At 40.3% G+C, this 256,306-nt stretch overlaps 6 protein-coding genes and 2 long non-coding RNA genes across 18 annotated transcripts in view; 5 read left to right on the top strand and 3 right to left on the bottom strand.

Moving 5' to 3' along the window:
• The first annotated feature begins 461 nt into the window (after positions 1-461).
• On the top strand, positions 462-53,701 carry WIPF1 (WAS/WASL interacting protein family member 1). 5 transcript variants are annotated; one of them, XM_084522838.1, is made up of 9 exons: positions 462-659; positions 21,531-21,643; positions 38,931-39,019; positions 40,352-40,481; positions 42,667-42,846; positions 43,813-44,574; positions 46,844-47,056; positions 48,747-48,860; positions 50,180-53,701. In XM_084522838.1, exons 3-9 carry the CDS (start codon positions 38,969-38,971, stop codon positions 50,233-50,235), a joined length of 1,506 nt encoding a protein of 501 aa, XP_084378964.1. In that variant the 5' UTR covers positions 462-659; positions 21,531-21,643; positions 38,931-38,968; the 3' UTR covers positions 50,236-53,701. The 5 variants fall into 5 exon arrangements, with proteins under 5 accessions (XP_084378964.1, XP_084378967.1, XP_084378965.1 ...); XM_084522841.1 differs by lacking the exon at positions 462-659 and adding an exon at positions 4,229-4,492; XM_084522839.1 differs by lacking the exon at positions 462-659 and adding an exon at positions 18,174-18,394.
• LOC311438455 lies at positions 51,770-58,551 on the bottom strand. The gene is made up of 2 exons (XR_014694117.1): positions 58,467-58,551; positions 51,770-57,720 (listed from the first exon to the last, which is right to left on the bottom strand). It is a non-coding gene; the product is annotated as an uncharacterized lncRNA (long non-coding RNA).
• A 9,011-nt stretch (positions 58,552-67,562) lies between these two features.
• On the top strand, positions 67,563-97,988 carry GPR155 (G protein-coupled receptor 155). Of its 2 annotated transcripts, none has more exons than XM_084523739.1 (16): positions 67,563-67,700; positions 74,689-75,195; positions 79,178-79,577; positions 80,848-81,013; positions 82,182-82,337; positions 83,381-83,464; positions 84,745-84,865; positions 86,066-86,150; positions 86,232-86,322; positions 87,448-87,697; positions 88,337-88,438; positions 90,244-90,377; positions 91,616-91,711; positions 92,711-92,775; positions 93,672-93,809; positions 95,953-97,988. In XM_084523739.1, exons 2-16 carry the CDS (start codon positions 74,736-74,738, stop codon positions 96,173-96,175), a joined length of 2,571 nt encoding a protein of 856 aa, XP_084379865.1. In that variant the 5' UTR covers positions 67,563-67,700; positions 74,689-74,735; the 3' UTR covers positions 96,176-97,988. The 2 variants fall into 2 exon arrangements, with proteins under 2 accessions (XP_084379865.1, XP_084379866.1); XM_084523740.1 differs by having other exon boundaries at positions 67,592-67,696.
• A 1,554-nt stretch (positions 97,989-99,542) lies between these two features.
• On the bottom strand, positions 99,543-108,406 carry SCRN3 (secernin 3). Of its 2 annotated transcripts, none has more exons than XM_084523751.1 (7): positions 108,198-108,406; positions 107,912-108,093; positions 107,025-107,224; positions 106,135-106,350; positions 103,425-103,587; positions 102,850-103,030; positions 99,543-101,384 (listed from the first exon to the last, which is right to left on the bottom strand). In XM_084523751.1, the coding sequence occupies exons 1-7, from the start codon at positions 108,363-108,365 to the stop codon at positions 101,226-101,228; spliced, it is 1,269 nt and encodes a 422-aa protein (XP_084379877.1). In that variant the 5' UTR covers positions 108,366-108,406; the 3' UTR covers positions 99,543-101,225. The 2 variants fall into 2 exon arrangements, with proteins under 2 accessions (XP_084379877.1, XP_084379878.1); XM_084523752.1 differs by having other exon boundaries at positions 106,135-106,347; positions 108,198-108,405.
• Positions 108,407-108,421: 15 nt separating this feature from the next.
• CIRSR (corepressor of RBPJ and splicing regulator) lies at positions 108,422-130,691 on the top strand. 3 transcript variants are annotated; one of them, XM_084523741.1, is made up of 10 exons: positions 108,422-108,577; positions 109,536-109,630; positions 110,170-110,243; positions 111,806-111,819; positions 111,909-111,964; positions 112,326-112,374; positions 112,585-112,702; positions 125,886-125,992; positions 127,369-127,454; positions 129,107-130,691. In XM_084523741.1, the coding sequence occupies exons 1-10, from the start codon at positions 108,506-108,508 to the stop codon at positions 129,828-129,830; spliced, it is 1,395 nt and encodes a 464-aa protein (XP_084379867.1). In that variant the 5' UTR covers positions 108,422-108,505; the 3' UTR covers positions 129,831-130,691. The 3 variants fall into 3 exon arrangements, with proteins under 3 accessions (XP_084379867.1, XP_084379868.1, XP_084379869.1); XM_084523742.1 differs by lacking the exon at positions 111,806-111,819 and having other exon boundaries at positions 110,170-110,251; XM_084523743.1 differs by lacking the exon at positions 111,806-111,819 and having other exon boundaries at positions 108,426-108,577.
• A 1,216-nt stretch (positions 130,692-131,907) lies between these two features.
• Positions 131,908-256,306, top strand: part of OLA1 (Obg like ATPase 1) — a 128,363-nt gene continuing 3,964 nt past the window's right edge. Inside the window, exons 1-10 of one of the 3 annotated variants that reach the window (XM_084523753.1) lie at positions 131,908-132,013; positions 163,738-163,838; positions 165,416-165,559; positions 172,554-172,681; positions 207,900-208,075; positions 220,200-220,280; positions 220,543-220,640; positions 252,566-252,706; positions 253,394-253,490; positions 255,557-255,679. In XM_084523753.1, the coding sequence (XP_084379879.1) occupies positions 132,008-132,013; positions 163,738-163,838; positions 165,416-165,559; positions 172,554-172,681; positions 207,900-208,075; positions 220,200-220,280; positions 220,543-220,640; positions 252,566-252,706; positions 253,394-253,490; positions 255,557-255,679 (1,095 nt within the window). In that variant the 5' untranslated portion in view covers positions 131,908-132,007. Of the gene's footprint in view, positions 132,014-151,397; positions 151,489-163,398; positions 163,531-163,737; positions 163,839-165,415; positions 165,560-172,553; positions 172,682-207,899; positions 208,076-220,199; positions 220,281-220,542; positions 220,641-252,565; positions 252,707-253,393; positions 253,491-255,556; positions 255,680-256,306 lie in introns of those variants that run through there. The other 2 variants (XM_084523755.1, XM_084523754.1) reach the window with 2 other exon arrangements.
• SP9 (Sp9 transcription factor) lies at positions 135,360-138,052 on the bottom strand. The gene is made up of 2 exons (XM_084524687.1): positions 137,931-138,052; positions 135,360-137,450 (listed from the first exon to the last, which is right to left on the bottom strand). The coding sequence occupies exons 1-2, from the start codon at positions 137,949-137,951 to the stop codon at positions 136,104-136,106; spliced, it is 1,368 nt and encodes a 455-aa protein (XP_084380813.1). The 5' UTR covers positions 137,952-138,052; the 3' UTR covers positions 135,360-136,103.
• On the top strand, positions 143,748-147,697 carry LOC311438853. Its single transcript, XR_014694363.1, has 3 exons — positions 143,748-143,870; positions 143,998-144,078; positions 147,025-147,697. It is a non-coding gene; the product is annotated as an uncharacterized lncRNA (long non-coding RNA).

Raw genomic sequence — 256,306 nt, forward strand, 5'->3', positions numbered from 1 at the left:
CAAAAAGCACCTAGGGTGAAATTTACCGGCCTGGTCAGACACCCAGCACGCAGCTCTCCTGCCCTTCCAGCCTCACTCCTGTCTGCCCAAGCACACACTTTGGGCACAATTTTCCACTCCAGACCTCGGTACTGGTCCCAAAGACGTTAACAGAAGTTTTATTTCTAGGAATTTTAATCACGGTTAGAGGGAGTAGGAAGCAGAGCATCTCTTGTCTGGGAAAGCCATCTCTGCGTGAGTTAATTGAGGCAAGAAGCACAAATCCCTTTAGGGCCGCCATGCGGAGAGGGGTAATCGACCTTCCCACACCTCTGCGTACTGCAGACGTTAAAGGGAAAAAAAAAAACAACTTCGTCTTCCTCGCTGCTTAATTCCCTTTGCCCTCCTCCCCCTGCCCGCCGCGGCGGGGCTGCCCCGCTCCTCCCCGGACTGAGCCCCGCGGGCAGACCGGGCACGGGGGGCACCGGGGGGCCTCGGGCAGCGCTGCGGGGCCCGGGGCCGGGGCCGGGCCCGGGTCCGGTGCAGCATCTCGGGCGGCGGGGAGCGGCGCCCCAGAGCCGCGCGGCGGCGCTTCCTGCCGCTATAAATAGCGCCCGGCCCAACATGCCCCGGCCGCCGCTGCGGCTGGAGCGCCGCCGGCTGCAGCGCGACGGAGCGCGGTAAGGAGGGGGCCGGGCGGCCGGGCAGGGACCCCCGCCGGGACCCTCGGAGGCGGCAGGGACCCCGGCGCCCCGCTGTAGGCAAGGGGCGGCGCGGTGCCCCTCGGGGAGCCGGGAGCTGAGCCTCGCGTCGTGCCTGTCCCTTCTCTCTCTCTCTGTTTTCTTCCAGACTTCTCTGTCTCGGGCTTGGACGCGCTCCTGCCTCCTGCAGCCGCTCCCGCTCCTCCTCTGTGCTGGCCGGGCTGGCATCCTTCCTCCCTCCTTCCCCGCTTCCCCCTGGCGTTCCTGCTTCCCCCGGGGCAGGGGATGGCGTCGGGTGAGGCCTGGCCTCCGGGTGCACCCCGGGCTGTGCCTCTGCCTCGGCCTCCACGGGGGTGGCTGGTGGCACCGCATCCCTCCTGGCGGTGACACGGGTGGGGACAGCCACGCCGAGCACGTGCGGTGCCCAGCCCGTGCTGCCGTCCCCTGTGGGCACTGGGTGAGCCCTGCGGCTATGTGTTGTGGTGCAGGCACCACCAGCAGGTCTCTGCCCTCTGAGCTGGCTCTCGGGGGCTTTCTGAAGGAGATGCGTTTGCAGACCTCGAGTAAACAGCCGTAAGGTCTCAGCCTTCCCTCCTTGTGTGCTGCTGTGCTCTAATGGCTGCTCCTCGCCTCTCAATAAAAACATCTCCTGTGGGGCAGGACCGTGTCCCTTCTCTGAGTGTGCGTTCTTCAGCTCCCGCCACGTGCCCTGCTCAGGCCTCCTAACTAAAACAAGAGCTTGTCTCTGCTGCTCAGTAGATGTGCTTATTCAGGAATCCACTGTGAGGCAACTTTAAATTGCTTTTTTATTCCTGTGGCACTTCCTCAAAGAAAGGGCCTTAGCAAGCAGCTTTCCTCAGTCTTCCTGGCCTCCAGAGGGTGGGCAGTGTGTTCTGCTCCTCGCTCATGCCCTTTGTCACTGCCTGCTTCGACTTTTCCCCTCCCTTTCTCCATGCCTGCCAGCTCTTCCAGCCACAGGGTGCCTAGGAGGCCCCATGGAGAAGTCCTGTCCTGTTACTTAGTGCCTCCACACTGGACCTGTGGCATACCCTGCTGGGGAGCCATGCTTTACAGAAGGGCACGAGGGATGGCTGTGACAGCGCAGAGGAGCCTGCTCTGGCAGTATGGCTCCCTGAGGGAAAGGTGTCCCCGGCCCTGTGGCCTAGGTGAAGCGCTGGGTGACTGCTCTGGCCCTGGTGGTGCTCAGCATGAGGAGGACCCTGCTGGTGCGTGGTTTTCCCCTCTGCTGGAGCAGCAGCAGGGAAGGAGCACGTGAGGAGGAAATGCAGCTTCTGCGGAGTGCTTCTGCCCTCCACGCAGCGGGAGCACGTGAGGGGAGGGCAGGCACGGGGTGATCCAGGAAGAGAGCAGGAGAAGGCGACAAATAGAGAGGACACTTTTCCTATGCCTGTGGAGTCTGTTTAGCTGGGGTAAAGAGTCTAAAAATGAGGTTGTGTCTATTCTGAGTTACTGTTCCTCCAGAAAGCACTGCTTTTAACTCCTCTGGTACTGTGTGCATCCTTCTCCCCTCCCTGCTCTTCTGGGCTCCCCAGTGTCCTCTGACCTCAAGCAGGATGTTGCCCTTAGCCATATGCCTGTCAAACATGTGGTTTTTCGTGCTGTACATGAAATAGTCATTCCCTTAGCTGGCTGAGACCAGTTCCCTAGGAGCAGTAAGAGGCACACCAGCCCCTGTGGTGGGTCTCTGGGGCAGGGACTGTGCCCTGGAGGTGCAGTTGTGCTGCTCTTGATAGAGCTGAGGGACTTCTACCTCTAACCCTGTCCCTCTTCATCTCTTACTGCTGCTTACCTGTTCCTGCCCTGTGCTGCAGCCCGAGCAACCCTCTCTGGTTATCTGTGGGGTGTGCCACTGACAGGTCCAGCCATCCAGGTTAAAATCCCTCAGAAAGGCGGGAGGGGAGGAGGAGCAGTTCTTCCAGCCTGTGCCACCTCCCCCCTGCCTCGAGAGTGCTCAAAGCTCTCCAACTTCTGCTGCTGCCTTGGTATTTCTACTGCAATTACACTTCTAACTTGTTATAGTATGGCATTGTGCTCTGGGTAGCATCAGGTAGCAAGGGGCCATCTTTAGGCCTAGCACTGGTACTTGGGTACTGTAGCTGTTCCTTTTTTTTTTTTTTTTTTTGTTGTTGTTGAGATACACAGATTTACCACAAAGTTGCATCAGGATATTCATGTTTTTACTGATACAGTAGTCAGAATCAAGAGTTGCCACTGGAATATTATTAGCTATTAAAGGAACAATTTCCTACCTGTAATAGTGCATATGACCTTTACATCAGGTGCCCTCCAGACCTTTCTCAGTGGAGAGGCTGCTGGGGAGCAGGAGCAATACTGATCCCTTTGTGAGGAAAATGCCTTGCAATATTACTCTTCATTACCTACAGTGCATAAAGTTCTAACAGCTATTAATTTTCTGCCTTGCTTATATAAACATCAAGCTTTTCTTGGAGGAAGAAAAGAGGGCATGTTGGTGTTGTCTGATAAAAGTGACATGAGGACAGAATTTCATAGGTTTCCTTTCAAGGCCCATATGTTGTATGGGGGGAGGGGGGTGTATAAATACATGTATTGGCAAAATGTCTTTATGCAAAGACATTAGAAACATTCTGTGCTCTTAACTGCATTGAATCCCCATCTGGATAGTGGACTTATGCTTAGAAACTATGAGAAATAGTGATGCAATGGCAAGGAGGGGATTTCTTTAAAGTTTATGCTCTTGCCAACATAAACATGCTTTACTTGTGGCTACTTCACAACAATATGAAGTCTTGTAAAAGTTCAAATCTAATTAAATGCCTTTGTGTTCTTTCTGCTGGCTCCTTAATCTTGGCTCTAATGCAGATGCTCTTTCTTTTTTCATGTGGTGCACTATAATACTCAGTCAACTGGATCCATTATAATAAAGCACTGTCAAGTATCTTAGCTGAAAACCCATGGCTCTAGCTGTGTGTGAGTTGGGGAGGGTGGAGGGAACATTCTTTATATGGTGAGAAAGTAAATTTTATTCTGGTAGAACAGATCTGGGTAGTACCAAAGATGAAGATGCTGGAAGTGGCCACAAATTGTCAAGGCAGCTGTTTGCTTTGTGTGCCACTGAGTGTGCAATTAATAACTGCTTGCTACTTAGCTGCCTGCTTCAAAAATGTACATGAAAATCTGTTTGTTCTTGAATAATGACTACTGAACTGTTAATTGGCAAATAGCCTAGAAAAGGGATTAATAAAAACTAAATTTAATAAAGAATCATATTTTAGTAGGTTTTGTTCAAAATATTTTGGATGCCTGCAGTGATTAGTATGATGGTGTTTTAATGCTCTCGTGTAGCATCAGCCCCAGGTATAAATATATCTAGATACCGGAAGGGAAGGGAATCAATGAACTGTTACTACTCTATTGTGACTCTTTCCAAACAGTATGTGACCACTGCTGACTTGTAAGTGAAGTCTGAATAGTGAGAAGATGACATGTTTTCAGTGGAATTAACCCTGAACATCAGGGCTCTGACAGGCACTGCTGCTGCTGTTCAGCCCTGCAGGCCTGAAAGAGCCGCTATGCTTGGGCCTCATCCAGCTCAGTGCACAAAGATCAGTGCAGCATCTGTAAAGCTGGGGACACAAGCAGCGAGGGAGCAGTTTCATCTAAATCTGAGAGATCAAAGGCATTCAGAATAGAAAGTATCCTTATACCTGGAAGGAGCAAAGCAGGAAGCCCGAGGAGTGGTTTTAAAGCCTGTTTTGTAACAAACTGCTGTAACCTCTTCAGGAGCCTTCTGCATTTGGTTCTAATCACACGTAAGTACACCATGGAGTTAAAATGTTTCATCTTGTACCTCCTTTAAAGTTGCAGAAGCAAACTTTCGTAATACTTAAGCTGCTCTTGTGGCACCCATCGTCCTCAATTGCTTCACAGCATGTGTAGCTCTGGCCATTTCCCTCCTGGGGCTGAGTCCATGTGAGGAGCCCTCCTGGCCTCCAGCACGTGTGTTCGTGAGCAAGCTCTCCTCCTCTTCATTTGAGCTAAGCTAGCATCTCCTTCCTGCTAAAGAAACTACATGATATTCTTCAATGGGAAATAACACTGAGGTTTAAATAAATGCTCTTAGCAGCTTCAGCAAACCCAAAATCATTTGCGCATGTTTCTCTTGTGATAACTTCAGGAAGTGGGGTGATTCTCTCTTCCTCCTTTTTAGTATTTTTGGTGAGTGCTCTGCTTGAATGCTGAAATCCTTCTGCTGTGAGGAACAGGCTGAGTGGAACAGACTTCCCTGAGCCCTGACCCACCAGAAGTGAGCCCTAGGAAGTAATTGCATTCCTCTGCTTGTTCTTCCTATACAAATTGCCAGCAAGGTGTCCCACAGTGGGGGTTGCTAGCCACTTGCACTGGTTGTCCAGAGGCTGCAGATTCTCCTTCCCTGGAAATGCTTTTTAAACTCACCTGGACAAGGTGCAGGCAGCCTGCTTTCACTCTGCTTAGCCCAGCGATGAACTAGGTGAGGTCCAGCTGATGGCATGCTCTGTTTCTGTACTGCTGCTTAAGCATGGCTACTTTAGTCTGTCCCCAGAACATCTGGGAATAAGTGGTCTCAAAACGTCCAAAAATGGCCTTGAAGTCTGAATAAAGACTTCAAAAAGTAGAGTAAATAGAGAAGCATAGCGTGGGGAAATAGCTTTGCCTGAAGTCCCATAGCAGCAGGTCAGTAATAGCGCTGGGAAAGGATCATAAATCTCCTGACTAGTGCTGTAGTAGCTAAAAGATGTCGTCTTTAAACTTGAAAGCATGTCCTTTCCCTACTCAGCCACTTTCAGATCAATCAGCAGCAGGGACTGCTTTTATCCTCCAAAACATCATTTTTACTTTTTTCTTTATCAGTCATATTCGTAAGGATTTTTAGTACTAAACAGCTTAATGCATTGACTCTCAGGAAACACTAGGAACATCAGATCTGGAAAAGAATTTGGTGAAATAAAGACGAGCTGCAGAGGAAATTTTTAGAAAGTGATGTTATTCCCAGTTTGCCACATAACAATTAATCTCTTATTTTTTAGAGAGGAAAAGAGCAGAAGAAGTTGTACACTGAATCCAAGCCTGAATCTCTCTTTGTTTGAAAATAATAATAAAAATAAAAATCACTTAAAGCTTTTTTAAAAATATGGAGACTGAGAAGACAGATCAGCATTTTAAAGAGCAGCATGAGTTAAGCAGTGAGTTAACCGCATCTGTGTTCCAAATCCAAATGCTACGAACAAGGCACCATTCAGACCTTCGCTTATAAGTTATGCTGCATTCGTTATGCTGTGTTTGTTTGAATTCTGTTGAGAGGAAGAAAAAGAAAATAGATTCAAAAAGCAAAATCATTACTCTTGTTTTGCTAGCTCACTTTTGAAGTGATGAAGCAGGGCTCTCCTTTTCCATCTCTCTCTATTTGTCCAGCACTTATGCAGGGCATCTGCTAATTATTAGCAGCTGTGAAACTATTGAGTTACATAAGCATAACTAAAAGTCAGTGGAGCCTTGCATCATTCGGCAGATCTGCCCATTGCTTATTCACTGCCACAACAGATTGGTTTTGTAACGTACTTGACACGGCTGTCTAAATACTGAGAGGGCATCAGCAGGCACGGGAAGTCGGGAAATCCTTTAAGTCATAGACTTTAGATACGATAATGTGTTGTTTCATTGTCACAACAATCTGTTGCCCAGTTATCCGTGTGTGTTGCCTGTCTGCAGGAGAGCGGTGTCAGGCTGATACCCTCCAACAGCTGAGCCTGCCAGCCACAGAGCCCGATTGTCCGGGCAGCTTTGCTCCAGAGATAGCTGTGGGTGCTGTGCCGCCTGCATGCGAGCAGGGCAAGTGAGAGTGCTGTGAGATGTATCACAAATCAGCTGTGCTCAGTGATATGGCTGAATACAACAAACTGTCTTAACTTTAGAAAAAGCTTCTTTAAAATGGGAGTGTTGGCAACTGAGAACATGAGGTGTCTCAGCCAGGGACTGATCTGTGAAGAAGAGCATGCTGGCACGGGAGGCCCGAGGCTGGCAGAGCCAGGTGCTGCCTCCGGCCATGTAATGCTGTCTCGGCACACCACGGGATTTGGTTAGCAGCACGAGTTTCTTCCCGCTGAACCTGGAGGGAATACAGCAAACTTAATCCCCTGTAGTTCTGGGTATTAAGTCATGGACTATGTAATGAGCTCTCTGATCCAGACTCTGGGTTTGTTTTCAAGCACTTCTTGTCTTGCCCTCTCCTTTGCTGGTTGAAAGATCTCCCTAGGCAAGAGAGGCTGTGAAGTGGTAAGTGCAATGTTATGAAATGTGCAAAATACATGATCCCTAACATACTTGTTCTCGGGAATTAAGAAGGTAAAACAAGTTCCAGGAAATACGGTGACCCTCCAGACAGCAGCCTCTGCACCCGGTGACTTGGAGCTATGCTTCAAACCCTTTCAAGAAGGTTCAAGAGGAGTTTACCTGAGCTTCCCTTCTCTTCTTTCTTCTATTTCCCCTTTTAAAAGCAGCTATGTGAACAGTGATGTCTGAGATCTCATTTTAGAGATTTTAAAGATCTCATATTAAGATGTCTCCCCTAGATCAGTGACCTCTCTCCCACCTTTGCTGTGAGATTGGGGACGGGGCCTCGTCAGCTCACCTCACCCCAGCAGTCTCTGCGGGGTGGTGGGCCCGCAGAGCAGCCCCCAAATGGCTGTGCTCCCCGAGGAAGGGCAGGTGTCTGGGGCAGCATGGCAGGCCCAAAGAGGCTGGGGTCATTCGGGGACTGGCACAGAAAGGTGACTGGTTTGTAACTAGCATCAGTAGGGTAGCTTTGTTATGATGATAACGTGAGGGTTTTTGTTTTCTTGGAGACAATGGGTAACTGGTAACTCTCCCTCCCCTCCTGACTGAGGAAATGTTCCTCAGAAAACAGCTAGTAATTCAAGGGTACTGTTTTGACACCCTTTTGGAATCGATTTAGACCACAGCTTGGTGACAATGGACAGTATCATGCAGTACTGAGCTCTGCAGTTCTCTCCTCAATTTCCACCAACTCATCAGTCCTCCCACGGCAATCACTTCAGTCACTGCTCTCCTCAGGCCCTAGTCTACTCAACACAGGAGGAATCTTAATTGTAGTGGAAGAGAATGAATCATAATTCCTACATAGTCCCTGCAGAACTGAGCTTAAACATGCTTGGTGCTAGCTGAACTTCATCTGTCAGATCCTACCAAGCATGTGCTCATCATAAACTTTACAGATTGGAGTACATCATTTACAAGTCCCTTTGCTGGTGTCTGAGAGCCTCCTGTGGACAATACAGGAGGCCTAACATATTTCCAAAAGCTCCCTGCCTCCCCAGCATGAAAAGACGAAGTAGAGAATTGTCATCCTTACTTTCACATTTGAAGCTACTAAAACAGTTTTTAAAGGAAGTATTAAATGTAAACCATAGAGGGCATTCTGTGTGTGTTGTGTATATTGTAAGTAAACAAACCACTTGTTCATGCACACAATGGGCTCGTACAACTCCGCATATTGACCTTTTTATGTGTATCTATTCAGTCAGATGCTCCTTGTTTTTTATATAGTCAGTTGCCTTAAATTTAGGACCTCTAAGACAGGGTACATTTGCTTAATGCCCACTAAAAATAACTTTCTTTTCCAATTGGACAAATTCAAATAATAGCAATACCCTGGGAAGGAAGATATTAAAGGATAAATACTTCATTTTTTTAGAGAACAGAATTCATCTGAGGCCACAGAGGCAGCACCTACCAGAATATCACAAACTCTGTCTGCAGGTTGTACTTTCAAACCACCCCAGACTAATACTACTTTGAAATTAGTAGAGTACAGTTTTCCTAAAATGTACAAGTTTCCCAGTCAACAGTTATGAAATTCTGCAATGGCAACAGACAGTCCCAGAACTTTGTTTAATACTAGGCAACAGCAAACTACAAGGAGATAATTATCCTGTGGACTTTCCTACTGTATTTTTAGATTCAACTTCTGCATTTGTTCTAACTAGGTAGTTTAGGGAAGGGCAGAAACCTTATGTTATAGCACAACTTATTTTAAATAGATTGTTCTTAATCAAAATGGCCTGTGTCCCTTGGATGTAAATGATGTTTCTTGTCTTCCGAGTCCAGCAGCAGTATGGATGACCTTCTGAGATGAAGCAGTACCGATGTGGCAGTGACTGCAAGAAACTCAGAGGCATTCTGAAGTTCTAAGGGTGCTTTAAGTACTCCAAAAAGATACTCGGATTCAAACCGGTTATATGTTGTAGTTTTTTTTTCTTTTGGATTAGTTCTAATTTCAAATTCTCTAATAAGCTCGTGCTTTTCAAAGTGAAGTCTTCTTCATAAGTCTTATCCTGAGAGGTTGCTGCATGCTTACTTGGCCTCTGAAGTGGAATCAGAGCATTATTTAATTCCTCATCACCTGTTTTTCCCCTTCCTAGCAGGTTTTTACAGGATCAGCGTCTTCAAAACTCATAACTTTATTTTATTTGGACATCCTTAAAAGTGTGTGTATGCTGACTGGAGTAGAGAGGAAGACATTAACTTTAGCTGCTATAGGGAACTAGAAAATGGAGTACTCCATAACTGACAAACTGCATGAGGTGACTGGACAAGTTCCTCCTTTATTTGTCTACAGTGTGCCAGTTGTTCAGCAGAACATCCCTGATAATGCAAGTGAATCGCAGGGTAAAACCCAGTTGGATGTCATCACACACAGTACTTAAGCAAGAACACTGAGGGACTTTGTGCTTCCCAGAGAAAGAACTGTCAGTGTTGTCTTCTGGTTTTTGTTACTTGAGAGTTCCCCAAGAAAGTTTCCTCTTAGGAGCAATAATGGAGTTCACAGTTGTTTACAGTGAGAGTGCTATAACACTGCTCTTCTTTGCTTAGACTGAAAGCTTTTATTCTTCTCACAAATACATTTGCTCACTGTTTGTTCACTCATCAGTGAGAATGATTAGGCATTAAAGAAACCGTGGTCGTGATGCTGTATACCACAGCATTTAACAGCTCTCAAAGCCTTCCACTTTCAGTTATGGACAGAAGCAAACAAAAATACAATGGAAAACACTGCAGAAGGAAAAGTAAAAAGAACATAGTGTGTTTTCACCTTCTTCCCTTTATCTAGAGATAAGGAAGTATCCCACTGCCACTTCCTAGTGCACGAAGTTATGTCTAGCTAAGAAGTGAGAACAGACACAAAAATAAAACCAGCAAGCTCACAAAGTGGCATGTGGGTGTGCTCCTCAGTCCCATCCCACCCTTGATGGGACCAAGGTTGCAGCAGTGCTGGGGCAAGACGGTCAGGGGTTGTGTTTCCTGGGGGTCGTGTGGGCTGTTGTCCCTTGGGTGTGTGTGCATAGGTGCTTCCTCTGTCCTTGGGCAGAGTCAGCTGCTTATTTTTGGAAAAGGTAGGATAACTCCTTCATTCTACCACCCTTGACATCTTTTTTCAAGGGGTTTGGGGTGTCACTGTAATGTGACTGTTCGGGGGGAAGCAAAAACAATGCATCTGCAGGAACGTTTAATGCAATGTTGGTTCTGTCCAGTAAAATTCTCACAAATCGTAGTCTCACTTCTCTGTATTGAATTCTGGCTTGTTCAGGTCCCAGCTTCTTCATTTCTCAACAGAGCACGTGATCCCAGTAGCACTGTAATTTTCTATAACCTACATCAGTGTAGGATCTCAGACCCTGTCACTAGGGAATTCTGTCTGGTGTAAAATTGGGGATTTTTTTTTTTTATTACTTTTTCAGAATATTAATTATGGAAGCAGTTAGTCTCGTGGACTGTCAAAGGTCTTCAAAACCAGAACTCCCAGGAGCAGTGCAGTGCACTAGCTTTCTCGTTAGAAGTTGAGAGAACAACAACTGTCCCACTTAGCAGCAAAAGACCTAAAGTTATATATGTCACAAAGTTTACTTAAATCTGAACCGTTAATGCTGTGAAACCTCAAGCAGGAATAAACAGCCTGTATAACAGCTGCTGTAGCCGAGCCCCTGCTGGCAGCATGTCGCGGCAGGGAGGTGGATGCGGAGGCACCTTCGGGCTCCTGCAGCGCAGCGTGCAGTGGTGCTTGCCACATCACCTCCCCTGCGAGTCCTGCTCTGTAACAGGCTGGCTGTGCTGGGACCTGGCCCCCAGGCAAACAGCTCTACCGAAAGGCTCAACCATAAACGACTGAAATGTGGTTGAAAGTTCAGTTATGTTCTTCCATGGAGTTTCTGCTGTTCCTAGCCAGAGCACTAAACTGCTGTCCTTGCTTTCAGTCTCAGCCTGCTAATGAGGGGGCTTATTCTGCCTGCTGGTTCCCTAGTGTGCAGTGGGGACCTTCACAGCCAAGGCTTCAGAAACCCAGCCCCTCTTACTTGGGGAGTTGTGTTAGTGTAGTGTAATTGCAACAAGTTGGTAATCGGAGGTATTCAAAGGTCAAAATGCTGTTGAGCAACTTCCAGGCTGGAAGCTGCCATGGAGCAGCCAGATGATGAATGAGGGCTGAAGCTACTCCCTGATTCCCAGGGATCACTGGGCACAGTGGCATGAGCCTGGATGCAGTACCTGTGGCTGCCCGTTGTGTGAGTGAGGTATAGGATCAACACCTGGTCTCCCCGAGCACGCAGGGAACTTGTGTCTCAGGGCTGTTCTCTGGATGCCTCTCCATTCCCTGTTAGTTTGACTACTGCTCTCTGAATTCATAGCAATAAACTCTCCTAATTCTTAGGAGTAACACAGATAATTAAATGAAAATATAGCATGCTGTGGGTATACATATTCATAAACTGAGCCTCCCTTTCTCCTGTTTATCCTTGGGAGAACACTCCTTTTAATAACTATTAATGAAAGAAAAACCCATGATCTGATCTCACCTGATATGATCTTACCTTACTCAGGCACAGCTCCTCTCAGTGTGGAGGTGCTGGCACTTGAACCTACACAAGGAGTAAGAGTTCTCATCCGTTACACAGCAGAGGAGCTGGTACTATTTTATAATCACCCAGCAAGTATGTACGGATGCTGATCTGTGTCTATATTTAACATCCAGATATTCCTGATGTGGAATATACCACCCATGGGAAAAATGCAAAAAATGGACTAAAGTTCTCATTGATTGGGACTTTCCATTTAAAAAAAAAAAAAAAAAAAAAGGAAAGGAAAGAAAGACATGAACTTTGGATAGGATGTTCCTACTGTAAAATAGTACACAGCTGCTCTTAATCTGTGGAAATCATGCCAATGTGTACTCCTGTATTAATTAGTGTGCTTCTAGTTAGCTCCCTTTCTGTTTTCTAGTGAATCACAAATTTTCAGTACTTCCAATATGAATGCTCAGGGTGTAAAAGGGAAAATAGATTAGACAAAAGTAGCAGACTTTTTTGAAAAAGAATCTAGTTGCTCAAATGTCATAGCTGCACATGTTGAACAGATAACGGAGGAAAGAGGGGCTTGGTTTGCAATTAAAAAGATTAGACAATCGCCCAAAGTAAACAATTCTATAAATGGTAAGAATCCTGAATTCAAAATAATAGCAATATGTTACTCAATATTAGTTTAGTTGTCATGCCTTTTAATAATCTGTAATTTATAGTTTAAGCTCCAGTTCATTCAGGTTCCTTTAGCTACAGACATTATTAGATCAGATGCTTTTCATAAAAGGTTCTCTAGTTTAAAAGAAAATATAGATCTCATACAGAAGTAACAGCCTAAAATTGTGTGTCTTATCAGATAGAAAACTGGTCTTGTCAATAAATGCTGTTTCTGTGGCTTTAAAATGTGTGGCTGTTGTGGTAGGTCATGATTGCTAGGGTGCAGATTTATTTAGCTTTGTTCTCGTGTGTGCGTGTGCACAAATATTGATGGGAAGTTTGAATATAAAGTATTACTCAATTTAACTGTGGTTTTAAAAACAGTGTTTTCTGCTGAAATAACCAAGTATATAAAAACTCTTCATCATATTGTTTGTACCTGAAGCTTCATAAACTTTGAGACTCATGTTAATAGCGAAAGACAAATTGCACGATAATAAATATCTTTTAGTATCGCCATCATTGCTGCGTTCATATATTGAAAAAGATAATTAGAGACTAGGCATGCCATTGGCAAGATATAACAAATACACTGTTCTGGAAAAATAGAGAGGCAATTTTTACTGAGCAAAAATTGTTGGAAATATTCTTTGAAAAGACAGCAAATGGTTTTTGTTTGTGCGTCTGTCTGAGTAATCCCATATCCTTTGAACAATTTGAAGAGAAACCGTGTCTCAAGCTTATTGGGTAAGAAGGTTGCAAATTAAGAAACTAGGTATTATGTGAAATTAAGTATTATAAGCAACCACTGGTAGTATTTGTTTTAATAGAAGTTCTTTTTTTTTGCTTCTGTGAACAAATTAAGGTTATTTGAATTGTCTATAGTGATATGAAGAGAATTCCACCATGGTAGTTCTCTTTTTAGAAATGTATCTTACAATTCCTTTATCAAAATTAAGGGAGCAGTGCAGGACTCTTCTTTTGGAGTCTGATATCTGTACTACTGGGGGGAACAACCAGACAAAAAACTTTCTCAGAGCAAGGTTTGTCAATTCAGCAGTTTTCACTCAGTAAATATGTAGGCATTTCTAGGTATATTACGTTTCCTTAGTAATGACTTTTATTTACGTGGCTGTCGTCTGAAAGGGCAGCCTGTGGCTTAAACCAATTGTGATCGCTAAAAGTGTAATGTCTCATAGGCACGTAGCTGTTAATTTTATGTAGACTTAATTTTGTTTTCTGCTCTTTTCTTAATTATTTTGACCTTTCAGATTTGTCTTCATAATTACTAAAATATATAAGCAAGTAATTGCTCTTATGTTAGAATTGGTCATGTGGTAATGGTATTTTTAATACCTAAAATGACACCAAAACAGTCTGATTTTGGCTAAGATCAGAGAAAATCTGTCCGAAGACTGTTCCTTACAGCAGTGAGCAAAGAAGAGGAAAAAAAAAAAAAAAAAGAGGAGAATCCACTTGAAGAGTGAATGTCTGAAGGACAGTTGAATCATTTCAGATAGTGTTACTAGTTTGCTTGCTTCTTTTGCATTTATCATCTAGGTATAATGGTCTTAAAAATCCTGTGAATGATCTGGTTGGAAGCCTCTAAAGATTTCATTGGAAACTCTTTTCTGCATTTAGATGAAAGAAAATTCTCAGTGTTAAGGTTTTTGTCCCACAGTTTGTTTTTCCTGGCTTCAGGCAGGACAAGAGCTGTGCAAAAACCCTTCATCTTCCATGCAAAGGTGACCATAGAATAGGAGGAGGAGGAACACTGGCCAGAAACATTTTGACAATGAGATTTTGTCCACATCCTGGCGGAAGGTTAAGACAGATTCTCTTTTTTATCTGATGTGATTCCCCTACCATCATTACCTCCAAGGAGCATGTTAATATTTCATAGTTCTGAAAAGACATAGTGGGCAACATTAAACATTTATGTCTCTGCGAAGTCACGCTGATGCCACCAGGATAGTGAGCTCTATATCACACATGCTCTAATTCACCCTAAACACCCACTGTTTACTAATCTTCAGCCCCCGTCTGTGCTGATAATGAGCAAGAGGAAATGGAAACAGCAGGGATTACATGCTACTGAGAAGTCCCAGTTTCCATGCCTGGTTGTAATTCTTTCAACAAACTCTTGCTGACTGTGCTCCTGCTTTGAAGTTTGAACACCTCTGTATTAGTGCTGGGCTCTTGTGATTTGGCAAGCAGATTTGGGAGTTTTGTGGTCGTGTTTTAGTAGCTTCATACAATGATGTACTCTTGTGCTTGCATGTGTTGTGCCTGCTTGAGGTCAGGAGCGACATGGATTGTTTTGCTGGATTGCTGAGATGTTAATTGCTCGTATTTGCTGGTGACAGGTACCAGAGAGAAAACATTCCTCACGATACCCACTGTTGTGTGGAGATGTGTGTCCACAACATACGTTGTGTGTGTGCTATAGACACAGCCATATCAGTGAGCAAAGTGACTTTCCATAAAAAGAGTAAATGTTTTTGTAAGGCAAGTGACACGCGTGGGATTGAATGAATGATGGCATTTGGCATCATCTGGTCCAGAATCATCAAATGTGTTAAGTAGAGCAGTGCATGTTTCTAATCTAAACCCAAAACCTCAGGGCCTGTGATTGCTTTCTAACCCCCACAGCCAGCACAAGACAGCAAATTATTTGTGTAAATGGCTCTACAGCCACAGCCATTAACATCCTGGTGTAGCTCATCTGTCAGGTCACTGTGCAACTTATTATTGCTGCTGGGGTGGTCCTTTATTCGTAAATCAAACACCGTTTGATCCAGTTGCAAGTGAGGGGGAATCAATTTACAGTCTTATAAACAGCTTGTGCCATCCACAATGTTAGTGGCACGTTTCAGTTACCCAGGTATGTGCTGGGAAGAGCTTTGGGGGGGCTTTCCACTTGGAAGATAAAGAAATGGTTTTGTCTGGCATATATACAAGGTGAGATCCAGCATCTGTTACAAGCATTGGCTTATCACCCAAGATTGCTACCAAAAACCCCAGAGAAACTACAGTCCTCCAGAATGTGCCAGTCAGCAGATACCTCATCTGTGACAAGGATGGGGAACTAAATGGCTGACGTGCAGGGGACAATTCATCAGGTTTCAGATGTCTCGTTTTGTGTAGCAATGGTCTGTGGTCAGAACTGATAGATCCTTCAGTGTCTGTGGTGGCCCAAGGGGCCGAGAAGCTTAGCAGATCATGCGTGAGGGTTGTGCGGGTGCTGCAAATCCCCAGGTACCACACAGCTGCTGTGGGTGTCCCCGCAGTGCCATCTGTGTGGCCCCACCAAAGGACGTCAGCCCCCAGTAAGGTGCCTCCAGCTGGAGTGACACCCTCAGAGGACATTTTGCTTGGGTGTAGCTTAAAAGGAGGTGGCTGTGAGTTGCTCCCTCAGCAAATTAATTCCTTGCATCTTGACCAATGTGGAGAGGGGCATTTTGGGGGAGTATAAAGGTATATTTGCCCCATCAGGGACTCCAAGCACAGCTCTGACATGGTCCAGTATGTGCCACTAGCTCCTCACGCAGCAGTTAGCACTTTAGAAGTGACTTTGTAAATACAACCCCTTGAAAAGAAGAGAAATAAACTGGCTCTTGTCAGCGATGACTGCTAGCCTAGGAGTGGCTGGGCGAGCAGCTGAAGACAAGCACAATGAAGCAGTGTGTTGTGCACAAACACGGTGACTTCCTGAACTCTTCAACTTCCCCTCAGCGCCTCTGAAGGCTACAGTTCAGCATATAATGTCTCTGCGTGCTCAGCGCCAGAAAGTGCTTAAGCTGCATGCATCTCGCAGTGCTCTCAAGTGTCTTCCAGTGTAAATAATACCCCGGCCTCTCTCTGGCCAGTTGGCACCAAATGGTAAATCGGGGCAGAGCAGGTGCATCTGTGGCCATGTGCTTGCACGTGCGCTCATCCTGCTGCCACGCAAGCTCAGGAGTGTGTGCACTAGTAGGCATGTGTGTGCCCAAAAAGTCTTGTGCAGAAGCATCCATCTTGTGGACCAGTCCTTTTTTCAGTCACGTGTATCTCCTTTTGTATGGGTCTCCTCTGCATGTTTGCACTTAAGTTCCTTGTGTTTGAGAGGCTTGTACTGGTCTTACCTTGTCAGGCTGAATAGATCCTTGCCTTTTTGGAGCTTGTCCCTCTGTTGGGCGGTCTTATACAGTGTCTGCATGCTTGCAGGGAAGGTGGGGTGTTCATTGTGCAGGTGTAGCACAAGCACAAAGCTTTTGGCAGCCGGTGACCCCGGCAGCAGGAAGGTACTGCCTGGGAACTCCTGCTGTTTGTCACTGCCTCTTTGCCACAGCGCACTTCTGCCACATCTCTGTGGGGAGAAGGGGTCCTGAACATCATTCCCAGTCATTTTGCCTCAGGGTCAGTCAGATTAGCCCACCAATAAGTCACTGGAGCTCATTGAGCTTGTTGGTTGACTAGCAAGCAGTTGCAGGAAGCCTGGAGGCAGCAGACCAGAAGGTGACCCCTGGCTGATCATACCGGGAGGCTGTTCACAGCACTTGTGTATCTGGCACAGTTTGCTTTAAAAGATGGACATTTTTAGTGGAAAGCTCTTGCTTTACGTAGAAATTACGTACACTGCACCAAACAGCGTGCACGGAAGCATCGTGCATTGGTTTGCTCTCGCTTCTCAAAGTAAGCTGTGGTTTCGTGTACAGCCCGGCTGACGGCAAAGCTGGCTTCGTGCTAGTGCTTGTCCGCTGCTGGCTGAGTGGGGCTACTGGGGATTATAAAAGGGGGAAAAGGAGTCTGACTTGTGAAGGCTAGATCTGTTCCTCAACCTGGTTCGTGGTGCAGCCCAAGCACCAGCAGTGCCAGCACACCTGAGGTGGCTGAGGCCTGCGGGAAGAGCGGTGCCGGTAGGATGGCTGTGGAGGGGGAGCGTTGCTGCTGAAGGCGGGCATCCTGAACCGCAGCAGCACCACGGCCTGTGTGCACGCCTCCTGCCTTCAGATCCTTCACACCCATGCTTAGGTGCAGCTAACTCCAGCCCATGCCTAAGCACATACGCTGGCCATCAGCCTCCGCACAAACCCTGCCGCAGTGTAGCAGCCCTGCCTGTGTTCAGCCCTTGCCAGGCCGATCAGTGCCCCAGGTGTTGGCTTTTGTTTCTTCAGCTCCCCCTAAAGGGGAGATTTTTAAGTGCCCCCTCCTCTCTTTGGGCTGGCTGAGGTGTTTAGCGTTTTCCTCAAGAAACATCTTCCGGCAGAGCAGTGTCTCGCTGCTGTCTCCAGTCTGCCTCTCCTCTGAGGTTAGCTCATGATAGTCTTCAAGCTTCCTCTGCAGGCTCTTGCTGTATTTCTGGTGTTGGTACCATTTATGATTAGCTTGCTTTTCCAGAATCCACTTGTCTCTAAATTAAAAGAAAAAAAAAATCTGCTAAAATACAACCTACTGACTAATGCTGTAAGCGTACTCATCTAATCTGTGACTTTCTTGTCCTTCCTTTCATGACCTATGTTTGCCCATCATTTGATGACACTACGTGGATGCATGCTGCTGAGAAGAGAATCTTTACTCTTCTGAAGTTCTATTTTTCATAGGACTCAAACTCCTGTGAAACATGTTTGCCACATTCAAATGAAAAATATTTCAAAAATTGTCAATAACTACTACATCTACTCAAACTAGATACATTGACACATTGTCACTCAAAGTCTGATATGCAAATATCCTTGAACTGAAATTTCCCACGCCTGCAGTGTAATTGCACTCTCCACTATTGCATGTTTCCTCTTTTTTTTTTTTTTTTTTTCTAAAAAAAAGGGGGGGTGGCAGTTGAGCATGCTGTAATAGAATCATGTTTAGGGTTTGGTATTAATACATAGAAATAGTACAAAAAGGGCCATTGAATCATGTGATGACTCAGAAGGAAACAGAGGAGAACTCTTTCTGGCTATGCAGAAATGTCAGTGGTTCAACATAAGAGCAGAAGTCTCTTAAACATGCTGGAGGGGACCGAGTTTCTTCATCTGGTTTTAAAAAGTAAATGAAGCAAGTCTAGCAAGGTGCAGTAAGGAAGTGTGGTGTCACATGCAGCTCTACAGGAAACAAGAGCGAAGCTACTGGGGAAGTTCAGAGCTGGGTGACTTACAACGTATTCAACTAGCACAGGTTAGTCTTTTATAATCGTCTTTTTAACCATCCTACAGGGGTTTCGTGTATGTATTTTCACTGAGTTTTGGTGGAGCGGGGACTAAAGCTATCAGCATGGCTCGTGTCGTGTTAGCAGCGAGTGAGCGAGGTGGGCTTCCACAGGACCTTACAAAGGTAAAAATAGGAAGCTTCTCTCTGAGTTAGCCTGGTTTGTGGGAAGCTTGGAGCCTGCCCTGCTATACAACAGCAGCATGGAGCTGAATCCAGTTAGAAATATGAACAAAATTTTCTCTGACTGGGTGAAGTTTCTCATATAATCAGCAAAAGGTGTGGATGTTTCATAGAGGGGTTCAGTGTTAATAAATACCAGAAAGTGCTTTCTCAAACACAGGTTAAAGCTATTGATTACAGTGAGAAATTTGTTTTGTTTGTTTTGTCTGGTGCTGACTCTCTAACTGTTCTGTTTGATTTTGCTGGTGCAGTCTCTTTGTAAGGTTTTCTCTCATTCCCTACGTCTGTTGAGGAATTCCATCTCCGCCTTTCTGTGCTGGAGGCTTTTTGGCTTGGGAACCCACTGTATTGGGAAAGAAACAGCACCAGTTTGGTGCTGGAGCGCTTGGAGCTCTCAAAGCAAGCGTGTTTGGGGGGGGTGTACGTTTTGTATTCCTACAGAAAAAGTACGGTTGTTATTTTTAACTGTTGCAAGAAAAATCTGATTCATTTTTTAATGCAAAGTTGTAGGGAAAGTTAAAAAGAAGAAACTTCAAGAGGACAAAATGCAGAATATTTTAATAGCACTTTACAGACTCTGAAATACAGCTTGTGGTGGAAGGGTAACTAAGCAGCTCTCCATCTCTGTCTTTCTAATGGGAAAGATCCAGGGAATATGAATGAAAGAAGAAAATCTTTCCTCCTGTGTATATGAACTTCAGCAAAACCATGGTCCTTCATCCTTCAAGGTGGTGCCTGGTGTTCCCGGGCAGCATAGCGGTAACGGCAGTATGGGGCGAGCCCTGCAGGGAGGCTGGTGTTTGGGGTCGGGGATGGGTCTTGCCGCAGGGACCCTGCACCCTGCCCAGAGCTGTAAATGTAGCCCAGGGATGCTTTTATTTGGAAATAGAAGCCTTGCAGAGCTGGCTGTCAAGTTCTGAGCTCTGGAGTTTTAAAGGCAAGGCTCTAGCCTTAGCCAGGCTCCTCTGCTTCTGAAAATGTAGCAGATTTTGCAGAGTGCCACAGTTCTGTCTCTAATCAGTCTTTCTGCTTTGTTAGGGTTTCTAACCTCCAACTCTGAAACTCAAGTCTGCTGTATAACTAAGAATGTGATTTAAAACCAATTTAGTAAAATCCAACTGCAGACATTTTGATTTCAGCCTAATCCTGCTTTATAGTGGCTCATCTCATACAGATCAGGAGTTGTTTTAAGCTAAATAAAATGGCTTGTAAATAATATGTTTGACCTTCCGCACAGTGGTTAGTGCTAGGTATTTGAAAGTGAATTCAAAAATAAACTGATACACTTTTCCAAATAAATAAAGCCCACTGCTGTTCCTCGTGTACCAGGAGCAAGCCCAGCCAGCCAGGACCGACAGAAGAGGGGGAAAGCATGAGAGGAGAGGGGGGTTCAGAGCAGGCCCCTTGCACCAGCTTCTGTTAGGAAAGCCAGGGCAAGAATGTTTCTTTCTCAAACAAATTAAAAAGGAAATCTGCAAAAGGAGGAAAGGGAATAAAGAGTACAGACTAAACAAAAGGAAATAAATATGGCTTGGAATGAGAGAGAAGGAAACCAAAAGAAGAAAATAGTAAAAAATGGAACCAGATGGGGACAAATTCTGTGCTCAGGAAAAAAACTGCTCTTTTACTGAGGTTGGGAAGGAAGGGGAATGGGTGTATGTGTGTGGACATGTTTGTAACACCTATGGAAGAAATGTTCTTTTTTTTTTTTTTTTTTTTGGGGGGGGGGTGGGGGGTGTTTTTGCTTGCTTGCTTTTTGTTTTTTAATGGTTTCTTTTGGTTTCTTTTCCATGGGAAGTATTAGTGTAAAACTTTGTAAGTCTGAGATAGCTTCAAAGTTAGATGAAATCCACTTTAAATTTGCCTTAATTCTGCAAATAGAAAAACAGAATGCACACAGTGCCACTTAAACCTCCAGCCAGTGATGCTCCCCAAAAGTTGCCACACCGTGTTGCCCTTTAGGCTTCGTGTCCCCAGTGCACGTGGATCCACGGTACTGCATTGTCCTGCTCTGCAGGGGAAAATGTGAGTTAAAATCTGTAACGCCAGCTAATGCAAACCTGAACTGTACAGGCAGCTTCAGAGAGTTTATTACAGGATCCCCTTGTGGGTTTCATTTCACCACACAGTGCAGGCACAGGTTTTGTACCAGTGAGGAATTGGAGTCTGCAGACTTTGATCTCTCAATGTAAGTAAACCCATAAAATGCTGAATGGGCACCGTTCTCGCATTTTCCTTTAAGTTGACAGGATTGTTAAAGGCATGTTGTTGTTTTTTATTGTCAAATACCTCAAATGGATAAAAGTGCCTTTTGCTGAGACATCGTTTGCAGCACATCTCTCTCATGTCCTGCTGCCCATTCTCTCCCCCTCCTCCTTCTCACTCAAAGGCAAGTTCTGCAAATCATTTCTGTAATTAGCTGCTAAAAGTATCTAGAGGATGAAGGAGGTTGTTTTTACTTTTGTTTACTTGATTTGTTTCAGCTTTTGTATGCATTTTTCTCTAGCCTAACTATCAAAATCTCTACTTGTCAGGAAACCATGGCTCTTTTAAGAGGAACAGTAGACAACTATTCAGCCTTCCTACTGTATCCATCCACATATGTTTTTAGGCTTTTCTGCTTTCATTCCACCATTTCTACTGGTCTTTTCGATGTGCTGCTGAAGTCAGGGCTATTATCTCAAATTTGTTTGAAAACAAATTGGGTGTTTTGGCCTCAGCAAATGATACTAGGAGAACAAAGAGTGTATTTGCCTTTTGTTTTCTTCTTTAGATGGAGACAGCTTCCTCTTTACACACGGCCAGTTTCTCACGCAGAATTTCTACTTAAGCAAGGAAGTGTCCAGCAGTTACATACCTAGGCTCCCTGGTCCCCACCATTTCAGTTTTGCAATTAATAGTGGTGTCTTTTTCTTCCTTGCAGGAATGTATGTCCTCGGAAATGTTATTGTGTCTAATTAACTTCAGCAAGTGCATTCTGGAGTGAATTTGCCAGGCCTCGTGTTCTGCCCGAGCGTCTCTCCAGCTGCTGAGGAGGTACAGAGTCCTTGGGGTCTGCACAGGGGGACAATGGGAGTGGGGAGGTGTTACTGCGTGCGCAGCAGCATGGGAAACCAGTGAACAGCATGTATAATCTCCCAGCTATAAAAGGCCTATAACAGTTGGAAGGCACAGAACCATCTCATAAATACTATTAAAGGTGTCTTTATTTGCAATGTGGTGATTGTGGAAAAAAACTTTTTTTTTTTTTTTCACAAAAATAATTCTTTTCCATGTAGGATTAATAGCAATGCTGGTTTACTGCCGTGATCTGACATGGCAACACCTTTCTTTTCCTAATGTCAGATGTAACTGTCTTAGGTTGCACTTGCTTCAGAAACCACAGCCTGGAGAAATCTGGGTGCCAGGCTTGGGAGATGAGTGAGGGAAGAGTTAGCCTCATGACTTGACAAACTTAGTTTGTGGCTCCACACACAACTTGAACCAAGCATGCAGGATGAGGATTGGTGCAAAACCTCCTAATACTAGTTATTCCATGCAAATGAAATTACAGCAAAGGAGGTTTAGATGGGGTACTTGGAAAAACTTCACTAGCTGTAAGGCTAGAGAAGTACTAGAATAGATTATTGAGGGATATGCAGAATTTCTTTCACTTGAGATTTTTGAGAAAACATAAATACCTGACAGGAATGTTATAAAGATCATCAGTGGTACCTCAGAGGAAGGAGAAGGGTAGATGCCCTCCTCCGGCCTGTCATTTCGTATTTCAGTCTCATTGTTGGCAGTAACTTTAAATTTCTCTGGTTATTGATGAAATCTGGTTAGTAATTTTAAAGGCAACAAACAGTTTCATATTTATGGTACAGAGAGAGCAGGTACGTGTTGCTCCTGAGTTTCTTGAAAATTTTGCTTTTCTCATTTGAGCATCACCAGATAAAGTTCATTATGCTGTGTACTGTGACAGCGCTATCAAGAGCAGCTGGTGAGGTAAACACCAGGTCTACTCATGGTGTGAAAGGGAGACCTGAAAAGCTAGGCTGTGCTGATCTCTTGGGTGAATAGTTGTGGGGAGACAGCAGACAGCTCATTTTTATCATGGATCTCAGGACTCTGGTACTAATGGCAAAGTTTATATTCACATCAGCTGTGCAAATCCAACTTGATCTGTGTTGAACAGAATTTCCTAATAGCAAGTTTTGATGGGTCAGGGCTCACCTGAAACAGCATTTGGCTGCAGGTTTGGCTTGTGCAATGGGCACATTGACAGATACAGAAGAAAGCAGTGATCCCTGCAATATCACTTGTTTGAGGACTACAGGTAATCAGGACCGAAGCTGAAGAGAGAGTGTTGACTTCATGAGAGTAATAATGTCTTATGACCTGATAAAACTAACACACAGCTTCCTTTCAGCTGTGGATTTGATCCAGATATTATTTTTTTTTTCTGTTTCTTATGTCTCAGTTCTGAAAAAACACTCTTTTTTCTGGAAGTTTATGGCCTCAAACTTGAAGTGGTTCTTAACTCTACATTTAATTACTAATTCTGGTTTTGGAAACAGATGGTAAAAGTCATGTTTCAGTCTGTCATACACTAAATGTAGTCTCCAAACTTACTTAAAGTAAACCCAATTTAGTTCTGCCCTGTGTAAGCCAGCCAAACCATTCAGTCAGGTTGAACAAGGTTTCAGCCATGTTTTAAAGGATTCAACAGACGTGATGCTAACTTTAGCTAGGGTTTAACAACTGGGACAGCCACTCTTATTACAAAGAAATTAAAAGGGAAATTGGCTGCCAGCCTCAAATACCTGTTGTGTCAGGGCAGCTGCACTGAGCAGACCAGCCTGAAGTTTTCTCCTCTGAGCTTTTGGTAGTTTGGCATTAGTGAGGATGAGTTTGAACAGTCATGTGGAGTAAGAGGACGTGTTAATGAAGTATGCTCTGAAGAGGAAACACAAGTGATAAATGATGGTATGTGGCTGCTCTTGGGTATGTGGGCATGGTTTTTTTCATGGGGGAGGTGTGCCATACATAATGGTTTAGATCAAACAGCACCAAACTACTACTACTTATGCAAAAAGTTGTATTCTCAATACCAGCAGGTGCTTGGCTAGATCTACTCTTGCAAGGAGGCAAATTGCCTCCAAAATCCCAGGGCTCCTGGTGTGTCCTGCCCAGGCTGTGGAACAGGCAGGTTCAGGGCTGCCTGCTGGGAAGGAGGTGAGGTGCTGGCCTTGTACCTGGGGGTACCTGGTCTCGGGGAGGGCAGGCGAAATCTTACCTCGGCCCTCTGGCAGAGCCACCTGCCCGGCACATCCACCAGAGCAGGGAGGGACCTGCACCAACAGCCAGATACAGCCCGACGTGTGAAGGGAGCGCAGCGCCCTGAGGCCCAGCACGAGGATTCACCCTGACCGCACTCGCTGCATCAGAGCACCTGGCTATTGGAGGTGATGGAAAACGGCTGGAGTATAAATATGTAAAATACAACACAGACAGTGGGTTAAGATTGCGTTCTTTTGACTGTCAGTGACTTGGGCAGAGGCTCTCCTTAACTCATGTGGGCTCTGGCAGCGTCACAAATGGAGCGTGGTGCTGAGCTCTGGCCCACGGGGATGCTGCAGCAGGTTACGCAGCTGCGCTGCCCTCCTTCCCAGGAGGGTGCTGTAGAGCATGCCTCCTCTTAGTCTAGGGGAGGATTGGCTAGTGCTTGCCGTTAATCCATGAAAGACGTTGTCCTGCCTTTATTTTTTGGCAGAACCCATTAATAATCATTCTTTCCAGCTTCTCTTCTTCACTCACTAGCTCAGTGTTTGCCATCTGCAGCTGTAAAAAGTTGTTTCCAAAGTGAAATAAATTGAAGCAAAGACTTCTGTAATCGGAGATGTGGAGGAGAGCAGAAGGGTGTGTTTTACTTTGTTGTCCTTGGTTGCTTTTGGTTTGATTTGTGCCTTGCTTTAAACTAGTCCCCTTTATGGGACTTTGAGGTCCCCTGCTTGTGTCCTCCCAGCACTAGCTCCAGGGGCACCAACGCAGCCCATGTCCCTGCTGCTACCAGGCAGCGATGGATCCGGGCGGTCAGCAGTGCCAGATCAGTGCAGGAGTGGAGCAATGAAAGCATGAGCCTCTACAAATAGGAGTTAGATGCTTAAGTTTAAAAATGTATCTTTGGATATCAAAGTTAGTGATTGCCATTGTAGTTTTTCAGGACTTTTGTTATTGAAATGATGTTTAAATTAAAACAATCAGTTCATCAAAACCATTTTTCTTCCTGAGATCAAAGGTGAATTCAGCACGTTTTAAATTTCAAAATTAGAAAGCTTTGAAATTTCCTTTTTTTTTAAAAAACAAAACAAAACATTTTAAATACCTACAGCAAATGTAGGCTCTGCTGAAATTTTCACTCCTAAGGAAAAAAAAAATATATAATTTCAGTTCCATTAAATAGAAATTATTTTTGATCATTATTTAAAAAATAAAAATCCTGATAGAGATCTCTGCATGTCTCAAAGTTTGAAAGGATATAAAATTAGCTTCCTACTTGCCTCTTTTTTTGAAAATACATTGTTGAATACTGTACTATACCAACAAACACAAATAGAGGTTTTAATGCCTCTCCAAGTAAAATAGGAAATCCAAATTCAGAGTCTGAGTTAGTCTTTCATGTAACATTAGAATTACTCTGAGTTAAAAGAACCACAGAATGATACAAAACAGAATGTGTACCTTGTCATCTATTAGATAATTGCTAAAATAAGTGGAGAAGCATATGTTATAAATAAAATCTTCAGAAACTATCTTTAATTATGGGGCTTTTAACTAGACAAGGAAAACATTAGGTTAAGTATAGACAGCCTAACTGTGCGCCATTGCTGTGGGTGTTTACACTGGCATCATCCACTGCAGATGTGTCCTGTGAGTACCCAGGTGCATATGTGCAAATTTCATAATCCCAATGTCAAGGCTGAGTGTTCAGTTAGAATGCCAGGTGTAAACACCAAACATGCTGTTTCAGTGTTATCACACCTCACGGGGTTTTATTGCATACAGTCAAGTCCTGCTACAAGACTAGGCCGAGCTCCAAGATGTGTGTAAAAATGGCTTTTCAAAGTTATTTTGAGTTAGTTTTGTTAAAGCTGTACTCCAGTAAGTGAATTAAAATGTAGTTGTAGTTGGTCAATAGTCTGATCTCCACGTAGCCTATGGTGGTATAAATAAGAAGAATTACTAGTATTGCCTGGATTTATACTCTTTGCATTTGGCAGCTTATTTATACGGTAATTGAAACATCTCTTAGCTGTACCTTCCTTTTCCAAGTAACTCTTGACATTTTTTCTTGCCAGAAGGCAGCATTGGAAATACTTAACAGAAAAATTCATCCTTGTATTACTCAGGATGTTTTCCAGATCGCACCAAATGGAAACTGTTGGTGAGAGGAGCAGTACATGAGCACTGCGGGTGACTTGCACACATGCAGACTCAGATGCTGAAGGCTAATGTCTATCCTATTATGCATGGAGAGGTATTCAGTGTACTGTGGGTTAGATTTTTACTGCTTCACACAGAGACAAACTAAAGGCGAAAAGAGGAGGCAGAATTTCAGGTCTGCCCTTCCACCATTTCTTTCCTGAATGGGAGTCTGAAATAGCAGCCCAGGGCTTCAGGATGCTTGCCAGGCGATCTCCATAAACACCAATCTCCCGTTCCACCTACCTCATGTGGTTTCAATTCACAAGGCTGATCTGGAGCTCATCTCCCAGCTGGCCAGGCAGTGAGGGTGTCTCCAGGCCTTTGCTCCTCCACCCAGCCCTCAGGTTGGCCCCTGGTCGGGGGTGACCTTCTACAGGGTGGTCACCAAACCACTAATTCTCTCTGGAGCTGCTCGTCCCAATAAGCCAGTATGGAGCAGGAGATCCTCTGCTTGCTTTCTGTATGTATCTCTACTGGGTACCCCTTCATTTTGTCCAGTAACCAGTCTTGGAGGCAGAGAAGTGCTGGCTAGCTCAGAACAAGGCATGTCATGGGTTCAGTATCAAAAGGGGAAAAGAGTTCTCCATCTGCCCTGCTGCTCTATTCCTAGAGCAGCTCTCATAATTTACCATGCTTATTCACATTACTACTCGTGGACTGTATCTTCCTCAGGTGTAAGTCTCTGTAGGTTTGGAGTGAAACCATTGCAGTTCATATCAGTTAAGTAAAGCTGATACATCTTTTACTCGCATAAAAAAAAAAAAAACAAACAAACAAATAAAAAAAAAAACTTTAAAATCAAGCTTTTCTCACTGTAATAATGAAGGCAATTGATTTACACAGTGAACATGGGTATACTATAAAATCTATGTTGTTGGCTTTTGCTTTTTTTTAATAGAGAAAAAGATGGTCTGATTTGGAAGAATTTTTATCTGATATAAAGAACCAAACAATACAGAGATAATGGCAACCTTACATGTACTTTACTTAGTAGTTATCTGGTCTGTTAGTTTTGCTCAAGCCATGTGAATTTTTTTTTTTGACTTTTCTTATTGTATAATATTTTAGTAGCAACAATGTATTGCTTCTTCTATCCACTTCTCTGGAATGAGTTCTTGTTGGATTCCAGCCAAGCAAATAATCTGATGGTGCGGGAATGTAACATTTTGGACTTATTTTTAAATGGATTAGAATGAGACATCATTTGCCAGTACTGACAGAATATTAGGTGAGCATGTAAATTCACACCTGAAATGGTGTGTTCTCTGTCGCTCCTTTGCTTTTCTTTGGTGTTTTTAAATGCATCAATTTCAACCCAAAACTTGTAGGGTAGGACAGTGAAAGTTCAAATGTCTCTCTTTTCCTTAATGCACCTTGGACTTGGTTTTATTTTGGTGGTTGTTATTGTTTTTATTGCTTTGGACACAGTTTTTAAAGTTCTGTAGACCCTTCTGGAAAGATGGTCACCTTTTGGCCCCAGTATCCACCTACTTTGGGGTGAGCTAAGGCTGGCTCCAGCATGCAGAAGAGGTGACAGGGGAACTGCTTGCTAAAACGGACCCTGTTTATTTCAGATTATTTTTTGCCTTCGCTTTACTCTCCCTTTTATTATTTCCATCCTGATTTTAAGGTCCTATCCACAGATGTTTTTTTGTGTTGCTGAAAACCTTTTAAAGTAATTATTGAAACCATAGCAGCCCATCTGACTTAATACAAAGTACACAGCAGGCCAAACCTCAGAGGGCAGAGGCCCTTTTCCAAACCAGCAAGAACGGATGCTGAGAGCTGCTTTGATGGCTTGTGCAAATGGACACTTGGTCATCCAGCTCCCTGCACGTGCAGATACCTGGTGTACCCAGCCCAGCTTCACAATGCTTCAGGGTTTGGGGGCTTGCTACTACCAATTGTAGTAAATACTTAAAACCCTTACGTATTCAAAGTAATGGTATATATTTAATATATATTCATTTATACCTTAATAACCTGAAAAAAATGTATCCATTATTGCCTTGCTTTGTTTGCAAACTTTCATTAATCCCCTTGGGAATTAGAAAATAGTAACTGTTAGTAACAGCCCAGCAGAGTCTACGAAGAGCTTGGCTTTCCATAGTTGTAGTATTGAAATAAGCATTTAAATGGCAGATCAAATGCTTTTTGCATCAGACATCAGGAAAGATGTGCAAACATGGGATATAACTCATACGCAGAATGAGTCTGCATTTAGTATTTAGTCAGTCTGTAAAGTCTGGTGCGACTTTCCTTTCAGTTTGTGGTCTGTGAGTGGAGCCTGGAGGGAAAGTTACGGGGGGTTTTTGGTAGGTCTTGGTCTGTTGAGGCAGATGACAGTACATCTCGAAGCTCGCTCTCCCCAGGCTGATGAAGCAGGATGCCAGCAGTGCTGAACTCAAGCGATGGCATTTCTGTGCAAGTTGTGGCTGTGGTCCTTGCCCCACCAGCCTTATGTGTCCACAAGACGGTGTTGTGGGAGCCAGCACGAACCTGGATTGCTGACTGCAACATTCCTCAAATGCATTACTTATGTGCACATGTGATTCACAGCCTCACAAATGATCTCTTTCATGACTAACCCCAAGCTACACTGCACGGCTGTGCACAACAGAGAAAGTCAAGACACTTCTTGGGATGTGCTCTTCTTAATCTTTAGGTGTGTTCATCCCAATCAGCTCAAGCACTCTCAGCAGTCATAAGGTGCCGTGGGTCTCATCCAGCCCCCTCTGAAAGTTGGCCCGAGCCGTTCCACTTACTGTAACGAGAGTAAAATCAGACTCTCCAGCTCCACCCATCTTAAATGAGGTTTGGAGTCTCAGCACTTCGCAGCTTCACATTCATCCAAAATTAACTCTCTGGATGGAAAATATTTTTTTTCTTTTTAATTAAAATCTCTACCAGACCCGGTCACCTGTTTCTCGCAAAACTGATTTATGGGGGTTGCTGCACTGAGCAGAGGCTTTTATTGACGGTAATCTGGCGCTGAGGCGGTGTTCGTTTTTCTGCACTGTCTGTGGCTGAGCGGGCTGCCTTATGCTATGCAGATCTGGGGCTCTGCTTTGTTTTGTTTTTCCCACACTCCGGACAGATCAGTCTTTGATTGCTCCTCTAATGACAGGTATTTGAATTACCTTCTAATTCATGTCGACACCTGGGCTGTAAAAGCTCTAATGCACTCTTGCTTGTGTGCTTGTCCTTCCCTGCTGACTGCCCCGGCCGCTCAGATTTTTGTTTGGGCTTTTGATGTGAAATCTGAACTAATCTCTGAACACTGTCGTTTTTCAACGTCCTTATAGGAGCACTGCAATATTTACAAGAGAGAGGGATTGGAAAACAGAGTTTTAAATTGATTCCATATGTCTGGCCCTGATGTGCCTCAGATATTTCCCCTTTAGAGGTAGTCACCATTTTAATATCGTTTTATAGATGCTGGCTGTAGCAGAGCAGTCACAGTTCACTGCAGGTTTAGTAAGGCTTAGCTGGTTGCGATGAAGAAAACGCTTTAAAAAGCCTATTGGAAAACTAAAGCCAGTTGAATTCTAGACTTAGACCTATGGAGAAGTAAGGTAATCTGACAGCGTGAGATCCTTGTTCCTTTTCCATGTGCCTTAACTGCAGTAAGATCCTTCCTTTCCCCTGCGGCTGCCTGTCCTCCTCCTGCTCAGAGCAATGGCAGCCTCGGGAGTGGAGCTACGCAGGTCACCGTGCTGCAACTGCCATGCCCTGGGCATGGGATGGGGTGTTTTGAGGTGTCCGAGGGCTGCCACTACACCTGCACATCCAGCCAGCCGCCTTCCAGCCCAGCCTCAGGATCAGCAGGGAGAGAAGCCCCTCTGCTTGTAGTCACCACTGCTGAGGGGATCTGTGGCACACTGGTGGGTAATCGTGGCCAGCAGAAGTCCCCCAGCAACATCCCAGGGCTCTCTCACCAAGCTGGGTTCCTGTGACTTCTTTCCATGCTGGCTCAGAGTTGCAACAGCTCAGCTGTCCAAGAAAACATTCAGACTAATTCCTAATTCCTGACACTTTTTGGCCTGTTTTACCACAAAACAGTGGAAAAGGGAAAACAAGTTCTCCAGGCTTCTGTCAATTTGATTCAAATGGAAGAATTTCTTTCATGCTCCACAAAGTAAACAACTGGTCAGACCTGCAGCGTCCTAAAAAATAGAGAGAGAGAGCTCGATATGCTATATACGCTCAGATGGAAAAGCAGAGAAGCCAATGTGAGAGGAAGGTACTTTCCCACGTCGGAAAGCTGAGCAGCACTGCCTGGTGAGGACATGCCCAAATCTGGTGCTGGCAGAAGTCCTGTTCCTCAGGTGGATTGCCATGCTTTCTTCTGATTCAGGGCTGAGTGAAGCTGGAGGCAATTCTGGGAAAATCCTAATTTCTGAATCAGGTTGTCCGCCCCACCAACAGCTCTTCAAGTCTGAGGCTGCTAAAGCTTTTGAGAGAAAGCTGTGGAGCACAGTGTGTGCTGCTGAACTGCTCTGTGGGACGGAGCGGTCACCTCCATAGGAATGAGGCATTGGAAAAAGCAGTCCCATCGGAGAGAAGCTCTTAGACTTTCTTACAGGAACCGTGTTTTGTGACCAGAAAATCCCCATGAGGAAGGACAGGTGAGGGAATATGTTGGAGAGAGATGTCAGATCCTTGGTCCCCTGGGTATGTTGTGCCAAAGTGGAGAAGCTGTCCCTATAGCCCCTCAGCAGCACCAAAACAAGGGGCCCTTTGTTCAAGGCTGTGCTGAGGCTTGCCTTGAGCCTGGGTGAATCCTGCATTTGCTGTGTTGGGCAGCGTCCCGAGGATAATACAGTCTTCTGCATTGTTTCAAACATTTGGGATGACCAAAAGCTGCTTTGGATGGTAGGTGGTTGAACACTGCAGACAACTGTGCTCTGGACAGCTGAAGTAAGAGCTCAGGCACCAGCAGCTCAGTCCTTAGCCATCACTTTTGCCCAGAACAGAAGCTTTCTGCTGTTAGCTTTTCTTTTTGGGGGTCTGAAGGGAAAGGCTTCCCTTTTGGCAGGGAGTGAGCAGCAGGAGGCTGTAGGGTTGCAGGTGGTGTCCCACTGGGACACATCCCATAGTTGGGGATGTGCTCACTTTATTTGGCTTGATCTCCTGCTGGGGATGGCACATGGGCACGTGTGCTTGCTGGAGGTTAGCCCTGAGGATTCCTCCAAGCACAGGCGGCTTTGCTGAGGTCCTGCTTCGCAGGCAGGGTCCCCTCATTGGGGTGGAAACCGACCCTCAGAATCCCAGCAGGCAGAAGTATTTCTGTAAGCACTGCCTGAAGGAAGTTAGAGCGGCATGGATGCGGTGGAAGCAATTTCTGTTTTCAGAGATGTGCTGTCTGCTATAGTGTATTCACCGAAATTGTCAGCTTTACTCAAGCCAACATCCAAATGCTCAAAATGACCAAAAGCTCTGTTTTTTCTTCCAAGCACCGGCTACAGCGGTGACTGGGGCCATCCTCCACAGTTAGCCACTGCCAGTGATCTTCCACATATCTTGAAAAATATGTCACTGAGAAGGAAAAAACTTCTTAAAATACTTGGATTAAAACAGCATTCTGACACCACAGTGGCCTAGTTCTTAGCTGTAATTTTCCATGGATACAGCACCGCTGGATTTCTGCAGTATAACTCTGGTTGCCTCTGACAGAGGAGGCTTGCTGGACCCAGCTTGCTGTGGGCCACAAGCGCACGGGGCTGCTCCTGCCCTTGGCATCCTGCGGTTGTGTGCTGGCATTTCACTTGCCACTGACGCCAGTAATATACATCTTTGATGTTTTCCTGTGACGGTAAGAAGCAGATCAAAAACACCGAGGGGATTTTAAGACCCAGGGGAATTGCCCAGTGTGAGCTGCAGCCCCGTGCCCACCCGCTGGACACCTCTGGGCTCTCATGCCCAAGTCGGTCCTTGCAGGCTGGTATTCTCTGCCCCAGCTTTTTATTTTTGCACAGGGGGTGGCACTTCTCAGTCCGGGTGGAAAGTTGTGCTCATACTGCGTATTTCAGGTACTGCTGAGTTTCTCTGAAATGCGAAAAAGTCCCGGATAAAATGGGCTTCCTCTCTCTGGCAGCGGCATCTCCCCAGAATTTCCCTGGGCCTCATGCATCCATGGTAACTTCTCCTCTGTCTGTCTCCCTTTTGGGCCTCCAGTTCTCTGCGAGTGACCTTAAGGGTGAAACAGTGGTGCCTCCTCTAACTACCACAGCTTCCGCTGGGCAGAGTGAGAAAACCTGCCATCTCACACCACTGGGATGTCCTCTCCTGGGCCATGCAGTCTTGTGATCCCCGCACCAAAAGGAATGTAGTTTCAGCCCGAAACCATTCTGAAAAGACCAGTCATTGATGTTAAAGGGCACAGAAATACTGGGAGTGGCTTTTTGGGCATCACTTTCCTTCTTTATCCCAGTTAAGAGGAGGGAAACCCAGGCTCTCCTGCTAGAGCTGAGCAAGGGGCAGATAGACAGCATCCCTCCCGTGCCTCAGCTGCGTCTGTGGGGCCACTGCAGCGCCTGTCAGAGGCTTTGCCTTCCTGTGCGGGTGTGTGGCTGAGCCCAGAGAGGCTCCTAAGCGCTCTTTCTTCACCATCTAGGGGAATTCCTCTTGAGTGTGTTCAGGTAGCTTCATGCTGCAATGGGTTGGCCTTGGTGTCCTTGATGAACCCTTTAGGGGTGTTAAAACCATCTGTCTATTTATAGGTATTTATAAGTTTCTATTTGTTTAGAAACTAACCCCTTGCTTTAGTAAAAAGAGAAGAAAAATATCTGATGTTTTCCAGGTGGGATTAACTGACACGGTGTTGTGCAGATGGGGTGTCTTCAGCATCCCCTAAAGCTCTCCTTCACACCTGTCCGCACCCTGCACTGATCCCCTTGGTGCACGCATCCCTGACAGCCTGGAGAGGACAGAGGCGCGTACTGGTGGCACGGGCACACCGAGGGGAAGGGGGGCCTGCAGGGGTGTGAGCAGGTTTCACAAGGCATCATGGTAACTTTTATTTTTTCAGAATGGTTCCAGTTCTCTACTCTGTTGAACATGAAAAAATATTGTAGTCTGTATGGAACTTTTTTTTTTTTTTTAATGTGGGGAAGAAAGTTTTTAACCATTTCCCAACTATTTTGTAACATGTTTAGTTAGTTGTCTGTTTTGTTTTGAGAGCTACCATACCAATGTACGTGGTAATCTAGCCTAATCTTCTCAAATTCAGATTTTTTAAATTTTCCTTTCTTTCATTAGCAGGAAGCACTGCATTCTGAATGAACCAAATCAATACCTTTTTGGAAGCTGGGCACTTTTGCATAGAGGGACATTCAGCATTTTAATTGGTGACTTCATATTCTTTCCCCTTGAGTTCTATCAATTCTATTTTATTTCTGCAGTTGTTTGTTCCTTCCTCTTTTTTCTGCTTGGAAATTAATCATGCAGGAAATGATTAACCACAGAGAGCTGTCTGTCTGCCTCTGACTCAACGCATGTAAGAGGGGAGCCTCGAAGCGGCTTGAAATGGCTGCATGCAAACTGCACTTGCACTGCAGTTCACGCCGTCCATCCCACGTCAAATGTCACTCTGTTCAGCACTTGTAACACTCCTGAGGTACCAAATTAAATTCCAAATGCCCCAAACTTGTTTCAGTTTAGTGCTGCTTATGGATGGCTTGGCAGAGCAAGGGGCTGCTTGCAGAGTGCAATGTACACGGTGTCTCTCCTGTTCTTTGTTTTTTCCATGAAATTAGCCCTTGTCATGACGTGTAGCATATCACAGCATCTTCATACCACTTCTGCACCTGGTAGCTTGCAGAAAGCAGAGCTTGCTGGTGCAGCTCTACTGGTCTGGCTCACCTGGGGCGAGGTGGGCATCTCGCTGGCTACTGGCCGGGGTGGCTTTCTGAGCTGGATGAAGGTACTCCCTGGGCTGGTGGTAGCCTGCAGGGAGCCTGCCCTCACAGCAGAGGCTCTGTTGAGGTAGTGTAGAGCGCATGCAAGGAGGCTGGCAGCCTGTCTGATGGCCATGGTGGGGTCTCCAGCCACAGTGGGGTCCCTACCACTGCTGGACCTCCGCGCAGTGGGGCAGGAGCCATGCTGAGTTTGCCAGCTGGGGAAATTCTGCTTCTGGTCCTATAGGCCTCTGTTTGGAGCCCAGAGGCTGGCATTTTTTAATCCTTGCTGCTGTAGCATCAGGTTTCCTTTAAACCTAGTACTTCCCAAATAGCTTTTCAAAAACAGTGGTAATTGCACGTTTTCTTGGCAATTGTGCCAAGGACAGGCGCACTGGGTTCCAAAGTACTGGTCCTCTTGACTTTTCTTAGGAAATCAGTTCTTTTTCAATACCCTGCAGCGCTGAATGTTACAAGCAGCTTGGTTGTTAGCAGTAAGGTAAAATTTATTACTGGGCGGATTGGTTGCTGTTGCAGATATTTTACGGTGTCAGCTGTTAGCAATTGGACGTAACATCCGTTCCTTAAAATAGGCTGTTTCCCACTGACCAAGAGCAAATAATGAACCACAAGTCCATTGCTGACCTACAGGACGATAGCCAAAACTTCCCTCTAGCTGCAGAGCTGCACTTAGCATCCCGGGACATCTCTGTGCAAAACGCAGACCCCGCAAAGCAGCAGTGAGTGAAGCAGCGTCAGGATTCAAGTCCAGCACCATGCAGGCTCGAGCCCAGGAGGTGTTGCGAGTCCTTAGGGCCAGCCTCAGCACTGCACTGTGTACACAAGCCCCAGGTCACTGTCCCTGTACAGTGCTTTATTGGTCTTCCTGCAGGCTTACCCTGCTCAGAGTGGTGAATCCGGAGAGAGATTTTTTTTTTTTTTTTTTTTTTGCTTACAATGTCAATCAAAGAAATAGATCATAAAAAAAAAACTAGCAGCCCTACAGCCTGGGTGAGTTGGAGTTTCAAAGGCAGTGGTGCCGTTTCTTACTGCAGTTTCAGTTTGAGTTTCTGATGCTCTTTTGCTCAGCGGCAGAAGCAAAGTCAGGGAGGGGCAGAAGTATGGGTGAGGTCGTGGCATGACTTATGTTTTTAGCTAAAATTTTACAAACTGATGTGTTTTACTCACTCTGTAAGCACATGCGTTTTACTTCTGTGTGGGGGCATGCAGGTTTCTGACTAATGCTGTATTATCTTTTTCCTGATGGCTCCTGAGGGAAGTAGATGCTCCAGGACATATCAGAGGCCTAGGAGTCACATTTCAGACTTGCGCAGGGGAAAGCTGTCCTTTCAGTAGGCTCCGGAATACTTCTGACTCAGCCAAGTATTTAGCGATACACACTGCGTTTCTAAACAACCAGGGAGGAATGTCAGTGCCTTTACTGGGTGACCAAATGTAGTCATCTAAAAGGCATATTGCAGCTCCCAGGCCTATTTAATAACTTGTGTTTGCTTACCACTGTTAGCTTGATTTGTCCACCCAAAATTACTCAAAATCATCACATCCATTTCAGCAGATCTTTTTTTAGGAAAATTTAATTGAAAATTGTCAAAGCAAGAACACCACATGCAAACAATTCTGCAGAATACTTGCACTAAACTTGAGGCCAGTGCTTCCCAAGTTTGGCCTGTTGCAGAAGCTTGCCCTGCAAAATGCCATTTTCCAGACCCTCTAGCAGCTGTATTGGGGCCACAGGGCTTGTTGAGTAACAGATAGACTCGAAGCTGACCAGCATGCAGGTGCAGATCTGGCTTCCACCCCTGCCCTGCCAGGAAAACCCTTCGATACCAGAAGAGGTGTTAGGTAGTGTGCAGCTGATCACTGTGGGCACATTGGAGAAGCATCCTTTCTTGACAGGACAAGAGTGGAAACTAGATACATAGCTAGTATAGATCTATATATACGTCTATACATATTTCTATATAAGCACATCTCTATATTTGGGTGTATATCTCTGTATTTGGGTGTATATGCATCTAGAGAGAGACAACTATACATCTGTATGGAAATATGTCTATTTATACACATCTCTCTCTCTCTCTGTGTATACATGGATATCTATGTATCTATCTAGTGTAGGTCTCTGGAAGAAGGCATAGGCAAGCAGGAGGCCCCTGGTGCTGTTCCCTTCTTGCCCCCCTGCAAGCAATGTGTGCAGGGAGGGTTTTGGAGGGGCAAGGTGAGTCCGTGGATAGCAGCTTCCCATTAGAGAGCTCAGGCTTCAGGTGCTACCTTGCTTCCCCTCCATTGCCATCAATTCCTTACAAAACTGACCTAAAACAAGCCAGTGAAAAGGAAAGAAAGGATAAAAGAACAGCATGTAGATGGCAAGAGGTTAAAAATGCTGCTGTTTGGAGAAGGTTCTTCCTAGGCCAGCTAGCTTGCCTGCTGTGTGCAGGTTTGAGTTGCCTTGAGGAATTCATTAAAATCTGATTACAAACCAAACTTTATCCTCCCTGCTCAAGGAGCTTTTCCCTTGGCACGTGGAGCCCCAAGTAGATTCAGGGTCCGTTGTCAGGACTGTTTCAGTCTCTTACCAAAGCAGTGCAGGGAGCAGTTTCTCTTTCTCATTTTAAGCAGTTGAAGGAGTTAAAAGCTTGGTGAAGTAGCTTACTGGCACAGTTAGAGACAACTGCAGCTGCGAAAAGGCTGCGTTAAGAAACAGGATGGTTGTGGTCTGCTGCAAGAAATAATTTTCCTGTTGACTATTTTTTTAAACAGGAAGTTGAAGAACAAAGCAGCATTAGTCTTAGTTCTTTTAATAGAGTTCAGATTTTAAATACTGAATTTAGGATACTAAGATCAGGAAAGGCTGGGGCTTTGCACAGAGTTTTATGTAAGGACTGAAAGCCAGGAATGTGGAGGTGCGAAGGACAAGCGGATTCAGGAGGGTCCTGCAAATCTGAACCTTGTGCTACTCTGGCCACGCGTTCGTAGGAGAGGTAACTGTCCACAGGGTGGATGAGAAAACGTGTGTGGGTTTGCAGGATTTTGTGAGTGCGTGTGTTTGCACAGTGCTGCGCAGACTTGGCTTCGCACAGTTTCCTCTTTGTCAGTCCAGCCGTCTGTCAGCTTCCCCTCTGCTCTGCTTGTGCTTTCTCAGTAACAGGAAAGAGCAACAGCTTCTGCAGCAGAGGAAAATAAAACCTCCCCACGCGAGAGATAGCGGTAGTGCCTCACGCCACTCTGAACTCCTGTTTTTTTTCTCACTAGTCATCTCGACTTAGGGGTGATGTGCTCGTTTCCTTTCCAAGCCCCTTTCTCCCTAAAGATTTTAGACAAAATCCATTAAAGTCTCCTTTTAGAAAGTGTTCTCATCTCAGGAAGGCAGCTCAGCAGTTTTTTCTTGTGGCTGTATTATCTATATTCTAATTCTGCCAAAGCCTGAGCATCTGACAGGATACAGCTGTGCTGCTAACCATTTTTTTTTCTACACACCTATCACAGATCATCTCAGAGGTATCGCAGACTTTGTAGGTGGGGGCCCACCTCAAACGGTAACTGCAAGTGCCATTTTGTTTCATTCTGAACATTTCCCTGGTGTTCATTCAACCTCTGAAGTATGCTGTACCTACCACAAAGCTGATTTGGCAGAGAATGCATTACTACAGGTCTCCTTAGTTTTATCGAAACCCATTAAGTGACTTCAGAAAGTGAGAGATGTGCATTACTGTAAGTAACCGAATGGGGACATCAGTGCGGGGTTATCTGGAGAGTAGCCCCCATTGCTGTCACACTGACCTGCCCTGTGTAAACAGTACACACAGTGGTAATTACTGCTGAGCCCTCGCCTCTGGTGGCAGGATGCTCTGCACACCTCCTGCACAAGCACATGGCCGAGCCTGTCAGCAGGTCTCTTGAAGCAAAAGCATTTTTAGGGGCAGACAGCACACCAAATTGCTGAAATGTCACAGCACCATTAGGAGAACCTTGGACCCTCCACTAGGCATGGTTCCAACTAGCAGTGTGCCAGAATGCCACAAAAAAGCCCTTTTGACTGGAAAAAAAAATCCTCAGTGCTTTAGTGCTTTTTTTTTTTTTTTTCCTCCTATATTTTGTTCCACTGAGTTTCTCTCACGTATGCTTGTCCTCAGATTACCCAAGGTAGTTCTGTTTGGGGTGGGGAAGAGCAGGAGCCTGGTGTCGGACAGGGAAGTTGGGGAAGGCTGGTCTCCGGCCACCAGGCTTTTCCCCTCTGCAGCAGCTGGCGGCTGCAGACTGGCTGCCTGCTTGCTCCTCCTCCCCAGGGAAAGTGCACTGAGCATGGCTGGCTTTGCTGCTCCTGAGAAGGAGGAAGGTGCATTCAGAGGTGGTGACAGAGCCTGGCTCCTTCAGAGCAAGCAGGGAGAGGGGAAGAAGCATGGGTCTTTCCTAGAGGTCTGCAGTTCAACCCCACCCATAATAGTGGGGGGTGTTATCTTCCAGCTATTTAAGAGCTTTGAAAGGTCAGCATCTCTTTTTGAGTATGATCTTAAAGAGATGATGCCTTCTTGAAGTAAGGTTTGGTGGTATAGCAGTGGGATTACCTGCTATACTACCATGGGAACAGGATTGTTGGGTTAAACAGAGTTCAGTTTTGTTGTTTATTGTTGCATGCAACCATATTGCACACACGCACACAATCCTTGCATACTCTTTGCTTTAGCAGAGCACAAAAATGCAAAACTAGACGTGTCTGTGAGTCTGCATGGCTATAGAGATCATGCAGGGAGTGCCTGTTGAAGGATGTAGCTGTTTTCCATACAATGAAACATGAAGTGCTTTTTACAGACTACTTAGTCCTAGAAAATTGAGTAGATAATCCTGTTCGATGCAGGGTTGGTTTAGTAGAAAGCACCTCCAAAGGTGACAGATTTAATAATCTCTGGGTCTTTGCATTTCTGTATTTTGTTGTGCAGGTTTCTTAGCAAGATCAGCTGGAGTTCAGCCTTCCACCATGCCTGTGCCTCCTCCTCCCGCTCCCCCTCCGCCCCCAACACTGGCCTTGGTAAGTTTTACGGGGGGTGGATGTACAGCATGCACTGTCGTCTCTTGCTGCTTGTCATGTTGGAAGAGACATGCAGCAAGATGACAAGGGTGGGTATGATATCTGGGGAAACCTTTCCTACATCTTGTTTACAGCTGATTGATCCTGCAAGAGGGACTGTTACTTCCGTTCCCTGTCAGTGCCCCTGCGCATGTCACTAGCCACATTCACTCTCCATCTTCCTCTTCCTCCCACATTGGTGGTTTGATCTGGTGCAGGGATCCTGGGTGGAGAGGCACAGCTCGTCTGAGTCAGAGGAACTGAAGTCTTGCTCTCCCCTTGCTTTTTTCCAGCCATGTGCTCTCACCTTCTCCCTTGTTCCACTTTAATACTTACATGACCTAGTGGTGAACTGGTTCAGAGATCCTGAGCTGGCAAATTACAATCCCTAAAATCCTAATTTTTTTTAAGGATAGCTCTTAACCGGCATAGCTCCCTCAGCCAGCCTGTGGTATGAAGGTACAAGACCCGCTGCTGGCACAACATGGTGGATGAGACTACATTGGGCCTGGCTTAAACCAGCCTAAACTGGAATGGAGCCTGCCCTGGGCTGTTTGTTCTCACAGGCAGACAAGAAAGAAAGGCTTCTGGAAATGCTATTGTAAAGTACTCAAGTGTTTTGATACCAAAGCCCTAGATGGTTACACAGATAAGCTGGGCTGTGCCCTGCTGCAGAAGAGTGTTTCCCTCACTGCCCACCATCAGCAGATACTGACTCTGTGCTTGGTCCCTCCATGGCAGCTCTCACCACATGTCAGGACTTTTCCATGACGCTGATCTGCTAAGTTAGAAAACTTTTCAGGAATCACCGTTTTGTAGAAGAAATCACATATACATGCATGTGTGTATAGCTAAAACTCCATCTTTCTTCTGAGTTATCCAGAATTTGTATAGTTTGAATTTCACTACAACTTTCAAGAATGTCAATCTTTTGGTGCAATCGGATTGAACAGGGACAGACTACTCAGTTTACAAAATGGCAATTTTCTGTAGATGTACTTCGGCTTTCAAAAATTAGATTCTTGAATTCAAAAATATATATATAAAAAAAAAAAAAAGTGTTGTGTTTCCACTGAATTGCGTGAGTTAGAGTAGCAGCACTGTTTGGAGCCTCTAGTCAGTGAGAGGCCAGCTACTTATAACGTCATTCACAAAACCAGATAAGGCAGGTTACCCAGTCTTGTGCTGTTAAAGCAGAAACTGAGGTCTCAGGTAACTACTGTATTTGAGCAGAACTTTGTAGCTGGAACTTGAGGTTTATTTTACCTCCTCATTTTTCATTTTATTTTGCAGGCAAATACTGAAAAGCCAACCCTAAGCAGGTCAGAACAAGCAGGGCGAAATGCTCTGCTATCTGATATTACCAAAGGAAAAAAGCTAAAGAAGACTGTTACTAATGACAGAAGTGCTCCAATTCTAGACAGTGAGTATGATCCTACATGTCTGAGTTTATGTATTCTTTAATGGTTCTACGTATCTGAATGCAGAAAATTTTTTTAGCTGTCATCAGATTAACTGATGTGGGAGAAGCAAATAAAACAGAATGCCCAGGATTGGCATAAATTCTGTTCTTCATGGGTTAAGCCACCTGAGAAATCAAGTTGTGCTAATGAAGTGTGAGTGTCAGTTTGTTTGCTTACTCTCATACAGCAATTTTTCTCACAGTCACTTAAACCAGAACACCATGCCAACCCTGCTAGGAGACCTGCCAAGAAGCTGCAGTGGCTCAGGCAGGCAAACCCTCCTCAGGACTGAGGACAGCACAGAGAAAGTGCACAAAAGTAAAGGCAGCCTTGGTATGGCACCATTGGCCTGTTTAAGGGCCCGGTACTGGTCAAGCAAAGTCCCACCTGGGTGCCGCTGGGCTGGGGTGACTCAGGGCTGGTATCGTTGTGGCTGGGCCTGGTTGCTCAGCTTGGCACGGCGCGGCACCTCAGCGGGCCCCGGTGCAGGAGAGGCCTCCATCCAGCTGAACTGCTGCTGGGCCTCACTGCACACCTTGGTGCATGCTGAGAGGAGCCTGGAAAACGCCACGTAGCAAAAGCATTGGGAAGATGGAATGAAAACGGGAGATGGGCAAGGGACAGAGGCCTGCTGTGGTGGTAGCACAGCATTTATTGCCCAGGGAGAGGAGACGTTTCCACAGACTGATTAGCAAATGTGATACAACTCAGTCCAGGTCCAGCCATGCAATTATAGGCTAGACTGTGATGGGAAGATGATGAGGAAAGAAGGAAACACCAACAGGAATATGACCAAATAAGAATTAAAAAAAAATAGGCACAGTTCAGCAGCCAGCCATGTACCTAGCTTTAAACTTCTGAATATCATTTTTGCAATCAAATTTACATGTTCTAGCTACTCTAATGAGCTGGAGAAAAGCGGTTAAGGGGTTTAAAGGAGGGCTAAACAGTAAGATTAAAATTATGTGGCCTATTATCTTGTTTACATGAATTAACAAATCATGATGAAAGACTAAAACATAGTAGCAGCATTTCTTCAGAGGTTCACACCCTATATGAGTCAGAACCAAACTGAATTAACATGCTTAAGAAAAGAGAAGGATCATGTGAAACATTCCCCCATGAACGCATTCTTCCTCCTTTTTTTCTGGGTGGGATTATTAGGAGTGCTTTTCATCTACAGGTTTTAATTACTTTAAAGTCAGTGAAATTTTTACCCACCCAAAGTTGTGGAAATCGAGATGCCGAGAAATTAAGCAATTGATCCTCAGCCATGCAGCCTTGTCATTGGGGAGCTGATCTCCACAGATATCCCAACCTGTGGGCCTGATCATTTTGCACTGATGTTCCAAGTAGGGCTCTTCCCTGTATTTGTAATTGTGGAAATGCTTTAACTTTACCTGTAGTGCTCCAGTGTTGCCACAGCAGAAATATTGATATTAGAGGAAAAACAGAAGAGGAAGGAGGGAACTGATTAAAGTAGTTCCATCCTATTGGGAAAATTGGCAGCTTATGATCATACCACTGCATTTCTGGACCTGCAGGAAAGTAATCAAAAAGGAAATCTCTTTCCCCACTAGGCTTTATTTAAATAAGTAGATATGTTGCAATGAAATCAATAGTGACAGAAGTCTATGTATTCCCAGAAGTGATCACCAGAGATGCCTCCAAGAGGAAGAATGCCTTTGCCTTCTCCCTCCTTTCTCATTTCTCATTTTCCTCATTTGCCGTGTCTTTCAGTTTGCTTATGGAGAAATGGAGGTGAAGGATGAGAGCAAAGGTATGAAGAAATGGAAAGCAGCTACATTGATGTTAAGAAAGAGAACGTGATATTCTCAGAGGCCCTATCCATTTTCAGTTCCAAATTCTCCAGAGTGACTGTTTCTCTGCTTTCCAGTCCAGAATAGACTAAAGGAAAGTGGTGGCTTAATAAAACTCAGTAGCTATGTTTATTGCGCCACCTCTTCCATGGTGCAATAGTGGTGGTAGTGGCAGCTGTGATGATCCAACCTGTACAAAGGCTTGCTTGTGTATTTTGAAAGCTTGTCCTTTTTTCCCCAGTTACAAGTGTTGCTCTATTCAGAGTACTTTGCAGGATCAGCCTTGCTTCCCTGCATAACACTGGGGACTTTTTTTTCCCAACAGAACCCAAAGGACCTGGTGGAGGTGGTGGTGGCTTTGGTGGAGGCGGTGCTGGCGGCGGCGGGGGTTTTGGTGGTGGTGGCGGTGGTGGTGGCAGTTTCGGTGGTGGTGGACCACCTGGCCTTGGAGGCCTTTTCCAAGCGGGAATGCCAAAGCTCAGATCTGCTGCGAGTCGAGATGCTGGTAAGAAAGACCTTGCGGTTTCAGCACAAATAAGTAAATGGCAGATTACTTATTAAAACCTTCATACGATAGCAGTAAATTACCTGCTGGGATTAAGTATGTCTTCAGATATGTGAGGCTCTTAGGAAATGAAATTTTGACCTTGAATCTTGTTTTATTCTTAATAGTAGATTGTATGAAGAAGTGAGATTCCTCTTCCACCCTTCCTCCTACTTATTGATAAAAACTAAAGGTCTTGACAATGTCAAGTGGCTGCCTGCAAAGCAGTCAGTCAGACTAGGTTCTGCCTTGGCTGGGGGTGTGCAGGACTAGAGGGGAGCACAAGAGCATTCCTGATTAATTCTGCCTTGTGCACCAGCAAAAAGGGTCTGATTTCCATTTGGAAAGTACATCTGTGCCAGCTCCGCACCAGCATGATTTACCACTCTGGGAGTGCACAAGGCACCCTGGCTGGCTGGTGCGCACGCTGCAGTTGGAGGCTTGGCTAGGGCATGTGCTGTATTCTTCGAGCTGGCAAAACAGCTGCCCAAAGCCCCGTGCCCTTTGAGGCGACAGAGACCTGGGAGCAGTGAGTTTCCTAGAGCTAAGGATGCAGCACTTCACAGCTGTTGAAGGAGCACTGGGCAACAGGGGCCATAGAGTGTTATGAGTCTTGCATGTTTTATAGACCAACATAATTTTTCAGCACATTTGTACAAAAGAGGCTCTCTGAGCTGGTATTCTCTATTGTGTCACAGTCTATTTTGGGAGCTTGTATTAATGTAAAAGTTCCTGGCACAACCAAAGAGCGTTTCTTCAAGCGCAAGCCCAGCCACCTTCTCCCCGCCATACACAACCGCGTCCTTAGCTAACACCCCCCGGGAAGGGCCGAGAGGTGCCTGTGGCTGGACGGTACTTGTCAAACACCCCTTAAACCACCCGCTCCGCGGATGCTGAGGTCCTGTCTCTCTCTGTCTCTCCGTGCAGACCCCGGGGCCGCCCGCCCGCCAGCGCTGCCGCCCGGCGCCCGCTCTGCCGCCGCCAAGCCCTTCCCGGGGCCGGCCGGCCCGCCGCGCTTCCCGGGGCCGCCGTCGGGGCAGCGGAGCCCGGCCGCCGACCCTCCGAGGAGCCGCCTGCCGCCGCCCCGGCCCGACGCCGGCTCCAAGCCCGAGACCGCGCCGCCGCCGGTGCCCAGCACGCCGCGTCCCGGCTCCTCCGGCCCGCACAGCCGCGGCTCGCCGCCGGTGCCGGCCGTCAGCCGCCAGCCCAGCCTCGGGCCCTGCCCGCCGCCCTTCCCGGGCAGCCGCGGCGCGGGGCCCGCCGGCTCCCTGCGGCAGCCCGGCCCGGCGCTCCCCTTCTCGGGCCGGCCGCCGCTGCCGCCCACGCCCGGCCGGCCGGCGGAGGACAAGCCGCCGCCGCCCCCGCCGCCCCCCGCCGGCCACCGGCCGCCCGCCGCCCGGGAGCCCGCCCTGCCGCCGCCGCCGCCGCAGAACAGCAAGCCGCCCGTGCCCGCCTCGCCGCGGCCGCCCCTCGGCGCCCCCGCGCCCCCGCCGCCCCCCAGCAGGCCGGGGCCGCCCCCCGTGCCGCCCGGCCCCGCCGGCGGCGACGAAATGCCCCGGCTGCCCCAGCGGAACCTGTCCCTGGTGCCCCCCGCCGCCCCCGGCACCGCGGGCGGCCGCTCTGGACCCCTGCCGCCGCCACCCAGCGAGAGGCCCCCGCCGCCCGTCAGGGACCCCCCGAGCCGGACAGGTAGGTGGCGGGGTGCTCTGCCTGGCACCCGTGGGTGGCAGTGCCCTGCCGAGTGGCAGGTGCGAGTGGTGGCACCGGGTGTTGGCCCTGCGCAGCGGGAGGTGACCCCAAACTGTGGCCGTCGTGGCCTGGCTTGGCCTCGCAGCTGGCGGCGTCAGTGCTCGCATCAAATACACTGTGAGCCAGCATCCAGAGCCCCAGCCCATGTGGGTTTCAGGCCATGTGAGGTGAGGCAGCGCCGTTCCAGCCAGCTCTGACTCACAGGTGTCAGAAACGATGCTCACAGGAGACTCTCTAATGGAAAATGAGGGTTTGTGGGCGTCATGGTGGCTCAAGGGAAGCCGTTGTGCCACACCTGCCAACTCACGTGCACTTGGGCAGATCCTGGCAGTTTCTGTTACAATTTCTGCGATAAGGAAGGGGTTGCAAGCAGGGGGCTGCCCATTACATGCTGTAACACAGGGCACCTGTATAGCCCAGCCTCTGTTTAGTGACAGCATTCACCCTACTGAGTCAACCTGTGTAAGGTAATGGTGGTGCTGTCACGAGATGAGGTTTGCAGAGCCTGACCTTCTACGTGTTGGGAGACACGCACGCTTACAGGAAAATACAAATTATTTTATTAAAAGACCGATCTGACAGGTGTTAAGTGGGAGTTGCTACAGCATGACTAACTGTCATTACTTGTTGTACGCAGATTTCAAACGAGACTGAAAATAAGAGTTGTCTCCGTCGAGTTATTTCATCACTTATTTTGTCCTCTGATAATTATCATTCGTAACTTTCAAGAACTGTGCATCGTGACCCTTAGTACTCGATGGCTTTCTGTTTGGAGATGAGTGAATTGAGGCACAGAGAGCCAGGCCCTGTAGCATCAGGAAGGGAGAAGCTTTGCATGGAAGGCAGCCCAGGGAAGCTCTATGGAGTTACCTTCCATTCCATCCTCTGGATTAAGAGGAGCAGCACGTCAGCCCATTGAGCCAAAGGGGGGCACCATGCCAGCACAGCCTGCCGGGCCCCAGACAAATAGGAGGAACTTTGTCACCTTTGGCTGGGGAGGGCGGACCAAAGCTGCAGGGGGCAGCTGTGATTATTCAGATGGTTCAGGAACTTTTCTTGAGATGGCCTCTGCTTCCACAGGAGGTTCCTGTTTGGCTCTTTCCTAATGCAGAATATTTTGGTAAATCTGCGCTACTTTTCTGCTGATTTCATAATTAGAAGGAAGCTGTAGCTGCAACTCGAAATGTAAATACTATTTTGCAACGGTTTGAGGTATATCATGGGGTTTAGGTACATTTAGAGAGAGAGCAAGCAAAACTGTTCTGGAAGTTTTTCAAAATGCACATCTGTAACTAGATTTCATCAGAACAAGGAAGCGTTTCATTAAATGAACATAATCGCCAATTGCCCAACTGCACCGATCAGAGAGGCAGCGAGACCTTTGGACGTTCACAGCCCTCCACACCCTTCGCTTAGTCTCCTCCTGCCCTAGGCAGGGATTCCTCTCTGGCTGGCAGCAGCACCTCTCCTGCACTCATTTACTGGTGCCTCTGGGAGAAGCACCTTTCCCCTGCCTATGTGGGCTCTGCCTTGATGTCGCCATGCCAGCCGCCCCAGTGCACAGACGCTGGAAATGCAAGTCTACGTGTGAGGTCTGTTTCCAGCCTAGCGGGAGGTGGATGTGCTCCAGCTACAGGAATAAGCTGGCACGCAGCACAAGCATCTATAAAGGAGAGCGCTGATGCCACCACACTGCCTAACACTGCCGCCCCCAGGCTGAATCCCCTGTATGCCACCGAGAGCACTGCTTGTGACACCCCCAGGGGACCACCCCCATGGGGAAGGAGCCTCTGTTCCATGCTGCCTTGCCTCGTGAGGGCACGTGGAGAGGCAATGCAGTGTGGCCTGGGCTCCTGCATTACCCTGGGCTCCAGCTGTAACTGCTGGCCATCGTGGCCACTGTCATTCAGAGGGGTTCGAAAGGAGCAGCCCCTCTACGGAGGTTACTGTACCTGAGAGAAAGGGGAGTATGGGCACTGAGGTGTGTTTGTTAGATATACCGTGCTCCTCTACAAGCCAGTGTCAGCTCCCCAGAGAGACCTGCAGAGCTGGGAGGTGGGTCTGGGGGACACTCACTCTGGGGGCCCTACCAGCCTGCCCTCTCCTGTCTGTTAGCAAGAGGCCCTGGGTCATGGGCAGCAGCTTACCACTGACAGAACAATTCTCCGTGTAAACATTGTTTGTGTGCTTGCCTCTCCGCTCTCCCCAGGCCCCCTCCCTCCACCTCCTCCCATCAGCAGGAATGGGAGCACCTCAAGGGCTTTGCCCGCTGCTCCCCAGCTGCCTTCCCGGGCTGGGCTGGAGAACCAGAGAGGGGGAACCCGACCACCACTTCCCCCTGACCGGCCGGGATCGGGAGCGCCGCCGCCACCACCACCACCTTCATCAGCACTCCGAAATGGCTTCCAGGATTCGGGCGATGGTAAGCCATGTTACTTGCTTTTGGTAGAATTATGTATAGCAGCTTTTGGCCTTAACAGAAAAAAAATATTTGTGGGAGAGGCTTTGTTTCTACAGCAAGCTTTGAATTTCTGGTCCACAGAGGTATCATGTGGGTCTGGATTAATCCTGCTAAGTATGAATGGAATAAATATTCTATGTATAAGACAGAACTGCAAACTTGTCAATATATGCTCAGAAGTAACCCTTTGAAAAATAGCCTGAAAAAAAAAAAGCATTCACCATGCTCGGCTTTCCTACAATACATAAAGAAGGCCAAAGGGGATTGTTCTGACTGTAACATGAATTCACGCTATAGCTACACTGAGACTCTTTGTAAGGCAGAACAAGTTAGATGATGACTCAAAAACTGAAAGCTGAAAAACAGAATGGAAGAGATTGTCAGAACACTGCTGAAAATGTCAAGTTTCTCTCTTCTTGCTGGTGTTTGTTGAAAAGGTGAGGTCCAAGACAGATGGGTTTTAAAGATTCATCCTGTTTTTCTTTTTAATTGTTTTCTGTTCGCAAAGGACAGATACATCCTTCAGCTAATTATGGAAGGCCAGAATTTGTATTTCTGACATTTATGAAGTTAGAAAAAGCAAGCAGAAAATAAAACTGTAACCCACACTATTGAACCATCTTTGCACATCAGATAAGGCAGGTGGGTCTCAAACACATTTTTTCCTGCCTAAGTCATTTGCAGGATTCAGAACCTGCAGCTCCTTTACACACTGGTTTCTAATTGCAACCATTGGGAGTAAACATAGGAAAAACTGGATCCCAGCAAATAACCACATGTTCGACCGCTGGAAAAAAACTTACTCAGCTCTTCATTACATTATGCAATAAAATTAAATAATATCGCAAGAAAGTTGTAGTTGCGAAGTCCTGAAGCAACCAAGTGAAGAAATGACAAAGTTTAAGATGGCCCACACTTGGGCATCCAAATTCAAGTGCAGAATAGAGCTACATAAAAATACTTTTCCTTTCATTTCAATGAAGAAACTTAGCAGCTTTATATATTCTTTACAGTCCTATACAGTCAATAAATATGTCAATAGCATCCCAGTAGTTTCAAGAGATACTGATGTATTTTGCCATTTTTGACACTACTTTTCTGTCATTATACGTTCTATTATAGCGGCCCCAAAATTTTATTTTTCATGTACAAAAAATAAGAAACAAAAAAACAACAAAAAATAAGAAACAAAAAAACACTCCTTGCAAGTTAGAATGCTTTTATTTATGCTTTTGACCTGTGTTTATCAACAAAGTCTGAATATCGGAAAATTCTACACCCAGAAACAAAATATTGTTCTGGAGTAGGAGGTGTTGTGCATTTCCTATAACATACACACACATATATATACACACATATGTGTTTAAAAAAACAAAAACAAAAGCCAGTAGAACTATGGCCATTTTCCTGATCTGTGATTTTGCATTAAATTGTCTAAGTGATCTGTTAAAGTTAATTAAGAATTTTAATTCTTAAACTAATCTAAAGCATCATCTTCCCTGACTTTCCAGTAGGATGCTGGTTCAATATTCAGCTATCTAAGCATTTTGCAGTATAAAACATCTATTAAACATTATATTAATATCAGTTGAATTTTCTGAAGCTGTATCAAAACACTAACCAGTAAAATGCATGTTTGTTTGTTTTTCAGATGAGTGGGAAAGCAGATTTTCTTTTCATCCTATATCCGATTTACCACCTCCAGAGCCATATGTACCCGTGAACAGAAGTTATCCCAGTAAATTAGCAAGAAACGAAAGCAGAGGTAAGTTTGTGCCACCTCTGGTATTAGAATTTCAGTGTATTCTCCTGAATGAAAACTTCTCCAACAGCCTTTTCACCCTTCCTCACCGCACAGAAAAAGCTTAGAGGTTCACAGGTGTAAGCCCTCTTAGGCTTGTATTTTGGGATAGGTTGGGTGAGGAATTGTTAGGTTTCTAAGTTGTAATGTGTATTATAAGAGACCACTTCTGCTATTATATTGAGCTCCCTTTTGCTACAGGCAGACAGAACTGCAAAATCTCAGTGCCTCACCAGTGACTTTTGACTGTTTTTGTCCCTGTTATTCCTCTTGGAATGCTGTTCTAGGACTTTTCTCATTCCCCATCTAAATCCACCTATGACTTGTTTTTTTGTGTGTGTGCAAACATCATCCTTGAGTTCAGTTATCCTCCCTACTTGATATGTTAAACCCCTACTATTTTTTAAGACAACAGTCTTACTTTCCTCTTAGCTTCTGGCTTGCCGAGTTGATTAAATCAGGATGTACTACACTCTTCTTCCAAGCAAAGTTCTCCATTTCTCTGATCATCGGTGTTGTTTCAGTATACATTTCAGTGTTACATGCTGTTCCAGTTGAGGTCTCGGCCGGGTCTTCTATAGCAGCATAAATGTTTCCAGTAGTTATCACCATTAGTGGTATTTCGCCAGGTACACCCAAGGATCAATTTACTTCTTTCACAACTGGTCACATCAGTGGCTCATAGTCATCCTGTAATCATCTGTACACTCAGATGTTTCTGTCTCTCCTGTTTCCAAATGTTGAGGTTTTGGTTTGGAGCAGAAATTCCTGTTGGTCTCTGACCCTTCACTTTGTGCACTTAGCTTTCTGCCCATTCCTATTACTCCACAAGGAGAGGCAAAGAAATGTAAGCACACTTTTATATTTACTTTCAGAAGTTTGGAATGAAAATCTTCATATTGGGAAACATATGAAGAGCTTTGAAATGCTACTGAGTTTAGCGCTTGCCACTTTCATTGAAATTCGCATGTGTTTCAAGTAGCACTGATACTGTATGTGTTCACATAAAACAATAAGGCTAGTAAGAGCGATTGATCTATTTTGAGAAGGGGCCTAAGAACTGAAATATGTGTCCTTTTCAGACATTGAAGGAGATACTTTATTTTGCACTGTTCAAGGTTCTTATGTTGTTTAGTAAACTAACTGAGAACTCCACAAAGGTATTTTCTAAAATGGTTAGACAAAGAAATGAGTAGATCTTCACCTGAATTAATGGCTTGGATGTGAACTCCCAATATTAAAAGAAGCCAGGAGTAATGCAAAAATCTTTCTTTCTCTTTTAGGTGGCTCTGGCCGAAAAGAAAGAGGTGCTCCCCCACTTCCACCTATACCAAGGTGAAGTGGGTTCTGGCTCATCTTCGGGCAACATCTGTTTTACAAGGTTTCCTTCAAGTCAACTTTCCTGTCCACATCATTGGAAAGTTGTCTGTTTTGCTTTATTTCCACTTTTGGCTTGTCAGCTGGAATAAACTTGAGTGTCTATTACAGTTGTAATAGACACAGCTTATGAACTATAGTTGCTCAGAGCTATGAATTTTGTTTGCTTATGCTGCAGGCTGTCAGGAAAGGCATTTTGTGGACCACGCGCAACATTCGTGCATCATGCTTACCGCGTCCAGCCCTGTCCCCTTGAGAGTTCCACAGAAGGTCTGGCTTTGAATTTAACAAGAGCTGGAACAAAGCTGTTTCATTCATTTGGGGGACAGTGGCTGTATTATTTGAATCATCAAGTACAATCTGTTTGCTGTTTAAAAACCAATTGCCAGGGAATACCATGTAGCTGAGAGTCCCCTGGATCCTGCTTTGTGTGCCTGACCTGGTCCAACTGCTTCTGCAAGCCATATTCCTACTACGTGAGGACCGAGAGCTCATCCTAAGTCTTTTTCACCTCAGCTTAGCCGAGCAAATCATGTTTTATACAATAGATGGCACATCCTGCCCCAGGGATGGACTGTGTTTGGCCATATTTTTTACCTGCAGAGAATCTTCCAAAGAAAAGCACAAATGAAGAATTCATCAGCATGAAAATATCTTCTTTACAACTTTTTCCTCCTTTTGTAATAGCGTTACGTTTTTAGTCACTTAATTCTTTCCTGCTTTGATGTGGACCAACCCACAGTCATCCGTGTCCTGGATTATTGTAATACCCTCTACCTGAGACTACCCGCAAAGAGTCCTCAGGAAGTAGCCTTAGTGCAAATGCAACAGTTATTGTAGTTGTTTCTTCTCTCTGTACAGCATCGCTAACACCAGCGCTGCACAGACTGCTTTCCAGTTGTTTCTTTGGTACAATTAAATGATGGGTTTTTGACTTTAAAAGCTTCCTGGGGCTTAGGTCACAAGTCTCAGAGAAATTGTATTTGACTTGCATTACAGCAGAGCAGCTGAGGTCAAAAATGTGCATAAGTGAAAGCCCTGTGATGTAGTGAAGGAGGTCTGGGGTTTGTGCACGCAAGTGGGAGCATCAGCTCCAAAATTTGCTGTCTGCACTGGTTCAAGAGGAATGCGAAGATTTGGCCTTCTGAGTTTACCATGAAGCCTGTCCTTTCAACCTTTGCTGAAACAAGTCTCAGCAGAGAGCTACAAGGCTTACGCTAATAGAAAAAAGTGTAAAGTATTCTAACATTGTGACAATTGGTTAAGATGTTTAATGGCTTTTGAATTCTGTGTTTGGGAAAAGAGTTCATTGAGTGAGCGTGTTTTATAAATGGATCTAAATGCATGTAAAATGCCTTTGGAAATTAGAGGAAGATTATAATTCTGAATTTGAACTATTGTCAAATAATATCTCTTTTTTAATTGGACTTCTGAAGGTTAGCCCTGAAAAACTCCTCTGTCTCCTCCACAGTTTTTTTCCAGCATACTCCTTGGGACCCCTACCAAGCCTGGATCAGCAGCCATGTTTCACAGGGTATTGCTAAAAAAAAAAAAAAAAAAAAAACTAGTCATGTGGGTTAAGAAAGTGTTTCTCTAGTGTGGGAGATATGATCTGAAGTATACACTGATGCTAGAATGAGGTCAGTCCTAGAAAATCCAGGGAATGTAGCTGAAGAGAGTTTGAACCCCACTGAAGTGTTTGCACATGGGGCTTTTTGCCCTGTCAGTGGGCACAGGGCGGGGAGACCCTCCCTGCACCACCACCTGGACAGTCACCATGAAGAGCATGAGGCAGAGCTGGATTTGGCCAGATCAACATTAATTTGGCCTTTTTGGTATTTGTTTACAAAATCTTGTTAGCTGTGATAGCATTTGATTACATACCAGTTTTTTACATTTTTGTATCTAGTGACATATTTTAAGTTACTATTTATGGTCTTGAACCTGCAATTCAATGCGCAGGCGCAGGGATGTATCTACATCTAATTGCAGGGTCGTGGCTGTAAGAGTTTCTTAAACAGATCTTAATGGGACCTCCATGTGACAGGTGCACCTTGGGATCAAGGCTAGCTCAGTACTGAATTTGTATGTATTTTATAGGTGTCACTTAAACATATGCACTATGCAAAGTGCCTGTCTCTTTGGCATATTATTGTGTGAATAGAAGTCCAAGTAAAATTTTTAGAATAATAACTTAAAGAATAAATTATTGTATTCATGTTATTAAACTGAAGCACTTATAACTATGAGGAGCGACATTCTGAGTTTAAGAATACAATATTTTCAATACATTGACCTGCCAAATCCTTATTAATATCCAAACAGCTACGCAGTCAAAAAAAATAAATAAATCCAAAAGCTCTACCATTTTTTGTAACTTACCTGCTTCCAGCATGACTATTTTACTTCAAGTCAAAGAAAATGCTGCAATTGTTCTGCCAGCCCTCTGCATCATTCAGAATATCCTGTATTTGATCTTCTTGGCAAGATTTGCTGACCAGAAGTTCTGGACCATTACCAAAGACCTGGCAAATCAGCTTCAATCTCACTTTAAAATATGTTATGTAAAAGCCCTCAGTCAACAAGTCAAGAAACCTGAGCTGATTTTTTTTAGCACTTCATTGCTCTATAGAAACCTCTTCAGAATGGCTGTTTGTCTTGTAGGTAAAATGCCTTAAAAATGCAGAAAGAGGTATTTTTTCACTGAACAACAACATGACTATTTATATATTTTGCTGTAAAATTCCCTAGATATATTCCAGAACAATGCAGCATTTTACCTGCAATGTATTGCTTCACATATCAGTAGCTACTTACCATATGATCAGTATTAAAGTATTTATTTCACTATGAAGTCTTAAAAAGAGAAGAATACAAAACAGGTTGATCCAGTGGTGCCTTATGACTTTTAGTCAACTTTTCTGTCTCACTAGAAAAATTAATAGGCGTTGTTGTTCTTCCACATCCTGATGTAAATAGTGCTGATAGTAGCATTACACAGAGTTTGAGCCAAGTCCTGCTGTTGTAATGCGCTCAGTCTGCTAACTCCTGATTGAGCTAAATGTGGGGAGAGACTATTAGATCAGTCCTTAGGTGAGATGTAAGTGGGTACTGGTTACACAATACACAATCCAGTGTTGGTATTGCTCTGGAAACCTACCCCTCTCCCAAAACCAGTGTCTCACACCGCTGTCTGTACAGCCCAGCTGCCTTCAGCGTGGTTGCAGAGGTTATTAAAGGACTGAATTTGATTCACTGCTTGCATATGAGATTTACTGGTTTTGTTTTAATGGCATTGTCTTGTGAACATTCACACCTGAAAACTATCTTTTTGTGTCATCATTAAGACTTGCATTGAATGACAATGGCCACAGATGTTCATTTTTGTTTGATTCAATGAAGTAAATAAAAAGGGAATAAATTTTGTACCATGTGACAGTAATTTCTGCTCAATATTTTTGTAAGAAAAGCACATGTTATGTCTGTTATGACTTCCTGCACCAGCCGCTGGGAGAAGAGGTCACAGTGATTCATGTTCAGAGTTTGTTAAAGGAAACTCAACTTGTGATTCAGGAAGCATGTATTTCTGTAAGTGAACTACTTCTTAAATAAGGGTGCAAGGTTCTTGTTTAGAAGCTAGCATTTCCCAACACTAAAAGGATTGTAAGAATTAATTTTTTCTGCAAGACTGAACTACTAGAGAAGTTCCTTAAATTGTCGCTGAAGGAGCTGGACAGCAGTGTGTCCTTGCAGCAGCGACTGTTTACATGGCACTTGTAAAAGCAGGTCTCTGTTGGAGCTGGGGGGGGGAAGGAATTAAACTGCTATTACATTTCACATACGTTGCAAGACAACATTTTTCTGTGCAGAAGTTTGCAAATAGGAAGGGTATTCCAAAGAGTGGAGTTGGATGATCAAACCAGGATTGTTTCAAACATCAAATGTCAAGAGACTTAGAGAGGGGAGAGGGCCCCACACCTGCTCTGGGAAGGAGAGTGTTCAGAGAATAAAAAACAACTGGCTGAAGGTGGGGGTCCATATGGAAGCACAAATCAGGATACAAACTGTATGTAATAGCACATGGCACTATTGCCAATGCTGCTGTCTTGCAGTTGGGTGCAAACAACCTGTTGTGGCGGTACATTGACTGCATATAGTATATATTGTATCAATTTTCATCTCTCAAGTCGTGTTCACCAGAAAATGAGGAGAATCTCTTGCCTAAGATACTCAGTAACACGTTAAGTATAGCTAATTCATGGGAAGTTTCTTCGTGTCCACTAGAGAAAGTGGGGATTGTTTAGCTGGTGAGGTGAAACAGCCTGGGCTGTTTGGTTAAAATGTAAGCCTGAGGCGCTGACAGCCCGGTGAGCGTCCAAGGTACCCAGCAGAAGCAGGACACTCATGTATGTCCTTAGTGAGCGTGCAGCAGGTAGGTAGGCTAAAAGAAAAAAAAAAGGAAACTGCATGTCTTGAACAAGGGAGTAGCACAATAGCATGTTGCCGTTCTGAAGTACGGTCTGTGATAAATGCTCTTTAGCATCAGTCATACATGAAGAGGAAGGCACTCTAAATTTGGACCTCCAAAGCCACAAAAGACTATGAAAGAGAAACATAATTTCAAACACAGGCTGAGCAGAAAGTACTGTTTTTTATCAGATGCTTAAAGTTTGAGCTTTTTATAAAATATTAATCAAATTCTGTGAATATTTTTCTGCTTAACATTTATTTTGTATGTGATTTTTTTTCTCCATATTTTTCTGTCCTATGCCAAATAAATTTTACTTTTATTTAATTGCTGGTGCAGACTGTTACATTGAGAACAACCACGGCTGCTTCCTTGGCAGAAACGCACCTGGGCTCCATCAGGAGTGCGACAGCGATCCTGGAGGAGCTTGGGCCAGGTTCGCCTTCCTGCCTGCCCACCGGTGCTTAGCCCCACAGCAGAAGCCTGCAGAGAACTTTGGGCTACCATACAGTGAAGATTAGACACCTGCAGATAAGTCACAAGTGTAGTTCGGTGTAAAGAATAGTAGAAAAAAATATGGTCAGGGACACTGTGCTTGTTGGCAGCTATTGCTTCTGTTGTCATCTGGTGAGTGGAACCCATAGGGCTGGGGCTGGGCAAGGCGAGGCAGACACTTGCCATGGGGAGGTGGCATGGAAAATGCAGCACTCAGTTAACCACAGAGTTTTGTTCCTTTTATCTCCATTCACTAGGCAAGAGGATTACAGAAAATGTTATTTTCAAGTAATTCAAAGCTTTATTTTGATTTTAGAGACCTGTTCTTGATGTTAAAACTTTTCAGGTCATTTGGACCAGATTCAACACAGTAAGACCCTTTGATAAAAGTCCAAAGAAGGCTCAAGTTCAGGGTGCACTTCCAGTGTCTCCTCCAAAACTAGGAAGGTCATTTAAAACCCTGATATAAAAAGCTCTGCATGGTAACTCACCTACCTTGCAAAAACTTCAGCAGCAGGTTTATTCTTACAGAAATAGAGGGTCCTTTGAGGACCACGGGGACTGCTTGTTGGCACTTCCATTTTACAGACTGCCTGGGACAGAGGGCCCCAAAAGGCCCCAGAAACCCCTAGCTCACACATAGTGTGGTGATTGGCACCTGGTCCTGATGCCTGGGCTATGTGAGTAGAAGAACCATGGAGGGTGGAGTCAGAGCACGGGAGCTGCAGGGGAGCTGGCTCAGCAGGCTCAGAGACCTTTGCTGCAGATCTTAGTGGCAGTAGCCTTGAACTCGGAGTAGCATTGAATTCAGAGCTACGAGTCTAATGATCAGATAATAGGAATACTTCTTTTAGACTTAATCAAAGGAAACATGCTTCTTCCTGGTTTTTGAAGCAGGTAAATGATTTGCTTGACTTTGGGAGGGAAGAACTGATCTGAGCATACTGTGACCTAGCCATAACCACAACATAATCTTTCCTCCATTTAACCCCAAAAGCATACTGTTGCAGAGAGAGAAAGAGAGAGAGAGAAAGAAAGAGAGAGAGAGAGAGAGAGAGAAAGAAAGGAAGGAAGAAAGGAAGAAAAGAAGAATGAATGAACACCGTAAAACTTATAACTGCTCTCTGGAGTTGCAGGAAGGGCCACGTGTTGCACGCAGCACACGCAGAAATATCAAACTCCTTTGATCATGGTTCAACAGTTTCCAGTGACCTTCCTGCCATGTGTGCACAGGCTGCTCCCTTCTGCCCTCTTACCTAGTCTGACTCCAATTTACATTGAAAATAGTAAATTGGTCCTGGCCAACTATCAATTTAGGGGCTAAATATTGGTCCATACGTGCCCATACAACAATTAATGTATTGCTTAGAAAAGTAATAAGATGTGCAACAAGATGTGAGATCAATTCCAAGAAGTTTCATTTTCAGTTGGGCTCTAGAGTTCCTGTAAATGTTATTTTATATGTAATGAAGTTCTGTTTTACACTTTTAAAAGAGCTTATCCTTTTAACTTGCCAAAGGGGACTCTCTGTAATCCTCCTGAAAAGTTTCTACTTATTCTTCCAAGCTCTGAGGGGCTGGTGCATACACAGTCTTGCCAACTGTAAAAGCAAATAAGTTCTTTTAGAAACAAAATGTTTCTCCCTGTAGGCATTAAAGGCTATCTACAAACAGAGCTGTGCCTGTGCTTAACTCCCCCTTTTGAAGATGTTACAAGAAAAAACATACAAAGCAAATTTGGGCCTCAGCAATGTTTTCTGTGACTTGTTGCTCATTATGCCTTTGTGGTATCTGTGCTGCCTGTTCTGTGTTTCCACAAATACAGACTGCTAATCACAAACTTTGGTGAAGCATAAAAGTAAACAGAATGGCACTTTGTCTCCAGACTGTAGATTTTGCAGCAGTGTTGGGAGTAAAAAGCGATTCAAATAGTTTCTGTCACTAATGTGGGAGAGTAAGAGCCTGTGAGCACAGAGATTGCTGCACTTACTAACCTACAGTTCTTAAAGACACCTTGGAGCAGAATGATTGTTTCACACCATAGGAGGATGGAGCTGTTTGTTGGTACTTAACTTCATTGCTTGTAACTTGGCTTTTCTGTAACCCCTGAAAGTATCCTCTTAAGAGTTCACTAATGCTGCCATAAGTCTCAGAAGATGCTTGTTTGATGTCTCCCTCCCATTGCCTGTCCAATGCCCAGGAAACCTTCTAACACAGCCTTCATTAGCCCAGTCATTTGCATCCCAGCAATGTAAGTGCACTCTTCCTCTGTATCAGACCCATGCTAGGCAGCCCTTTTATAACATCTCCAAATGAGCCAAAACCGCTTGTTGTCTGTATTACAGCTCCCCAAAGGCTGCAAGGTGGCAGCTTAATGGAAAACAAAATGTCTCTGTTGTGGTTATCCTTCAGTCCTTCAGTTCTGATGATCAAAACTCTCTGGGTAAGAACATGTAATGGATTCCTTCTGTAATGGATAATCCGTCTGAATTAAAAAAAAAAAAATAAAAATGCTTTAAGTTCATTCTGTTATTTCATAGATGACAAAAACAGGTATTTAAAAGTTTTTTTTTTTTTTTATGTCTAAGGCTATTCATGGCACCAGAGTTAGAGCACAATCATTTGAAATAGTTATGATACTGTCCTTTTTTTTTTTTTCCCTGCATTCACAGTCAGGCTTTTAACATATCTAAAAATTTCAACATTGACCCAGGTACAGAAATAATCTTAAGGAAAAGATGACTGTCATAAAAGTACTTTGATTAAAACATGGAGAATATATTGTGTAGCTGCTGCCAGTGCTGTCTGTGTCCAGTAGCACCAAAATGTCAGTGTAGATAGATAATAGTACTTCACAGAACGTAGGAGATAATTGCTACTTCAATCTTAAAACATACATATGGTTTAAGATACAGCTTCTGCAGAAGCTACATTAAAAATGTAAAACAAATCTATCATGAATGATGTTCAGTAGTCAAGCCTTCTACTCCATTACAAATTGTCACTTTTTAATTTTTATATGTTTTCCTCTCTGATTTTACCATTCTTTTTTTCTTCCTCAAATAAAAAATTGATTTTTTCCAGCTTGCTGGGTTTTAACCTACTTAAATCCCTTTCTCATTTGGAAAATGTTTTTGTTTTTTTCTTTTTTTCTTTTTCTTTCTCTCTCTTTCTTTTTTTTTTTTTTTTCAAGAGTACAGCAGATTAGAAAAGAAATCTCTGCCTACAAACCTCAAAGATAAGGGAAAGATAAGGGCAGACACAGGGCTGAGGAAGAAGGGGTGTTTGTTCCTATTCATCTTCGTCTCGCCAAAACAGGAACTGCAGATGCCTCCCTGCAGTCAGGGCAATGCTTTATCACTGAGGAGCACCTTGTTCAAAACCATCCCTTTGCAAAGGGGACTGCTTTGGCTACGTTTAGCATTTGCTTGTGTGTAAGAGTACTGTTTGCAAGAACATTGTCCAAGTGGCAACGTCCTGTGTTCACATGGATGGATGTTTAAGCAATAGTTTATCTCACATCCTGCCCCACTCAAAATAAGCACCCATCTATCCATACAGGCCTGTGAAAATGGGTCACTCCTCATTCCAGCAGAAAGCTTTATTAAAAGTAGAGACACCACCAACAGGCTGTGCAAACACTGCCACAGAGCCTGCAGAGAGAGCAAGGAGAAAGCTCAGGGGAAGGTCTGGGTTCAACCCACTGCAGCTGAGGTGGATATGTGGGTGCTGTCTCACCTGTCCTTTGTCAAGCCACATTTTGTCAGAGGCTGCAGAGCCCCGTGTTTTCTGTGCTGCCTAATAGCCCTCCCTTGCTGTTGACTGCTGAAACCCTTGTGTTGACTTTCTTTCTTTCTCCCTATTAAAAATAGCAGCTTTCATTTCTCCTATTTTGCAAGTAGTTGGGGTTCCTTCTGAAAACTGGGAACCTTTGTTTGAAAACACACAGAGGTCCTGCTGGTGTCCTCTGAATATATAGCTTATTCTCCTCAGCTGGGCCTGCAGGGCTGCTGCTGAGCCATCATCCACGTACTTATCAAAGGTCGTTTTGTTGTGTTTATTCCAGATTGCTGTTGATTTTAAAAATAAAAATTGAGCTGTGTGCCTTAAGAGAATCCCCACACAGCCTCTTTGCCAGGACCTTCATTCCTCCTCCTTGTACACCTGCTGGGCCTTTGTGCAGCGGGGGTGAAAACCACAAACCTTTATTTCAAGCTGCAAACTTTTTTAATATAAGTCCAAGTACAAACATGCAATAAAGTGAGAAATCCTGTATGTTTGTTTTTAACTAAGCAGGTGGGAAAAGGTCTGATGTGTCTTGGCCTGTGTCTGTGTGCTGAGAATCCTCTGCCTCAGGCGCAGGAGCAGTGCTGCACCCTGGCACCTAGCTCAGCTCCACACCGTAAGCAACCACGGGCTCAATATGTTATGGAAGAGCATTCTATATGGTAAATTATTAGCAAGGATATGCTCTCCTATCATCACCAGGGAATCTTATTTTAAATGTTTATTTCTAGAGCTTTTGTGGTTTATAAATATATATTTTTAATGAGATTTTATTTTCCCTCTGTCTTTGCACAGAAAACTATTTATTTTATGAGAGCCCCTAGTTCCCAAAGCAAGAGATAACCAGGGGCCCAAGAGGCCCAGTCTGCCAAGCCCCATCCAAGCAAGCAGGTGAAATCACAGCACCATAGAAAGCCGTGACATTACTCAAAGACCTCAGGCACATAAGGCCCCAGCCCCAACACGGGGCTGTGCACGCTGGCTCAGGTGCAGAAGCTCACTTCCAGAACACCCTTGTTATCTGTACTGACTGCTCAGCACCTTGAAGGTAAGGTCCGTGAGCTAGCCGATTTACCAACCGATCGCCTTTTCTTCCTCTTCCCTCTCGTTGTTGGCTTTAAATCTGCGCCTGCCTTGGAATTTGCTCGAGTTCATTTTTGCAGTCCCTGCTTCCAGCCCAGGACGGCAGCTGGCGTTTGCTGAGGAGGGCGCTAGGTGGCACTTTTGACTTCTTTGCTGAATTTTGCACGTTGCAGCCCGGGGAGCAGCTTTAATGGCAATGTCAAAACTCAAGAACTATGTCAGTGATTTTGTTATTATTATTTTTTTTTTTTAACCTCTGTTCCACCGCTGGTATGAGAAGCAGCTCCCAATTCACAAGCTGTGGTCCTGTTATTTAACTGTCAGGAACCTTGATCGTGTGTGTTTGGTTATGGTCCCCCGCTTCAGGAGCACTACGCGCTTGTTTCTGTTGGGACAGCAGCTTGTTTACTCTAGACGTCTACGGCCTGATTCCCCCGTGCAGTTACACAATTCTTAAGCAAGGAAAATGCCAGTATTGGCATAAAAATGATGCAAGAGAATAACACGTATGACTCTACCCTGTTTCACTTCAACCCGAAAGCAGCATGCTATTAGAACTAAATACATCTTTAACTGCAGCTGGAGAAGGAGGTAAGAGTTACAACAAAATACCTTTTCTATTGAAAAAAATCAAATGGAAGTAGCAGGTAGTTGTAAGAAAGCCACTCTGACAATATTGCAGATTTAATACAAGAATTTACTCACACTATTGCAGTCTTAATGTAAAAGTTTACTCAAATATTTAAGAGGAGAAATAAATTCCTTTCTATGAAGAGCCAAAGAAATAGAAAATAATCAAATTGAGATCCCTGGATGTCTGTGAGATTGAAATATTGGCCATGAAGTTAAATGAAACGCCAAACTGCTGAACGCAATCAGGTAAAGGTATGAAGAAGAAACAATGTCAGAGAAGAATCTGTAAATTGCAGAGGGAGAAGTACCAAAAAATAAATATAAAAAAAAAAAAAAAGTAGAATTCACTGAGGAGAGGGTATGCCAATTGTGGCCTGTAACAGAGGAACATGAAGGGTAGAATGCTATAGCAGAGATGAAATAAAGGAGAAATAAAAGAACAAACAATTGAATGTCTGCCAAAGAAGATAATACACTGCAATCGATATATATTTTTGGATAATGTTTAAACTGTGTTTGTACAGGTGATAAAGAGTGACTTGAAAAATGGTGGGGTATGGTGTGATCACAAATGGAAACTCAGTAAGTGGAAAAAGTTTTACAGGTATTTGAGTCATATGCTGAAAATATTTCCAAAGCTCCTACTTTGTGCTACCACTTTTGCCTTTTTTCTCCACTAATCAATTACTTACAGAATAGCAGGTGCAGCAGATCAGAAACAGTTTATTTACTCAGAGCAGCCTGCTTTAACATCATTTTCCTGAGCAAAGCAGCATTTGTTCCTGCTCTGGCAGGGGGGATTGGACTAGATGATCTTTTAAGGTCCCTTCTAATCCCTAATATTGGAATATTAGTAATAGTATTCTGTGATTTGCTTGTGTACAATACTCAAAAATACTTCAAGTTTTTGTGTTGTGTGTTTTTTTTTTTTCTTCTTTTTTTTCTTTCTTTTCTTCCTTTGGAGAAATTAGGCCAAATTTGCAAAGTCTTACAGTGACTGATCAGTAAGAATACTGAGAATGTGTAAGTAACAGATTGCATAGGTCAATTTGAATGAATGGGTATTCTCAGGTCAAAAAGAGACATAACTTTTATGTCTTGTTTTTAATAATGTTATCACCTACTGTTAGTCTTGTGGGTATGTGAAAATATTGTGGGTTTTGTTTTTTAATAAAAAAGTGTTTATGTACAGTAGATACACTTCTAACCACAATATGAGGCAGATGGATGAGATTTGAAAACTATTTTCTAGATAAAGCAATTAAAAACACTATCTTGAAATAGTGGATTTTTTTTCTTTGTATGTGATACTATTTTTTTTTCCAGTCTGCCTGGTTAGTTTGTTAACGAATCTGTGACTATTGTATTTGACTTCAGTAAACTCATCCTTTTAGTGAGTCAAGCCACAAGGTGATATGCTCCTATGAGCAATCAAATGTGTACGTGTAGGATGTCTCTGCAGCTTTGTTTTGTCCACTGAAAGCAATTTCAGAAAAGAATCTCTTCCTATTGAAATCATTAAGGACTATTCCAAGTTCCACTGAATTCAGGGCAACCTGACAAACTTTTTCTTTTCCTCATCTTATGCTAGCTAGGTAAATTTCACCATGCATGACATTTACTTTGCTAGGTCACAAGGTTAGTCCAGTTCTCCACACATGAACATACATAAAAATTGCTGAGGTTTTAGTTTGACATTCTGCAAGCTAACTGCTCCCTTCATATGTTGTCTTCTGACAGATACAATATTATGAAGGTGAAGATGCACCTGCAGGTATTTGAGTAATTTGGCAGTAACAGGTGCCAATGTCTCAGCTGCAGAGCCAAGGGGATGTGGGCATGGTGTAGTGAAGGTGAGCTTTGCAAGACCAACTCTTGTTGTTGTACAAAGGGTACTGTAGCAAAAATACCACAAATTCTCATAACCGGATAATACTGTAGATAAGCAGATGATATCTTTTTTCTTGAGTAGGCTATTTTTACAAAAGCGTTCTAAGCTAACCAAAGTGATCATAAATATCCAGCATACTGTCCTCACTTGTGTGATGACTACCTTCAGGCCTATGGGTAACAGCACTCAGCTTTCTCCTGGTCTCAGGGTGAGATGGCTCTCAGGGCTGCAGACTGGGTTTGCCAAAGTGTTGAAGCCTCAGAAGTCTGGAAAGTTCTTTTGCAGAGGGTTGTTAAGTACCTTCCCTCTGAAACCACCTTCAGTAAAGAAGAAATCCAGGGGTCTATTGTCTGTCTACAAATTTGTTTACTTATTTGTTTTTCACTCAGGTTTCCGTTGTTGCTTAACTACCTCTCCAAACACGTGTCCCGTGTAAGCTATAGTTTATTTTGCAGTAACCATGTGAGTCAGTGTAAGTGATCAGACACATCTAGATACAGATAAGTGCTCTGGGTTGTTTCTGAACATCCTACACACAACTGCAGGAGGACAGACACTAGAAAATAACAAACGCAGAGTCCTAAACTTGCACGTTGGCTGTAGGCATACTGCCAATTCTCACATAAAATTTGGCTTGCTCTCAATAACCAAGGAGCATTGAGTAAGTATTTTTCCTGTAATTGAATATAACGAGATTACTTAAGTGCTAGCCTCTCCACCCATTGTTATAATTGCCGGGTTAGTAAGATATTTAGATATTTCCTTGCTGTTGAAAACTAGGTGTACTGTTTTTTGGAAATGACACTGAGGTTATACTTGTAGATTGCACCCCAATTCAACTGGTATTTGATTTGCCAGCATTCTTGCTGTCTGCTGATCATCTCTATTTGCATCTATTCTTGGAAAAGTCATTTTTCTGAGAGGTTGTTTAGAGAGATGCTTGTTCTACATTTTCAGTTGATACTGTTGCTTTGAAGCTTACCTGATGCTTCCTAGTGTAAGGTGGTGTTCTTACTTATCACCATCCCCTAGCAATTTGGTTTCAACTTCCATGCTAGACCTCTGACTCTTTCTAGAAGAAGAAGAAGGGGGGGGAGGGAAACTGTTAATTTTAGTGTTTTTGGAAATGAATTTGCAAAAGCTACTTGCTTACAGTAAATTCTTGTGGGCCTTTCTTCAAAATACCCCAGTGTTTCCTGCTTTGAAACAAGCACTTGGAATTTGCATAAAATACAAAGATGCATTTGTAGTCCCCTGAAAACCTGTCCAAATTGGCTCAGCTGTTTATCTTTGAAAATATGTTTGCTTGTGGTCACTGCTAGATCTTAAGAGCTAACTTATCTTAAGCCTGCTCTCATTGAGGGGGTTAAGCCTCTTGCAGGTCCAGTGTGGGGCCAGAGGTGTTATTGTTTTAGGCGAACGCCTCTGATGAAGGTCAGAAGAAGGACTTGCATACTGGTTGCTCCCAGCTGCTTTTTGCTGTTTGGGCTGTTGCCCAAATGCTTCCATACATGTTGAATTACTTTAGCGGCACATAAATGGAAAACTGAACTTCTTAAGGGCATCTAAGTGGACACAAACATCCAACTTCTGTGAATACAGGACAAAAACAAAGGAGGAAAGCAGTTAATGATTATGTAATAGGTGGTATGGGAATGTTCAAGGGGATCAACTTAAGACTGAGAGTTGTCCCTCAAATCTTAAGTTGATTTAGTACATATTGGAAAGCCTGGCTTTGCAATGCCAGTAATGGGATTGTGCCCTGCAGTAGAACTGCTTGGAAATTCAGTTGCCAGTGGTGGAGGATAGCTGTGATGGACTACGTGAATCTATCATCTCTGTAGTTTGCAAATGAAACAATTGCCTTTTGATCATTTGCCAAACAATTGCCAAATGATCATTGCATTTTGAACAATTGCCAAATGATCATTGCTAGTCCCATTTTTTTAATTTGTTGTTGTTTTATTAAGGCAGGGGGACTTTCTGGTATTTCTATTGTTTGGGTTAAACTTTGGGGAAATGGTGTCCAGGACTGTCATCCTTAGTTTACAAATACCTTAATTGGAAAAGAAAAGACGTGCCATTATGAGCCCCAGGTGCTGGAACAGGAAGGGGCTCCACCCAAAACAAGGGCTTGAGGCTGGAGGAGGACATGTGGCTCAGAGAAAAGTCTAGAATTTTTTGGCTAGGTAGTCCACCGGTCCTGCAGTCCCATGTTTTAGTTATTAATGCTGCTGTTCTGGTGGTACAGTCTGCTTAATAACAATTTCCTGTTTCTTAACAACTGCATAGTCTGTTGCTAGGCTGTATGTAATCTGTTTCAAAAAAATAATAAAAAACTTCAGGAGGAAATGGGCTTATTAAGTCCTAATTATTTATTTCCTTGCATATCCTTTTCTCTTATTATTTCTCAGGCAGCAGTTATCATTCACACAACTTTCTTTAAATAATTAATCTGAATTCCAAATAGATTTTTTTTTCCTTTTTATTATCTTATCGTGTGCCCTGGGTACTACAGTACTTTCATGTATGTCCTTTCCTCAGTGTTCCCCAGAAGAAGATGCCAGACCCAGGTCAAGTGCTCTTTCCTGATCTGGAGTGCGTATGTGACCTCTGAGATAGACATATAGCCCTGCTTCCCCTAATTGCTCGTGCCCTGGAGAAGAATCAATTGCTGAGCCGTCAGTCTATTCAGCCAAACTCATGCTTTTGTAAAAATAATGTAGTGAAGGATGATAGCATTTAAATTTTTATTCAAACGCTGAATTGTTAGTGATCTTTTTAAGAGGAAGAAAGCAGTTCAATGGAACAGGAGTCTTCTTCTCAAGACTCCTCAGTACAGTCTGGTATACGTGCCTTCCTGCTTCCCAGAGCTTGTCCCTCAAGGCATGCTGCTTCTATAGGGAAGAGTGCTAGGCAGAGAGCCAAAAAATCTGAAAGATCCCATTATGCTTTGTACTCCACAAAACTAATCCAAATCAATTTCAGAGTGATCTTTGTATTGTGTCAAGGAGAGAAAACTTAACATCAAATAAATTATGAAAGTGCCTACTTCATTTGTGTTTGCACCAGAAACTATCACCCTAAGGTTATGGAGCCGAAAATTACCCAAATGGTTTTACCACCTTGCAGTGATAAATGTGCATTTAGCTTTTGCACAGCCCCTGACCCAATCTTTCGGTCGGGCTGTGTTGGCCCAATGTAGGGGATGGGGTGGGAACAGGAATGAGAGGTAGAGGGGAGGCAGTTGCTGACTTGTGAGTCAACATTGCTGCTGAATGTCAGTCAGGGTTTGTATTAAGGGTCTACATTTGTAATGCAGCAACACAAAAACTAAACTCATCCAGCATCAGTGCATTTAAAATGAAAGGAGATGTACAATGGCAACAGTATAGTACTAAAATACTATAGCATATAGTACCTTATAGTACTGTAGTACCTTCTATATAGTACTTTATATAGTACTCTATATAATGCTTTATAGTACTATAGTACCTTCTAGAAGTTTCCAACAGTTTTGTGGTTTTTCTTATCCCTGTATGTTTGTTTACCTGTCTGCATTGTTTATGGGATTTTATTTAACCCTTTCTTAGCTTATGTCTTTTAAATACCATTGTTTTTGCTATTGATATTACTGCTCTTAATATACACTGATTTGTTTCTGGTAAGATTCCTGCAAGTATAGACCTTGTAGGATGAACCTATTATGGGTGAATTTATTGTATCCAACACAGTGCTTCATAAATTGTCAGTCATGTGCAAGTCTTCAGTACTTTTGGGTGGAGGTGGCTCTCCCTTCCCGTTTGTTTTGTCTTTTCTAGATGTTATGTGAAAGGGGAAGAATGGTTCTTTTTTTTTTTTTTTTTTTTTTTTTTTTTTTTTTTTTTCTTAAAGTTCCTAGTTTGGGTAGTTTCCCCGCACCAGTACACAAACTGAGGGCATCACATCTGATGGACAAGTTTAGTTTCTTCAGTAAAGACACCTATTGCTATCCATCTGCTATGTGTAACGAGCTGGTTTGGGTCAAATAAACCATGGGAGAAAGTAGATAACCTAGGGAATGGTGTACTTGCCCTCTCTGTGGCAGCAGTATCTGGCTGAGTTCCTAGAAAAATGGGCAGCTCCAGCTGCTGTCTCCTCAACTGTGTTCAAAAGGAGAAGCCATGAGAAAGGCTGGATCCCTTTTTTCAGCAAGAAACTGCTTGACTATTACCAGCTTTTGGTTTTTACTGGGGAGATTAACTGTCTGACCAGCCTTCAGGAACTGATACCATGTGGAAAATTAGGTTGCTTTTGTTTCTAAGCACCATAACTTTATACATAAAAGAGGTTAGTGTAGAAAACTCAGAAAACTGACACAAACTTCGGAGAGTCCTAAAGGGGAAATGAGTTGCAAATGGTTTCTATACTGATGTAGGGCATACCTATTTTTGTAACTTTTTGTTGTACTTTTTTATAATGTACTGAGAAACAAAAGAGAACCAAAGCGTTAAAACACCCCCAGAATAGTGGTTCTCTGCCAGCATGCATGCGACATCCCTCCAGCCAGCCTGACGAGGCCGGGCACGAAGCAGGCCCAGCAGCTCGGGCATGGGGGCTGCTTGCCCCGCCGGCAGGAGGTGCGGAGCCGGCCCCGCTATCCGTCGGGACCAAGCCCAGGGCGGCAGCCGTGGCGCGGGCAGATAAAGTCTGTCAGCCCGGGCAGGGCCGGGGAGGCGAGGCGAGGCGCTGCCAGCCGGGGGGCGAAGAGGCCGAAGGCAGGCGGCGGCTGCCGGCAGCGGGGAGCGCGGTGCGCCCCGAGGAGCAGCCGCAAGCAGGACGCGCTGCGGGCACGCTGCGGCCGCCGCCATTTTGCGGCCACGCTCCCCCCGCGGTGCTCGGGCCGGGTGCCGGGGCGGGCCGGGGCGGGCTCCGGGGCCGGGCCAGACCCTCCCTTCCCTTCCCTCCCTCCCCTCCCTCCCCTCCTGGGCCTCGGCACCGGCGGCCTCGGCCTTGGGGAGGCGGTCACCTTGGCAGGGGAGAAATCCTCTATACGCGCGCTCGTGCGGAGGTGCCTGCCGAAAGCTAAGTAGGTAAGCGGTCCGCTCCTGCCCCCATCCTCTGGTATTTTTCTTTCCGTATTTTTTCTTTTCCCCCAAAGCCAGCTGTCACAGCAGGTAGCGCTGTTATTTTTTCACCCCGTGCGTGGAAAGCGCCGTGTGCTCGGGGCTGGGGCGGCTGCTTGTCGTGGCCCTTTCTCGGTGAGGCGAGGGATGCTTCAGCCCTGCGGGGCGGCTTTCAAGAGATGCTGACAACAAAATGTGATCTGTATGCCGAAAAATGCACTGCTGCTTGCACCAAAAACGCATGTGTCTGTTAATGAACCCTCAGATGAGCCCAACTGGGAATTAAGGAAGGTGCGCTTTCCGCTTGCTTTTCTTGCCTGGTGTTTTGCGCTGCTGGCAGCTGTGGCTTCACTGGGATCTCTCTGAGGTTCCTTGGGACCTCCTGCACCCACACGGCCACGTCCTGCAGCAGCGCTGGGTGCCCCTGTGGGGCAGGCCTTGGCGCCTGGGGGTTTTGTGGGTGCTCACTTTCCCCTCCTGCGCTGCTCTGCTGCTGCCTCGTAACCGCAGCACGGGAAACGGGGAAGGGAAACATGACCTGGGAAACAGCCGCTCAGAGATGTGCAAGGCCCGAAATCTCTTGTGGCGGTGTTTGGATTGCAAGCCCGCGGTGGCACGCTTCTCAGGTTAACTGCTGCTGCGGGGTTATTCCGTACCTGCCTTCTTGGCCCTGCAAAGAGAAAAGCAAATTTTGTGGTTAACTTGCAAGAACAAGAGCTGTAGTAATCACTTCTTCCCACTTAATTTTATCATTGTAACTATCTGCAGATGCTTCCTTTTTTTTTTGACTTACAGTAAAAACTCATAAAAATATGTACATTGCGTTCTTCTCTGAGATGCTGGAGCTGCTGTGAAGGGTAACTTTTCCTGCCCCAGTCTAACTTTCAGCCTCTTGAATAAATTAGTGTCACACGTGAGGTGTTCCTGCATTGCATTAGGGTAGCAAATAAGGTCACAGCGTGGGATATAATTTATGAACAGTGTGCAGTCTTGCTAGTGTCACCAGAATTATTGTGAGAGTAATGATCAGCTGAAAGTTTCTCTGAGAGACCAGAGAGATGTACATAGAGGATTGAGGTATCTCCTACAATCTCTCATAGTTTAAAACAAAACAACATCAAAACCATCCGAACAAAGGAGGGGAAAAACAAACAAACAAACAAAAAAAACCAACAACAACAAAACACAAAAGGGTTTTTCCTGCTGGGAAAGGAGGAGACAACTTCTCTAGTCTCATGCTGAGAAAAGAACCTGATGTTGCTCAACTCCCAGCTGCTGGAGAACTGACTTTCTGGTCTGGTGAATTTTAACACTTTACAAATATTGACAACCTACAGGAGACATAGGCAAATATCAGTGCTCTGGTTTATTTCAAGGGAATTGTAAACTGTGCTAGTTCCTTGCTCTCCAACTGTTGTCAGTCTTCATGCTAGGCTTCCTCTCACGACGTCTGAACTCTTCTTCTTTACGGGTGCAACCTGACGGATGGGCTGCAAGCAGCTGTTCTTGACACAGTCAACAGCGGATGAGGCAGCATTGTTCTTAAAAGCTTTGTGTTTATTATTAGTTCCCAGCAATGTAGCTGTGACAGAGCTTTTAAGGATTCAAATCTTAATCTTAAATTCTTGATATATCCTATGTGGGCAAAGCCAAGCTCTTGCCTTTGGGGCTGTGTTATATCTGCTTATTTTAGCGTCCTTTGACTAGTTAATGTTATACATACTGTATGAACTGATGGCTTTCTGTGTAGAATATATAAGGCTTTGGTTTTGCATCAACTCAGCAATATTGATTTCATTAAAAACTGAACTGAAGACATTTTTGCTCACATGAGAAGCTAGTTTGAGTTCAGCCCTAGGTGTGATAAGGCTGTATGCTAAATGTGTGATTAGTCATTATGTAAGCTCACTACAGTTATGTAAATGCACGTATCCTGTGGAGCAAAAGGAACCAAGAGAAATAATTTACTGATAATCAGTAAATCAAAAGCCTGTGTTTCTGGAAAATACCCATGGCTCTGCAATAGACAGTCTTTGGTAAGCATGAATGTTCTGGGATGTGCGCATCTCTGGAGCTGAAGAGGTGATTCATGCTGAAAGCCCTCTGAGGAGTGGCAGTAACAGCTTTACCATGGCGCAGTTTCTGTCTTTGAAACTCATGTGGTTCACCAGAAATCATGCCTGCCTGACTTTACAGGGGCCCTTGGAACAAAGTTCAAGGTGAAGATAGCCTGAAGGAAGGCTGCAGAAGTGCTTGTGGTGTTCTACAAAAGATGGTTGTAGGATGTGTGGGTGTATATCCGTGTTAGTTTTGATCTTGTGAGGAAGATAGGGGATTTAGCACGTGCTGCTGACTGATACAATGAGAGTCAGCCTGCTGCGTATTCATGTGAGTGAGTCCTGAATTATAACGTGGGACCAATTCTATATTTCGCACTGATTTTTAGAAGGAGAGATAATTTCAGTACAGAGGGAACAGAGGGTGTTTAACCAATTCTGGCGTGGTCTTGGCTTAAAAGCATTTGCCTTGGTAGACTTGTCTGCGAGCGCCTGGCCTGCGCAAGCAAAAAGCTTGCATAGCTCAAACGTCTTTTCAGGAGAGAAAGAGAGGAAGAAGTTCTGGCTGCAAAAGTCTTTCACTGTACATAACTGCATGTAGACTATGGCTTTTGTGAGTAAGAATTTGGGAAAATAAGTACAGCCAGGAGAATATACTTCTGGTACAGATTAAATGTTTCTTTTTTTTTTTCTTTTTTTTTTTAAGCCTTGTTATTATATAAAAAGGTTATATACATATATAAAAAGTTTGTTATTGCTAAAAAAAATGCCTAAGCAGAGTAGGGAGCAGGTTGAACATGTTGTGTTGCAGAGTCTTATCTCCATGCAGTCCTGCAAGCTTTTATTTGTTGTAGGGCTGCACCAAAAAATGCTTTTTACCTTGCAGCTAATGTAGAATGTGGCTGGCTTTCAGGAATTCAGCATTGAAAATCTGTATTTGACAAAACAAAGCTTGATTCTTTTTTGGATGTTTTGCAAATCCCAACTGCTTCCTTAAATATTCCTAGTAGGAGAAAGGGTTTGTTGTCTGCTTTATTTCTTGCAAGTTTTGCCATTGTTCTATAGGAGATAATTCTCTGAGCTTCGGGTCTAAATAAATCTAGGTGAATGTATCTTTTATTTTTATATATGTATATTACTGTAATACAACATTTAAACAACATTGAAAGTAAGCCCTGCTTGGAATGAGAGTTATTTTCCTTGAGGAAGAGGTAGCCAGGCTACTTGACAGATTCGGATGATGCAGCTGCTCGGTCCAGATGAATTACAACAGCATTGTGGTGTTTTTCATTAAAAGCTTTGGGCATAAACTCTCTGACTCATGACTTGTATTTATGCTACATGTGAATATGTGTATGCAGGTTGCCAGGGGGTGAAATAGGGCATACAAGATCTCACCTTTGCTCTGACTTGATTTATTTGCTTATTTACCTTGCTGTTACATGCTCTCTGCTCCTTGAGGACAGGATACAAGGAGGCTGGGGAGGCTCTTAAACCAGCCATTGATGTGCACAGATCTAACCACACTGCTGTACAAAGCCCTGCTTTGGGAACTGGGAATCTCAGCTTTGCCACTGATATGTTTGATTTATGATAAATCAGTCTGCCTTGGCCTTATTTTTTGTCTCTACAAAATGGGAGAAACTATCTGGACTTGCTTTCCAGAGTACTCTAGGCTTTAGTCATGTCAAAAATTAATGTGTAGGGTTAGCGTTGATGTGCTGCGTTAGACCATTGACCACTGGGTCCATGAGAATCCCTTGCTACCTGGGAAGTGTACTTCATTAGCACATGATACTGGGAAACTGGGGAAGGTCAAAGTTGCAGGAAGCAAGGTGCAACATTGCAGTGTGATAAGATGACTTGTTTTCTGTACGCTTTTCTTGAAGGTAGGGAGCACCTTGCCAAACGCTTGTGTGCAGGGGTGGAGAAGCTACAGTCCTGGTCAAATTTCTCTTCCTTGCCAAGCACGCAGTTCTTATAGGGGCTATTCCTTCTATGTCTGTTAGAAGGAAGAACAGGAATGGTAAGAAATCTGTGAACTGGCTGTCCGGAGTGTTAGGAGGTGATGTATAACCACTTTCCAGAGTAGGTGACAAGGTTCTCATCAATAGGGTGTGTCTTCCATTGATGCAAGCCCAATTACGTTAGTGTGGAGGCTTGGAGTAAATTTGACAACTCCTTGCATCCATCTAACTGCTCTGGACATCACAGCCTGGGAGATGAGAGGTAGTTTTGTGCTGTAGATGGGGCTCTGGACAACCTGATCTAGTGGGTGGTGTCCCTGCCCATGGCAGGGGGTTGGAACTGGGTGATCCTTGAGGTCGCTTCCAACCTGAGCCATTCTGTGACTCATTCTATGATCCCATGGTCTCATGCTCAAGTACTGACTTCTTGTGGCTGAGAAAATATGAAAGTTAGGTTTCTGTGCCAGTCATAGTTTGCACATCAGGCTACAGCAACGCCTTCACAGACAGCATGCTAAAATGGAACTTGGAATTGGGTGTATGGAAGCATATAAGTGAATAATCTTGGTCTTATGACCAGCCCTGTTAATTTGAGATAATACGTGGGCTGCAGTGTCCATGTTCCTGAAATTACCCCGAATCCTGTATGCTGATGAAGAAAGACTCTCAGGGAGTGTTCTTGCTCAGAGCAGTTAGTGCAAGAAATCTTCAGTAACGGTGTATGTTCAGCCTGACAGAACTGTTGAAGAGAAGTGACCAGGTTTTATGTACAGAAGTACGTGAAGGATGTGATGCCAGTGGTCCCCAGCAGTACTGTGGGTGTAAAGTGTATAAGAAGTGTAACTGACAAGGTTTTGGAAAGCTACCTTGAAAAATTAAAGTTGGCAAGCCAGCCTAAACCAAGTTTGGAATATTAATGTCTTTTAAGCTGGAAAAAAAATCTGGAAATAAGATTTTAAAACTCCTCGCTTGAACTACCACTAGGACACAGTTGTAGCAGAAGGCAGCATGGCGTTGGACAGGCTCACTGCCTTCCGAAAGGACTGGCTCTGTTTTAGGCCTAGTCTGTGCTACATTTCAGACAGAAGGTGATACTGATTTCCCAGTACATCAGCTTCCAAACAAGCTCTGAGAGGACCCACCTCTCACAACATCCAGACGCTCAGCTGGCAAACGTAGCAGGTGCCGTGCTGTTGGAGCAGTAAATGCTGTTCCTTTATGGGTATCAAAACCAAAAGGGATTCTAATATTGGGTAGAAATAAGGAAACGGGCAGTTTTACTCAGTCTTTTGATGACCTGCTTTTAAACATCAGCATCTGCATGCAGAAAAAGCACAAAATGTATTGAAATACAATGTCATGTTCTTGGCTGATCAGTGGGAAAAGAGCTCTTGTTGTTCCACGATGGAGTGAGGGCATGCAGCTTAGAATGGGAAGGAACATGGAAACAAATTGTTGTTTGGGGGGCTTTGTTGTTGTGGCTTTGTTTGGATGTCTGTACAAGGATGTGTACAAAGGAAGAACTGCTACTGATGGACTAAAAATTTTCCCTGCGACAGCATTATATATCAATGTGAGTCCAGTAAGTCTGCATGTGCCCTGAAGCAGAGGGTTTTCTAACTGTTCTCCCTCACCTCTAACAAAATAGATAGCCCACAGTAACTGAGGGAGCATCCCTTTGGGAAGGTAGGAAAACTGTTTCAGGCTCATTGGACTCTAATTGACAGCAGGACATTCACAAAAGAAATCCTGGAGACAGGCTGAAACGGTAGTTTTAGCAAAAGAAGATGGATCTAGATTAGAGAGCAAGAGATCTGAGTCATCTGTTTATAACTGAATAAGGGCTTATGAAAGTACAGAGGCAGGGGGTGTAGGGAGACAAAAGAGGAACAAGGAAGGAGCCCTATCAGCACCCACAGAAATTTTGAGGGATCCTCCCATGTAGATGCCATAGGATCAAGTAGAGATGGGAGGAGAATTAGGAGGAGTTCTAATTACAAAAGATAAGGGAAGGGCAAGATCGAGAAGAAAGTGGTTATGATGTATGATGCTCACAAAGGATGAGGTTGGAACACCAATACTGAAAGGTTAAGAAGACTTTTGGCCTCTGAGGATTTTGGTAAGAGATGTTTCAGGGGCAGAACTTGGGTTAAACAGGGTGTAAAGGTGGAGGTAAAGGAGGGTTCCTGACCATGCTTGAAGCTGTGCATATGGAAGCAAAGATGAAATAGCAGTAGCTAAAGGGAGAGCAAGGGTAGGACTTCAATGTTGGAAGTTTAAAGTGTATTTTTATTGCAGAGGAAAAAGAACCAAGTAAGACATGGCATAGGAAGGACCTGAGATAAGATGTCATGGGGCAAACAAAGGGAGTTAGATAAGAAAATTAACAATTTGATAGTTGAAAGCAAAGAGAATGTGAGGACCATACCTGGGAATTGATAGTGAGTTGAGGAGGTAAGTAGGATTGTAAGTTGGTAATGAGTGTTTACAGAGTCTTATGCTTTCCCAATAGAGAGGTAACTAGGCTTCTAGTGGTAGTCCAGGAAAATAAGGAATATACTCTGAGAATTTAACAATTACTGTTTTCTGACTGGAAAGGGCTAAAGGGCAATAATTTATCCTCAATGATGTTTAGATCCTTTTTTTTTTTTTCCTTTTTGGATTCCCAAGCTACAATTACTATTTCAGTATTTAGCCTGTACCACTTGTCTTGTTGGGATGTGTGAACTTGACAGAAGAATGTGTGAGTACAGAATGGTATTTCAGTTTTTCACTTTCTCAGATTTGTTTCTCAATATCTACTTATTACTCTTCTCACTGTTTATACTTACAAGTGCATTAAAAATAAACTCTATCGTATCTGGCTTGCTGACAGAAAACGTTTACAAGCACAGTTTCAGAAGTTAATGAATATTTTTGTTTGTTTTGCAGATGAGATCACTGCATGCTCCTTTTTTTGGAAGAGGTGGTCAGAGGAAATGGATAGCTATTCAGACTTCAGTGCTGAGAACCTCTCATCTTCAGCTAATATGTCTATTGCTTTGCCTGGACAAGTTGGACTCAATACCACCAGTGGTCCTCCTTCTATGTCAATAAGCAGGCTTTTCCCAGCCCTGTTAGAATGTTTTGGAATAATTCTTTGTGGCTACATAGCTGGAAGAGCCAACATTATCACGTCAACTCAGGCCAAAGGACTGGGAAACTTTGTCTCACGTTTTGCACTCCCAGCACTACTGTTCAAAAACATGGTGGTACTTAACTTTTCTAATGTGAATTGGTCTTTCCTGTACAGTATCTTAGTTGCCAAAGCTGCTGTGTTTTTCTTAGTCTGCGTTTTAACCTTGTTGGTAGCCAGTCCTGAGAATCGATTTAGCAAAGCAGGTTTGTTCCCTATTTTTGCTACACAAAGCAATGACTTTGCACTGGGATATCCAATAGGTAAGTAGTTCCTTATGCTTTCCTCTTCAAAATTATTTTTCAGTGCTCTAGATGCTTTTGCTTTTCTTTTGCATTATTTGAAATTGACTGAAGTTATGAACTGCCTTAACAATTTCTTGTTACATTTCTTGAGGAAACTAATTTAAAAAATATCCTCAGACCACATGCTTTTCAGTAAGAGGGGAAAAGAAAAGCAAACTGTTGGATGTTATGAATGAAACAATTTTAAACAATCTATCTTCTGTTGTATAGGACTGTGATCTTTATCAATAAAAAAAATGGAGTCTGTATCTGTGGCCTCTGAAATAGTAATAGAGGGATTTTGTGCGAATTTGTCATTAACTCTTGGTCTACCTCAAAGAAAACATTTAGCCATAATGTTGATGCCTACTGGTTAAGGTGTGTGTAAGACACACTTTTAATATGCTTAGACTCTAGAAAAAACTTAGAACAAGCTAATTTTTGTGTTAATCTACGTAGCCAGTCATGTTCCATCCCTTAATCTTTGTTCTGTCACAACCAGTAAATGTGCCTTAGGATAGTCTTAGAAGAAGGAAGTCTTTTAAAAGGAAGATTATTGTGTGATTTGTGGTAATCTGCATTTGTGTTATCTCAAATTGGAATTTTATGTGGCTGTGATGCCTTTCTCAGTATGTGCAATTAACCACCCCTCCAGTGGAGTTAAACAAAAAAGGAAAAAACAAGAGAAGGCATTCAGAGTACAACTTGCATAGCTGTGTCGTCTTGTTCTTGTAAGCCTATATTTCTAATTCCAGACAATATCAGTTATTAAACTTGATTTTTATCCCAGTCTGCAGACTATTATTTTCTTCCCATTGGGTATTTATTTATTTATTTATTTCCCTTTTTTATAGATTTCCTTAAGCATATGTTGATATGTTTTTTAGTTATATACTATGATATTTAACAAGGGATCTGGAGTTGTACTTTTTACTTTGGGAGGTTCTTTGTTCCAGCGCAGCTTTCAGTGCTGCCTCTCCCCAGGCTGACCTGTATGGCCAGTGCAGAAAGAACAGTGCAAGTATCAGAGTTTCAAAACACACCTTGAGTGGGTAGCATTTGGAGGGGATGGTTGGATTCAGTTGTATTTGTTTGCTGTTCCTTGAGGAGAAGGTACTTGTGCCTCTCAAATTCTATTGAGATCACTGTTACCGTCCAGATAAAGTTAAGAACAACAAAAAAAAAATAAACAATAAAGTTTGTTCTAGCAAAGGAAAGAGCAAGATAATTGCTTACAGAATTGAAAATACAGTTACAAAAGAAAAGCCTAAGCATTCAACTCCAGATTACATGTAGCTACATGTAGCTCCATATTTTAGATAATTTGAGGAGCTGGCAGTTTTATTCACCCTATTCCAGGGCAGCATGCTCCAGAGAATCTTGGATCTTTATTCTCTTTAGATTTTCTGGATGTATATAAAATATAGACAAATGCAATTGCAAACTTTTTCTTCCCTAGATGAATATACCATTTCCCTCAGTTACGTCTCCTGAGACTTATTCCTCATGAGGGAAATCAGAAGTATATCACAAATACGGCTGTGAGAATTACCTCTTTGTTTCTTGGTGCTGGATTAAAATGCCAGTTAGGATTTCTTTTTCTTCTCTTTTAAGGTTCTCTGAATATATTTGCCTTGCATCTTTCTACTCAAAACATTCCTTCTATGTTGAATGACTTTCTTGTTGGATTACATTTTTCTCCAAATATCCACAACGTATAAGATATGATTCATGTTTCCTCTATACACAGTTTAGCCAAATTCACAACATCTAGTTTATAAAGGGCTTAATGGCATACCTAACACAACAGAAACTGTAAGCTTTGTTTCTTACAGCTGTTTATTTCCTTTCTTGCCCTTTCACTTCTCTTCTCCAACCCCCAAACTTTTACCAGTTTTTGATTCATGCTGTGTTGTGTGTAAGCTGTTCATGTTAGTGGCTTCTCTGGAATGTTTGCAGGGCTGGATAACACGGAGTGCCTTGCTTAGTTCTTTTTACTTGTGGTAATAGGTGGTGGTTTGAGCAAAACCTGATCTTCTAATGGAAATATATTTTTTAATGCTGCCTTTAAAAGGTTCAGTTGAAATTTGTAAACAAAAAAGTTAGTATTGACAATTCTTTATATTACAATATTTTAAAAGGCAGTTTATTTAAAAAATAATGTCTGGAGTTTTTCATCCAATGTGATACTTCTTTTCTGCAGTAACCAGTATGCTAATTTTTGCTGTTGAGCAAAGATTTGCACATATGAAAATAACTACCTGTATAGGGAAATTAAAATACAGGTTATATTTTCAAAGCTCACCGGCCTGTTTTTCTCTAATCACTGTTACAACAGTTCTATGTTGCAAGGTGATGCTGGTAAGGAGGTTTGCTAGCAAGGTAATTTACCAAGGTAAACTGAATTGCTATGATAGAAAGCTTTGCCTGGTTGGTTTGTATTACTGGGAGAGATGATGCAGCTCGGACAGAACAGCATCATATACTCTCAGGTGCTGTGTTGTTAAAACACAGATGTAGCAGAAGTGTGGTGTGGATGATGTCTTAGTTACAGTAACTTTAATGATGTTAATTGTAGTAAGCATAAGCAAGTAGTGGTTTATTTATATGTATTTTTGAGCAGCTGGGATGAGGAGAATTGTTTTAAAAGAAAGTCTTAAAATAGCATTATATAGCATTTTATTCCTATGATCAGCAAGCAGACACCTTGCTTTTTTTTTTCCTTTTTTTTTTTTTTAAAAAAAAGGCAATTTTTCATCTGAGAATTGTGGATTATTCTCACTGTCCTAATGATTCATCATGAGTGATTTCCTATGTGACTTTTGTTGAGCTGCATTTCATTGAAATGGGTGTTCGACGTAAAGCAGCGTAAAAGCATCACTCTCAGGTGTGATGTTTTAGGAAAATTTTGACTTGTATAAAAAATTACCATCATGTTTAAGGTGGTTTTATTTATCAGAATATGTTTAGTGTTTACAGTTTCACTAAATAAAAATGTTTATTAGAGGGGGAGAAGTCTATATCATTGTGCTGGGTGAGAAATGGAAGTCACTTTTCAAGATCTTCTTTATAAAGCTTTTTTTTTTCATCTGCACAAATTACTCTAGCTAATAGGTCAGAACCACAATAAACCATGAGATCACAGAATTGAAATGTATGTAGTCAAATTTTGAGTTTTTTCATAGCACAGAGAAGTATTAGTGTTTCGCTGAACACTAAACTTTCTTCAAGGTTTTCCAACCTTGTCAGTTCTGTAACTTCTTTCTGGCAGTGCTGTAAATTTATAGGTTAGCAAAAAAGAAGCAGAACTATTATTTTTTAAATCTACCTTATATTCACAACTCCTGCTTGTAATACTTCCAAGAATCACTTCTCCTTTATGCAGTTACTACTTTGTGAACCTTAAAAGTAGTAGCAGATATTTGCAAGAATCTTGTTCATAGAAAAGACTGATCTAAAAATGAACCTAAGCAACTAGATTTTGTATTTTGCATCATTGCTACAGATCAAAATTTGGTGGAGATGTTGAAATGTTCAAAGATATTGTGTCTTGCGAATGCATGTGTAGTGCTCCACAATTCTCATATGTTTCTAGGGAAAAAAGCAATTCAGAAAAGAAAAAAAAATCAACGTTCAGCATTTGGAATTAATCAAAAGGTGCATGGAATTGTTTATGTTGTTTTCTTTCCTTTTTTTTTTTTTTTTTTTCCTCCTATAAGTGTTGCATCATTAAGTAGTATTGGTTAAGTTAATGTTAGGACTTTAATGTGTTCATTACATGACTGTGGCCTAATGGTGATTGGAGGTAGTGTGTTACCTTGTATCAGTTGTGAATACTGATGCCTCTGAAGGATAACAAACGAATTTTCTCCAATTTTCAGGATCAAAAAACAATGTCAATATGAATGTATTTTTGTTCTGAAATGCTATCACTCATCACTTTTCATTTTCTGTCTTCTAGTTGAAGCTTTATATCAAACCACTTACCCAGAGTATCTCCAGTACATTTACCTAGTGGCTCCAATATCTCTTATGATGCTAAACCCTCTGGGGTTTATCCTCTGTGAAATCCAGAAGTGGAGGGATAATCGCACTGTGGCCCACAGCAAGTTCAAAATAGTGGGCCTAGCACTCCTTCGAGTTCTGCAGAACCCAATTGTATTCATGGTCTTCATAGGAATCATCTCAAACTTTATTCTTGGCCAGAAAATTCCCGAATACCTTGAAAATTTCCTTGACGGACTGGGCAGTTCATTTTCTGGCTCTGCACTATTTTACCTTGGACTAACCATGGTGGGACAAACAAAAAAACTGACAAAGGGTATGTTTGTTGCACTGATCCTTCTCATCACAGCTAAACTGTAAGTTCAATTTATGTACTTTTATAATTTTGTTCTATAAAGTTTTTCTAGGTGTTTTAAACTCTGAATATACAGCCCATATGGCTTTTCTCTCAAAATCATTGTAGTGATAGCGTCTTTAACTTCCTGTATTTTGTGTGAGTGCTTCCCAAACTCTCTAAGAGTACACAACTTCTAATTTTCAAAAGAAACTTTGCAGACCACATGCCTGTTGTCAGGCTCTGCAGAGAAAATAATTTCAAGGGTGCTACAGCTTACTGGACTGCCCTCAGGCCATCTGTCATGAATTGGGTGTTTGAGGAATTACTTTCTTAAGTTAAAATTCACTAGCTTGAATAGTTAAAGAAGACTAAGTTTAAGCACTACTTGATTAGTTTTTGCATCTTCTTTGGATTAAACAAATCTCTAAATTAGTTGTTTTTTTTTGTTTGCTGTGTCTATAAATCTTTCAGACTGCTGTTTTGGAAGAGCTTAGAAGTTATCATTCTACACTGATAAACTGACTTTTGAACATAAAAAATTACAATTTTTATTTAGAACTTATGCTGTCATTATTTTCGCTTAACTATATCTCAGGTACTGGTGAGCCAAGTATTTGCTACAGAGCTACAATCAGCATAACCAAAATCTTATTTGGTAATTATGCTTAGAATAGAAAATTTGAAAACCTATTAGAGTATCAGTACAACTAACTAGCAAGCTTAAAGACCTAGTTTGTAAACCAGCTCAATGATAAATTCTGTAAGAAGATGGGAAAAATGAGTGATTGTTCACCACCCTGCTTTACTGGTGGACTTATGGAAGCCTGTGCAAGACTTACAGAGCGAGTCAGTGTGACATCAGGGATATTGCTAAAGGCAATCAGAGGAGCATCAATGTTTGTGCGTTTGTTTTTTTAATTACTGGGCAAAGCTTTCAGCTTGCATCCTTGTTCCATGTCAGACAGTTTACATAAAGGTGGTCTGATATTCAAAGTTGCTTACTGGTTATAGCAGCTTTTACAGTTGAAAATAGTTTTGTTTGTATATTCTACCTTTTCAAATCTGAGGTTATACAAAGAATGTTTCTGCACAGTCAGAAAATGTGTTTGGATGTCAGACATCAGTGTCTTTTTAAACATTTTTGTGTATTTTTTTAATTTAATTTGTGATTCAAAATTTTGAAGCAGCCTGTAAATGTTGTGGTTCTATTCAGTCTTTTATGAATAGACTCTATTGCTCTGTCTTGAATTACTTCTATTCTGTTTTTTTTTCCCTCCCTCTCTTTTCAGACTTCTGATGCCATTTCTTTGTAGAGAAATGGTAGAACTCCTGGACAAGAGTGACAGCGTAGTCAACCACACCAGTTTATCAAACTATGCATTTCTTTATGGAGTTTTTCCAGCAGCACCTGGTGTCGCAATATTTGCAGCTCAATTTAATATGGAAGTGGGAATTGTATGTAGTCTTTTTCTTCCCAAACTTGTCATATGGGCTTATTTTTGTTGATGAAATACTTATAATAAACAGGCTAGCTGAAATTACTTTTCTGTAGACTCCCCAGATTTCAAGTTTGAACTGTATTGCAAATTTAATAGTTAACCAATGCACTCTTTCCTGGTGTCTCAAGTTTCTTGATGGCACAGAGTCTGAAATTTGTCCTCATACTTTTCCTATTTATGAAAACAGTAGGAAGAACTAGGATAACTTCAAAGATACACGTTCTTTATATTTATTTTGTTTTATTTTTCAAATACCTTATCTTTGTTCTACTGTTTTTGTAGGAAAAACAGGAATGTTGTTACTGATTTCAGTGAGAACAGTGTTAGGTTCATGCTGAAAACTTGTGGAAGAGCTTGAAGAGCTTGTGCTTTAACTGATTCTCCTGTGTTGTCCTTCAGTTAAATCTTGTGGTAGAAATGCATTTTAAGTAGAAGGTATTAATTAACCTTTTCAATTTAAGATTTAAACATTAAGTTACCCAGCTCCCCCCAACACACACACTTCCAGCCTCCCATCCCCCCCCAAACTTGAAGACAATGGAAGTCCAGCATTACAAGATAGAATTTTGTGCCCAACAAACTCAGGATATTTGTTTAAAAGAAAAATCTGAAGCATGAGTAGAAACTTGTACGTCCATCACTGCAAATTCTAATAAGTGGAAAAACAATGCAAAACTAAGATAGAAATTATTTAAATTTAAATATATATTGATACTTCTCATTAATTCATACATATTAGTGTTTACATAACTACATGTTTGCATATTTATTTACAGTGTGAATCTTTACATCCAAAAGTATATTGTGTCATTGTGAATCCACCACTAGGTTGGAGACATTACTATCCTTGTCACATATGAAAAAGCTCTGTAAGAATTCACAGTGGGGAATTTATGTATTCCTACTACTTCAAAAACTTGTCGAAAGTTTCTTTTTAACTGTATATATAAAATGGATACTTCCTGGTTTAAATTCTAATTAATTTGTCACAGAAACAACTCAATGGTTTGTTTAAAGCTCTGCTTAAGTCAAAGGTACAATATTGCTAGTTGGTGTATTCATAAAAACAGGCCATTTAACTTGATCTGCTTAACTGTTCATGTTCTGTTTGATTCATTTTGCAGATTACCTCAGGCATGGTGATAAGCACATTTGTGTCTGCACCTATCATGTATGTTTCTGCATGGCTGTTGACCATTCCATCTATGGATCCCAATCCACTGGCGTCTGCACTCCAAAATGTTAGCTTTGACATCAGTATTGTCAGCCTTGTTTCTCTGGTAGGTGTTGGTAAAGTCAACTACAAAAACACTGTAATGTCAGGGTAGCTTTAGTACATAAGCAGCAAATCAAATCATGATCAGCTGAGACTGACATTTTGTCCTCAGAAGGATGAGGGAGGAGTTGAGTTTAAAAACACAATCTTCTTAATTTAGCAATGGGTCAGCTGGAAAGCTGCACAGTGTGGGAAAAATGGGTAAATGAATTACAGCACTGCTGCAGGGCTTGAGAGTTTGGGATCTGGCCACCTGATATGTATGGTGTATGTGTGGACAAGCCATCGAGCTGCTCGTCTTTAGTTCCTTTTTTAAATGATGGAGTGGGGTGGAAACAGTACTTGTTTACCTCATGGGGAATGATTACATCAAATCACAGTTTAATCACAATATTTAATTTAACCTTAACCAGTGCCTATTGGATCCAGAATTCCTAGCAGTTCTAGGCGTCCAGCCCTTTTAAAGGGTGTTGATATCTCAGAACCTCAATGTGAGTTGTATTTTGGCTTCACAAGTGTTATAGATATGTGCTTAGGTTTTCTTACCTTTTAAATAAAAGTTTCCATATTGGAGAGAGCTGAAAGTTCCTTAAGCTGGTATCTCACTGAAGCCGTCATACCAAAAACTGTGCCTCAAGGGAAGCAATATATTAGCAGTGCCTTTTGCCATCACAAGTCATGCTGGGAGATTCAGAAGGGACAGGGTGAAGAGACTCTTAAATTCCACATTGCTAGGCTGTTCTAAGGTCATTTATGTCCTGGGGAACAGCCAGGCTTCTTCACACTGCAGGCAAACCCTTGGTTCTTCCTGGAAATATTTCACAGTCTTGAGAGGCAACAATGCATTGCTTTTTCTGGCCCTATTTTCTGAGGCACAGGGATTGGCAGCAGATGGTATGGAGCTGACCGTGTTAGTCATGTTGCTGAGAAACTTGTCAAGAAAATTTGTTGTATGTTTAATTTCACTGTAGTTTGCCACAATGTTCATCTTGCATGTTTGTTTGTTTTGTGTTAGTCTTAAATTCAACTTTATCTTGTCTGTTCCAGATTTGGTCTCTCATTGTTGTTCTTCTGAGTAAGAAATACAAACAGCTTCCTCATATGATTACAACAAATCTACTGGTTGCTCAGGTCAGTAGTAGGAAGATTTTATTTTACATCTTGTTTTTAACATTTTTGCAAATTTGGTTTCTACCATGATATCTTTGTAAGGTGAGCAGAGGAATTTAATTCGTGATTTGTTTGAATAATGTCTGTGACTTAGAACACACCCTTGAAGAAGATGACAGAATGACCCTTTGTGCTGGTAGTACAGCTCTCAAAGAGCAGCATCTCAAACAGAGCTGTAAGCAATCAGAATGGCAAATGGCTTCTGCAATATATTTTTCGCTTTGTAAGTTACTGCCAAATAGCATTAAGTGCACTTCCAAGTCAGTTTATGCCAATTTGCAATGCCATGATCAGCAGCAGTGTGCATCTGACTCTGTGGTGATCTGATTCAATGAGTTAAATAGGAAACTAATCCAAATGCTGGTGTAGCTCCCTGAAGTGACTCACAGAGGGATAAGACAGGTGCCAGTGCTGACACAGGGAAGGGGTGTGGGAATACATGGCTGGTGGCTAGGGAATGGCAAAGTCTAATAGCTCTGACTTGGCTTAATTATATTTGTTATTTAAGCTGAGAGAGAACTATAGAATACATGTTCTTTTTTTCCTTGAAGCCAACTGTACAACTATTAAATTCAGTGAGTGTAATACATAAGTGCAGTAGATACTGTCTGGTGTTCTGTAGTTTTAAAAAAAAAAAAAGTAAACAGGTTAGATTGTAGTCACGTTTGGGAAAGAAAGTAGTGCATGAGAGTTGCAGATGCTTCTTGTCTATAACAGCATGAAGTTAGCTTTAATTTAAAAATAGCTTGAACCTTTGTATTACTATTTGCATGTTATTTTTTTGGCCTATTTTTTGAGATTCCTTCAGTACTAACTCTCATATGATGATGAAAACTTGTATAATTCTTGGCTGAACAAACATCTGTTGTTCTCAGCTTCATTTCTGAATAATTTAAGATAAATGATTTGTACTTACATAAGATGCAAAGCTTTTGTTATTAAAAGATTGATATTTTTTTCCTAACTTATCTTATTCCCAGCTTATTGAGCTATATAATTGCTGTCAAAAATAAATAAGAGAGAAAGGAGGGGGTTTACCCCAGACATTGACATAACTGTAATATTGAGCTTACTGCTGCACTAGTTTAATGCTATGAAACAATCTAATTCATAAAATGACACTGCAGTTGATCTGGGGGTGGAGTCTGGAAGCTTATTGTAGTTATACTACACTGTGTTCAATTTTATTCTGTCATCCTGCTTTTGAAATCCAAATGATGGAGTCTTCCCTTTCTTTTCAGTTTATTGCTTGCATTGGAATGGTGATATGGAATTTCATTGTTAAAGAGAAAGACATCACATTGCAGATCCTAGTATTTATATTTCTCTACAGCTCACTTTATAGCACCTACCTGTGGACAGGTATGATTTTTCTAGGCAGCACTAGGTAATGTAATAAAAGATTCATGTACTGAAATAATTTGATTATATTCTTCAGAGTAATTATTCCTTTCACTTGTGTGTAATTCTACAAATTACTTGTAAGCTGTGCCAGGTTGAAGCTCTAGCAATGCAGGCAGCAGTCTTGCTGGCTTGAGGTGGGAAAGGGGAGAGGGTGACACAAAAAACACATCCCAGGTCTCAAGGCAGAAGCAATTACAAATAGAGTGAGTGGTGATGGGTTGCCCTTCAACTGGTCAAAAGCTTACTGTCATTTTTTATTTAATGCAGAGTTTAAGATTTTAAATTATTCATCATTAAGGAGATTGTAAAACCTTATGCTTTAAAAAAAAAAAAAAAAAAAAGGGACTTCAACATTTCTTTCCTCTGTCAATTGCAATTCCTAAAAACAATGTGTGTTCTGCAGGTGTAGATAATAAATGAAGGGATTATTTGAAGTAGGCAGAGTAGAAAGATGCATCAAGGAACTTGGAGAACCATACAGGTGTGATTAAAACAGACTTCAGATGTTTAAGAGACTTTGTACCATTCATGAGTCCATAAGTTTAAAGGTTTAATCCCTGTGGTGTTTTTATGGAGTAAGTTCTGTTTACGTTTAGCTGAGATAGGTAGCTAATGATTAGTATAGCCTAACATAAATACTAGCTTTACTTCAACAAGGAGAATATTGCTGAGCTTCTGAGTTGTAAATAGAATAGACAGTCCCAGAAGATATTCCCATATATAGGTATTTAGGTGAAAACATAGGAAACGTTTTGGTGAAATTTATCAGTGACTTTATAAAGGACTAATCTGCTTTAACCTTAATAAATTAGTTAAGCATTGTATTATAAGTAAGTATTGTGTCTTAAGTATTCTTATGGCACCTTTTAAATACCTGCAAAAAAAAAAAAAATGCTTTCTAAGCATTTATATGTGGAAACAATAAAAAGTGTGGCAGAATTTCTTCAAGTTTTGTTACTCATGGCTTTTTTTAAAGACGGTAGGTATTTCTATTTTACTTCCTCAAAATGCAACTAGAAAAAATACAATTTTGGAATATTTGAAGTTCTGAGAGGAACGTTTTGGTTACTGAACAGGTCACATCTTAGAGTGTCTAGTTTCTGTAATTTTCAGTTCCCTTTTTAAGAATAAACAAGGTGTTTCTTTTGTTCTTTGTAGGTTTTCTATCTTTCTCTTTGTTTCTGTTGAGGAAGAGAGAAACAGTAAAGATTCCCATTGGGTTTATTATCATAGCTGGATGGGGGTAAGTTAGTACAGATGTTTCCCTGTAGGATTAGTGGGAGCATGCTAAATACATTACTTTGTTTGCATTTTGCTCTTTCAGAATCCCAACACTTCTGGTGGGAATCTTGTTAATAGTTGGTGAACATAACAGCACTAGCATTGACTCTGCCTTTTTCTATGGAAAACAGCAGGTATGAATATGTTCTGTCCTAATCTCTCCTGATTTCTGACACATCCAATACATTACTGAGAAATTGCATTCTCTGCTTGCTTCTTATATAAGTATCTTTCAGTCGAAGTGCAGGGTGCCATAACAATATCACTATAGAACGCTTACAGATCAGTATAAAAATGTATTTCTGTAATGAAACAGTAGAACAACTTGTTTGAGCAATGACCTTCAAGTTTAGGGAGCTATGACTAAGAAAAAGGGAGTAATCTTCCAAAAGAAAAGGCATAGGAGTGACAGTTAATGAATTGCAAAGTCCTTTTCCTGGTGACTAATTTGTAGTCCAACTTCATAATTATCTAAAATTGTCACCATCCAATAGTTAATTAATGTTTTTTAGCCTGTAGTAAATTGGATCTGTATTACACGTGTAGCAGCGACTGCTTGCACTATGCAAGACTTCTCTGCACAATCAGGAGATGAAAATTCTTGAGCCTAAACTACTGTTTTTACCAATTAATAGTTCACCTTCACCAGATGATGTGAAGTGCATTAGGGTAGATAGTTGTCTTGTTTTCCCTCTGCCTTCCTTACGGATAGGGAGGCTATGAGTTGCTCAAGATTATTCATGTGGTGTTTTCACAAGTAGCAAAGTAGCTTCACAGTGGACTCTGGGTACTGGTGGCAGATGATTAGAAGGAAAAGTTAATTAATGGGATAGTCCCCACTGGAGAAAGCATGGAAATTAGAGTTGTGCTGGAGGGTGACAAGAGTACATTCCTCTTTGGAATTAAAAGGTACCCAAACAGAACTTAAAATGAAACACTAATGACCCTGAGGAGAAAGAAGATAATGATGAGAGGACATGTTTGGATTGCATGAGAAATAGGAGTCCCCATTAAAAACAAGAGAGGAGGAAAAAAAGAAAGGGGGGGGAGCAGGAGGAGCAGCTGGGTTATTCATGAGAGGAAAATTAGTTTCATGTACTGAATATTCCTTTAATGCTAGAAGATGTAAGAGCAGTAAATATAGAAAACTGTCCCTTTTCAGATGCCTTTCTTAATATATTTAGGAAGCTGTAGAGTTATATTTGCAACTATTTTCCTTTATTTTGTATGTAGGTGTATTTTCATTTCTCTCTTAACAGATAATTACCACAGCAGTGATTCTGTTCATCAGTATATTGATGTCAGGCATCTCACTTATGTGCATGAACAGAAATAGACAAGAGTCAAACTATGAGGTACTGAACCCATACTCACCTCGTAGCCAAGCAGAGGAGGTTGAGGCGGAAGGGAATGCAGGGAATCGAGTTTCAGCCAGTGTGCCTCAACCTTCTGCAGGGTCTTCTGCTCAACCTTCTGTGGCATCTTCTGCACAGCCATCTCCAGAAAGAGGTACAGAAACAAGATCTGTAATAAATGAATAAATGGCTTGGCATACAAATAAATAAACAAAGTACTGTTCCAAATTTAATTCTGACCTGGGAAGGATTGTTGTTAACTTCAGATTAGGGTGGAAGAAGATCTAGATATAGCTTTCCAAGGACTCTGGTTTATATTTCTGAGAAAGGTTTGATTATTATCAGTGTAGAGGTGGGGGAAGTGGACAGGAGGGAAAAAAAAAAGGTGTTTTTTTTGTTTTGTTTTGTTTTTGTTTTTTTTTGTAAGTAATGGTGTCTTGATAAGCATGTGATAAATGCAGTCCAGTGGCTGTCTTAGGACATTAGCCCTTTAAACTGTCTCTTTGAAAATAAATTATATGCCTACAGCATTGCTACTCCTTGTTCATGTTTAGCTTTCTTAGTCACTTCCCTTATGTTTCCCTTCTAGCTAAAATACTTGTGTTGCTTCCATGGTGGTAGTGCTGTGCTAAATATTTCTATAGATTTGTAGTGTAACACACATACCCTCTTAGCAAATTGGAAGAATTGCCCACTTTCCCCTTTCAGGTTATTTGTGAGCTGCATAGTGTATACATTGTTATACTTGGAAAAATAATATGGTGGTGAAAGAAACTATCCTGTTACTTCATAGGTTGCTGTTCTTGTCAGACAACAAATGGGGAATTACCCTGTGCTAACGAGAGTAAAGCAGTGCCAAATGCTGTAGAAAGCAAGGTTCCTTCCATTGAAACAGGTAAACTAGTAGTGTATCCTTGTTTTACTATTACAAACTGGAACAGGTTGCCCAGAGAAGTTGTGAATGCCCCAGGAATGGGGCTTTGAGCAACCTGGTCTAGTGAGAGGTGTCCCAGCCCATGGCAGGGGGGTTGGAAATAGATGACCTTTAAGGTCCCTTCCAATCCAAACCCTTCTGTGATCTTCCACAACATTTGCGTGTATTGCACTCATAGTGAAACTAGCTGTTCTCTCAACTGTTGTTAAGAACTGCAGTTCTCTCATCTCTACCTAGTTAACTTATATTTCATATTAAATTCAAGTGTTAGTATGTTTGTTGTGATGTTTGTTCTATTCTGTTTGATATTCATTGGGAATCTTTCGTTGTTCAAGATGAACAGTTTTGAATTTGTTTGGTTGGTTTTTGGGTTTTTTTTGGGGGGTGATAGTTTAGTTTTTGGTGTGTTGTTGTTTTTAAACTTCTGTGCTACTTCAGTCCTACTTTGCCTCAATTTTAGCAGTTTTTTATTTAAGCGTGCTTTCTACATACTCATATTCACATCTCATTCCTCCCCAGAAACGTCCATTAAATTATTTATTATAATCATGCTCAGGTTTTCAAGAAGAAACCTGAGATTTAGAGAAGGAAATACTACAGACTAGATCAAATGTCCATGCTGCTGCATTATCCATGTCTAGGGGAGAGATGTGGAGAAAATTGATGAAGGGGGCCTTAGGAATCACTGAAATAGAAAAGTGGATCAAAGTTGTATGTTCAGCACCTGCTGGAAAATTGCATGCTCAGCCTGTTCTCATCATACATCACTTTCAACAATGAAAGTTGTCTGCAGGGCAACCTTTCCTTTTTTTTTTCCTTATTTTTTTTCCATCCTTAACAAGAGAGTTCTTATCCATATGTGTGTTTTTTCTTTCTTTTTTTTTTTTTTTTTTTTTTTTTTTTGCATGCTGCATAACCTTCAAAAAATCTAAATATTTCATGCTGAAACATAGTTGGCTTTATCTCCTTTCATAATATGTAGCTTTCTACATATTGCCAGCTATTATTCTGTGATGTAATTCAGACAAGCACCATAAGAATGTCTTCCAGTGATATGGAAAGCAAGTATAATTTTCTTATCCTGAAGGGTAAGAAATCATATCTTATAATTGAGTGGGATTTTCTTCTGCCTACTGAATGAGCACTTCAAAACTGTAAATCACTAAAAGCAAATTGTAATGGATACACTTGTGTAACTTGCTGCAATAATTACTAATCCTTCTGCTATCCCATTGAATGAACTATGGCAGGTATCTGGCCCAAATTCTTAGTTATGTCCTTGCCAGGAGGTTTTTCACTGCCATCTAGAGGATGCTGCTCAGAATTCCTGAGAACTTTGTAGCTATGTCAAGATACAGGGACACTGAGATACAGAGTAAAAATATCACAGTTGATGGTATACCTAAAATATTTATTCCATAAATTAATTCTAGGTTTCAAAACTGTTCTGAGAAATTGTTTTTTTTTGTTATCTCTAGCAGTAATTTCTGAATATTAACCATAGTTTATATTTGCATTAAAGCTTAGAAGGAAGAGATCTGTTGCAAAAAGTTTCTTCATTTTAGGAACACATGTAAACTGTTCCATTTGGGAATAGATGTCTGAACTGGTTGTTGTGAAGACTAATATTAACTTTGTGTGCAGGACTTCAATACAGATACTTACAACACAATTTAACGTAGTAAGTTACATAAGTACATCTTCTACTGGATTTAGAGATACTTTATAAGTTAGAAGCCTAATGAAAATTATGGTTTGTTTTTCAGCTGATCAGTGTGTGAGTCATTGCAGTGCTCGAACCTGTGTACTGGCTCAGGAAGAACAGCTTCTACAGACTGGAGACAAACAGTTGGCCAGACATGTGCTGCTGTGTTTACTTCTTGTTGTTGGCTTGTTTGCTGTAAATACTTTTTATCTCCCTGTTGTTTGAAGTAGAATGTTTTTTAGGAAAGCCATGTAGACAGTCCTGTAGAAAATCTTCCAATTCCTTTTTTTTGTGGTTATATATATTTAATAAGGAGGCTTTATTTCAGTGTCTTGTTTTAAGGAATATATGATAAGATTAATTTTTCCATGCCACACAATAAATTAAAGGCAAGTTGAAGCTAATGGTATTAGTAAGCAGGCCTCACTGGAGAACCCTAAAGGTACAAAGGAAAAAAAATGGAATCATATTATTAGGTAATTAATTCTTCACCACTACCCCTCTTCGTATTTTGCTTAAGAGCTAGTCTTTTTTCCTAGATATTAATTAAAACTATAAAACAAATTCTGAAGGAGACTGTACAAAAATTTTTCCATTTGATTTTGCTAGAATTTGGAAAATGTACTTCTTTGAGATGTTTTTAGTAACAAAGATAATGTAAGACATTATTTGAAATGGAAGAGTGCTGTTCTGATTTGGGGATAAGGTAACCGAGTTGGTAATGCCTATTAAATGGGGGGGAAAAAAAGGTTTTGATACAGGAAGTTTGAGAGAGAAATACTCTATTGCAATATATTTTACATCTTCTATGTAAAAGAGGTGTCCCAAATTCCCAAATTTTAGCCTCTATTTTAGTTGTATCTGAATGAATACTTACATACTATGAAGTAATACTAATTCATTAACCTTTACACCCAAAGGGGTTAACTTTGGTGTTTTTTTGTTGTTGTTTTTTCCTTTTATCAGGCATCTAAAATAGCTGAAGTGGTATGTGCTTCAGCTTAACACAATGTTAACTATGTAGAAAATATTTAGAAAGTACTGGACTCGGCTAAACAGGCCTAAAGACAAATATTGCAAATCTGTCTGGGCTAATATTGTCTGTATTGGCTTGCGTACTTAAGTATGCTTAAACCAAGTTCCTTATGTAAACGTGTGAAGAGGCAGGACCTCTACACTGGTATGTTTTCCATTATTTTCTTTAAAAACATACAAGCTCTTTTTTTTTTTTTATCTATTAAGCCTAACTAAAATGATGTTCTAAGGTGTTTATTCCCTCTTACTTTTTATCTGAATTATTTGTTGAATAAAGGTAGTGAATGTTGTGTAAGAATCTTATTACCATGTGAAGACTTAGAAAGTACTTCTTAATTTATTTATTTTTAACAAGCTTGGTGGTTTTATTGTTTGATCGTTTTTTGTTCTCTTAACAGAATCTTTCCAGTTGTTTATGGTGGCTGTTCAGCCAAGAGCCTGGAAGGCTATATGTTGAATTGCAGTTCTTTTGTGCTGTGTTTAATTTTGGTCAGGTAGTTATCAATGTTAATTCTGAAAGTTACTTTGATAGGCATTGCAATTCATTCTATTACAAGCACTGTAAGATGAAGTCCTCAAATAATGCTGAAGCCAGCAGTTCTTTATGTTATTTAACCTTCTTTTTTTCAGACCTTTTCCATTTCCTTTGATAGCTTTCTTATCATAATGAAATTGTTTCATGTGCATGCACACTTTCAAAGGTACAAATGGCAACACAGTGCCAAATGCCCATGGAGACTGAGGAGGATTTCAGCCTTATTTGTTCCAGAAGGTTTCACCAGCTTCTATAGAATTGCACCAGTAAAACTGAATACATGCAAGATAGCTATGTGGATACTTTACCTATAAGGCTTTAAGTCATTATCTCTTTGGTTTCATTAACTAATGCCTGTCCATTAGATGTATAAATGTGCCAGCTGAACATAGTCTATTTCACGTGCAAACTGACACAAGTTAGCATTGTTACCTATGAAGGTGAAAGCAAGGCAATATTAATACACTTACCAGAGTGTTGTTTGATAGATCAGTGAACAGGTGTGCCTCTGAGAAGCAAGTGCAGTATTAAGTAATGATATACTAGCTTTTATACAAAAGCAGTATAGAAAAATGAATTAATGGGAGAGCATTCTAGCATTTAAATTGTCATCAGTTAAATCATTTCTTTGCTGATGTCAAGGAAAGTCAGATTTAAATAACTGGCTATGTAAGGCTACTGACATTTTGTTTATCAGATGGCATGTCACAGCATTAGGTTTACTGAACTGTTTCTTTGTCAGACTGTTATATAGTAATCCATCTTTTTAAGGACCAAATGAAAAATCAAAGCAGAAACAAAATGAATTTTAAATAGCGTCTATGGAAGAGAGATACCTTTCACTTGTGTTTTGGCAATGAGTTTTTAACATTTTCTTTCAGTTATTCAGAAACCAAACATCTTTGCTTAATCTTCTTCCCTTTTTTTTTTTTTTTTTTTTTCTTCATTTTTCCTCTAGGGCTTCATTTCCTTTGGTATTTTTGGCTTAGATAAGCATTTAATCATTCTACCATTCAAGCGAAGGTAAGTAGAAAATTTACATTTATGCCCGTAAACTTAATTATTAACACTAATCATTTTAAAGGGGCTGTGAGTGTTTAGTGCCATAGCATTTGATTTCCTATTTGTTTTATTTTTCAAATTTCTTTTCATTCCTGTTGTGGAGAGTTAATTGCAGTTCACCATACGTAAGATTTTACTGCTGCCCTTATGACACTCGCACAGACAAAAATCTCACAGTCTCCCTGTAGACAAAATCCTTGTCTAATGATGGTGAAGCAGGTGTTTGGGTCACTGAGGTGATGGATCTTCAGAAATAATTTCAACTGATAAATAACTTCAATGTGAATATTGAACCAGATTCTATCATCACTGTTTTAAAGTCCTGTTAGCTCATACAGATTCTTTGTGTGAATGGAGACTTTCATTGGTACCTCACTGTAGAGGAGTACAAAGCAATGTTTATTTTACAGCTGTCTGGCTGCAGTGTGAATCCAGCAGCTATAGCTGGCTCCCAGCTACTCTCTGTCTGTCCTTCTACCAGCATAAAACCTCCCAGTGTTCAAAAGGCATATGAGCATATGCTCCAAGGGAGCATATATAGCAGGTGGAGGGCCTGGAACACAAGTCCTATGAGGAGCAGCTGAGGGAACTGAGGTTGTTTAGTCTGGAGAAGAGGAGGCTCAGGGGAGACCTTATTGCTCTCTACAACTACCTGAAAGGGAGTTGTGGCAAGCTGGAGATCAGTCTCTTCTCACAGGTAACTAGCAATAGGACTAGAGGGAACGGCCTCCAGTTGTGCCAGGAGGGGGGTTTAGGTTGGAAATTAGAAGACCTTTCATCTTTGCAGTTTCCTTAAAAGTGCCTTCGTTTGATGTTTGTTTTTTCGGTCCTTCCCCCCCTCCCACTCCCCCCTGCAGACTTGAATTTCTCTTGGGAGGCAGAGAAGCAGCAGAGCATACAGATCCCACTCTACCCGAGGAAATCAGGATGACCTGTCAACAGTTTGTTCGTTATCATAGAGATCACTGTGTCAAAACCATTGTCAAAGGCAGAAGGTAAGGTTTTCAACCTGCACATATAGCTGTTATGAAAGGTCATATCTCACCTTCTGGAAATAATGAAACGCAGTATAGCCGGTCTGTGGGTGATGTCTGTTTTGGAATATTTATGGAAACCTTGAGGTGAGGATTAAGATCTTAGCAGTAACGTTTAGAAAAACATTTCCAGTCTAAAGCTGAAAAATAGAGGTACAAATTACCATATTATCCCATTTAGGTTTTATAGTATCATAAGTTTTGTAACATAGCATGAAGACTTGGCCCCGGTTCTTCCATTTACTAGGAGCTTAGGAGACAAAATCTTTCTGACGATTCCTGTAATAGCATGTATGTCCATGAATTTTCGTCAAACTTGAGATGCTTCATTTGTTTTGTTTTGTGATTAAGAAGGTGTTGGTATTTATGTTAGAGAGAGTTTACTAATAGATATATTGCAGGAGGCAAAACCATTGTAATAAAGGCCACTCACTATGTGAGATTATAACGTTTTTAGAACACCTGTATCTTTTGAATTCATACAGTTTGTTTTGTTCATGTGTCTCATGAGGCCTGAACTTCAATTTGTGAGATTGCCAAAGCTTGCAGACACAAATTATAATACCTGAATTGAAGACTATGTATTCAGGTATGTGCAGGTAGATGAGAAGTGCCAACAGAAAAAGCAGGAACAAGAGAGAGATTCTGTCTGCCTTTGTATATTTACTGTATAAAATAGAAATAGGAAGAATTGTTTGAACAAGACACTTTCGCTTTTCTTGGTATGAGAACTTTCTAGTAGGACTAGTTTTGGAGGGGAAGTTCTTTAAATGGTTAGATAAACTCAGACCACATTCCAGAACTATTTTTTGACAGCATTGGCTACTTTGGATCATTATTTCATTCAGTCTCCCCAGAAATCAGTAATGTTCCATAAGAAATAAATTCAGGGAACCTTGCTGATTTAGGAAAAAATGAACTATGGCAGTTCAAAGACTTGTCAAACAAAAAAGCATCAGAAAATGTTTTAGAATAGGACAGGTATTATAGCTGTATCCTGTGTTTCTGCTGTTATTGTTTCTTGGGCTTTAGGCTGTTCATTTGGTTGTTTTCAGTGCTTTGTTTGTTTGTTTAATTATATATCATCTGAGAATACATCAAAATCTGACATTCATTGCTTTGTTATTATAATATTATGTTTGTGCAGAACTAGCTTCATGTCTTATTTCTCTTTGTGGTTTAAAACAAAGTATTTATCATACTCATCTAACTTGATTCTATCCTCTTCAATTTAAATATGCTGTAACCGAGACCTTGCGATCATGGACTTTTATTTTTGTTTTTATTTCTCTGCTAAGATATTAACACATGCTCTATGTTTCTGCTGCTTTTATCTTAGGAAAACAAACAAACACACAAACATTTTTTCTCTATTTTTTTATCTTGTATATTTATTAATCATCTTCAAAAACCCTGTGCTTGGCTTCCATAGAGCAGATTTTAGATAAGCAGAAACATTCATTGCTGCAGGTAAATTTCTGAATGGTATTTTTACTGCAGCTAGCTAGATGTTAATGGAATTGCTTCATAAATATGTAACAGAAAGTTAGTTTAGTCCTCTTGTAAATGTTTCATTTATTCTTAGTACTGCCTGTTGTAATAAATATTTAACCAGATATGCAAGTTAAATGGTTTTTGTTTACAATATATGTAAGTAGTTAATGTCTGCTTAAAGCTGTAGAGAAATTATAAAATGGCATTAAATTGCAGATTGAGGTCCTGCTGCTGCAGGCACTCAGCACTCAAATCATATTTTGTTGCAGAAATGGTCATGCTAATGAGTACATGGGAAGTAAGTATCTAATAAATAGACTCACATTGTGTGTGTTTGTAGGAAAGCTGCTGCTTATGTTCATTGAAGTTTATTTGCACAGACCTAAAATAACAGTACGTAAATCTTACTTCTCATTGAATTGTCTGTAGGAAAAGGTAGTGAACGTTGGCATGTCCCTAAAATGCAAAACTTGCAAATTCTCTGCTAACATGCTCTTAACTATCATGATGTCTTTCCTTGTTTCCTGCTATTTTTCCTTGCCTTTTCCATCGTGCAGTGGTGATACCAGATTTACAGAACATGTGGGTGAATCATTCCTTTGACATACAGGTGTGGTGCAAAGATCTCCACTGGCATCTTCTTTGGCTGTGACCTGGTGAACTGGCTCATCCAAGTTGGCCTTGCCTCTGACCGTGGTGAAGCTGTGATGTATGGAGACAGACTGATGAAAGGAGGCGTCATCCAGCACATTACGAATGAATTTGAATTTCGGGATGAATATTTGTATTACCGCTTTATTCCTAAGAGATCAACTACAGTCGAGAGCCAGTGACCTGAGCATGTAGACAGAGGGCGGGCAGGTGGGGTACACGTGACCATCTCCTCTGCATTTGCCACCGCACCTGGAAGTGTCCCTTTCTCAGGGCTCCTAGGGAGTTGTGTCATGCTCTCTTGTAGAGTTACGAAATGTGGTTCTACCTGTGTCTATTCTGAAGAAAATAGTAGCAAGTGATATTCTCAGTGAGTGTTCAAACCAGAATGCAGCTAGAACAGAACAAGGTACTCCGGATTTAGAGCATTTTCTCTATTTTCAGCAAAACAAACAGTGAAATTATGTGTGTCACTGATGTTTTTATACCTGCACTGTAACAGCAGCTTTAGTGACTGGTGCCACAATTGGGGGAAAAACAAACATATTCCTCTCATTGTGTTTTTTATGTTGCCATTTGTTTTCAGTATTTCAGTGTGATTTAAGGTCAGGCTTCCCACTGGCTTCACAGAAATAGGATTTTTTCTCTGTTATACCCCAGTTTTTACTATTGTGCACTCTTGTCTAACACCAGAATTTTTTTTCTGGCTGTTTTTTACCTTGGATGAAGCACTTTGTTTCTCCCTTAAAGATAAAGTCCTCCACTCATGATAGCAGGATTATTGTGAAGATGATTACGGTGTAAGAGGATTAACGCTGAGGAAATAGAGTGGGGGGAAAAAAGGGTTTGTACAAAAATACCATGAAAACTTTATATATAAAAAGAAATAATAACCACCACTTTCCATACTAGGAAGCAATATAATGGATTTTATATATATATAAACAATTGGTTTTGAAGTTCTGCCTTTTGGCAGTACTAACAGCTTTGTCAAGATTTGCGTTTTACCTTCTGAAATAAGCCTTTCCATTTTAATTCAGAAGTGCAAGCCTCAAAGAAAGAAGTTAGGGAAGCCCTGGATACCTGTGCAAGTTATAACCAAAAATTGTATCAAAATATAAAAACTTCTAAATGACATGCAATGACTTCTATTTCATAAACATATGTAACAACTTCAAAGCTGGGCTTTAGAAAAACTAAATACTTTAAAATGTTGTTATTGGGTATGTAACGAAGTTTCCTAGCAAGTCTCAGTATCCCTCTGTGACATTAAGTAGTTACTTCAGTGTCATTCAGCGTTCTGTGCACTGAAAGCACCATCTGAGAATCTCTACATCTGCCAGCATACTTTTGAAAAGGTTAAAAACAAACCATAGTATCTGGCAGCCACTACACTGCCCTTCTAAATTGTAAGAATGGTATTTGTTTGTCTTTGTAAAATATTACCTAACGAAGGGAAAGAACACAGGTATTTGGGGGGAAAAAATTGCTTACCTGGAACAGTCAAGCATTTGAACAACTCTTCTCACCTTCTTTTTTTTTAAAAAAAAATATTTTTTTTTTTAATACATAGATTTTATTACAACTACTTATGCGTTTACTTTGTATTAAGAATTAAAACTGATTTTAGTAGCATAAACTGCTGTTCAGGAAACAGTCATTTTATGGTAGCTATAACTCCATGCAAGACTTATATTGGAAAAATAATTCTTTTTACTGTCAGTCTTATTGCACATCTGCGGTCTGCACTGAAACATAACTATGTATGTATACTACACAAGCTGACATTTTAATGTTTTCCAACAACAGAATTGGTATTTGTATCAGGCTGCGGCCACAAAGAAAATGATAGCTTATTTCCATTACAGTTGCTGAAGACAGCTACATAAGATATTTTGGAATAATTAAATATAAGTGGCTTAAGAGTAGAAGCTATGAGTATGTCTGGCTTCTAAATACTGTAACTTATCAATAAATCTATTATTTGATTTCAGAGTTCTGAGTTTTGGTGTGATACAAGAAGTGGGAGGGTTACATATGTGTGTCAAGTTTTATAAGAAATATGTCTGAGAAGTTTGTTAAAGTGGCTCGTGGATTTCAAATTTTGCTGTATCTTAAATCCATTCTTGATCCTTTATAAGTATGTAGATTTGTTAATGGATGCCCACCAGTTTTCTTCTAACAGCCTGCCTGCTACTTATACCAGCAAGGAGCTAATTCAGATCTTTAGGATTTTTTTTGTATTATCCTCTCCTTACCAAATACATACTTTTGAAGATCCTTCAATTTTTGAAAAAGTTGCTCTTAGTTCAGTTTTATGCTCCAAAAGAGAGTCATTGTTCTCTCACTCATCTCTGTCATTTTCATCATTTAAGTCCTTGCCCTGGCCTCCCTTATTATAATGGCTCTGACATTCCCTGCATTTGATCACAACATACCTGTCTTAAGTAAGAAACGGTTCAAAAGAAGAGAAGAGACTTTGAATAACATTAGAAAGTTACCTAACTCGTATTTGACAAGTATTTGCTTCCACCAAGGAGTACCAGTAAGCTGTAAAAAATAGTTGATAATCCAGTGTATGTCAATACTTTATTTATTGTTGTGTGAATTTTTGGTGGTTAGAAGTAGCTTTGCTTTGAAGATGTGGCCAGTGGTGCAATAAGTTCTTTTATTTTGAAGGTTGATTAGTTTGGGATAAATACTGCTTAATCTGAAAGCTCTAATTCTGTGAAAACATTCACTGAACAAGAGAGTAAGTCCGGGGGGATCTCCAATGAAAGACAGCATTAATTTTTTTAGCATTCATTTCAAAATACTTACGATAATGGATGGGGTAGATATTAAACACTTACTTAGAATTTTTTTGGTAGCAGTTTTCTTTTTTTTCTTAAATAATGATCCTTCATAAAGCTAGATGAAATACATGCAAAGATTGCCCTCTAGAGGACATTCTGATTGTTGATACTTTTTTTTTAAATTTATGGTTGCAGGATGGAGGGTCATTTATTCCTTCTGGTTTCATCCTTGTTTTGCGTTTTGCACTGCATGCATTCTAGGAGGATGAAATCCCAGGAAGAAAGGTACCAAAATATACCGTAGTCTGTCAGCCATGGCTTGATCTATCTGAAAACACATTGTTTTTACTGCGTGTCCTGTAGACAAATAAAGGAAGGACAACACCAAAACCAGAGGAATAGCTGGACTGTGTCTACCTATATTAGAACTTGACCACTATGCTTAACCTGATAGACTGGTTAATTGACACCCTGTAATTAGATGGCCAAAAAGTTCGCTTAAAAGCCTGTACCACAACTTTCACTACTTCCATTCTTCTATAACTTTACTCTAGTTGCAGTATCACATAAAATTCTGTCTCACTCTGCTACACTGCCTGTAAACTTGAATTGTACCTTGATTTCCAGCACTGTTATACCTGGCATTTATTGCTTCTCTGAATTTATCAAGGAGTTAGCATGGAAGAGCTGATGATACAAAACAGCACACGATGATGCAAAGAACTGTCAGATACAGACATCCAAAGAAAACAGGTAAATACAGCAAACTTTTATTAAATATACCATCCAGTTCATGAACATCCTTTTATTATTCTAATAAATTTTGTTGGCAACACAAGCACAAAAGGTTCACAATCAACTTGTGCTTACTTTCATAGATCTTACTTGCTGCTGCCACTTGGTACATATATGATCCCTAGAACTAGGAAGTTCAAGAACTTTTGCCGACCCTTTAGATTTTTGGTGTGGATCTAAATACTTTCATTGTTAGATCAAGTACAAATTTTATCAAACTCTTCATCTTACACGTTTAGCAGCATTCAACAAACTTCATTTTAAGTGTATTTCTTTTATTTGCCTAATTGTTTTTTTCCAGTGGGAATACAGAATGGCTTGCAAAATGAGAAAACTGTATGTGTAGCCCCATCTTTTGCATCTGAGAAGAGATGACTCTAGCATCTTGACAAAATATAAAGCATTCATCAAATAATGGTCTTTCTGTGGTCTGGGAGGTTGTTGTATATTGTCACGTATTACCACTGCAGCCTCAATGCTCCACTTCATGTTACATGTTCTCACCTGAAGGTTTGCAGAACTGGTTGTTTGTTTGTTTGTTTGTTTTGTTTGTTTGTTCTTTGTCAAGTCAGAACCTTACTTCTCTGTTTGCTCTGCTTGCCCCTTGCCATGGATAATAAAGTACTGACAGCTTGATCACTACTTTTAAGCAAGACTGGCATGGAATTGCTCCTGGCAGGGCAAAAAGCTTATTTAAATCAACTCCTTAAGTCTACCAATTTTGGTAAAACAAGGTATGGTTAAAATGGCTTATATGAAGTAGAAAAACTTTGAAGAGTTTTTTTTTTTTTTTTTTAAGTGCTCTACTGAGTGCAAGTATATACTCATGGACCCTGACTTCTTCCATTTTAGTTGCCTGATTTAAACAAAAAAAAAAATCAAGAAACATTTAAAAACTCCCTCACAGTGTTATAAAGTGTACTGAAGAATTAATTTACAATGATCATGTTGTATTCAAATAAATAATTGTGTGGTAACTTGCTAGACACTAACATTGTTGAATCCTGTATAATCAGATTTCACAACAAATTATGGTAAAGCTGTAATTGATTTGGGTTTAGCCTAAGACCTTAAGCTCTTAGCCTTATTTCACATTAAAGGAGTAGAAAATTCATATATGAAACATACCTTAGAAAGCCTTTATCAAACATCTGAATATCAATCTCACTTGACTTGTATATCACGTTCATTTTAATTTAGTAAAAAGCAATATTTTTCTACATTTTAGAAAAGCCTCTAGCCTGGCTGTTTTAATTCAAGCAGTAGGAAATTCTGCTACAACAATTATCTTAACTATAAAAGCTACATGTGTGTAGCTACTTTGGTGTTCTTCATCCACAGATTGGGTTGTTCAGCAACTTAAGTCAAACTACTTGAATTCTAATTGCATCTCAGGTTGTTGGTGAATCAATCTCTGCTGTCAGTTTTTTGCCACTTAGAGAGGTACTGCCAGCTCTGAAGACACTTTTCAGCCTTGCTTTCTACAACTAAAAGCTATTTGGCCTAAACAGAGATCTGCAGCTTTAAAACTGTCCATACTAAGTAACTGGTATATTGAAAATAAGAGGTAATCTATATAGCCACTCCATTAGAAGAGTTAACCATAACAACAAATTATAATCCATTCATTCAAATAGTAGTTTTAACTACTGTATATTTTGAGTTCTTCTTCTACACACTGTGAAAAAAGGTTGAGCACTTGGTTAGTGTCAAGACATCCGTTTTGCAGGATTGATTCCATTTCACTTATCTTACTTTTCTCCAGCATCTGTATCTTTTGCAGCATCTCTTTTCCTTTGTCCTGCAAAAAGAAATGTCTGTATTTCACCACAAGCCATACAAAATATGTAGTGTTCACCCTAACAAAATGCTGTTGTACTGTCCTTATCTAACTCTAATTGTTTCTAGGGTACAAGTTGGTGTTTGTAGAAGTTAGCATCATGGTAGATTTTCTTAGATCAGTGCTTCTTTTCTCATTATCTAGCACTCACTCTGTCTCCCTACATACTTTGATGGAATGCAAAAAAAAAAAAAAAAAAAAGGGGGGGGGGGGGAGGGCAGGAGAGCTGTTCCAGGTGTTTATGTTAGCAACCCCACTTAAGTTTTGTCTCTTTAGAACATGTTAGCTGTGTAAACAGGAGACACTACTGTTACAGGTAAGTACCTCCCTGTTTTACCTTTGGGCCCAGCTATCTTTGTGATCTCTCCTTTCCTGGTGTCACACAGAAGTTCCTCAATGTGAACTGCTTAACGCTGTGTTGTTTTGGCTGCTTCACAGTAACTTACGTATTTCAGATTTCTATACTGCTACCTCCATACTGCCATTTAGGTCAGCAAAATTGGGGTCTACAAACTGTAACTATTGTCATAGAGCTACATACAAGTCAGGTGCTTTAAACATGTTTCCAAATTCTATCTGATTTTAGTATTTGGTACTATCTGGTGCTGTCAGGATCTTGAGAAGATGTACTAGTGAATGTAGTGTCAAGGTCATTAGCGAGATGCTAATTTGGGAAAGAGAGGAAGAAACTAGCACTGGGGCAAGAAGAGAGAATAAGGGGGGGGGTAAAAAGCAGCAGAAGATTGTGTCAATACATGACTAGAAGAACTGGCTTTACAACAGGAGCTGAAGTTGGTGTGGGTAAGGACAAATCAACTATTCAAATAAAAAAAGCTATTTCCATTGTTTATCGTGGTGGGGGGAAGAATGTCTCATTACCCTCTAACCCCAGAACTGACATACCGTAGTATCTAATACACTCACTAGGATTAGTTGGAATTTGGTGCCAAGATGTCATTATATTAAGTCAACCTGGGGCACTTACAGAAACTGAGTAAAATGCAAAATTCAGGTTTTGCTCCTAAGCTTGTCTGGTATATAGTGTACCTGAGGGGGTCTACCCTCTACCCCCAACACAGAATGGAAAAGGGCAGGATCTCCTTACTGACCCATATTTGCCTGCAGCTGCTCAACCACTCCTTGTTAGCTAACTAGTTTGTGCATTTGTGGCCTGCTTCTTTCTGTGCAATATAAGCGTTACAAATAGCTGTACACCCAGGCCTAACCCCAGACAACTAAGTGCTAGTTTCAGTTTTTTGTGTTAGAAGCATATGCCTGCCAGATGCCAAGATGATTGGCTTCTGGTGCACTACAATGTTCTTTACTATCCATCAAAGGGCATTAAGTGGTATCGCATTAACAAAATGTGAGCAAGGAGCTTATACAAACCACGTGCTTGCATTGAAATCTAATTTAATCAACATACCTTCATGGCTTCCATAGCTACAGCAGCACTTTCATGTTTTTTATAGAGCTCATGTCTTCGATCTGGCTTACTCTGAAAACGTGGTTGCTTCTTAACTGGATCATCATGACCAAATGTAGGGGAGGTGGTTTTCAATAACTGAGTAACATCGGGCACAAAAATGAAAGGCTTGAATACAGACCTAGAAAGAGAAAATAAAACAGAGATCCTTCACTGATACAATTTTGATAAAATTAAGTCAGCAGATTGCTGTATTTTTCCCCATACTTCTACTTGCTTCTCTCAAGGAAGAATTTAAAAAAAAAAAAAACCAAACAAAAAAAACACTTCTAAAAAAAAATCCTTTAAAAAAAATCCTAATGCGTTTTTAAGTCAGTGTCATAGCAGTGTTCCAGTAAGTAAGTAAGTTGGTAGATGACACCAAAATGTTCATGAGCATTACTTTTGTCCTACTTTTTGATTTCTTTCAAAAACAAAACAAATCAAAAAGGAATGTAGTTAGATAAACTGCAATACTTTTCATTTAGATACTTGTACTTGCAGCTTTTTATCATAATGGCTTGTTACTACATCACCTTGCAGGGTCTGGAGTTCCTGTAAAGAAGTGAATACAAGGCAGATTAGGCTCCTGAGGCAGTACAGACACCATGCTTCCAGTTGTCATAAAACCGCCTTCCATATTAATGCCACTCTCTTTGTCACGAAGAATTTCCATCATCGTTTCAGAAGTGATAGAACCTATTTCAGATACAAAACAATTATTTACACAAAACTCTATTTATACTATCAACTAAATGGCATGTTTTCTACAACTGGCTGCTTTTACCTTCAGTAGGCAATGCTAATTTTAATTTGTATTGGCAAATAAAAAAAAATCCCAACAGTATGCTTTAATATATAATATACTTTAAAATACTACTGTTTTCCCACAAGAATTTATTTCAGAGGGTAGGTGATAATGAGCTATAACATTTATGATCAGGGAGAGGAGGGTGATGTTTCCCAGAAGGGTAAGATACACATGGCTAGCAAATGGTCATTCACACAGTAACTTTTCAAATGAAAATTAGTAGCTTGGATTAAGGGCTGAACTTTCTAAGTATTATGTGGGAGTTGACAAGACAAATAATCATATTAGTTATTGGTATTTGTACACAGTTGATACCACCAAGCTGCTTTGAAAATATAAAAAATGATAACTGTGCATGGATTTTGCATGTTATTTTGAAAATGAAACACCAAGCCTGTGGTTATTTTTTTTTTTGGTTTGGTTTTAACATCTGACCTTTCAAAGCCCTTAGGCTACATATTGACAGTTGAAACGATGCACTGGAGTAACTTAAACCCAGAGTCAACAGAAACTAAAATAGTACATCCATTTGCAAAGAAGACTTAATCAATTACCTATGTGAGGTATAGTGTCTTTATGACAGTAACTCTTTCTTCTCAGTGAGGTGAAACAGAACCCCTTCCACTCTGCATCTGGCCTTCAAATGCTGTTGCTGTTTGTGTACTGTACACCAGAGCTTAAAGGCTGGTGTAGTATAGTATCGCTACACAATCCAGTATTCTAACAGGCAGTACTTGCAGTAGTTTTCTTTTCAGATTTGGTGTACCAGTTGAACACGTGTAGAGCGGAAAAAGACTAGGTAATTCACTATTTTTTCCTTCTGCTTGAAGGTACTGTTAAATTTTTTTTGTTGTTGCCTCGGTGAAGTTCTAGCTGCGTATTTTTTTTTTTTAACTGCCTAGCCGTCTGTTCTTACAATATACTACTGCTAAGTCAGATGTTCCTTTTTTTTAATACACAGTCTGAATTGCCTGTAGACAGGCATGCTAGGAAATGCACCATTTCAGCAAACAAACACACGTAACTATTCCCACAGTTGCCTGGGCCAGTCAGAATTCAAAAAATCAGTACGCTAGATAAACTGAAGAAATTAAGCAGCAGCAGTCAGTTTGTGAGCTGCAAGTTGGCAACTTGTCCAGCAGAAAGGATGGTATTACATGTTTTCTACTAGTGTTTTTTTTTTTTTTTACATTACTTTATATTCCTGAAATACATTCCTTATATTTTGAAATGTAACTGTTTATCTAAAAATGGTGTTCCTGTGGTAGACAGCCTGGAAAAAAACTTTAATGCCACTCAGTGAAAAAGCTGGGAAGGGTAGATTAAGAAACTAGCGATTTTACTGCTGCTCTAAACTAAATAGCTTTTAGTTAAGGCACCTATTTTAAAATAAATCTCAACAAGACTGAAACCATATGAGGTTGATAACCTGAACACCTAGTGTGATTGTTAAAATGGTTCAGGTAAATGCCTGAAAATGGGGATTTAGAATGAAAACCCTGATAGAATCTCAGCGTTATCATCATACAGGTAAATACAGGTATTATGAAAATGCTTTCAGTATTCAGAACCTGCAATTCCCAAAATGAATGCAGGATTTACATGATCACTATAGCAGGACAATAAAAGGTAATTCATTCTGATGCATGAACTAAATGCTAAACTTGGCCTGGCAGAGCTTAGCCAAATTAAAAAACAAAACAAAACAAAAACGGGTGCAATGTTATTTTGGTTCAGATTAATTATTTCAAATGAACAAGTGAATACGGATGCATCAAAAAGCTTCCAGATGGATGTATTTGGAAGTAATAGCTTCTCTCTATACAGGTCTGAAAAATAAGTTAGCAATTAGGAGAACCTGCTTACTATACAGAAAATTCTTTTATTCTGCTCTCAGTGTTTCATTAGAGTGCATAAGGTTGCTGTAGCAGTTATTGGTGAAACCACAAAGATTTTAAAAACAATCTAAAAAATAAATGCAAGATGTGTGTGAAAACACTGTGCCGACGTCTTAGGACTGTATGAATAGGACCAGATTAAAGTTGTTCACAGGGCTGTTTGTGGCTGCCACCCAATAGGAGTCTCTACCTGTAATTACGGGTATAATAATAATACATAGCCTATCAAAATGTTTCAGAGCAGGGCTTACGGACTACTTAGCTGTATGGTCATAATGTGACCTCTCAGCATTGTCACTGTAATTGTGTCTGATAATGGACCCTTGGCTTAATTTTTCCTCATCACCAAATTGGCAAAATGGATAGAAGACTCCAAAGTTCAGAGTTTCTCCTTTAAGGAAAAAGTTGTTCTAAGAAATTCTGGTTCACCAAATCATCTGCATCAGATGTTTAATCATTTATGATTTAAATTAATGTAGCTCACTAAACACTTTGCATCTCTTTAAAAAAAAAAAAAAAAACAATCAAAAATGATACCTTTGTGTTTGTTCAGAAGTTTGTAGCCTTCACAATAGCGGCCCCTGGATGTAGTCATTCTGGCAGTATTTACGTAAGAATATGTGGCAGCAAAATCAAATTCCTTTTCCCCATCCCACCAGCCCTTGCTTTTGGCATATTTCTGCAGCTCTGGATGTTGTCTGTCAATCTTAGTCGTGATAGAGAGCTGGTTGGAAATATTCCGTACACCTCCTGCTGGGAAGGTGAAGAAAGAGTTATTTTAATTCTTCAAATGCTTTTTCCAAGCACTTTGTTTACATTTAGCTTAACAGCTTACTGAATCAAATGATGCATTGAAGAGTTTCCTACGAGATCTGTGCAATAATGTAGTTTATTTTTTGCACTCTCTCCCTGGCTGCATGCATCTTGATTGAAATTCCGCTGCTACCTCAGTTCTGAGTCATTTACTTCTACCACCACCATCATATTTCAGGTTCTGTCCTGATTATTCCTGTCTTTGCATTCTACCTCTTACACCTCCAAAGACATAGCTTGTCCCTTTAAGTCCACTGGAAGAATTGACTGCTTCAGGACCCAGTGCACTGAATCTGTCAGTATCACCCTGTCACCAAATGAAATTGTAAAATGAAATTGTAATTGATTACCATCATCTTTAAGACCATACATCTCATCCTGCCCTTGTTGTCCTCTGTTTTCCAACTGCAGAAGTGGTCATCTCTGAACAGGCCTCCTGTGTGTCTCGGCTTCTCTGACAACCTGCTACCCTAAGATGTAACTCTTGTTGCTCACAGGCACATGTATGTATCTGGAGGTTAGTTTCATGCCTTAAAGAAATGGTAACTGAAAACTGGAGATTTGCCAATTGTCACTGCATTCAAAATACTTGAAACAAAGAGCGTCATCCATACCTTCTACTTTTTCTGCTGCCCAGTATTTTCCTGATGTCTCCAGCACCCAGGCTTCCTTTCTGTCAGCTATCAGAAAACTGTTATGGTACGTAAAAGCCATGTGGCTCTCCATACAGTTTCCTCCCTGTCCATATTTTTCTAGCAAATCAACTATGACAGTAAGAGCCTTTTCAGCTGTGTCCGCTCTCTCGAGTCCAAGCCTAAAACAAAAGGAAGACGTTATCTTTGGAACCATAAACTTTAAACATTATCTATTCAGCATGGATATTCAAATTGAATTGGAATTAAATTAACAATCAAAAGGAAATGCAGAAAGGTAGGCAGAGGGCTCTTAGGAAGTGCCTCTGAATCTGAAGTGGGTATTGGTCTGGGGGGAAACAGTGCAAAGAAGAGCTGACTGCCTGCTGCAGGTTAATGAGAGTTACAGTGGCACCCAGTGACACAGACAAAAGAAATTATCATTTACATGGAGATGTATGGCTAAGAGTGAAACTTAGTAGTATGTGTGTGAAAGATGGGGGAAACAGGAAATGAGAACAGACCCTAGGACAGCCCCTGTACTTTTAACCAGCCCAAACACTAATTCCTGCGGTTCAGCTGTGCTTTTAAGAGTCTTGGCTCAGTTTAGCATATGCTTTGCAGAGAAGAAAGAAGTGTGATAGTTTCCTTGACAGATTCTGTTCTGGTGTGTGACACCTCTCAAGGCCTCCCAGCTCCCGGCAGAGCCCCCTGCTGTGCCAAGACATGCTTATCTGAACCAGGGCTGGAACAGCAGAATAGACGGATGTGTGTCCTGAAAGTGCAGGCAGGTATTACAGAACTAAGCAGGCGTGCTCTAAAGCTAAATTCCAGGCGGGGTACCATTGACCAGCCCAGCCCGCGCAGACCTCACGAGATCCATGCCCAGGAGAGCTTCATCATCGCAGACTTCGTCTCGGCCCCACACGGCCTCGTTGCCGATGCACACCCCGTGCTCGTTAGCGCCCATTTCTGCTCCCCACAGCCACGAGGGCCGGCTCAGGACGACGGCGTAGGTGTGCGGAACCTGCTCGATCTCGATGTAGGTGCGCTGCAACGAGCCGGAGCGCGGGACGAGTCACGGTGCGGGCAGCCCGAGGGAGCCGCTCGGGCCGCGGGTGCGCAGCGGGGGAGGGAGGCAGGGAGGCCGCTCACCTGCAGCGCGGCGCCGGGCGGGTGCTGTGCGGCGGGGCAGTGCAGCACCTCCTGCACCTCGTCCCGCGGCCGGTCCGAGTTCTTGCCGAACACCACCCGGCCCCCGGCCGCGGCGGGCGGCAGCGCCACGAACGTGTCGCAGGAGCGGGGAGGCGGCCGGGCGGCCATGGCGCTGCCTCTGCGGCCGGGGCGGAGCGGAGCGCGGCGGGGGGGGAGGAGGAGGAGGAAGAGGAAGGCCCGCCCGCCCCGGAAGGCCCGCAGCCGGCCCGGTGCGGACAGCCGGCGGCTCCCCTCTCGCAGCCGCAGCCATGGGGAAGTCGTTCGCCAACTTCATGTGCAAGAAGGATTTCCACCCCGCCTCCAAGTCCAACATCAAGAAGGTGAGGGGTGAGGGGTGCCGGGGGGGGCTGAGCTGGTGCCCCGGCGGCGAGGCCCGGCCGTGCCCCGAGCGCTTCGCTCCGTGGTGTCCGGGGCTCTCCGGAGCCGTGCAGGGGCTCGGGGGGGCGGCCGCAGGCAGCGGGGCAGGGAGCTGGGGGCCGGCGGGGTCGGGGCTGCCCCCGCGGCTCGGAGGAGCAGGGAGGGGTCGGGCAGCTACACTCGAGCTCACGCCCCCAGGAGATCAGCAGCGTGAAAGACCGCTGCCGGCTGACATCAGGCGTTAACTGGACATTCAGAAGCGATTCGCGTTGATTTTGGTGTTCTCGCTTTCTAATGAACGTCTCCCGTGGCATAAACTGACCTGTCATGGCAACGCCGTCCTCAGTGTTATCTTTTCAAGCTGATGATTTTGGTTTGGAAAAGCAAGTGTTAATAAACAGGGGGAGGAAAAGGCAAGAAAAAAAGCTTAAAAATAGTTGCAGTTTGAGACTTCCTCACAGGCTTGTGTAACTCTCTTTCCCTGGCTCCGCCTCCTGAACACGCATCTCCGTTGATAAATAAACACCATACACCAACAAGGGAGCCCCCCTCCTGGCACCGTGTGCTCTCCTTTTCCCAGTATTTCCCTGCTGTCTGACCTGGCTGCTGAGATTTCATCCCCAAAAGAAAAAATGTCACCATTCCCAGAGCTCCTGAGAGAAGCTGGGGTCCGATCAGGGTCTGCCCTGAGCCTTGGGTGTCAGGGTGTCAGTATGGGAAAGCCCAGGGCATTTTCTGAGCTTACTTTCCATTTGTGTTCCTAAACTTTTCCACGTTTTATTTCTGAAATGTTGTTGAAGTTTCAGCTTATCTTTTATACAAAGTCAATTTACAGTAGACTAAACAAGTGATGTAGTTGTACATGGATCTTTACAGTAAGTTCTTGTTTGTTTAAAGTAGAAACTGACTTGTTTTTACTAGGTATGGATGGCAGAACAGAAAATATCATATGATAAAAAGAAACAAGAAGAATTAATGCAACAGTATCTTAAAGAACAGGAATCCTATGATAACAGGTGAGAATTGGCATACCGTCACATGCTTCTTCCTTCCACCTCCTCTTTTCATGACAGCGAAGGTCATCTGAGTGTAAGTTATTTCACAGACTGTCCGCCACTGACCGTAAGTGAGGTCAGTGACTTGTGTGTTATTATCTGTTTAAGCAGAAGTCACAAGAACTTCTTTCAAAAGGTTTATGTGGGTCCTCATTTTCCTTTTAACATCTGCTACATTGAACAGAACAGCAAGTAACCTTGTACAGTGACATACTCTGATCACACAGGAATCTGTTTTCCATAATTTTGTGAACACAGAATTGTGTTTCAGTTGTGTTTGAAATGCGTGATCTTTGGTACGCAGTGGAGCATACAGAAGTGTTGACTGGTCTCTCAGTTCTTTTGATATTCAACATTTGGTGCTCAGATTAACAAATGACAAATTTCAAGTTGCTATCACAATTTCCTGCTGCACATTTCTTTCTTTTTTTTTCTTCAATAATTAATACGAATGTGAATGTTTTGTGTGTAACACTACAAACTCTGTCTTTTTCATTTAGATTGCTTATGGGTGATGAGCGTGTGAAGAATGGTCTTAATTTCATGTATGAGGCCCCACCTGGAGCAAAGAAAGGTACTCTGGTTTCCTGACTGTGAGCAAACAGTGTTGCAAAGCTAAAATCACTCCAAAGAAACAAGCATAGTGTCTTATATTTTAAAATAACATTTTCAAAGTGAGTTAATGCTAGAAGGTATAGTTTTTAGTTCTTCCTGTGGGAATATGTGGAGATGCATACTATTTAATAATTTTGTTGTAATAATAGTTTGATTCCTCCTAAACTGAGAAATTGTTTTTAAGCAGCAGTTCAATGTGAAGAGAAGAAAAAGATAAAAATAACTTTTATGGCAACAGCAGAAATTCAGTCCTTGACTAAAGGTGTTTCTCTAACCAATTACAAAGTCATTGCATGAGGGGCAGGAACTAGACCTTACCAACACAGTAACTCAGACTACACAAACCTGTGTTTGGCCTGCTCTCCTTTTTAGAAACAGCAAGGTCACTTTTGCTTAAAAGATCTGCTCAAAATTCAGCCTGATCCATGTCAGGCATGGGAGATATCAAGGAGTTAATTAGCTGAAGTGTTATAAAGAAATAAATACTGAATGATCCAACTCTGGTGGGTCTGTGACTATGTTTAGTAGATTCATAAATATGAGTTACTGATTACTGTCCCCACTGAGCTGAATTTCTGAGTTTTTATTTTTGAATATATATATATAATTCTATCTGCAATAATATAGCCAAAATATTTCATCATATTTGCCTGAAATATTTATTTTCATCATATTTAATATTTTCATCATATTTACTGAAATATGACCTTTTAATTTTTTAAAAGTTTTAAATATGACACTTTTAACATGAAGCTGTACTGGTAAGTATGGGCCCATGGGACTGACACAGTGATTGACACAGTAGTTTTTGTTAAGTAGCTTTTAGGGTATTTTTGAGATCCTTTTAACCAAAGAATTGAGTTTAATATAAATTGAACCTGTTTTGCAGTAAGCCCATGCCTGCTAGGAATCATGTTAAACTTTGTCAGAGGAAAACCTTTCATAAATTGCAATTTCAGTTTCATGAATTGGCTAGTGAAAAAACGTATTTTAACAGAGTACTGTACTGTAGGAGGCACTAATTTATTTTGAGAAATTTAGGTTAGGTTTCTCTACTAAGCTTCATCTATTAAATTCCAATTGAGTTGACTATAAAGTTAATGATAACCTACCAGGGCAACTCCTTGTATAACTGGTATGACAGACGAAGTGACTGTGAAACAAATCCTTCTCTCTCTGAAAAGCAAAGAAAACTTCACATTGTAGAGTCCAACTGCAGGACATTTCTGCTGCCTGATGGTATAATGTTGCTTTGGCAAACTTCTAAAGTTTTTTGTGCTTCTATATCAAAGCAATATAATTCTAAGAAGATTTGGTTTCAAAGGATTTGTAACTGCACGTACTAGAAGCTGATTATTTATTAGTGTGCTCTATTTACTTTATGTTACTTTCTGAGTATTTGTGCTATTGTATTAGTATAAACCGTAAAATACTTTGTTTCCAGATTAGGTGACAGCTGCATTTTAAATGTATAATTAATGTATCATCTCTTTTCTTTTCATGATTTCTGAAAACTTGAAGAGGAAGCTAAAGAGGTATTTCATTACACCATTTCTTTTGCTTTCTACCTATTTACTTTATTATTTTTTTTTAAATCAAACTTTCTGTGTTTTCTGTTTTATAGCAAGAAGGAGAGACTGAATACAAATTTGAATGGCAAAAAGTTGCCCCTCGAGAAAAGTAAGATATCTCAATTTTATCCAAAGAAATATATATTTTTTCCTATTTACCTTCCATAACCTCTTATTTTTCTTACTTCTTACTCTTTTTAAGCAGGTTGTATGTGTAACCCTTCCATTTCCTCACAGTTAATTAGTAAAACCTCTAAACCTGGAACCATTTCCTTGATCAGCTTAGTTTTTGTTTGAATTTTATGTCCGTGTTTGAAAATACATTAAAGCCAACATTTACCAGAAGCATATCTCTGAAATAGGTACACTTAACAATAAGAGGTCTCAAAGTAGTTTTGTATGTGATGATTTAAAAAAAAAAAAAAAAAAAAGTGAATTTAATATGTTTGTTTTTTGTGTTTGTGTAACAGATATGCTAAGGATGATATGAATATCAGAGATCAACCATTTGGTATCCAGGCAAGTTACATAAATTTCACTCTGTGGATGTCTTGGGTATATTTCAAATATTATCTAACCGCAGAACATTCACATGGACTCTCTTAATTTTATCATCTGTTTATCAGTGAGTTTAAAAGCTTTTTTTATGCCTAATAACATGTACATTTCTTTAAGTGTTAGGTTGAATTGTTAGGTAAATTATGGTTTGTTTGTTTGTTTTCCTTTTAGGTGCGGAATGTGAGATGTATTAAATGCCACAAGTGGGGTCATGTAAACACTGATCGAGAATGTCCTTTATTTGGCCTTTCTGGAATTAACGCGAGTTCAGTCTCCAGCGATGGTTCAGGTAGGCAGTGAATGCCTTTCAAAGGGTCTGGTTAGAAATTTTGGGGAAAATCATCAGGTGTATTTTGGAAGGTTTAAGTTTATCTTATTTGAAAGGGTTAATAAAATGGGGAAAATGCTTCTTTATTTCAACTGTGCTATCCCCAATTTCAAATTACTTCAAAAGCTAGGGATCTAATTGTTTAATTAGTAACACATTTTAAAAAGAATCTGTAAACACTGTTGCCTTTAATTCTATCTGTGGCAAAAATTCAGAAGCTGCCATTAAATTGTTTATATAAGATTGACAATATCTGTCACAAAACAAACAAACAGAAAAAAACCAACAACCCCATATTGTCAAAGACTGTCCCAGTTCAGAAATTCAGATTTGGACAAACTGCTTGGAAATCTGTAATGTGGCAGGATGTCTTTGCTAATCATCTGGGGAGAAAGGAGAGGGTTTTTTTTGTTTTTTGTTTTTTTTTTTTTAAATATATGTAGTTGTTTTTAATATGGACAAAACCATCTTTACAAATGCCTGGTTTCTTCTCAGCTGTCTTATTGTTGCTTCAGGAACTACTTTTTTTTGTTTCTTTTTATGAGTTTTCTGTTAGTATTAGATTAAATTTAAAGAAGTGGATGGATATAAACATTCAAATTGAATGTTGTTTGCCTACAGTAGTTTGTTATAAGTTGACTCAAGTTTGTAACACTTCTGATATTCTTAAAGTTGTGGTTTGTTAGGAAACACCTGGTAACATAGGTGAGTCTTCAGACTTGTTTTGCATTTTAAGATCACGTGCCATGTGTATTCAGTTTTGTAGGGATACCATTACAGTTGCACACTTGATAACATCTATTTTTCTTCCATTTTTTCTCAGGTTATCTATTTTATGTAGTAGCTCTTAGTTTTATTACATGTTTAGCCTACCAACAATATTGCCGTTCAGAATTAGACCACCTAGATATGTCATTTCTCTGAGATGAGACGTAGAAGACTTAAGTTAAAGGAAATAGTGTCTCTTACACTCCTCTGCTTTTAGGCATTGTCTGATGATTATACCATTGTATTAGCAATCCTGTAGTTGACATTCACAGCCTTTATATTCAATAGGTTATAACATTAAATCATTTTCTTACCTTGTTCTTATCTTAGAAGAAACTGTGCTTGGAGCATTTGGTGGTGGCGGAATTACATGGTGCAGCTGTAGGTGTCAGATATGCTTTTGTGCTGCAGAACTTTTTCTTTCAGTTCAAATTATGTGGGCAATTTTTAGGAGCGCTTGGCTGGGAAATTTGAAAACATTTGTGCATACTTGCACAAACTTGGGAATGGACTCATCATTTGTAACAGTGTAAAATGGACACTTTGCAGTGTCAATGTAAGGCTAACTACTTGCTTCAAACCTAACCAAACTAATTATCTAGATGCGGGCAAAGTTTGACTGCGTGGGTGTTTCCTACTGAGAGAGATTGTCTCTAGTTAGCTTCCCAAACAGCCATACGTAAGCCTAAGAGAGGTTGCACGTGATGAATTTTGTATGAAGGAAAGAGCTGTAAAATTATTTATATGTTCTCAGACTGTGCAAATGACCTAACATTTTCGACGCTGGAACTTATACGACAGTGTGCTATGCTGAGCACAGACTTCTTAACAGGCTGAGAGGAAAGATTTCAGCAAGTAGGGGCGGGTGACAGATCAGGATTTGTATATATATAATTTGTTAGACACTGTTCTTGGATTTAAACAATCAGCTGTGATGATACTACTACTTTCTCTTCCTTTCTTTCAGGCAAACTTTATGTAAAACCACTAGTAGTAACGTTAAACAATTACAAACTTTTGATTTAATAGCAGATAAAAGGCTTATAGGAAGTAGTAATATCATTAATTAGATCAGCAGTAAAAAGGTTGTCTGCTTTTTCTGACCTCAGGCATGCAATCCTTTCGTCAGCTTTTCTAAATCTTAATCTGATTTAAAAACAAGCTAAATTATGCACCTTTAGGGACTTCTTTAGTTTGCATGAGTGTAAACGAAGCACACAGTTTAGTGAGAATACAAGTTACTGAATTCACTGATTCTATTAAGACTCGTAACTTATGCACAGGACAGATTAAGTTTGTCTCATATAAATAGTATTTTCTGAACCCTGAAACCAGTCCTATGTTGTCTGGAATGGGAGTAAGTGTCTTTGCTGTGCTGTGGATCTTCAGTCAGCTCTGTAAAGTTAACCTAAACTGAAAGTCAGTCAGTCTGTCAGGACAGTGTTTATTTATTTCATAACAAGACACTGTACTACTAAAAAAAAAACAAAAAAAAACCGTTCTGACATGTTCTGATCAATGCCCCCCTCCCCAGATATTCTTGGCTTTGACTATTTCTCTTTATTGCTCTTTGTATCCTTTCATTACATCTACCCAATGCTTTTTTATTAGCCCTAATGCTGAATCAGTCTGCACCTCTAAGAACTTTCTTCTGTTCTTCTGTAAAACACACTTCTTCAAGCTCTGCTTTTATGTCTCTAGACTAAATTTCTAATTTTTTTTTCTGATTATTTTACAGTACTTCGAAAATATCTGTTGCCACACCATTCTTTTTTGATTGGCTAGAACTGTAGAAAATACTGCTGTGTAAGGAACAGGCTTGTTGGTTGTTTTTTAAAGGCGTATCTTTGGAATTTTTAGATAGGGTCCTTGAAAAGAGTTCTGTTGCTCTGAAGTTATTTACTTAGTAGCTCTTATTCTGATCTGTAGTCTTGTCATCCTAAAAAAAAGATGATCTAACGATTCTTTTTTCATTTAACTGATTTTTTTTTTTTTCTAGGCAATGCTTGGTAGTCACACTACCTAACTTTAGGTTAGGTTTCTTAAAACTTTGAAAATCCTTCTCCCTTGTTAGAACATACCATGCATCAGCACAGTGTTGGAAGGTGCTAGTCCACGTACCACAAATCATCCTGGCTGGTAGCAAATTCCAAAGTAGTCAGTGCTTGAAATCCCTTGACCTTGTGGTAGTACAGTTGATACTAGATGGCCATTGACATTGCTGATTTCTTGAGAAGTATCTTGTGAGAAATGGTGTGGGTTCCCTGTGGAAGGCTTCTAAGAGATATGTTCTTCTGAACCTTGCTGTTCTGCTTTAGAGAAGCACACCTAATGCAGAGGAAGGTAGATAACTTTGTCTTGTTCGCTGCTCTCTTCCCGCATTTACCCAAATGTGAGTAGTTTTATACTAATTGGATTCATGTCTGAATTGCATCATGCAATAACTTTGAAGTCTTTAAAAATCTCCTTTGTAGAATGGTCACTGCTCTCAGGAACATTACTGAACAGCTAATTAATCTGGAAAGGAAACAGTGGTAGGCCACAGTATTGCTAACAAATCTTGATGCATTTACAAAGGATTGGCACTCACCTAATAGGAGGGAAACTTTCATCTTTTTCCTTGGTTAAAAGCAAAAGCTCTTCCCAGAAAATGATGTGAAAATTGCTTTATTAGGAAAACTAAATTACTGAGTTAAAAACTGCAAAAGCAGCAGTCATTCCCCATCCTTCTTTTCTTCCCCCCAAAAACCCGACATTCAAAGATCTTCTTTAAATGGCATCTTCAATTTAATAAAAGCACAGGGGGTAATTTGTATCTTTAAATGCCCAAATCAGTAAGTTTCGGTAGGACTTGGACTCGTTATTTGAATGAAAAGTTAAGTAATGCAGAAGCTGTTTTACCAAATGAGTATTTCATGTTAAAGGGAAAGAAATAGCATGTGAGCAGAACAGTGAATTAGAGGTTTTTATGGTGAGCTGCCAAAAAGCACAGTTCCTGCATTTCAGCATTTTTGCCTTTTTTGTTTGTTGACAGAAGTTTTCCAGAGTAGTCTGCCATTAGAAGGTGCTTCAAAAAATTTTCTACTTTGTTCTTCTACTACTAATACGAGAACTGTACACATGACTTCTAATAGCCAGCATTGTTTCCTTTGACATCTCTACAGGCAAAGAAGATATTGAAGAGCAATTAACACAAGCGCAGTATGTGTTTTGTTCTACTGTTCTCCTCCTCCAGGAAGAGAGCGAAGTAAAATATCTTATCTGGGCTCAGGCTTTTTTTTCAGCCTCAAGGGAAATGGTTGAGTTAAAAATGAATGAAAATGAAACTTCTGTGTCAAATTGAATTGCATTACCTAAAGCTCTTGCTCTTTTTCCTCATGAGGAAAGAGTTATTCATCTCCTATTTATAATTTTTCAAGCATCATAAATAACCACCATTTTTTCTTTCCCATAAATTCTACAAACTGCAATTCTCTTGTTTCAGCAGAAAGATACTTGTCATCGAATTTATCTTATGTGACGACTGCATTGCGATCTTCCTCTTGTCACATAAACCACAGCAGCAATCGCCAATCAGTTTTAGTGTTGAGTAACTTGCATGCAAAGAGCAGTTGACTTTGGTTTGCTCAGGTGGCACTGCTGCAGGTTAATGCATGCTTGGCACACAACTCTGTTTTACGAGGAAAAAAGGCCACTATCTTTTGGGATCTGAAATACACTGCAGCGCTCCAACAAACAGAAAAATAATTACCACCAGTACCTTAACTTAGGCTTGGTGGCTTGGTTATTTTGCTTCTGGGACTGCTTTACTAATCTAGCTCGTAATTCATACTGGAAAAAAAATAATAATCTTACCATTACAAAAGCGCCTTTTGAATAATATCTCACCAGTGAATAGAGATTATTTTTGCAATAAGGCAATTTCAGTGGATGTGGTTATCATGGGATAATCACACCCCTGGGGTACAGCCTTGTCTGTAATCTCCCAGGAGTGTAATTATTTCATGATAACTGCACCCCCTGGTGTTGCATTATTTCCATTATGAAATTCTTAGTTTTAGATATAAAGTAACTTACTTTGATCACTGGAAACTGCAAAGTAGTGTTAGAATGCTCCAGCTGTGAGGCTTACAGAGACCAACTTATAAGATTTACTTCTCCTTTGCAAAGTTAAATTAGGCAATCAAAATGCTGCTTTGGGCTAAACTGATTTACAGTTTTTTTTGTTTTTTTTTTTTTTTACTGATAGAATCGTAGCTTTCAAAGTTCAGACGATGAAAATACCTGTTGTGGTGCTGACTTTGTGCAACTGCATGTATATGCATGTGTAAAATATGTAATGTGTACCAGGAGAAAAACATGTCAGTAGCCTCTGAAAGTTTGACTGTACATTTTTAAAAATTATTAATCAGCAACATCTGTTTTGTTGTGCTTTTCAGTAATTTTTGTGTGTGAGGCCTGAAAAACCTTTGACTTTATTAGAACAGGGACTCATAGGTTTTATGTGCAAAAAGTTTTTGAAGTAATGTTGTTAATTCACTTCAACATTGCCTGTAACTGCCCTGGCTGGGTGAACTAAATACTCTTATTTTTTCGTGCAAGCAATCTATCTTCTTCTTCCATTTTGAAGGAGGCAGATGGAAGAAATTGCTAAAAAAAATAAAAATAAAAATAAAAATATGAAAGCTTAAACACAACTTAAATTATATCTGTTTTGAACAACAAGAACAACAAAAAACCGCTAGGAAACAATTTATTACTTTCTTATGAAAAAAGGCATTACTACATTATGAAATGTAGTCTCAGATGGGGAGGTAATTTTATGAATGCTCTAGTTAGTGAGATACTAACATTAAAAAAAAATAAAAAATGTAGGCCTAGGAAACCTAATCCTGGAAAGTTCTGGGCATCCTTCTCTAGTATGAAATCCTTCAAATATTTTGCAATCAACTGGCTCTGTACATAATTCTTCCAGTGAAATTACAGTGAAAGTAAGTACTGTAAAATGATTTAAATGTTAAGGATAATTCAGACAAATAATAATAAAAATGTGACTGGATATCCAGAGCCTGATGTTCTACCAAGATTTTTTTGAAGAAAAAACAAAACCAAAACAAAACAAACAAAAAAGCCACCTCAGTTAATGCCAATAATTTTTTTTTTTTTGAGTATACCTGAACTAATTGGGGTTGTGTCTGTCACTTGATGATCTGAAGCTTTTTGGGGTGTAAAATTCCTTTCTACGGTAAATGTTGAAATTATCAACCATATTGAGCCAGGAAAAATGAAATCTAAGCATATATTATTATGTCTGTAATCTCACTCCATTTTTTTCAGTGACAAGTATGGTACCATTTTGTTTTTCAACAGATAAAAATTTACATTGTATTGGGAACGCAGGACTGGATTGAAGTGTTCTCTTGAATCTGTATTAACAAAGAGAAAGTACTTGAATATGCTAACTGTGACCATTTGTATTAATGGTCATCTGTAGAAACGCATAGTGTATGAAACTTTCCTTTATGATCTGCAGCTGAGACCTTTGATTGTGAACAGTAGGAGCCCTAACAAAATCTCCACATAGTTCAAGAACTGACACATTTTAGAATAATCCTCCATTTATGCTTCAGAAGAAGCCTCTGTATTTGGTGTGAATGCATAAAATACAGATTTCTATTAGAAGCCTTTTGCTTGGCATTTGAGTGATAAATATGGATTGCTATAGCAGCTTGATAAGTTAAATGGTTTTTACTTCTTAAAAAAGTAAAAAGGAAATTCAAGATTCTCTGAAATAGCCTATGACAAAAGCATGGCAAAGTGTTAAATTCAGCTAAACTGCAGCTACTTCGAAGAAAAGCTAATTAAAAGCCAGAGTTTTTGCATTCATTGGTCTCTCTCAATGCCAACTGGAGCAGTTGCTTTGAAGTGTAAATATGGTCTGAATGCAGTCATCTCTGAAATGGATGGAAAAATTATCAGTAAAAATTTTCAGTTATGAATTAGTGGAGGCAGCATAAATTTGCTGGGTTCTTCAAGACCAGGATCATGGTCACATAATTATGATGATAACTCCTTGTCATTTAGATAAATAAGAAACGTCTATTCTTATCTCTGTCATAACCACCATAAAAATTCACACAAGATGCAGTGTGATTATGCTCAGTGCATTTTATGTCATCTGCAAAATAACATATCAAACTGCGCGGAGAGCACAAAAGCTGTATGGATATGTTATTGACAAGCCTGTCCATGCGAATTCGAAAATTAGTTTCTGTTTTGAAGAAAACCTAAAAAGCCTCGTATCCAAATGTTAGGCATTTGCTTCCACACAGAGAAGGTAACATTCTGAATTCAGAATATATTCATCCTCCTTGCGATGGTGTGCTAAGCTAAAACCCACTAGCAGCATGGTTTTCCAACACCTAGTTAACGTGAAAGAGCTGTTTGCAGTTCAGTTGTGTCATGTGTGAGCTTAGGATGTGCAGTTCATCTTTAATGGATAATTCAATAAAATCCTGTTTGTTTTGTTTAAGGATCACTAATGAGGGGGTTTTAAAGTCTGAGTGGTAGTTGCCAATTTGATCGATCAATTCAACAGCAGAGCATGACTTTAATATTGTTGTCACATAGAAAATCAAATTTCAATTTGGAAGAGTTATGGCATCATACTGTCCAAGATGCATGTAAGAAAGAATGATGACAACATGCTTAGGCCTACTTTGTTAACAAAAATTACGTGGCTATAAAGGATAAGTCTATAAAGGATACAAGAGTATCTTGTCCTTGATTCATAGGTGACTTTTTAAACATTGATAGAGGGGTGTATACTGAGTGCAAAGTATACTGCTGAATGGCTAGCATATCAGCCAGTGTGCTTTTTCACATTTATGTTCATATGAGCTGCCTCTCCATTAGGAAATCATGAGATGTCGAATGGTATGATGTGATATTTTGAAAATGATCACATCTGTAAACTAGAAGATATCCCACACCAGAATGCGTTCTTGGCATAGGAAAGCTCTACAAAACTCCAAATGTATTCTGCATATTCCGGTTTGATGAGACACAAAATGAGCATTAGTTAAAATGAAGGTTTAAAAGTTGTAATTAAAATGGCACCATGAAAAATCTACTCCTTTTTTTCTGTATTTTTAATTGAATAGTCTACTTCAATTTGTAACAATACATAACAGCAACCACTATGTAAGCGCAACTGGTTGCTATAATTTCCTTTGCTGCAGGTGGGCATATTGGTTACAATATTAGTGCTTCTTATCTCTTTGTTTTCCATATGTATTCCATGATAAAAACCTAGTTAGAAAATTAATTGATTGCAAAGACTACTTCAGTTTGTTATCTGTACTGGTGACGGCAGTGAAAGCTTTTATCAATAAATCGAGGAGATACTGTCGAGTATGCATCATGAGTAGATAGATGTAAAAGCGCTATTTTTAGTGATACTGGCAATCACAATATTATTGTCTGTCCTTTCTGCCACTGAAACTGTTGTAGAAAAAGTGGTATTTAATCACAGTTGTTATGAAAAGAGGCTTTAACATACTGTTCTCTAATGTTGGGTAATTTGAAAAATGTGCTTTAGACATTTTAATGGAGGTCTGCTGGATGGTGTGTTACAGCTAGCATTGTTCTCCCAAGAGGAGTCCTTTGCCCATGCTCATTAGAGGAAATACTTTGGCAACAACAAAGTGTTACACACACAGCTTCATGAGAAGTACAGACGGAACTGAAAATGAGTTTCAGCTATAGGTTTTTCTCATTTCTGGGCTGAGAGTGGGGGTAATGATGTGGGGTAGGAGAGCTTGCTGTAAGCTAGGCATTTAGTAATTGAAATCCAGAATTATATTGCCCCCTGGTTGTTTAATAGAAGCAGAATTGATTCTGTTAAATTGATCTCAGTTAAGTGCGATAAGAAATTGGAGTGCTCTTTGTTATAAAAGCAAATTGACAAAATGTTGTAGAAATCTTGGTATGATATCCTTCTGCAATTCAGTATAATTGATGCTCACATACGCTTCAGAAAAATTCTATTTACAGCTCTTCTATTTATTTAATTGTATGAATATTGTAGGGATGCACCAACAGCTGTCAAGCTAAGGTTGCACTCAGGTTGTACTTGATGAAGACTAAAAACCCTCTTTTCACTCTTCATTGAGTGGTTTGAGCTTCCAGATTTAATGCCCCACCTCTGAGTCAACTGAACTATCTCAATGTTTTCCTTAAATGCTATCTTAAAAAGAAGAAAGAATTAATGCATTAAGAACTTCTCTGAGAAGTAAGAAGCAGGAATAAACTGTAGCCTGTTTGCTTGAAAACATTATTCCTTGAGAATTGTAAAGACCATGAAAAAATATTTTTAAAATGCTTTTGTGAGTCTTTATTTATGGAGCCTGTGCAAGTCCTTAATATAATTTTAAGTACCTGTAGCTGCAGAAAACTTAACAACATGTCTTAACGCACAAAAATAAGTATGATATCAGCATACAATTAATTTCAGTATGTGGCAAAAAGCTTTTCTGAGACTGGATTTTACAAAAGATAAATGTTTCAGTTTTAAACAAGTGTCATCTGGAAAAGTTTTAGTTTTTTTTTTTCCTATCAAAATGTAAATTCCAGAAAATAAGCTTGACACATAGTCATATTCAAAAATAGCAAGGTACTGTATTTGACTTGTTTCAGAAAGAATAAGAAACAGATGATGAAACATTATAGCTTTGAACTTATTTTTAGTTAGCTGATGGATGAATGCTGAAAGACTAGTTGTTAGAAGTCCTAGCAATCAGCTATTTTTACAGGATTCCTGTATCTAAATTGCTGTCAACTCATGACACAATGTCATCTCCAGACCTTTTCACCTGCATGAGATGATTCAGCGAGCTTCTTCACAGACCATCTCACAAGTCTATAAGGAAACACGTATATGAGGGCGTCAGTTTGCACAGTACACAGTGTTTTTCTACCTTCATGTATAAATGATTCCTTGGAATCATATTCCTTGCTGTTCAAGGAATACCTAGCTAGCATCAGTTCCCAATATCTTAGCCAAGAGCCCCTCAACTTAAACTTACTATCTGTTCTTACCATGTTAAACCATACAGGGTTGGTTTTTTTTTTTTTTTTTTTTTTATTTTATTTTATTTATTTAATGAGAACTTAACTGAAGGAAGATGCATAGCTATAGTTGACTTCAGATTTTGTCTGAAGATCTTGCAGGGTGATGTTGTAAGTGTAGTCATAAATCAATGATAAACCGAAAGGATTTACCTCTTTGGCTTACCAAGTAAACAGTTTGATCACAGTGGACACCGTCATGTCTCTAACAAGCACGACTCCACAGCCAGTCACACCAATGAAAGGAAGATGCCCTCTACCTGAAAGCACACTGGTGGCTCCACAGTTTTAGCTTTAGCTCCTAATAAGCCAAGGACACTTCTGAGAATAATTTTTTTCAGACATGCTAGGTGAGGTTCAGTGTTTGGTTTTGTTTTTTACTGTTTTTGTCTTCCTTGTTTGTATTAGCCAGGAGAAATATCCTACTTAATTTTATAGTGTGGAAAGGAGTGTGGTTGTTTGCTCACACATTGTCACCCACAGCTTTTAAGACTACTACAAAGCAAACTGGCCTGCTTGGGTTGTGCCTGGCCCCAGTCTGCGCATGAAGGGTTGTAAAATAGGACTTTGTTTTTTATTGTACTTTCATTTATGGGGTGGACTTATTTTCTGTTGTTTTCTGAACCCTTTGGTTATAGAAAAACTAATGTATGTAAAAAAGCTTTGTGGAGGCATTTCCTTACAAGCCAGGATGAATTTAAATTACTGTTCCCTCGCCACAATTAAAGGGAGACCAAAACAGAAATAACTTGATTCAGAAACCACTTTAGTCACAGGGTTCTGTGGGTATGTTTAATGTAGCTTGTATACGTGCAGAAAAGAGGAGTAACAGTGATTCGTTAGCTGTCCTTGTTATCGTAGTACCATCTTGCAACTAAAATGTAGCAGATGGAGCCATGAATGTGTTTCTCTGATGGCATTAATAAGCACAGAAGCAGAACTCATAAATTTATTTTTAGCCTAGTTTGCTTTCCTTTTAAGCATACCTAGTATGTGTGTTTGTTTTTTAAACCTAGTGCTGATTTCACCTCTTAAAAAGCAAATGGAAACTAACTCAGAGCTTTGTGTGTGGTTGTGTGGTGGATCCGGGCTTGAGCAGGCCTCTCACAGGCCTGCTCCCATCTGCTGGTCTGTGCTTTAAAGCACAACTGCTGTCAGTTGGACAGAAAAGCACAAACATCAGTAATATCGTGCATTGAGATTAGCTTTTTATGTAAAAGAGGAAATGACTTTACTTATCTCTTTCCAGTGCTGTTGTGAGTAAAGAATGCCTGATCAGTTAGCGCTGTGCTCTTGTAGGCAGGTATGCCTTCGTGCCTGTCTGTTCGTGCACGTCTGTTCGCTAGTCTTTGTGCATGACTGTAACAGTAGGGGCTCCCTCTTAGTCTTCTTGCAGATTTCCTGTATAAATTTGGACAAGTTGTGTTTCTCTGTTTACCTAATCACACTGATGGGAATTGTTAGTTATACAGTACAGTTCAAAGTGTGTACAGTGCCCCAAGACACCAAGGGGGAAATACCTGCAGAGTTAATTACCTTTCTTTGTTAGGCAGTGGCTCTTCCCATGTTTGAATAAAGGGGAGAATACAGGCTTTGATCAGGTCAAAAGTTCTGATTTCTTTGCTATGGTGAAATCTTTCTTTGAGAATTTGCACTTGTCTCCATTCAACTTCCTCATACAGGGTTTGGTTTTGATTCTGTACTTGGCACACACGCATGTGTGTTAACAAGCATGTATAGGTACACCAGGGAGCTGGAACTTTTGTTTCTTCTCTTTGATTAGTCTTTTAAATTTGAAATAAGCAAAACTGTAGATGCAAGAACACATATATGTTCATTAACATCAGTGAGCTTATAATTACACTGTAACACATGTAAAGAAAAAACTCTTTTGTTAAAAATGTATGTGCAGGGGAAAAAAAAGCCCCTACTTAATAGATCATATAAACTCAAGGAGAGACTAAAAGGTATCTCATTAAAAAATTCCTTTGCCTGGTAAAATAAGAAACTTGTAAAGAAACACGGGGGCTCCTTAAACTATTTCCAAAGTTTTATCTTCTTCAGTCTTGTTTTACATAAAGGCCTGTTTGTTTCTGTGAACAAAGTGTTATACAGGAAAACTAAGAAAAAGATGAAGCTGACTTGTTTTGAGAAGGTACTATTTCATATTTTCCATAATAAAAAATTCCAATCACTTTTCATACTTTTCCACATTAAAAATTCATGAGTTTTGTTCTTCTCCACAACTAAGAAACTCTTAAAACCGCAAAGCGGGATCAATATTTTCCATAAGACTAAGTTAATCTTATCATTTGCAATTAGTTCTCTGAAGTATTGGTAATCGTCTGTTTGATGCTCAGTTTTACATTGCTTCTAATTGTACCTACTAGATTTATCTTATGCAGTATTGCTAATTCATTGACAGGAAGGCTAGTGAATGAACTGGTATGGAAATTTACTAATGTGACCAACCAGAGAGGGTATGTTTGGGGTGAACAGAAAGCAACTGATCAGAGAATTACTTCAGGTTTTGCTGATTGCAGTATTCGTTTAAAGCAAAAGATTGAGTTATGGGATGTGTAAGTGACACAGTCAAGCTTGAACAATCCAAGCAAAGCTGATGTGCCTAATCCTAAACATCTACTCTAATGCAACATACTGCATATTTTGAAGCTGAAACTCATGAGAAGACTTACAGTAACGCCCAGAGACCTGTTTAAGGGTCACTAAACTAAGTAAGGACGTAGATTAACTTTTTTGTGTATTTATTTTCCATATATATACCAAGTTTCTAATGATAGTTAGTTGCTACATTTAAGTCAATTCAAAAATGTCATTTTGAAAAATGCCTTATTGGTGGCATATTATCAGTGTACTTTCCCATTGTCTTAGGGGAGAGGAGACACTTAAAAGTCTTACTGTATTGTTTAGTTTCTTTAGTTTTCCTGTGTTTTTTGTACTGTAGTAGAAATACACTACTAGACTTACCTAAATATATTGTTTTCAACATGACAAAGTTACATAAGAGAATCCCCTTGTACCTAAAGAAAAATGCAATTATTTTCTATTCTGAATCTCCAGACTGCTGTTTTAGAAAATCATATCTGATTATTTGCTCAGCAGAAGATTATTGACTTGATTTAGCTGTGATTTTACTTAACAAAGCTTCAACTGAATTCCTACTGTGGAGTCCAAAAAAGGTAGAGAGATATAAATGATACATCCAAACTGTGATTTTTGTGAACAGGGCCATCAATGCACCCCTCGGAGCTAATAGCGGAGATGAGAAACAGTGGGTTTGCACTGAAACAAAATGTACTGGGGAGAAACTTGACCGCAAATGATCCATCACAGGTAATGATCTTTTTACCAGTAAGCTGAAAATGTCTATAAATCTAAATGTGATTGCTTGTGAATTGCTACTTAATGTTTTCCAATATGCATATCCATAGGAAAGCTGAATAGCTGTACCAGTAGAAAATCTCCAGAAACTTACTGTGTTCTCCAGCTCTGTTTTAGTCAGAATGGTGAATCATGTTACTTTTTTAAAAACTATATGTAATAAATTAAGTACCTCATTTGGATGACAAGAAATTTAATTTTTCATGAAAGAATGGTTACGGGTTTTGCCACTTAATATTGTTACACCTGCTATTTCTGAGAATGCAAAAATTTAGTTGTCTTTATTTAGACTGCACAAGGTACACTTCTAGTTGAGGTGCTTTGATAAAAATGTAAAGTGTAAAATATATATATATATATTTATTGTGCAAGCCACAACGAAATAACCTTTGTTCATGTGGCAGGATAATCAAGCCAGCAAGTGACCAAGTTTGAAATAGAGAGGGGACAACAGCCCTCAGCTGTCCTTTAAATGCTGGAATAAATCAACAATTCAGTGTGTACCCGTGCATTTAAAAAAGCTATGCACCCCAGAATACATGTAACAGATGGGCACTGTTAAATGGATCACTGAGATACCAGTCTGTTTGCTTTATGTTAGGTGTGATGGTTGTTTTTTTGTGTGTATGTGGAAGAGCTTTTTAATCTTTATTTCTTCTTTCCCCTCCTAAGTGTGGCTAAAATTAAAAACATCATAGTGGAGAACTGTAGTGTTCCAGATGCACATAATTTGAAGAATTCAGGGTCTTAAAAGTAGCTATGCTTTGATTGTGATACTGTAGGCAGATTGTATGATTACAGTATTTTGCGTTGCTAGGACACTTTATGAACATTTAAAGACTAATAACACAACAGGTAAGGTAGATGTGCTAATGCCCATTTTCCTAATGACTAAACTGAGATAGAAATTACTCTGGGTTTGAGCAGGACTAGCATCTTACCTGTTCACCCAAGCATGGTAACAATGAGGTGACTTATCCTAGAGAATCATATGGGCTCCAAAATTGGTTCATTTTTATTAACTATTTCAGAAATGTTTCTTTCTCTAGCAGTGATTTTTCATATGTTACTAATAACTTCTGATGTTTATCCCCCACATTATAGCACCTACTCAGTTTTGAGATAGGATGTGGGTGGGTGGTTTGTGTTTTTTTTCCTTATAGCAAGTATGTCGGTCTTCCAAAGAGTTTTCAGCTGACTTGGTAATGCAAGTATATTTGTGCTTGTGCAAAAATAAGGTACATGCAGATACATCACTTTTAATACAGAAGTCTGAATGAAGAGGTTATTTTTATGCAAAAAATTAATGTCCTACAATATTTTCCTAGGAATTTGTTGCAAGTGAAGGAGATGATGATCCAGAAGTTGAATTTTTAAAATCATTGTCAACCAAACAAAAACAGAAACTTCTAAGGTAAGTGTTGGTACCTAGGGGAAGGGATCAGTATTGGCAGTAGTTCTGATTCCATCATTGTCTTGTGCAGCATTGTCCTTGTAACTCTTCTATGCCATTGGTACAGCAGAACATCCACTTAGCTTAACATACACTTGACCACAAATAGCACTGTGCAACGTATTTTTTTTAATCCAGCTGTTCTGTTTTAATACATCCATTCTAACCTAGTTGTGCTGCATTTGCATTGTGCCTCATTTCTAACTGGGATACTGAAATAATAATTGGTTCATTGAAAATGCTGACAATTGGTATTTAAAAATATTATTTTGCATTCTGTTGCTTACAGTATCTTCTTCTGGTATTAAAAATTGTATGTGCTGGTTTACTGGCTTACAATTTGGCCAAGTTTGTTATCATCATCTTCTGTGCAGCTAAAGTCAACTTGATGGTTGGCCTAGCTGAGCACTGCTCTAGGATCAGGGTTTTGTAGTTTGCTGCTTTAGCTAAGCCAGCAGAGGGAGCTCCCCGTATTTCTCTAGTTCTAATAAAAAGTTAATGAGGTTTTCATTCTTTGCTTCTACCCTACTGACTTTGTACGTCAGGCAACTCACAGTTTTTTCCTCTGTTAATTTGCAACATTATCTTGAAATAACCTGAGCGTTTCTAAGATGAAAAGTATGAACTACTGCCAGGTAGATCTCATACAGGTATCACTAGTTAAAACAGCAGTCAGCCTTTTGGGTTAAAAACACATGTTGTATACATGGGGAGCAGAAGGGGAGATAGGTGTATGGTTAAGCCGTACATGGGTAGGGTAGGTACATATGATATTTGCATATATAATAAAACATTCTTTGAAAATATCATGCATATTACGTTTATTTTAAGTAAGGAACTTGTATGTAGTCTGAGTAACTTAAAGCAGTATTTGTGAACTTCTGCTGCCCCAACACAATTAATTATAGAACTTTATATTTTCAAAGTTGAACTTCATTAAGTATGTGGGTCTTTTAGATGTTAGGAGTCTGAAAGGATTTTTTTTTCAGTGTGCTGAAACTAGTTTCACTGTTCAGTCACTGAGTTTCTGAGGATAAACACAGAAGGCAATGAGTTGAAAATAGAAAGCTAGGTAAAAGTAGTTGAATGGCAGTGAATGCATGTGAGTGATAGAGTATTGTAATTGTGGCTAGAAATTTAAAATTTCTAGTTGTGACAGAAGAGGTTATTGAAAACAGCAGTATTATTTGCCTGGAGACCTCTGAGACATAGGTAGGCTTTAAAGTCTCAATTTCCATCTTTTTGCTAATGCTAATTGCTTTTTTTTTTTTTCAATTTCAAAATCTGCTATGAAGATGCACAAATAAAAGAGCAGATTGACAATAAAAAAGCACTACGGAATACATGTATTCCTAGTGATAAGGCTAAAACTTATCTCTTTGTAAATTAAGGAAATGCAAAATTATATTGTAATTATGGTTAGCTCAAGGTTAGAAGCTTAAAATAATTTTAAATACTTGGCTGAAAGAGGATTGAAATCAACATGCTTTTATGGAAAATAGTGTATTTACTGTGTAGGACATCTGAAGTAGTCAACTTTAAAAGACAATGACTGTAATTTAGAGTGTCTTAACAAGTCTGATTGCACTACTCTTTTATTTTGAAAATAAAAGGAAATTGGATCGTCTGGAGAAGAAAAAGAAAAAGAAGGACAGAAAGAAGAAAAAGCAGCAAAAGAAAAAAAGCAAGAGTAAACACAAGAAACATAAGATGAGCTCCTCTTCCTCATGCTCCAGCGAGTCTTCAGGAAGCAGCAGCGATAGTGAGACTGACAGCAGAGATAAAGCAGCACAAAAGAAGATGTATTCTAAGAAAAGAAAAAAAGACAAGTTTTCAGAGGCTAGCAGCAGTGATTCAGAAGGAAAGGCAAGGACTAGGAAGGAAAAACTTTATGAAGATCTCTCCAGTAGTCACGGTAACAAGGACAAAGACAGGGAGAAGTATAGACTTTTAAAGCAAGATAGTTCCGCGGAGAACAACAAACAGAGCTCCTGTGAGGGGGAAGGAAAGCCCAAAAGCAGATACCACAGCACCAACAAGAGAGAGACTGAAAGAAAAGAGAGGGATAGGAGAAGCCAAAGTGTGGATGAGAGGCGAGGGAGAAGCCCGTGCACAAGTCGCAGCAGTTACAGTAGGCAAAGGCAAAGAAGAAGTCCAAGTGAAAGCCCAGCTGAAGAGCGGCACAGGAAAAATGAAACCAGAAGCCCCAGCACAGATGTGCACAGACAGGAGAAAAAATACAGAGAGAGCAACGGGGACAAGTGCAGTAAACTGGAATATAGAGAAAGGAGCAGACGCAGTAGAAGCAGAAGCCGAGAGAGGAAAAAAAACAGATAGTGTAGGGGACAGGTGCGAACAAAAATGTCTCCTTTTTGATGAATACCTTTAACAAGGGCTCAATTACATATTGCTGTTCATTTTCCAACCTCCGTAACTAGCATTTCCTAAATAAAGCCAACAGCATCATTTATCTAATGTTATAATATTTGTAAATTAGGACAAATATTATGGTATTTTTCTTACTGTATAAATATACTTGTTGGCAAATATCTCTTGTATACATGCGGTAATTCATAGACCTGATTTTAGTGTTTTAAAATATTTCAGAGCAGTATGTGATATTCTTTGTTTTGTCAAGGATAATTTTTGTTTTTAGATGCAACTGTGAAGGGAAGCAGAGAGTAATTTGAGAAGAGTCCTGGGATATGTTAAATGATAACAAACACTTGAGATAGGACTGGATAAAATCGCTGCTTCCAATATCAAGACATCATATTGTAGAGTTGGTTGTGTTGTTTTTTTCATACTGAAGCATTTTTCCTAAAGTTCCCCGTAAGAGATCAATTTCATGAGTTAAAACAACAGAGAAACAGAGTTCACATAAGTGTGTAGCCAACATTTTTTTGACCTCCTGCCGTGTACAGCTTGGTCAGGGCTATCTAAACATCTTGAACCCCTGTTGGTATGTGTCAGTACAATGTCAAGTTATTGTTCGATAAGCTCTCAAGACATGAAAAGAATATTTACTGCCGCAACTGCTCCAGGTATTTCATTGTTTGTGGTAGAAAGTCGATGTAAATATTCATCTTCCTGGTTTTGTGAAACGAACTTATTTTTCTTGACCATTCTTGGTCATTTTCTGCACACACTATAAAGATGAACTTCATAATAAAACTCCTTATTCTTTAAAAACTGTAAGAATTGCCTTCTTCTCCAGAATTTGTTCTGAATCAATACAAATTCATAAGGCTGTGTATTTATTGTGAAGGGAATTCTTTGCCAGTTCAGGGTGACAGATGGAAATATGTTAGTAGGCAGGTGAAAAGGTGTCGCTGTACTTAGTAATCTGACGAGCAGGTTTCTTCCCCTCCACTGACAGGACAAATGGGACTTTTATTACCAGTCCACTTCTACTTCTTAAAACTGTCATGCAGAAGTTTTTCAATATCACATGGAGTATAATATATGGTGGAAGTGACCTGGCTTATCTTTTAAGCACATGTGAATGAGTTTGAAAGGGTGAACCATTAAGCGATGTCACCTTCTTTTAAATGCTTTTGCATTAGGTTGCTCCAGGCGTTCTTGATGAAGTAGCTGGGAGTTAAAGGGCGTGCACAATTCAGTAGAGTCAGGCCATATATTAATGTGTATGTGAAAGCTCTGGTTTAGAAGGAACAGGAGGAGGTGGCTAAAATGCCCATACAAACAATCTAAACAAAATCTCTTGTGAAGAACATATTATCCCTCTGGGAAGGAGGATAGGCAGGCTAATGTGATAGGGGAAAAGGCATATTCTCATGAAACGTTTTCCTGTTAAATGCAGCATGAAAAACACAAAGAATAATAACTAAGTAACGGAATGTGCTTCTTCTCCAAAGAAAGACCTCTTCCTTACAGGTCGGTCTGGGTGTCGCTGTGTGGCACCGGCACAGGAATCTGCCCACTGCTGCCAATAGCAATGCAACCAACTTCCCCCCGGAGAAGGAAGGGCAGCTCGACACCGAGGCTTTTAAGCATTGTGGCGGGCCCTGCGCTGTATTTGTCTGCATGTAGCTGAGGTGTACGCTGCGTACAGCTGGCCTTTCTGCCCAGGAACACGGCAAATAGCAGGGGTTTGCTGCGATGGTGGCCGTTGCGGGTGGCAGTTAAAGCAGGACAGTGCCGTTTGGGAGGCTCCCATCTCACAGACCATCACCTGAGGGCTTCGCAGGGAGCCCTTCCCTCAGCCCACTTTCCTCCCCGTTCCCGCTGCGAGGGGCAACGGCCGGCGCCTGACGAGGCGGCCGTCGTGCAGCTGGGCCTGCCCCGGCCTGCAGGTGGGCCCGGGGCCCGGGGCCCGGCGCGGGGGCGAGGCCGGGGGTGTTCCCCGGGGCCCTGTGCGCAGGCTCCGGGCCGCGGCGCTCCCGGCGAGACCCCTCACGGCGGGGCTCGGCTGGGGCAGCCCGCCCGGGCCCGCAGCGCGGCTGCCGGCCGCAGCGCTCCCCAGCCCTGTAGGAGGTGCTGTCGCTTCGCGGATGACGGTAAGAACGCCTCGTGCTGTTTTATTATTATTATTCTTTATTTAAAAAAGAATTAAAACGCGGATACGGGTTAACGCGTGGCCGGTGTACGTGTGTGTGTGGGGGTCTGCGGCACCGTGAGGCGGCTCCGTCAGCCCGGCGGGGGCCGGGAGAAGTTGTGAGGCGAGGGCGGGCGGGCGGCTGCCCGGCCCCGGGGCGGCCCTGAGGGAGGGAGGGAGGGCGGCGGGGCAGGGCCGGGCAGGGCAGGGCGAGGCTCCGGCTCCCACTCCCGTCCCCGTCCCGCTCCCCCCGGGGGTCTCCTGCCGGGGGCGGCCGGCGGAGGGGGGCTCGGAGCCGAGGCGTGGAGGCTGGGTGCGGGGAGAGGCGGCGAGCAGGTGACTTCCCGATCGAGTCCCCCTCTCGGATCGTTACAATAAATATCCCTGAAGGAAGCTCTCTATTTATGTTGTCATTGATTAATTCCCGCTACCTCATTTGATTCCGATTTAGAACGATTTGATTCTAATTTAATTAGCGTGTAATTTGGATGTACATAATTACTGTAATTACCACGTTCAGGTGAGGCAGAGCTTTTAAGGCTGAAAGGCGAATCTCAAATTCGCCGCCGCCAGCCTACCTCCGCACCTCGCCGGCGGACGAGGGCTCCGCGCCCCGGCAGCCAGGTAGCAATTAGCCCGTCTGGCGAGCGGGGCGGCGGGCGAGCTGCGAGATGAAACAGCCCGGGACGAACCTGAGGAGGAGGAGGAGGCGGCGGCGCGGCTTCGCCCGGTGCCCGCCGGCGGGGGACCCGCCGGCGGGCACCGGGCGAAGCCGCGCCGCCGAGCCCCTTCCCCGCCGCCAGCCCCCGCTGCAAGCGGCTCGGGGCTGTAGGTGTCGCCAAAGAGCCGCCGAGCTCCGGAGAGCCAACCTAGAGCCATCCCCCCCCCCCCCTTCCTCCTTCCCTTGACATAAAAGCCTTAAGGATGTTATTCCTTGAGGAAATTTGGAGCTAAATTGTTCTCACTTAAAATAAACACTCAGCGCGCCAATTACGCCCGGAGGGGCGGGATTCCGCCTAGGCTCCCTCCGTCGCCCGTGCGGGGACGGTGCCGGGGGATCGCGGCGCACGGGGGCTGGATGCGAGCGCACCGCGGCTCCCGCACGCAAAGTTTGTATCGGCGGCGAGGGGCCGGCCGGGCACGGGACAGGGCGTTTGCGCAACAAACGAGTGTTTTCCCGTTAGGACAAAAATATTCAGGGTGTCGTTTAAGTGTAAAGCCAGCTGTCGAAGCCGTAATTCGCCGCGGGGGGACAGGGGACAGGTTTCCAATGTCTCTCGACAGGGGCCGAGTGGGTGATACTAGCTAAACCTTGTCTCCTGGCGCTGTCCCCCACCACCCTTATTTTTTCCCCGTTGCTCGGTGGCTGCCGTCGTTGCCTTTTGTTGTGGGTTTTGCGTTTCCTTGCGTTTTCGTAACAAAAAGCCCAACAAAGGTGTCGAGGGGCGGTAGGCTCCGCCCGGCTCGGCCCGGGGGCTGCCTCCCTCCCGTTAGGGACCCCGGGACCCCCGGGGGCAGCGCCTCTCGCCGGGGCTTTCTTTCCTCTCCGGGGGTGCCCCTCGGCCGCGGCCGGCGAGGGGGAAACGGGGTTTGGGGCTGGGTTTTCGCGCCGGCCGTCCTTTGTGCAAAAAGTTCCCCAGACCATGTAATTATCGCCAACACGTCCGAAAGAATGGTGTCATTTATTCTTAAAAAGGTGACATGCTGCCTATTTTCCCGGTTAAACGAACCGGCTCCGCGGCCCGGAGCTGCTCCCTTCCCCGTTTGTGGGGAGCCCGCGGGTGATGGACGTTTTCTGACCCGAGGGGGCAAAGGCACTGCCACGAGGTCCTTGATCACTGAGCTGCGAATCGTAACCCCGGCCGGGCAGAAAGCGGACCCGCACGGTTCCCTTTGATGTGCTTTATCCCGCCCCACACACAAAGCCGCCTCCCGCCCCGCACCCGGCGCATTCCTGGGGAGCCCCGACAGCGGCGGCCCGCGGGGAGCCCCGCGCCCCTTCGGCCGGGATGGGAAGGGAAGGGAGGGCTCCTGGCCCGCTCGCCCCGTTCCCCCGGGCAGCCCCGGAGCAGTGGGTACTCGGTGTTCGGTGCGATGCTGCGTCCCGGCCGCCCGCCGAGCCCGTTTCCCCGTGCTATTCGCATCCCCTGTTTTGTGGCGGATTAAAATATTTGTATTCCTCCAATCTGTGCCGGGCAGGCTAAATTAACTTTTTTTTTCTTCCTCCCCCTCCTCCTTTTCTTTTTTTTTTTTTCTTTTTTTTTCTTTTTTTTTTTTTTCTTTTTTAATAACACAATTATCTCATTTAACAATTTGCCTTTAAAAAAATACTGTGGCTGTTAGGTTGGTGGTCAGGAGACAAAGGGAGTGAAAATAATTTTCATTTCAATAATTGCCTTCTGGTCAATTTAACTGTGCCTTATTTTGAAAGAGCCTGTCTAAATGAGATTCCTGTCCCAAATGTGTTCCCAGGCCTTAGCCCAGCCTTTAATTATTCCTGAGTTTTTTTTCTTCAGAATAAGACGCTGCACTGAGTAATCACAAAGAAGTCAGAGAGCATCCTTGAACCTTTTCAATAGCAGAGCCACTGATATTCAAATAACATGCAAGGACCATTTGACTGCATGGGGACATAAGCATTTCCAATTCACTATTTGCATAGATCAACTGTCTTTGAAAAGGAAAGGAGCAGTTGTCTTCCATAACATTAAAAAGCCTAGTTATCAAATCAAGTGCTTAGTTTGGGGCTTTTAAAACGTTTACATTTTATCTCAGGTTGCCCTTTACCGTTTGACATGCAAATTTGGTGCAGTTAATTTGGACAATTAAAAGGATCTTCAAGGGAGCTTTGTCACCGAGAATATTCGGAGTTTTCCCCGTGGACCAGCTGAGATAAAGTTGGCCAGAACAAATGATGTCTAGGAGATTAATTAGATATTTGATAAGACATGAATCCCTAATAAGGGAATACAAGGCACAGGGGGCTGCTGTGTGCTCTAAGTCAAAATTAATAACATTTAACAAGATTTTCATTTAGGCATGAAATGTCTTTTCCGGAGTATTGACTCTAGCGATTTATTCCCCCGAGATCCCCTCCCAGCCCGGGCAGCCTTGTGGCGCTGGAGGCTTTGAAAATTAAATAAATAGTTCCTCGGCGCTGCGAGCCTTCCTCCCCGGCTCGGGGCCGCGCAGCGCGCCGGCGGGGCTCGGCTTCGTTTCGTTGGGGAAGGAGCAAAATAAAGGCGAGGGGACTCGGGAAGAGCGAGCGGGGCGCTTCGACTGGCCTCGCCCGGGGGCTGCCCCCTTCCTTTCCGTCCCTTCCCCGGCCCTTAGCGCCTGCCGGGGGCAGCGGCAGGGCTCCGGCCGCAGCCCCGACCGTGCCAGGAATAAGGACAAAACCGCGAGCGTATTGTTCAGAGTCCTTTAATAATACCAAAATGAAAATATGTCGAGATTTTGTTTTTGTTTCTTTTTTTTTTTTTTTCCATACAGATAAACGCATTTAATTTCTTTAAGTGACCTTAACTTACGTGTGTTTGAGTGAAATGTTAACTCAACATTTTAAATATCTTTTACATATATACTGACTTCCACAAAGTGCATCAGAAATTTAAAATTAAAAAAAAAATAACGAAACCCCCAAAAGCTCCCTGAATTTCAGGAATTCACCGATAAGAAAAGGAAATCCCCGACCCCCCTATCAGATCAACATTTACAAGAAAAATAAGCAAACACAATCTGGTTGGGGTATTTTTTTTTTGTGTGTTTTTTCTTTTTTTTTTTTTTTTTTCTCTTTGAACCCTATTTATACAGCTGTTTATGCGATACAGAGGAACCGTCTCGGGCTGCCCGTTCAGTTTCTCACCTCCAGCCTCTCTCGGGATGCTTTTCCTTTGGACGGGAAAAGGAAACGGGGAAAGAAAAGCAAAAAAAATATATATAAAAAAGAAAAAAAAGAAAGAAAACCAGAAAGGCGGAAAACCGAAAGAAACCAAGACCCCAAGGCGAAGGAGCGAGGGGGAGAAGCGTCCCTGGGGGCGGCGGGCGCTGCCCTAGGAGTCGCCGGGCGGCTCCTTGGCGGGGGCGCGAGCGGCGCCCACCCCGTCGTGCAGGATGAGGTCGGGGGACTCAGAGCGCGGCGTCTCCAGGTTGCTGGCGTCCGTGTCGCTGTCGCTGCCCTTTTTGCCGCCGCCGCCCCCGTTGTGCGTTTTGATGTGTTTGCTCAGGTGGTCGCTGCGCATGAAGCGCTTGTTGCAGACGGGGCAGGCGAAGCGCTTCTCGCCCGTGTGAGTCCGCAGGTGCCGCTGCAGCTCGTCGGAGCGGGTGAAGCGCTTGCCGCAGAAGAGCCAGTTGCAGACGAAGGGCCGCTCGCCCGTGTGCCAGCGCAGGTGCGCCTTCAGGTGCGACGTCTTGCCGTACACCTTGCCGCAGCCGGGGATGTGGCAGCTGTGCAGCCCCTTGCGCCGCAGGCTGGCCCCCGCCGGCCCCAGCCGCTCGGCCTCCTGGCAGTTGGGGCAGTCGCAGGTGGCCCGGCCCGAGTAGCGCCGGGCGGAGCGGGCCGAGCCCCCCCCGGCGGCGGCGGCGGCGGCGCCCGTGATCATGGCGCTGGCCGCCGCCACCGCCGCGCTGGAGTCCGTGTAGGAGGGCAGCACGGGCTTGAAGCCCTCCTGGGCGAGCAGGTGCTGGCCGGTGGAGAGCAGGTGCGAGGCGGCCGTGGAGCCCAGGCCGGTGGAGCTGAAGGCGGAGTGGGTGAGCGAGCTGAAGTCGGGGTTGTAGGTGCCCAGCTGGGAGTGCAGCGAGGCCTGGGGGGCGCCCGAGTGCAGCGAGCCCTGGAGCCCCCCCGCCGGGTTTTGCACCTCCAGCCAGGAGCCCGGGTTGGCGTGCACGTCCCACCACGAGGAGGCCGCCCCGTTGGCCACCTCGCCCGCCGACAGCGTGGAGTGGAAGCCGGACTTGTACCAGGACTCGTAGGGGTGCGCCATGCCCACCCGCGGGTACAGGCTCTCGGCCGCCGAGCTGTGCACCTTGGAGATGAAGGCCGACTGCCCGCCGGGCTCCTGCGGCGACACGCCGGCCGCCGCCGCCGCCGAGTTGGAGAAGAGGCCGCCGTAGTCGCTGCTGAAGGCCGAGGAGGTGGGCGAGGTGGAGGCCAGGCAGAAGGCGCTGTTGGCCGTGCCCGTGCCGCTGGCCAGTCCGCCGGAGCCCCTGCTCGTGGCCACCGTGAAGCCCGAGAGGCTGGAGCCCAGGTTGCAGCTGGACGTGGAGCGTTTCCAGGGGTGGAAGCCCCCCTTGGCGAAGGCGCTGGACTCGGGCAGCGTGGTCAGCGGGCTGGTGTTGCCGATCTTGTTGCAGGTGGCGGCCAGCATGGCCAGCGGGGTGGTCCCAAACCTCGGCTCTTCCTAGGACAGACACAAAGCCGGAGCGCTTCGTCAGCCTGGCCGGGCGGCCGCGGGGACCCGACGAGCTCCGCGCCGGGAGCGAGGCTCCGGCCCTGCCCGCAGCCCCGGGGCCGCCTCACGTCGGGGGGCGGCCGCCCGCGGGGAGCGCGGCCGGGGCCGGGGCCCGGCGGCGCCGAGGAGCGCAGCGGGGCGGCCGAGGGCTCGCGGAGCGGCGCCGGGAGCCGAGCCGGGCACGAGCAGCGGGCGGGCGGAGCGCTCCGCGGGTTGGTCGGGGAAAAACAAAAGAACGGCAGCAGAAGGGAGAGGGACGCGCCGCCCGGCGCAGCCCCGCTTCGCCCCGGCCGGGGGAGCGAGCCGAGCCCCCGGGACCGCCCCCGCCCGCAGCCCCGCGCGCCGACGGCGGCAGCTTCTTGGTCGTCTCCCCCATTCGTTTTATTTCCCCCCCCCACGCAGGGCAGCGGTGTCGCGCCGCCGACTTACCCCGAGTATAGACGTAGCCATAGCACGGCCCTGGGCTCCCGGGGCTGGGGCTGGCCGGGACGCGAGGGGACGGGACGGGGACGGCGGTGCGGCCGCGCTGCCCCGGCGGCGCCACGGACACTCCGGCGCGGCGGGGCCAAACTCTGCCTAAGTGCGGGGCGCGCCCGCTTTGAAGTACCGCTGCCTGCCGCGCTCGCCCAATGAGGGCGCGGGCGGAGCGGGCCGGAGCGGCCCCGCAGCCAATCAGGCGCGCGGAGGTGCTCGGCGCCGGGGCGCGGGGCGCGTGCCAGCCGAGCGCGCGCGGGCAGAGGACTCCCGCGCCGGGCTGCGGGGAGCGCTCCGCAATTAGCGGCCGGCGCCGGGCGGCGGCACGAGCCGGGGCGCGGCGGGGGGCGGCGGGCGGTGCTCCCCCGGCCCGCAGCCCCCGCCCGGGGCAGCGCCCGCCGCTGCTCCGCGCCGTCACCTTCGCTCGTCCCCCGCTGCCCCGCTCCGGCAGAGGCAGCGCTGCGCGGGGGCGGCGGGGGGTGCGCAGCCCCCGGGCAGGGGCCGGGCGGCGCTGCCCCAACAGGTGCCCGGCCCCGGTCCCGGTCCCGACCCGGCGGGCGGCCCCCGGAGCCGGAGGCGTCCGTCCCTGCGCGGCGGGGCTCGGAGCCGCGGCCCCCGGCGAGGGAAAGGGAAAGGGAAGGGAAGGAGAGGCGGCGGCCGGGCGGGGAGCCCCGCTGAAGCCTTGGGGGGGTCAAGTGGCTCCTGGCGGGGCTTTGCGCGCTCCAGACCCCGAGTTTTTAAACAAAGATCGATGTGTTATGCTCAAGTGTCGAGCCGCCTGTTAAAACATTTGGGCGGATAATGACAACGTAACAAAGGCCTGGTTCGGAGTGAATCATCACCCTTTTAAAAGTTAAAGCAATTTTCAGGAGAATAGCTTTCAGCAAACGCTTTACATTATTCAAAACGGCCAAATAATGCTCTATTATAGCGCCTGAATGCTGCCAGTCAGCCCATAAGTGCAATTTGTGCAAAGGCTCGGTGCCTTATCTCCACTTCTTTATAAAGAGGTGAATATAAAACAATTTCTTCCAAACCCAGACAGAGAGCACGAAAATTGCTTCCCTTTCTGCAATCAGGGCAATTTAACTGGAGTGCAATTAGCACTATTAAATGTCGATTCTGCATAAACAAATCTGACTAAGAAGCGAAAGTGGGGTGAGAACCTCACATAAACTGAAACTGATTTTTTAAAATTATGTATCCGGGTCCTTCACAATTGATCCGTGACGTTTTCATCTCGGCATATATTTACATCATAAATACATTATGTTTAAATCAACAGAAATCTTTAAAAAAAAAAAAACTCAATGTGAATCCTAGTAAAGAAGAATAGCCTAATTAAACGCAACAGTTCGCTTCCTTTGAACAATATTGTTTCCCATCTTCCCTTCACGCGTGTCTTTTGATCTGTGCAAGTGCTAAAGTTGGTGCCTTTCGGAGGTAAAGCCGGGAAACAATTCGTTCATTAGAGCTGATTGGGAGGCTCCCGGCTTCTTGTGCGAGAGCGTCAGATGAAACGGCTCTTCTCCTCAAACCGAGCTCCGGGAAAGGGCTGCCAAATATTCCCCAAATAAATCGATTTACCAGCAGTTCAACGCGAGGGTGCCGCACAATTTCCCGCGAGTCCTAGGAGGGGCACGGAGTTTTACACGGGGATGTTACGGGTGGGGAAGGGGCGAAGCCTTCCAAGTTCAAGAGCAGCAGCATGATTTTCTGCCAAGCAGAAGGGACGTGTGCAGGAAACAGACAAAATGCTCATCGCTTGGGCAAATAATTGCGTCCTGCTTTTTTTTTCTCCTTTTTTTTTTTTTTTTTTCCCTGCCACCAGGACTGCCATGCGAACCTCTCCCTCCCTCCCTCCCTCTCTCTCCCTCAATTATACTTTTCATTTACGTGATCTAGAAACCACCATTGATTATCAGAGCAACGCAGAGGGGGACCTGGTGATAAATTAATAACTTCAGTTAAGAAAAGGCTTCCCCACTATTCTGCCAAAGAGGAGGTATTAAAAGGGGGACGAATAGATAGAGATGGTGCTGAAATACAGCCCTCGGTGCCTGTTGAGCCCACTGAATTCTTTCTGCTGTAGACTTTTTTCATTTGCGGGGAAAGATGAAGCGCGGCTTTTGATTAGAAGGGAATCTTTTTATGGTTAATAAAAAGGGAATGAGCCCCGGGATCAAATAGATCATGGAAATTAAATGGAAATTATGGCACTCTCCAACAATTTCTGCCCGAGCCTGCCGCCGATCCCGGCCGCGTAAAGCTCTGGCTCCTGCTCCTGCCCTGCAGCCGGAGCCGGCGGGGGCAGGAGACGGGGCTCGGCCCGGCCCCGGTGCCGGGGGTCCCGGGGGTCCCCGGGGCCGCCCCGCAGTGCCCGGGGGCTGCCGGAGCGGCGCTGCCCGGCGCTGCCTCCCTCGGGACCGCACCTCGGAGCCCTCCCGCTCCGCTCAGCGCCGCCGCCGCGTTACCGGCTAGAGGCGAGGCCGGTGGCAGGGGAAGGAAGGTGACTGCCGGCTGCGCGATGATTTTAATTACCGCAATTACTGCGAGATTATTCAGCGGCGGCACGGAGCCGTGCGCTGCCTCGCCGGGGAAGCCCGAGGAGCGCCGTACGGGGGCCGCTTTCCCTCCCGCTTCTTCCCCTGCTCGGCGGCGCGGCGAGCCCCGGCTGCGGCACGGCTCGGCTCGGCTCGGCTCGGCCGGGCTCCCCGGCAGCCTGTTGCGGGGCCCGGAGCCCAGCCCGGCGGGGCCCGGCCCGGCTCCGTTCGCCCCCGGTGTTTGGGGCGAGCTGGCCGCCTCTCGGCAGGGGTGCGGGCACGAACGGAGCGGCCGAGGTGACCGGCGTTACAAAGTTAGCCCCGGCCCGCCGTGGCCGCCAAACGCGGCCGGCGGGTCGCCCGGTGGCTGCGGGTCCCCCGATGGCAGCGGGTCCCCCCGTCCCTTCCCCTGCCCCAGGTTCGGGACCAGGACACGCGGAGCCGCTCCCGTGCTCCCGACGCGTCGGTAATTGCTGGCGCTCCAGCCTAAGGTGAATTTCAGCCCGGATCATGAACCATTTCACGTCCAAATGCAAGCTTGCAGTACTTTCCTAGTGCCAATTAGGAGCCTATTACAAGCCATTAGATTGATCAATGTACCTTAAACAATGTGAATGATTTATATGGCAAAGAAAAAAAACCTGCTCGCATCCATTGTACTGTTCCGGCGGCCAACCTGGCCCTGCGTGTCCATTCATCACAGCTGTGAACAACAAAAGCGATTTATTTTGAAAACTTGCATGTGAAGAGACAGGCTCAGCTCCTCCGTCCTGAGACCATGCCGGTCCCTGGTGGCAGGGGCTGTGGGCACTGGGGTGCTGCTGCTTTCCAGAGGGATTAATTCACCCCCTACCTGAAGGGGGGAAGGAAACAAAGGGATCCTGGCTGCTGCCGAAACAAGCCCCTGGCCTGCTGGGCACATTTGAGGCAAGGAGGAAAGCAGCAGTTACCCATTTGTGTAACGAAGCAGTGGGGTGGCTTCCCAGCCTTATATTGAGCAGGGGGGTGTAGAGCCACCAGCTCTTGAGGTGCTGGAGCTGCTAGGTAAGAAGGGAAGGAGTAGGGTATGGCCTCCTGTGCCTAGCAGCTCCAACCCGAGGTGGTGGCATGTTAGGCACTTGCTAGGTCAGAGCAGTTCGCCGGTAGGCCTTGGCCTGCTTGCTTGCTTGCTTGGTCAGAGGGGCAGGAAATGGCTGGCACCTGGGAAATGCCTTCATTTCCTGGGTCAGAGGCACTGGGACTGTGTTTTGCCACAGATTCAGTGGAGGGCCTCTGTTTCTCCCTTTCCCCTTACCTTCTCGCTAACCTTACTTGCCCTGCTCCTTAGCACTGTAAAATTGCTGTCCTTTCTACAAGCTGAGTGAGCCAGCAGCTTGGTGCTAGCCAGCTCTGAATCTGAACTCCTGAGGGGGACACGCAGTGCCAGCTAAGCAGGCTGCTCTTTAAAGCAGTGCTCAGATGGGACTGGTGGCACTGTTTGTTAGGAAAAGAAATACACTTCTACTCTTTCTTCAGCTGGAAATCTGCTCTGAGAGAGCGTTACTAATTTAAGATCCCAGGTATCGTTGGTGTTTCAGCAGCAATCTGGTCGTCTGTTTGCTATGTTCTGGCCTCCAGAAATTGCTACAGCACTTGTTAAAAGTCACCATTTTATCATGTCATTTTCTGCAAGGAGGTAAGCACAGGGTGCATCGATACCGGGACAAAGAAAAGAAACAAGGGAAGGGTGTCAAATCCTGTCAAGGGATATGACCTTTTTGTCGCAAAGCGTGTGTACAACCACTTCAGAGTCTGATTTTCCTAGTTGTTCATATGGCACCGAGACTATTCACTTACTAATCTAGTCATCAGCTGCTTCTTTTCTTGATAAAAAGGGATTAGGAAAACGCAGCATCTGCCGTGTAAACTGAAGGATGGATGCAATTGGAATACAAGCCCTCCTCCCGCTTCCCTATAGGAGATGCCGTGATGCGAGAGGGAGTGTTTCTGTTGAGCTTGTCACACAGAACCCAGTCCTTCCCATTCTGCTAGAGCCTGCACCATCAAGAGCTTAACACGTGCAGCTCACGGTGTGTCCTGCTTACCTTACGGTTGTTCTTTCTTACAGAGAAGATGTGAAAGAAGAATAAAAGATGTGGAGGCGCTTTCAAAGGTTTTGCAGAGTGCGTCCCTTAACCATTGTGCTTTTAGGTCTTTTTCCTTCTCCAGAACGCTGTGTTTGTCACTTTACCCAGGAGAAGCACTGTGCCAGCCTTCTTGGGACAGGCTCTGGCCTTCCCCTCCTTCAAGTATTCCTACAGATGCTGTCTATTCAAAGTGCTTTCTGCAAGCCCTACCGTATGCATTTATACTCTCTTGTGAAAAAGCAGCCTATGTTTCCTATCATGCTGCTTCAGGCACTTACATTCCATCTGGGTTGCATTGCCCTTTAATTATCAGTCGTCTTATTGTGATCAAGTGAACTTTTACTAATCTCCACATTTATTGTTAAGGTAAATAGATTCTGCTTTTAATCAATACAGAGGGCCACACCAATGCAGTTCGACGTAACTTAAGTCAACTGTAAAGAGTTCAATGTGTGTATAATTACAGAGGACGTCGGCTATTCACTCCAGCCTAATTCAGTGTCTCTTCAGAGGCAGACCTCTTCGCTTCCCCATCCCGCTCTCACCTCACATGCTGCCCCCACCCCAAGGAGGTAAGAGAGGAGCAGCAGGGGCCGGCGAGCCACAGCCCTGCTGAACCTCAGGCTGCTCTGCAGATTGGAGCTGCCGGGTGAGCACAAGCCTCCGGGTACAATGCGGCACTTCCTTCCAACAAAAAAGATTGATTGCATCTTGGCCTTGGTATTAAATGTGCTATTATCAGAAGAAGCTGAAATAATGCATACAGTTGCTGTAAAAGAAAGCAGGTTTCCTTTGCGAACATACCTATTATTTCAATAGTACTTGAGAACTGTTTCAATAGTGGCCAGGTTGTTGCTTACTGAAATACATTTGAATTGAATACATATATATCAAGGTTTTTTCTTAATTTTAGTTTGAGTTATTCCTGAAGTTCTCATTAAATTTACCATTTGTAAAGGACAGATTAAATGAAAATGGCTTTCAGAAAAATAGAGCTGGAAATTATTTTGGCCTTTCTGACCTGGAAGAGGTGATAATTTGCAGCAGCACTACATATTGGACATGTCTGACATTTTAGGTATTCCCTCACAGTTTCAGACCTTTGTACGGATGAACTCCGTCTGGGACAACCCAGCAGTCAACTTTTTGTTACCTTAATGTAAATGAGAGGACTGCAGCTGTCTTAAGCAATCTAGGCAGACAACACCGATGGAAATGAAACTCGGGTAAGGGCAATGATAAGAAAAGAATGTCTATTATCCACAATAATGCTCCTAACATTTTCTAAACAGCTATTACCTGTGTCTGTCCATAATTGTCCTTGCTACAGTAACGGTGCAATCTTTCTTTCAGAACACTTACAGAAATCTTTCTCCACTGACTTTTCCAAATGTAAACAACCTATACAGCGTTTTCTAATGTAAAACAAATGTGGTAAGTAGGTCCCACATTAAAGAATCACTTTGACTGGAATGTCTGAAATGCTCCAGGGATTTTGGGGTGGGTTTGAAAATGCTGCCATTTGCATTCAGTTTCCAAACCCAGTCCCATAGATACCTACGAGTGTCAGTAGGACTTACATAGCACATTATTTCTGAGTTTGAATGGTTGCAGAGAACAGATAGAAATTAAGTTATGAGTTTTTTCTATCTAACTTCCATATTTCTCAGGGCTGTTATTGCACACTAACATGACTATTTTTCAGTGTTGGCACTAACAAACAGTTGCCTAGTTAGAAAATGATGCGACTCCAAAATTCTCTGTTACAGCAAAACAACTAGAAGCTAATGTCTGTATCATATGCCCCCCAAGTTCCTATTTCTGTTAGGTAAAACATGTTAGTTAATCTCATTTAAATGAGACTCAGTTTAAAAATAGACTGAGCACCTCAGAGTGATTGAAAGCAGTGTAACAAAATGTAGGTTCTCCCCTCTGTATTAAGAAATGTGATGTTCGCCATACCTATGCAATACTTACGCTGTGTAACTCTATTATGCCATTTAGAGGAAATTTAGCAAAGCTCCGAAGTGTGCTCAGTCTGAGACAGCAGTGCATGGTGTTTGTCCTTTTTTTTTTGTTTGTTTGTTTGTTGGAGACATGACGAATCAAAATATAGGTCTGAGAGGAAGAGGCAGCAGCGTCCTCAAGCTCTTTTGGAGTATCCCCACACATACACTGGTAGGTAACACCACATAGCCAGGTGGTGTAGTCCCTACCCAGCTCGTTACTCACTGGCCTCAAGAGAAACCCTACCTGGGTACCTCAGAGTAAGGTGAAGGTGAGTACATGGAGAAACTTGGGCTCATTCAGAGAAACTTTTTTAAAAAATTATAAGGTAGGTGATCCAGCTGCGGGCCTTGGACAGGCAGGGTGTTGCATTCTGCTTGAAATCCTCAGTGTGCGGGACCCCTGCTCTCCCCGCAGCTGGGGAGGTGCAGGTGCACACGTGGAACAGAAGTGATACTGCTCTGTTCTGGCAGTTGATGTGGTACTTGCAGAGAGGCTGGTGGGATCCTGTAACCAGGGAGTCCCAGAATACCTCTGTGCCAAAAGTGCAGACTGGAAATACTACAAAATGTGCTTTTATTGGTATGTGAGTGAGGCACTCAGCCCATATAACACTGGGTGTTCTTCCAGTCAGATGTAAAAATCTGCCGTACCTCAAGTTTTGCAGCTCTAGGACAGAAATTCTGTGGACACAGACTATCTGCAGATGCTCTCTTACCTGTGCACGCACACTTGTGGCCAAGAAAGGAAGAGGAAGGGAATCTCTGTAAAATCAGCTGCTTAAGAGGAAAACCAAATAGTCAAAGTACCAGCTTGGTAGTTTGATATTCGATTGCCTTTTGTTACAGTATTTTTCAAATAGCTGTTGCCATAACAACATAACATATTCTTCCTTTTTTTTTTTTTCCTGTTTGAAAAAAATATTCTTGCCAGAATTCTTCCATAATAGCTTCCATTAACTGCAGTGGCTTCTCTTGGTGAGGCCAGTGCTGATGTCTCCTGCTGTCACAAGTCACTCACAAATCTAGCAGATGTTTTGTTTGATAAGGCCAATTTGAGCTTTATAAAACATGTTGTGCGGTTGTTTTCTCCCCCCACCCCCCCAACTCCGAAGAGCAAATATCAGTAAGGATGGGATTCAGAGCTGATCATTAGCCATGAAACAAGATGTTTGATACCTGTTGTTAGGATTTTGCCATACATGAAAATCTGGATCAGACCAAACTTTAAATAACCTACTTTAAAATACAGACAGTGTACCAAATACTAAGAATTAGATTTTGACCTATTAGGAACATATATATACCTACTGGGGAAAGGAAAAAAAAAAAAAAGAGGAATAAAAGGGGTAAGAGATACAATATTTTGCTAAATTCTTAAAGTAAATATTGTAGATAAGAGAGGTTTAACATAATCAAACAAAAGTTACTGTAAAACAGTCAGAAAAAGCAAAAGAAAAGGAATCCCCTTCAAACACTGATGCTGCCCTGAAAGTGCTGGCAGTTCTGTTTTGGATTCAAACAGTTTGCATGACTAAGAAATAATCACTTTTCCAGGCCATCTGCACAGTTGACAGTGGCAAACATGTTCAGATTAATATATTTAATAATTTGTCTGCTAATACAGTCTTCTTTCTAGAAACAATTTAATACCATCTTCAAACAAATTCAAAACAATTCAATACTGGTAAAAATAAAAACAATTTAATACCATCTTCTTTCTAGAAACAATTTAATTTAAGAATTTAATTTATAGAAACAATTTAATCAGATCATCAAATGTAGCTGCCCCTCTGGAGAGTAGGTGTTGTACTTTCTTTTTCCTTGGAAAGGGAAACTGAGGTGCCAGCTATTCAAATGTTGCATGATTGCACAGATTGCCCACTTTTTCTCTCACTATACTTCTTTCATATTCAAAGTATATAACCTTGGACACACTGTTTTTCCAAGTCAAAATATGCATCCTTATTTACTTTCTAAATTGCATGTACTGCCTTTTCGTCATTATTAAATATTCAGTAGATCTAGGGACAAAACTATTTCTTTTTGCAAGGGTTATTTTGTAATTAGCTACAACCATGTTGTAAGTTATTTTGGTTTTTAAGTAGTTATCACTGAATAAGAAAAGGTCCAATGAATTACATTGTTGCTTGTGTCTTCTGTTTCATTTGTGAAGTCTGCAAACAGCAATGCTTAAAACAGCATCACAAATCACATGATTTGTGGCTCTGTATTGAAAATTCAGAAGGGATCACAATTTCTTCCTGTGTAGCTGATATTTTTTTTCTGATGTGTAGCTGAATGATCTCCCCCTCTCCCCCCAATTTTGCAGTATTTAAAAGCATACCCACATTGATGTGTTTCTACTTTTCAGAATACAGCAGGTCCAGCACCAGTATGTCTGCTCGAGTGTCTCTCTTTGGTTTAGCAACAGAGCTGTGACGGGGCTGATTTAACTCTCCTCGATCAGCCATCACTTTCGGTAAAAAGGTGGAAGTGGTGCTACAGACTCCTGCAGCCTGATTGATAACGTGAAGGATGTTCATCCACACTGCTGCCCGCTAGATTTTATTTGCTGCAGCTAGGTTGTTCAGTCTGAGATCGTTTCGTACTGGTAACAAATCTGCAGGTTTGAAGTCGAGTGACAGGTACCACGTGCGCCTTTGTTACGCTCCACGTTGTTTGCATGTCTGTGTGAGAAATGTGAATGAGATGCATTTCATGTACCGACAGCCACTATCTCTTGCTTTCACACCACTGTGCCGTAAGTGGGGTTGAGAAGAGAGGCTTTAAACAAAAAGAGCTTTCATACCGTGGTCCTGTGTGACAAAGTCACTGTAGGTTGCCCTAGGACTCGGAACTACTGAGGGAACTTTTGAAACGGCCGCTATTTGAACTTCTGAGCAGGGTCTGCAATCTTGCTTAATAATTACATCAAAAGTGACAATTTAATTCACTGTAGGTACCCACAACTATTTCTGAAATTAATAATAGACATGCTTTGTAGCTTACGCATGCCAAAAGTTATAAGACAAGCCTCATCCTGGAACCTGACTATTTTAACATGACTTCCTAAATAGTCCAACAATTTAGAGCTATTACGTAACATTTTGTTCTTGCTAACTTTTAAAACAAAAATGTTTCCTTGCATTCGCTGGGTTGTCTGTAGTGAAGTGACCTCTACGAAAGGGTTACTCTTTGAAGTGCTCTCTGAAGAGAGCTTCAAGGCAGCTGAGTGTCTCAGATCGGGATTTTCTAGGTTTTGATGCAAGAAATTTGTTTAACAAACAGCTCCAAAATATTTAGATTCTGATTAATAACACCCAGTGGTGTGGTATTTAAATAATATAAAGTATGAAATCTAACATGTGGCCGAAGAGTGTGTGCTCCACATGGCTAGGAGAGCGGGAATGGGAGCATGCCAGTATCTGAGCAGGAGGGACAGTTACACAAAGCCAACTGAACCGTTCTGTAGGGTTATGTGGCTGTTGTCTCTGCTTGCACCAGACCTTTTCTGTTGACGTTTTGTCTGGACAGGATGCGCCTTCAGCAGTGCAAGGACCGCTGGTTGATGTCACTTTGTTCTTCAGAAGTCCACTTGTGTAAGAGTGTGCAGAGCCCTGCCTGTGGGTAACATGGGGTACTCAGAATGCAGCAGTTTGGGGGGATTAGCCGAAATTCCTAGTGCAGCGCTGTATGCGTAACGCTACCCAGGCTCAGGGAAACTAGCTGTGAATAACCCTCTCACACTGCTCACCCTGAAGCCGGTGACAGGGCCTTAGAACAGACTGTAGCAAAATTCCTACCCAGTTCTACAGTCTTCTTAAATGTTGAAACATTAGTGATAAAAGCTGCTTTGCTTGGCTGGAAGAATGCTTGGTCTGTCTGAAGGCAGTAAAATAGTAGTGTGTTAGGGTCTGTCTGACAAAAGGGCTTGGACTGACACTGAGATACTGAACTGGCCTCTGCTGAAGGGTTCATTTGAAAATCCCACCTCACTTGTACCATGTTTACTATTAGATTAGGATCACATCTAATCTCAAAGTAATTATATATTAGCTGTATATATTAGCTCTAGGATGAGATCTGATGTTTGCATACAAGTATTTATTTTATTAAATGAAAAGGCAGAAGGACCTAGAAAGCTCTGGCATCGTGTATCTGTACCTCATTTGCATACATACGTTTTAACTGCCAAAACAGAAAAGCTTGTGATTTTAATTTCCATTTCGGGACAAGCCAAAGGGGAAAAAAAAAAACACACTGATATTTTTAAATCAGCTTTTCTATGATGGAAACAAAATGAAAATCAATTAGCTCCTTACTATGAATACATTAACACTGTGAATATGCACGTTGTCATTTAGCATGCCAAAGTAATGCTGTAATTGTCCAGATGTAACACTGTCAGAAGATGAGGTATACCTGTAATTCTTATTGATTTTCAACCTTTTTTTTTATTTATAAGGGTTGGAAGTAGTATGTAGCCACAGAGATACACACAACTGAAGAGACTCATAACCTGCCTTTGTGAGCAGTTTCACGTGTGATCAATCCGTTTTAAGAAAATCCTCCCAGATGCAGTTCTGTATTGGTGATGGGAAATACAAGAAAAGGTGTAGTGGGTAAAATCTGAATATGCTTTCAGCTGTGCATTACTATCTAAAATGGACATTGATGCTAAAGCTCATTCATCAAGCCATACTAATTATATCTAGCCCACATTTGCAAATTGTTTATTTGTAAGCATTCCTGGACTGGTATTACTGATTTGTAAGGATTATTTCACAGTTGTTCGTAACAAAATTAAAAATAGTCTCTGTTTAGTCTCTTTCAGAAGAGTTGAAGCTATATGATGTGGAAACAAAAGGTGTGTAATAAATAGAAGGCCTTATAAGCAAATGTCTTGATACTCAAGGAAATTGTTATTTCATGACTGGATTCTAACTTCAGACCCAATTACAGAATTTCCTTTTTAGAGTTCATTCACCCCATCGCAGAGATAATGTAATGAAGATTTTTATAGAACATTTTTATTAGGAGAAATGTGGCAAATCTTTGTGATTCAGGGTTTCAAGACTTTAGATTATCATCTTTAATTTCAGCTAAACAAAAGAGAGTCTCAAGCTTCTTAATTGCAAACACATTGCAAAAAATAGTATTTAGGGCTTTTGAAATCAGGAGATTTTATTTCAGGTGTTCTTCTGGGGTGAATTCCCAGTCTGTAGATGCAGATACCTACTACAGTTTACAGTCTGTACCAGTTCTACGTTTCAAAATTAAATAGTCTGGTACTTCTTCAGTCAATAACACTGCAAGGTACATACTGGAAAAGGGAGAAAAGCCTTAAAACCTTAAGTTATCAAGTATTTTGAAAATGCTTGATTCCTGCAGACTCCATGAATTACAGGAATATGAAACTTAAATACTGAAGTTGCACAGAGGTCTCTTTTTCTGGTGGACCCTTTGTCAGGTGCAGGAAGGCTAATCAAAGCCAGAGGTGGCCTTGTTGTAATTTATGTGCTCCAAACAGACCAACTCAGATGTGCTCCAATGCAGAGATGTAGGAGCATTATTTTTTCATTTGACTGACTGTTGACCAAACTGGCAAAGCTTCACAGCCAAACCCTTCTTACAGTGTGTCATTCACAGAGCTGGATCCAGGCAAATTCAGGTTTAGTGATTTGTACCCATGTCACCTTGGACATGTTTGTGAGCAATTAAAAAAACAGGTCATGTTTCATACTCTGGAGATACTGCTGTTTGTGATTACCCCCAAATTTAAATATTTTGCCTGCGTCAGACTGCTTCAGTCAGCTTACAGGGTTAATAGAGTGCCCTGCTGAGCAGCTTATAGGAGAGCTCACACTTTCAGGAAAACTCTGTCCAGTAGCAGGGAATTGCTACAAATCTCCTGGTGTGAGGTACACCCTCGCTTTACATCTTATGAGAGTGGCTTCAGTATCCAGCAGCTTCTGTGTCCCACTTCGAGTTGCACCCAGACATCTTTATAAACATACTCAAGGCTGAGAGTTTTAAAGAGGAATTAGCAGCAGCCCTTGGATGTTCAGAAATCCAAAAGTAAATCACTGTTTTACCTTTCTTCCATCCTTCAAAATGCTGCATGTTCTTATTACTTTCAAGTCAAACTCATGACTCAAGAATTTTTGAGTTCTGTTGTGACTGAACGTTGAGCACATACGTAACTATCGGACCTTGAACAGAAACAATAAGTACAACTACTTTTTAAACTATTCATACCCATTCTCAGTGTATAGTATCTAATATGATGTTATGTTTTAGACAACATTGATATGAAAATGACATCTGAAGTAAGAAAAAAAACAGGAATTACTTACTTTGTGAATTTGTCTCTGTATTGTAATGATTGCATTTGCTCATTGCACACTCTTACACATGAGATCTCCAAGACAGTGCTTTTGATTCATTGCCTGTTGTGGTCTTTGAATTATTTCTAAGAAAATCTGGTAAAGATGGCTAAGAAACTATGTTCAGTCACAGAACATCACCTGTAATTGTGCAATTAATGGTTTTAACTCATTTTGCAGCTTCCTGAAACACTAGAGCAGCTTTCCAGATTTTCTTATTTAAGCCCTGAAGGCACTAAAGAGTCCTCAAGCTCTGGCTGTTTCCCAAAAGCCCTTGCTTGGGTGTTTCTTAAACAGCTTGATGTTTCTCAGCTGGGTAGAAGAAAGTTAAGCAAGTCCTGAATTTAACAAGGCTAGGTAAGAGGCCACTGTTTTTAATTACCTCATTCCTCTTCTGGTCTTGAGAGCTGAATGTTGCATTCTGACTGCTCTGTCATTTATTCTTCCAGGTATGGGCTGTGGGGTTGACTGGAATTTGCACATCTATACAAGCACTTCATGTGTTTCTTAACAAGTGCTTTACCCACTTAAAGGTATTTTATTGTGGTCATTATTTTGCTCATTAAATATATTTTTGTGGTTAACAAAACTGGTGCTCTGGCAGTGGATATAACTTTTCTTCAGCTTTGATGGTGTGGAGGTCATCCAGCCCCTTGTGTTATCACACCAGTGAGATTAATGCTGGCACTAGTGACCATCATCTCTTACTTGGCTGAATGCTGTTTTTTAGGCATTTTGTGCTTGACAATATACATCTTAAGGGAAGTGTGAATCTTCAGCTCAGAGAATCATGAGGCAGCGTTTCAGTCTCTGACACCAGTGATACACCAAGTGCTGAACAACAACAACAAAAACCACCACAGAAATGACAGAAGAAATAACTGGAGAAACTGAAGATCACTTCTGGCTTAAATCGAGAGGAATTCTTCTGCCCCACAGACAGATGAGTCTGCAGATGCTGCTGTTGTTAGTTTTCTTGAATATTTGACTTGTGAGACTGAAAGTGAGATGATAAGAGGTCTCCTGTGTTTCTCCACACACTATCAGCTTAAAAATACGCAGAAGATATAGACAGAATATCATCACTGGTTTCCTACAGGTGAATGCTGAGAAATGGTAAGTATGTTAAGATTTGCATTGGGGTGGATTTTCAGTGACTGGACATCTCGATTGTTGGATGCCTTTATAAAGTAGCCTATATTTCTGCTGGAATTACACGGAAGACATTAGTCAACGTGAAAAGTGTTTCAGATACTGTTGTGAAACAGTATCTCTTACAGATAACTGTTGTAAAAAGTTAACTTGATCAAAAATTCTCCTGTGAAATCATCTGTATTTCTAGCTTTATCTAGTGAAAAAAGCAACAAATGTGTGAGCTCCTGTTTTTGTTCTAAACTATGGTGGCAGGTGAGGCAAAATTCTTAGACACTTACTTTCTTCATTTTTAACAACTTTTTTTATACTGCAAGCCTTTTTATTTTCTGCATGTTTTATTTATCGTTTTGATTTGAAAACAAAATCTGGCTGTGCTTGGCTCTTTGCATAACAAAACAGTACTTTCATTGTGCAGTTTCATGCCTGAGTCTGCTCAGAAAACAACTTAGCTTTTTGGCTGGAATATGCTTTGAGTGATACAAATAGTGGTCAAATACTAGTTTTATCAGTTCTTCTCTGAAACCAAGAGGGATTAGGACTGGAACTTGCACTTGAGAAGGGACTTCAAAATTCATCCTAGCTAGAAAGAAAAGACAGTACCTTTACCTGGAAGATTAAAAAAAAAAAAAAAAAAAACTAATATTGTTCTCAACCACCTACTTATGAGAAATGTCAATTTGTATCCAATTTTCCTAAATTGGGTATTGAAGCAGGGGTATCACTAAAATTGTCCCCATTTCTTTTAAGTCTTCTCTCACTTTGTGCTGCAAAACAATCCCTATCATTTCATTAGAAGGGTTGGACAAAGCCCTACAAGCAATTGCCTAGATTTCTTTTCCAGAGGTTGCAAATGCGTCAGATGCGTCTGTCAGGCTGTACAACAATTAGCCAAAGGTAATGACACTTCATCTTTCCTGAAGCACAGCTATTTGAAACTGGCCATCTATCTACACGTTCCAACCCATGAAACACCATGGAGGGAAAGTAGGAGTGGGATGGTTGCGTGGCAGATAGATACCATAAATGAGGGCTCTTCCTAAGGCTTTTAGCTGAAGAAGCAGTGCCTCAGAATCAGTGAACCCACTGTAAGGGAAAGTAGTCAGAAGAAATTGTTAGTACTAACATTATTAAACAATCACTGGTCCTTTGGAATGTAAGCTGAGTGGGATGTGCAACATGTTCTCAGCTGTATGTTTTGAGCTAAATCAAGGCAAGGAGCATAAATTACCACGAGCTGCATGGGTTGGGGCTTGCTGCCCAGCTCCTGCCTGCCCAGGGCTCGCTGCCTGTGCCCAGGGCAGCCCTGATGCGAGTAGAGTTCCCTGAGGAAGCACTGTAAGAAATCCCACCAGAGAGCTGCATTTAAACTTCAGTGTGACACTGTAGGTGGGCCTGCACCCAGTTGTGGGGCCTGTTGACATGCATGCTTTACTGGGCCACAGATTTTCTGTGTCAGACTTCTTGGACTTTTGTCAGACTTGGTCAGGCTTCATGGACATTTCTGGCAGTTACTGGACTTTTGGCTGATCCTGGTGAGCATCACCAAACGTTCTTTACTCTTTGTGCAAGGCATTCCAGATCTTTGTTAGAGTCCTTTGAGCTTTACTTTCATCAGCCAAACTGAAACACTAGTGGCTATCGTTTAAGAGATGATGTAAAAAAAGGTAATGCTAATGTCACTGACATTCTTGGTTATCATTTTGTAATGAACTTTTTCCCCCTTTACTATAACTAGAAGACATTGTAGACTAGGTTACCATACCACTAATATCAAAAAAGGTGAGAAATGGGTCATGTTTTGATCCCTATTTTTAACCCCATTACATTATGGTTTATTAAACATTTCCATTGTTCAAACTGGTGAACTGACATTATTCATTGAGATTTTAACTCTATGTATTTTCACAATTTTGGTTTCCATTATGTACTTGACATAGTTCAAATGTAACTAATTAGTAGTGAAGTACAACTTTTCATTTATCACTTTCATTTTTGCAGAAACACTTTTTTTAAGCATTTATTGTTACTTGTTTATTATGATACAGTGCTTCAGGTTAGAATCTTATCTAATTTTTAATGAGGATTCTAAATCTATTAATGTGTGTAAAAGGTCCAGAAAGAGTATTGTTATTTTTATAAAACAGTGGTATTACTGTAAACATCACTAAGTGATTATGTTTTCACCATTTTATTCAAAGACGTTCAGTGCTAATACTTACTCCTCAACTTCAATATAATTTTGGAACCACTATCCTAAGAAGTAGATAATCTTAGAAAGAAGTCAAATTATTAATGCAGAGTGGCATAGTCATCAACAGACTACAAAATACACTTTAAAAATCATGCTTATACAAACATGGCACAGACTCTGCTGTAGCACTGTATGCTTTAAAAGCTGCAGATACATTTTAGAAAACACTGATGAAGCCATTACTGCTCCATCCATTTGTTCATAGTATATATCATTATTCAAGAAATTTAAGAACTGTAATGATGGAAAATCACACAGAAAGAAAAGAAAAGGAACATGGACTTTGTCAGAAACAAGGGCTACATTTTTATTCAAGAGGCCCATAATGACGGAAAATCACAGTGAAAGGCAGAGACGAAACAGGGATCCCATAAAGGACTGACACACCACAGTGGCACAAGTAGTAGAACAGTCATAGCAAGTGGATAAAAATAAAGAAAACAAAATTAACTAGAGAAGAGCTGGACTCAGGGATGAAGCACAAAACAGAAACAAATCACAGCAAATGCTGAAGATTAATTTCAAAGAAGCTACTGAGAATGAATGGAGAGACAAGGTGCATCAATATTAATGAAGCTGAAATAGAGCTCCAAACGACCACGAGTGCAAAATGGCACAGAAAACATTTTCTTTTTAAATAGGTTGGAGATTGGTTCACAAGACCTTCATAAAAATGAAGAGAATTCACAAAAGACATTACAGGAAACGTGGTAAACAATTGTAACACAAATCTTAAAGATGAACTTTAGGAAGATTTAATTACCACTGCATACATCTGTGGTTTTAATTCATAGTTTATAGGCAAGATGTTCAGAAAAGTAACAGAAGTATGTTTTCTGACATCTAATGAGCTATAAATGTCTTAACAGGATCTTATGCAACTCCAAGTATTGGCCTTTGATTTTTTCAAGCAGTCTAAGAGAGTTAAGCACCTAAAATCCTTAGTGATATATTCTTCTTTGAGTCTTTATAATGTACAAGGAAACGTTATTGCCCACCTTGAAATGAAGAAAGAACAAATATATGTTACGTATAGGTTGGCAGTTAGAACTGTGCAGGCAGGAAATAAACCTTTCTTCCAAAATTACTTTAAGGCAGACGTGACTATAGGCTATGGAGCTCTCAGGGATTCTTGGATGCTTGACATTAAAAATTTGTGCCCCGCCAGCTGACAACTGTATTCACTTCCAGTCAGACAGCCTGTAGTTACAAACAAGGGGTCACATTTTAAGAACCCGATTTCTGAAGAAGACCAACACAAATGTGTAATTTCTCAGATGATGTTGTCAGGAGTCCTGTAAATTGAAACTGGCATGTCAAGCGTTGCAAGATCTTCCTTAGCCAGAAAGCAGAGCAAGCGAGTACTTCTGATAAAGATTGCTCTTCCCTAAGAAAATTCAGTGTGTGAGGCTGAATTTCAGTGTCATAGAGATACAATCAATTGATCTGTTTTACTTGTATAACAAATTAAACTACTGGAGGTTTTGCATCTGCCACGAGAGCAGCCGCACACTTTTCCTTCTTGTCATAACGGGTTAGTGATGTTATTTTGGTGCGTTCCCACAGCTTACCAGCAGCAGCCTTTTCCACTTCAAGGGTCTTACTGCCCCGGCTGTAAATATGCTCACCTTTTTTACATTGTAGTAAAGAGGTGATGATCTGAGTAAAGCTATTGAGAGTAATCAAACTGCTTTGTAAGGCAAAATTTTACTTTAAAGGGGAGACTGGGATATAAAATATTGGCATAAATCTGTATGAAAACATAGAATAGATTTGGCAGAAGAGCAGCTATTGGTGGAAGGCCACACTCTTATTTTTCTTTGGGGACATGGGGGAGGCATTGCATAGTGTCAGGCCCTAGTTAAACTCAAACTGAAAATCTCTCTGCAGAATTTTTTTGGGCGCTGAAATCCCTATCAATGAAACCTGTATACAAGCAGACAAGCTTAAGTCAAACTTTGGTTGTATCCACAAAAATATTAGAATTGTGATACTTCTCTGGTCATATTTTATTTTACTTTTAATGTTGTGATGGTAAACTTTACCACTTAGGAAATAACTTCATAGTATTTTGTAAGAGAATTTCATTGCCTTAACAAGAGCTGCCCTACGGAAGCGTTGTTGGGCTGTGGGTCAGCAAGGCCTTCTGATGTGCCGTGCTCTGGCTTGCTGTGTGTATCCTCCACCCCAGCGACTTGCAAGGCAGGATGGTGATCACCTTCAATTATTGACGTGAATGTTATTCGCGTTTTGGGAGAACAGCACATGAGGTAAAATGGAAAGGTGTCTGCTAAATGGTGTTCCTGTTCAGCTGCATTGTCATGTTGATGGCTGTTGCCGGATGATGGTGCTTGTGCGGCACTTCTGGCTGTTAGTGACCTGTGGAGATGGAGGCTGGTACATCTTGAAAACTGCTGTAACTCTTGATTTGTGCTGGGACATAGCGTATATAGTGCATATATATAAGTTGTTTCCTTCAGACCTTCAAGGCAAATATAAATAGGTCATTTTGAAGGACTGTACTCATGCTTTATGCAGTTCTTCAAATGTGGGGAAAACCTGGATGTTCATGTTCAATTCATGACTTATGGTTTCACTTTATACTTACTGTATTTTAGTGTATTTCTTCTTTTGATCCATAGAAAAAAGAAAGTGACAAAATGGAAACGGTATCTCTCTGTCAACAGGGCAGTTATGAAAGCAATTAATTATATAGATCAGCAGCAAGCAGAAAGAGGAAACCACTGTATTCTAGATAATAATTATTTTTCCAACTTTTGTGAAAGTACTAGAGTTTGAAGAAACATGAAATCTAAGGTGTTATCAGAGCTCTTCTAAAACATGTATACAAGGTAGGTCAGAAAGATGAAACCCAGAGCCAAGGAAAGAAAAGCACCTGAAGGTACAGTGTTCTTCCAGCTTTGAAGAAGACTGGCTCTTAGGAGCAACTTTGTCAATTAACTATGGGGAAAACATTGGATGAGTTGCTAAGCTTTTTGAAGTGGAGAATCATGAAATAAATTGCAAAATAGCTAAGAGATCCTCTTCTGAACACCTGAATGAGGCATAGTTGTATTGTGACTTTTTCTTATGAATAACACTATGATGAAATTAAAGAAAATTTACAGATATTTATATGGTCCAAGGCTAAAATTGCTTTTTCTTACTGAATTTTTATAGTGTAGTAGCTGAATTTTACTGTAAAGGAATAATTGGATTCTTATAATGACCACAAGAATACAATAGCAGCTGTTTGCAGTTAGCATTTATGTGGAAATTGGAGCATTCTAGCAAACGAATCTCCATTGTATTTGCAAAGGTCATGATAACCCTAACATAGAACTGTCATCCCACTTTCCCTAGGGGTGCAGTGCTACCACAGTATTTCTGGATTGGACTCAGATATGCACCCACTTGGTCAACCTAACAATGTTCCTTCATGAGGCAAAGCTTCTAGATGACTGCTGTTGTAAACTCTTGAAATTTTACATGTCATTATACACAATGTCCTCTTGAAGAAGTAGATAATGTCCTTGGTATCTTTACATATGTGTAGGTGTGACTCACTTTGGTGCTCTAATGAGCGAGTCCTGAGGACCATTCTGCAGCCCCTCAGTATCCAGCCCCTGTTGCTCTCCATCATTACGGGAGCACGTGCTGCCTGTGCAGTGGTACAGCTGCTGTGGTTTTCCTCAGAAGCCTGGCTGACCTGCCTAAGGTTGCAGCTTTTGACAGATGTTAAGGAATTCTTTGGTATTTTGTGAGTAATATCTCTTAATTCACGTTTTCCCCTACTTTTCTCTGCTTTTAGTAGTAGTAATTGTAGAATTGTTTTTATTTTAAATCGGTACTTGCTTTTATACTGTCATTTAGCTAGGCTACTGGAAAGTTCAAAGCAAACTTGTCACTTTTGAACTAAAATTTCATTAATCCCCCAGCAATTTCTCCTACTTCAGTATCTTTCTGTCATCTCTGTCTGCGATTGAATCTTTTTCACTATTCTCACTGTGGAAACTTTAGTAGATGTTATACCTGTTAGTGACATCATCTATGTTAGAGTTATGACATTCAGCTGAAATTTCTGTGATCTAGGAAAAAAATATTAATAGGTGCCAGATCAGACTCTTCCTCATTATGTGCTCCTGAGCAAGTCTTACCCTTGTACTGGTCTTTAGGTAAGGAGAGTAAGTACAACAACAAAAAAAAAAAAGATTGAAAATGAGTAAATATAAACGTGAAGTATGGTATGAATTTCAGAATGTAAGGAATGGCACAAGCCTAGATTCTCTATGGAAGTAGATGAATCCACAGTTAAGAAAGTAAAGCCAAAGCCTATTGAATCCTATCAAAAGTAGTGTTTAAAAATGTTGTGTTAAAGTACAGTTCAGCTGGGTGATGAGTGCCCTTAAACTCCCCAGAAGTCACTGAACAGCATTTAGTTTAGACTGTGCCCTTGAGCAGCATTTCTTTTTAGCACAGAGTGTATTTATTCCTCATAGCCATCCCGTTCCCTCCCAGGGGCAAGGACCCAGGCAATCCAGGATTGGTGGTGTGCAAAAGCAACTTTGTTCTTCTAACCCCCTGGGTTGCACTGAACATTGCCCGGTCACAGCAAGGATCAGGGGCTCTGTGTTTATTCTTTCAGTTCTACAAAACCACTTATTTCTGTAGTTAACGGTGGCTTTGCAGTAAATATATGTTCTGGGAAGCAAAAAGCAAAGAGTATGTTGGTGGCACAAACCACGAGGTGTTTGTTTTATTACTCTCCCTTAAACATTGTTTTTAATCAGGCAGAGACCCTCTGGGACTGTTTGACTTCTGCACGTGTGCTAGCTGTACAATAAGCTGTATTTTTGCAGGCGTCCATGTTGTAGAGTTAAGATGACATTGAGATGACTGCTCTCTAGATGTTTTTTCCCATCAAACTTACAGAACACATTTTAAGTAACAGGATTGTTATAATTTAAGCTATGCATGCCAGTTTAAAACAAGGCTTTCATCACTATGACAGATTTGGATAGAAACATTCAACCAAGTAAGGCAAAGCATGACTCTAAATGCAACCTGAAAACAAAGGTAGGTAGGGTGAAATGTTATACTGCCAAGAGATGATTTCTAGCTGATGGAATCAAATGCTTTCAAGTCCTTTACTGTAGGTAATGAAACAGCAATGACTTACAATAAAATAGATATAGAAATAGATTGAAGGATGGCATTATTACAGTATGGTGTGTGATGAAGTACAAAGGGCATCAATTAAAAAAATTGTATGCAAACTTGCAAATTCTTGCACGCACAGCACTGATTTAGACATGCTGAGCTAGAAACAGCAGCAGAAGTGGTCAAGATCTTAACAATTTTTTCTCTTCCAGACTTGAGCTGTTTTCCCAGATAGCTAAAATCAGAGTTACCCACACTTTAGACTCTATAATGTATATTTATGTATATACATAGATACAAAGATACATATATATATATATATATATGTCCTTTATTTCAAATAGCAAACTGCTGATACCTATATTGTGCTTATGAACTGGTGAAGAAAAGAATTTAACTGGGTGCTAGATAATTAGCAATTTTCTTGTCATAGACAAATACTCAGCTTAATTATTTTAAGAAGATAGTTTAAAAAAATATTTTGAGAGATATCATGACTACACTAAAAAGATGGACAACAACATCGATTGACAAAATGTTAAGAGGTTAAGAAAATGTATTTGATGGAAATGGTCCCCAAAAGTAGCCTTTCACAATGTTTGTGGCCTTATTAATGGAGCTAGGTGAGTTCATGCCTTATTCTGCAGTGAAGTAGCCTTGTGTGACCCTACTTTCAGGACATACAGAGTAGGATGGGTAGGAGTGGGCTGTCTTGACCTTTTAGAAGGCTGGAAAACCGAGATGTGTTGATTCCATTCCTGAAAAAGACACAAATTTTGCTTACTGGAGGTTTTTTATTTACGGATGCAAAGGCTGCAGAGCTGCTCAGCAGTTATTCATACACATTTTTGGCTAATTTCAGTATGTCTGAATGTTTCTTGTAGTAATCCATTTGCTTCATTCAAGAGCTAAGTAACTAAATGTTAACTTGAATTAGTTGTTGTTGTTATTTTTTTCTTTTTCCTATTGGTAGTGTTAGATTAAAGTAATAGAAAGACTTGCATAAGCATGCTACCACCAAAGACTGACTATTAATGATTACCACTACACTAAAAGGAAAAATCTCTGCATGGATACCGTAGTCTTTTTCTCCACCATACTGCAGCAAAATCTTTGGTCACCGAAAAGGAAAATAAGTAGTAACTGCTGTTTTTTTGATATGTAATTCAGAATTAGGCTTTGGAAAACAGTGTCCTTTCTTAGCAAAATAAATAAATAAAAAATCAAGATTATATTCCTTTTATTGTAACTGAGATGATATATAATCTGATGATACTCTCACCTTGACTCCTTCACTCTGGTGGTTTTCCAGTTCTGAGAATTTAATCTTACAAATCTAAAATAGGACATGCTATAAGAACAGTTTTTACTGACATCTCTCCTTCAATTTTCTTAGCAGGCAAACACTTGATGGTGTCTGTCTGTAATGGTTCAGAGGAACAGTCTGAGTTGAAGAAAGTGTCTTTAATTTTTTTTTCAAGAGTCTTGGTCAGACTTCTGTAACATTCTACAACTAATTTTTTGTATATTCTAAATGTTTTGTCTTGTCTTCTTGACATCTAATATATTCCCAGATACAATCTCTCAAGGATTAGTTTGTTATTTATTAAATTGCTGTGCGAGTTGATATAAACAAATCCGGATGTGTTTACAATGGGCATATGCCTCTTGAGCATATGCTGCCTTTACTAATCTAAATAAGCACGAACAAAGACCTGGTAGTATGCCTCACTGCCACTGCTCCTTGAATCCGAAAGGAAAGCTGATGCTCAGTGCATATTCCTGGTATTCTATGTTTCTGGTGCTGCCTGCCCCAGTGCAGGATTGTTGGGTCAGGAAACAGAAGACCAGGAGATCTGAACCTGCATCTCTGCTTGCAGTGAACAGGGTTACTCTTTGTGCCTGATGCTTCCCTTCCCTTCACGTTGTTATTTGCAGAAGGGTTGCAGGGTCTTGGTCATGGTTCCTATACAACCAATAATCACTTCAGAGTGCTCTTAGAGATCACGTTCAATAAAAAAGCCTGTATAGGAGGACATCCTTAAATTATAGCATGACGTATTTTGACAAGACCTATTTAGGTTGAGAGAATTGTTGTTTTCTTGCTGATTTATTTATTTTTGGCTAATTGTTTTAACAGATCTTAGAGGAAGTTAGATGAAAAATGAATTATTCTTCAATTAAAATATTTTAAAGACCCTCCCCTAGAGCAAATTATACCCTCAACTAAGTATTTGTACTCTTCAAAGTATCAGAATGTGATGTTAGCATAGATTTATGACATGATAAAAAAAAAGTTCTAGACACATAATGCAAGTCTAATCGTTATGGACTCTTTTTTTTTTTTGTTGTTGAAAATGATATTATAAAAGTAATTTGATTGGGGAACTGATGATCTTAATGACTTACAGCTAGTTAGCAATCTTCATCCTATCTATAGATTAAAATTATCTCTTTGTTTCTTTGAAACAGCAAATGGAAACATTCTATGTTCTAATAACTGTCAGTGTAGCCCTAAATGTCCTTGCTATGTTACCTAGCACCCTGTAGAAATACCGACTTCTGAAACCAGCCACTTCTTCCCCCAGCTGATCTGAGAGTCAAGTCCAGTCTTGCGTCTGAATACTGGCTGAACAGGCTCTGCGCGCCTGCACTCTCCTTTATAGGACAGCAAAGCTGTTTTTGTAGAGGCATTGCTGAAGCAGCAAAAATACAGGTTATATTAATAATGGTCATCCATTACACTAAAATCCTATTTACAGGTTAAATGGAACCCTGCATGGAGATAAATTCTTCTAGTACAGCTGTAACTTCTTGCAGGTCCCTGTTACCTCCTGCCTAGCCCAGGCTGTTCAGGCACATTCTGCCAGCCAGAAACAGCTCTGCTGGGACATGGAGACTGGACACTGCGCACCTGCAGCTGGGTGCAGAGCTCTGTTCTCGCCTCCAATGCTGGCTCACTGATTCCTCAGGCTGGTGTTGCACCTCAGACAGCCCCCCTTTTACTTAGTTATTTGTCACCATCCCCTTTCTTTGAGTCTTTGCTGATTTTGGGATGTGTGTTTTCTCCTCCTGGTAGGGATGCCCCAGGTGGCTGGTGCTGCAGGTGTTGGGAGCCCCATGGTCACCAGCCCTAAATGCTGGGATCTGTGTGTCTTGTGGCACACAGCTGTTTCCTCCAGGTGGGTAGGGCTCATCTATGAATGTTCTTTTTTAAACTGGTATATGTACTTTTGCTGGTTTTACTTATAGCACGAGTTGCTGTTATATATACATTGTAATTTATTAAGTAAACACAATTGCATTTGATTGTAATGTATTCAGGTTGTGGTATTTTCTTCCCCAATGATAATCTTCGCTGCCATCAGCATTAGGCGTTATGTTAGACTATGGAGTGCTGTCCGTGAATGGCTTTGGAAAGGTCACTGGATGTGGTGCAGGGGTTCTGTGAAGTCCAAAAGCTTCAGGAACGTCTTTTTAAGTTGGACAGCCTGAAGTATCAACTTGCAGGCGATCCCACTGCTATCCTCGGAGGTGGAAGTCTCCCGTCCCGCACGCTGCGGTGCCCCCAGCCCGCCTGGATGGCTGCTGGCAGAAGCACGGCGGAGCCGGGACGCGCAGGGCTCTCTCCGTGCTTCCCCGTGCCCGTTCCTGCTCCCTGCCTGCTGGGCCTGCCACGGGCGGCCCCGGGCGCTCGTTGTGGTTCCGGGGCAGCGCGGAGCTCCCGGGCCGCTCCCGGAGCCCCGCCGAGGCCGCCCCGCCCCGCCCCGCTCCGCCGACCTTTCCCCTGGCGGCGGGCACGGCCGATGGGCGGCGCGGCCCCGCCTGTTCCGCCGGCGGCAGCTGCTGGGCCGGCGTGTCCCGGCCGCGTGTCAGGCCGCTCCGCTCCGCTCCGCTCCGCTCCCCGCCGGTGCCGTGCCGCGAGGTGAGCCCGGCCGCGTGGGGGCAGCCCCCGCCCCGCCCCGCCCCGCCGCCCGTGCCCCCGGGAGCAGGCCGCGCACCGGGCCGGGGCTCCGCGGGCGGCCTCCGGGGGGCTCCCCGCCCCTAGGCGGCTCCGCGGGGCCTTCGCGGCGCTCTGCTCTGCTCTGCTCTGCTCTGCTCTGATCTGCTGTGCTCTGCTCTGCCTCCCCAGATGCCGCCGAAGAAGGCAGGCGACGGGGTGAAGGCGCACCCCATCATCGGCCGGTTCGGGACGTCCCTCAAGATCGGCATCGTCGGGCTGCCCAACGTCGGGTGGGTGGCGGCCGCCTCGTGGGCACGGAGCGGGGCGGGCACGGGCAGGCGGGGCCCTCCTGCGTTATCTGGGGAGGGTGAGGGGCGCGGGGGGGGCCTCACGGGGCAGGGCTCCTGGGGAGCTGGTAAAGACGAGTGTCACGGACGGGGCGGGTGGGGGACAGCAGCTGGAGTCCCCTGGCGTGCTCCTCGGCTGGAGTGCTTCGGGCCTGGCGGAGGAGCCTGTCTTGAGGTGCTTCTGGAGGAGGGTGAGTCCCCTGGAGAGCGCTTGTGGTGGTGATCTGCGTGTCGTGCTCACTAGCAGAACCTCCAGGTGTTCACACACTTACAACCCTTGTGCAATACGATAGCAAAATAAAAGGGAGAAGTAAGGGCAAAGTGGCTGTAAAATGGTACAAAAATAGTATATTTACTATCTCTTTAATGAGATGAAAAAGCACCTTAACCATCACTATCGTATCTTCCATTCTGGTTAACGTTATGAAGTTTTTTGAAAGCTTTCCCTACTTCTTTCTTTTCTGAAAATAAGAAAGAAAACTTTGAACTTGTCTCAAAGCCATAATGAAATGACAAGAAGTCAGTATTTATATCTATTTACTTTTTCAGGGCCTAAGAGAGTTGCACACCAGAAAGGAAATAATTAGTGATAGCAATGGCGAACACATAAATGGAGAAAATAGCATTTGCAGTTATAAAACAACTTTCAAGGACAACTGTGACTGACTTCTGAGCATTTTGGCTGTGTACAGGGACAGCTATCAGACTTCTTTCACCCAGTGGCAGAGAAAGTCTGTAAAACTGAAATTAAAGAAAGAAACCAAACACCTAACAGAGTGTTTGAGGTGGAAGATTCAGGACTTGATTAAGAACTTTCTCTTAGCAATAACTCAGGAGTGGCTATTTTTGGTTTAATAAATGCCAACTAACAAAATAATCTACTGTCCGGTTTAAATGAAATGTGTTTTTTTTTTCCCCTAGCAGTTTTACTGACAGTAATTAACACACAAAAAATCTTTGGTGAGTTAAACTGTATATTCATATGCACAAAAAAATCACTTGAAATCAATTAACTGATGTGACTTGCTTTCTTTGCTACCTTTTCTGTGTTTGGTTGTTGACTTTTATTGCTTAGATACTGAAGTTGTGTTAATGCGTAAATAAATCTGAAGAAATAGTATAGTTGTGGAAAAGGCTGATAGGTCTCAGCAAAGCACATTCACTTGAAATACGTTTCAGGCTTCCTGATTGTTTTCTCATTTTATGTTCAAGGAAAATAAGTAGTGGCCAGTAGAGCTGTGTTTTGCTTTTGACCTAGAATTTCTCTGCTGACATGTGCGATACAGTCACTTAGGGGAATTCTTTAGGGCACAGAAGAGAGGTAAACATGGAGTTTTGATGTGACACTCCGTATGTGCATTTGAAAGCATCTTGTACTAGAAACAGTGCAATGGTCACTTGAAGCAGAGGCATAGTTCAGTACTGCATGTGGTTTGCGATAATGTGCTTCTATCCAGCCCTTGTAAATTCTTCTAATTCAAATTTGTTTAAAAAAGTCTTTTTTTTTTTTTTTTAAACAGGAAATCCACGTTTTTCAATGTATTAACAAAGAGTCAAGCGGCAGCAGAAAACTTCCCGTTCTGTACTATTGATCCAAATGAGAGTCGAGTACCCGTGCCAGATGACAGATTTGACTTCCTGTGTCAGTACCACAAACCTCCGAGGTAACTCAAGTTCTTTGTATTTTTCTTTGTTTAAACAGATGAAATGGTGTTACTGAAACCAAAGTTTGCATAGAAGTTTAATGCAATTACAATGACTTTGTTTTTACTGGTGTCTCTCTTAGTATATGAAATGGTATGTATACAAACAGCTGGACTTTGTTTTCCATATGACTCTTGTGCTATGAGTGAGAAGTCTGGGTACTGCTAGTCACTGCTCAGCTTTGTTTCACCTTTGAAGGTAGAGACTCCCAGGTGACTTGGATCTTTTGCAGAGATTTGGAAAATCAACAGTAACAATAGTGGACATACCTAATCTGTGTCATGAGACTGTTCATTTTAAAGTTTTCATCCTGTCTTTTACGTTGTTCAGAATACAATATATGCCATGGTTATTTAGCTACCTTGCAGCTTAACCTGTGCCATCAGTCTTTTAACAGTAATGTTTATGGACAGCCTTTTTCCCGAACTCTCTCTCCTTTTTTTGGGGCTCTGCTATTTGTTGCCTGATACATTCAATTATATTTAGTGCTCTCTCTCTTTCAAATCTTTCCCTGCTCTATAAGTGTATTGATTTTGTCACATCTTTGTTTTTTGGTAGTGACTGTTTTCATAGCCTGCTCTATGTGCTCAGTGTGAGAAATGGATTTGTGATTGAAAAGAAAGGTTTAAGGTACTTTCAGAACCCAGAAACTAAAATAGATACTCGTAACTTATTAATTTCAGTTTTCAACTACATGCAGGTGTATCTTGAATAAAGTGAATGTACGTAAATCATAGGGTCAAATTATCATGCATGTCCGTGCTTTTGTTTAACATCTGGGCCTTGAGTTTTCGAGCCAGGTATCTCCCAGCTCAAAAAAGATCACTGACCAAGAATCCATTTGTCACCTTAATTTTCAGGTCCAAACAAGTCGCTTCTATCTGTAATTCCTACGTACTTCATAAATACTGAGAAATACACTAATACAGAGTTATTTGTTTAGGTGAATTGTTATAATGTTACATAATTTTTCCTTCCCAAGTGAGCATTAAACAGACTTGTTACTATGTAGTCTATACAATAAAGCTGTGCTGAACTTGAGACAAAAACTTTGGTCTGTTGATTGTGCAGAAGTAACAATGTGGCTTATACAATTCATAGTTTTATGTTTGTTTGTTTTTAAGTCTAAATTGTAATAATATCACTGCTTGGCTACATAAACACTCTGTTTCTTCTCATTTAACTATGACTGGCTACTTCTAAATCAGTAGTTGAAGTGACAAAGAGAACGAGCTCTTCCTCCTCACCTTCTTTGGCCATCTCTCTTTAGAAGGAATGCATGGCGTCCCACTCAGAAGCTGTCTGGAGAGAGAACACACAAAACCCCTTTCCTTTAATATTACTGGACATTTTACTGGACATTGTTATTGGATTACTTAAATGGATATGGGGATTAGTGAGTAGCTCCTCTGAATTCTGTTATTATGCTTTTCTCTCTTTAATATTTCACTGTAACAAGCAAAAAAAAAAAAAGGCAGTAATTCAGTAGCACAGTAGACTGAGGTAACGCTCCTTGGACTGTTTGTGTTTATCTGGTTGGAACTAACTCAAGGAAAGGTGGCTGTGGTCATGAAGATACACAATTTAATTTACATTTAAATTGTAATTTAAATTCCTTAATTTCTCTTGAATAGTCTTGATTTCTTTCTTCATCTTTATGTAAGATGTACAGTGTTAATTTTCTACGTGTTTAGATTAGTAAAAGTAATCAATCTGTGCATGCAGAAATGTCATATAGACATTAAGTACTCGTTAAGCCAGCCTCATTTGCCCTAATGCCTGAAGATTTTGTCTCGTACAGTTTAAAGCACTGATGTTTTTATTTCCTATATGCTACATTTAGTCACGACAGAACTGCAGTCATTATATGGGGGTAGGAGGGAAGAGGGCTTTGTTGTAAGTAACGTATAACAGGCCAAAGCGATTTTGTCTGGATGCTTGGAGTCCAGCACTCCTGAGAGCCTCTTTGCTTAGCACGAGTAGCAGCCATGCGGAGCGGCAGCAGCCAAAAACCTCTCCTGCCTGCTTGTGCTGGGCTCCCGCAGGTGTGGTGAGCATGACTGGGCCAAGCTGGCAGGCATTGTCACCTGGATGCTGGGAGGACATTGCTTCTGCCAGGGAGGGGTGGGCCCTGCTGCAAGAATGGCACTGGTCTGGGTTGTGGCTGCTCTGCCACCAGAGGAGGAGCGGGGCTCTCCAGGTACCATTTGTTGCTTGAGGATCCATTCCCATTGCCACGAGATTAAAGCATCCGCTGGAGTGGGGCTGGTGTGCAGTTACCTGCTAGCCCCCACTGACAGCTGGCTGGTGTTACTTACTGGAAATGTAAATGTTTGCAAATAAAATGAATTGTAGGCAACAATTTAGAGGCAATGACATAAAGGTAAAGTTGTGCGTATTAGATCAAGGTGTACTGACTGAACCATGCTCAGTGAAAACTCACGGTTTTTATGTCGTGTTAACATCCAGCTTTTCCAGAGAGGAAAGGTGAGGTTTTGTTTTGTTCTCCTACCTCCATTCCCCCAATATGGGTACTTTCAGGCAAGGCTTGACTGACTAATGATTGAATTAGTTTCAGTTTAGCAATTGGAAAAAGATGATCTTTGTTGGAAGATAATCCGTTTAGGAACAAAAGCAGAAATATGTATTCTTTTTCCTGAATCTTAACCAGGTAGGAAACAACGGTATCCACTAATTTTAAAATAGAAAAGGTGTTCATCTTGCCAGGTAGCTCCTGCCTTGAAAATTGGGAATTGAAATCCAGAAACAATTGATCTGTTAACTGCAGGTAATATTTTAACAGAAAAGGATTTTAAAGTCTAGGCGTCTGCTTCCTGCTCTGCTTAAAATCAAATCAGATTATAAGCAGGAATGAGTAAAATATAAGTAATTTGTTTGGTCCATCCTTTCTCAAGTTAGCGGTATTCATTCAATTCCTGGTGTGTTTGCAGCTGTAAGTAGATGCATTGTGTGGCACAGTTGTATTCACAAAACAGCATTTATTGCAACTACAAACATTTCTGTTTAATTTAGGCTGTTTTAAATCTCTCCTGGATGTCTTTTTCAACTTAAATTTTAAAGCGATCCTTGTTATCTCACAGGGGAATAATATGTGAAGTACAACTAGCCCTCTTTAGCTCTAGCATTATCCTTCAGGATCTCTCTTTTTTTTTTTTTTTTTTTTTTTCAGCAAATTGACTATAAAAAAAAAACCCTATTATGTTGTAGATTGTTAAAATTCATGCATTCAGATCTACAGTGCTCGAGTGGTGGTGACTGAACTAAATCTGAGCAGTAACTTCCATTGTTGTCTGGGTCATAAAAGTCTGGTGTAATATTAAATAAAAGTTCTCTTGACTGTATTGCAGGGTAAGGTATTTGGATACTTGATCAAGTTTTGGAGTAAAAATACTTTAATCATTTGGTGGAAATTGCTTGTTAGATCAGCAGTGGGACTCTTTGACATCATATGGGGCCTCCTCCAGGTTAAAAAATAGCATTAATGTAAATGAAAACTTCACCTATAATTCCAAAGTGAAGCATGAATAACTTAGCTGGCTGTAACCCTGGTATGTCAGCATCTATAAGAGAATCCCAGTTTTACAGAAAACTTCTGGCCTGAAGCGGCAAGCACACCATGCTGTTAGCATGCTTCTTCTCTGGGTATCGCTCAGTTTGATAACTCTTCAGTGAGATCTGGCTGCTGTAAGTTAACTTGCATGTAAAAAACTTGCCAGCAGTGAATGAAAAATCTTAAGTGGTGGGAGTTTGTGCCACCTTTTCTGCCTGGTGGGAGAGGCAAAATTTGATTAGATGTATTTTGGTGGTGTAATTACTTACTGAGTAGCATACGAGTATGTGTCTCAATCTGCACTGAATCTTCTACTTTTTTTTTTATAATTTACAAAGGTGAAATTTAATTAGCAGATTTTTTCATTTCTGGTTCCTGTACTGTTAGGTTCAAGTTAGTACCACGGAGAAGATGTTTTTCATGAAATAGTTCTTGTGTAGAAATGACCAGAGTTCATCTGCAGTACCCGGTTTTTCAAAAGATGGTTTCTTTAATTACCTTGTGAGATGCTTTTACCCTGTGAGAACTTCTTGCAAGGTCGACTGCAGTAGCAGTGTTAGTACAATCTCCTGGAAGACGCAGGGACTGTACTGCTCCGTTGTGTTTGGAAATAAGCCGAAAATAATAGTGAGGACAGAGGACTCTGGATTTCTGAGAAGTTCTCACAATGTAGATGGTCATCTGCATTGCTACTTCTTGTAATTTGTGAAGTGTTAACAGATGACTCCTGCTTAAGCTATAGGAATGCTCAGGAAGGAAGTAGAATTTCTCTTTTCTAACAGATTTCAAATGAAAGCTTTTAAAGGAAGAAGAGCCCATACTGGAACCAGGAGTTAGTAACATTTCTTTTTACCAAAGGGAAAAGAATCTGACCTTTTTTTGCTGTGTGGGATCTTGGACCTGGTAGAGCCTGAGTTGAGAGAAGTGTCTTGAACCATTCAGGGAATGAACGCAAAGTAAGCATTACAAGAATCATCACCCAGGCTTGTTGGAAAACTGCTGCATTATGAAATTGGCTGAAGCTTTTGGTTGTCTTTTCAGGGTATCCTGGTGGGTGTGAGATTTCAGTAAACTGCAGTAAATGCTGCAAAGAAATTATTAGGGCATTGTCATTGGAGAAGAATAAAAACACAGGGAGAGAAGCAGCATTTTGGATAGGTATGTTTTAATCTGAAGCCAAAGCTTTAGGTGCATGTTGCCTGCAACATTTTGCAACTAAACACTTAGTTGTACTAAACAATTACTTGGTTGGGCCACCAAGAATGGTGATTGTTTTACTTTGCTTGGGTTGTTAGCTTTTTGATACCCGAGACGAAGATGAGAAAACATCTTGGAAACCCAGCTACTTCGTCTTCAAAGGTCTCTCGCTTGTATTAGCCAACTGTGAAATAAATATGCTGGAGTTTTGCATCCATTGTCTGGCAAATGAGGCTGATTCTGGTGACAGTAGCCGATCTGCATATGAAGGTGTCTGTCCTGCTCTAATGTGCCATCTCTAGCGAAAGTGTGAATTCTTCTGATGGCTTGGCCAGGAAGCTAATCCTGCCGGAATGATTAGAGGCGAGCATCGAAAGAGAACATTTCTAACACTGCCTTTGTTTTTCTTATAGTAAGATTTGAAATTACAATGGAAAAATGCTTTAAAAAAGTATCATTTTTCTGCCTTGCTGCTGACTTAACTTTTTGTCAAAAAGCAACGAATTCTAACAATTCTCTCAGGGAAGTTGCTGCTGTTTCTTGTGAAGGTTTTATTAGCTCTGCACCTCTGTCAGGTGGGAGGAATCAGTAGCTTAATGCATTTATGGAGTTATTGGTTTTTACCTTCAGAATGTGTGTTATTCTTGATAGTTCCTTAATGATGACTGATTAGCTACTTCCATTTGAATTTGTGTACTAGTAATTAAAAAAAAAATCGATAGAATTTTCTAAGAAAACCATAGCGGGACAAAAATGTGAAGCTTTCAAAGTTTGTTTACTTCCGAAGGTATTTATAAGAACTATAAGCAACTCATTCTATGTTGTAAACATTTTCTTGCATATTTTCTAATCTCACCCTTTTGAATGTTGTGTTGTATTATGGCTTGTCTCTAATCGCGTCACAAAGGTATTGATGACATGGAATGCATTGTTAAGTTCACAATTTATTACAGCTGATGGGTATAGTAGTGCTTTGAACTTTACCTTGGTGAAGAAAAAGATTTTGTCCAGATCCTGTACTGTAATGTTTGTTTATTTGGAGGAGGGGAAAAAACAAAACAACAGCAAAACAAAAGCAAGAACAAAAAAAAACCACACATGCACACAAAAAAGAAACACACAAGCACCCCACATTTTTCTTGTGAAGTGTAAGAGGAATATTGAAAACAAAAATGGGATAGACTTCATAGCTTTAGTCACACCCTTTTCATCAACATTACTAGCGCATTTAGTCATGGGCATTAGATTTGGGCATTTTTCATTATACTTGAATGTTAGTAGGACAGTGAAGTGTTGTATTTATCTGAGCATCATGCTAGTGAAATATAGTTGGTGATAATTTACGGTGTTTGGAAATTAAGTACTGTTCCTTTTGTTTATGTATTTTGAAGCCTTCAAGTTGGAAGTCTTGATGCCTGTGGTGTGCTGTTTCTAGTCTTTCGCAAGTGAGGAATTTGCACCATTTTAGCATGGTTTTCTCTCTGCAGTTGTAAATGATGGCATGGTCATTTATGTAGACTGTGCTTTTAGTTGACACATTATCAGAGTTTTAATTGTTGTTTTCCCAAGATGGATTTTGAGAAGTAATTTTGGTTTGAATGTACTTGGTGTAAAATGTCACAGCTGTGTCCATTCAACTCTCAGCTTCATCTAAATTTGTTTTCTGCCTTCTTTCAAATTGTTTGTGTAACCCTGACCACCACTACTACTAGTTAAAACTACTGGTTTTAATCAACACTTCAAAAAATGCCCTTGTCTTCTGACGAAGTTGCTTAACTTACTGAACTAAACAGTAACCTTAGAGGTGAAAACAGCAGAGCGTGATAACCACGTATGAGTTTTATCCCTTTGGTACTATGAAAACTGCTCATTTCAGCATTTCAGGCCTGGTTGGTTATTTGTATAGATGTCATTATGATTCCACATTGTCAAAAAAAAAAAAAAAAAAAAAAAAGTGTTTTCATTTTCCATGAACTATGACAAATTAAAGAATGGTTGTTGTTTTACTCAAGGGAGGAGGGAATCTTGTCTTTTATACATGGCAAGTTAAATGGAGAAGAAAGATACTGTCATGTGCATCTTTTTCTGGAAAAGGGGAATGCATTTTCGTATTCTTAACTTATTTCTGTGCCAAATGTTTTTGCTGATATGCCTCAACAATGAAACTTTCAACTTTTATCTTTCAGCAAAATTCCAGCCTTTCTGAATGTAGTGGATATTGCTGGCCTTGTGAAAGGAGCCCATACTGGCCAAGGCTTAGGAAATGCCTTTTTGTCTCATATTAATGCCTGCGATGGGATCTTTCATCTGATGCGTATGTAAACTCCATTTATATGTTCTACCTGTAGCTTACAGGACAGCACTGTTGTACTTCAAGAACCGTAGAACCAAATATCCATTAAAAAATCACTTCTACCATTCAACTTAGTCATAAAATTTGGCGATTGCTATCTTACAGTAATGATTTAGATGGTGAGAACCCGTGTTCCCTTGAAGTTGAGATTTGAAGCATATTTATGCAGAGCAGTGAGCTGACATGCCTTTATAGTTAATTACAGGGCTGATGAACAGGTAAGTTGGGTACAATTTCTTGTGCATCAGGAATACCTAGACACAAATTTGGTACGGAATAGTGGTACTCTGGTTTTAAATCAAGTGGAACAAACTTTGGAGGCAAGTGTATTGTGTTCTTAGACTTTTACTGCTGAAAAATAGGATGTGCTCTGGGGATCCTAGGCCTTTCTCCAAAGTGTTTGCCTGGAAACCATCTTTAAGTAAGTGGGGGGGAGGGTGGTGCAGAATGCATTATCTCACCTTTGAGAACTTGGCCATATGTATATCTAGTACTACTGTTTTCTCCCTAAGTCATATGACATATACTTTGAGTAGAATAGAAAGCCATGGGATAACGATTGCAGCTAAGTAATGACCAGTATTTGAAGTGTTCTGAAAAGGTGAGGACAAATCTTCACTGGGATAAAGTGAAGTAATCTGTTGAATTTCTGCATCACTTCAGGAACTAGATCCATATGTGAAGGTGGTACTAATACATCGATATATTGTAAATGCTCGTGTTAGGACTACCTAACAACCATTGCTACAATTTCCCTAGAAGAAAGGGGAGATCAGTCTCTCCAAATCCATTGCTGTCCTGGGTTTGTAATTATGGTTTTGTCTGGTGCCAGTTAAGAACAAGTGATAACCTGTTTAGACTTGTTCTGTTTCAGTATTTATATCATAGATGCTTGTTATGGAACAAATTGATTCAGTGGAGAAGATGCTTTTTAATGTATATATTGAATAATGTTACGTGTTTGTCTCTGACAGCTATTATAAGGGTTAATGCCCTTTGTGCTTTTCTTTGGGGGATTGAAAAAGCAATTGGACCATTCAGATACTTCGTATTCTTCGTATTAAAATCTGTCTCTTAATCTAGTCTTGCATTTACTTGATAAACGTTTCAGTTTCTTTTTGGGATTCTGAAATATAATGGTTGTGAAATGGTTATTGCTCTTTTTCTTCAGTCTTTTGGATCAAAAAAGATACTAGAATCACTTTTTAAATAGCACTTTTTTCATTTTCTTTTTTTTAAATATTAGCCCTCTTATACTGCTCTTGCTAGACACATTTTAGTTAAAATGCCAGCTAGTAGTGAATTGTTGTAAAATTGTATTAATTGCCCATAAACATGAAGATCTTTCCAAAGAATATTTATGGTTGTTAGAGCTAACAGTTAATAAAATAAAATAAAACAAAGTTAATGCAAATTAGTCTGGCTGACTACTTTCTTCTTCTTGCAAACTGCATACTTTCTGACTTCATTTTCCCACAGTACTGTTAAAGTGAAGATTTGGTACTAAAAGCTAGTAATAACCTCTCTAGTAAATTAAAAATAAGAAACTGTTGTTTACACAACCCAAACTTAAGTCAAAATGTATGACTCAGTGAAGTGTTCTACATACCGTGTCAAATTATGTGTATAAACCCTTTTTATATGTTTTAATGTTATTTACACTCAACTACCTTTCACAATTATTTCTATTCTAAAAATTCTTTCTTACGAGTCTGTGGCATATGTGGGGTTGGCACTATTTCTGTCAGATTTCATAAACTACCTAAACTGTATCGCGAATCCTTAAATATTACAGATCCTGGGAAGATGGAGCTTTTTTGTTGGCTTTTATCAGAGTTCGGTCCAAATCCTTAATCAGCTGTCTGTCTTTGGGAGCCAGTGCTCAGGGACTGGCTGTCAGTTTTGAGCCCAGCTGGCAGGCACTGGATTTTTGCAGTAGCATAGAAGCTGACTTGAAAGGAATCTGGACAGGTTGCTTCTACTACAGGGGAAGAGGCTGTGATCTGGTAGGTGAGGCCTTGTACACCAGCAAGCTGGAAAGGTGTTCCTGAAGGTTAAGAGATGATGGGAATGACAAAACGCTCTTAAGAAGAGGTGTACTAAGAAGTGATCTGGGGAAGTAAGCAGGACTGACTAAAAAGCTGCTAAGCTGTTTTATACGGGATTTTCAGGTAGGAATCGGAACAAAACAGTTATCAGGGAGATTATGTAAACTTTTGGGTCATTCTGTTTCAAAGCATAAAAAATGTAGTGTTCAGTTGTTGATCTGGAACAAACTTACCTTTGAGCACTGCAACTATTGCTCCCAGTCCTTATCCTGCCGCTGTTAATGGGCAGTGTGTGAAGCAGAGCCCTTCAGAGAACTGTGTTTTTTCTTCTTTCTGGGTGTCAAGCAGAAAGTTAAAAGCAGGTCACTGTGAGGCTTGTGCCATGCACTTCAAGGTCTGTGTGCCTGAATGTATTGAAGAAAGGTTGGTTAGGCAAACGGCGTTGTGTGTCACCCTGACACTGAGAAGTGTGGCAGACCACGCTCAAGCTGGAGTGCTGCTAGTGTCAGGCTGAGCATGTTGTTATCTACATGAGTTTGGGTTTTAGGCTTACTGGCTGTTATTCGCGTATTCATTACATTTCTCTGAAAAACTAGGAAAGGTAGGTAGTGGTGACTTTGCAGATCTGAAACAAACATAACTTTCATTGTGTGGAATGTGTTAATCCTGACAAGAAAAACTGGATTTCCCATGTTTATAAATAGCTTTTTATCCAGATCTGGGTAGAGTCATTTTGTCTTGGTATTGATGGGCTCCAGTCAAGAGGATTGTCCTTTGCACTGAGTTTGTTTCTTTTAATTTAGGTTTATAGTAGGAAAAGATGCTGATTACATCCTGCTGTGTGGGCTCTCTGTGGACTCCTGGACTGGCTACGGATGTACCAAAGTAGTGCGGTATGAGGTAGCAGGGTGTTGATCTTTTCCTCCTCTTCTGTGATTTGCAGAACTCAGATGCCAGTGGGAATCTTCTGAAAACTTCATGTTCGCTTATTGTCCTAGGAACTTGACTTCAAGAGATGGAGTGAGCGTTACTAACTCCAGCTGCTACCAAAGTAAATGTGTGCTAGACTGGCTTGGGAAACAACAGTTTTTTGTTTGGTTGGTTGTTTTTTGTTTCAGAAAAAAGGCTTTAAAACTAATGCTGTCTACCAGATCACATTATTTGAGTCTCTATGTTATTTTCCCAACAATGAAGATGCTTGGCCGTTTATTTTTTTATTTTTTTAAATGTCAGTGTCTGATTCCATAATATAACTTATGGAGCACCTTTATTGCTGCCCTGAAGCACATTATTTTACCGGGTAAAAACAGTTCTTGGACTATAATCAGAGGTAGCAGAGTCAGATGATCCCAAGAATTTACAGGGATGTGTGCCTGGCTGTTCTTCTAGGCTTGGTTCAGTTGGAGTTTTTGCAAAAAGCTCACTCAGGTTGTGTTAATTAAGGTAATGACAGGTGAGGAATTGGGTAGCTAGGAATGGAGAGCGGTTTGAGTGTAATGAGCTTCTGGAATCTCACTGAAGGTACTTTATAGTCCTAGGCTAATGGTTTTGATCCCATTTTTCTTTATTCACTAAGAATATGTTGAATTTTTGCTTTCTTAAGGACAAAAGGGTCTGTTTGTGGTTTTTAGCTCCCACAACAGGATTCAGTGATGTTTATTCTGTGCTAAGGGAAGGTTTTTGAAGAAGATCATTGCCTATCACTTAGTCCACCGCAGGGCACGTAGGTGAGCTGCAGCTCTAGTGCTCTTAGAATAATTGTGATTACGTTTCTGTTGAAACTGTGGAAGTTGTGTGTGACATTTACCTACGCTGTTTCTTGCATAAGATAAAGCTAAACAGAAGATTTATGTCTACTTAATGTGGTACTTTATTTCATTTTGAAAAAGGAAAGTAACTCCACCTTGAAGTGGTTTTGGATTTTCAGGCTTCTGATTTCCATATCCTAGATACACTGTTACTTTCACTGGGAGGCATGGTGTTTATGAATTCAAGGAAAATGTTTTTATGTGTAAACTACTCTTCAAATATATATACTGAAGGAGCAGCAATGTGTGAGAACAACATATGGTAGGGTAATAGGATAAGTAAAGCCAGGTAATGTGTTAGAGAGTACTGCTGTATTTTTGTGTGATTAGTAACAATATGGAGTGGGTTCTCGTAGCTCAGCAAACAAGTTTTCCCATACAGAGTAGAACTGTATGTTTTTCTTTCCTTAAAAACTTACTACAGTTTTTTTTTTTCTAATAAAGTGCACAAACTAAAAATGAATACTTTGAGGTAACCAATTTGATATCAACCTTTGTTTGTTTATTTCAGAGGCTATCCCAGTTTTTTTTGAGGGAAATAGGGTTATATTTTATTTTTGGATGAATCAAAGTATGAAAACTTCTGTTCAAGCAGATGTATTCACTTATTATTAGTTGAGTGAACATGGGCTTTAATTCTAAATTTCTTTTTCTTTTTTTTTTTCTGTCCTGGATAATGGCATTTACAACATTAGCACCATGATAACACACACTTTAGACTAGTTAAAACCTTGTTCATCCTCTGAGCTTCATTGTTTTGAAATATTTCTCTCTCAGTTCTGTTTTCCACGTTTCAGGTGGATTTATGGTTTAACTGAGGCAGAAGCATTTTCATGGTGGCATAAGACAGGCTGTTTGAAGGTTGTAATAGTGTTTCTTCCCCAGTTGTATGCCTTCAACTACTTTCAACTTTTATGGCAGATCAGTCACAGGTACTTGTAGAAAATTACTTTCTTTGTAAGGCGGATTAAAAATAGTGACCCTGTCACAAGTGCAAATGTAGGAAACACTCTTAGATAACATTTTAGCAAGGAAATGGAAGTTGTCAATATTTAGTCCCTGCTACGGCTCCATCAAGTTTTGAGTGTTCTGGGTGCTAAGCAGCCAGAGCTTTTGGTGGTTTTGAGCTGCTTCTCCCACTGATACCCCCGAGTCCTAGTTTTCCAGGAAATGTGTTCCACATCCTTCTCTTATTTTTATTTGCTTTAATGAAATCCAGTCTTTCTCTTCAAAGGTACAGAAATTGGAAAGAAATCCATCTGTAAAAATACTTCTCTATGAAATGCTCTGTTCTAATAAATAAAAATGTGGCATTCAATGCCCAGTGCTCTGAGCAGGGTGGGCAGCCCCTGCTTTTATGGAGCGGATGAGGAGCTGCAGCTTGCCCATACCCAACGATCCGTCTGTCCCTTTGGGGCTAGGATGGAGTGGGGAGGGAACAACAGGCCTTCCCCACAACTTGTCTGAGCCCTGTCCTGCCTGCTCCTTGAATTTAAAGGGCCTTGGTGAAACTAAATATTAGGGAGTTGGGTAACTGGCTGTCCGTGAAACGTCAGTCTTCGTGACAAGAGTGAAAGGGCCACAAAGCTGGGTAAACGTCAGCTGCCGTGTGGTACAAGTGGCTGGTGTGACCAATATGAACTGGTTTCTGAAAGCTTTAATTGCTTTGACCCCAGTTTTATGTCTTATAGCTGGAATCATTTTGTACACCCCCTGGTTTTGCTTGTTCATGGTTTTACATAACTCACAAACCAATTTGCCATCATTTAAAGCTTGTATAGATACCAGTCACTTGAGCTGCAAGTCCTGCATTCGTATTTGATACAAACACTAACCAAAACTGAATCTGGTGAATACTCATAATGACTTTTGCTCAAGATAAAAAATCAAGTTACTTGGCTTTATTTTTATCATCGTGAAGGTTATTGGGAACTCAGAGTAATAACTCCACTGTTTTGCTTTTCTTGTAAAAATAGAAATGATGATTAAAAAAAAGTATTTAGTTAAAATGGTCATTCTTGTGTCCTTTGAGCTCATTTTTTGACCTTCTGTTTAATTATAATAAAAGAAAAGCATTTTCTGTATAAAGGTGCTAATCTTTCTGTAGCTTTATATACTTGAGGCATGAGGCATTTTTTTCTGTCTTTTTTGAAGAAATCTTACCTACTGCTCGTGGAAGTAGCTGCTATGGAGAGGAGGCATATGATGATATTTCTTAGCCACACTCCATTGCTCCAGCGTTTCAGTGAGCAGAGTATGAGTTGCATTTCAGCTCCTCTGCACGTACATTCAGTGCACTGGGAATCATAGCAGCTTTGTGTTTGCAGCTGTAGCTTGGCTGTGTCGCTTCTGTTAAGCGAGGCTGCTTTCTTATCTTTATGATGTGTCAGAATTCACCTTGAAGTAATTAAACACTATTGTCTTACAGATTTTTTTAATACATTTTGCTTCAGTTTTTCTTAGGATTTTTTCTTTCTGTTAGTAAAACTATTTGATACCCGTTAAAAGTTAAGGTTCCTTGCTTATGTGTACAAACATTTGACTGCTAAGCTATCAGAGTTTGAAACTAACTTCCTGCACACATTAAACTAGTTAGTGTTATACAATCAAGATGTATTCCTGTATGATATTGAGTAGATAACAGTTCTTACTGAATTCTTCTTTGTTATTTGTTAGAGTAAGTAAAGTTGAATAAAATACTTGGAGTAGTTCAATTTAATTAAACTTTGAATTAACTTTCAGTGATTCTGGTATATTAAAGCAAAAAAAATACGAAAGCTTTCAAATTAAAGTTGCAGACACTGCCATGTGAAACATTTTATTGCATTAACTAAAGCTTGTTTTCATGTTTTCATAAAATCTTGTGGGGGCTCTTGATTTTCAGTAAGGCACTGCATAGGAGATTTTTCAAACGCATATTTGTGAAAATAGCATTCCTCTGCCCACTTTTAGCAAAATCCTTGCTGAAACTGAAGTATTTTTTCTTAGCAAGACCATATCTGCATCATGTTTCAATTTTAGAATATCAGATTGGAAAAAAATAACAGGTAATTCATCTTAGGTAATTTGCTGTCTTTCTTTTAATTTTTACTTCTGAGCATTCAGTCCACCACCTTGAAAGGGGAGGGAGAGTACCAGATGTTTCAGGGGATGCATACAAATTTGCTTATCACTAGTTTGTCTTCATATGAAAATATAATGTTTATGTTGCAGGAGAATAGAGTTTTTCAGAGGATGGTTAGCTTTATTTTACTCCAGACTTTTTGTTATAGATGATATGAGCAGAAGCAGCAGAGTGATAGATTTCTTCCCTACTTACAGCAGCTTTTACCTGCAAGCAGAAACTGAGCACATGTGTAACAGCTGCTATCTAAATTTTGTAACCCTGTTGATGCTGTATTTGGTCTGCTGTGGAAAACTGCTGAAACTAATCAGGATTTTCACTTAGGCAAATAAAATTGATACTGGAAGGTCAATAACCTGTTAAGCTAAAGATGGATAGCAGAGGATAAAAATGTCTTAAAGCATTGCAGAGGAATTTTGCAAGATGTCTGTCGTCATTCTTACTTGAGCGTAACATTAGTCTCTCTCTAAGACCTAGGAAGTCACACTGTAAAATCACCCTCATCACCTGTTTTATTACTGTTGTTTGTTTTCTTTTGGTGTGCAAGTATGAACAAAACTTACTATTTGTACCTCAGATCTGCTTGCAGCATGCTCTACTGCTTTGTTTCCCATGGAAGAGTGAGCCTGCTTTCCTAGGCACATGGGTGAGGACTGGAAAAGGTGCTGGAAAACTGTCAACACTCCAGTGAGTTAGCCTTTGTCTTTGCTAATCAGTAAATTAATTATGTCACTGCCGAGTGGAAGCAATAGGCAAGCTTTAAGCTCTCAGGCCAGGTAACTATGTTTTAAAGCAGAGGTAAACTCAAGTGAGAGTTTGAATAGGCTTTATTCTTGAGTTTTGGCACAGTAATTGCTGTTCTTTGAGAGCTGAATAAGCCTCTGGAATACATGGGTATAGGGAACAAAAAACTTATGCACTGCTGAGTGGTGTCCTTTTTAACCCCGATAATGAAATAAATGTCTCCTGAAGAATTTTTTTCTTCAGAAAATGGGAACTGTGAATGTTGGAATGTTTTTGTTACTAAGCAAAAATCCAAAGTTTGTTTTACATTTTGATAGTAGTGTACCTAGGAGGTTTCTTTTCAGTCTCAGTCTCTGCAATATTAGTTAATTACTTATGCTCATTGAGAAGGAAATTTATTGTGCTTAAGTTCTTCTCTAGCCTTTATTACAGTTTAGTGCTGGAATTGTGAGTCTGATGGTTACTGAAGTTACAAAGGATTTTGGAGCCCACTTTGCCATTCATCTAATATATTGTTCCTCTCTACGTCCAATTTCTACTTCTCATCAGAACAGAAGGAAACATTAAAAATTCTTATCTACAGGCTACCACCCTTGTTGGAGTAACACCATCTAATGCCATTCTATTTATAGATGGAACTTGTTAAATTTCCTCAGCAGGGACTTAAAGCTATGACCTTGTAGGCCAGAAACAGGAGAGCTACCTACTGAGCTACAAGGGCAATCTCTCAATTCTGAAGAATACATAAAAAAAAATAATAAATAAATTCTAATATACTGCACTGTGAGTCATAAAGTACTTGACCAGTAACACTCCCCCCGCCTCTCCTGAGAATAAAGACCAGGCAGGTTGTCTTTACTGAGTCATTGCTATTATTTGACCTACAACTACTTTTGTTATAGTTCTGTGTGTCATATGACAGTGCATAATTGATATTTAGGCAATACAGGTGGGATTTCAATTTCCTTTGCAACATTTTAAGGAAATTATCAAGCTGTGACAGTGTTTTGAATGTATTCAGGTGATTGTTTTTCAAATGTTTGCCTCCTTGAGTGGACATGTTTATTGATGCTGTAGTGTACCTTGGCTTTAAGACAGTGATACTTTAGTATTTTGTAAGTTATTTCTTCTTCTCTTTGCCGTGGGGTTTCTGGAAAGCTTGAAGGTAGAAATCCTGCAGTATTTTTTTCTTATTACTATAATATGAAATGTGAAAACCTGTGTTCCTTCAGTTGGAGGAATGTCACCTCAGAAAAGTTAAAATCAAGAATTCCATGTTAGAATTTGGGAATAGAAAAAGACAAGCAGATGGAAGTTGGATCAGCATTACTTTATTAGCTGCAGCAATTGTATCAGAATGGTGAGTGATCTGTAGACTGAGAATATTATAACTTTACATTCAGAAAGTTGCTTTCTCAAAAGAAACAGCAGCTTTTTTTTATTTTTTTAAGTGAAGTTTTCATTAGAACTTTGCAATAGGCTTGTGGAAGCACTTCTCTGTTTCCTAATTTATACAATAGACTTCCCAGACAGAAAGGATGGTTGTGCTCCCTAACCCAGCAGAGGGCATAGACCTGTGCTTGCTTGTGAACCAGCAGAAGCAGTTAGCTGTCAGTGCTCATGGGCTGTTCATCGCTGTTCCTTGTCACTGTGGCGAGGGACTGTGTGTGTCGATATCAAATGAATTGGTTTAATTGTTGCTAAGGCTGATGTGAAATGAAGTGGCTTCATAGTAAAACAGACAAGGAGCGCTCACAAAAGTGATCGTGCTGTGTCATCTGGGGGAGTGGTGGCCTCCAGGTGGGGAGAACTGATGCATTGGCTCCTGCTAGATCTGCAAGCACTGTAGTTTTTGTGCCTTGAGGCAGGAGACCAATTCACTCCAAAATCTTTTATCGTCTTCTCCTCAGATAGGTACTAAAATCTAAGATTTTGAAGTAAAAAAAAAAAAGTCTGGAATGGCAGTTATCTAGCTGAAGAAGGGAAAATGATATTTGAAGTGCTTGTGAAGTAGAGCATCAGTGAGCACACTTTTGTACTGGACATTTTATTTAAAAGTACTTTGCCATGTCATGGACTTGTGTTCAGTTCATATTCCTAAAACTAATACGTGCACATCATTGGACACGTGTTCATTGTATTTACATTTAAATAAGCTTTATGCTTACAAATTGTTCTGAATACAGTTTATGCTTTGCTAGCTGGTCTTGTCCTCAAAAATTCATTAATTAAATTCTTTCAATTGTCTGGACTTCTTGTATTGATATACCCAGCATGTGGTGTATCATCTGTAATGCTACTGCACACGTTCTGTTACAGGCAGCTGTTCTTGTGTCCATAACTTTTTAGACTTCTCTGGCTTGTTCACCTTGATTTTATTTTTCCTTGATATTATATCTTTTACATAGTTGAAGTCAAGGCAGTTGCCTGGTATAGATATGTGGTGCTGCTGTGAACTGAGCAGTGGAGAAAATCCTCTAAATGAAGCCCAGGAGAAGCCAGCTCTGGTCTTATAGTTCTGGCTATGAGTTACTTATCCTAAAGAAACTAAAACAGGACTACTGGCTTAGTTGGGATATTTAATTGCAAGTCTTAATTAAAATATAATTCCTTTTTTTGTGTGTGTCAAGCAAATTTGTCTGAGATCCTGTGTGGGGTCAACTGAGTGCTTCTTTTTTCTTTGCCCATGGTCCCACAGGTGCTTGAAAGGCACTGACAGCAGTAACTGCACGTTAGAAAGCCAAAGAGTGTATATATCCTTACCAAAAGAACTACTTTAGGAGTCACAGCCAAACAAAATTTCTATGCAGTTACCAATTCTTATGCAACCTTTTTTCAGCCTGAGACTGTTTAATAAGCCGACAGAAAAACCTCTGCTTCAGTTTTCTTTCAGAATTGCTATTTATTGGAGCAGTCCTGGTTTCACAATGAACAAATTGCCAATTCCAGAAAAACAGGTATCTTCCCTGCCCCAATTCATACTTTGTGCCCAACTTACACAACTTGCAAAGTCTTTTGGCAGCTTTAGCACTTCCATACTCCAACACCTTTTCTCATCTATATGCTGTCACTTTCTTCTGTGCTGCTGAAGCTGATTGTAGAACTGTGCAGTAAAATGGCTTTGGGAGCCAATTTGGTTTTAAAAATAACCATATTCTTGCTGGGTTATTTTAAAAATAGATCATTTTTCTAATCACATTTAAAGTGTAATCCAGAAAATAGTCGTGCTGTTCTAGCTGAGGGAGCATTAAACTGATACAGTGAGTTTAAAAAAAAAAAAAAAAAAAAAAAAAGTCTGTAAAGAGGCAGCCATAGGAAATACCTAATGCAAATTGCACGCTTTTGGTCTTCTTTCTTTTCTTGAAGTCTGCAAGGCCTAGAGACATTTTCTTTCAACACTGTGCATATTGTCTACTGAAGTCCACAGAAAAATTACCTTTTAATGACTATACTGTGTTCTGGAGATGTTAGTGAGATACAAGGTTTGACTGCAGATGTGCCTTTATGCTGTTGTTGTAATGACGAGGTACTGATGTGGAAATGTGCTGCCTTTCTTCTGGTGAGCCTTCTACAAAGGTACTTGGTATTTTCCAGTATCCTTTCCAAAACTTCTCTTCCATCCATTAGCGAAGGTTGAAGTTTTACTTTTTCGCTTGGGTGCAGAAGTGATTTTTCTTTTTTGTTAATCAGTTCTCTCTGGTATCTCAGCAGAAATTCTGATGGTCTGATTTTTTTTTTTTTTTTCTCTCTGGAAGCTGTCAGTCTTGCAATTTGGGTTTCTCATGACTACTTCATAGTGTATTTCAGAATATAGTTTTTGTCCTGTAATCCTACATGGAAGAACACTCGCCACGTGCCGAGGCGATCAGCTCTGGGGCAGACGCGTTCTGCAGCGAAGCGGGGGATCGGACAGGCAGGGCTAATTTTTCCGGCACCGAGCCCACTCGAGGGAGCCGCCAGGACCCAGCAGCCCTCGTGAGGGAGGGGAACGAGGCGAGAAGGAGGCGTAGGCGGAGCCAGCAGCGCCCCCTCCCCGGCCGTTCAAAAGCCGCTCCTAGGGAGCGCGAGTGAGCAGGAGCGCAGTGACCAGGGCTGGTGGGTAGGGCAGGGCGCGGCAGTTAGGGTGTGGCGCAGCCGTTAGGGCGTGGCACGGCAGGGCGGGGCGCAGCAGTTAGGGCGTGGCACGGCAGTTAGGGTGTGGCGCAGCAGTTAGGGCGTGGCACAGCAGTTAGGACGAGCAGAGAGGGCAGAGCGTTCCCCCCCGCCCATACGAACACCTCTAACGGCGGTCTAGCGCTAGCTCAGCTGCAATGGTGTACACCAGGCACAGCGCTCTCCAGGAAGTCTGTGCGCACCCAGACCGACTGCCCGCTCAAAACTGCGGCAGTTCAGGTCTCCGGGTGCAGGGAGTGCCTGAGCCTGTTGCTACCACCCGCGGGGGGGCAGAGAGACTGTGTGCGTGAGGTGCGAGCAGGTGGACGACCTGGTCCGCCTGGTGGCAGAGCTCAAGGAGGAGGGAGCTGGGCTTGTTCAGCCTGGAGAAAAGGAGGCCTGTAGCGAGGTGGGGGTTGGCCTGTTCTCCCACATGCCTGGTGACAGGACGAGGGGGAACGGGCTAAAGTTGTGCCAGGGGTGTTTTAGGTTGGATCTTAGGAAGAACTTCTTTACTGAGAGGGTTGTGAGGCGTTGGAATGGGCTGCCCAGGGAAGTGGTGGAGTCACCATCCCTGGAGGTCTTTAAAAGACATTTAGATGTTGAACTTAGCGATATGGTTTAGTGGAGGACTTGTTAGTCAGAGGTTGGACTTGATGATCTTGAGGTCTCTTCCAACCTAGACAATTGTGTGAACAAAACAGCATTGGGCTTGATTTTAGTGTGGATGTTGACATCAGCAGTAGTTGCTAGAGCTGCTTTGAAAGCTATTGTTTTAATATTGATGCCAAGGGGAATCTGTAGCTTCAAATACCACCCTGAAGTCTCATTGCTTGGACACAATTAAAAAAAATGCATAAATTAATAACGCTTAAATTAATAATGCCTAACTGAACTTCTGTTTTTGTTCAGAACCTCAGAAATGCTACTTCTAGTTGTTACGTTAGCTTTTTCAGTTGAAGTGGGGCTTCACTTGATGTCAGATACAACAGTGTTCTTCAGAACCTCAGTGTTTATCTTTAGATGTAGAGTTTATTTTCTGAGAATTCAATATTAGACAATTACTTTGTTCTCTGTTAAAAGGTAGTTTAAAAGACTTTCTTTATAAAATCAAGTGCCACCTCCTTCCTTCTTTCTCTCTGCTTTCCTTTCCTTCTCCTTTCTTGTTTCCCCCCACATCCCAAAAAAGACTCAAAGCACTCTCAGGCAGGTCTTCTTCCAATAACAATAATGACAGGTAAGCTCCTGTACCTGAAGCTAAATTTACTAATTAAACTTTTAAAATATGTTTGAGCATAGGTTTGGATTTCAGTACTTACTGAGATAGCTGTTACTGAGATAACAGTTCCTTGAGGCTTATTGAATATTTTTATGCACCAAGCTTTGGTAATTTGATGCAAAAATTGATGTCTGCAAACTAAATAGTAGCAGGAGTGGGAAGTCAAGTGTGTGAAAGAGTTGCAAAAGGGGGGAACGTATAACTACAAGACTGTACACTACCAGGGAGGGATTGTTTGCTTTCAGAGGAAATATGGAAAGAAGCAGAGGGAATCTGAAAGATAGGCAGTCAGTCTCTGGGCTGAGCTGCTCTGCGCTGCTCTGAAGTGTCACAGAATAGAAAGATTGATCTAGCAAACATCACCATAGAAATTGCATACATATATTTTTGTGATGTACAGAACAGAAATATTGATGTGTCATATTTTTTAATTGTTGGGGACGGTGTGGTGAAATTGCCATGCAGAGAAAAATGTCTAATATCCTGGTATGTGAATTTAATCTATCCAAAAGACCAGACACTAAAATGTTTTAATCAAAAGCAGACAGTTATTTCATATTTAATTACAAGGCAGAATATAAAGATTGTTTCGGTATGCTTACTGTGTTTCTGCCTTCTTCCTTCTCAATTTATCTTTCAAAATTTTCTAGAATAAGTGAACCAGTCAATACCACTCCAAGATCCTTTTTTTTTTTTTTTTTTTTTTTTTAAACAAACAAACAAACAAAAACCACAAAACATTTTAATCTGAATTAGCTGTGTGTCTTCTTCCTTTGAAATCCTTTGGAATTAAATGCAGGTGAGAAGTATTATTCTGCATTCTGCTGTGTAGACCTTTCAAGTATTTTTTTTTATAATTGTGTGCATGCTTAAAGAAAAATAAATTGTTCATTGGCCTATGCAATATTTAAGAAAAACAAACAAACAAACAGTATGTTTCTGTAATGCTGCTCTTGGCCCAAAACTGCATCAAGCAAAGGTTGAAACCCATCACTCTGTCAGTTTAGAGACCTGAAAGCAAAAATTTCCTCTTGACTATGTTGCAATATTTAGCTGTTGTTTGAGATGGGTATAGAAACAGCAGCAAAAAATATGAAATGTCTTGTCTTAAATTGATGTAATTTATATGCAACAAAGTGCTGTTTAAAAATTGAGTACTTTGTGCAATTACACAACATATGCAGAATTCCCAAGTCACTGGGGTCCAGAACCTTACCCCACTTTATGGTTTTATTAAAATAATGAATATTTTTTCCCGAGACATAGTTCGTCTTTGTAGTTAGTATGTTGAGCTTTTCTTTGTAGAGATTGTTTAGTCATTATGATAACACACGTTATAAAAATTTTGCTAAAGAAGAGTTAAAAACCTCTCTGTGTTTTCTTTTTATAAGCCACCTGTTGCCTTAGATGCATAAGTACATAAATTCGAACAAAGTGCTCATCACTTGTCAGCCATCAGTGGCAGCATAAAAATTACTTGTGGTGCTTGCTTTGCAAGAAGTTCTTTTGTGTTTGTGACATCAGCTTTGTTTTATACAATTAAAGTATTACACGCTAGAATAATCTAAATTGCAACCACTAAATGGTGATGTAGTTCTTTTTTCATAGAGCTGAATTTGTTTACTGATTGTATACAGCTATTGACTACTGTTTAACATGACATGTCCCTTTCGCCTTGAACAGTCTTTGGAAAAGGTGTTTTTTTGTGTCCTGTTCTTGTCGCCCACCCCCTCCATTTCCCCTCCCTTCTCCATTGTGGAAGGCTTTTCTCATCCTTTTTTTTTTTTTTTTTTTTTTTTTTTTTTTTTTTTTAAACAAGTAGATATAAATATACATAGACCTCAGTATTTTTTTTTTTTCCAAATAACAAAGTAATGGCATATGATGATACTGCAACATAGAGAAGCCTTGCAGTAAAGTGATCTGGACTGCAGGAGATGTTTTGTTCCATATGAACACATCTTGGCATGAATAGAATAGTTGTAGTTTGCATGCTTCAAAATAAATCCCAAAAGCAAACCCTAGTTTTGAAGATACTAGTTGTTCTGATTCTGATCCTACCATACTAATGCCAGTAGACATACCTACAGAATGACCATTGCTGTCAGAACACCACAGATTAGGTCTTTCAGTTATTGCTCTGGTTTTCTTTAATTTACGTGCCTTTGCACTTCACAGGGAGAAGAAAGAATCTGCGCGTGACTAGGTTATGATTTCCTTGTATTACGTTATCTTCCTTGTGTTAAAACAGGTATTCAGTGCTATAGAAATTCATGGAAAATGATACTGTTTCCTCCCCAAACTCTGTAGGACTAAAGGATGATTATTTTAAATTTTGGTTTTAAATTTTTAATTATATTTTAATTGCATTTTTAAGGTTAAACTGCTTAAAATTAGTGTTTCTGACAACTGCTTTTAGTAGTCGTCCCTCCTCCTAGAGCCAGAAAAATGGAGACAGGGTGTGCAAATAGTAACTGGAAGCTCAATTTTCCCGTTCTTTCACACAGTGCTATCTACTAACTTACCCTTCTGAACAGTACCAGACTGCAAGCTAAGGAGCACCCGATGGAGTAGGCTCCATCCTTTTTCTCAAACCTCCCACCCTGTGTGGTGATGTTGAAGTACAATAAATCTAACTCAGTTAAGGTGTTCTGGCCACTCCATGTGGCTCTGCTGGGGTAAGGAGTCAGAAGAGTCTATTCGTACTAGTTACAACTGGGAAAAAGTTACTGAAGCCTGATACAGAATTTCTTAAAACCAGATGGCACAATTTGGGCAGGTTTCTTGTTTTACTAGTTCAGGCTTTTACTAGAGGAAGGGGAAAGTATATGCAATGGTATTTCAAGATAATCCTTCAATCCACAAATAAAAGTAGCTTACAGTTGAGTAATAATGACAAGACTGTTCCTGCAATAACCCCGTCGAAGATGAAAAGTTGTAAACGTAAGCTACAGCCTTGCTGAACAGTCTTAAAAATGCAGCTGTACTCAAATAGGTTTTCTTTTCCATGCAGTAGCTTTGATATGGATATGATAATATTTTAATGTTTGCATTTCACTGTTATGGTTAAAGTGATAAATCTTTAACAATCATTTTACTTAGATTAGATTAAATATATTATTCCAACATCATTCTAAGCTTCTAGCTAGTAAAGCACTGATTCGTGTTCTTGTCCTTTCATGTGTGTTCCTCTTGTTGCTGTTCTTGGAATGTGTGTATAAACAAGTAGGAAGAGAGAACAAAAGTGACTTTTTAAAGTACTTTTGTATCCTTTCCAAGGGCGTGATTCTTTTATTTTGTCATACTGTGATTGTAATTTAAATTCTATGAATTGCAGTCAAGTTCTGCTCACTGTTAATAAGGGTGGCTTGGTCGGAACCAAAGCTAATCAGTATTATATTTATAAAAAATAATCTCCCCTTTTGCAGTATTTATTAAATTTGCCAAATGACATTAATATCTGTGCCATATAAAAGGAGTAATTTATTGTACAAGTTAATTGATCATTTACAAAGCTACATATTTTTTTCTTGTGTATAGAGAATGTTTCTGGTAGCTGATTTGTCCTGTGCTGAAACAAAGTAACACCGGTATGTTCATTTAAACTGTTTTTCCTCTCTATGTTTTCACTGTGAGTGGTTTTGGGCATTAATGGAATCCAGTTGCGTTAGGTAAATAATGGGAGAGATTTGTTACATGTATGCATTCTCTTTTATACAGAAGCTTTTAAAATATCACCATTAGCCCTGCTTTTTCCAGTTGCTGGGGCTGGAAGGGACAGTGTGAGCATGTCAGCAGGGTGAAATGAAGGTGCCCTGCAGCTGAATCAGCTAGGCAGTTGTCAGGCAGCTAGCTCACTAAAGCACAACAGGGTTTCGCTTATAACACAAGAAAAGAACCTTTGTAATTATCTAATAATTTAGTTTTAATGAAACCCTCTACTATTTTTTTTTAGGGAAAAAAAGGTTTTGGATATTACTGAGTTTTCCTTTTCCTCCCTTGTGTTCGTTGTGATGTTGCCATGCTAAGATATTACTCCTAAGTCCAGGAGTGCAGTGTGCGTCGTCAGGCTCTGGCCATGCCTGCTGCCCCACTGGGACAGCAGTGCAGTGCAGAGGCTCTGCCTCCTGGGGTGATGCCGGACACTTGCCTGCATGGAGCCACCCCAGCAGGCAGGCAGCTTCTTTCTGCAGGGGATCCCCAGGCCAGCGTGCTGGCACAGAGTCCAAACGCCTGCTGGGGTCTGGTGGTGCTGCGCTGGAAAGCAGTGAGAGGCTTGCTCACAGCTGGCACCCCGCTCGCGTGGGGAATTGCTGCTTCTTTGCATCCCCTCATCCACTTCTCGTAAGCAGTGATACCTTTAAAATGCCACCTCTGTCAGCTGAGAAACCTTAAAGCATGCTTTTTTCTCGTCTCTTGCTGTTTGTGGATTTTTTTGGAAGTTCCTCTGCAGTTGGCAATATTACACATTTTTGTTGCACTTTTTTGCCTTTTTTTTTTTTTTTTTTTGCCTTCCTATGTAATAGCAGGGTGCCACTGGTTAATAGGATTGTAACATCACTGGTGTTATTTACTAGAGTGTTGCTAGTTTATTGTGTGTAGAGCAGGGAAAATGTGAAAGACAATAACTTGTTTGCAGACTCGGCTTGAGAGGTGTAAACTTCTTTGCTAGGAAGGTATCGTTGGGACCACTACAACTATGGGAAATTGAAATGTTAAAGTTGGTGGAATTTGATACCTGAAGTCCCAGTTTAACACAGAAAAACTTCTAATCTCACTCAGAAAATGTGTGAGGTTATTTTTTTTTTCTGTTTTCAACTTTGCTTTGTGGAACAAATAGCTGTTCTTTGTTTTAGAATGAGCATAATTATGTGGAAGTGCATTATTTTTGCATTACACAAGCACTGAATAGAAATATTTCCACATAACTAGAATGAAATATTCAGCATATTTAAAAGAAAGGGCCTTTTAGAAGCCTTTGGTAAGGGAAAAAAATACTTGTATGATGCAGTTTGAATGCATAAATCAGTCTCATATGTACAGTATGCCACCAAATTTAATACGTTGATGGAGTGAGCAGACAAATAAGCTGGGCATGTGCATGTCAGCGCAGGGGAGGAATGCAGATGGAGAGCGAGGCAGTGTTTCCCTGGAATGTAAAAGGCACTTAAGGCCTCTCTTAGGAGGGGATATTGTAATATTACCAGCAAAGTTGTGGTGAAAATTGAAAACCAGTAACTGAAAGCACATTGTGAAGAAACAGATGATTTTAATGACTCCGAGAACATTTTTAAGGTTAGTAATCAGCAAACCACAAAGAAAATTATCTTGTGATCAGAGTTCTGATTTTTCACCAAGATCGAGAGCCTAGTCAAAGGTAATCCATCTTCTGTTCACTTAACCTGTTTTTTCTTAGCTATACTGCCTATCCATTTCTTTAAAGAAAATGATTTTATATGTGTCTGTATTATTAAATAAATGATGGAATAGAAGCTTAACAGCCTTGTAGAAGTTCCTGTCTTCTCAGGGAGCAACATCTCGTAAAACTTAAGAAAATGATTTCATGGAAACAAATTGTTTGAAAAAACAGCATTGAGTAAAAACTGGCTTGATAATAAAATGTGGCCTCTTTTCATACAATTGCAGCAGCTATGCTTTCTTCATTTTTTAATATTTTGTTTTTAGTGGAAAAGTTTCCTGTTGATTTGTGGTGTGTTTCTAACCTTCTTGACATTTCTGTATTAGAGTTTCATAAGCTCTGCGCATCAGGGTTTTCCTGCCAAACAAAAAGGAAAGAATCTTAGATGGGTAACATTTTCTTCCTGTATTATGCTGTGTTATGTGATTTTTTTTTTGATGATTTTTTAAATTTCTGATCAAATTTAGGTTAGAATATTTCATTATGTGAAAAGATATGTGTAGTATTCTTTGTGAGGTTTGTTACCAAAAAAAAAAAAAAAGGAGCAGTAAACTACACCTTCATAACAAAGTTAAACCATTTTGAAATCATAAGGTTACAGAAATACAGGACACAACTTTTAAAAGATCTACTTTTCTGTCAGATTCTCCTCTTGCATCTAGCAGGTGATGTGAAGTCTGCTAGGACAGGACAGTCCGTCTGGCCTGTGGCTTGCTCCTTTCAGCACTCTTTCCTGTGGCCAAAGGGCACTCAGGCTACAAGTGAAATGAAACTTCACGGGGTGGTAAAAGTGCTTGTTGACCCGGTGTGCTGGGGCTGTCTGTAGTAGTAGTGTCAGAGGCATCTGAAAATCCTTAATGTTGTATATGCCTTGCTCGTATCCTTTGACATCTTATTTTTTTTTTATTTTTTTTTTTGCCAGACTGTTTTAATCTGATATGGAAAAAGTATTCTGCTTCGGCATTTTCTGTTTGGTGTCTACTAGTTTTAGAAACCCTAAAATAATTCCATATATTGCCTACACCCAAGGTAAATGCTACATGATAGCATCAGCTTTTGAGGGAAAAAAAAATTACTAGGAAACTTGCTACAATAATTGGATGAAGATTTTTGTATAGATATGTGTGCTGATAAACAAGAACTTCCTTCAGGTACTTCAAAATTATAAAATAATAAAAAAGGACTTCTGGAAGTGTAATGGTCAATATGGTCCTTCTGGAGGATTTCTTTGAAAGCCAGAATGTTTTGAGATGAGGAGAATTTTTCATTCTGTCTGAAAATGATTTTGGGGTTTATTTTATCAGGAGAATAAGACCAGATTCAAACTAGACTTTGAATGAAAGATGTTGCATGCTGGAACTAGCAACTAAAATAATAATTTTTTTAGTCTTTTTCTGACAGAGTGTGAGTTTAGGAGTTTATGTTGCAGCCTATTTGGGAAAAAAAGTTATGGTAGAGGTGATTAAAAAGGCAGCAGTCAAGAACACACTGGTATTGGTTATTTCTCCTTCTGAAACGTTTGGGTTTCAGATACTTCTTTTTTAATCAGAAAGGTAGTATTTTAAGATATGTGCTTCCTTTTGCAAAAAGGCTGTTTCTGTTGGCCTGCTTGATTTTTTTTTTTTTTTTTTTCTTTACTGCACAATGCACGTGTGATGTTCACATGTGGAGGAGCTGTGGATATTTACCCTGAGAATTTGAGCATACCTTTATGTACGCGCTTCTGGATTTCAGAACATCCCTAGAAAGGTAGACATACTATTGCTAGCTTATAGCGACAGGGAAACTAAGGCAGTGCTGCTGAGATGGGCGTTGTGCCATCCGTTAGGTGGCAACCCTGTGGTTTTACTTGTAGACTGTCCTGCTCCTGCATGTGAGCCCCAAAATACTTGGGGTGCTGCACCAAACTTTACAGAATGCCTGATATTGTTTATTACTAACCACCAACTAATTTACAGGTGCAGTACTTGTGTATACCCATTTAATAATCACAAAACTGTGGTGAAAATTAATACACCTTTATATGTGCTGTAAATCAAAAGCTTAAGTTAAGTAGATAAGTAATGGGAGAAGTGTATATGGAAACTGGTGGTGACTAGTAAAAATCAGAAGATTTTCATCTGAAAGTCTTGCTCTGTGTTGAGACTACTGCTAGGGCTGCATGTGTGGGGCACAATTTTGCCTGGCAAGCATTTTTTTTGTTAATACAGACAAATATGAAATATAAAATATGAGGTAACAAATAGAAGTCGGGTTTAAAAACAGCACAGAAAGGGAAATGCCACTGTTTTAAAATGGGGATATAACTGGAAAACAAAAGAATTGCCTAACAAAGAATGCAGCTGAGCTGCTGTTGCACACCGGTGTGTTGAGGAGAACATGGCAGGCGCCTCAGCGGCCATCTCCAAACTGGGGGCCTGGGTGCCACTGCTACAGCTAGGCTGGTGCCCTGCTTCCTGTCCCCGCCGGGTGCTGTGGTGGTGGCAGTGTGCTTCTTATGGCCGGGAAAACGGGAAGCTCTTACTGTACCTCTGCATAAATACATAAGAGGTTGGGTGTGCTTGCAAATGCTCAGAAGTGCAACAATTTGCCTTGATGATGCTTGCTCTACATGAACCATGTGGTGAAAGGGCAGTCCCCAAACCACTCACCTAGCCATGTACAACGTACACTCGTGTTTTTAATTCATAACGTATCATCACTTCAAATCGCAAAGTTAAAGTTTTTAATGTATTAAACTAGGTTTGTAGCAAATTGTTTCTTATGTTACTGTACTTTATAACATCTTTGTCTTTTTCTATCATTAAGAAAAGTGTTTCTGTAATGTTAATTAGCTAGTAACTGCTGTTTTCAGTGTGCTTTAATTACCGTATGTTGCTTGATTATATGTTATGAAATAAACTTAAGGTTATTCTAGATTGTTAAACGGTGAGCTAATATGGAACTACTGTGCTTAAGATGAGGTTTTTAAGATATGGTGCTGGGGATATTAGGAGGCAGAATAGCTAGAAAACCAGACTCATTCCCGAGTATTTGAAGACAATTTTAAGAATTGCCTCTTAGATTTTAAAACTACTACTTACAAGAAATACCTGGTAAAATACCATGAAAATATTTTGAATCGCAACTGTACATAATCATAAAGAAGATTGTAAAGATGTAACTGTTGGATGATTTGAGAGTGCGTTACTAATAGGCATCCTTTCCTGACAGTCTAATACAAGATACTTATTTGCTATCACTTAAAAAATTTTTAAAAACGCTCCTGTTCAAATTACATTTAGTAACAGTTACATTCAAGTAGATAAATTACACGTCTATACTACAGACTGTGTATCTGAGTACTAATATCTGAGTGATGGCTGTAGTTTTTAATTAGCAAATGTTTAAACAACTTAATCTTCACGGGCAGTTTTATATTCAACTTATGATAGAACAGTTAAGGTTACATTTAAAGTTTGTTGTATGGTCAACATTTGTTCAAAAAAAAGGTAAGTTTTATAGAGGAGTTAAAAGTTCTGATCATGTAAACTTGACTTGCTTAGATGTTAAAATTAAGAAGTTTCAATAATTTATTTCTGAGCAGAATTCTTTAGTATTATAAAATGTATCCTATAACTGCTTTGTCTCCTCTGCAAAGTTATTTAAAGTAATTTTTTTATTAGCAATTGACGTAACTGATCTAGCACTGGAAACCACTAAGAATTTTAATATTGTTCATGTATAATTGCCTTAATCTCTGGTCTTTGCAGGAGATGGTGCTTTATAAATACTCAAGAGATTTTTCCATGGTGTTTCTTTCTCAGATTGCTAGAATAAAATCAGTATTTGTTTCAGTCGATTGTACGTAGAAATAAACAGTTTACATTTTTAGCTGATGCATAACTTTTTCATTTTCCTTACCATATCTTAAATTCTAGACTCATCCCATTAAATCTTGTGGTTATGTTAACATAATTCCCCTCAGATCTTCGAGAAGTTCAACGTAGACAGTTGTATAGTTTTGATCATGAGCTAACTTTGAAAATAGCGCAAAATGTATGAAGACAAATCCTGTACTATTCCAGTTTTTGTCCAAAGACTTTCATTGTTTCTTTTGCAGAAATATTTTCAAAACCACTTCACCAGAAATACTAGCTCTCAATAAGCCATCAGTCAATAAATGATTTTGATTTTTTTTTTTTTTCAGTTTCTCTCTTAAAGAGTTTTTCTCTGAAGCAGAACAACAGTATGGCCTAGCAATGTCAGTACTGACAAGGGTAAGGTCAGCTGGGGATTTAGTTGGTTGTTTTCTCCCTGTAGCCTAATAAAATGTGGCATTTTAAGTGTTGTAGAGAGGGTCTGAATTGTGGCTGTTGTCTCAATCAAGTAACTGCTTAGGAATGCTGAAGACGCCCTTTTTTTCATTCTAAGAAAACAAAATAATTATGTGTTCTTGCCTCTACAAATGTTGTAAAATTGAATGTATCTGTTAATTTCCCTTATTTTGCCATTTATAGTGGATGCCGGGGCTTTGTTACAGGTGGGTCCTTTTCAGTTTGATGTCTGTTACCACAGGTGGTGTTTTAAGTCTCATTGTCAAGTCATGAATTAATGATTTTTTTTAAACATTATCATTATTTATTAAACTTACTGGCTGTTATTTTAAATAATATTGGTGGCATTTTTGTATGGTAAGTTGTGTATTTTTGGGATTCTTCAGTCACCAGATAGCTTGTTTATATATTTAGTGATTATTTTTCAGTACTGCAATTCTGATGCTTTGTACTTTGTTGACAATTTAGTTACAAGAATTAAGTATTTCTAGAGTTAACTTCATGGAGTTGTTTTGGGGTTTGGGGAAGAGAGTCATTTTGGGTGGAGGGAATTCTTTTTACGAACTGCTGTTATTAAAATAATAGTATATAATTCAGATTTTAAAACATTTGAATTTACTTTGAAAGATTTTCAGGTATAAAACTGTTGTGCCCCTGACAGCACTTCTGATTATTTCAGTGGCTGACTCAAACATTTAAGAGAATGAGAATGTTTCTTTACACAGAGGGAATTGGGCTAGGAATTGGGAACAGAGAGGCAGGGGAAAAAAAAAAAAAAAAAACATCTTGAAACCCCCTTCTGATGATGATTATCATGAAATTGAGCTTTGCTTCAAGATTGTATCTGATGCTATGCTTTCATAATTTAATTGGTATTTATTTTCTTGGACTTAACTGATGGGAATTTATTAGAAGATACCTACAACAAATTGGATGTATCAATAAGTAACTTATTTACAGAATTATTGTACTCAATTGTGAGACATTTAATTGCAGTTTGCCTCCGTCATTTTTCTTGACAGCTGTTGAAAATAATGTGGTAAGATTGGATTTATAGCGACTTTTAGGAAGCAGATATTTGTTCAAAAGCAGTCGGGGAGTGCAAAGATCCATGCCAATATTCAGAATTCATATTTCCCTTGAATGGAAGGTTGTGATAAAATGGTACATGGTGTGTTTTCATTGCCTGTTGAAAGACTTTCATGCAGTTAAAATAAGCATTTTGATGGTGGTTGAATTAAGAGTTTTTGTCAGTGTCTTCTCATCATGGATGATTAGACTAAAACGTCTGCTTGTCTTGACTTGAGATCACCACAGCTTCAGATAACATGCTTTGTGATTGAAGGTCGAAATATTTTGAATTCTAATAGGCTGCCAGATGAATTGCTTGAAATAGACTGTAAAATTTCAAGGCTTCCTTTTCCATCTGCTGTGAAAAGAACCATTGGGAATGGTTGAGCTTGATGATCATAGAATTACGGGATGGTGATTCTAAAACCCTCAAAGGGAAGTTGCTATGGAGATCTAGTTCCAAACTGTGAAATGATTCACCTCTGAAAGGCTTCAGGGTCTGAGAAGCTGAACACATCATTGTTCAGGTGGTCATTGGTTAGGAAATTGCTGGTGCCTGTGTAATCAGCACTCCTGTGGTAGTTAACGATCTAAAAAGGTTTGTTCTGAATGATGTGGGACAACAGCAATGTGCATAAGATGGCTTCTCTCAATCATAGTTTGCTCAGCCTGGTGCTTGTAAAAATACAGTGAGCTAAATGGCAGAGAAATGAACTGCTTCATTGAGGAAGTCTTTTAAAAACAAAATTTTTTCCTGTGATGGATTTGACATCTAAAGTAAAAGGAGAAGAACCGTTTCAGCTTAAAAAGCTGTGGTTAGATGTTGCAAAAGTATCACATTTATATATTTATTTTGCAAGGAGCAGAATGGTGGGGCTGTGTATCCGTGCTTGTTTGCAGGTTAAAGGAGCGGTGCTATTGGAAATGGAAGATTTCTACTGAGTTGTACCTCGGGAATGTAACGAAGTAGCCTCAGTATGTTGATATTTCTCCCACCTCCAAAGTCCCCTTTTAGAGGCCTAGAAGATACTCTGCTTTGACAGTTATGGGGGAAAAAAATGCCACCCTGTATGTCCAGGATCAAAGTTAATCAAAGCGTATGCTTTCTCTCATTGTTTCTAACTTGCATCTTTTCAGGATAAAAAGGGAATAAACAAACTATTTGCACACGTGCATAGAGAGATGTGTTTTGTCAACTATTGCTAAAATCTGCCAGCTGATTCTTAAATTACTTGGGAACTTAAAAGTGCACAAATATTTAATATGCTTTTTCAAGGAAGGCAGAAGGCATTTGCTCAGTGTACAAGTAGTTACTGACTACAGCTGTAAGTACCTCATGCAGCATAAAATGTTTGACCATATAAGATTCAGATGGAGTTTCTCTTACTGTTTTATTTGTTGTATATCTGTTCAGTATCATCCCTTGTCATAGGTTCTCTTAATGGGATTTTGTAAAGGCGATGCCACCGGCTACTAGGTGGTGCCAGATAGTTACAGAACAACTGAAATGTTCCATGAAGTAGTTGTCATTGAAGTGAAAGATTACTAGAAAGAAAAGCAAATCCCTGAGCGTTCAGGTTTTCTTCACTGAAATAATGTACAAAAGAGTGAGTTCTTCACTTCCTGTGGAATAAGTGGTCAGCCAATCTTTACAAATATGTGTAGTTTTGTGTTGGATTGCTGTTTTGTGCTTTATATAGAAAGACTAACATCTGAAGTAAAACAGTAGTGTTGGGCTTTATCTGGTTGTTACGTTAAGATTTGAATATTGATCAGGAAATATTGCAAACCATCTTTCTCAGATCTAGCATCTCACATAAGATGTAAATGATATTCCCTTTTGTTTTCAGTATTTCCGGTGATATTTTAAAAAGATAGTTTGGTATTTCGTGTGATCCCAAGGCTGCTCCCTTATGTGAAGTCCAAAGAACTGTGACATCATCTTTAATTTGGTGAAAACTAATCATTGAATGTGAAAAATAATGATGAAGAACAAGCTGTCTCTTAACCAGCTAATTATTTTTTTCATTCTCAACAGGAATTCTGTTAAATTTTTGAGAGTTCTGCCTCTAAAGGTTCTGTTAAATTAATACACGAAGGACAAATCTGTATAAAGTGTATTATGTTACATTAAGTTTATGTACTACATTCTAAATGCAGACTAAACGCAGAAGGCAAGTGCGAGTAAGGTTGACTCTTGTATAGTATTCTTGTTTTATTTTAACAACAATAATCTTAAGTTTCAGAATATTTGGGAACTGCTTAGGTAACTAACCTCTGGTAGCTGAAAAATTGTCATTACTGAGTTTTGTCTAGGTATTTATATAGATCAAGATTGTTTTGAACGTTTTTTGAAGAGAAGCTGCCTCATTGGAACATTTTTCAGTAATTCTTCTTTATACCCTTTGCTGTGGGTTCCAGGAGGGTGTTTATAGCTTTATGTTCTGTGCTGAACTGAACTGTTCATTCTCAGTTCATTATGGTACAAAGCATTGCAGTGTGTTGAGGATTGCAGAACTGTTCGGACTTTGTTGCAGCATTAAGGATCCAAAGTGGTTCAATAGGAGTCATGGTAACCACTTGGCAGAGCTATATGAGACTTGATAAAAAGTTGAAGGCTCAAGTGTCTTTAGGTATCTCTGCATCATTGGCATAGTCAATCAGTGACCAAGATAAACTGTCTGTGAATAATTAAAGAGTTTGTTGTGTACCTGGTTGGTTGAGGCCAGGTAGAACCATCCCGTGGGCTTCCACTGGTAGTCACTAATTCCTGTTTGTGATGTACGAAATTATATTGCCTTAAAACACAGTTATTGGCAGCAATTATATTTTGTTATGGTAACTGTCAGGATTCCCAGTTAAGCCTGGCTCTGTAGGGAAGACTTGGAAGACTGATCTTCAGTCAGAAAAAAAAAAAAAAAAAGAAAGGGTAAAAGGTACTATGGAGATGATGGTGAAAGTAATACAAATGTGCAGTCATGTATATGTACTTATTTCTACTTCCAATTTGTTTCTACTTAGGAGCATTTTCTTTCCATTGTAGATGCCATCAAATTACAAATACACCAGTTCCAGTCTGCTCTTGAGTAGAAATGTTCTTCTGTGAACTGTCTGGATATGTGGCTCACAGAGGCATGTTAAAAGTTACCCACTGACATTTGTGGCCAGACCTTCCCACATGTACCATTCGTTATGTAAGCGACGCTGCTGTGCGAGGGCTTAGCAGGGAGGGTGATCCTGTGGGGACTCTCCCTTGTTACTGTTTGCTTCTCTTTTCAAGACTCTAACTCACAGAGGGAGGTTTTCAGTCATTAGAATGTAAAATGAAATGAAGCGTTGCTGAGCTCAGGTTGACAAGAACGCTTGTCTCTGAAGCAAATGTTAACGTTCTTCAGCTTTTTTATGTTTTGGAAATTTTGCAGTTATCCAGGCTAGGTTCCAGACTTCCCTTGTTGTTCCAATTAACAGAGTTGTGTTTTGGAAAAATCTGAACAGAGTCTAGTTTTTCCTAGGGAATTCTCTTAATGTGTGGTGGTATGTCAGCCATCTCACAAAGTTTTATATTGAGTGCTGCCCTTCTCAGGGCAAAGTGGGTTGCCAGAAGAGTTACCAAGGAGTGTATCTTAGATGCTACTTGGTGGACAGTGCAGTGGTAATATTTCAAATGTATGATCAAGGGCAGTAAGAGTGAGCCCTCTCCAAGTGGAGGCATGAAAGGCTCAAAGATTATTCTTTCAGCTTTCAAATAATGCTCTTTACCCGGTGCAAACAAGTTCATAGCAAATCTCAGCAGGTAGAAGGTTTTGCCTGCGGAGCATTGACTACATCCCGGTGGTGCTAGGATGAAAGAACAATGGCAGGTAAACACATTTTACATCAGAGATAAATCACTAATATTTGTCACACAGATCCAAGGGTGAGGACTCTGGAACAGGATTTTATAGATAAGTTCAGTGGAATTACTTTCTTGGTAATGACTTTTCTCTTAAAAATGCTTCCACTAGGAACCAGATTGAGGTTTCTTCTGGTAACTTGCATGTCCTAAAGTGAATTGTTTTGCCTCAGATTTTCCTGTGAAGGTTGTAATTCTCATCCCTGACTTTGTGAAGTACTTCCTTGACAAGTACTTTTATGCAAATATAAACTCTTTGTATGCTCGAGGAGTTGATACTACAGTCATATAAAATCCCGTATTGCTGCTGCATGCTCTCATTGTGCATGTGCCTGAGCTGAAATAGACTTGCTTTTTTTTTTTTTTTTCTGTCAAATACTCCCGATAGATTTGATATTGAATGGCCTGCTATTCAACTGCTATCCCAGATTTTTGGGGAGGGGTGCTTGCTTTGCGCTCTCCCCACTAGTGCAATACTAGGGCTCAGCAGGGTAAATGTAGTTGCTTATCTTTTGTAGAGGTAAGTAATGAATTTGACTCCTAATACCACACCAGTTGAGAGAGCCCAAAGCAGCTGCTTTTACCATCCCATATCTGTATAGCCATATGGTATGCATAAACCATAACCTTGTGTTCAAAGTAATTAATGCCACAGCCAATATTCTGAACTGTTTTTTCTGTTACTGAAAATCAGCTAAACTTGAGAATAAAAACAAATGTTTTTAATGGGAATTAAAACCTTTTCTTACGTTTCTACGGTGCAGGTAAAACAAAATAATTATTGCTACAGTGACTGCTTGCATTTTAAATAAATTTATACACATTATTTAAAAAAAAAAAATCTAGTTAACTTTAAAATATGTAAGTTTTCTTGTCATTTAGGGTTCTGTGAAGCTGATCATCAAGAGGGTTGCAAATCATTGGCGGTTTCTATTTTCAGAGTTCCACATCCCAGAGTAATTTGCTTTAATTTCACCCAATTTAACCTATACTTCACACCATCACCATTCAGCTTTAATAGCTATGTTCTATGCATAAGAAAAGCAGATAAATGTCCACAATTAGACTGCACGTGATTACAACTAGTTAGGGCTTTATGAAGACAAAACTTAAAGGGCTGTGGCACAAAACAAAGCCACAAAAGATGTCTGAAAAAATTCTTTCTTCAGAAGTCAAGGTTTACTACGGCATTTTATTTAATGTTTTTTTGTGCTTGATTTTGCTTATGTTGAAGATGTAGGCAGGTGCACCTTCTTCAACTGAAAATTACTCCGCTCAAAGAATATTAGGTTTGTGTTACAGGTGATTAATTTTACTTGAAATTAGCTTGCAAGGGAAAACATGCTAAACCTACTTTATTTGTTGATCCTTTGTTAACATGTGCTACATTTAAGAATCTGTTGTATATGTTGACTCTGATACTATTCTTTTGCCCTTCCGACTGTGAGTATGCACAGTAGAATCGTCAAAGTTTAATGCTCTCTATAATGTTAAATGTACCTCAGTCAGAAATGGTGGTCTTTTTTTTTTTACCATTTAAGTCTTTATAATGCTGATAACATGTCAGACAAGTCTAAGTAGAGATATTATTTATGATTTAATGTTTTTTGACATATGTAGTCTTGTTTCTTTTGACAGCTCAAAGAAACACTCTGCTTCTAACCCCCTGCCGAAGTTACCCTATTTTGTTTCTTTTTGTTCCCCCCTATTTCTACCCTACTGAATGGCCGGATAGGTATTATTGCTCATTTACTTCAGGGCTTATAACAGGGTACGTATCCATATTGTGATGTACTGTATCAGTCTGTGATGAGCAGCTCCTTCTGATAATAGTCATTGAATGTATGCTTGCGAGTAAGTGCAAGCATCAATTATTCTTTAGGTCTGGTTTTTGGTGGTGTTATTAAACATTCTTTTATAGCTTACTGACAAGAGGCTGGTCATTACTCTAAATACTGATGGGAGTTTCATCTTGTGGTGCAGTTCAGATTTTGATCAAGTTGTGAATATCCGTCTTAATTACAGCATAACATAGGGCAATGCGGTTGCTTACCTTTTGTAAATGAATGCAAGATACCAAAATGCTATTATGTGGAAACTTAATATTAGCCAAATATTTTGTTCAGTTTTGCTTTAAGGATAAGAGTAATTAAAGAAATGAAGAAACTGACATAAGTATAAATTAATTTTGAAGATATTCATTAATTTCCATAATTGCAATTAGGATCAAAATAAGATGTCTAGTAGTTTTATTTCGATTTCAGCATCTCGGTAGCTGCTCGGAGCAGACAGGAACAATAAAGTTTAGGCTTTAGGCAGCTTCGTTTTTGCGTCAAACTAGTTTTATATGCTATATCATAAACTTTCAGTCCAATCAGCAACTACATTTAAATACTGCAAATTGTGGCAGCAAAACAATAATTCTGCTGATTAGCCCCTTTCCATTTCTTGTAAGTGAACTGTTTATGCTGTTGAGTACCTTTTGAAAAAAGAAAAAGCCAAAACAGCCTTGATTAGTCAAGGAGTAATTGGATGACTTGATTTTAGCAAGAGAATGAATTGGTTGATGATAGCCTGTAACTAAGTGTAGTGGTTCTGTTCAGATGAATACATAACATACAGTCATCAGATCTTGACAGGTATAACATAAGCAATGCAAAAATCTCTGGAGGCTGAGAGGTAAATTTTGTCAAAGAATTTTGAAGCTGATTCTTGAAAGAAATGGAAAGAAACGTGCATGCCATTAGATGATACCGGTTAAAACGTGGCATTTGTTACTGCTGTGCTGTATGCATATTTATCTGTCACTACTTTTGCATATGAAGAAGAGAAGGTGAAGTCTGTGTGGTCTTGCTGCGATCAGGACCTGGCAGATAGGCAATTCCTGCTCTTCTTCAGGACGAAAACAGTGTTTCCACATCTCCTCCAGCCAGTTATCCTGTTTTCCCCATCTTAGTTATCCAGTACCACTTGGAAGCAAAGTGTGGAACTAGCTGTCTCTGCGTTACTTCTTCAATGCATCTTTTTTAAAATATTTTTTCCCTCCTAGCATTACATTTGAACATGTATAAATAAGTGTCATTGCTAAATGGATTCTCCAAAGAGGTCTGCAGGTGCACATGACCTACCTACATGACATACCTACATGTCACTAAAGTGTTACGGGAATTGATGGCAACAGCTTTGTTTGCTTACAGCAAGGTCGATGTTTCTAACTCTGTAGTCACTGTTCTTTTACACCAAAGGAAGTGGAAGGGATCCACCATTTACGCTCAAATGCAAATCCATTGACATTTTCTGGGGGGTAATTTGAAAAAAGGTTCCTAGCTAGGATAATTGAAAAAAAGGGTTAGATTCCACTCAACTTCTTTTGAAAGGCTGACAAACCTCTGATGGTGGGACACACTGGACACCAGAGAAGTGATAACTAGTTCCATAAATAAGGAAATTACTGATCATTGGTTTCTGGTTGACTTTCCTGTGTCGCTGTATGCTTACCTTTAATCAACTTCCTACTCTTATTGACATAGCCCATACTTCCCAGAACTGTTTCCTCCTTTCCCCTTCCTGCCTACCCTGTCTCATCATAAATGTCTTGGAGAACAGGGTGGAGAACAGGAACTCATTTTGGGCTTCTTTTCTTTCCCTCAAAAGTACCAGTTAGGATTCTTAGGTGTTGACAGATGCTTTTTTGGGAAGACTCTTGAGTAAGCCCTTTTTATGGACACTTTTTTTCCTGCCTATATGGTAAACTGATTCCTCTCTTTCTGGAAGAAATCCTTGGAGTTCCTGGAGGGCATAAAGGTAGTTGAACCAGATTGCTAGTTGGTGCTTTCTGCTTTGGAAGCCAGACCACAGGGCTCAGCAACTGGTAACCAGGCAGGTGCAGGTATGCTCTAGAGGTTACTGTGTAGACAAGTACCTAACCATGGAAAGATCCCTTCACATGTGCAGCAGTTGAATCCTCGCTGTGTCAGTAAGAAGATGGACATGTTTTTGTTTGAGGTTCACCATATTTAAGCACTGCTCATAATCAGAAATTCTAGCAGGTGACCGTATGTGTTCTGTTTTTTATTGACTATCCCATTCTTGTTCTTTTCTTCCTCATCCAGATGCACCTTTAGTATGGCTTCAGGGAAACTTTTCTCCCTCATCTTTCTACCAAACTTTTTGGACTCCTTTTCTCCCTTTCCCTATTATTTTTACTTGCTGATTCTGTTGTAATCAGTGATCAGTATCAGCTATGTCAGCGTCAGCATTCCTTATCAACATTCGTCTTTTATTTTCTATCTTCAGAGTGCAACATGTCCATAAACTGCTTTTAAAACTTTTTTTTTAAACTTTCTTTTAAAACTGCTTTTAAACCAAGGACTGGCTAAAACATTATTCTAATAATTTAACTTTGTTATTTTCTCTGTTTTGCTTTTCCAAAAGATCTCTTCTCTCCACGGAGCCTAATCCCTTAGATAACCACCAGTTCTTGCTTACTGATGTCCCTGGATTAGCCCACATTCAGTTCTGCAGGCTGGAGTTGGTTTCCCTACAATGCTCAGCGTGATCTGTGCTATTCCATCAGTACAGAGTGTGCTTGAGGCTGGGATAATGGATTGTCCAAGATTGATCCCACATGGATATCAAGATGAAGTTATAACTAAGGCTCTTTCATCAGCGTAGCGTCTCCCTTCTCTTCTTTTCCTTCTTCCTTGAGTATCCCGTCATCTTCCTTCTGGCTGGGCTGTCAGTCAGCAGCTGATCTGTTTTAGGTTGGTGACTGAAATCTGTGTTGATAAATCCTGAACAAAAGTTTCAGCATCTTCCTTATGAAGAAGTCTCTCTCAGTTTATGCCAAAATCTGGATGTTATTCCCGTTTGAGGGTCTTTTGTGTGTACAGGATTTTATACCTAAATGCTTTCTTATGAACTGCAACTGTCTCAATGGGAAGATTTTGATTTCTCCAAGTGTTCCTGGTAATTTAAAAATATCTGCCATGATTAATTTAATTGACTTCCTGGTTATTTCAAAAGTAATTGTATGAGCTTTTGTCAGCATGCCTGTTAATATATTACATCCTTTCCAAGTTAAGAAATGCACTTTTCTTCTAAATTCAACATTGAAAATTTAGGCTCACAATCCAGTGTTTTAATAGAACATGCAACTAGTGTCTGTTTCTTTCATGAGAAACTCCTCACCTAACCAAGCAACCCAATTAAACAATTTACCAGTTTACTACTTATTTTTATGTTCTTAATGTAGGGTCTCTATAGTCGTAGAGCTTTTCTCCTCGCTTTTATAGTGTTGTTTTTTTTTTTTTAAATCCTGTGGACACCAAATGCAGCAGGAAGATGTGAACAGCTTGAGAATATATTATTTAGATGGTGATGCACTCTTTTTTTTTTTTTTTTTTTTTTTTTCATTACAAGGAGGAAAGAACACTTTTTACTTTTTTATAGCTGACTAAATACTATCATCTGTTGAGAAGTCTGGTCAGGTAGAAGAATTTTCTTTGATCTGTATGGTGACATCTTCTTTTTTTTTTTTTTTTTTTTTTTTTTTTTTTTTTTTTTGAGTAATTTCCTTGTAAATTTAAACAGATCCGTAGAATGACGTTTTCATGTATCTGTGTATCCAGACAGCCCATGTCCCATTGCTGACTTTGGTGCACAGATAGAGATTTACAGAAGACAAAGGCTACAGCACCTCTTCTTTAATTGCCTGGCATTGGTATGGGTTAGCGTAGCAGGTTTTCATTTGACGGGGGCACATTCTCCCGTTACAGCCGGCATCAGGGTTGCATCTGTTGCGGAGGTGCTTTTCTTGTACCGGGGAGCTCACAGATGATCTTTGGAGAGAGACAGCTGATGGAAGAGCAGGAAACTTCCTCTAACCGCTGTTCTAAAGACTTTTTGTGTTTATGTGAAAATGATTTTGATGTTTGCCAACGACGTTACAAGCCTGTGTATCGTTTGTTTTGATGTTAAAATCTTTGTTGCTAAAACCACTGTTTTCAGTAATTTAGAAGGAAAAAATTAAGATGTGTGTGACAACAAAGAATCTCACCTTTCTATCAGTTGAAGAGTTCTTCATAGTCTACAATTTTTCTTATTTCATATTTAGTACAAGAAATGCCTTCTTCCCCTCCCCCATAAAAATCAGTTTATTTTCATTTTGGTAAAGTTTAAATAAAATTCTTATCATGGCTTATTTCTCAGGCATTTATTTAATGTTACAGAATAGGCATGCAAATACACTGAAAAATTATCCAGGAACTAAGTAACAAAGTGTTAATATTTTTATTCTTTAAATATTTATTGATTTATTTTTTGTGATGCTGTTTATCTGATAATTTAAATCCTAGTTGAATTATGTTGCCAGATTGTCTTCAGAAGGGCATGAAGTCAGCACACATGCTTCAGTAATATCTGGTTGTTTTACCCTTATGTTTCCAGTTGGCAATTTGAAATTATGGCTTCAACTGCACTTTAAATATGTGATAATAGCATGTGTTTCTAATAAGGGCCAGCACCATTTTGTTCAGATAGTGTGAATGGTTGTCACTCATATATGACAAATGCACCTTCATCTGCTTCTTTGATGGCCCCCTAAAAACCATACCCTCAAATCAGGCCGATGAAATTAGCTGCTGTGTAAATTGTGTGTCTGAGTGGTTCATTATCTAATCACCGTCAGAACCACAGTGATAAAGTAGATTGAAACAGGGAAGAGGTCTGCCAGATGATTTCAGGCCTTTTTTTTTTTTTTTTTCTAAACCCCGTTTCCCTTGGAAACACTAAGAGTCGTTCAGAACTTCAGAATTCTTTGTGTAGAACTTCTTTTTTTCTTGATGCATAAAATTGGTCAGCCAGTGAGGGCTGCCAGGATGATTTGTAAGGTTTTCTTCCCACCACTTGTTTAGTCATTACTGTGTGTATTAAAATGTTCCACGATTTTGAACTTGGCTACCATGTTTGCTGCTGATAGATAAGATACAGTTAAATACAGTGGTACCAATTTTCAGGAAAGTGCTCTAATCTGTTCCTATTTAGAAAAAACTCTTAAAGATGGCTTAAGTGCTCTCCTGAAATGGCAAAACACTATGCTTTGCATGCATGTGTATAAATCTTTGGATTTTGGAGTTGATACATAAATTAACAAACTACAGCAGTATGATATAAAATATTTTCAATAACAATTGCGTACAGGCAGTAGAACAGACCTGCTGACTTTAATTCTTCATGCTAAATTCTTGTGACTTGTAATAGTCTGTTTTAAAAATCTGTATTCTGCCTTCTTAGCTTAATATGTAACTTAAATTTTCTTTGGTTTAGGAGCATTTGAAGATGATGATATCACTCATGTTGAAGGAAGTGTAGATCCTGTTCGAGATATCGAAATAATACATGAGGAACTTCGACTTAAAGATGAGGAACTGATCATGCAGAGTATAGACAAGCTAGAAAAAGTAGCTGTGAGAGGCGGAGACAAGAAATTGAAACCTGAATATGTAAGTATAAACATAGATCATTAAGTATTGTCTGCATTGAACTGAAATATTTGCATTGTTGGATTTTGCTCGTGATATCACACATGCATAATACAAAACATTGCTACTGTTTTTGTGTATTTTGAAGTAATTATTCTGAGCTTAAAAAAAATAGAATGGATTCTTTGCTGTGCTGAAAGTTTAAGATTTCAATTATAAAGTTAATTGTCATTTTTTAAATTTAACTGTAATTTTCTTGCCGACACAAGTTTATTATATGAGTTGCTAATACCTCATCAAATTTAGATTAGGGGTTTAGTTGTAATTCAAAGTCCAGGAGTGACTTCCAAATTATTCTTGCTGTTAAGTTCCAGTCTGATGTTAATACTATGTTCCTAGTAACCTCAAAGTGAATATATTTTTCTAGATGCAGTTGCACTTTGTGTCTTTTAGTGCACCCTAAATGAAGGCTGCTAGTTGAAGTTAATTTTTGAATGTGGTTGGGGAAAGCTGTTAAATGAGCTCAAATATCATGGAGTAGCAGTGGTTGTTTTTTGTGGATTAGAAATATATAATAGTCATCAACTTCAAAGGATGCTTTTAAAATTATTGTTTTACTGCCACTTGACTTTCAAGTCAGCTATGCTTTGCCACTAGTCTAGTTATTAATTTTTCTTTATTCCTTTAGTCTTCTAAAGGTATTCCTGGTGGTATGTAAAGCATATTCTCTAATTATTGCAACATCATATCAATATGGAAACAGGCTATTTATGCCTATCAATTATGAAATAAAAAATATTGTTATATTCCATAGCTTTTTAGATAGCAAGTAATAGGAAAAATATTGTCACAGCAGTGCTGGTATTTTAGTTTATCAGCATTGAAGCACACTAAATTTTTTTGGCCATAACTAGTGTTTGGCAGTGAGTAGGATGTGAAATTGAATATCCCTCTATGATGCAGTGTTTAAAAAGCACTTCCTTGGTGTCTTCTCTTGGTGAAGAACTAGCCTTTGTCTGGATTTAGAAGTATTTTATTCCTCAGTTACTCTAAGTGAGACTTATTTTGATGATTGGAAGGCTTTCACATCAGGCAAGAAAGAATCAGTTGTCCACCAGAAACTCCCCGATCCTTCTCTGCAGAGCTAGCCTCTAGTAGATCAGTTCCCAGCCTGTATGAGTGCATGTGGTTGTTCTTCGCTTAGGTGTGGGACCCTGTACTTGCCTTTGAGTTTCAAGAGATTCCCTTCTGCCCATCTTCATGGCCTGTTGAGATCTTTCTGAATGGCAGCACAGCACACTGGGGTATCAGGCACTCCTCCCACTTTTGTATCATCAGCAAATCAGATTATTCTACAACCAAGGGAGACAGTAAATTAAAAACTCAAACCTAGAAATGCAATCTAAATCAATTAGAACTTTAAAATCTCCATTATTAATTGGTCTCTTCTCAGCTTCAGTTTCTCATCCTTTTCTTTGCCTCTTCCTTCAATCTCCTAACCAGTACTTAATCTGTAGTTCAGCTGTCAAATGGGTTTTGTCATCTTGTGTTTGTAATTTATGCTTCCTGTTATTCCTTGGGGGATTTTAGCCTTTCTTTATGAAGTCACACACAGAAAACACAAGGTTTTGAAGTTGCATTGCTCTGCCAGTTCTAACCTCGGTAACGGCTGTTACACTTGGCCAGTTTCAGCTGAGTTTGTCAACAATAGAGGTTTCAAAGGTATTAAATTCTTTTGTTTCATGGAAATGGGTGGCTTAACAGAAGGGAAAGGCACAAATAAATGCTTGCATGGAGACAAAGGCTCCAAGTAGGAACTCTGCTCTCTGCAGTCACCAGAGAATATGCCTAGGGAAGTGTAGGACATCAGGTCCTGCTAATCTTGAACCTTCATGCTTGTCCTCCTTTGTGACTTGTATGTGTGAATTGTAAGGTGGGCAGTAGAACTTAGTGAAATGGACTTCTTTATGGTAAAGGTCTGTCAGAAGTCTGCCTAGTTACTTTTCTTTTTGCGGTAAATTAATCCTTAGGCCTGGTGCCTGCCAATAGCCTCATGTAGTTGTAAAATCATAACAGCAGTTCTGAGTTTCCATCCACTGTATGGGTTTGCTTAGATGTTGAGTCATTGGATAGTGACCTGCTCCTCTGCAACCTTTTTTCTCTTTTCCTTTAACATCTTATGTCGCAGTGAAGGCCTGTGGTTGCATATGTATGATATACTGGAGAATTAGCTGTGCAGTTAATGACTTAGACACATGGTAAGAGAAACCATAAAGAATTGGTGGTGGTGGGGAAAAAGACAAACAGTTAAGGATTGCACCTCCATGCAATCTCAGAATTGGAACAGGCTGCCAGAGGAGTTATGGAGTTCCCATCCACAGCCATATTTAAGAGATGTGGATGTTGTGGTTAGGGATGTGATTTAGTGATGGGACTTGGCAGGTGAGGTTGATGGTTGGTCTTGATGTTCTTGATGATTCTCTGTCAACCTGGATGATTTGCTGTTGAGAGTGTATTTTTGGCTTCCTCTTTCCAGGGCAGAAAAGTAATCGAGACAGAAGTATAAACTGTTAAAGATATATTTTTTTAAACAGGTTATCTTCATAAATTGGGAGGGAATGGAAAACTACTCAGGGTTTGCCTTTTCTTGCGTTATTTGCCAGTGTAATGTTAGACATAGCTAATATTCTGCTCTTCCTGTAACAGAGGTGCTCAACAAACAGTACTTGTCTGAGTGTTCACAGTCATTTTCCCTTTTGAGAAAACTGGGAGATTAAAAGGGGAAAAACTTTTTTAAGCACAGTGTTAAAATTTCAGTCTCTTTCGTAGTTTCCTTTTCTCATCCTTTATGGAGGAATTTAAGGTAAAGACACTAGAATTTCTTAAGCGTTTTAACTGGTTGAGAGTTGTGAAAGTTCTAGTGTTCATTCAAATAAAAATACTGAAAGCTTTCTTACCAATATCACTTTCAGACCTTTTACTTGCTTTCTTTCCCCTGCTGAACAAAAACATCTAGCACTTGAATTGCATTTTTCATTTCTTTCCACTTTTTTGAGAGCACTTTGAAATCTATTGAGGAAAAACTATATAAGATTAGGGAAAGAAGAAGGTGAGGAAAGAAAAGAAATAGTATTGATCTTAGCTGAGCGTGTTTTTCCTTTGGTTGTTTGCTGAATATAACAATAAGCTTAATATGAAAGCTAAGAAAAAGTTACTGATTTCAGAGGGACTATAATCTCTGTGTGACCTGTGTAAACTTATTGTTGGCATCAATGGGGATTTCACTTTGAGCTTCCTGGAACCTAATTGAAAGTGGAAGTCATTCTTTTTATTTCATAAATATGAATTGTCTGCTTTAGAGGAGAGGATTCTCTTCTTTATCAGTAAGCCTCCACAACTGTAACTTGATAGTCTGAAATCTCCAAAAGGCATAGAGGGGGAAAAAAAAAAAAATCGTCAGTTTGTATCAGCCAGCAATTCTTAAATCTTGAGATTTTTATTCAATTGCCTGTCTTCACACCTGTGCTCTAACTTGTTAATTATCATTTTTTCTTCGTGTAAGCCCACATTGCATACAGTTGGTAAGTTCACCTTTGTGCAGTGACCTGGCTTTGCAGTTGAATATAGTGTTAACTGTTCGTGCTGTCTCTCACAGAATTGATTTCTCAATCCCCTGTCAGCAGAAATAAAATAGCCAACTGCTGTTAAGGAGCCATCAATGAAATCATTTTCAAGTTCTACTTAAAAATCAATGACACGATATGGTCCAAGATCAGCAACATGCACTGTTGACATAGACACGGAATAGCTTCCTTCACATTCATTTTTGTGTTTTGCAAGTGTTCTTCTCGCAGGCTTCTTAGAAATGATTGTCTGCTTTTCACTAAGGGTACTATTCTTTCAGACTCAGTACACCTTCATATGCTATTTTGACTATAACCTTCTAAATGAGATATTATAGAACAGAAATATCCCCAATATCAGCATGTACTAAAATGGTATGAGAATCACTTCAGAAATTAGAGTAATTTTGATTTTATATTTTAAATCTGCTTGGTGCTGGTATCTGCAGAGACATGAGAAAGAAGTTGAGTTAAACTTCTTTATTATTAGCTTATTCATCTGTAATTTTGGGTAGCAGGAGATTTCAAAGTAAAATTCAAGTACGTAAATTTATAGATCTTGTTTTAAATATATATATGTACGTGTGTATATATATATTTGATTTATGGGATTTTCAGTCCTGGAAGCGGAGGTCTTCAAGTTAATACAATATAATACAGTTAAGTGAACATTATTACAGGATTCTCTTCCATTACCCTTCCCGCGTGATTCAATTCTAGTCCTTAGAGATTGACCCCCTGCAATTGATAGCTATTCATTCAATCCTTTGTTAGTGCTCCAAATCTTGAATTCCAGCACAGAATAATTTTTAGTGGTAATGGTATTGCGATTTATATATCTGACCACAAGAATATTATTTATAGTAGAGTTCATACAGATTGTTGACTTTAGTGATATGAAGACAAAATCCTTAGGTCAGGATCAATATCTGCAGTATTTGAGCTTCCAATTTTCAGCTGAAAGGCAGCTTTTACAATAGGTCGGTATCAACGTCCACTGCATTTGAACTTCCAGTTTCCAGTTCAAAGGATGCTTTTGTAAGTTCTGCAAGACATCTAAATTCCGTTGTCAAAGTCTGTCAACTCGAAAATAAGGTTAGCTTTTGAAATTAAACACTTTTTAAGAGCAAAAGTAAGTGCAATTATGAAAAGAATTCAAGATGCCTTTTAATGTCATTGTATTATAACCATCTAGTGCAGAGGAAACAAATCAAGCTTTGCTTTGTTACTGCAGTGGATGATAAATTAGTAATTGATACAATGACCAAAACCCCAGAGCATAAACACCTGTCATTAGATATCTTGCATCTATGTAATCTATGGTTCTTCCTTCCTCCTCCCTTACATTTAACGTATTGGTCCTGTCCTGATTATACAGTAACTGTTCGAAAGTCGTTTCTCTTCATTTAAAATTACCAGTACTGTTTAGGAAATGACTCACAAACAGCAGAGAGGTGGTAGACTCTGTTGCTTCTCATTACCACTATGCTAGATGAGAACAGGGTGAAAATCTTTCCTTCCCGCGATATTCTGATGAATGGGATTGTGCTGAGCAAAATTCACTGACCTTGTACCGCATGCACTCGCCAGAGTTCTCACGGATGAATGAACTCTTATTTCATCTAACTGATGATGTCAGTTGGGAATTTTCACCTTTCTTTTGTTCCAAGTTGAAGATAAATACAGTAGTGAATTGTATTTTTTTTTTTTTTTTTTTTTGTCAGTTGCTTTCATCTGCTTTTGTGAGGAAAGTTTGAGAGGTCAGTTTGTTCCACTGGAGATGGAAGGAAAGGAGGAGTGTACATGTAGGTTATTGACACACTTTTTGCCAATGGCTGTTAACAATTAGTAACTTAAATGTTAAATCATAGGGAATCAAGAAAATATTTGTATTCTTAATTATGCCTAAAATCTTCAGTGGACCATTTGCTGTGCTTAATGTGGTATTTAAAGGAAATTAAAGTTCATTCTGAAGAACATTGTGAATATAACAGGAAAATATTCATGGCAGATGTTTGTGAATTAATTGGTAGTAAAGCCTGAGGTGGAAGTACATAATGTATAAATTCACGTTTGGATTTCTTTTGGTATTATCAGTAGACAAAGAGAAGTCAATGCTTAAATACTTTCTGTCAAGGCTGATCTTCCCTGCATAGATCTGAATAGTGGTTTAAAATAATGTCTCCTTGGGACTGTCTAGATCAAGCCACAGTTGTAACTTGTAAATAGACGATACGTATCACCAAAACAACTTCACATGTGAATGGTTGTATTCTGAAAAAGGCATCTTTTTCAGTTGGATTAATTCACTTTTAGAACAAATACGTTTGCACGTGGATTTCTTCGGAAATAAGTGTGTGCAATAAGAAAAGTTCAGTGGATGTGTGGAGAAGATATGTCATTTTTCAGTACAACTTCCCTGTTCCAAATTCCTGAGTTGTTAGAATTAATCACTTGCACATAGACTGACTACTGTATTTGTATGCTTTTGTCTTTGAGAATCTACAAATGATTTTTTTTTTAAATGTATATTCCTTAAAACCTGCAAGGCAGACTAACACAGGAGAGAATTTGGAGCTTATTAACATGAGTTACGTTGCCTGGAATGGTTTTAGAATATTTTGGTGAAAGTACTTGCAGTGGTTCATAAACATTATTGGCATCTAGCTCTGAGTAAACCGTATATCATGTAGAGCTTGTACTGGCTCTGTTAAGAGGTATTTAATAGAAGAAGGATAATACACTTGTCCTAAATCCATTACTTCTCCCATTGTATTTTTATTAAAGTCAGTGAGCAAGAGAATTGTAAGAGATTAGACATTGTTTTGTACCATGGAGGAGCTCATTCTCACTCCAGTTGATGCAGTACCTGACTTGTTCTCCTTCTTGCACCCAGCTGCTACAGCTTATTTAAGCACTTAACGTATTTGAAAAACATGATCTAACCTTTTTTTTAACTGCAAAATTTGTCTATTTTTTTTTAAATACTGCTTTTTTAAATATTGCTTTCACTGTAAATTCTTTATCATTTCAGTCCTGCTCTTCTGTATCACCAAAAAACCCTCTCAGAAGAGTACAGAGATGAGGCTATGCTAGCTAGAACTGAAAAAGATTTTCCCAGGAAAGCTATGGACAGGGCTGTGATCACAATACATTTCCTTGTGTTAACAAGGAAACTGTTATGGGTGTGATAAATTGCTCCTGGAGCTGCACAGTTTAACTGGCTAGGAGTACTCTTTACCTCAAATAGAGTAGTTTGTACCTGTAAATAAAAACCATAGCTATTTTGAAAGCCAGATAGAATAATAATGATCTGTTCTGATCCCCTGCATATCTCAGTTTAATTCTCACAATTGTGTTTAAACTTTTTTTTTTTTTTTTTTTTTTTTGGGGGGGGGGAATAACCTTTATTTAAATATTTTCTAGGTAGAGATAAATTACTATAACTTGAATAAGCTGTGCCAGTTATTATTTAACTTTACTGTTTAGAAATAAAAAACACCATGTTTTTAGTTTGTGTTTGCCAAGCTTCAACTTTCAGCGATGCGTTTTCTGCATGCTGGTGTGAAAAGCCCTGACTTTTTGGTGAGATTCAAGCATGTGAAATCTTCATATCTAAGCATTTTTTTTTAATACCTTTTATCATTTTTCTCCCATCTTTTGATATTTCATCAGATAAGTGTTGAAGTAGTCACCTCTGACATTAGTATTTATGTACTCGAAGACTGCATTAGTCCTTTTAGTTACAGTACAGTAACTAAAGCCTAATCTTGTAACGTTCAAGTCTTGGTCAGTCTTGCAAGGGGCATGTCCTCTACCTGGTAAATACTTTGTCCTCCCTTTCACATTTCCCCACCCAGTATCCATATGAGCTTGAATTTATTCTAATGATACACGTTGTTTACTTTCGCTAAATCTATCTGACAGTTCTGGTCAGTACATGTGCGATTCATGTTTTTAGTCATTTATTCTTGTAATCTGTGTCATTAAAATGGTCTTTTTCATTATATATTTATTTTTTTTTAGGATGTTGATGAAAGTTAAGTAGCAATATGCAAATAATTTATTTGGAGCACCACCCACTGGATTTTCTACCTACATTTACACTCAAGACCTACTGGTTAGGTAGTGTTGATTCCATTTAGTGTATGCAGTATTTGTTTTTTACTTAAATACTTTTATGTGACTTAGCCAAATTCCTTAGGGAAGTCTGAATATTATTAATTTTACACTATTACTACTGGCATGCTATGCTGTTGACTCCTGTATGAAATGAGGGGTGCTAACTCAGAGATACGGGTAACATTTTAGGTAGGCTTTCTGGTTTTTCAGAGGAATGCAACAGTGAAGTTGATGTAATTTGGCCAATTTCACCTCATTTTCCATGTTGCTACTTTGGTATAGCAATGTCTAAATTGAAATATTTTAATTAAACATCTGCTTTTGAAGTGTTCATAGGTAGTTGGTCAGTTGTTATAGCTTGGAAGTACCAAGGCAAACAAATAAGGTGCTATGAAGCACCTCGTTTCCTAGAAATCTCTTGTCTGGGGGAAGGAAAGAGCCCTATCTTCACAGTTAGTCTCCGTAGTAGCGGAGACTTTTTGCACTGCCTGCAAAATCACAGAGTTGACTTGCACTTTGAAGTGTGAAGTGATAATCCTCACAACTGCTTACTTCTTTATTAAATTTGCGGAAGTTAATTACATGCCCTGCTAATTTCCAACAAAACCCTCTCAATTCTCTGATGCCAAGTAGGCAAGTGAGTTTTCCAAGCTTCAGTTTAGTCCCTCACGCTGTAAGAAGAATTTGGCATTGGCACACATTATTACTATCATCCATCCAGAGAGTTTATTAATATATGCACATTTATCTACACAGTAGTGTCTCATGAGCATGTCTTGATAAATCTGCTAAATGCAATTTAAATGTATTTCTTCATGGTATTTTATACTGTTGGGATTTACTGTTAAGGTCCTGTTTAACATTTCTGGGTTGACTACTTGCCTTCATTTGAAAAGGAGAGCAGGTCCTAAATTAAAATCTCCGTACTGCGTATAGCTAAATATACCAACCATTCACATGTACTAAATATACTGCCATACTGCCACAGTCAGAAATGATCTAATGTTTAAAACAGTGGTATTTGATATTCATAATGTTTGCTGTACTTCACGTGCTTTGACGATCGTAACTAAATCAGATTTTGGAGGCTTTTTGGGTGGTGTTTTTAAATGATGCTTGGTATAATGTTGCTATTTGAAAAATGGAACCAGAGTCCCCCTCTCATCAGAGAAGAAGAAGGGCATCGTTCTGCTGCTGACAGATTGGCCTTGCAGCACACAACTGGGGAGGCCAGGCCTAATGAAACAAAGTGGATCATTGCTCTGTGTTCTGTTATTGAGCATCCCCGGGTTAACTAGAGTAATGACTAAATGTGTTTAAATGACTGCTACAATGAGAGTGAAGATTTAAAAAAAAAAAAAAAAAAAAAAAAAAAAAAAAAAAGGTCATATTCTTTCACCAGGCCTAAACTTCTTTCATATTCTTTCACCAGGCCTAAACAGAAACAATTAATAAAAGTAAAAATAGTGCTTAATGAAAGACACCCTGAAAACATGCTTTTTGTGTGTTTATTTAGTTTTGGGGTGGCCAAGAGAAGGAGAAATACCTGTGAAAACATGCCTTTCTTCATATTGTTATTAGCAGTTAACAGATTTGTCGTTAAGGGATCATATTAAATCTCAAGTGAAGGAGACACCGCCACTGGTGCAGGGGAATCAGAGTTCATCTGTTACACGTGTCATTTGAGTTGTGGGCTACCTGCCTTAAATTCTGCTGGGTGCGGCTGTCCCAGTATTCTGTCAGAGAAAATTTGCCTCTTCCTGTCTTACCGGCTTTGAACATAGATGTTATGTTTGCTAATAAGTTTGTCCTTTTTTTCAAGAAAGCTTTCCAATACTTCACCACTTTCTCTGTAAAACTGATGCAAGCTTGCACGCGTTCAGCTGTCAGTTCTGCGCAGCAGGTTGGGTTGAGCAGCCTTCCCTGCAGAAGTTACCCATGCAATTATTCCTCTGGAACAACAGCTGTGAACTGCGTAAAGTTGGGTACTTAAAACTGAACTCTGAAAAATTAGGTCTCTTTCAAAATTGGCTTAGACATGTAGCTAGAAGTAGCCAGCTGAATGGGGAAGGGAATCTCTGATTCACATCTCTGTGCTTAGATATGCTTTAGAAAGAGCAAACGTTGTTTGTTGTATTGATTCTTGAAATTTTTTGGAGGTTCCATGTTACGTAGCTATCCTTACAGCGTGATTGAAAAAAAACCACATGAACTTATTGCAGCTTAAGCCTAAAAATTGGCTTTGACAACTCTTGCTATAGTGTTTTCTTCTGTAAATTTTTTATTGACTCTAATTTATATGCAATAATGAGTTACTGTTGGAGGGGAATTGTAATGCTGAAAGCCACGTGGTAGGTGTCTATAGAATTATTTAAAAACCTGAAATATCAGGTAGTCAGAATTCCTTCACTGCTAGACAGGAATTCGAGACTGCATTGATTTTTTTTTTTTTTTTTTTTTTTGTCGATCTATTTAAAAGAAAGCTTAAGATAAAGATCTTAAATGAAAGGCACCTATTGCCAGAACTGCTTCCCTTCCCTCGTTTGTAGCGATTAATTAAAAAATAAAAAGCAGATAGGGTTAAAGATAAGATGGCACCGTGGTTTTCTTTATGTGTAATCTTGTTGCATGTCTCTACATAAGCTGTTCTGGCCACTCATCACAGTAACCAGCTGGGCCATTTCACCTGCTGGAGCCATTAAAGAGGACTCTCTCCCCCTAGATTAATCCCCTCCGACATTAGTTTTTTGCTCTGACAACTGGAGCAGGCATTCAGAATTTGCAGGTGGCCAGTGTGACGCACATAATTGCCTACAATTTTAGGCAATGAATAAAAATGGTCTACATTACTTGTCAAAGGTTGTATATGCAGTGCCAAGTGAGATCTATGGGAAGCCTTTTAGGGTTTAAAGAACAGTTAATAGCAAAGCTGCACAGTGCTTTTTTAATCATAATGCATTTGTAATATAGCACTTTGATCTTCTCCTTGTAGGAAATGGTGTTATATTAGCCACTTTTAAACATTTATGAGTGAAATTCACTTATAGGAGAGTAAAAGTGATTATTCTTCGTCAGAACATGTTAGATTTCATTAAAAGTTTTAGCTTGCCCCTTCCTTGTTAAAATCTGTGGGGAGTCATGTTCCTGGAGGGTTTCAAATCAGGATCTGAAGATTTTGAAGAGCTTTGTCTTTGTTTTTCGCTGCAGCAACTGCTTGACTAGGAAAGACTGTAGTAAATACTGATGTTATTTGTGGTTGTTTATAGCGTGCTTCAGCCACATAGCATTAAGTGTAAAAAAATTTTGTGCGTGCAACGGTTTCGGGAACGTTTCTTTGTATTTCAAATACCTTAATTCTCCGTTGTGTCAATTATAACCCCCAAAAATGCATTATTTAAAGCATGATCATAAATTATCTACCAGAAAAAATCGACTCTGAAATGTACTACTCCTAGAAGAGGCAAGTTTGACCTTTCAGACCCAAGAGCCTTTTATTAACACCTGCCTGTAAGGAGAGCCATGCCACACGCAGCTTTCAGATTCAGCACCACAAAACTGATGAGGAAAGGCTTGAAGGGTTCAGTTTGTGTCACTTGCTGTTTGCCGTTTCCATTTCACAGATGATTAATCTTTCTGTGAAGAAAGGCCAGAGAAACAAAGCACATTGGGCTCTTCCTGCAGTTACTCCTTCTGAATGCACACTAGCTTGCTAACTAAAAGGCCTTTAGATTTCCTGCAGAGAGAGATGTTCTGAAAGTGAATGCAGCTGGTTGGAGGTCACCAGTGCAAGGCTCTTGCCATTGTGTAATGGAGGCTTTGGCAGGTTTCATTTTGGGGGGGAGGGAGAAGGTGTTGGCAAAAAATTAATGCGGAATAAAAAGGGCTCTGGCCATTTGAATTAATTTCTTGAAGGGTGGATCATCAATAATAGGCTCAATTTCTTTTGCTAACAATTGAAAAAAAATATATTCGCGGTGTTTTTTCCCCACCCATTCCCTTCTCTTAATGGCATGTTTATATTGTACGTGGTCTCTCCCGCTGGATGCTGAAATGTCGCGTCTTACTGAGTTTGAAAAGCAATCTAAAATGTACCGATTTTTACATATGTTTTATGAGCTCTGCTAATTTTCATGATGGCGAGAGATGATACTTGGATAATATGTATTTAACTTTCTGATTATGTGATTTGTATTTCTTCAGTAATTGCTATTTCGCTTTAGTGACTCAAAGCAGGAATTTTTATTTTTCTGGGGTAGTAAAAGTTGTTCTTAAAAGATGCCATCTAATTTTTAATTCGTTTGTACATTTTGAATTTTAATGTATACACGCCGTGTTTATGGAAGAGAATTGTCTGATATCCAGCTGAGTTTTTGACTTTGTTTTTTCTTGATCTTGCATAGGACGTAATGTGCAAAATCAAAACCTGGGTAATAGATGAAAAGAAAGCGGTCCGCTTCTATCATGATTGGAATGACAAAGAGGTAGGCTATAAGTATTATCCCATGAATTGACTTCTAATTTTGCTACCTGTTACTGTCTTCTCTTTTAAAAGTTTTTTTAAAGAATTCGTATTCAGAGTGTACTGAATGTTAAATTTATCAGTCAGTGCTGTGTTTGTCAGTGTGATCTACATACTGAACTTTAATTCTGCTGTCTTCTCAGAAATGCCATAAGGAAAATAGTCCTAAAATTAAGTTGGTATAACTTGTTATTAAAATTCTCTTCCTGTTTTTTGACTTCTAGATCGATGTTTTGAACAAGCATTTGTTTTTCACTTCAAAACCAATGATCTACTTGGTTAACCTCTCTGAAAAAGACTACATAAGAAAGAAAAACAAATGGTGAGTGTGTTCAGGTCAAATATCTAGATTTATTTCAATGTCACATTTTTTTCAATGGCAAATAATTCCTTGCTCATTAATATCAAAGTATGTTAATTAAAATAGGAATAAAAACTAATGTTGCACTTCGTTTTGCCTGTTATGCTCCCACTGATATGCTGCTGAGTACAATGCATATGGCGAAACCCTTAATGAAAGTGTAGAATAGAAAACAATATATTTCCTTCCCTATATTTTTATGTGAATCCACTAACTCTGAAGAAACAGCTTTGATTTAGAACTAAAGATTTAAATGAACACACACTTTTATCTTGTTGTATAATGCTGATCATCTGAACATCTTTTTCATTCCAAGGGAATGAATTGAATGCCAGAGGAGTAAAGCTATGTGAGTTGCACAGAAGGCTTTCAAACTGTGGCAAAATTGCGCATTTTAACAGTACACTTCTGTTGGCAGTTGGGTTCCTTGTTTCCTTGCTACTGCTTGCACTTTGCTTACAGTGTATAGGCCTGCCTTGATGGTCTTGAATGCCACAAACAGTGCAGGTTTTGTTCACATATTCCTGACATCAATATTATGACTTAAGTACATGATGGTTATGAAATCAGTCTATCAGACATTCAGTGAACTGGTTGAAGATTCAGTCCTAGCATGGTAGACATATGGTGGGAATCTGCTGTTGAGAAGTACAGCATTTAGCATGTCAGAGGAAGCTCTAGATGGGATAAATATTTGGTTTGTGAAGGAGGGAAGAGATTAAATAGTATAATATGAAGAAAAATCAATAGCAATATATTTAAAAAAAAAAAAAAAAAACACAACAAAAAAACCAACCTTTTTATATTTTTTTAGTATTCACATCTTTAAACACTTCACTTGTGAGATACTTTGAAGATATATAAACGCATGTTTGTGAACAGATATATGCATGTAACTCATCCAAACAAATCAAAAGTATCCAAAGCGGAATATCTGAATTCTCCTAAAGTATACCCTCTGTTTCTCCCTGTACTTCATTAAGTACTTAGATGCACATGGTTTCAATTTTCCATTAAAAATTCTCATTTCCATATGATATCAAAGAGTGAGAAGGCTTTAAACTGAAAAATAAACATTCATAGACTGGAAGCCAAAACAATAATTAATGTCAGATGGTTAACTCCAATAAATCATTAGAATAAATTCTGTGAAATTACTGCAACTAAAACTGTCCTTTTGATACTCCAAGAAATTTTGTGTTAGTATTAAAGAACAAAATTTAATCATTAAATAGGAACCTATGTCAGCCCCAAAACACAGAGTTTGGATTGAACTTGGTAAACGATGTAATAATCTTAAGTTTTTCATGTTTGGCCAGATTTTATAGTTGTTAATTTAATTTATTCATTCTTTAAATGTTTTAGATGTAGGAATGTTTAAATTTTAAAAGTGGTTATATCCAGGAAAGTCTTTAAAATCTGGGTAGTAGCACTTGCTCTGTTAGGTGATTTTTTTCAAGTACAAACGTTGAGCTTTCCTAAGGTTTGCTATAACAGTACGGATGTGGAAGTTTATGTGAAAATGGATGCATCGGTTTCCCTGTCCAAAAAGGATCCTCACACCTGTATTTGGATGATTACAGGTAGAGCTCACTGGCTCTAATTGTACAGTAAATACCATTTCCCAGACCCTAATGGTAGACAGACTACTTAGGAGACGCCAGTCTGTGATTTAGCTGTCGCCAGTCACCCCATGTTTTTTGTGAGACTGGTTGTGATGATGACATAGTTAAACCCAATTGAAAGCAAATCTTTGTATTAATTACAATTTTTAATTCTTAAAAAAAAAATAAATAAAAAATCAGATGTTTAAATTGAGAAGTCATATAATGAAATGGTTTAACTGTTTCTATTAATGATTTAGTTTAAAAAAAAGTATATCCAGATCTCATGGATGTTAGTGTAATTGTAGCTGAAAGATCAAAGCCTGGGTAGCTGAGTGATGTTCCAGAAGAGAATTTACCACATAGCCATTTTCAGTACAGTTTCTGCCTCCTGCTGTTCCTATTTTCCCTCAAGCTAGCCATTGACTACCCCCTGTGCATCCCTGCTCGTAAAAAATGATTGAGGAAGTATTTGTCATGTATTTATGAGTGGGAAACATTGTGTGATAGGGAAAGGCATCTACTAGAACCAGAAAGATTGCCATTTTCCTTCATTCAGCCACTCTGCTACAGCTTTAAATCCTCTGTTTATGCAACACAGCTTTTATATTTAAGAGCAGAATAAATTTTTTCTATGAAGGATGCTAACGGTAGGCTTTGCCATTTGTATGGTGCAAGCAGATGTAAATGATTAGAATATATTTTGCTGTTAGATGCCACTTAATTTGTGATTTTTGTTACTATTTTGAGGGGCAGAGGTACACATTTGAAATGTAAGCCACATTTAGACTAGTCGTTCAACTTGAAAAAGTTTATTCCTGAGCCTAATTCGTAATATTACTGTAACGAAAGTAAGGTTAATGCAGGAAATGCTCAGCAGTAAAAAAATGTTTTCATAAAACTTCTACAACTATAGAACTATCTAAAACAGCAAAGAAGAGGAGAGGTGTTTTGATTGTGGGTATGAGAGGAAAACTAAAACTGTCTTTGTTTTACTGGGTCACTCTTTCAGAATTAATGAACATTTTAACTGTTAGCTAAAACACACATTTAAGTGCTAACATGTTATTTTTCAATCCTAGAAAAGAAGAAAACACAGTGAAAGATAGGACTATTGTGTGTCTGAGTAGGTGTGTTGACCTTTTGAAAGATGTAAAAACTGGAATGGCTCCAAGCAGCTACTTGCTGGTTTTAACAATGTTGAATTAGTCATTCAGTTGATTTATGATTAAGACCTAGCCCCTGAAGAGAAGCTGACATGGCAGCTGTGTTAGTTGCACTTGTGTTATGATCAGATGACAGTAATCATGATGTTGTATAGAGGAATCCACTGAAACTGTTCCTACTACGTATTGCCATGCTCTAAGTGAATCCCTTAATCCCTTCTTTTAATAATTCCTAATGATTTTTATATGGTTATACTACCACCTTAACACGATAAGCATGTATTTGAGCTTCATCATGATAGTATTCTAAATGAGTTTATTCTTTTTCAATTAAAACTGCTTTCTGAGTTACAAGATGTAACATAAATCCATGCCATAAGACTTGTCAGCCCTTCACCTAATTAAAGGTTTATGTTTAGGTCTTGCTAAAGATGATGCTTTTAGCAGATCATAATATGAAATTGAAATATGAAATATGCTGAGCTAATTAATCAGTGGATGTAGTGGACTGTACTTAACATACTGTATGTTGCAGCAGTTGGGAACGATTCTTTGCAGTGGGCACCAGAAACATTATGTGTCAGGCTAATCTTTTGACTCAACTCTTCAGGTCTAAACAATTGATTTTTATTTATTTTTTTTCTTCAGTCTTTGCACAGAATGCAACTTAAAGAACTGACTATGATGTTAAAGATTTTCTAACATGAAGCGTGAAGTTAGGAATATGTACAGTGTCATAATTAAGTTGTTTGAGACTTGATACAGATCTTTATATATTGTTTTCTAAAACAATTCAGACTTCTTGAGTATCCAAATTTATGTTAACATTACTATCAAGGGTTCTTTCTCAGAATGTTAGGGTAGACATCTTGTTAATGAACAAGTTGGGTTGTGATGGGATAGGGTAACTCTTCACATATCTTATTCCTATGTGTTTAAAGAAGGTGTGTTGGTTGTAATGAATAACCCTCTTCCTGTTAATTTTTATAGCGTTTGTTATGTTCTTAAGCTAGAAGAGCCACAATTAGGTGAGATGAAAGGTCTATTTTTTCTGGTATCATGTTTCTGACAGGCCACTAGCAGATGTCCCAGGAAGAGTATGGGTACAGATTAAGCAAATAGAGTATATGTGCCCAGCTTCTTGCAATCTGTTAGTGTAGAACTGACTAAGCAAGATGTGATATACTTATGGTTAATAATTTTTGACTGATTTTTATTCTATAAATTTAGCCATTGACCTTTTCAACCTAAGTATACTCTTGGCATCCCAATATCCTGGAGCAAGGACTTCCACAGTTTAACTATGTGCTATATGGAGAAGTACTTCCTTATGCTTGTTTTGGGTCTGCCACATCATAATTTCATTTGATGCTCCTTAGATCTTGTAGTATGTGAGTGAATAATTCTTTTTCATTCATCTTTTCCATATTGCTTCAGATGTTCCAGATATAACCAAAAAAAAAAAATCCATTAAGAAAAAAATGTCAAGGGTAAAGTACAAAAAAGACCCAATGGAGTTGTGCATTAAATTATCTGCTTTGCTCAATCTTTCACTTTTAGACTAGTTAGGAAAGAGTTAGCACCTGGTGGTGACTGGAGACTTGATGTTTTTGTTCTTGTTTCTGTGGGTACATGTCCACTGGTAGACTAGATCTGATAGTTGTGTGTTCTCCATCTTAGCAAAACAGTGAGGTAACTTTGTGTGCTCTTAGAGTGCAGAGGACTCAGCGCAAGAGGACTGACAGGAAAAAAAATTATATCCAGAAGGTTTTCATGTCTTCAGCACACCTGTTAAAAACAAGAAAAGAAAACTCAGGGGAAAAAAACCCTCAGCGTGAAAAATACCCTTCAGCTCCATAACTTCCCCATCCACCCTTAAATAATGTCTGCTTTCAGAGAAGTCCTGAATATATTTTCTCTGTATAGGTTCTTCTTGGATTTATTAGCAGTGAATATTTGATCTCTATGTTTGTGTTTTTTTTTTTTTTTTTAAAAAAAAAAGTTCCATAGCATTTCACCTACATTTCAGTTTGAAATCTTCCAAAAGCCATTTAAAACAAGCAAATATTAATGAAAATGGTAACATTAGCGTGACATATCATGAAGCAAAACATTTTAATGAGTAGTATTAATGATATGTGTATTGAAGAATCCTTCTCCTAACAAATAGATTTACAGGAAATACAGACAAAGAACAGCTGTGGGCCAGCTCCACCTCCTTTACAACTCAAAGTATGGTGACTAAATAAAAATATGAAACATCTCAATGTTAGTTCCACAAAACAATCTCTTTTCCTTGTCTTTGTTTCAGCCTTTTCCAAAAGCTGTCTGAAATACATGAACTTTGCAGATTTTGCTTTAAAAAATAATAATAATTAGGATCTGATATCTAAAAGTAGTTCCTCGCCTGAAAGGAGGGATCCTGTAGGTAGTGAATGTTAGCAGTGAAGAGAGAAACAGAAGTACATCAACATCATTTTGACATGGGGCATAAAGTCTTAAACCAGCTACAGCCTTTAGAACAAACAGTTATTCACAAATACCAGCATATTGGTCATGTAACAGGGTACCTGAGTCAGTGCAGAATGCTGTTGTCACTAACTTCAGCTTCTGAATTACGTTTATTTTCTGATTGTTGTGCATATTTAAATATACTGTAGGTCACATAGTCATGGATGTTTAGGCAGATAAATCATATTTTTACTGTTTCAAGAATGTAGAATTCCTTAAATTTCAGTTATAAATCGTGGTATTGAGAAGCTTCTATGATATAGTTGATTTAAGGTTCTCTTCTATGCTGATGGATCGGGGAAATTTTAATTTTTCTTAATACGTAGCACTTGTCCCTGCCTTACAACTGAAATCTTTTTTTTTTTTTTAAGTAATGAGTGGATAATTATATGTGCATAAATGGCATTCGGCATATGCGTTTTACAGTCAGGTATTAAGAGTTAACAAGATGAGAATTTAGGTCTCCTCTTGTACCTGTGCTGCCTGTGAGACAGAAGACCTTACATCACGGTTTTGTTTTAACTAACCAGAGGCTTGCATATGTTTTCCATAGAGCACTTACATACATTAACAGGGGATGGTGCATGCTGTTTGCTTAATAAACAGCTATTCTTTATTATGTCTCATACAAATTAATTAATGAATACAAATTAATTTCTCACCCATCAACCTAATTGCAATCTCTTTTCTTTCTGGCATCTTTGCCTGATGTTCCCAGTTGGTTTCTTGTCACTGTCTTACCAATTCCAGTGACTTTTCAGTTTTTCTGTCTGTCCCGTTTATTTCTGCTCCAACCTTTTCCTAGCTGAAGTATCTTCCTTGGATCTTTGCCAGATTCTCTCCCTTTTCTCTGGTTTCATCCCATTCTTGCTGGCTTAGTTCCAGTCCAGTCCTTCAGACTGAATTTCTTTCACCAGGCATCCCGCTTTGCTTTGCCTCTCCCTCCGCCCATTTGAATGTGAATGCATTTTGTTTGGGCAGCAGCAGGAACTGGAGACCTGTGTCTAAGCATAGGGAAGATGGGTTCCCTGCTCTCAGCTCCAGTGGGTAACCTCACTTCAAACCCCAAAACAAGCCAAAAAAGACCACAAACAAGCCAAAAAAAAAATCTAGCTTCAATCACGTTATGGGTGCTGTGGGTCATATAAAGAGGTTAAACCTTTGAGACTGCTTAGTGTTAAATTTGAGGCGATTTTCTCTTGAGGACATGAGTTGGTGTTCTGTTGTTTGGTTTTCTTTTTCTGATAGATTATGAAGTTACTAAATCTGGATGGATTTTCACAGAAGTGCAGTGGTTCATCTCTGATACCAAATTTTCTGTGTGCCACATGTAAAGTTTTGGCTCCTAAGCAAAGCTTTTCAAAGAAAAAAAAAGTCATCTGGGATGTTTTAAACATGGACAACGCTGCACAGTGAAGCTGCTTTCAAAGCTTTCAGCCCACTTAATTACAACATGGCAGTTAGAAGAGGCTAAACCACTGATTGTGAAGTCAGGAAATAAGGCCTCCGTAATTCACCTAGGACATCTTGAGTCTTGAAACTGGTAAAATGGGTGGTGGTAGCAGGGAGCCTCCCAGTTCTTGGCAAGGCCTGTCCCAGGTAGATGAAGGTAGCCTTAAGCTATTCTACGACTCACCAAATACTGCAGACAGGAGAGAGCAGGGTGACCGCTGTAGGGAAGCACTGTTTGTGCAGTGTTGCAAAGGGTGCAGATGTCAGCCCTGCGTACCACAGCTCGAATCACCGGCTCAGCACTCCCTGTCCTCAGTGCTCTAGTTCCTAGAGAGTCTCTTGTATGTCCCAAGACCATCCATGTGCTTCGAGCTGACTGTGCTATCAGAGTACCACAGAAGAGCCATTACTTAATACTTCATATCAGTAATACTGTGCTGAGTGAAAGCATCTCTAACTTCTCTGCAACTTCATCGCTCTGTGCGCGAGCTCTGTCTTACCCAGCCACATGTTATCCCAAGCCCTTTTCTGAAGAACTCAGATTTGCTTCCCATCTTCTGTTCCTTTTCTTGTTCTCTCTCCAGATAATCTTGTTGGGGTTTGTTGGACTTTTTTTGGCTGTCATCACTGAGCACTTCAAACACAGCTCTGTGGCTGCAGAGTAATGTTGAACAACTGCAGCTCTTAAGTTCAGATGCTCCACCAGTTTTATAGTTGGCTCTTGTAATCTTAGGATTTGCTACCTGATAATGTAATAATATTGAGTCTACTTTGGCAATTCTGAGAATCAAGCAACTTGTGCAGTAATTAGTTTAAACGCTTGTGTTTTCGTAGGCAGAATCTAAAGCAGTAGGTGCTAGCTTTGCTGATAAAGTTGCACAAAACAGTGAGGAGTAAGAAGGGGGCATCTCTATTTGTATACCCCGTCCAAGCATTTGAGAAACTTTGCATTTTCACAATCTTCAAACTGGAAATTTTCAATAACTATTTTTGTCACCATTTATAAACACATGCTACTTAGGATATATACTACTAGGGGAGAGAATAATCTGGCATTGGGTGTCAAATCAGTTAATTACACAACTTTGCTTCATTCAGTAAGCAGTGAAGAGAGGGACTTCCACAGAAAATGGTACGTGGTGACATAGTCAAAGACAATGACAAACTTTGTTGCAAAGTCATTGCAGAATGGCATGAAATGGACTCTGGCTGTATCATGAGGTACAGCATCCTTTTCAAATTTCAATCTGTTTAAAACTGTGAAGAATGCTCAAACAGCTCTGAAACAAATCTGAGACGCATAGATATGTCTGAGCATTGATTTTTGTTACTGCATAGTATAGTTGGAGAAAGTAAAGACTGATAAATGACTATTCCTGTTCCTCATTCTTCCCATTTTTTTTGTGTAAAAGGCTTTAATTTTCTGCAGCTTGCATTCCAACACGTGATAATTTTGTGCTTTATGCCGTAGTCTTCTTTGCTATTTCCCTAAAAGCTTCTTTGCTGGTGACATAGAAAAATGTTTTTTGTTTTTTCTTTTTTTTGGGGGGGGGAGGGAGGTGTGGAGGAATGCTCTCTATTTTAAAATCAAGTTACCTAATAAAAAATCAATGTTGTCTAGTAATCGTTTTTTTTTTTTTTTTTTTTTTTTTTTTTTTCCCTGGAATAATGTCAGTCATCTCCTGAATGACATCTGCAGAGGTATCGTGCATTCTGTCAGTCCTCTTTGTCAAAGGCTTTCCAAATGTGCCTGGAGGGATTTAAGCGTAGCCTGTGTGTAGCTGTGGTCCTTCACTGAACACTGGTATCACGGGTGTGATTGGCTAAACAGCATGCTGCTCCCATGCCTAAACGAGGATTTCTAGCTTGTGAATAGATTCTTTTTTAGAATGTTTCTGTCTTAAATGCATTTGCTGAATGTCATTGCAGTTTAGTGCATAGCTTTTGACAAGGTACAGTCAAGCAGCCCCATATTACTTTTACTGTCAGCTAAATGAGTTTGGGTATTTTCAGTAGCTTGATACCTTTTCATAGGCTCAGTGCTGAAATTTTTAGCTTCAGAGATTTCTCATCTTGCGTTTTACTGGCTTATGATCTTAGATTCAGACTAGCTTCTATTTAGGGGTGTAGGCACCTTTCTATCATAGTGCTCACATGCAGATAAATCAACTAACTCAAACAGTGAAACAGATTAAGTAAAAGACAAAAAGAAAAAAAAACTTTTCCTCACTTGTCTTTGTTACAAGAAGGATAAACAGGGAAGGGAAGGCAACTTAAGAAATCAGCCTTTATTCTGAGGACCAGATTCTGGAATTTACAGTATGCTCCAGTTGAGATTTACTTGCTCTGAGCATCATCAACACAACCCCATCAGCAGATCCGTGGGGATTTTGGAACAGGGTAGGGTTCTAACCACCGTATCAGTGCTGTCCTCTGTCTACAGGATGGTAAATAGCTTTAGTGAATTCACTCTTACTCATTTTGGAGTAAAACAGTTTGAGCGCGTAAGACGGTAGATGTTTGTGTCAAAATTCCTTTCATGTTTCAAAATTGTGATAAAGACATTGCTAATGAAGAAGTTTCCTTGCTCATTTGTGGCTTGCGCATTATAAGCACAGCCACCTTTACTGCAGTGATTTTTGTGTGCATGAAATAACGTTGATGAGACAGAGAAGGGAGTAAGGTAAAATAGTCTTCTCAGTTGTATTTCCCAGGGATAAAGGTTATTCATTGATTGCAAATGAGAGTCAAAATGTACGTGGAGAAGAGCTCTTCTGCATTGTTCTGTTTACTGTTGACTAGTAGAAATGTATTCCCTTTTGTGACATAAGTTAAAAAGGTCTGGTTACACTTGTGTCATTACTGTGTAAGCGCAGTATGCTAACATACTGTAGCTGAATCAAGTTATCTGTTCTGCATATTTGAACCTCAGGAGAGTTTTGACATGGAAAGAGCAGTAGGGGCTGATCTACAACTGCCATGGTTTGGCTTATGAGCTAGAAGGTTAGCTTGTATTTGTCTCATTAATGAGCGGGTCTCATGCTAGAAAATAGGATTTTTTGTTCTTTTAAGTAAAGGGTGTTTTGCCTTTTTTTTTTTTTCTTCGCAAATCATCTAGTAGGGTTGTTCAAGATCACATTTAATAGAGCATTATTATTATGTTTGATAAGAATTGTGTATTCTTAAGTTATTGTATGTGAAGTTATTAGTTTGTTATTATAACGTATAGAGCCATGTGCTTTTCAGAATGAATGAGCATTGTTAGCCAGACAACATAGGAACAGAAGTTGCATGTACTCCATAAAGCAAACAAGTTGCTCTTTCAAATCAAGGAAAAAATAGATGCTTTGGGTATATGTGCCCTGCTTTTAGTAACATCTGTTGGGTCATGATTATTATCACTATATCTGATGTAACGTTTAAAACCCACCAGCGTACATTTATTTTTGTGTGGGTTCTATTGAGAAGTTGGAAGACGGAGAGAAAGGCCTTTGAATGACTGTAGAGAGGTGAGCAGCTGTGTTCTCATCCCTGTTCTATGCTGGATGAGGAAAGAAAGTATTTGCATTCCTCGTGTTAGGATCTGATACCTCCTGAAATTTTCTTTTGTGATTGGTCTGTGGCATTCCCATTCTCTGGGAGAATGGTTGATGGAATATTGCGGCTTTCTACAAATAAGTAAATGTTAAACATCAGTCAATGAAAAATAATTTATTACAAAAAGAAAAATGTCTGAAAGGAAATTCTTTTACACAGTTGGAAATAAAAGCTGCTTTGGTTTGGCATGCATTTTTCAAGTTTATTTTTATGCTGAAGTAAATTATTTGTTATACGGTTGACAGACATTTTTTCATTGACAATTATTTTTGGAAATATGATGCTTTAAAAATTATTAAAAGCTTTTTATTTTGTGGTTATAGCTCGATTTTATATATTAAGTATACGGATATATGTTTTCTTTTAATTGCTCCTTTTTCCCAAGTACGGTTACTTACCTTCTAAAGTTTTGGCAGAGGATTTTGCTTTCACAATTTCCTATAATGATTCAGTTTCCTATAATGATTAATAATGACTGATGTTCACACATTGATAGTCACTGGTTTTATGTATACTTGTTTTAAAACCAAGAATAGGTGCTTCTTCATGTTTCAATCGGAGAGAAAGGTTTATAGGTTATATCATTTTAATGGGAGACCTATCCCATTCGATAGCTTATTTCATAGTATATTTTCTTTGATAGTTTATTTACCCTTTCTTACCATTACTTGACCTTAATTATTGTTAATTTAATAAGAAATTACAGTAAGATAAAGTTTGGGATTTACTGTGTTCCAGCAATAATTACTGAAATCTGAAGAGATATTTAGAAGATAAATAGGTGAAAGAGTAGATGCACATGCTAGTTTTGTACTTCATTGGGTTGAACAGTGAGAATGGATTAATCAGATCAATTTGATAAAGTTTCACTTCGGTTTTCATGTACTGGCACAGTGTTACAATTCTGAAGTTAAAATAATTTTAAATCCAAACAAATGGCTTTTATTAAAATAAATAATCTTAACACTGAATACATTGAAAACCTACAAAATGTTGTGGATCTAAAACATGTGATGGTTCTTCCAGCTTGTTTTATTTCAGAGGCTCATTAAATCCATACCTGTTTTTATTTAATAAAGTCTTGATGTCTCAGGATACTCAGATTAATGAAGTGTGTGTGCATGTGCACGCTTGTTCAGTTTCCTATAGGATTTTTTAAATTATTATTATTTAAAAATAACTTTATGGAGGGTAAATGTTTGTCTTTGGCTCCCTCTATCTGCCTGTCTCTATTTGTCTTTGTGAATTAATGATTTTTCATAACTTGCATCCATCAGATAGATTGGAGTCAGCTGAAGAATGTCTACAAGTATTCCATGTAGGTGTTCTGTAAGATAAATAACTAAGAATGTTGTCAAAGAGACATGGAGGACTAGTAACAAATTCAGTTATACAAGCTCAAAAAAGTGGCTGATGTCTTTATGCCTAGACTATATTTCTGAAATATTTTTGCATTCTAGTCAAGGTCTAATTTCTGCATTAGGTTTTCAATAAAGATATTGTTATATGCTCAAGGTATATTAAACAGAAGCATTTTAGTTGCCTGTCTTGCAGCAGCGTGTGTTTGTGTGATAGCCTTTTGTTTTTGATTTCTGGTTATGTCAGTGCCCTATTGACATAAAAGGTAACTAGATTGTTCTATTAGTGATTTCTGACACAGAAATGATTTGGTGTGCTAACGCTATTTCTGACAGAAGATATAAAGTTTTGACAAACATGCATGGCACAGCAAGTGTCCAATTCTAAAGAGCAAAATAAATGCAAACCACCATTATGGGGAACACAAACAGCCTGAAAGCAAGTTATCAGTAAGCAAATAATTGTTGAACTGTTATGAATGGAATAGGATGTTGAAATAGGGCATGATTGGCTGATGTTACATATGTCCTTGATTACCTTCCTTGTGCTTTTATCCTAATAAGTGACATTCTTTGTATTCCCTTGGATGGCTAGACAGTCTGACACTGAAGAAGAATAAATATTGCATGTGGTACACATTAAGCTGTCATCTAGGACAGCATTTATAAAAAGTAACTAGAAAAATTCATAAGAAATTCTGCAGTGCTACAGTTTCCTGGCTCCAGTCATAATTGTCAAAGTTCTTGACACATTCAGGTCTTCTGAAATGATTTGGGTTTACAGTTACTTGGTGTATGAATAATTATTAAGGATTCATTTTCTGTGATGATGCAGACTGTTAATGTTAGTTCTCCAAATGTTGCATTTTCACTAAAGGCCATGTAGTTTTAAAAAAAAAAAAAAAAAAAAAAAAAAAAAAGGCACAAGTGTGGTGTACGTAGCTAGTGCTGCTGCAGAAAATAGAACCAGCAGAGGTATATGTATAAAATAAAAGTAATGGACCAAATTAAAAAACTCATTTTCAAATACTGACTTTGAGTCTCTGTGTAATATCCATTGTGAACATGCACTGTTACTGTTATCCTACTTTGGAAATAGAGCTGCTTTTTGTATAAAATAGCAATATTCTGTCTTTTTTCCCTGACTTGAAGTTAAGACTCAAAGGCAACGAAGCAGGATGTAGTCATCTCTGCAAGGGCAATGGAGAAAAACCTTTTTGAACTATCTAAGCTGATGAGTTAGTGTTTGAATGGTAATTATTTTAACCTTTAATTTTGAGAAGAGGGAAGTGTGATAGTTACATTCTTCATACTTGCAAGTCAATTTCTTTTGATGACTTGCATGTTGACCAAATGTTCAATGGCTCCTTTGCCTTTCCAGGTGTTAATCTATCGCTTAATGTAATACCATGATACTATCTGGAACTTGACACAAAATGTCACTATTTTCACTACATATTGTATTCGTGGTATAATCTGGTTTTGCTACAAGTGAAAATACAGCCTTCTTCCATTTGTGGCTGTATGTCTCTGCATTTATGACAGTGTTGTCTAGTTAAGTGATCAGTTCACTATTTTACTGAATTTACACCATCCTGTAGGGAAAAAAAAGTTTACCTGAGGACTGAAGTAATCTCACAGATAGCATTGTGTGTGTTCTCATGCCTCTTCCAAGTAGCCTATAACTTAGAAGACCTCACTGTGAGCACCTTGGAATGGGAAAATAGATCCATTGGCTCTTTCATAAGTTTGCCTTTAATATTAATTGAAAAGCATTAAAATGGTCCTCAAAACCGTGTTAGAAAAAATGTGTATTCTTGGGAGCATGTAAAGCTGAAACACCTGTATTGGTTGAAGAAAGTTTTCTTCAAGTATAACACAGCTCAAATGTTACAGGTAACTGTTAACTCTGTAGACCACTACAGAGCACAAAATATTTGCCCAACTGGTAAATTGAACTCTAAGTCCCACTGTGGGAAATTGCTTTGCTGTGCTCCAAACAGCAGTTATCTCAGTAATTGTACCTGAATTCTTTTGTGGCTAATAGACAGTTGATGTCCTTTTTACCATGACAGAATTATTTTTGCTACAACATTATTAATTGCAAAAATTTCAGATAAGATGTCTTCATGTAGTTTCAGATGGCATGAGCACTATTTTTAATTGGTGCTGCGAGTGAGCTGGTTTTTGAGTTGAGAACCTGCGTACCCCGCGTTTCACATTCTAAACTGGAGCTCGCAACAAGGAGCTTATCAGAGCAAATTGTCTAGTCCATCCCCTTCCTCACTCAAAACCTAATGACCCTTTATCATCATGGTTTAGATTGCTGGACACAGATGTGAGAAAATACAAGTAATCTACAGGTAACTACAGTAGCTGCACTGATGTTCTCAGAGAACTGACTGCTGGGAAGATAAAAAGCTTCCCACAGAGTCTGTGACTTTCCAGCAGCAAAGCACATCATGAGCTCATACATGAAGTTTTATTTGCTGAAGATTCACAATAAGATGCATTAGGACATTCAGCAGGGTCCCTTCTTAGATGAGCACAAGAATTCTGTGAGACTGTTAGTTGATGCACTAGTGCATGGCATCATGCTAAAACTAGAAGGTCCAACAATACCAGTAATGTTTCTTTTTGAGAACATCACAAACTCCAACTGTAAAATCATATTGATATTAATGTAGTTTGTTCATTGACTGTAAAAGATCTAATGTTGTTTGACATTGTTTTGTTGTTATTACAGAAAATATTCAGGCAGGAAGCAATGTTCTTCAGGAAAAAAAAAAAAAGGCTGCTGGGTATTGAAATACAGAGTTAGGAGTATGTATTAGATATGAAGATAGAAAATTCTTGTTTGGAGAGAGTTATGTATGATTAATTACTGTGTTTTTTTCTTAGCATTTTTTGTGTTAGTCATGTAGCAGATCTAAAAATCACTGTATGTGAGATTGGATACTTTGCTGAGGAATGGGAAGGAAATAAAATGTTTTTCAGATAAATTTCATGTACCTTAAGGTTATGAAGGTAATGGTCTTGTTTGAATTTTTTTTTTTGTAATAGAAGAAGCTGCTGTAATACAGTTTTTGTATTTAGTGATTCAGTAAGGTTGAAATGTATCTATTAAAGCAGATGGAAATAATCAATGTGAATCAGTCTGAACTTTCATTCTCTTCTAAAGTAACTGAAGTATAAACAGTTACTTACACAGAAAAAGTGAATTTGGATGCTGAAATGCTTCCCCCCCTTTTTTTTTAATCATCTCAGTTTTGATTTTCTGAACAGAGAGAACATGGCCCCATCAAGCTGTTTGTTTTTTTTTTTTTTTGAGGGCGTGGGGTGGCATGAAATGTATAGATCCTCCAAGAATGAGGATCCATTCAGAGAGCAGTAGTAATAATAAAGCAGGCAATAAGCAATTAATTACTTTGATGACCTTTACAGAAAAGACTGATCACGAGAGAGAGAGAGAGAGAGAGAGAGAGAGAGAGGAAAAACAAACAAATACAAACAACACCTAAAACCCAGGACAAACAGAAACTTCAAACAACCTCCTCCCATCCAGAAACTAAAAACAAACCCCAAACAACTCCCACCCAGGAGATCTGATGAGGCAGACGGATGTCTGTTTCTCAGTTTCGATCCCTCTACCCTCTTTGGTCACCCTGAGGCTTCTGTGGTGTATTCCTTATTTCGCAGAGGTGCAGCTGCACTTGGTGGACCTTCAAGCAAGAGCAGCTGTCTCTGTTTTCTGTTCTTTTGTTGATTGTCCGCTAGAGGAAACTACAAGACATTGATAACCAAATATTGTTTGGTTTTCATCATTGCCTATTGCTTCTATTTTCTACTTTTGTTAATGCCCATTTTCTAGCTTTTGCCGACCTCACTGATAACAGACAACTTTGTACTGCAGGTCCCAACAGCCACTTTCCAAAATAAATGATTTTATATGATTACATGTACCTTTCATTGCTTAGTAAAGGCATGCAGAAATATTTTCTCATTTTTAGTAGTAAATAGGAACTACAGGAAAAGCTCTGTGTGTTTTGTTGCTTTTTAAGTGAGGGAGACAAAAGTGGTAGTGGTATATATATTGTAAGATTGATCCCCTCCCTTTTTTTAATCTTGAGATTAATTATAATGAAATCCATGTACAAATTGGAGCAGACTCAGTCTTTCATGATATATACTGTTTCATGTTCTGTAGTGACTTTAATTCTCAACTACAGTAGACATACGGAAAAATAGAAAAAAACACTGGCTGTTACAAAGTTTTGTTTGAGCTTTTTAAACTGAGTGATTAGCAGAAATAATGACCCTGTCAGCCTTAATCACATTAAAATGTGGTTAACATCATTTAATTTTTTCCACTTAATATGCGAAAATTTCCAGTAGATTTGCAGTGAAGGCCATTGAAATTCCATTAGAACAAGAATAAAAATTTCAGGCATCATTTATTCAGAGAAGGAATAAAGGTCTCGATTGAAAACTGCTGAATCTTTCTATTAGAGAAACTATGAATCATTGCATTGAGCAGTACCTTCAGCTTCTATAGTACTGAGTATGGGCTGCTTTTGAATGAATGGAATGCATTTGTACTGTGGTGATTTTTTGAAAATTGCAGCGTACAAGTTTTTGCACAAATTCAATAAACTCTTTTTCCTTAAAGAATTACTATGTGCTGCTTTATAAATGCTGTAGAGCTAAGAAAGCACTTCTGGTTTAGGCATCTTGTCACCAGGAAGTTCTGTGGTTCACATTATTTTTATTAAGAGATTTAGGAATGTAGTATCTTCCAATTGATGTGTAACATGTAGTTGTAGATTCTATGTGGTTAACAGGAAACTAAGGACACACCATATTGTCTTCTGCAGCCTTGGCACTTCTTGTGGGGTGTTCCACAAGTACGTGCCAAAGTACAGCACACAATAACTATAGGAGCCCACTAGAGAAACTACCAGCAGCATCTTTTACTGAGAGGAACTTCTCTTTCTAGGAAAGATATGATGTTTGTTAGTTGTACTGCAGCCTGCTGTATTTAGGTTCCCTTTTTTTTGTCCTTTGCCCATGAAAAGAGAAGACTTTGTCTGATAAGTAGAGGCATTCGAAAATTTATTTACTAAATAAAATTTATTCATTTTACTAATTGATTTATTTAAATAAAATGTAAGAAATTTATTTATTTAATAAAATATAAGAAAGTGCAGTGCTAAATATTGGTGTAGTAGTAAATACTGTGAGATACATAGTAGCTGAGGGCTTTTCTTGGAATTAGTCAGTTGTTACTTAAGAACTGCGCATACCTAACCAGAATTTGGATGTCTCTCTGATCTATCTGTAACTCTGTATAGAATCACAGAGTCATTTAGATTGGAAAAGACCATTAAATCCAACTACCAGTGTAACATTACAAGTTCACCACTGAGCCATGCACATCTATATGTCTCTTAAATACCTACAACGATGATGACTCCAGCCCTGCCCTGGTCAGACTGTTCCAGTGCCTAAACACCCTTTCCATGAACAAATTCTTCCTGATATCCAATCTAAACCTTCCCTGGCATGTCCTGAGGCTGTTTGCTCATGGTTCTGTAAGTTGAGGAATGAAAGAAACTGATTAGGATCAGGACCAAAACCGTTTGCTTTGCCCTGCAATTGAGGCAAAAGGAAGAAGTGTGGTAGAGATTGGAAGCCAGAGTAAGAGAGAGGTGCAGACTGAATGAAGAGATGCTTGGGGGGGCACTTGGAAGTATCTTTCTATGAGCTGCTGGACCAGGATGGAAAGCTGTGAAGATCAGAGAATGACACTGGGAAAAGAAACCAGGATGAGCAACAGAATATGAACAACTGCTGGATGGCATGGGAAAGTGGCTGTATTCAGGAAGAAGGGTCAGAAGAAATTCTCTACTCACTATGTTTTTCTCCATCTTACAAAGCAAGGCATTAAACTCAGAATTGTCTTTTTGTTTCTCTGCTCTCTGTAAGTATCTGTGATATTATACGGAAGGATGTCTTACCTCTACCCAGCTTCTTAGCACATCAAGGGGCTAGTAATTACTGTTTGTAGCTCACAGCTTGTGTAGTGGATATGTAATGAGTACACTCAATAGAATTTAGCACACTTATTGGTTACCTTTTTAGAAATTGGAATTTATGTGCAGGTACATCAAGTGGCTTAATGTTGTAAAGCGAAGCACTTTGAAGTCACAAAATGTCTGTGTGAAGGTTGCCAGTGCATTTCAGAATCTATTTCCTGCTTCAGAGGTGTGTCTGCTCCCGGATATGATAACAGTTCCCTTTCCCTTACAGGGAGTATTGCCCAGTGTAAAGGACAAGCTTGTTCTTAAGGATGCAGCAGGGTTGGGTAGGATGGGAGATTTTTGTCAGTGGGATTCACTTCCTTTGGAGCTAAACTTGATACTGACATGAAACTGGAGGAGGACAAGGTGTACATGTAGCGTTATGTTAAAGGCAGTTGATCTGCCTGGAGGTTTGGGGTTGGAGAACTAGACTTCTCTTTTGTCTCTTTTAGATTGCCATTCATGATGCCAAGTAAGTAACTTTTATTTTTTTCACACATTTTAAACTAATCATGTTCTTCATTTGACCAGCTAGGATAATGATATCCATTGTTCTCATTAGCTCTATTTTTTCAAAATCTGGGCAAGGTACAAGTTTTAATCACTTATTCCACAGCTGTGATGCAAGTACTGTAGCCACATCTTCTGCCCTTTTTGCACCTTCCTCATGAGTGGTGTTGGATCCATGCCGACATATATGTGGTCTGAGAATATCATGGGTTAATTTTGACTTCTATTACGTATTCTTTTGGAAGAGCAGAATTCGTGGAGTCTAATTTTCCACAAGTTTGAATCTTGTTTCCTTAAAACAGTGATTACTGATGTATACTCATTCTATAAAAAAGAATATGTTGCATGAACGGTAGGTACCATCGTATTTGCGTGGATAGTGAGGATTTTGTGTGCGATGCTCAGTCTGCCAGCCTACCGCTGTTGGTCAGCTGGATAGCTACAGCCACATCAAATATATGATGGTTGAGTTCTTCATGATATTTCCTAGTGGAGACATTGGATTTTACAAAACCTGTAGGGACTTGATTTGTATCAGATTGAGACCCATTTGTCCCACTTCTGCATTTCTGGGTAGCGTTTGTGTACTTCTGAATTCACAAAGTGTAATGCTTCCTTGTAACTATATGGTAATCCCTAAATTACTGTAATCCCTCATCTGCATTCAGAACAGAACCAGTTATTGTTGGTAGCTACTTAATGTAATAATGACTTTCATAAGTTAATTAAGATTTTTTTTTTTTTTTTATCAGTAGCTGATTGTTTTGCACTTAGTACTGGGAGGCTGTTCACAGAACCTCACTGCTGTCCTGCTTTGAAAATATTCTGCCAATTTCCAGCCTACGTTTTTCTGGGGCTGTTTTTTTTCATTGGTGGTTTTGGTAGTTTTGTCCTGCAGATTAAATAGTATCTTACTTAATTGGTGTTTGCCTCTTGTACCTGAAGAAAGCAATTCTCAATTCTGTGTTTCTATCATTTATGTGAAGTTTCTGTTCCTCTGAAAACCTTAGATCTGTTCTGAAAATAAGTCGTCTTTCTGTGAATTGAGCTGACCACAGCTGCACGTAGTACTCCATGCTTCTGTGAATAGCTTATATGCAGGTGTAATGTATCTGTTTAAACAAAGGGAAATGTTTCCAGCAAAATATGTAGATTGCATTTGCTTTTTCCATGTTGCATTGTGTTGGTGGCTTAGAGCTGTTTTGAGGAAGACTAACATGTCATGATCCCCCTTCTCTGCCACTCCAAATTGATGATGATGGCTACTTCCTTGAGGAAGACGTCTCTTGGTCTTGTAGCGGATGTAGCAGGCACCTAATGCTTGTGTCAAGGTCATGAATGTAGGCATTAAAAAGATCCGTATAAGTTTGATCCTTGAGAAGCTTCGTTAATGAAATCCTCATACACCAAGTTGTTCTCCTGTCAACACATCAAGTGCATTACTCAGTGCATGGTCTGTACAAATCCACTTCCACCTCTTTACTGGTGAATGAGTAGTTTCACACACAGCACCGTATCAAATCCTTTATAGATGTATTCCTCCTACGTAGAAAATCATATGTCATATCAATGAGAATAAATTTATCAGGGCATGCTTTATTTCTTCCTTTAAACCAAATTACTTGCATTTACCAAGGTTATTTTCTGTGATTGTTTCTTCTTTGATGGTATCATTGCTCAACCAAGCTAAGTCTAAAATAGCTTTGCATCTGTTAGGTGACTCTTCGGTGGAGAAATGAATTTGACGATCACATACCAGAATAATGGCCCACTAGAATTTTTTTAGTGTTTTTCTTTTGACTTGGTCTGCCTTTAACCATATAGTGCTTACTAGAGCTTTTGCCTGTTGAGCAGGCCTTTTCCAAACCTAAATTCCATGGTATCTATAAAACAGAGAAAATGAATAAATCTATTTGGTCATTAAAACAAGATTGGTTTTCATGCATCTTATATGCTAAAAGCAAAAGTAATTTGTTTTAATCAGTTTTGTAGTGGTAAACAAATGGTATATCCATTATTTTAGTCTTCAAATGCATGATTGGGCAAAGTGTTTTTAACTGTTGTTTTGGACAGAAAGAAAGAATGAACAGAAAGTAGAAAACAGGTTATATAGGCTACCAGAAGTACAGAATTCTTTTGACTTCAATATTTAATGACAATGTACATTTATGTCATAGGCTTGCTCTTTCAGTGTAACTGTAGGAACGTTTCATATAGTATGTCCCATGCATATTTGAATTACTTTGAAAAAGTGAAATGATGTGATGTTTAGCTACAGAGAAATGTCAAAAACAATGCATTTATATGATATGAAAGATTTGCAGGCGCAAGCTAGCAATTGATAGTAATATTATAATTAGCTCTTTATGCAGGCTGTTTTTTATTCATGAACATTTTCATTTATGTTGACAACTATCATGCATGCCACCACACATGGAGCCTTTTACATAGTCAGAAGAGACTGAACACGAATTAGCTTGGTTTTGGGCTGACGTTCCCAGTTTTCTATTGAAAAGTGGTTTCTGGCCAGGTCATAAAAATTGAAGTAGCTTGCACTTCAGGTTTGGCTCTTTGATTCTGTTGTTGTTGTTAGTGCTATATTTGTAAGGGCAAAACATTTCACAGAGATCTGTAACTTAGAGGTGGAACTTTTTTCAGTCAAATACTTGTGTTAAAATGGCTGGGAGTGTTCAGTGCATCCTGATTCTATAATCAATAAGAAAATGAAGATAGGTAAACTGGTGGTTTTGTAAGTCAAGTTTTAGTTTGGTGTTTGCAAAATAGAAATGTTTTATATGTACTCACCCACAGGAGCATCTCTGACAAATGTACTTTTCCTTCCATTTCCAGCCATAAAAATTGTGTCTAACAGATCCTTTCCAGCCTGTCAGATAAGCAGTGTAATTTCAGACAATGATCCGTACTTACTTATTCCTGCTTCTGAAAAATCAAAGTTAGTGGTCCTGTAGGACAAGTATGTTTTAGTAGAATGTTCAAATATTGTTATTTTTTCTGTTTGCCATAGTTTAAATGGATAAACAGGCTGTAGAACTGAATATTTTTGCGACAGCTATTCAGGTCAAGGCATCTCTGCACACTGTGAAAATCCCTGTCTCATTTAGTGTTTTATTTGGGTATTATGATGTTCCTTTGACAGTATCTGTTGCTGTATTTATTAGAGATTATTTGGGGGAAATGTACCAGCAGGGGGTAAGACTTAGACACACCACAGAATTTTACATGTGCAACTTAGGCACTTAAGGCTATGGTTAGTTTCTAAAGCAGCCTATGAAAAGCAGAAAGAAGATGCTTTAAGGAGAATGTTAGAACAGGAGTCCAAATTTAAGTCTGAATTGCTCTCAGAAGAGCCTCCTGGTTCATTAACTATGTAGGGAGCAGAGTGAGATTAGGTATTGGGTGTCTGAAATGAAGCATTGTATTCTTGGAGTTGCTATCCTGTGAATATTAAGTGTTCAGATAAGTAATTCTTTCATTGCTGTACTGAGAGCTTAGAAGCTGTTCCTTTTCTGGATAAATATCAAAGTTAATTTCTGATTTATTGAGTAGGATATCCCCTACTAAAGCAAATTTGGTCTTTGTCAAAAAACACCCACAGCTTATGCCAATATTGCTAGCTTCTGTGAATTTTATTTCTAGTCTCGTTAAAATTGTTCCTAAAATGTTGCTTGTAGTACTGCGTGATGTCAAAGTGTGGACCTTCTCTATGGTAAGCTGGGTGCAGGAAACAAAATTAAATAGGTTTTATTATTTTAAATCTAATGCACTTATCCTAGTAACACTTGGCTCTTGCAGTTTTAATGCTTACATAGTTTTTTAACAACCGATGGAGGAAGGAAGAGAGAATTTGTGAGTTGTGTGGTATAGAAAGACTCCACAGTTAAGTTAAGAAGATAAAAAAGAATACTGAAGATGCAAGGAATATCTCTGCTTATCATGTGTGAGCAGGGGAAAATACTTCATAAGAGAATCAGAGAGCAATATTCTGAGCCAGTTTGTTTAGATTTCATTTGATTGTTGTGCAACATTAATGAAAGCCAAAAGTAACACATGCTGTAGTCTGTATTTGCGTTACTTGTTGCAGATTTTTAATTAGCACTAGTGGAATATATTCCCAATTACTCTTTAAGTATAGTATCTTATTTCAAGAGTTGATACTATATATGTGTGTGTATGTGTGTGTATATATGTGTGTATATATATATACATATATATAAAACTATGTGGGAGTTTTATGTAGATCATATTTTTTGTTTGAGAGTATGGCCTTGTGTTTGTTACTATACGTGTGCACACAGTGCATAGAATTAGGGAATATAAATTTAAGATGTTGTCCATCGTGTGTTTCACATTCCTTTTCTAAAAGCATCACATATTCGTTTGATCAAATATTCTGTTTCTATGTGTTTTATAATTCCTTTTAATGGGATTTCATACTTTGAGACTTTGCATTGGTATAAATTATCCTATTTTCACACAGGATCCTTGAGAATATAGCTTTCCATTTGACACAAGAAGCACTGTCGAGATGAAAGTTAAAATTCTTGTGCCATAACATAAACCTGACTGTGGAATAGGGATTCTTTCTGCTGATCTGTAGCATCTCAGTTATCATCGTTTTGCGCATAGGTCTTGTGACTGAAATTTGCTATAATTTGACTGAGCATTTGTTAAATTACTGTTATAAACTTTTTAAGGTAACTTTTCAAAAGTCTGTATTTTAGCAATGATAGCAGAAAGAATGACAAGATGTGAATTTTCAAAGGCTTGTTTTCTGTCCAAAGTGTATCTGCCACAAATGGAGCCTATTATGTCTATAACCACGAAACATGTAATGTGCATGATTTGTTGCAGTCTGCATTGTTACGCAGTTCCATCAGTAGTTCCGTCCTGACTGTGCTTGATTCTTGCTGACAGCAAAAGCTACATCTTTTTTGAGTTAAGACAATTAATTTTCAGAATTGGCAGACCAAGGAGAACTGGAGACTGTAAGCCTTTCACATACAAGCAGGTGCTGCAGCAGCAGAATGGTACCATTTCCATTATTGTTTAAGTTATAATTGGTTTTGATCACTTTAATGGGGACTATAATATAACGAGGTATTACTGAAGTTGTGAACATTAGATCAGAAAGGAATGTTTAAAATGAATCTCAAGATCTTTATTCTTCATGAATGATGCTCCTTACAAATGTTTAAAATAAGGTTACCTTGTTTGACCGTTGGTTAGATGGAATTTGTTGTATAAGGTACTGGAAGTCTTTCCTTACTGAAAGCTTTATTGGCAGGAAAATCATGCTGGATTGTTTTGCCTCTTTCTTGCTCTCTTACCATCTTAATATTCTTGAATTTGGACTGGGTTTTAGAGATCAACAACTTGATTTTTCTGTTATGCAGGCTTTATTTCTCCATGTTATAGAAGTATTTTGTCCTTTAACTGACATCTGTTTTCAGTTTACGGGTAACATCGTGTTCTCTGTTACGATTTCTTTCACAGTGCCCACATCTTGCAAACCCAAAACAACTAAACAAGCTTTGTGTTAGTTAAATCTTGATACGAAATATGTTCAAAAAGTGTTCAATAGCATAACGTTGTAAGTGAACTGTTAACATCTTTGTCTGTTTTAACATACCACAAAACAGTGAATACTGCCAGGTAGTTCATCTAGAACAGATAAACTGAGAACAGTATACTGCTAACATATTGTACTACATCAGACAGTTTGTTAACAAAATTGTGTCTTGGGTGTGAAGTGCTTTTACATGAATTTCCAGAAGTATTACCTTGATTTTTTTTCTTGTCAACTAAAGTTTTCTGCCTTGGAAGATACATTTTTTTAGTGATCTCATACAGGATAATTGTGACTGAGGACTTGTCATATACCAGCCTTCTCCAGTAATAAACGCTGAAAATCCTGATTGAACCTGGCTACGTAGATTTGCTCTTTTTTGAGTGGAAGGCTGACTTAATGCATTCCTGTCCCTCAGTCTTCGGCTGCTCCTGCACCATCGTCCCATTCTGTTGACACAACTGGGTGTGAGGATACACGGGCAAGTGAATTGATCCAACTTTTAAAAGGGATATAGGAGTGAAGAAATGAATTCCCTCTCCGTCCCCAAGCTGCATTTTGCCAGATTGTTTTTGTTGGTGAATGGCTTGAGTATGACTGCAGTGAGTGCTGGTAGGACCCCTGCTCCATGTCTGGCTGGTAGCAGAAAAGCAGGTGTAACATCTGGATGGACAAGGAACAGGATGAGAAGCTCACGTCTAGATTATAAAAGACAGATTATAAAAGACATTTCTGTAGAAACCGGGATGCAACGTGAACTAAAATAGTAGGTGCAATACTGGTCACCCCATTTACCAAATGATTTTGTAGAGTTAGAGGAGATTTAGGATAACAGCAGTGATAGAGATCAAGGCCATGGAAAAACTGGCTTTGACATACATGAGGCAGAGAGCCTGGAATTACTTACATTTGAAAGGAGAACGTTAAGGAAAGTTATAAAAACATCTGAATAAATGGCAAATGACAGTGTAGATCAGAAACTTCTATTCTTCTTTTCTTGATATAGTATCAGTTGAAATTACAATTAAGTTAAAAATGTGTGAAATCAGGTCTGGTAGAACGGAATACTTTATATAACTGTTCTGTCATAAGATTCCTGAGATCACAGGATGTGTCAGAAGTCCCCAAAATTTTTGCGGTAAAGAATTTTAAGGACTCTTGCACTTCGTGGTGTAAGGCCAAAGTCAGTGTGTGGTGGGGGTGCAAGTGGCACCTGAGGGGTGAGATCAGTTCTCCACTCTGGCCTCTGGAAATCCATCTGGATTCAGCGAGTAGCTTGGGAGGCAGGATCCTGAAGGGGATATGAGCATCAGACTCTGGGAAGTTACCAAAGATGAAAGAAGTTGAAGCATTCGGGACGCGCAGAGCAAATGAAGGTGTGAGCTCCCACAGCTCTCATCCCAAGAGGCTGTGGGGAGGCTCCTGGCTAGGGAACAGCCCCGCAGGTGGGATGCAGTGGCTGGCTCTGAAGTGTTGCTGTGAAGTACTTGCAGGTGAGGGCAGGGAGTGGGAAGGGGCCTTTTGAAATCTGAGGGTTGCTGTGTTCTTCCAGACCATCTGGGAACCACAAATAAAGTAGAATAAATTCCTAAATGTCACTGATGGTTTGAAATGGGATCACCTAGGTCAGTAACAGGTACTCCAAAACCTTCTGTAAGTCTTTTTTCTTTATAAAAAGCAAACTGTCATGGTGGGGAAGAAAGTACCTTTTTATTCTTTAATATTTTCCTGTTTAGTCTTCCTTTCTGTTCATGTGGGGCAAGAAGAAAGGGATACCCTCAAAAAGAGCCAGGTAACAGTAAAAGTTACTGCATGTTCAACTGTTACAACAGAGTAACAGATTACGACCGGAGCTTTGTTTCCCATTCTTGATTTCTTCTATTGACGTATTTTGTGATGCAACATTATTATATACATTGGTTTCATCATTTTCCCTGTTCCATTCTTCGTTGATAATAGAAATTTAGAATGAAAGCTTACTTATGCTGTGCAGGTTTGTATGTATCTCTACCTTCATACGTGTGTATACCTACAGTGCTGAGAATAGCAGGACCTGGTCTTTGTGGAGTCTGCATGCTAACAAAATGGAAGGAAAGGGCATCACCTGTGAACTGTATTATGTAGCGCTGGTGCTCAGATAAATTGGATTTTCCTCTCCCCCCCCCCCCCCCCCCGAAGCAGCTAAACCTGATGGTTCTTATTGCAGAGGCATTTGGGACCTGGCCAAAAAAAAAAAAAAAAAAAAAAAAGACACTTTCCTAATTTGTCATCACTGTAGATAACTTGTGGGTTATGGATGAGGCTTCAAAACAAGGCAGCCACAAAGAGGAAAGAAGAAACAAGCAATTTCTAATAATTTTTTCATTAATTTCAAGATAAACATTGGAACAATTCAGCTGCTTTTAATTATCTAGAAGCAAGACAGTGGACAAGTAGTACCCAACAGGAATTTGTAAAGACAAAATTGTCAGATATCTGTGATAAATTTAATGGCCTTGTATATTGTGAAAAAACATACTAATCTATGTATTGTGATTTTTATTAAGGCTTTAAAGGCTTTAATGCCTTACAGCATTTCCATAAACAAGATAGGAAATTCTAGTTAAATGGAAACTACTGAAAGTTTGAGTGTGAAAGATTGGTTGGAAGATAATACACAGAGCACAGTTATCAGTGGTTCACTTTCCAAATGGAAGAATATCTCATTATGAGATCTGCTGAAGCGGCTGCTGGTTGAATACTGTTATGTATTTCCATTAATGAGCTGGATGATGAGCGTTCTTGTTAAATCTGCAGATGACCCCAAACTAGGAGATGTCCAGGTATGCAGAGAACAAAATAAGAATTTAGGAGCATCTCAAGAAATAGAGGAAATCATTAGGTAAAAAAACGAGCTAGGGTGCAGCTTCTGAGAAGAGGGATTTTAGGCAGGAATAATCAACTATGCAAATACAGCATTAAGGACAAGCTAGTCACGTGGGGTTGTACAAAAAGTTATAAACTGAGCATGAGATAATGTTGCAATACTGTCACAAAAAAAAAAAATCAAATGGTGTATCAAGTTTTATATACAGAAGAGTTATCTGACGAATGTGAGTTAATTCTCTGATGCTCCCCCACCTTATAAGACCTTATTGAAAGCTCTGAGGAGTGCTTTGGAGACCATGTGCCTCCAGGAATATTTAGACCAACTGGACAGTCCAGAAAAAAAGCACCGAGAATGGTTAGAAGTTTAGAAACGAAGAGCTGTAAAGTTAAAATTAATATGTGGCTGATACAAGGAAAGCTCTAAATAAATGGAAAATAATTCAAAATAATAATAATAAAGACCTGAGTCTTAAAGTATCTTAAAAAAAAGCTTTTCAGCAGTGGGGAAGGAAGCACTAAACACATTGCCATGAATAGTTTTTAAAAACCCTCAGTTGCTCAGAGCTATGAAGAGAAAGAACATGTTGAAATTCCTAGTTCCTTGTAGTCTTGCTCTTATCTGTAGATCTTTTTTTTTTCTTTCCCTCCAGTCTTCTGTATGTTTTCATGACTTTGTTTAATCTTTATATTTCTTTCTCCACCTTTCGGTCTTTCTTGCAGTGCTACCTGGTATTTTCTCTTTCCCTGCCATGCTGTTTTGTTTCTGCCAATTTCTACTCTTAGTCCAGGCATTGGACAGAGAAGCAATTGTTTCTCTCCCATGAGTTGGATGGGTGAGTTTTTTTGGTCTTGCTTGTATGAAAGCGTACTTTGACAAATCACCTTTCTTGTCGGGGTCAGTTTTTCAGATCATCTTATCTTGCAGGGATCCACAGAGCTTGCGTTCTCTCTGCAGCTTCTCTCTTCCATCACCTCTTCTATTTCCATCAGAACTCTGCCTCTGTTCCCAGCTGGATCTCTCATGTGAAACTCAGCTTGTCAAATGTCGTTCTGTAGTTAATGTACCTTCTGCAACTCTTGTATCTATTTATTTTGGCTGTCTGCAGGTATTGGTTTCTTTTGCTTCAGGAACCACCACAGTTTTACAGCTCCCTTCCCTTCTCCACAGCTCCCTTTTTTTGGTGCTCTTTGCTTATTGGCCTTCTCAGTGACAGCCCTGATTTTTAAATCTTTTTTCCAAGGTTGAAATCCTGTTCTGCATCCTGGTTTAATGCCAACAGTTAACTCTGGTAGTCATCCTGATCCTGCTGCCCTTGGAGTACTGGCTTCTTTAGTTTACTTTATCCTTGTCAGGCTGATTCCAGATAAAATCTGGAATGATGCCTTTGTTTGTTAAATTAGGGGATCTAGTAGTAGCAAGAAAACGCTTAGGTCTTCACAGTTTTTTCCAAGTTAGTAGTAGATACCTTGTCATGCTTTTGTCCTTCCTCGTCTGTCTGCCACCAGTAACTGTGTTAGGCGTGTAAGTGAGCATCTTAATTCCTCTTAGCCCTTGTCCCAGAATTTTGAGTGCCTCCTCCATGTGCAAGTCATTCAGATCTGGTTTTGTTCTTGTGTCAGGCTTTTACAAAGTCTCCTTTTTAATTTAGTTTTAAGTTCAACTTTTATCTAACACTCTTGTCTTCGCTGGGATGTCTGGTGGTCCTCCTGTCTGTTTGGCCGATATTTTTTCCCAGAAAGTATCTTACTGTCCATTTGTGGAGAACAGAGTCAAATTTCAATTCAGGAACCCTCTGTAGTTGCTGTCCTCTTCTCACAAAGCAGTTGGAGGGACAACTGGACCATCTCAGTAGGGGAGCACTGCTAGTTGCCTAAAAATGCTCTGAGACATCCCTTGCTGTTATTACTGAGCAGAACTAGACGAAAAGCCTTTCTTCTTTCTGCTGTATGGTTTATAATCAGAATTTGGTTCTGACTCTGCTTCTAACAGCATTTTTAGAAACGTGATCAGGAAAGAAGATTTTTTTTTAATTGCTTGTAGTGTGTACACTGTTTGCAAGTAGTTTTGAGTTTACTTTAAGTAGTGTCTTCATCTTTCAACTTTCTTGTTTCTCAAAGTTGAAATAGTTCCAGCTGTTAACCATGGTCGTTGATTCTTCTGCCTGTTTTAATGTTTCTTTTCATGTTGTTAGATTTTACCGTGTTTCCTTAATTGAGATTTCCTGTTGTCAAGTCTTCTCTCTCCGCCTAAAGTCCAATACCCTTTGTAATTCATTGTCATGTAGCATGACAAAATGAAGAAATACTCTGGGATTTGCTTACCCTAACATGTGTCCAAGTAAGTGTGCTAATGCTGTTCTGTTACAGATGTCCGAGTATTTCCATGGAAAAATGATGTGCTCAAATAAAACAGACTTTGACGTTAATTGTTACTATTTCTTAAGGGAATTTCGTTCTGTTTAGCAGACTTAGTTATCTGTTTAGCACTACTTGGTTTAAAAGCAAACTTGCATGACCACTTTACCAATCATTAGACAACCATTTCACTTTGGGGAAAATTTCATTTAGAATATGTATCAGTATTTGTACCTTTTATTTTTGTTTGTTTTATTTTGGTCACTGTGAGGGGAATTCCTGAGTGCTTTTTAGTAATTCTGTGACATTGAAAGTCACAAAAGTGAAACACTCAGGCAGAGAACCCGACTGTCTCTACAGAGTACGATGCAGTACCGTATCTTTTAGCGAGGCTGTAGCAGGTCTGATGTCAGTCACTTCAGAGACCTTTAGACCTCAGTGCTCATTTATTGCTAAAATGTACCAGTTCTGCTCCTGCATTATGAAGATCATCTGTCAACACTTTGAGATATTCTCCTTTGTTATTAAGCTTGTGATGCTCTACACTGTCAGGTTTTTTGCCAATTATAGTTAAGGTACAATGGTGTATTCACTGGATCAAAGTCTCACACTGGCGGTAGAGGAATGATTTGTAAGTCTTTATTCATCTGAATTGTACAATAGAATACCTGAGGAATGCAAATAATCCCTCTAAGGACTCAATAGAAAAGCTGTTAAAATGACAGTCTAAGACTATTATTATTCTGAATTGGTGTTTTAGCCAAAGTAATTATTTCTTATCTTGTTGTTCCACAATAGTTCTTAGTTTATTAGTTACGATGACCATATTTACCAAACAGAATTTGAATCCTATTTTAGGTACGACTTTCATGCCCGTTTCAGTTTTTGAAGTTTGCATGTTTAATTCTGTCTTTCACTTGGTACATTATTTAATTAGTCCAGAGGCTGCTGTTAGATACTTTTTTAAAGAAAAGAAAAAAAAAAAGGATGTATGCACAGATGTTGAAGTACGCTTATGAATAGCAGATACACTCCTAGATATGTTTTCCATAAAAGGTTGGCATTTATAAGCTGTGAACTTTGATATCCAGTTTGTTAGCCAAAGTAAATTAGTTAACTACAAACGTCAGTTTTAGAAGCGCTGTTAAATGTCACATGTGGTTTCAGGAACGCACCTTAATTGTGATTTTCAGTTCAGATGTGTCTGAAGGCAAAAGCGTTTCAGTATCAGTCCTGGATACCAGACTATTTTCATTGGATAACTGGAGGAAAAAAGATTAGTATAATGAGGATTGAAAACCACTGATGGGGTATTTACATAAGTAAATGATAGAAGGACCAGCTTTATATAACAAACGTGTGAAAACTGTTGAGTGAACTTTTATATTCTTTGTCCCATCTAAAGCCCTACTCAGTGGGCCATGCACTTAATCTCATAATAGCTCTGATCCCCTGCTATTTTCTTTGACAAATGTGTGTTGATGAACTTGTGGTTCAGTTCGTTTTTTTTTCTGAAGTGACATTTGCATTGATTATTTAAAGGTTTGCAGGCCACAGTTTCAAAGCACTTTAGTATAATAGCAGTTAAAACCTTAGTCTAAATCTTGGAGATTAACAGGACTAAGAAAAAGAACTCAGCAAGCATAAAACCCTATGCTGTATGGTGGGTGCTTCAGGTTTGAAACATCGATGGCACCCAAAGTACTGTATTTTGTACTTTTTATCTTAGCATGCAGGAAATACTCTCTTGCCTGTTGTACTTACTTGCTGAATGCACAGAGTTGTCCCCATTCTTACCGTTCCCACATGTTCAGAAATAGTGCCCTGTAGGTAACATTGTGAACAGTCATCAATCCTTCCAGGTCATTTATGGATATCTCTCTTACATGTATAATAAATAGCATTTACAGTTCTAAGTGCACTGTCTGTGTTTAAAGATTGTTCGATATCTGAATAGAAAATATTTGCAGAATTAACAGATCTTTAAACAATCCATTAATCTGTAGTTCTAAATGCTTAATTTCATTCAACTAAAAAAAAAAGAAATAAATCAGATGTACAGTTAAGCTATTGCCGATGCTGCCAGTTACAAAGGGAAAACAGAAGATGAGAAATAGAAAATTTGATTCTTTATTTTAAAATAATAGTAGTGTAATATCTTGAAGCTTTGTCCTGGGGAGATAATAGAAAGGTGTGAGAAACTAGTAGCAACATGGTCCTGTATTCATTAGCTATGGCATCCTCTGAGATCAATAACCAGAAAAAACAGGGTATAGCTTGCTGTCTAGGAGCTTACAGTGTGTAGTGTTTTTTTCTGTCTGCTAATATTAGTTACCTTAGCCACTGAGAAGAGATGTTTATATAAAAAAAAAAAAGGGGGGGGGGGTGGAGATGATGTCAGAAGAAAAACTGAAGACCCCAGTTTTTGCCACATTTGATGAATTTCACCTTTGTAAGTCTCAGAAAAATTACTTCCACAATCCACAAAGTTTTATTCAGTTACCATTTTAGATTGCAAGTATTTAACCTCTACCAAAAACCTAGTTATTGTCTCAAATTATGCCCATTTCTTATAGATTAAATGCCAAACAGAAACCAAGAAACAGTGAAATGTTAATGGAGTACACCTGAAGCAATTGCTGCCTGTTAATGCCTTGACCTTGGAAAGCAATACACAAAAAGATGGCATCATAAAACCGTGCAATTCTTATGAATATGTATGTGCTACTTGATAATAATGAATGTGGTACAGCCATGCATGCACTACAAGATAATGTTGTGCCCTTTGTTGTCTACAGGTTGATAAAAATTAAAGAGTGGGTGGACAAGCACGACCCGGGTGCTTTGGTCATTCCTTTTAGTGGGGCCTTGGAACTCAAGTTGCAAGATATGAGTGCTGAGGAGAAACAGAAGTATCTGGAAGAGAACATGACACAAAGGTTAATTAGCATTCATTTTCCCTACACTTTATTATCAACTATTTCCTTGCAGTAATTTAATTGCTTGCGCTGATAGAATAATAAATGACAGAGTAATTACCATTATAAAGAGAGAATCTTCTCCTTTCTTTACCATGAGACAGAGTGAAAAGATTTATTTTAAATTAAGTTTTTAACTGTCATCTGTCATCTCTGTACAGTGTTTTAATTATAACATAGATATTAGTTATGTATATTTTTGAGAAGGAATGATCACCAAAACTGTTTCGTCATCCATGGGTATCAGGGATGGTGGAAAAAAATTTGCCATAATTTTTCTGAAGAACTCTAATAAATTGTTTCAATATTGAATTTCAGTCAAACAGTTATGCTTTCATGACCCGGAGTCCTGAAAATTGCATGAGACCAAAAGTGCTGCCTGATAGGGTGTTTTAAATGGATCCCATATTTCTGTATCCTGTGGAATAAACAAATCAAAATACTGTCTTTATGATGTTGCAGGAAAAAAAAAAATAGTTCTTCTGAAGAGAGTTCAAAGAAAATGGCTACTCCGATTATCACGGGGTTTTCAAGTAGATCCAGTGTCTTCCAAATACGCAATGTCTTTCCACATAAATTGATTACTTGAGGCATTTAGCTGTTTTATGTGTATACGTTGAATGAATTGGATTCATTTTTTTTTTTCAGTGCTTTAGCAAAGATCATTAAGGCTGGATATGCGGCACTCCAACTAGAATACTTTTTCACTGCAGGCCCAGATGAAGTGCGTGCATGGACCATCAGGGTAAGATTCATACTTATTCATCAGCTATATCCAGTTCCACACTATTGAATTCAGATTGATATCACTGACTTTGAAGTTTGTCATGGTGGCGGTTAGCTAGTCATTACAGATGAGGTTTTTGTCCAGGATAACTTTAATTATTTGTGAGCTGCTGAACAGTGAAAGTGGAGCTGCATTGATTGAGGCAGGTAACAATTGATTCTGCCTATTACATAGTCTGAATTTCTTCATCCTGTAGAATCTGTCTACCCTCCTCCTGTGGTCAGAGATAAGACGTACCAGTATTGTGCTTGCTTAATCTGTGTGACTGGGTTTGTCTGCAGTGAAATTGATGTTGCTTTTCATTTTGTATTCACTAAGTTTGTTTGGGTTGCGGGTGGTTCATTCCTCCTTTGCTTTGCTCGGATTACATTTTCAGCAATAAAAGCAATATAACATCATTATATTCCTCGTGGATACACAGTTGGGCTCCAAAACCTAAAATCAGTGTGCAATAATTCAGGTCGTTTACTGACTTTAATATTTAGACTGAATTTATTTTGGTAGTTTTATGTGTGTTTATCCAGGAACTTATGTAATGCCTGAAATTAAATTATGTATTTTAAATGTTGATGCAGAATGATTACAGCCATAGAGATTTACTAATTTATTCCCAGAGGACAGTAAGAGCTGAGCTGTAGTGGTTTGCCTTTGAAAATAGAGTATAATATAAAAATTACTATTGAAAAATATTTTGAAATGCATGCAGTTATAAATTCTACCTTAAAATTTATAAAAATGTCAACTTTAGGAGATGCAGATCTGTCACTGAGCTTTTATTTGCTGCATCATTATGTTTAGAGCTGTGCAGTGAATTTCAGTGCTGCATTTAATTTCATTTCAAAGGAATTAATTTGTTTTCATTAATCAACATAATTTCCAGTAAATTTATATTTTTCCTTGATACTGCTACAGATGTTCGTGTATATATTTCAGCACATTAAACTTACAAGTGTGCTTTAGAAATTTTTTTTAGTCTTTTCATCTGTGTCTCCTTTTACGTGATAACTCGTAGCTAGTGTCCTTGAAATAGCTACCAAAATAATATAAAAGCGGAAGTTCTGTTCTTTTTAAAAAGCATGTTCTGAAACTCTGCTGTTTTCAGTAGGAGAAATGCTTGCTCTTTATTAGAAAATTTGAAAGCTGGTTTATCTTAAGACTGATTGTAAGTATCTTTGATTTAATGTGCAAAGATATTTAGTCAGGTAAGCATCAGTGAGTAACCATATTAACCCAATACATCTTTTATTGTAAAAACTGTGCTTTACAGTGTCAGACTCCTTAGCACTTTAACATGCTTTATTAAGCAGCCTTTAGGTCACCATTATTTCTCAAATTTCTTTCCATGGCTGTGTGTGCACAGAATGTATGTCCTTGTAATTTAAGGCATACAGTTATAATGCATTCTACTTTACTGCAAAAGCTTAAATTATCTCCTAATATTTGCATGTGATTTTTAAAAAAAATTTTTAGTCATTCAGTTGTTGACGTTTTGGTAAGAATACTCATTTTGTTCTACCTTAGACTTATTAAAGTTATTCCAAAATAAAAATAAGCCAGTATATATAACTTGAGATTCATACATAATTTTTGATTACAAATATGATTTGCCAACGAATGTTATCATTTAATTGAAATTATTTGGATGTGACTAAAAGTCTAGAGTATTCCAGATTTTAAAGTTATTTAAAAATCTATATTTTCTTCACTTTCTGTATGAAGAGCTAGGGATCGAAGTGAATCCCACAACAAAACACAATCATAGCTTCTAAAATCAATATTGCTGTTTATACCTATTAGGAAAAAACAAAGCTGCCTTTCTTTAATATCAGTTGGTTTATCTGTGGCAAGGGCATTTATCTGTGTGTCCCAATATTGAGAATTACCCAGCTGTATGTGAGACATTTTAACTGATACGAAACAAAGTTTCAACAGATCCTGAAAGCATATCAAAAAGGAAGAAACCTCTCTCCTGCAATCAATCTTCTTAAATGCAATTAATTTTCTTCCGGTCTTTCCTTTGACAGAAAGGGACGAAGGCTCCTCAGGCAGCAGGGAAGATTCACACAGATTTTGAAAAGGGATTCATTATGGCTGAAGTAATGAAATATGAAGATTTTAAAGAAGGAGGTTCAGAAGCCGCTGTCAAGGTGAGCTTCCCATCTTTTTCTTCTCCCTTCCTCCATATATACAGTTTCAAGTGTATTTTACATTGGGAAGATGTTCTTGATGTTAAATGAATTTGGCAGTAACCTTCCTGTAGCAATAGACCAAAAATCCACTGTCTATTTAGGAAAGAATTGAAATGCACGAACTTACTGACCAGGAATGCAACAGTTTCAGTGTCCAAGACATGACAGTTTATGGACTGTCAACCCTAACACCAAAAGCTAAGCTGATTTTTTTTTTCCTTAGCTTATATATTAGTGTTCAGAATGTAATAATCTTTAAAATGAACATGCTTTTGAAAAATCAAATTTTTACAGTGAGATAGCAGATTTTCAAATTAAAAGAAAAGCAAGAAACACAGAAAATGTTTCTTCCAACAACATGTCATATTGTTTTGAGCTTGCAGTGAAGGTATTACAGTTGTCAAATGCAAATATTTAAGAACATTTAGAATTTAAGAATATTTAGGAATTTTAAAATTTATTATGGTGTTTTTAGGTCTAGTGAACTCCTATTTTAGTCTGCGATAGATATAATTAAATCTTAAAATTTACTATTTAAATATTTAAATTGCCTTCTGATTGATATCTTATTAAAAAAATGCCATG

This window comes from Aythya ferina, assembly GCF_964211825.1.
Source record: "Aythya ferina genome assembly, chromosome: 6".
Lineage (NCBI taxonomy): Eukaryota > Metazoa > Chordata > Aves > Anseriformes > Anatidae > Aythya > Aythya ferina.

Bases quoted from the DNA above. Each gene is read 5' to 3' on its own strand.
- WIPF1 (XM_084522838.1), top strand. From the start codon at position 38,969: ATGCCTGTGCCTCCTCCTCCCGCTCCCCCTCCGCCCCCAACACTGGCC. The intron at 40,482-42,666 runs GTGAGTATGATC...TTTTCCCAACAG, and splicing joins AAGTGCTCCAATTCTAGACA to AACCCAAAGGACCTGGTGGA. The intron at 44,575-46,843 runs GTAGGTGGCGGG...CGCTCTCCCCAG, and splicing joins GGACCCCCCGAGCCGGACAG to GCCCCCTCCCTCCACCTCCT.
- SP9 (XM_084524687.1), bottom strand. From the start codon at position 137,951: ATGGCTACGTCTATACTCGGG. The intron at 137,451-137,930 runs GTAAGTCGGCGG...TGTCTGTCCTAG, and splicing joins TGGCTACGTCTATACTCGGG to GAAGAGCCGAGGTTTGGGAC.
- GPR155 (XM_084523739.1), top strand. From the start codon at position 74,736: ATGGATAGCTATTCAGACTTCAGTGCTGAGAACCTCTCATCTTCAGCT. The intron at 81,014-82,181 runs GTATGTAGTCTT...TTCATTTTGCAG, and splicing joins TTAATATGGAAGTGGGAATT to ATTACCTCAGGCATGGTGAT. The intron at 88,439-90,243 runs GTAAACTAGTAG...TTTGTTTTTCAG, and splicing joins GGTTCCTTCCATTGAAACAG to CTGATCAGTGTGTGAGTCAT.
- SCRN3 (XM_084523751.1), bottom strand. From the start codon at position 108,365: ATGGCCGCCCGGCCGCCTCCCCGCTCCTGCGACACGTTCGTGGCGCTG. The intron at 103,031-103,424 runs GTGATGTAGTAA...TTCTCTTTCTAG, and splicing joins GGAACTCCAGACCCTGCAAG to GTCTGTATTCAAGCCTTTCA. The intron at 101,385-102,849 runs GTATGTTGATTA...TTCTTTTTGCAG, and splicing joins TAGCTATGGAAGCCATGAAG to GACAAAGGAAAAGAGATGCT.
- CIRSR (XM_084523741.1), top strand. From the start codon at position 108,506: ATGGGGAAGTCGTTCGCCAACTTCATGTGCAAGAAGGATTTCCACCCC. The intron at 112,375-112,584 runs GCAAGTTACATA...TTTTCCTTTTAG, and splicing joins ATCAACCATTTGGTATCCAG to GTGCGGAATGTGAGATGTAT. The intron at 127,455-129,106 runs GTAAGTGTTGGT...TGAAAATAAAAG, and splicing joins CAAAAACAGAAACTTCTAAG to GAAATTGGATCGTCTGGAGA.